This window comes from Macrobrachium nipponense, chromosome 4, assembly GCF_015104395.2.
Source record: "Macrobrachium nipponense isolate FS-2020 chromosome 4, ASM1510439v2, whole genome shotgun sequence".
Lineage (NCBI taxonomy): Eukaryota > Metazoa > Arthropoda > Malacostraca > Decapoda > Palaemonidae > Macrobrachium > Macrobrachium nipponense.
In genome coordinates, this window is record NC_061100.1 from 127,125,163 (window position 1) to 127,397,067 (window position 271,905).

General features: G+C 40.2%; 6 protein-coding genes and 1 long non-coding RNA gene across 19 annotated transcripts in view; 4 read left to right on the plus strand and 3 right to left on the minus strand.

The window, feature by feature from the left end:
- Positions 1-38,440: 38,440 nt before the first annotated feature.
- LOC135211152 (uncharacterized protein DDB_G0271670-like) lies at positions 38,441-108,445 on the plus strand. Of its 13 annotated transcripts, none has more exons than XM_064244321.1 (8): positions 78,075-78,237; positions 79,643-79,702; positions 81,273-81,347; positions 86,818-88,563; positions 90,980-91,085; positions 93,912-94,072; positions 95,857-95,941; positions 98,125-98,283. In XM_064244321.1, exons 3-8 carry the CDS (start codon positions 81,324-81,326, stop codon positions 98,151-98,153), a joined length of 2,151 nt encoding a protein of 716 aa, XP_064100391.1. In that variant the 5' UTR covers positions 78,075-78,237; positions 79,643-79,702; positions 81,273-81,323; the 3' UTR covers positions 98,154-98,283. The 13 variants fall into 13 exon arrangements, with proteins under 13 accessions (XP_064100388.1, XP_064100390.1, XP_064100397.1 ...); XM_064244325.1 differs by lacking the exons at positions 79,643-79,702; positions 98,125-98,283 and adding exons at positions 106,675-106,824; positions 108,324-108,445 and having other exon boundaries at positions 78,076-78,237; XM_064244326.1 differs by lacking the exons at positions 79,643-79,702; positions 98,125-98,283 and adding exons at positions 106,675-106,824; positions 108,327-108,445 and having other exon boundaries at positions 78,076-78,237.
- LOC135211151 (calreticulin-like) lies at positions 70,900-77,653 on the minus strand. Its single transcript, XM_064244315.1, has 4 exons — positions 77,492-77,653; positions 74,125-74,243; positions 72,716-72,902; positions 70,900-72,147 (listed from the first exon to the last, which is right to left on the minus strand). Exons 1-4 carry the CDS (start codon positions 77,574-77,576, stop codon positions 71,324-71,326), a joined length of 1,215 nt encoding a protein of 404 aa, XP_064100385.1. The 5' UTR covers positions 77,577-77,653; the 3' UTR covers positions 70,900-71,323.
- LOC135211154 (uncharacterized) lies at positions 98,149-100,506 on the plus strand. Its single transcript, XM_064244330.1, has 2 exons — positions 98,149-98,292; positions 98,551-100,506. Exon 2 carries the CDS (start codon positions 98,656-98,658, stop codon positions 100,504-100,506), a length of 1,851 nt encoding a protein of 616 aa, XP_064100400.1. The 5' UTR covers positions 98,149-98,292; positions 98,551-98,655.
- Positions 108,446-117,478: 9,033 nt separating the features above from the next.
- Positions 117,479-215,483, plus strand: LOC135211497 (transcription termination factor, mitochondrial-like). The gene is made up of 9 exons (XM_064244804.1): positions 117,479-117,644; positions 133,608-133,641; positions 153,679-153,790; positions 156,761-156,962; positions 163,581-163,765; positions 164,684-164,780; positions 172,655-172,808; positions 191,031-191,237; positions 214,826-215,483. The coding sequence occupies exons 1-9, from the start codon at positions 117,479-117,481 to the stop codon at positions 214,983-214,985; spliced, it is 1,317 nt and encodes a 438-aa protein (XP_064100874.1). The 3' UTR covers positions 214,986-215,483.
- LOC135211155 (NADH dehydrogenase [ubiquinone] 1 beta subcomplex subunit 4-like) lies at positions 215,479-242,985 on the minus strand. Its single transcript, XM_064244331.1, has 3 exons — positions 242,785-242,985; positions 225,911-226,054; positions 215,479-215,653 (listed from the first exon to the last, which is right to left on the minus strand). The coding sequence occupies exons 1-3, from the start codon at positions 242,902-242,904 to the stop codon at positions 215,585-215,587; spliced, it is 333 nt and encodes a 110-aa protein (XP_064100401.1). The 5' UTR covers positions 242,905-242,985; the 3' UTR covers positions 215,479-215,584.
- A 4,906-nt stretch (positions 242,986-247,891) lies between these two features.
- On the plus strand, positions 247,892-267,285 carry LOC135211157 (sodium-coupled monocarboxylate transporter 2-like). Its single transcript, XM_064244339.1, has 11 exons — positions 247,892-248,049; positions 257,839-258,484; positions 258,645-258,833; positions 260,615-260,769; positions 261,030-261,170; positions 261,391-261,615; positions 262,067-262,185; positions 262,643-262,797; positions 265,377-265,603; positions 266,010-266,110; positions 266,914-267,285. The coding sequence occupies exons 2-11, from the start codon at positions 258,158-258,160 to the stop codon at positions 267,153-267,155; spliced, it is 1,881 nt and encodes a 626-aa protein (XP_064100409.1). The 5' UTR covers positions 247,892-248,049; positions 257,839-258,157; the 3' UTR covers positions 267,156-267,285.
- The window catches only part of LOC135211159 (uncharacterized), a 107,927-nt gene continuing 102,026 nt past the window's right edge, over positions 266,005-271,905 (minus strand). Inside the window, exon 3 of the long non-coding RNA XR_010313629.1 lies at positions 266,005-266,154. This is a non-coding gene — a long non-coding RNA (uncharacterized LOC135211159). The remainder of the gene's footprint in view (positions 266,155-271,905) is intronic.

Consider the following 271,905-nt stretch of genomic DNA (forward strand, 5'->3'; position numbering starts at 1 on the left):
ATTAATTTCTCGAGGTAATGGGGTTCGGATACCACAGTTAGCTGTAGGTCTCGTTTCTAGGTGACAATTGGTTCCTAGCCACGTCAAAATATCTAATCCTTCGGGCCAGCCCTGTGAGAGCTGTTAATCAGCTCAGTGGTCTGGTTAAACTAAGATACTAAAGTTATGCTTAGTTTTTCACGTGAGACGATCAATTGACGAATGACCTCTGAGGCATTCAACGGTAAATCCAACACTCACCACATCTTTAAGAAAGTGGAGAAAATCATCTTTAAAGTTTGAAAGCTTAAAAAACTCATGACATCTTATGTTGCTTCAATAGGATTTTCAACCACCTTCCCGACCCAAATTCCACATTCACTTTATACTGTCGAAAAGAAAGATAGAGCTTTCTAAACTCACAATAAACTGGAAATTGACAAATTTTGGCGAGTTTGTGATTTAGCATTTCACGCCTCAGTGTAGACAGTATATTAAATTTTTTAAGTATAGTAATTTTAATTCAGCTGATTACTTTAGCCACATCTGATGCAGCTGTGCCTTTCCTTCTTTCGTCCAGGTAACTCTGTTGGTTCATCTACGGAGGACGTTGGTGTTACCTGAACTGACTATCTTCAAATTACGGCCTGTTTTCTTACGTTAACAACACATTTAAAAAAAATGTTCAAGACTTTTTAACTAGTTTGGGAAGGAGTATCGAGCAAGGTTTTGAAAGCCCTCTTTTGTGTATATATTTCTAATACATATTTGCATTTGTATCCTTGTGGATTTCTTGAGCAATAAATGAATTGCTAATAGAATGCAGTACCTTCGCTGCATATTACTCATTTAAAGCTGTTACTTTAATGAAACGTGTAAGTTAGGGTCTCCTTAATGTAACAACAACAACAACAACAACAACAACAATAATAATAATAATAATAATAATAATAATAATAATAATAATAATAATAATAATAATAATATTCTCGAAGATGTCTTTCTTTCAAACAAACCTCATTAAAAAGAGTAGCCACTGAGTTGATTTTCCTTAACGTTTCGTTAGTTTATTCTACCATTGACAAAAGACGAAGGACGCCAGGGGTACAATCATGTAGCACTCATACCCTTGTTAAGCGGTGCACCAATTTATGTGGTGCGTTTTTGTAAGGTAGAGTGTTCGAGTTATATGATCGCCTAGCTGCTGCTTCTTCTGGATAATGCGTTCTGCAGTCTGGGTTTTAACTTTCTGCTTCTTCTTAATGTTAGTTCTGGATTATAAATCTTTGTAGTTTTACTCTGTAAAGAGAAGTTTGAATGAGACGAACGACAGAGTTTCTTTCTTTACTGTGCAAAGAATTAGAGTTAAAAGTAAATCTACAACACTTATAAATCTATTGTTGGACTCTGGCAATATTTCTGCTTCTGTACTCAACGACGGCTGCCAGTCCTCTCTGGCTGCTTCTGTCAATCTCAACTTGAGCCACCGTCGGTTCGAATTCGGCACCACCTCCTTAGCCGGTGTAGATTTTGGTTCTCTGCCCAACTGGATTCTTGATTCGTGGAGTGGTGTTTCCTTATCTTGTCCCCATGCCCTTTTAGGTGGGGTTAATATGTTAATTCCTCCTTTTGCAGGCGAAGTCAGCAATTTAACGTGTTAATACCTCATCCGGAAGGCGGAGCTGAATTCTTTATAGAAGCTGAGTAAGTCTGGTGCGAGGTCACAGGTTAAAGACTTTATGATGGTCTTTAAGATTTTTATAGCGATGGTGTTATTGTTCAACTTCCTGTGACTAAGGTTTAGGTGATCAAATTCTGGCTCACACACCAAACTAATTCTCTCTCTCTCTTTTCCTCGTTATTTTCACTGTACATTCTCTAATTATTTTCTCTCCTTTTTCTTTCTCATTATTTTCACCTACTTTGAATATTCTCTCTCTCTCTGTTTTTACGCTACCCTATCTACTATTATTTCTTATAGCTATCATTACATCACTCGGTCACCTACCAAACATTGTTTTCAATGATTAATATATATATATATTATATATATATATATATATATGTATATATATATATATATATATGAAAAAATGGATATACTAAAAAATTATCAAAGAGTACAACAAAATACACATTAAAATTATTCTCCCAATTCTGGAAGAAAGGATAAGTGTAATAAAATTGTATAAAAACAATCATAGTAAATATTAAACATAGCAAAAATTAAAAATGCATTAAATCATAAGAATAATAAACGAAAACTCAGAATACAATATCTGGAATAAAATGCTAGAAATGATGTGGATTTTAAATATCAATTATGGATCATTTCTTTTCATTTCTGTCAGTATCCCTTGTATCTTTTTGATAATCAAATGCCTCACTATGATGACAAACAACACAATAGTGACTACTATTATCAGTTGATTTACAAATGAAAGAAATGGTGCCATCTGTTTCGTATACAAGTAATAGTCATCAACATAATTCAAGTTCTCAAGTTCCTTTAATTCTAGCTGAGACCATTTAAACTCATCTATTGCAAATGTGTAATTCTTCTATGGCATATGTTTGTTGAAATGGTATTGAGTGAAAAGATGTTGCAAAAGACTTGATATATTCTTAAATTTCAGTTGGGTGGTGACATTAGGACAAGTGACTGTGGCTATAACAGTATCTAATGAAAGTACAAAAATGTCTTCATTCCCTATAGTTGCTTCAAATGACTTATTAAATGACTGTGTACACACATCCTTTTCTTGATTTTGTTTTAAAATCAACTCTTGGATACAGGGATGATCATTGGTAGTCTTATGTAAGTTATCAATATCACATATATACTCTTTTTCCTTCAAAATTACACATTCATTGAATTGTTCATCAGTTAAAACGGCTAATATTAATCCATGTTCTTCCAATGCAAAATGAGTACTAAGGCCCTTTCTAATAATGATCTGATTTTCAATATACATAGGAAAGGGATATACAGAAACTAGCACATTTGAAATTTTTGTATTAAAAGGTAGAACTAAAATAATTCTGTTATGGATTACTTTGGCACTTATCAAATTATAGTCCATGAAAATATCTGCTACTAAAGGTGTGCAATGCTTCTCAATTATATAAGACTTAATAATGTCTTCCAATTCTTTTAGAGTGATTAGTGTTGGGCTCAAAATACCATTGTAAGTAGGTAAGACAGCATTGAGCATGGCTTTATGTTCTTGTAACATCACTTCACTTTCCAGTGCAAATGTATTTAAAGACTGTATATTTTCTATCTTATTGAGTTGCTTTGTTACATTCTGATTTACTTGACTTATGAAAACTTTCAATTTTTGTATTTGTTCAGCATTTTGATTGTGAGAGCCAGTCACTTTATTTATCACTGTACCCTTTGCGGCTGCCCACTTTTCCAGTATGTCAGTTCTTTCCTTCTCTTGTTCTACATTTGCTTCGGTAGCAACTCCAAACAACTGATTTAGAGCAGTTCCAATGAAGGATAAGAGGGATCCTTTGGACCTTGTTCTCAGTTTGTTATCTATGTTCATGCTTAACTTTTCCAATAATGACATGGCACTGTTATTATCACCTTCTGTAGGATTTCTTTAATACCATTTTGGATTTCTCAGTTCACTTTCACGTTTGAGCTCTGTGGAAATATCTATACTAACTATTCCAAGGTCCTTGATTATTTTGACTTTTTCATGTCTTTTTAACAGGGCACCTTTTCTTATCTCCATTTCTGAAAAGAAGAGTCCAATTAAAACTAGTGCTATAATGAGCCGTATGTTTGCCTCTGCAAAAATTAGACTTAATCAGATTTCTTTATATATAGACACATTAATTGCACTGTATTCATCACAGTTATGATATTTTCAGTCCAACACTATTTACATACAGTTATATACACACAATTTTTACCTCTTTCCGTTTCTTAGATCATACCTCGTAGTAATTGGATTTTCTACAGTATTTTCCTTTCTTATGTTATCTATATCTTTAATAGACCGTGGGTCTGTTTTCACTACCTTTACATGATTCTAGTGAACTAACTTTTCCTTTAGATGACTTTCATTTATAGCTCTGTATTTATTTAATCTTAACATTTCTATTACTCTATATGGCTCGGTGAATTTGGGAGAAACTTTTACATTTGAACCTCCTAGTACATGATTCTGAACATAAATTTGAGTACCCACTGTAATGTCTGGTTTAGTGGTATTTTTGTTATCGTATTTTTGTTGAGTCTTATGTACGTCTTTTAGTCTACCTCTTGTCTGCACGATAGTCTCATAAGTACGTCTGGTTTTCCATGCAACATAGTCATCATAGTTATAAGTATATCTGGGTGGTGTTGCATCATGTAATAACGTATTTGGCATTCCTTTCTGATAGCCATATAGCAAATAACGAGGAGATTCTCCTATCGTCTCATACATTCAATATTCAATATGAACTGTACGTCTTCAAGATCTTAAGTCTCAATCTTCTGTATGTGGTTTTACTAAAGTTTTCAGGATATCCTTTATTTTACGATAAGTTCGTTCTACTGCTCCATTTGAACAGGGTTTATAAGCTGTTATTTGACATTTATTTATTTAATAAAACTTACATATTTTCTTTAAAAGATCCCTAGTAAATTCAGCAGCATTATCAGAAGAACTTGAGGACATGAATGTCTGGTTATAATTCTAGATTTAAGAGCTTCGGCTACTGTAGCTGCATCTCTGTTTCTTACAAGTATGATTTCTACATATCTAGTTAGATAGTCTACGAAGACTAATATTTGTTTGTCTCCTCTGATAGTTGTTGGAAATGGACCCAAAAAATCCATAGTTATTACTTGAAATGGATTTAATTCTGATGGATAATTTTCAAGTGGAGCTTTTGTATTTACGTTACCTTTATGTTGATTACAAACAACGCAATTTTGTACAAAGTTCTTGGCATCTTTACTACAATATGGCCAAAATTAATTTCTAGTTATGATTGTAGTTGTCTTTTTAATTCCTGGATGTCCTGCCAACTTATATGAGTGTGTTAGTTCTAAAACATATGTGGTCAGTGTTTTTGTGATATATAGTCGTGAGCACATTTTTATTTGTGGGTATCTTATACAACAAACAAATTTATTAACTGAAAATCAGGCTTTAAGGATTCATCTATTAATATCTGTCCTACTATTTGTCTGATTTCTGGATCTTTATCTTATTCTACTTTTACTCTTTCTAAATCTAAATCTCCCACTTGACAACTAAAACAAAAGGTATTTGTGGTAATGCATTTTTCTGTTTCTTCTTGAGATCTGGATAATGCATCTGCCAAGGTGTTAAGTTTCCCTGGAATATATCTTAACTCTGGAGCAAACTCTAATACACTAAGGAACCACCTATTGAACTTCATGTTGTTAGTGAAACTTTGCTTTTTGAACAAATCACAGATGGGTTTGTGATCAGTAAGCACATTACATTTATGACATAAAAGTATGTGTCTAAATTTCTTTAAACCCCCCAAAAAAGCTAAACACTCTTTCGGTTGTACTATAGTGTTTTTCTGCTGGCTTTAAAACTACTGGCATAGCATACTGCCCTCATTCTAGTTTTGGCCTTTTGTAACAATACAGCTCATAGCCCTGTAATCGAGGCATCACAAGATAAATAAAAATCTTTTGAAAATTTTGGGTAGACCAAAACAGGGCTCCTAGTCATTTTGCTCTTTAATGTTTGAAAGGCTGTTTCTTGTTCATTCTGCCATTGATATTAACATCCTTTTTGGTTAATTCTGTCAAAGGTTTGGTGATAGTAGCAAATCCTTTTATAAACGGTCTATAATATCCAACCCTCCCAAGGAATCTCCTTAATGCTTTCAAATTAGTGGGAGCTGGATAATCAATTATTGCCTTTATTTTACCTGCTTGCATGCGCAGTCCGTCTTCACTAATTACATGACCCAAGTATTCTAATGACTTCATGAGGAACTGACATTTCTTTAATTGAATTTTTAGTCCTGCCATTCTATATCTTTCTAAGACCAATTCTAATGTTTTGAGATAGCTTTCTAAATCTTTGCTAAAAATGATTACATATTCTAAATATACTGCAATATTTTCTACGTCTCCTAGAATTTGTAACAATCTAACAAACGGTAAAGGAGCTGATGTGAGTCCAAATGGCATTACTTCAAACTGTCAATATTCTTTATGTGTGCTGAAGGCTGTGAATTGTTTGGATTGTTAATACCCACTGAGGAGGTCCAGTGATGAAAATACGGTAGCCCTTCCTAATTGAGATAACATAATATTATCTCGAATTACCGGCATCGGCATTCTATCTGGAACTGTGTTGTAGTTTAATTTTCTATAATCTATTACAAGTCTCCAACTACCATCTTTCTTTGGAACAAGCTACAATGGAGAATTATATGGAGATTTAGAAGGAATTAAGACTCCATCTCTTTTCATTTCCTCTATCAAATTATCAACTATGGGTCTCTGGCTTATTGGTAATCTGTAATTAGGAATAAAAAATGGCTTGGCTCAATCATCTAACAAAATCTTATGTTGTAGGACATTTGTTCTTCCTAGTTTATCTCCTTTTACAGTTATTACATTTCTAGATTTCTCTAGCACTTGAATTAACTTGTTTCTATTTTCTGGAAAATCTGTTTTATTTACTTCCTGATTTATTTGAGAGTTTTGGCCATTTATAGAGAAAATGCTTTTTCTCCTACTGTTACTAAAGGATTGTTAATAGGTATTCCTATGCAAAAGACAGTGCCTGCGTGTAGCGTTAGTTTGTTATTTGAATAGTTTTGGACATAAGCTTCACAATTATCACCATTCATGTGGACTAATGAATTATCCATTCTGACAAATGTGACAGAAAGATTAAATCAATATTGCCTTGAACATTTCTTTGGGTGTATAAGGCCATGGATGGTCACCATGATCATCCAAATGCAGTGAATTTTTAATTCAGGCATAAAAAATTTTTGCTAGGGAAGGAAATGAAGGTAATAAGTGAAAAGTGTAATATCACCTCAGTTGCAAAATCCCTTGAATCTCCCAATGAAGGTGAGTATGTAACAATAGAAAGGGAGTTAGCATTAGAAATATGTCTAACAACACAGATGTTTAGAAATTTAGATTTTGATTTATGAAAAGGTGTTTTTGATGAGGAAGAAAACCTTTTGAGAGCAAAAATAAAAAAAAAAAATAAAAGATATCGAGGGAGTAATTGAGGAGGAGGCTCTCAAATACATTGGGGGGTATATTGTCAAAATATTTTGTGTGAAATACCCTGAGTTAGGAAATAAGAATAAAGAAGTACCAAGGAGTGATACTTGGATAGACTGTGTAAGTAGGGGGAGTTGCATGTACCTTCTAGTCATTTTTTATCACAGTTAGTAATAATGCGGGTTATCTCTAATGCTGTAAAAAGGAAAGCACTCATAGAGGGCAAACATTGTTTAAAAAACTTTGCTTTGAATTGAAAAAGCTTAATATTGAAGTTCCTGAGATATCTTAATAATTTGATAAAGTATAGGAAACGTCAAGGGCAACCATGCAGGGAGGCACCAAGAAAAAAGATAAAAATTGTAACTTAATAAAATATTTTCAAAATGCAAATGTTGTTTTATTTACATTCTTTTGACACTTGAAGGATCACATTATCAAAAACATCCTCTTCTAAAAAGATTCTTGACGGTGTGTTAGACCTACGTTCTTAATGGTTCTCACCACCGCGCTCCCTCAGATGACGTAGGTGCGCAGAAGAGGCTTAAAATTGGGACGCGATTTTTATACGTTCCACAGTCGTGAAGAAACTACAATTGTTTGGATACTTTTATTTCAACTCCCTGAAACAATTAGTTTCTCTACGGAACTGTCAAATGCAAGATACACTTAGGGGGAAGCGACCACCGTTAACCAGTCAGGTCCACAAAGACCAAACATTCATGAAATGTCATCAACTTAGAAGGAGAAATAATCTTTTTGACAATAGCTCCTCCTGTGTCGTCTTTAAATATTCTATCAAAAATATTAGACAAATATCTTGTGAGACCTTTAGCTTGTCAGCGCTTTCAAATGATGGAACCAACCTACGGATAATAATAATAATAATAATAATATTGTCAAAATGCAACGTTTGAATTACTTTAAAAATGACTATGTAGTTGAACAAAAACAAGACAAAATATAGTAAGAATATTTATTCTAATTGTTTTTTTTTATTGAAATGGTTAAGAAATAAGCCACTGGAGAAAACCATGTCTCGGTGAATAAAGAGAAAAAGCCACTGTAGAAAACGAGGCTTATGTAAATGAATAGCAGGATTCACGCGGAAGCAACGGCGTCGTGAGCTTCGAAATTGTCAACGACATTTACAAACCGTTGGAAACGTTACCACGAAACTCAACGGTTTAGAAGGTTGACGATATATTATATATATATATATATATATATATATATATATATATATATATATATATATATATATATATATATATATAATATCTGCTTCAGCGTGTAATCATACCTGAATGTTTATGATCCAAGGTGGGTAATAAGAACCAGACGAAAATACGAAAAAAATCTTGATAAAAATTGATATATATATATATATATATATATATATATATATATATATATATATATATACATATATTAATATTATTAATACAATACATACATCCGCGGCTTCTTAACTCGTATTCCGGATGTGCTGACGGAGTGATATTCTGCTGCGGTCAAAATATGTCTTAAGTTTAGTCTAACTAATCGAACCTTTGCGTTTCCTCTAACACAGGGGTCTCCAAACTTTTCAATGTAAGGGCCACATCATATATTTCCCACATTTATGCGGTCCAAAGGAAAAAAAAAAGAAAAAAAATCAGTCCCCCAGTAATTTAACTTCCTCAAATATTAGTGTAGAAACATAGAAAAATTAAAACATGTCTTGTTGGAGAAAATCAGAGTAAATTAAATAGATTCCTGCCTTTAGTTCTATGCAACCAAATTAGTGTGACGAATGATACTGACGTTTTGACTTCAAAATTTCATTGAAATCAGGTTCCAGATTACATGAGCCAATTGTAAGAATTGATTTCAAATTATCATTAGACAAATTTGCTCAATAGTTAGATTTCACATACTTCATTTTGGAAAATGTTTGTTCACACAAGTATGTTGTACCAAAATTGGACACAAAACTACAAGCAAACTTTATCAAATTTGGAAACTGGTCTGGCTGCAGGCATTTATAAAACTCTATACTTATCTTTCAGTCTGTCATCTGCCTGGAGATCAATAATTTCCATTTGAAATTGAGTTGGAAGATTTTCAGCATTGCAGTCAATTGGATTATGAAAGAGCCTGATTTCATTTGCTTTGGCATCAAGGTCAGCAAATCGCTCCTGAAACTGTTTTTTCAAATCTGAAATTATTTCATTTGCAAATGAAGAAGGAAATTCAACTTTACTGTCTGCATGAAATTTTTCACAACATGGAAAATGAGCAAAATTCTTAACTTTCACCTGGCCTTCAAGTAGCGCAAATTTTGTTCTGAATGCCTTGACATGAACAAAGTAGTCACTGATCAAATTTGTTTTGCCTTGCAACTTCAGATTCAATTGATTCATATGACCTGTTATATCTGCAAAAAATGTCAATTTCCAAAATCCATTCACATTCTGATAATAAGAGGTTTACTTTCCTCTGTGAGAAATAAATCAATTTCTAATCTGAGCTCAAAGAAATGCAGCAAAACCTTTCCACAACTAAGCCATCTAACTGCTTTGAATAATTCAGCGATGCCAGTCGTGCGATAATTATTTTTTCAAGGCCACCACACAGGGATTTGTTTGGCGGCCCGGATGAAATTATGTGGCGGGCCGGATGTGGCCCGCGGGCCATAGTTTGGAGAGCCCTGCTCTAACAAGTTACTGTACCACATATGCCATAATTATTTTTAATTATGTATATCCCATGTGATTAAATTATTGTGGATACTTCTATGTTTTGTTTCTCACTATTATTATCATTAAATTATTGTGGATACTTCTATGTTTTATTTCTCACTATTATTATCATCATTATTTTGAATGCAGCAACAGAATGTAATAGGAAATACAGAGGAGGAGATCATGGATAATCACTAAAAAAAATTAATATTCAAATAAAATATATCCTATCTTCTCTCTTCAAATTTCTCTCACCTAGTTTTTCTTATTTACCAGACTTTTTCTCCAATTAAATGAAAGCTTTATACTACGCTATATGGAATATATTTTTTTTTACTAGGCAAATTTGATTCTTTTTATCAAAATATATTTTAGAAGGTTAATTTCTATGATACTAGGAAGGCCATCTGACAGTTAAACAGTCTACAGAAATGTCCGGTATAGTACAGAGATTCTGTTTCAAAGTGAGAAGACAGTAGATCGTAAAAGGTTCTCTCTCTCTCTCTCTCTCTCTCTCTCTCTCATTCTCTCTCTCTCTCTCTCTCTCTCTCTAGCCGCCCACCCGCCACCACAAAAAAAAAAAAACACGCTGTTCGGTTTGAAGCAAACATAACTTGAAAATGTCGAACCGGGCCACTTTTATATTTTTTCCTGGTCTTCGTCGTATATCACAATATGGATTCACCTTTTTCTACTTTCGTGGAGAGCAATTTTGGCTCATCGTCCCCCGCACGCAGAGGCAATCAGCGTCGACAAATAATTACACAGAGAAACCACACCCCCGCCCCCACCCCACCCCCCACATGAGAGCAATAAAATATTGCTGAAAGGCTTTGCAAGTTTTCAGCAAATGACACACCACCATGAGCACACTTTCGGTCGAAGTCTGATTAAAAGCCTTTTCAAATATCAGAATGAGAAGACGGCAGGTAGCCAGCCTTGACGGCGAGGATAGTGCAAATGATCTGAAACAGATACATAAATCGTACGTCAGTTACGGCGTCCTTTCGATGGTAGGTAGCGTTTCCAAAATCAGGATTTGCTTAAAGATTAAGATAGATTTATGCCTATAATTAGTAATGACGAAAATAAATGAACTGGCTGCATGTCACGTATATAATCGCTCTCCAGCATATTTGTTAAGAAAAGGGTTCGGGAATTCTGATAAGAATAAAGACCTATCGAAAATGCTGTATGTAACGTATGTACATTCGTAGTCTCGGTGTCTATCTACAAATTAAAACGAGTGTTTTGACATCACCAGAGAACTTTGCTTCTTCAATAGAAATAGCTTCAGACTTTTATTTATTTTTTCTAAAGCGATCATTCAAGTCCGGTCTATGATAGATGATTTTTTTTCGTAACCCCAGCGCGAGGGCAGCCGTTTTTGGGAACATCATAGCCCCTCGATAATGAATTCATCGTGTTCTACTGATGGTCCCGACTCCACTGTGAGGCGCCCTCGTAAAATATTCCACGCGAATTAATCGTAAATACCAAATTGCCTTTGCATTTTGGCGCAATGGGCGGGAATGTCCGGAATATTTCGAGGCTTCAGGATTCTTTGCGCCGTAACTCAGACTTAAATATCCGAGTTTTTTTTTTTTTTTAAGGATTCTTTGCTGCTTCTGCTGCTGCTGTGTGTGTGTACTGGGAACGGTCTGAATTCGGAGTATTTTCAGGCACGACATGAAAATGAGGCGGTAAATCACAGTGGCGCAAAAACAATGATGAGTCCCGAGCCCAACGAACGGAGCACCTAACGATTGGTTGTTGCTACAAGACTGCAATTCCATTCTAAGGATGATATATTGGAAGTCTTGCATTTTTCACAAAACAGACACTTAAGCTAAGAATACCGTTTAATGTCCAAATTCGCGCTTGCACCTCCACCCCCGCCTCCCCCAGCCCCGGGATATCACCGAAGGGGAATGAAGACACATCGTATCAATGACTGTCCGGGAAGGTATCTAATAATTATTCGGATGTCAAGACATTTGAAGCTCGATGCTTGCGAATGTTTAAAAAAATAGAATAAATTCACAGTGTATGTGTAAGTGTTTACATAATAAAAATATGGAATGTTATTCCATATATATAAAAGACTAAAACTAAAGAGGTCAACCAGATTGCTTGCAGGAATGTGATCAGACTAGAGACGCTAAAGATGACGTATACAATAAAGTATGCAGGCTAAGTTGACATGCCGTCATCTGTGGTCATTCATTTGTTTTGAAACAGTCCAAGCTCCCTGCTTGAGAAAAACTACCGCGACCTATAATTCAAACGGCCTACGTGATCTGTAGTGTGTCTCATTTTGATTGTATGTGTGTTCATATGTTCGAACTACTGTCTGTTCCTTTATGACTGGTAACGGAGATGGTAGTAGAGCAGAATAGAGTTAGCTATCGTCATTAGAAGACCTGTATCTCTTTACCTAAGCTTTATCATGTAGAGAGAATAGAATTAGCCATCATCATTGGCAGAAGCGATCAAGCTATCGTCATTAGAAGACTTGTACAATCATACCTGATCTTCACCATGTAAATTCAGAGAATATAAGTATTTTTGTACTTCGTGGTTTCTACTAGATCCTCACCTCATCACCGAATCATCATGAGTTTAACACATCGTCGTCATAACCAAAGAAGATAATACCGACTTCGTAAGTGATCTACAAACCCCAAGACACTCCATTGAATATGGAAGTGCAATACCAACCGACTTAGCGTAAGATTATCGCAAGTCTAACATTACCTCATAGGGCGCCTTATTATACAAGGCAACAGCCCTAAAATATGTATGCTATGAGCATGCATACATATCTATGTATACAATCTTGCATACATACGAATTGTCATCTTCATAATATGAACGATTAATCCACACGATGCGAAACGAGAAAAGTATAATAAGAAGTTTGCAAAATACGAACGAATGTAATCATCTAAAAATAAAAAAAATTAAAAAAAATTCAACAAACACCTACATGATTAAAAATGGTTAAAACGACGTAATGTTTATTTCATATATATTACTAGAACTGATATCGATGTCCAGAGTATTGAGAGAGAGAGAGAGAGAGAAAGAGCCCATATTCCAAAATATTCCTTTCCGTCAAGTTAGGCCGGCGTCACACTATGCGGTGTCGCCGCTGCGGCGAAACCGTATGCGGAGCCGCACATGGTGATATCACACACAAACCAATGAGAGGTGTCACACGAGTGCGGCTCTGCCGTTTCCGCCGTACTGTGCCGTAGCATGCTGCGGCAGCGCCGGACCGCCGTAACGCCGCCTCCTGCCGATTTTCGTGGAAAAACACAGTTCTATGCACGAGGTCACACCAGACGGCTACACCGCATCCGGCGCTCACCTGAACCACTTGCGTTTGCAACTATTAACATGTTTGACGTTGATTTATTCATTGAATGCATGCATGCAAGGCCAGCACTTTGGGAAAAGAGTGATACAGAATATTATGATAAGATCTCTAGAGAGAAAGCATGGATTGAGGTAGGCGAAATACTAATGCATGAGAAGTGGCCACATTTGGAATCAGCATTTAATGGGTGAACCCAGTGTTTACGACGAGTTGGCTCTTTCAGTAAGCCCTCTGCTTCTAATGCACAAATAACTTTTAGTTTGGGCAACATAATAGTCAACCTAACTGAGCGACGCCGCCTATGTGTGACAGCATGCAGGCGTGCCGCATACGGTTCCGCCGCAGCGGCGACTCCTCATAGTGTGACGCCGGCCTTAGAGCAACTGGAAACTTACTTCGCCTTATTCCAGTTAACTGGAAAATTACAATTTTCTGGTGTGTGAGCGTTTAACTGAACACTTGTCAGGGTAAGCTAGAGAGAGAGAGAGACTAAAACAAAAGCAAATCCAGCCACTGAAAGTCAAGAAGAAAACACTATATAAGAGTGTGAAGTCAATATTGACATTCCAGCTCGCGATGAATCTCTGTAATTACTAATTGGTCCATACCCACTTCGCTTAGTTTAATTCATACTCTAGGTATGAATAACTATACTCTGTTTTTTTCCATCCGTCCAACCACCTGTGGTGTTTGCGCATGGTAACATTGCGTCCCAGGCTTTGAATAATATCCTATTTCGAATATTAACGGTGTAATTCGCATACAGTAAATTATTAAAACACTTTTCAGTTGCAAATGTACACTCAGATGTCTTTTTATTTACCTAAAACTTACACATAGCATAACTATTTAAAGCCCTGGACGCAGTGTTACCATGCGCTACCACCACAGGCGGATGGACAGATGGAAAAAAAAAAAAACAGAGTACAGTAGTAGTAATGCTTCATTTTCGCACTTTGAGATACTAAAATGAAAAAGGAGATAACTTATACTGTTTTCTGTCCGCCCGCAGATCTTAGTTGATTATTCACCCTCTAATCATCAAGCATGGAAAACTGCATCCCTCTAGCGTCAGTAGCATATAAGGTTAAAGATGAGCCATAATCGTGCTTCTGGCAAACGATATAGGAAAGGCCACCACCGGACCGTGGTTCATGTTTCGCGGGCCGCGGCTCACACAGCATCATACCCACGGTGGTCATACCGAGAAAACCGAAGGATAGATCGGTTTTCGGTGGCCTTGCTTAAACTGAGGGATGTACTGAAAACACGATTGTTTCCTTATTCATACTTAGCTGCTCAACGCTTACTAATTGCAGATTCCAATCAGTGTCGATGCAAAATCGCCTCGCAGTTGTCTTCAGGTCACGGGAATTCTGCAAATCAATATAGCAATACCTCCCACTTTTTGGGGGAATATTCGCGCGCAATTTCATTCGAGAACTACAGGTGCCCCAGTTGGACGTCGACCCTCTTCCTTGTAGGTGAGGAGTGTGCTTTCTCTCTTCCCAACCCCCTTTTTCCTTACCTTTTAATTTCTGTCTTTCACTCAGTTATCCAGCCTTTAAAAAAAAAATAAGTCACGTCTAAAAAGCGGAGTATTGTTATATCTCATTTCGCGGAGAAAATAAAAAAAAAAAGTCGTAAACGCCAGCGAAAGCATCTCAGTTTTGTCTGAGACGGAGACGCTTGACGGAGTGTCATATAAAAGCTATCCTGCATAAGGCTGGCCTAATCTAACTACTATACTACTACTACTACTACTACTAGGAGTGTCTCGTCGCTTGGCGAATATATCTTTAGAGGAAACCGACTTACAAACGTCATTCATTCCCAGGTCCCTTGCGACGGGATAGAACTTGGTTACGGAACACCCACCAGAAGACCCGAGGAAAGAGAGGAAAAGGACAGAAGAGGAAGAACAAAAGAGCAACGGACGGACTACGCGAGAATGGCTCGGACTTCGGCTTTCGTGAAAAGAAGTTCGTCTCTCTGCTTCTTCATCTTACTGTTGCAGAGTTTTGTAGGTGAGAGACTCCCCGCTGAATTCAGCATGACCTGACTGAGGGTTGGAGACAATTGCAATTCCCTTTAATATTTTTGCTTTTTATTTTCCGGTATTTAAAACACTCTTAAGTTACCCCAATTCACACTTCCGTAGAGGTGAGAAAGTATGTAAGAGTATGTTGAAGATATACTAAGAAAACAGTCGTTCATTTTCTGTATTATTATTATTTTTATTTATTTATTTATTTATTTATTTTTTGTCTATCACAGTCCTCCAATTCGACTGGGTGGTATTTATAGTGTTGGGTTCCGAGTTGCATCCTGCCTCCTTAGGAGTCCATCACTTTTCTTACTCTGTGCGCCGTTTCTAGGATCACACTCTTCTGCATGAGTCCTGGAGTTACTTCAGCCTCTAGTTTTTCTAGATTCCTTTTCAGGGATCTTGGGATCGTGCCTAGTGTTCCTATGATTATGGGTACAATTTCCACTGGCATATCCCATATCCTTCTTATTTCCATTTTCAGGTCTTGATACCTATCCATTTTTTCCCTCTCTTTCTCTTCAATTCTGGTGTCCCATGGTATTGCTACATCAATGAGGGATACTTTCTTCTTGATTTTGTCAATCAACGTCACGTCTGGTCTATTTGCACATATCACCCTATCTGTTCCGATACCATAGTCCCAGAGGATCTTTGCCTGATCGTTTTCTATCACTCCTTCAAGTTGGTGCTCGTAGCACTTATTACTGCAAGGCAGCTGATGTTTCTTGCACAGGCTCCAGTGGAGGGCTTTTGCCACTGAATCATGCCTCTTTTTGTACTGGTTCTGTGCAAGTGCCAGACATTCGCTTGCTATGTGGTTTATGGTTTCATTTTTCGTATTGCACTTCCTACATATGGGAGAGATGTTGTTTCCATCTATCGTTCTTTGAACAATCTGGTTCTTAGGGCCTGATCTTGTGCCGCTGTTATCATTCCTTCAGTTTCCTTCATGAGCTCTCCCCTCTGTAGCCATTGCCATGTGTCATCGCTGGCTAGTTCTTTAGTCTGTCTCATGTATTATCCGTGCATTGGTTTGTTGTGCCACTCCTCTGTTTTGTTTGCCATTCTCCTGTCACTGTATATTTCTGGGTCTTCGTCTACTTTTATCAGTCCTTCTTCCCATGCACTCTTGAGCCACTCGTCTTCACATATTTTCAGATATTGCCCTCGATGTTGACGCAGTCCTCTATACTTAGTAATCCTCTCCCTCCTTCCTTTCGTGTTATGTATAGTCTGCCAGTATTTGCTCTTGGGTGTAGTGTTTTGTGTATTGTCATATGTTTCCTAGTTTTCTGGTCTATGCTACGGAGTTCTGCCTTCGTCCATTCCACTATTCCTGCGCTGTATCTGATTACCGGCACTGCCCATGTGTTTATGGCTTTAATCATATTTCCGGCGTTGAGTTTTGACTTGAGTATCGCCTTGAGTTTCTGCATATATTCTTTCTTGATCGTGTCCTTCATCTCTTGGTTTTTTTATCCCCCCCCCCCACGCCCTTCCATTATTCCCAGGTATTTGTGTCCCGTCTCATCTATGTGTTTGATGTTGTTCCCATCTGGTAGCTTTATCCCTTCAGTCCTTGTTACTTTGCCCTTTTGTATGTTGACTAGGCACATTTTTCTATTCCAAACTCCATCCTCATGTCCCCAGATACAATCCTTACAGTCTGGATTAGGGTATCTATTTCCTTGATTATTATTATTATTATTATTATTATTATTATTATTATTATTATTATTATTATTATTATTATTATTATTATTATTATTATTATTATTATTATTATTATTATTCGGTAGATGAAACCTATTCTTATGGAACAAGTCCACAAAAGGGGCTATGAACTTGAAATTCAAACTTCCAAAGAGTATGGCGTTCATTTGATAACAGTGAAAGAGGAGGTAAAGTGAAATACAGACTGAAGAGATCCCGCTCATCAAAAAAAATAATAATAATAATATTAATAATAAATAGGTAAATATAGAAAAAAGAAAATATCTTGTACTTTGTTCACGAACAATGCCAGGTCTCGCGTTAATAAAATGCTATATAATTAATACACCTTCCCCTTTCATTCTTTTCAAAAGAAACTTGGAAAAAAAGGTGAAATAAATTCTTATTACACCAAGAAATTGATGCAAATGAGGCATCCGGTATGTGGCTGGATTACATTCTCTACATTCGTCACTGGAGAACAAAAATAAATAAATAAATAAATAAAATAAAACATTAGCAATTAAGTTTAAAACGGGTTGTTGCAGGAGCGTCTTAATATCTGTACCTTACGATGTGTGAATAAAGTTAAGTATATCTTAGTTTAACCAGACCACTGAGCTGATCAACAGATCTCCTAGGGCTGGCCCGAAGGACTAGATATTTTTACGTGGCTAGGAACAAATTGGTTACCTAGCAACGGAACCTACAGCTTTTTGTGGGATCCGAACCACATTCTATTGAGAAATTAATTTCTAATCACCAGAAACAAATTCCTCTGATTCCACGTTGGCAGGGCGGAGAATCGAACTCGAGACTACCGAATCGGTAGGTGAGCAAATTAACCACTCGTCCAACGAGAACTACGATGTGTGAATAAACACGAGAGGCCTTGATACTGAACTTGTGCATTTTGCATGATTTCTTTTTTTGGTAACGTTCTTCACAGAATGAATATTTTCAGTTTTACTCATCAACTGTTCACATTTTTTTTCCCGATTGAAAGTTAATTTCTGATTGAAAGTTAAGGATTAATTAGCCAGGGGCATCATTTGGGATGGGGAACTGGGGTTGTGGGGCCTCTTGGCCCTCTTCAAGACATTGGTGGTGTCTTGATTCAACCAAGAGTTGGTTTGCCCCCTAGCTTTTGAAATAATAGTAACTTTTAGCCTCGCCCCAAATATAGCAATTCCTTCAAAGAGCATCTCCTCATCTGGCTCCAATGATAGTTGTGTATTCTCAGTCATATCACCTCGGGATCTATCGTAGACAGTGGGCCCCGCCCCCCAAAAGGGCGTGTTAAGGTTAGCATCTCAAGCGTCCAAACTTCATCCTACAAAAGAGAGAACGACTCAAACAGATAACGGCGTCAATGACCTTCGATGTCAGGATGCCAGAAAACTTCCAATCATTCACTCAAAAGATAACCATGTTACCGTCCACAGGATCTGCTGCAGGACTCTCTCAGTCACTCCGCTGCATCAAGGTCCCTCCCGTCCGCCTCTCCGCAGCCACCATCACCAAGTCCTTTGCAGTTAGCAGAACTACCTGCGCAACCGCCATCACGCAGACCCCTTGGGCCCATCTAATGTGCTACAGTAACGATTCGTGCAGCATGTACAACGTCAAAGTGCCTTCGAACTTTGTAGACCTATCCGAGGAAGCCCTGACTTGTTGCACGGATCAACTCAATGGTAAGGAGGCTGCGGCCGATTTCCTTTCGCTTTTGCACGGTTCTGTTCGGTAAACGATATATATATATATATATATATATATATATATATATATATATATATATATATATATATATACATATATCGTACTTGTTGTAATTTATGAATTTTATTGATTTTTGGAGTCATTTTTTAAAGGGTCCTTTTATTCACTACTTCACAGTCCCTGACGATGTAATAGTTATTACGAAACGTAGGAAATAAAAAATTATAATGAATTCATATATATATATATATATATATATATATATATATATATATATACACCTACATATATATATATTTGTATATTATATATATATATATATACATATATATATATATTGAATTCAATATAATTTTCTATTTCCTACGCTTCGTAATAACTCTGTTAAATCGTCAGGGGCTCTGTTAAGTAGTGAATAAAAGGACGTTTTAAAAAATGGCTCCAAAAATCAATAAAATTCGTAAATTACAACACAGAAATGAAGAAAATCTGAAACAAAATCACACACACACGCATACACACACACACACACACATATGTATATATATATATATATATATATATATATATATATATATATATATATATATATATATACACACAGTTAAATCACTTTTGTGCGTCATCTAGAGCTACATTTTTGCTCCTTCATCTGGCGATAATGAGCTGTTCTAAGAGCTTTGCAAATGGCCGTACATAAAATATACGATATTTTCGTCCTCTTAAGCATGCAGGTGGGGGAATTGCTAGTCACCAACACAACTCTGAGTTTTCTCTGTCCCCACAGCATGCACAGACGGAAACAAGACCATCGCGCATGGTGCTGTGGCCGTTTTCAACTGCACGAGGATGAAGTGCAATAATGGTAACCTGGAAGGGATCGCAGAACCGAAAGGTACAGTGACTGCCAAACAGACTATACAGTCTCTTAGGGTGCGTTCGGTGTAAATTTAAATCATGTCATCAACCCGTCACCAACACACGTCGGCAACATATAGCACATACATCACAAACTGGTTCAAGATGAGTTAATGGCATGCTGGAGGTTCTAACCAGTGCTTCATACGACGTTCCAGCATTTGCAAAGGACTCGTTCTCTACTTTCAGTCGTCAACTTGTTTTCAAACTGTTTGTGATATGTATGCAATAAGTTGCTGAAGTGAGTTTATGGCATGTTTGATTGTGGTGAGGATGCGTCCTTACTATTTCATCAATTCCCCTGAGAAAATATTAGAAACATTTTATGTTTACTGTTGACAAGCAAGAGAAATGACAACATTTGAACATGCACAGACGATTTGAAAGATTTCTGAACGAAACCTAAAATTCTGCCAAAAATTTATTCACCAAGTTTATCTGTATCATGAATCATTAAAGTTATCCCTGTAAGAAGGGGAGTTAAACGTTTTGTTTCCTACGATCTTCAGGAGGCAACTTTAGAGTCCTCAGTTATCAACTTGGCTGTCTGTACGCGCATCAAGTAGCAATGAATTGGCAAACTGCACGAGAGAATTGCCAGTCCTATGATGCAGACCTATACGTCCCTGATCATGACCAAGATGTAGTGGCTTTAAAAAATTACGTCAGGACACTGGCTGGTAAGAACCAAATTTCTCTCTTTCACTACACACCCACACATACATATATACACACATATATATATATATATATATATATATATATATATATATATCAAAATGGATTAATAGATACTTAAGTGGAAGAAAAGGTAACGTTTACTTTCAGGGGTATGAATCTGAAGAAATGCAATTTGAATTCGGCACTCCACAGGGGTGTTTTTAAGTCCAACTGTATTCAATGTGCTTATGGACAAATTTGCAAGGAAAAAATTGTGATTTATGCTGATGATATAATGTTTCATTGACGTAATGAACTTGTTTTGAAAAATGTATTGGATCAGCTTCAAAGTTCATGTTTAGACATGGGTCGGGTAGTTAATGAAGACAAAAGTAAGACTCAGTCATGCATGATAAGTGAAAATAACTCTTATTTTAAAGGAGAGAATTGGAAAGGGTAAATACTTATAAGTATTTTGGCATGTATATTGGTTTCTATAAAAGTTTGGATGAGCTTAATCATGTGAAAAATATTTGTGTGTTAAGACTGGAACCTTTGCAAGTATTGGCCAATCGAGGCACCTGTATTCATATGATACTCTGAGAAAGAGCTGCATAAATTAGAAATTATCCAAAATCAAGCTCTGCGTATTATACTAGGATGCCCAATGAGTACACGCATTGAGATCATGAGGTTAGAGTTGAACCTTCCTAGCATCATTGACAGAATTCATGAAATAGTTTCCGTTGCTGTTGTCAGAAGCATAAGGAGAGGAGGAAAAATTTTGAAAATTGGTGTTGATACTATGTCTGGAAACTGTATAGAATATTGGTCAGATATGATGTTGTTAAATACTGTGTCATAATAGAAAACCCAATTGTTCCTAAACCATGGCAATGCAGTAGATTAGATATTTGTATAACTAAAATGGGTTATAAGAAAAGTGAATATAACTTGTTATAATTAAGACAATGCTTTCTTGGTAAAATAAATTCTTTGCCCAACTGTAACTTCAGTCATATGTATTGTGATGATTCAATCAATGATAATAAAGTTGGCTGAAGGGTCATCATTAGGGAGTATTATGACAATGACATTAGTGCTGATGAAGTGATTTCTAAGAGGATTAAGGATAATACTTCCTCTACGGCAGCTGAGTTGCATACCACCCTCGAGGGATTAAAAGTGGTGGCATGTAAAAGTAAAAGTATATTTGTTTTCTTGTTTTCGTTGACTCTCAGAGTGCATTATTTGTTCTGAACAGTAAAACTCCTACTAATAATGATATTGTTATTCACTGCAAGATGCTGGTTTGTGATCCTAAAGAGAAGGGACTTTTTGTTCAGTTTTTTTGGATCCCTTCTCATGTTGGTATTCCACTGAATGAAGTTGCTGACAGATTAGCCAAACAGGCAACACAAAGACCTGCGGTTGATATTGAGAGTATTGTGAGCCTTAGTAGAATTAAAAAAAAGAATAAAACAAAAACAAAATGTTTGGGAAGCAGAAAATGCAGTTAGAATTCTAGAAAAAGGTAGTTCTAGTATGATGCTCTATTTAATGTGAGTGAAAACATCTAAAATTGATACCTTTAGTATGAGGCTAAGACTAGGTTATAATTATTGTTGGAAATATGTTGATGACAATGGCAAACCTTGTAGATTATGTGGTAAGGCATTCTCTCACACTTTAGAGCATTATATGTTGGAGTGTTTTGAACTTCTAGAGTTTAGAGATAGAATAATAACTAGTGTATCTGAAATGGTTTGTTTCCCTATGAATAACAATGTAACTGAAAAGATAGTTAAAAAGTTTCACAAGTTGTTTTGGAATAAGTAACTAATATGATAAGTTAATTTTTGTCTTACTTGATAGGGGATGAATAAGCATGCTTATGCATTCCATTTGATGTATTTTTATGTCAATAAACTATTTGAATTTGAATTTGAATTGCTGGGGACGTTCTGTGCAGTGGGCACGGACAGCAGATTTCCTAAGAAAATTTAATCATTTTGAAAGGAGTTTTATTCTATTTATTGCTGCCCAGCAAATATCACTGATTCATTTTGGCATGATGCATTAACTTCACCTTGAAGTAACAACTATTATCTCTTTTCTTTTTTCTTATATGTTCAGGTTCGAGCTACTGGATTGGTATAAATTCTCGTCTTTGGGCTAATGGGCAGGCCGTCAACTCAACCGTGTGGGACATAGGTCAACCAAGTGCAAATACAGAGTGTGGTATGTTGTTTAAGGACGCTAGCTACAATCTTCATGATAATTGGTGTACTGTAGGATACTACTCTGTCTGCCAGTTTAAGTAACCCCCAAAGGATCTGGATGTTTTTGCTAAGACTCTGCGACGATCACCTCTTTCATAAGGACACTTTAAGAGAGATTCTTATCACATATGAAACAAAATGCGGCTTGAGTAATTAAGAATCCTGAAAGCAATAGGCCTAAACTTATTTTTGCAAACCTCAAATTTGCTGGAAATTCATGAGATATAAACTAAGTATGGTATTGGTATCAAACTTGACCTACTCTCAGGAGACACAAAACAGAAAATCAAACATACTGAAGTTTGATGATTCCCAACAAGTACTCACACTAGCTACACTAACAAAGGATACATCTGGATGTCAATATAAATAGCACTCGCAGAAAAATGCAAGGGACTAGGTTCACAGTTTTCACTGTTCAAGATCTGACAGTAAGGGGCGGCCTGCTGCTTGATCCCATATACCACCTGGTGTGAAATGACTTGGTTACTGCAGCTGTGCTTTAGAATTCTCCCTCTCCCCCTTTTGCAAACATATACAAGTTCATCAATTCGTTGGACTTGCAGGATGTTGAATTTACTATCTAAACTTTGAATTGTGGACACCGACTGTTCAAAATGTGATTCCAGCTTTAAGGCAAAGTGTGTGTGTGTGTGTGTGTGTGCGTGTGCGTGTGTGTGTGTGTGTGTAGTCCTTCTGGTTCTACTGTGTGATTTGTCCTTTGTGAGGGCTTCTTTGTAAGCGGTTCTGCTTTGTGAGTGGTTTTACTTCGTGAGTGTTCTACTTTGTAGCTCTAGTTGTGTTGCACCTTTTAGTGTTGATGTTATTGATACCCAGCTAGCCAAGTTAGAGAACATCATGACGGTCATGTGAGCTAAATAGTAAAATTAAAAACTTACGCATCTAAATTATTACTGACATTGCAAAATTCATCACAAAAAATTGCTATTTGTTAGAAAAGTGGCATATAGGGTGGATTGCTCAACAATACTTTATTACGTTTATGTTACAACGTGTTTAATAAGTATCTAACTTGCCGCAAAAAAATTCTTGGGAGATCTAGGGTACTATTCCGCGGCGGTCTGGACTATGGCAGTTACGGTTTTTCTATGCAGTTTTACCTCCTGAATAAGAATTTTAAGTAATATTTATTCGGACAGCTGTAATTAACCCGCAGGGGCCAGTACTAAGCACTACGAAATACATTGGACGCCCCAATCCCTATATAGTGGATGTCGTATCCGCGGTGACGTTCCTTGCAGTCCGTGCGGAACTATTCCGTAGAATTACCAAATTCTTTTTAATCTCAGTATTTGCAGCAAATAATTCAGGGTTTTTTTTTTTAAATTGATTGATCGTTCGAAAAACCAGTGAGCAAATTATATTAGCATCTGCTTAAATTACATTTTCTTTCAAGATATAGCCTATGATAGAAAACGTTCCTCTATGGCTAACTACTTAAAATGGGTGTAGGCTCCATCTCCAAGAGAAGAGTGCTTTTTCTTTTCATGCACATTTTTGCTTTCTTGATGGGAATGTACACACACACACACACACGTATATAGATATATATATATATATATATATATATATCTATATATATATATATATATTATATATATATATATATATATATATATATATATATATATATATATATATGTATGTATGTATGTATATATATATCCCCTCTTTGACTGTATAAAATGTTATATATAGAGTTTTGCAACATTTTTCAGATTCCTTAGCTGGGATGTCTTAAAATGTGTGTTTTGATTTCGCATAGCATAATTTAAAAATATATAACGTAGAATGTAAAGGAAGAGAGGGATTATCTTTGTTCGTTCGAAGCTAGAGCTGTTTCTCTATTATGTCAACACCTTGCGATAAGAGGCCCCGATGTTTCTGCTTTGCTTTCCTAACCTGTCAACACGTTTGTATTAGAGATCTCCATTCTGCTTTGGATTCCTGTCATCACGTCTGATAGGGACTTTTGCTTCGATCGAATACATGTCTTTGTTGAGCATACTATGTACATGACTCATTTCATACGCGTACATCTTTGCCGAAACCACGTGTAGATTTCACGAATTTTTCTGTAAAGTTGCGTCATGTTCGAAGTTTCTAGAAGCATTGTATCACCTTCCTCATGCCTAAAACGTTTTGTGCCATCTCCACTGTCCAGCCTTCGTAAGGAAAAGTTTTTTATTGTGATTTAGAACCGCATTGCATTCAGACATCTCCCTCTCTCTCTCTCTCTCTCTCTCTCTCCCTCGACATACTTGAGATTACATTAACGTAACATAAATGGGTCACTCATATAGATTTCAGATTTGATATTTCTTAGAGTTATTTAGTATTATTTACTATGAGATTCAGGGCCTCTGTAACACGGTTTTTTTGCAATAACTTTTTATCAATGCATTTCATAAATATAACGCTTATTCAGAATACACATTATATCTACACATAAATTTTGACTGTATTCTGCATTACGTAGGTTGAATAAATTTGGTACTTATAATGTAAAAGTGACTTTTTTTGAAGACGGGCCAACTTACTCAGAGAAAAGGTTTCGAATACACTCGTTACGTAACTTATGACAGCATTTCTTCCCTCTTTCTCAATGGATGATTGGCTATACGTAACGAAGACTATAATTCTGGCAACAATGACATAAAAATTTAAATACAAGCTAAGCAGTACACCTTAGGAACTCTGAAGCCTCTCACTGATAATTGTCATAATGAACAAACCAACAAACTATGTTAGTAAATACAAAAACACTTCGATTATTAGTCTAACTCCCAAATAAGTGTCCTAAGAAATTACAGTCTACTTTATAGGTCACAATCAGACTGATAAGATGTAGGGAATAGTTGGTAATTTTCAAAAACATAGTAGACAAGCTTGATTTGATAACTGCTATATCCAGTGTCAAGCAATTTTTATTTACTGGCTATCTATGTATTTACTGAAAAAATAGCCGGTACCGTATTTTGGCTTTAAACCTTCACCAATAATTATCGTCAGAATGATGACTTCACGAGACTCCACCCACTTTGGCCTCATTATAATTCAGGATAACACTGAAGGCTATCATGGGCATTGTCGGATTAGAAATTTTAACTTCTGGCTATAAAAACTCATTTCTCGAGCAGTTGTAAGAAATGATAAATGACCCTCAAGGATCCCAGCAGTTGGCCTAAACTTTTAATTTATGTATATTACTGCTATTACTACAGTAGTATTGCTACGCTAGCACCCCACCCACATCTGTGTATCGTTCCGCCATTCATAAAGTCTTTATTATCCAACACGTCGTACAGCCTAAAGAAGAAGAAAAAAAAATATCGGATGATCTGTTGGTCTGCTGGAGATTTTAGCACATATAAGCTTGTATTTACTATGGATAAAAATCTTATTTTAACAAAAATAGTTATATAACGGCTGATTACATACAATCTCTCTCTTTCTCTCTCTCTTGGTGGCATAGTGAATAGTTAATGGAAATGTTCAAAATCCTGAATGACATTACAAGTATTATAATCACGTTACGCTAAATACAAATCAGACCATAAACATTGGATTTAAACTATAAACTGAATAATTACCTATTCAGGCTATAGTAAGCATGGCCACGGGCTTTCTCTTGACTGTATAAAGTTAGAAGTCGTAAGACAAATGCAGTTTTGCAACCACGGGGAGAATTCCAAATCCTGTTAGCCATTCTTGACTGCTATGGGTTTCAGAGCCGATGGAACAAGGTGAATGAAGTTTCTGTCTGGCGGATGGGCAGGGCAACATTTCGTAAAACGGTGTTTACCTTGCTTACGTAATGAATGTTTTTCGACTCTTGGCTCGTAATCATAGGCCATGGCGTCGGCTAGATGATTTTTACTCTATAAAAATTAAAACTATCGGGTTTAGGTTATTGATAATGCTGACAAAATGTGTGGTTGTAAAATATACATATGTCAACTTTCAGCTACATCCGATGCTTGATAAGGAGCAAAGTCCAAAAAAAACCGTGTTACAGAGGCCCTGAATCTCATAGTAGTGCTTTTTGTAGAATCTGAACAAACATTACACCAGTGTGTCACGGCGCCTATTTTTGTGAAATTGTGTGAATTGGTGAATTTTTTGAAGAAAGAAGTTGGTATGCCAAGGTAAAGTGTGTTATATTTTTATTAGTTGCAACTAATAACTAATAGTAACAGTGGTTTGGTAAAAATCTAATAACTAATAGTTACAATGGTTTGAGGGTCATAAAATGACACATTTAATTTTCATTTCCATTAAAAGAAAAGGTGTTAATTTCTTTATCATTAACTTTACTTAAGATTTTGTGATTTAGTAATTAATGATTATTAATTATTTTTAATTATAAGTTATATTTTTTCACCTGTATTTCGCAAATGCGACAAGAGTTTCCCTCTTTTTTCCCGCCTTAATGTTGGGGTAATGTGCGGCTGTTCGGGTTACTGTGCACACATAGCAATTTAGGGGACATTCTTGGATCCCAATAATGGCGAGCGCTGCTATTCTGTATTGGTTATACTATGTAATTAAGTGTACTTATCTTCCTGAAGACGATGGACCAACTAAGTATCTTAGATAAGTTAATTTGCATGTTTGGCCAAATGTGTATAGGAGTTATAAAAGAATACTAGGTTAGTTCTCGTGTCTGCGTTTGGCGACTACCAACGAGTTTTAAGGTAAACACAAGTTGATTTCTGGTTTGTAATAAAATTCCAGTGCCTAAAATTCCTACCGTTATTGCCTTCTTAAAAAAAATTATGTGCTGTGGACCATTTTGAGCAATCAGAGGATATAATTTCACCACAGAGGGAAACAATTTACATTTTTACACATTGCAATTTTTTTGTTTTGTGTTTGTTTCATTTGAAGTGCATTTATCCATTTTCTTGTTGAAGTGTCTTTTTATTTTATATTCTGTGTGATTAATACTTTCTACAATTTTGGTATTTTCCAAATTTTTTCTGTTTTTTCATTTACATTCACAATTTAATTAACTTAGTTATTTTCATTACTTAATCGTTGCATATTTAATGGAATTTAACACTTGTGAATTAACTTAAATTTACTTAGAATTCTTTTCAAGTTTTATTGTTATTTAGCACTTGTGAATTAATTTCCAAATTTCAATTATTACCTAACACTTTTGAATTTTGATTGAATTAATTTTCTTGAATTTTGTGATAAATTAATTTTGATTTAATTTTACTTAATTGATTCAAGAATTAATTAAACTTTACTTTGTTTTCAAGTAACAGTAATTTTCCCTGATATTGTGAATTTCACTTATAATTTTGAGTTTAATAATAAAATTTTGGTATTTTGAATTTTTGTAAGTGTTTCTTTACACCAGTATTTATATATGACTATATTTAACTTAGGTAGAAACATAGAGTGGTAATTGATCTGTTTTCCTTCAATTTACTTGAAGTGACTTGGAACCAGGGAAGTACTTAGACTTATGAAATCAGGGAAATACTTAGACTTTTTAAGTTGTTGATGGAGTGATCCCCTTTGATTAATTTAATTACTTACAAGATTACCTCACACCTGTTTTGATGAACTTAGCCTGATTTTCTGCAATACTGGTAAGTTGTTAAGGGATTACTGTTGCTTTTAGAGTATTCAGTCGTTCAGTACCTGTGATGAGGGTTCAGGTGTCTGGCTGTTGTGAGGTAACAATTAATGAATGGTAAGTGTAGTAACCAGATACTTGGCACTCCGTCACAATATATATATAATATATAATATAATCTATATATATATATCTATATATATATATATATATATTATATATATATATATGAACTGGATATTGGTACGCCAGCCATATCCTGATTGCGATAGATATTGGTACGGTAGTGAAATGCGCATGCGCGAACCCTTGTTTACTGCCTCAGGCATATCAATGATCGCAAGAAAATGAAACCGAGCAACGTGAACCGTGTAATAATACATCAGTTTTCGCCGAAAAACAGATGTCTTCAGGTTTCAACGAGCTGAGAAAAGCAATAGACGTCTACAAGGAGTCAAACTTCCAGTAATTGTATAACCGTAGGTCACGAACGATCGAATCGGCCCTGATAAGAGTTCCGAAGAGGGGATTTAAAGATTTGAGGCCCTGCTATACCTAGGAAAGTAGTATAGCAATCAGTAGTGCGTCCAATATGGGAAACATGCTGTTAATATAGACCTGATTTGGATGATTACTTACGATTGATTCGGCCGTTTACCCGAGGATCGACTTTGGTGGTTTTCCTTACCACCATGAATATAGTAGAGCAAGACTTCAATCTTCTTTGAATCTCCTCTTCGGAGCACTTTTCAGGGCCGATTCGATTGTTCGTGACCTACGGATATACAATTTCTGGAAGTTTGACTCTTCGTAGACTTCTATTGCCTTTTTCAGCTCGTTGAAGCCTGAAAACATCACTTTTTCGGCGAAAACTGGTGTATTATTAAACGGTTCAGAGGCGATTCAAAGAAGATTTGAAGTACGCATGTAATGTATAAATATGTTTAACGATATTATTTTGTTATTACTCATGTAGCCCATTTACCATACTGCATATGTATACAGTACTGATGTGTCAATTGTCCTGACTTAAACATACTTCTTGGCCTATCCTTAGCTGGAACATGTACTGTACATGGATACACACACACACCCACACATAGATGTATGTATGTATGTATGGGTGCACAATGATTATTTACTTGTTAAGTAGTGAGAAAAATACCCCGTTTTAAGAGGTTATTTCCATATTTCACTATATTTCATTACGCCTGCATTGAATGGATACATTTACTATGAGATTCAGGGTCTCTGTAACACGGTTTTTTGGACTTTGCTCCTTGTCAAAGCATCGGATGTAGCTGAAAGTTGACATATGTATATTTTACAACCACACACAAATTCTGTCAGCATTATCAATAACCTAAACCCGATAGTTTTAATTTTTATATAGTAAAAATGATCTAGCCGACGCCATGGCCAATGATTACGAGCCAAGAGTCGAAAAACATTCATTACGTAAGCAAGGTTAACAAACACCTTTTGACTAAATGTTGCCCCGCCCATCCACCAGACAGAAACTCCATTGGCTCTGAAACCCAAAGACTTTATGAATGGCGGAACGATACATAGATGTGGGTGGGGTATCAGCGCTAGCGTAGTATTACTACTGTAGCAGTAGTGCCGTAACAGTATAGCAGTAATCTACATGAATTAAAAGTTTAGGCCAACTGCTGGGATCCTTGAAGATCATTTAGCACTTCTTACAACTACTCGAGAAATTAGTTTTATAGCCAAAAGTTAAATTTTCTAATCCGACAATGCCCATGGTAGCCTTCAGTGTTATCCTGAATTATAATGAGGCGAAAGTGGGTGGAGCCTCATGAAGTCATCATTCTGACGATAATCGTTGGTGAAGGTTTAAAGCCAATATACGGTACCGGCTATTTTTTTTTCAGTAAATAGGTAGATAGCTAATAAATAAAAATGCTTGACATTGGATATAGCAGTTATCAAATCAAGCTTCTCTACTATGTTTTTGATAATTACCAACTATTCCCTACATCTTGTCAATCTGATTGTGACCTATAAAGTAGACTGTAATTTCTTTGGAAACTTTTTCTAGGAGTTAGACTAATAATCGAAGTGTTTTTGTATTTATATTAATATATTTTGTGGGTTTGTTCATTATGACAATTATCAGTGGAGAGGTTCCAGAGTTCATACAGGTGTACTGCTTTGCTTGTATTTAAATTTGTATGTCATTGTTGCCAGAGGTTTAGCCTTCGTTACGTATAGCCAATCATCCATCGAGAAAGAGGGAAGAAATGCTGTCATAAGTTACGTAACGAGTGCGTTCGAAACCTTTTCTCTGAGTAAGTTGGCCCGTCTTCAAAAAAAGTCACTTTTACATTATAAGTACCAAATTTATTCAACCTACGTAGTGCAGAATACACTCAAAATTGTTTATGTTGTGGATATAATATGTATTCTGAATAAGCGATATTTTATGAAAAGCATAGATAAAAAGTTATTGCGAAAAAACCGTGTTACAGAGGCCCTGAATCTCATAGTACATTACTTATAAGGTGTAAAACTGATACAGTAGGTGTCCCGAAAGTGAATATTTGTTAAAATTTATATTATATATATGTGTGAGTGTGCATGTTTTACCGTATTATAACCACGTAATGGGGTATGTATGTCGATTATATTATATACATATATGTATACACACACACACACACATATATATATATATAATATATATATATATGTATATTTATACATACACACATATATGAATTTCAATAAATATTCACTTTCAGGACACCTGCCGTATATACGTTTTACATCTTATAAAGTAAAGTAAAGGTATCTAATCATTGCAGGTATTAAATATACTGAAATATGAAAATGACCTCTTAAAATTTGTAGGTATTTTTCGCACTACGTAACAAGTGAATAATTTGGCAAACTGTTGAAGCCTTATGGGGAAAAATCGAAATACTGAAGACCTTATGGGGAAAAACAGAGTTCGATATCAGCACAAAAAACAAATTATCATTATATTTTATATTCCATAGTGTAACTCTCAAGAAGGGAAAAAATAATAATGAATAGCATATGGAAGAAAACGAAGAATTAATGGAGGGGTAACTATTGACAGAAGGATTGGTCAGTCATTTCCTCCATAAGCCTTCAATAACCACGAACTCTATATATGAGTAAGGATATATATGATATTGCACACCGATTTTCTCCTTAAAAGACCAAGAAAAAGAATACGTGACAAAAGAAGGAATAAGAGAGAGAAAGAAAATGTTTTATTTATTCTCATAAGGCTATAATAATAAGTATAACGCATCTTTATCAATATTTACCACAATTTCATCTTTTCTGTTAGTAGCCTACTAGCAGACATCATTTGGGTCTTAAAAAAATGTTCTTGAGTCGTTAACTGTCGTTAAGTTTTAGCAATAATCATTCTAAATGGTATGTAATTTGTTAAAAAAAAAAACTTATAAGTAATAAATCAGGTCATATAGTTTTAGTTGCGTTAAGTATTAAGCAATTTTTCCCACTTAACTGTTGTAGACGACTTGGATGAGCAGACAAACTTGACGCTATTACAAACGAAAACTGGTAACTCTATCATTTTAAGGGCATTTCCTTATTCCCAAAATGTTTAATCTAAAGTTTAAGATCTTTCAGGAACTGATTTTACTCAAGTACAAGACAAATCCAAATTGATAACGGCTTAAATCGGAGAGTTTTTGGCAAGATATTTAAAACCTCTCCTTCAGACGAGTACTAATTATACTCTGTTTTTTTCCATCCGGGCTTTAAATAGTTACGCTGTGTAAGTTTTAGTTAAATAAAATTATATCTTGGTGTACAGACGGCCAACGAAGAATTGGCGTAGTTTCTTAATTCATTGTTCGTTATGGAAATATTGCTTGAAATAAATTACATTAGAACTGAGTAGACTTATTCAACGTATTAAAGATAATTAATTTGCAAAATAAGGAAAATATATACCGATGGGCCCACGATTTCTAATTTTTTTCTCAACTCAAACTTCGTGACAGCATACCTAAGCATTTTGAAGTTGGCTTTGCTGCCGCTCGAGTCTTAACGCGTATCGTACTGCACTGGGGTGTTGTCATTTCGTCTACTACAGCCGATAAATAATACATCAAGGCGTTAACATTCTTTGAAAACGATGTTTAGTTAAACTAATTTTGTCCTTCGATCAATAAAATAATTTGCATGACACATTTAGTGGGCCTAAATTGGACTTCTGATTTTCCCACATGATTAGCCTAGATCTATTTTCAGCAGTATACTCTCTCGGATACATAATATTAATGAATATTTAAATTGACATATATTATATATAATTTATATATATATATATATATATATATATATATATCATATCTATATATATATATATATATATAGATATTAATCTGCTTTATTTGACTATTCCCGTTTTTCTTGTTTTATTAGCCATGTTGCTTCTTATCATTTTCATAATTGCTTAACATAATTAACTCAGACCTAGCTATTCAAAGTCAAAAAGCAATCATAAAAAAAATTAAACGAATATAATGCAGTCTTATTTTTTATCGAATTCCTTGCATATCATCCTGTTTCATTTGGACACCTTGGAAAGCTGTGGGAGTCAAAACTGACGAATACATTAAGGAAACACTTACTTTCATTAAAGCTTTCTTAGGTTGATCTTTCTGTAGCTATTCATTTCTTCTAAATAGAAATTAATTCAAATTAGTTTCACATGTATACCTACTAGACCTACTACCATAAGCATATATAAGTAGCTGAAAGGATAAGAAATATGAAATGTGACGTTCTCGTTTAATTCTATTTCATATCCCCCCCCCCACCCCCCACATCCGTTACCCCCCACCCTACAATGAAAAACCGACCTGCTTTTAATCAAGGGTTGCTCTTTGGACGGGCGACAGGGTGTAACAAAAGGAGTGTATGCACTATTTTGTGGAATGAAAAGATAAAAGTTTCTTTGAACAGAAAATATTTTATAAACATGCATTTTAAGGCGTCTGTTGTCGGTGCGGGGAATTTTAAAATAACCGTTATCATTAGTGATGCTTTCACGAGATGGAGTTCTTAGTGAGAAGTCGGATCTAGTCGCCTGAGATGCAGAAGAGAGCGGATGTGGCGTATAGGAGTGATGGAAGGATTAGGCCGATGTTAATAAAGTATCTCCCAATAAAATGTATTCTTTAGGTTTTGAAGAAAAAAAAAATGCATGCATCACTGAAACCGTTCCCTCCCTATCCGTGGTATTCACTGGCCACCGATAAAAAACAAAACAAAAAGAGTAAGCCTAACTGAATCTCTCATCCATTAAAGATTAGTTTGCTTATTCATTAGACTTATTCATTAGACAACTATCAAAGATTTCATGTGTATTTTCAAAAATCTCTTCCTCTCCATCTAAAGTATTCATCAGACACCAGTCATAAGCGTAGAGCTAGTTATGATTCCTGGTTCAGCAATGTCGTGACGATGCACTAGAATTCAAAGTTCACAAATGAATGTTGCTCAGCAACATTTACACTACTGTATTGTCTTGCTCTCATGTGGTGCTTCGAGGTGGAACACCTCGAAGCACCACATGAGAGCAAGACAATACAGTAGTGTAAATTGTTCCACCTCTAGGCCCATGTTCTAAATTTTGCCGTTCTTTAAACAATTTGATTCATCTGTGTATGATTCTCTCCGGTTTATTAAGCTTTCTTGATATCTCTCCAACAGTAACTTGCACCGAATGCAGTGCAATAATTCTTTCGCTCATCAAGGGATGTTTCTTAGACCGATAAATGGCACATTGACATTAGATTCCCGTGCACATAACATCAAAAGCAATAGAGTGAGGTCGCCTGGTTCACACTGTTGAGATATCGTTATTTTTTCTTTTTGTTTTTAAATTTGATAGCATTTTGTGAGATTCCAATGTTTTCTGTAAAATTTAACAAATGGAATAGTTCAACTACCTTCAACTTAATATTGAAATGATAATTTAAAGACTATGTTTATGCGATACTACTAGTGATAGGTGTCTCCTATCTATTTGGTAATGTATATCGGTGGTTGTGATATGACGTTTTTTTATCACTTCGTTTCGTTCACGTCAATTTTGCTATATGGAAAATAGTTTTACACAATAACATAACATAATGTTCTAAAGATATCAGTGACTGTTTTTAACGTCATTACACATGATTTCTTCCATCTTTGAAAAGAAAAATAGATAAATAAGGCATGAATCGTGCGTCAGGCAGGTGAACGAAAAATTATGAAACTCTGCTACGAGTTTTTTGGCCGACAGTACATTTGCAACAGAAAAGTGTTTTAATAATTTACTGTATGCGAATTACACCGTTAATATTCGAAATAGGATATTATTTAAAGCCCGGGACGCAGTGTTACCATGCGCAAACACCAAAGGAAGATGGACAGATGGAAAAAACAGAGTATAGTTCGTCTGACTCACGGGTGAAGAAATAATCGAATAATTAAAATTTTAAGGGCATTTCTTTATTGCCAATATGTTTAATCTAGACTTTAAGACCTTTCAGCAATAGATGTTACAGGTACAAAGCAAGTTCAAATTGAATATGGTTATTAAATCGGAGAGTTTGTGTCAAGATGTTTAGACCTCTCCAACAGACGAGTACTAATTAGTTCATCTGACTCACGTGTGAAGAAACAATCGAATAACTAACATTTGAGGGGCATTTCCTCCTTACCAAAATGTTTAATCTAGACTGTAAGACCTTTCGGCAATAGATTTTACACAGGTACAAGAGAAATTCAAATTGATAACGGCTTAAATCGGACGAGTGCTAATCAGTTCGTCTAGTCACCACCAGAACGGCACTGCCCGCAGTGGCAGTCACAGGGCTGCCAGATTTCCACACTGAGGAAATCCACGCACGATCTCAGACAGTTGCCAGTTATGCAATATATTCGACTTAATCGAACCTGTGGAATGTATAAGTTGTTTATCGTGATCTTGTAAGTGCTCAAAACTTAGTGGTATGAATTCCCAACCACTGTTTAAACATTTTGTTAGATTTTGATTCTAGTTTTTTTATGAGATGGTAAAAGAAGCAAAACTTCTCAACAACTGTTGGTACTCCTTTAATTTGACGATGAACAACTGGAATGAAACTTATTAATTTGACGATGAAAAAATAACATAGGTGTTTTACAACAAGTTTATATATATAAGGCATCTTAATCACATCATCGTAATGAAATATAAAGATAAATTTATAATGATGTTCAATCCGACATTATTGCCATAAATATAATGACTAGACCTATATCTTGGGTCAACTAACACTGTTGGTTAATGCACGTAAATGAACTTGAAAAAATAATTATCACTACTGTATCATTGCTATTACATAATTACAATCACTTTCATGAAGAATTGGAGCTGCAAATGTAATAGTAAGCACCGGTGTTATAACTGTCTTATTTTTTAGAGAAAAGTAAACTGGCAACGTATCCTGGACCTAGGCTAATGTACTGAACCATTTAATTTTACATGAAGATTTAATTACCACTGCATTATACAATTTCTTACTTTTATCGTTATACACAGTCATTCATTTAGGGCAATATCAACTGACAACGAAATCATGAGCGCTGTCATCTATACTGATAAACTAGGCCTATGATTTTTGCTAAGGTCTTACGTTATACGAATTAGTTATGAAATCATTAAAGCCCGTTCATTTCCAAAGTTTATGTCACCGTAGTTGAAGAATAACCAAACTGATTATACAGGCACATAAATCATTTTCACATACAAAAATTGCAATGTGCATTGCAAAGCTGTAAAGTCATCACTGAAACATAATTTGCTACCAAATGGCAGTATGAATGTATGCATATATTTTACAAAACTTTCAAGAACATAAAGCCATCAAAACTAGCAAATTAAAAATACTCTCTAGTATTATGAAAAAGAATAAACGCAGATTTTGTTGAGGACTAGATTGAAAATAATTTTGAATAGGTAACTGAGGCTGGTTGGAGCCAGGGCTGCCGAAGTGTGGAAATGACGTCACTAATACAGCTTATCTTGTCCACATTGTGATTAGGTGTGGAGTGTGGAATCCACACGTAAAAATTTCCACGCTTTTTACTTGAAAAGCGTATGCTCGTGAAAATCTAATAATAAGTTATGAAAATTTTTTGCTACTCTATTTTATAAGTCTCACACACAAATATCCATTAAAAAAAATTTAGTTTTATCCTTTTTAATTTGTGGATGCGTTTGGATGTTTATCAGATGCATAACGCTGACCGTTGATTCATGTGCAAACCAAGACCTAGAATATAAGCTAGATCTTGACCGTACGAACTGGCTGGCTCCAGCTCCAACCAGCCTCAGTTACCTATTCAAAATTATTTTCAATCTAGTCCTCAACAAAATCTGCGTTTATTCTTTTTCATAATACTAGAGAGTATTTTTAATTTGCTAGTTTTGATGGCTTTATGTTCTTGAAAGTTTTGTAAAATATATGCATACATTCATACTGCCATTTGGTAGCAAATTATGTTTCAGTGATGACTTTACAGCTTTGCAATGCACATTGCAATTTTTGTATGTGAAAATGATTTATGTGCCTGTATAATCAGTTTGGTTATTCTTCAACTACGGTGACATAAACTTTGGAAATGAACGGGCTTTAATGATTTCATAACTAATTCGTATAACGTAAGACCTTAGCAAAAATCATAGGCCTAGTTTATCAGTATAGATGACAGCGCTCATGATTTCGTTGTCAGTTGATATTGCCCTAAATGAATGACTGTGTATAACGATAAAAGTAAGAAATTGTATAATGCAGTGGTAATTAAATCTTCATGTAAAATTAAATGGTTCAGTACATTAGCCTAGGTCCAGGATATCCTGTTTGCCAGTTTACTTTCTCTAAAAAATAAAAAAAGACAGTTATAACACCGGTGCTTACTATTACATTTGCAGCTCCAATTCTTCATGAAAGTGATTGTAATTATGTAATAGCAATGATACAGTACAGTGATAATTATTTTTTCAAGTTCATTTACGTGCATTAACCAACAGTGTTAGTTGACCCAAGATATAGGTCTAGTCATTATATTTATGGCAATAATGTCGGATTGAACATCATTATAAATTTATCTTTATATTTCATTACGATGATGTGATTAAGATGCCTTATATATATAAACTTGTTGTAAAACACCTATGTTATTTTTTCATCGTCAAATTAATAAGTTTCATTCCAGTTGTTCATCGTCAAATTAAAGGAGTACCAACAGTTGTTGAGAAGTTTTGCTTCTTTTACCATCTCATAAAAAAACTAGAATCAAAATCTAACAAAATGTTTAAACAGTGGTTGGGAATTCATACCACTAAGTTTTGAGCACTTACAAGATCACGATAAACAACTTATACATTCCACAGGTTCGATTAAGTCGAATATATTGCATAACTGGCAACTGTCTGAGATCGTGCGTGGATTTCCTCAGTGTGGAAATCTGGCAGCCCTGGTTGGAGCTGGAGCCAGCCAGTTCGTACGGTCAAGATCTAGCTTATATTCTAGGTCTTGGTTTGCACATGATCAACGGTCAGCGTTATGCATCTGATAAACATCCAAACGCATCCACAAATTAAAAAGGATAAAACTAAATTTTTTTTAATGGATATTTGTGTGTGAGACTTATAAAATAGAGTAGCAAAAAATTTTCATAACTTATTATTAGATTTTAACGAGCATACGCTTTTCAAGTAAAAAGCGTGGAAATTTTTACGTGTGGATTCCACACTCCACACCTAATCACAATGTGGACAAGATAAGCTGTATTAGTGACGTCATTTCCACACTTCGGCAGCCCTGGTGGCAGAGACCTTGCTTGTATGGTGTTTTTGTTTGTTTTGTCTGTATGGTGTTTTGACATTGCATGGAACCAGTGGTTATTCAGCAACGAGACCAACGGCTTTACGTGACTTCTGAACCACGTCGAGAGTGAATTTCTATCACCAGAAATACACATCTCTCATTCCTCAATGGAATGGCCGAGAATCGAACCCGCGGCCACCGAGGTAGGAAGCAAACACCATACCAACCACGCCACTGAGGCGCTCAGTGGCGGAGAGCCGGTGACTCAAGGTGGTTAAGTACGAAGAGCTGGCGATGTTTTTCGTTTATTATTTTATAGTGCTAGTGCGGTGAGAACTTGCAATTGCTGGGATTGGTACGGGACTTCTTCCCCTAGAGATGTGGAGTGACATCTGTCAGGTAAAGAAAGGCGAATTAATCTTATATAACCATAATTGTGCGTCAGTTAAGTCGGCCACCTTGATAGCAGTAGACACTATGGATGTCATTAATGTCGCATATATTCCGGACATTATTTTCGTAATTTCCAAATATTATTGTTGCATAAATGCAATAGCAATTTAATTTTGCATTCATAATATTATTTACCTTCTATGTGCCTCATATTATACTATATATGTTGATACTTTTTACAAAAGCGTATGTAGTCAAGTATAGACTTATATAGGTCTAGCGGTTTGCTACTTGTGTTGAGACTCGTCCTGTGAACCTGTATTTTGTCAAGTCATTATGACCTGTAGGGTAGTGTAGGCCTGTAAGATACAGTCAGTTTACTATTTACAATTCAGTTTTTTCTTTATTGCATGTAAAGGTAGCGTTGGGAATGTTCAACAAAATGGCTTTTTATCAAAATGGACGTTTTTAAAACTATAATTCACACTGTGAGAGCTGTGTTCAGGACAACGCGAACAAACGGTAATAAATAGCTTCGGTTAGTCGATTCGAAGTACAAATAGTTGTATTTTATACGTGTAACAAATGTAACAAACCCTGGTTTCGTTTGTCTCCATCCAAAGATGTGTATTATAGATTATAGTAATATAGTAATAGCAGGGAAGTTAAAAGCTTGGTAGCCTAGTAGTTTATAGACCTAAACCATTCAAACTATACTAATTTCGTAAGATACTCTATCATCTAAACCTTATTCTGATTTCAAATATTTAAAAAACAATTCCTTTATGTTAACAGTTATCAAATCATCCTGCTATGGGGAAAAAATGGCCTTTTAAGTATAGTAGCGCTATGAATAAACACCTTAGCCAAGAATGCAAGGCCTATACGAATTGATTCATTAGATATTTTCATACTTTTTCCCGCTTTCATAGAATACTTTCGTTCTGTATGAGTCGAAATTAACTTCCTGCTTTAGTTCTTATTCGTCAGTTCTTTCCATGTATCTTTCAAAGGCCTTAAAATAGAAAGAAATGGGAGTAAACCTTTCTGAGTATGCGTGGTTGCTTGGTCACATTAAGTGATCATATTATGGACTTCGTAATTTTGTTATGGGGTTTCAAAAGATTTTAAAAGTATTGAGTGTTGACTCTGATTTATTTTACTTTTTAATTTATTTTTTTATCTTTATAAAACACCTTAACATATTGTGGTAAAGTCTCTGAGAATGCAAACACACACATAATATATATAATAATAATAACAATAATAATAATATGCTTTATTTCGGCTCGGGGCCATATACATTGATTATACAAAATACAGACAGTAGCAAACACAATCTAGATACATGTGACATGATAAAATAGAAAGAGATGAAATATCGGCACTTATCCACAAGGTAGCTGAGGTAGCATAAAAGCTAGTAATCATCATACTGGTAATAACAGTAATAATATTGGTGAGAAAAAAAAAAAATATGCATTGTGAGTAATAACAGATAGTGCATATATTATATAACTCAAATTTCAACTAGAGACCTTAGGTGGTTACAGTAGTCAGGTCCAGAGGGCTTAATACATAAATTAAATGTAAATAAAACTTTAACTTGATAGTAATCACAGTAATAATGAAAAATTAAAATATCAGCAATAAATGTAATAATGACAAAACTGCAGATGACATCTTGCCAATACAGAGATTAAGTCCTTTAGGGGACAAAGGCCTCATTTTCCCATCTTTCCCACAATTTTGATTTTCTTCTTGCTTCACTCCTTAGGATGCTTTGTATGAGCTGTTGCTGCTGTTTCTCACTCGGGTTACCAGACTGGACATTGTTCGCCTAACAATGATTTTTAAATTGTCCAGGTGGTTTTCTATGAACATCTGTGTGCGGAGTGGTAGCGGGGAGTGTTTGTGAGGCGTCTCAGAATGTCATTGTGCACAACAGTGATGCGTCGCATGGTCTCTCGGGTATAGTTCGTCCAGAGGGAACACCCATAGATACTGTAGCAGTACGAGCGGAAGAGCAGCAGTTTCACATCTCGGTGACAGAAGGCAAACCTCCTTGCAATCATGTTGCCCGCTGCACATAGTTTACGACGCCTCTGTTCAATGTCTGCCGTATCTTTTAGGTCGTCGGTGATAATGTGACCCAAGTACGGAAATTCGTGCACAAATTCCAGCCGATGGCTTCCGAGGAAAATTTGAGGTTCTGCAATATGCTTAAGCGATCTCGGGAGCAGCGACATGCACTGGGTCTTGGTTTCGTTGTAGATTATATCAAATTCCTCTGCATATTGGCGGCAGGTGTCGATGAGTCGTTGGAGACCTTGCACTGATGGGGAAATCAGAACCATATCGTCGGCGTAACAGAGGTTGTTTATAGTTGTTTCATTGACAGTGCATCCGATTGGGAGCGAGTTCAGTTTGACGTTCAAGGCATCTGTGTACGTATTAAACAGGTATGGAGAGAGAATGCCCCCTTGCCGAAGCCCGTTTAGGGAGCCGAAGGTGATGATATACGTTTCCCATTTGACACAGAATTGCTGTGTGGAGAACCAGCAATGTAAAATGCCAATTAGATATAGGGGTGTGCCCCTTTTATGCAGCTTCAGGAAGAGCTTCAGGTAGTTTACTCTGTCAAATGCTTTTCTCACATCTACAAAACAAAGGAAAACAGGAGAGGCTGATGATAGGTAGTAGTTCAGCAATTCTTTCAGTATGTAGATGCAGGTGTCGGTTGAGTGGTTTGCTTTAAACCCGAACTGGTTGTCAGTGGTGTGTAGAAAGGGGAGAAGTCTCACTAGAAGAACAGACTCAAGTATCTTCGATGCGATCGTTGTGATTGCAATCGCCGGTAGTTGCCAGGGTCAGCTGCATCCTTTAGCTTGTTTTTGATTAATGGTATCAAGTGAACTAAGAGTAGGGAGTCTGGAAGAAACCGGTGAATTATGCACGCATTGAATAGGGCAGCTAGCAAAATGTAAATTATCGGATGGCAGAGTTTGAAGGCCTCTGCAGGAAGACCATCACAGCCGGGCGATTTATTATTAGGTGAGGCTGTTTATGGCATCGCTGATGTTTACCTGGCGTAAAACGGTCTGCAAATGAAATTGAATGTTGTCAGTAAGGAGGTTATCTACATCCCTTCGGGAATCTTGATCATTTATGCAATTCAGGATATTGTTGAAGTGATCGCCCCACATACTTTGCAATAGCTTCGTCTCCGACTGCTTCCCCTACTCTCTGTGATAGCTTTTTAGATTTGGGATTTTAAAGACTGGATATCTTTCCAAAGACGAGGATAATCACCAGATTCTAAGTTTCTAGACATTGCATCGGCTCTTAGTTGTTTTTCATATAACCTGCAGTGCTTAAGAGACAAGTTTGAACTGCGCTCTCGCCTGTCTCATTAGCAATGCAGTGTGCCCTTCCCTGGGGCTACCATTTTGCCTCCACAGTAAAAACATTTCTCGTGAGTATGTATACAGATCTTTAACCAAGTCATTCCATCCAGGAATATTACGAGAATTACCTTGACGAAATCTGTAGGCAGTCCTGCCCGAAGCAAGCAAAGCGGAGATTATGTTCGAATAGAATTCATTCAGATCCCTCTTGTGGTGGTCATTTCTACAATTTGTGTTAGTACAAAGTAAAGGCGTCTGCCGGTTGAACTATTGACCGCAACCTGGTTTCCGTGGTCGCTCTAAAGTATCTGGTTTTCTCTTGGTTTTAAAATCCCAGTTTACCGCTGGTGGGCGATCAGTTAGGGGTTCACGGTAGGGAGGGATGGGGTACTGAATGACACCTGTAATGGGATGTGATCGTAGCCCGTTGCAAGGTCATAGCGAATATTGCAGGTCATAATAGAATCATGAAGTTGTGGGGATGTGATGCAGTGGTCCAACCAGGAAGTTGTAATAGCGTCCGCTCTATTATGTACATATGAATAAGAGGAGGGAGGGAGGAGCATAACATCACTAATTTGGGAGAGCATGATTTTGACAAGAAGCGAGTAAGTTCATTATAAAATTGTTTTGTGGGGTGTGAAATTAAGGTCCCCCCTACTTATACAAATATGTTCAGCGGAGAGTCATGAATAATACTGTGTAACTCCCCCCTAGGATCATGCAGTAATGATCAAAATTATTGTTTATTTTCCTGGCATATAAACATTGATAATCAGGATTTTAGAGTTCCCTATTGTCACTTGAATCCCCAGCAATCTCGTCACTCCTGTAGGTCATCACCTTTATCGTATTGTCTAACGATTTGTGCCACAGGAAAGAAAGGCCTCCTTTCGGGCGACCGGCTAGGATTTGGTCTGTAACTTGCATCGATGAAGTCGAGAAGGTTCTGAAGTCTTCATGAATTGAATCGCATATGGCAAGGTCATGTGGCCAGAGGAGCGTTTCTTGCAATGCAATGATGCCTTTGAAATTTTTACAGAATATGTTTTAGGAGAGGAATGTTCCGCTTGAGGCCAAAGATATTCCAAGAGATTATGTTTAATGTATCCATGGCTACTCACGAAGATGGGAGATGAATGCGCTGATCATTTGGGTGGATGGGTTGGTTTTAGCCAGGGGGAGTGGGCAGTCACTCGCCGTGGGCGGTTGGCTGGCACTTGCGTGGAAATACCCTGGTTGGAGTGTCAGTAAGTTCCCCTGGGGGTGGTTGATCCCGGATTAGTCTGTATCTTGAAACTAATATATTAGGACCGAAATTCTCGCCTTAAGAACGTCGAGGTGTTGAAATAGGCAGGTAATCCTGTAAGCCACTTTATGTTTAATCCTGCATGGGAGTTCGTGGGAGATGAGTGGGTCAGAGCCAGTGAGAAACTTGACTCTCTCCACTATGGCATCAAGCGTCACCGATGAGCGCAGATTGTGAATTACTATGTGACTCTCTTCTCATGTGTTCGGGCGAGGTGACACGAATGTTGGGCTCCGGTCCGGCGGCCAAACGGGAGGTTCTTCTCTTCTTTCTGCTTGTTTTTTTGTATCTGCCAGCCGCCAGACCCCTCATGATCAGTTTCATCTGCATCTACGATGGGGGTGTTGGGGGGGAGAGATAGGGTGGGGAGGATTACGAGGGCTAGTAATCATCACCGGAGATATATCTTCCACCGGAGGTACTGGGGAGGGAGAAGCGGTTGGGGGATCAACAGTCCCCTCGGAACGGGCACTTCCGTGTTGCTGGGAGGCGAGGAAAAACTGGATGCTGCATTCGTAGTAGTCTGGTGGCTATCAGTGCGATTGTCTATCGATCCCTGCACTCCTTTGATCGCATCCCAGATCCGTGTGAGATTATTTGTTTCCACAGTTTTTAAGACTGTCTAGGGATTCCTAGTCCTTTGATCACGTCCCAGATCTGATAATTTATCATTTGTCTCCTCAATTTTTTCTGAGTTTTTTCCAATTATATCTGAGAGAGATTTTGCTGTTTTTGAAGGCATTTTCTGCCGTGGTACACCGCAGGTAGGCTTAGGTCAGCAGGGCCGGCTTTGGTGGCAGGTTGTAAGGGTCATCGGCGTAGATTTCCACCGAGCAGGTCCTTAGCACTTAGTGATATACGATATTTTTTTTTGTGAGAGGACAAGTTCTTCGCGGATCGCTCCTTGAGAATGCTCTCTGGTATCAGATCTTTGCATTTCGTATATATATATATATATATGTGTGTGTGTGTGTGTGTGTGTGTGTGTGTGTGTGTGGAAAGAACTGACGAATAAGAACTAAAGCAGGAAGTTAAGTTCGACTTTTATGGAAGGAAATTATTCTATAAAGGAAAAAAAACTATGAAAACATCTAATGAATCAATTTGTATAGGCCTAGCATTCTTGGCTAAAGTGTTGATTCTTGGTGATACTATATACTGACGAATAAAAACTAAAGCATGAAGTTAATTTCGACTCTTACGGAACGAAAGTATTCTATAAAAGCGGGAAAAAGTATGAAAATATCTAATGAATCAATTCGTATAGGCCTAGCATTCTTGGCTAAGGTGTTTATTCATAGCGATAATATACTTAAAAGGCTATTTTTCCCCATAGCAGGATGATTTGATAACTGTTAACATAAAGGAATTGTTTTTTAAATATTTGAAATCAGAATAAGGTTTAGATGATAGAGTATCTTACGAAATTAGTATAGTTTGAATGGTTTAGGTCTATAGACTACTAGGCTACCAAGCTTATAACTTCCCTGCTATCACTATATTACTATAATCTATAATACACATCTTTGGATGGAGACAAACGAAACCAGGGTTTGTTACATTTGTTGCACGTATAAAATACAACTATTTGTACTTCGAATCGACTAACCGAAGCTATTTATTGCCGTTTGTTCGCGTTGTCCTGAACACAGCTCTCACAGAGTATATATAATATTCATTTACCTATATATGTTATATACATATATATGTGGATATAAATGTATACTATATATATATATATATATATATATATATATATATATATTAATATATATAATATATGTATATATAACATATATTATATATATATATATATAATATATATATATATGCAAAATATAATATATATTATTATTATACAATATATATACAAATATATATATATTATTATACATAATATATATTATATATATATATAATAATATATATAATAATTATATATAATATGCAAATTATAATATATTATATATTATATTTATATTATACACATATATATATATATATTTATATATATATAATATATATATATATAACATACATACGTATTCGTATATATCATAAAAATAATATTTACACAACCTATTATATAGATATATAATTAGATATATAATATATCTATATATATATATCTATATATATATGCATGTATGTATATTTATACATATGTACTGTTTGTATATAAATAAATAGATATTTGTATGCATATATGTATGTATAATATGTACATGTATGTATACATATATATAGATATAGATAAAGATATAAATATGGCCTTTAACGATCGTATGTGACCTCACCCCTGGGGCATCATTGCTAAGAGAGCGTCATAGAAATGGGGGTTTAGTTTAACCAGGGGTGGGCCCTTCCCCATTTCTCAGCTCTCATAGCTAGCCAAGATAGATGAATTCCTGAGACTGATGACCCTTCTTCTTGTAACGCCTCCAGACTATTCCTCTGCGGTTGATTCTAGAAAACAGGTGGTTCTTTTACTGAGTCCAATATCCAGTCATTTCTCTGTTAATTGTAGGAAACCCTTTGTTATAGACAGGAAGTTTCCAGTCGCCTAATCAGACGACGTCGAAGTACAGCGACTCCTGACAATGCCCTTCGATATCTTAGTGCCTCTGCCACACTGGATCAAACACTTTGCAATTGTAAAAGGCCATGAAACTTACGGGTTTTTACACCGCGCCAGTGGTTGCCTCTGCAGTATATGCTAGGATTTGATATCTTATGCATTGCGTGGCCCATATTTTGCATATATAAAAGGCATTGAACTTACGGGTTTTTACGCCACGCCAGAGGTTGCCACAGTAGTATATGCAAAAAGTGGGATGCAATTTGCAATGCATAATCCAATTCACATATGAAGTAGTAGGCATGAAACTTACGGGTTCTTACGCCGCGCCAGTGGTTGCCTACTACCCATATGAGATTGGGCTTTGATACCCTATTCCATGGGTATCATGCGGCAACAGAGAGGGGGGATGCACCACAGTCCAATGTTGGACATGGCGTGCACAACAATCTAGTCTTTGGGCACTTACTGCCAGGCCACAATCCACTGTAGTCTCTCGATCGTGCAGAATGGCTTCCACAAGCATATCTAGGAAAGGATTTCATCACAAACTTCAGCGTCTTCCTGTTCTCGAAAACGAAATACAGTGACTCCTGGCGATGCCCTTCGATGTCTTAGTGCCCCTGCCACACTGGTATCAAACACTTTGCATATGTAAAAGGCATGAAACTTACGGGTTTTTACACCGCGCCAGTGGTTGCCTCTGCAGTATATGCTAAGATTGATCTCTTATGCATTGCATAGCCCATATTTTGCATATAAAAGGCATTGAACTTACGGGGTTTTTACGCCACGCCAGAGGTTGCCACAGTAGTATATGCAAAAAGTGGGATGCAATTTGCAATGCATAATCCAATTCACATATGAAGTAGTAGGCATGAAACTTACGGGTTCTTACGCCGCGCCAGTGGTTGCCTACTACCCATATGAGATTGGGCTTTGATACCCTATTCCATGGGTATCATGCGGCAGGAGAGAGAGGGGATGCACCATAGTCCAATGTTGGACATGGGGTACACAACAATCCAGTCTTCGGGCACTTATCGCCAGGCCACAATCCGCTGTAGTCTATCAATCACACAGACCTGGTTCCACAACCATACCCAGGAAGGATTTTTCTTACAAACTTTAGCGTCTTCCTGTTCTCTATGTCTGAGATTTCCTGCCTTCTATCCTCTGCAAGTAAACCACCTAAAAATGCAGAGGTTCCTTCACTTGCACCCTTTACGTGACGGCGTTTATCTTGTAGAGTTCTCGGACCATTTTAGCATCTCGCTCCAGTCGTTGGAGGTTGGCTGCAGATACCAGCCCCATTTTCTGGTGCAATTCATCTCTGTTTAGAGGCTTCTCAATTGATGGAGTTTCATTTGGGGCCTTTGAGTGCCTCTTGGTGCCAGCTGAAGGTCGTTGCAATCCTTTGATTTGGCGAAGTTCTTCCTCGATGCTGTCCATTCGTCGGTAGAGGGCTCTGCAGTTGATCTGGGGCTTCTTCAGACACAGAGTTTTATCCGAAGCCTTTTTGTCTTCAGCTTCCGTTACCGTCTTCTCTCTTTTGCAAACTTCCTTTTCTTTATAATTCTTTGGTCCATTAAGGATTTTGACCTTTCCTAAGCAGCTGATCTTTGTATCCTGCGCCAAGGTCTCTTCTTGGCGTCTTACGATTTCCATTAATGCTTCCATCTCTTCAAAAACCCTGGTCTCTAGTTGCTCCTTCGTCTCAGCAAGGTCGAATTCAAGTTGAACTATCCTCCTCATCAGGTCATTCATCTTTCCATTTGCCGTCGGTTGTTCTGCTACAACAGATTTAGATTCTTTCAGTAAACTGCTGACTTCCAATTGTTTCTGGATGCATTCATTTTCCAGTCGAAGGATCTCGCTATCCTTTTGCAAGTTCTGTTTTCTTAGCTTTTCCAGTTCCTCGTTTTTCTCAGCTAATTCTCTTTTACATTGGTCGAGCTCTTTCAAATTTTCGTGGGCCATCTGTGTCTGAATGGTGAGGACTTGTAACTCGTCCTCTAAACCTTTCATCTTCAAGGTCTTGTTCTCGTTCTCCCTCTTCAGCTTTTCTATGTTCTTTTCTTTCCTTCCATTCTCTTTTCGAAGTCCTTCCAGGTCCTGATTCAGCTTGTTCATTTTTATTTGCATTTCGTCTCGGCTTTTATCGTTTTGCTGTAGATTTCGATGCAAAGTGTCCTTCTCCATCGAGAGCACTGAGACCGTGCTTTCCAAAATAATTAGCATCTGGTCTCTCTCCTCGTTTTCCTTCCTTTGGACATCTGTGACCATCGCCTTTTCAATCATTTCGCTTTTCAGCTTCTGCATCTCTTCGGACATTAAACTGATCTTTCTTTCCTTTTCTTTGTTTAGTCGTTCGAGTTGTCTGATGTGTTCTTCCATCTGCAGTCCTGCTACGGTCAGGCCCTCTACCTTGTCCAGTAATTCGTCGATCAGCTGATCCTTTTCTAATCTCTCTTCCTCAAACCTCAAGAAAAGATTTTCATTTTCCTTAATTACTTCCTCGAACTTCCGACTTGTATCCAAATTCCTTGTTTCTTCTTCACTATCTGGATGGTCGCCTTCTTCATTCCTGGAACGTCCGTATTCTACTTCGTTATCCGAAACATGGTCTTCTTCAAAGTCAGAGTGATCAATTTCGTCCTCCTGATTTCAAGCCTCATCAAGACAGGCAGAGCTGTCCGAGGCCATGAAATCGACAAAGAACTGAACCATTTTAATGCTAAATCCACGAAGTATAAATACTCCAGTGAATAGCATAACAATAATGGCAAACAATGTAATCACTCGGGGGACTTGAAGCATGGATTCAAAGCACTGTGCAAGCACAACTGTAAGCAAACTAAGAAACATCTTTGTTCGTTACACATCAACTCTATTTGCCTTATCGTTACTTTCCAAAAATCCCACGTGACGTCTGGATTGTATTTCAGGAGTCATTTCTGGTTCCGCCGAAGCCGATCCTGTCTTCGAATGTTTGCTGATCCCCGGACGCAGTAGAGGTGTCTGAATTCCGGAGTCAATTTGGGCTTCACGTCTTCATATGTATCAGAAGAGGGGAATTCCTATGCAGTCCCCAGGGACTTTCTGAAGATCCTGGAGCCAGTCTTCACACATGCTCACACACAAGCGAGCTCCTGCACACACATACTATATATATACATATATATATATATATGTGTGTGTGTGTGTATATCTGTGTGTGAAACTCTATTTTTAGTACAAAACAGCTGACAACAGATACACGATTTAGGTCATAATTAAGAAAGCTAATTAGAATGCAAATTTATTATCGACAAAATACTTTCGTACAAGAATATTAATTTGATAGTTTGTCTCCTCAGTTCCTGCTGCATTTTTGTAGGACAGGAGTACTGTCGACACTGTTGACCTTTGACATGGAAATATATTTTAAATACTTGTTATCATTTCAATAAGAATAATTATATTTTGTATTAATAAATCCCGTCAACTCAAATTCATCTTTTAAATTAAGTAATCTGTATGTCCCTAAATTTACACAAGTTTATAAGTGGGCTGTTGACTCTGGTTTTAGCTTAAAATGGGCTAATACATTTTCACTTTAAAAGTATAAGCTCAGGATTTAGCATAAATTGGCCAGTTTATTTCATCCTTATAAGTACTACCTGCAATATACTTTCACTTTATAAGTATTAGCTCATGTTTTAGAATACGTTTTCCGATATATTATAACTTTATAGTTGTTAGCTTAGTTTCAAGTAAAATTTGGTCAATATATTTTCCTTTTATAAGTATTCCCTCTTATTTCAGTGTAATTTGGTTCATATATTTTTAATTTAAAAGTATTAACTTGGTTTCAAGTGTGAATTGACAAACATATTTTCTCGTTATTAGTATTAGCTTAGGGTATAATGTTAATTGACCAATATATTTACACAATATAAGTATTGGCTCAATCTTAAGTATGAATTGTCCAATACATCTTTATTTTATAAGTATCAGTCTAGGTTTCATTGTAAAATGACAAAACGTTTCCATTTTATAAATATTAGCTCAGTCTTAAGTATAAATTGGCCAATATATTTTTTCCTTTATCAATATTAGCTGGGGTATTTTTACTTAATAAGTGTCAGATCAGGTTCCAATATAAATCGACCATTATATTCCATCTATACAAATTTTACCTCGATTATATAGTCTATAGTAGATTCACATCAACCTTGCATTTGATGTCTAGGCCAGTCCCGTAAGACGCTCCTGATTGGTTGTTGATAAGCCAATCACAGCCCTGTGATTGGCTAATCAACAGCCAATCAGGAGCGTCGTAAAGGACTGGCCCAGACATCAAATACATGGTTGATGTGAATCTAATATAGTATATTCTCACTTTGTAAGTACTAAGTCATTTGAAATTCTCAGAAGCGTTCAGATTCCAGTTCAGTTCAGTTTTCAGTTCCAAGAACCTATACGATACTACCCCCGAGGGTGACGTCACGAGGTTACGAGATGTGGAAGGCGATTTGCTCCAAAACCAGAGACCCAGAGACACAGTCGCTGCTAAAAATCCAATGATGACAACAACAAACGCAGCCTGAAAAGGATGAAATATTCTCATTGTTAGATTTGTTGAAACTGTACGTAAAGGTCGCCACTAGCCGTCAGTTATACCTGCGTAGTTATGCCTGGGCAGTCGGCCTGGGCAATTAAAACTGAACCCAAGCTATACCTCAGGCAAAACTGAACGTTATTGGGTTCAGTTTTTCCTGCGCAGGTATAACTGAACGTTAGTGGCGGCCTTTAAGATACATAGTTGTATTTGATCTAATTTTGACGCAATACAAAAAAATTTTTATTTGTTAAGAAAATGTTATTGTGAAAATTCCTGAGTAATGCGTACAGAATCATAATTCGATTTTGGCAAATTTTTACCTAATACAAAATCTTCTACACGTTAAAAAAAACTATTTTTTAATAGGCTGAATCAATAAGTGCAGAATCATAGTTTGATTTTGGATGATTTTGACGCAAGACAAATCTTCCTTATATTTAAAAATAGTGCAACAATATATTTAATGAAGGAAACACTTCCTTACGAGAGTAAAAATACATTGGCAATGATTATTGGAAAAAACTCGATGAGTTTCCATCTAGGTATTAATTAGATCTAGGATAGTTTTTTGACACGAGTAACATGACAACGATTTATTATAAATGATTGATAATGGCATGTTCCGGAACTTTTGAGAAAAAAACCGTTTTTAAGGTTACTGATATGCCTGGTTGTGTTCAAAACGTCTGAAAGTGGTACATATATATATATATATATATATATATATATATATATATATATATATATATCCATAAAAAAATGGTAGGAAAAGACCCACTAGTAAATACAGTGACAAACAGACCATTAACAAATCCTTTTCAAAGGTAATATCAAGTTAAGAATTGACTTAGAACTGTCCTAGAACCACTAAAGAAAATGGTTGCTAAAAGAACTGTATCACCGAAGCCCCTGTTCACCACATCCATCTTTTGTCAGAACAGAACTAGATCCTTTTAGACAGAGTAGACACAACTCATACTCATTGTTGCAGCAAGAGTTTTAAAAAATATATAACAATAGAAGCAAAATTGATCAGTGCAAACTGACACGGTTTTTCAAAGACACGACGTACACTCTCAAAAAAAACTGGTGGCAGAGTTTCATAATTTTTCGTTCACCTGCCTCACGCACGATTCATGCCTTATTTATCTATTTTTCTACTCAAAGATGGAAGAAATCTTAAGTAATGACGTTAAAAACAGTCACTGATATCTTTAGAACATCATGTTATGTTTTTGTGTAAAATTATTTTCCATATTGCAAAACTGACATGAACGAAACGAAGTGGTTAAAAACGTCATATCACAACCACCGATATACATTACCAAATAGATAGGAGACGCCTATCACTAGTAGTATCGCATAAATATAGTCCTTACATTATCAATTCAATATCAAGTTGAAGGTAGTTGAACTATTCCATTTGTTAAATTTTGCAGAAAGCATTGGAAACTCACAAAATGCTATCATATTTAAAAACGAAAAGAAAAAGAAAAAAGTATAACCTAACAATGAGAACCAGGCGACCTCACTCTATTGCTTTTGATGTCGTTATGTGCACGGGAATCTAATATCAATGTGTCATTTATTGGTCTAAGAAACATCCCTCGCTGAGCGAGAGACAATTATTGCACTGCATTCTGTGTAAGTTCATGTTGGAGAGATATCAAAAACGCTTAATATACCGGAGAGAATCATACATAGATGAATCAAATTGTTTAGAGAACGGCAAAGTTTAGAACATGGGCCTAGAGGTGGAAGACCTCGAAGCACCACAAGAGAGAAAGGCAATACATTAGTGTAAATGTTGCTGAACAACATTCATTTGAGAATTTTGAATTTTAGCGCCTCGTCACGATATTGCTGAACCAGAAAATCATGACTACCTCTTCGCCTATGACTGCGGTCTGATGAATACTTTAGATGGAGAGGAAGAGATTTTTAAAAATACACTTGAAATCTTTTATACGTGTCCTAATTAATAAGTCTAATGAATAAGCAAACTTATCACTGATGGATGGGAGTTCAGTTAGTCTTAATCTTTTTGTTTTGTTTTGTATCGGTGACCAGTGAATTATGCATGCATTTTTTCCTTCAAAACCTAAATAATACATTTTATAGGGAGATGCTTTATTAACATCGGCCTAATCCTTCCATCACTCCTATACGCCACCTCCGCTCTCTTCCGCATCTCAGGCGACTCGATCCGACTTCTCACCACGAACGGAAGCCTTGAAATGAATGTTTATAACATATTTTCTGTTCAAAGTTTCTTTATCTCTCATTCCCCAAAATATTTGCATACACTCGTGTTACACCCTGTATGATTGTTGTAGCTGTCAAAGAGCAACCCCTTATTAAAGCAGTAGTTTTTTCTTAAAAAAAAAAATATAGATGAAATAGACTTAAACGAAAACATCACCTTTCATATTTCTTATCGTTTCAGCTACTTATAATATGCTTATGGTAATAGGTCTAGCTATACATGTGAAGCTAATTTTAATTAATTTCTAGTCAGTAGAAATGAATAGCTACAGAAAGATCAACCTAAGAAAGCTTTAATGAAAGTAACCCTTTCTTAATGTATTCGTCAGTTTTGACTCCCACAGCTTTCCAACGTGTACAGATGAAACAGGATGATATGCAAGAAATTCGATAAAAAATAAAAGACAGTATTTTATTCGTTTGATTTTTTTATGATTGATTTTAGACTTTGAATAGCTAGGTCTGAGTAAATTATGTTAAGCAATTATGAAAGGGATAAGAAAAAAAGGAAAACATGGCCAATAAAACAACAAAATCGGGAATAATAAAATAAAGCAGATTGATATATATATATTGTCGTTTTAAATATGCATTCACATTACATATTCGAGAGAGTATACTGCTGAAAATAGACCTAGGCTAATCATGTGTGAAAATCAGAAGTCCAATTAAGGCCCACTAAATGTGTCATGCAAATTATTTTATTGATCACAGGACAAAATTAGTTTAATTAAACATCGTTATTAAAGAATGTTAACGCCTTGATGTATTGTTTATCGGCTGCAGGAGACGAAATGACAACACCCCAGTGCAGTACGATACTTGGGTCAAGACTCGAGAGGCAGCAAAGCCAACATCAAAAGGCTGATGCTGACACGAAGCTAGAGTTGAGAATAAAATTAAAATTCATGGACCCATCGGTATATATTTCTTTACTTTGCAAGATAATTATCTTTAATACGTTGAATAAGTAGACTCAATTCTAATGTAATTTATTTCAAGTATAGCACCTTTGAAAGGAAATGTTATTTATTTTTAAGTAAATAATCTGGCACCTGCATATGGCAATATTTCCATAGCGAACAATGAATTAAGAAACTACGCCAATTCTTCGTTGGCCGACAGTACTTGACGTCAGAGACGGTAGAATCTTCATTGTTGTAATAAGGATTGAGGGAACGGCTGGCTCCCGCTGGGCTTTTAATATCTTAATTCTTAACAGTAGGTGGATACATTGTAAAAGCAGCTTATTCCTAGCTGTAATCCTTCAATAACAGTTAGAACCAATACCGATTCTTATACTGATTCTTACACTGGACCCCTATACTGGTTCCCTGTAATACAAGCAGTTCATTTAGGACGGCAATCTTGTGCCAGAGAGCATGCAGTCGTTGGGACTTTAGGCTATGCTACTCATGCCTAACTTTACTGTTACACATCGCAGTTAGCCTGACTTTATATGCATAACATAGGTGGAATTTACTCTAGAACTGACATTTTTATAAACATATGGAAGACTAATTCACAAATTAGCTTACAGTTGATGACGGTACAATTGCAACAACATACAAACTGAACATGGTGCAACTTACAAGCGTGCCATTACAATTCTTGGCAATTGGCTGTTATATCAAAGTATATGTATAAAGAAACACTACCAAGTGTTATGACAACATATACATTATAAACTGCGACAATTGCATACCTTTTACAAGGGAGAAATACGTCATTTCAAATTAATATAAGGGGAGATGCATTCGTTTCCTCTTCGCGTTGCCGTACTCGTCTCGAACAGAGCAATTTGAGCTTATGCAACTGCCCACATGGTTATAGTTACGGACTTACGTACGTACACTCGACCATAGACAATCTCAACTTCGAGTGGCTAACTTAACATCTTGATAAGATGAAAACCAATTCAGTTTTCCTGTCCACCAATCTCCATGGGCACTGTCATAAATTTAAAATGAATGATTTCCGTCATTACATCACTTTACCCCTACGGAAATTGGTTTTCATTTATCAAGGACAACCAATCCCTTAATTATAATATTAGAGTAGACCATTAATCTGACAAGAACAATACAGGTCCTGCACATAGTAAATACTTCCTAACTCTCAACCAGAGACAAACTGCTTATCTCTCAACCAGAGATATAAGCTGGAATTTCCTATGAGGTACCTTTATATTAGCCTATGGTTTGAACTGTTATGAATAGGCTAGTCTGAGTTAATTGTACTAAAATGTGTGGTACCCTCCGAATGTTTAAGTCAAGACAATTGACACATCAGTACTGTGTACATATGCAGTATGGTAAATACATGAGTAATATGAAATAATGTCATTAAAGATATTTATACATTACATATGGTGGCAGCGGTGGGATTTACTCTAGAACTGACATTTTTATAAACATATGGAAGACTAATTCACATATTAGCTTACAGTTGATGATGGTAAAATTGCAACATGCAAACTCAACATGGTGCAACTTATGTAACTGTACCCTTACAATTCTTGGCAATTGGCAGTTATATCAAAGCAAAAGTATAAAGAAACACTACCAAGTGTTATGGCAACATATGCATTATAAACTACGACAAGTGCATACCTTTTACAAGGGAGAAATACATAATTTCAAATGAATATAAGGGGAGATACATTCGTTTCCCCTCAGCGTTGTACGTCGCACTCGTCTCGAACAGAGCAATTTGAGCTTATGCAACTGCGCACTTGGTTATAGTTACGTACTTAGTATGTACACTCGACCATGGACAATCTCAACTTCCAGTGGCTAACTTATCATCTTGATAAGATGAAAACCAATTCGGTTTTCCTGTCCACCATCTCCATGGGCAATGTCATAAATTCAAAATGAATTATTTCCGTCATTACACACAGACTAGTTTAGTTTTATTTTTCATGTATATAGTCAAGATCCAAGTATATTTAAGTATTATTGTGATATTTTATATTTCAATTTACTGTCAAAATGCTTTGGTGATGATAGTATGGTGCTTCACTTTGATATTTTGAATTGAACATGTTCAACAAAACAATTCAGTTCGACTATTATTACTACTGTTGCTGATCTTCTAGTGCATTACGTATAGCTCTTAGCAACAGTGTACGGCGCCTGCTGCATGATTAGAAAACTGGTAAATGGATATGGCTAACTGCCGTAACTACAGCAAGTCCACAACGGAATACAGCACCACTGACAGAATTTTACGTAACCCCACCACACTATGTTATTTGTATGACAGGAAGTCTGAAATTGACGCATGAGCAATTCACAGCCGTACCAATAGCTATCACGATCAGTATACAGCTGCCGTGCCAATATCCTGTGCCTTGAAATATAGGTTAATACGTTACAATAGGTATTACTACTTAAATTGTATCAACTACCTATGGCACAATTTCAGATGCATACTTAACTTCAAGGAGTCTGGTTCGTCAGCGGTCATGACAGTTAGCAAGACAGACACCTTAACTCAATTATTTCTGCTCAAGTTAGGCGCACAGAATTGTTAACTCTAAAATTATTCTTTCTGGCGTTTTACTTTCGGTAACTTATCACATCCTTCATTGGGCACCATTTTCTCTGAGTTACTCAATTTTTCTAACAATCGTACGTCTGCTTCAAGTGTCATCTTAGGAATCGTCGAGGAGTCGGAAGTTTGGAACTGACAGTAGGGAGTATAGGCACTGGCGATAATCTACGTCGTCGTCCTCCACTGAGTAGGAGGCGGCATGGCATCTGCGAATGGGGCTCCGCATGAAAATCTTTTTTGAAGATTTCGGTAATAATAACATAATGAGGGGAAAATATAAAAAAACTTATTATAGAAATAATAAAATTTCTGGGGAAAAAATAATAATGATGGTTTCGATATTTCCTGATAGAACAGGCGATATAGCCACTGTCCATTTCATAATTCCTACTGATTGATATGCGGAGAAAATAATATTATAATATGATACAACGGAAATACTTCATGTAAAACTAGCATTTTTTTCAGTAACTATTACAAGTCACCTATCTATATCCTTTATTGCCAAACCAGTAGAATAGTCTAGTACTTTGAAATAAAATACGTGAGAGTGTAAGGAAACCGCTTTTACTATATTTTTATTGTATTTCATTATCAAGCCGCGTTGTTCCTTTAACCATTCCATAGAGCATTCCGCGGCCTTTCCGCCGATATATAACATGTAATTTCATTCTTTGTATATCTTATTATCTTTAAATGTATGCTTCCGAGAATACACAAATCCTTCCGGCCAATACCCAGTTTCTCTCTGGTCAGGTAGGATACTACATAACCGTCCGCAGCCTCCTTAATAACATGTTTTTACCTGTAATAAATTATTACGGCCTGCTCGGTGAGTAAGAGCCCGTGGTGACAGAAGGGCAGCTTAATCAAAAGCTACAAGTAATAAATTATCAGTACCCAGCAACCTGTCTTATTCTCTGGTCCTCGCAAGAGTTTAAGATTTTAGTTTGTTTTTACAGCAAGATGCCGTATTATGTAGCAAATAGCATCATCGGTTTCACTTTGAAACTTTCAACATGCTCAAAGGCTACGGTTTCCCAGTCCAGTTGACGTACTACAGATCACGTACTGCGTGTCAATGAGACGGGTGCCAGTAATATATGGTGGCCACATCTCCATGTTGTATGTGCTGGTAGTTTGAATTGATAATTTGATTGACAGAAACTAGCGAATATTTAGTTTTTCTGTGTACAAATAATTCGAAAGCAACATACAACTATTGTATTTGTCCAGTTTACAATGTTGTCGTCACCATTCTTCTATTCGAATATATTTCAATCACTTAAGTAACATTATGGTAATCTACATCCCAAATGTTTATAGGTTATCAACCATTGCATCTAAAGTGAGGGAATAATTCAGATATCAACTACTTCTAAATAAAATGCATGCATTATACGTCTCTTTATACATACCTATAAATGAACTAAATAAAATGCATGCATTATCCGTCTCTTTATACATACCTATAAATGAACTAAATAAAATGCATGCATTATCCGTCTCTTTATACATACCTATAAATGAGCAAAGTTACCAGCCACGAAGGAAAATTGAAACTCTGGAGATGCTAAGTACTTTCGTCTTATTACCAAGATATGGTCACAGCATCTAAGGATGTACAGAAGCAAGTGCCTATATAAATGGTGGGTACAAGTCATAAGGGAATACAAAAAGGTCGGAAGGTCACCGAACGGTCAACAGATTAAAATCGAATCTACTTATTGATAATCCTCTTTATTCTATCTTTCAATTCCTTCTGGAACATATCTTTATTACTGGGGCAAAAGAAAATATGCTTATAAAAAAAAACCGCCCCCCGAAAAGATAGCAATATTTTATACAAAATTCCATGTATTGATTGTGAATTATTTTACTTATGTCAGACCGGTAAATAAATGAACACCAGATTAAAACAACACAAATACTCAGAAAGAACAGGTCAGACAAATAATGCTTTATTTTTACATTTAAATGAAAAGTCCCACCGCATACATGGACGCAAAGCTAAATATTGTCAATTGTAATGAGACTATTTCAGGGAACTTGTTAGAATTTGTTTTGATTCAGTTAACCTGGGTGAATGATTTTAATGTAAGTCAAGGATTATTTTCTTTAGACCCGGTCATAAAACATATGTTCCAGAAATAGTTGAAAGATAGAATAAAGTCACTAGAGAATATTTGTATTCTCTAGTGACTTGTACTACCATTTATATAGAACCTTGCTTCTGTATATCTTTAGTAGCTGTGACCATGTCTTGGTCATAAGACGAAAGTACTTAGCATCTCTAGTGTCAATTTTCCTTCGTGGCCGTAACTTTGTTCGTATATATATATATATAATATATATATATATATATATATATATATATATATATTATATATGTATTAAGAATGGGCACAATAATTCCAATAACTCCCAATATCCTACAAAAAATCATAAGCACAATTGCCAATAACATTATCTTACTAGTATGTCTGTCTGTCCATCTGTCATTCAATCACTACCAAACGGCTGGTCCGATGGGTATGAAACTTGGCAGGGTTATAGTGGTGACCCATAAGATGATTTAGAATGAGGTTTCATCCTACCTGGCCCCCGTCCAAAGGGGGTGGGGGTGAGAAGAGATTCCCTGTAATGGAACTGGTTCTACCCGTGAAACGGGGCTGGTTATGCCCGTAGACTTAGTTACTTTATGATATCATACATAATTTCTGTATATATATCCTTTGGAAAAGAATACTATAGGGTAAACATCAATGACATCAAAGAGGGTGGAGTTTGAAAAGGGGGTTAACAGAGAGAGAATGAGAGGGAGAGGAAGTGAGAGAGAGTAGACAGGGTTTGTTTGTTTGTTTGTTTGTATGGTGCTTTTACGTTGCATGGAACCAGTGGTTATTCAGCAACGGGACCAACGGCTTTACGTGACTTCCGAACCACGTCGAGAGTGAACTTCTATCACCAGAAATACACATCTCTCACTCCTCAATGGAATGGCCGAGAATCGAACCCGCGACCACCGAGGTGGAAGGCAAACACCATATCAACCACGCCATTGAGGCGCACCATAAGAGTAGACAGGGTGTTAGGGAGAAGAAAGAGGAAACAAGACAGGGAAGATTAGAGAGAGAGAGAGTTGGCATTAGTGAGAAGAAAAAGGGAAAGACACAGCAATAGTTGGAGAGAGAGAGAGATAGACCTTACATCTTGTTCGGGTTGCCCCAGGTACCTCAGTGTGAGGCACCTCTAATGTCTACCAGAGAGTTGCTAGTACATCTTCCGGTATATTTTGCATCTTCCAATCTTGGATGGTCTGGGATGCAGCTTAGATATTTGTCGAGCTTATTCTCAAACACATCTACGCTCACTCCTGATATATTCCTCAGATGAGCTGGCAACGCATTGAATAGACGCTGCATTATCGATGCTGGTGCGTAGTGGATTAATGTCCTGTGTGCTTTCCTTATTTTCCCTGGTATAGTTTTGGGCACTATTAATCTACCGCTGCTTGCTCTTTCTGATATTTTTAGCTCCGTGATGTTTTCGGCTATTCCTTATATCTGTTTCCATGCCTGAATTATCATGTAGCGTTCTCTTCTCCTTTCTAGACTATATAATTTTAAGGATTGTAGTCTTTCCTAGTAGTCAAGATCCTTAACTTCTTCTATTCTAGCTGTAAAGGACCCTTGTACACTCTCCAATTGTGCAATATCCTTTTGATAGTGTGGGTACCATATCATATTGCAATATTCAAGTGGACTACGAACATATGTTTTATAAAGCATAATCATGTGTTCAGCTTTTCTTGTTTTGAAGTGCCGTAACAACATTCCCATTTTTGCTTTACATTTTGCCAATAGAATTGCTATTTGATCATTGCATAACATGTTCCTATTAATCATCACACCAAGGTCTTTAACTGCTTCCTTATTTGTGATTGTCTCATTATTAGGTCCCCTATATGCATATAGCTTTCCTTCTCTGTCTCCATAATTTATTGATTCAAATTTATCAGAGTTAAATACCATCCTATTTACCTCTGCCCAATAATATACTTTGTTAAGGTCTCTTTGTAGCGCTTTCCTATCTTCATCACAAGTAATTTCTCTACTTATTCTTGTGTCATCGGCGAAACTACTCACTACCGAGTCCTTAACTTTACTGTCTATGTCTGCAATCATAATGACAAACAGTAATGCAGCTAACACCGTACCTTGTGGCACACCAGATATTACCTTAGCTTCATCCGATTTCTCATCGTTTGCAATAACTACCTGTTTTCTGTTGTGTAAAAATTCTTTTAACCATCTTCCTACTTTATCCACTATATTATGTTTTCTAATTTTCTTTGCTAATATATTATGGTCTACCTTGTCAAAAGCTTTTGCAAAGTCTAGATAAACCACATCTGTTTCATTTCCGCTTTTCATATTTTTGTATATGTTCTCACGGTGGACTAACAGTTGGGTTTGTGTACTTTTTCCGGGTATGAAACCATGTTGTCCTATATCAAACAAATTATTTTTTATTAAATATTTCATAATATTTTTCTTCATTACCCTTTCATACACTTTCATATGTGATGTTAGACTCACAGGCCTATAATTACTTGCCTCTAGTCTTGATCCACTTTTGAAAGTAGGGGTAATATATGCTAATTTGTGCTCATCATAAATCTTGCCTGTATCTACACTTTGTCTTAATAATATTGCAAGTGGCTTTGCGATAGAATGAACTACTTTCTTTAACAAAATAGCAGGAACACCATCAGGCCCTGCAGCAGCTCCATTTTTAATTTCATTAATAGCCTGCACAATATCAGCTTCATTAATATCTATGTCTGCTAAATATTCACTATTTTTGACCCTTAATTCTATATCATTATCTTCATTATCAATTCTAGGGGTGAATTCTCTCTTATATCGTTCTGCCAATATGTTGCATATTTCCTTTTTTTCATTCGTTAATCTCCCTTCAACCCAGCCATGGCTACTTATTGCCATGCCGGTCCCAAGCCCGGATAAATGGGGAGGGTTTGGTGTGGGCTCGTAACCTGCATCATGAAAAGATACCCCTACGACAGAAACTGATACAGTTGGGGTTGCGAACAATGGGAGATGTGAGCTTCACCATGGTCCTGAGGATACTAATGAGGCCCGAGCCAGGGTGGCCATGGACCTTGGTCCCTTACTTCAAACTGGCTCATATGATGCTTTCCTCCCAAACCCCCAAGACATTGGTGGGAGGAGGTTGGTGGAAGATGGTCACAGAGGTGCCTCACCAGAAGGGAGTCGGCCACCCTTCAACACAAAAGAAAGTTGTCGAGTTGGATGTCTAAATGCGAGAACAATGTATATGACAGGAAGATCAAGTTTAGTGGCACAGGAAATCAAGAGATACAACTTGGAAATTGCTGGATTGAGTGAAACTAGGTGGCATGGGTGTGGAAAAGTAAGAATAGAGGATGTGTTGTTCATCTATTCTGGTAAAGACCAGGGAGAACATGAGAGAGGTGTAGCAATTGCTTTGAGTAAGAAAGCTGAAAAAATGTTGGAGCATTATGAATGTATTGATGAGAGAATAGTCACTTGCAGGTTGCGAGGTAAATATACAAACATCACCGTTATACAGGTGTATGCCCCTACTGAAGAGAGTGGAGAAGAAGAGAAGGATGAATTTTATGAAAAGCTAACTGGAGTTATACAGAGGGTTAGAAGACATATATGTTGTTACTGATGGGGGATTTTAACGCTAAAGTAGGAGAGAGTATGATGGCTTTCAGGGAACAATTGGAAAATTTGGAATTGGAGCTAGAAATGATAATGGGAGAAGACTCCTAGAGCTATGTGGTGCATCTGGGTTATCTATAACAAACACATATTTCAACCATAAATTAGAGCACAAAACTACATGGGTGTCGCCAAATGGATTGGTACAAAATTTGATAGATTATGTTATTGTAAATCAGAAATGGAAGAAGTCTATATTAGACACCAGAACTTTTAGGGGCTGCCGTGTTCCTTCTGACCACAAACTCGTAATATCCAAGATTAGAATAAAGTTACAGGCCAATCAAGAAAAAAGGAGAACTATAAAGTTTGATGTGGATAAGTTGAGAAATGAAAGAGTTAAACAACAGTATGAGGTGAAGGTAGGAGGCAAATTTGCGGCATTAATTGGTATGGGAAATATGGATATGGATTCAGAGGAATCCTGGGCAATATTAAGTTCAGATACTAAGGACGTAGCAACAGAGGTGTTAAGTTATAAGAGAAGTAACAGCAAACCTTGGTTTAGTGATGAAGCAAAAGTTTTAAGTGAAGAGCAACAAAGGTTGAGAGTTCAAATGGACGATGAACAAGACCTAGAAAAGAAACAACAACTAAAAAGAGGAAGAAATAGAAAGCTGAGAGAACTAAGTGATAGGATGAAGCATGACCAAAACATGTTTTGGAAAGAAAGAGCTACCGAAGTTGAAGAAGCTATGGAAATTGGCGAGAGCAGGGCTATGTTTGCAGCTGTGAGATTCTTGAGGAATGCAAGCCAGAAAAAGTTTGGAGGGAGTGATGGCATGTTGGATGAAGATGGGAACTTGGTCACAGACGAAATGGAGAAAAGGAATTTGTTTGCAAGGTATTTTGAAAGACTCCTAAGTGTTGATACTACCGGTAGGGATGAGTGCATTGCAGATTTAAACGAGGCTCTGGAGGTACAAGAAGAAGACATTAGTACAGAAGAAGTGAAAGAGGCCTTAAAATCTGTAAAACATGGAAAAACTGCTGGCGTGTGTGGGATAACTGCAGAGATGCTAAAAGCAGGAGGACAAAGGATGATAGAGGCATTATGAGTTGTTTTTAGCATAGTTTGGAAAACAGAGGTGGTACCAAGTGATTGGAAAAAGGCAATTATGATACCAATATATAAAAATAAGGGAAGCAAAAGGGAGTGTGGTAACTATCGGGGCATAAGTTTACTGTCAGTCCCAGGGAAGATATTCATGAGAGTAATACTTAACAGAATAAGACCTATAGTAGAAGAGAAACTTAGAGAACAGCAGTGTGGTTTTAGAAGTGGAAGGTCAACAGTGGATAAAATTTTCACCTTAAGACAGATAATTGAGATGAGATGGGAGTATGCAAAGCCAATATTCTGTGCTTTTATAGACTTGGAGAAAGCGTATGATTCAGTATGGAGAGATGGAATGTGGAGAGTGGCAGAACACTATGGTATACCACTGAAAGTGATAAGGATACTAAAGAACTGGTACCAAGGAGTGTGCAGCTGTGTACAGCTGGATTGACAGCAAAGTGACTGGTTCCCAATTGGAAGTGGGCTAAGACAGGGATGTGTTATGTCACCCACATTGTTTAATGTATATATTGACCATATAATGAGAAGAGTGATGGAGAATGAAAACAGAGGGGCTAGTATTGGTGGAGAAGTTTTTATGGATTTGGACTTTGCTGATGATGTTGCGTTGGTTGCTGATACGTGGCTGGTGCTGGTAGGTATGGTAATGAGGATGGAGACAGAGACACAGAATTTTGGCTTGAACATCAGCACAAAGAAGAGCGAGATCATGGTTGTGAGTAAGGATGATGATTGGGTGCACATGGAGGATATGACAATCAGAGGACAGGAACTCAAGCAAGTTGAGAAGTTTGTTTACTTGGGAAGTGTGGTAACAGCAGACGGGAGGCAAATTGAAGATATACAAAGAAGAAAACTAGGAGCAGCAAGAGCTTTTGAGGTTCTGAGAAAAAACGTTTGGTCAAGGCATGAAATCAGCTTGAGAACTAAGATGAGAATATTCAATGCAGTAGTACTACCAGTCCTGATGTATGGCTCGTCCACCTGGGCACTGACCAGAACAGAGGAGAAAAGGTTAGATGCTTTTGAGATGAAGCTGCTGAGAAGGATACTTGGCATTAAATGGGATGATTATGTTAGAAATGAAGACATCAGGGTGAGATTGAGGCAAAGGCCAGTCAGTACCAGGTTGAAGAGGGCAAGGCTGAAATGGTTTGGACATGTTGAGAGGATGGATGGGAATAGAGACCCCAGGAGAGCACTGAGAGCAGTACAAATAGGAAGAAGACCGCTGGGTAGACCAAGAACGAGGTGGATAGACATAATTGTCAGGGATCTTGAGGATGAAATCCAAAATTTAGAGGAAGTGAGGGAAATGGCTTGGGATAGAGACAGATGGAGAGGAACTGTATCAGCCTTATGCCACTGGCGGGAAGATAAAGTAAAGTAAGTAAGTAATCTCCCTTCAATTCTTAGAGGGCCTATTTCTATTCTTCTTTTATTCATCTTTTTTGCATACGAGTATATTAGTTTGGGGTTTTGCTTGATATTTATTTGGTTTTTTTCTTCCAAGTCCCGTTTTTCATTTTCTTTTGATTGTATAATCTTTTGTTCTGCATTTTCTATCTTTTTAGTTCGATCACTTTCCATGCATTTTTTTTCTTTTGCAAGACCTTTTTTCCACTTTCTGATTTTCTGGAACAAGTTCCTTCTGTCTCTTGGTATGCATGACTGATGTTTACTTTTCTTCTTCGGTATATATTAACCCACTATTTTCTCTAATATTTTATGTAATATCTCTGTATTTACCTTTATATCATCACTTACGAAAATGTTACCCCAATCTTTGTTTAATTCTTCATTTATTTCTGACATTTTATATTTTTACTGTAGAAGTTGTATTGTCCATATACTTCCCACTTTTTCATTTCTTGCTTATCTCTGTTTTCGCTTGCTTTGGAATGGACTGTTAATTCTAAGACATTATGGTCTGAAATACTCGCATTATAAACTATTATTTCTTAACATAATTCACCTCGTTCACAAATACTAGGTCTAAAGTATTTTCCTTTCTTGTTGGCAGGCGATTTATTTGTTGAATGTTGTATTTTAGTAGCATATCTAATAGCTTTTCGAATTGCCTCTTATTATCTTCTGCACTACTATTACTCTCTTTTTATATGTATAAGTACAACCACAATCTCCTATTCGTTCCTTCCAGTCTACGAAAGGAAAGTTAAAGTCTCCGGATAGGAGAATAGTCCAGTCCTTGTGATTTCTACATATATCATCCAATTTTTCTATTATTATGTCAAACTCTATAGTATTAGGGGGTCTATATATTACTATGTTCATTAATTTTTCAGATTCAAATTCTACCGCTATTAGTTCACATTCTGAGTTACTATATTTTCATATATTTTTCCTTGTTTTTTGTCTTTTCCATATATTGCAGTTCCCCCTTGATTCCTATTTTTTCTATCTGATCTATAAGTTTGGAACCCTTTTATTTGATCGTCATTCCCAGACTCTTGGGAATACCAGGTTTCACTTATATTCATTATATCTATTTTCTTTTCAATTTGGGTGAGTTCTTCTAAGTACTCTATTTTTCTTTTTGAGTTACTCGTAACTAAACCCTGCGCATTCATCACTATGATGGTTTGCATATTTTCTCCTTCATTTAATATGGGTAATAATAGGGATTTTCCCATGTCTCTTTCCTGCTCTGGTATGTTGTTCTTTTCTTCATTTCCAGAAATTCTGACATTAAAAAATCCAACTTTTCCATAATATTTAATCTTCCTTCATCATAATTATTAACTTTGTGTCTGAATCTGCAATTTTCTCCGTATCTGCAATATCCTCTGGCATCGTAAATACAGTATTTATCTCTTGAGCTGTATCTTGGAGCTGATGCTTGGAAATTCTTTGCTGACACACCATATCACAGTGATGGCTTGTTTTTTTTTCCTTCACCTCATATTCTTTGTTCCTCTCTTTATTTGTTTCTTTCTTATTTTGGATTTTATTATCTGATTGCTTATTTAATTGATTTTGATTCATGGCTACAGGGTGCCTATATTTACATTTTTTGTCGAACTTAAATCCTTTTCCTTCTTTTAGGTTTTTGCATATTTTTGGATGTAGATCACTGCAATCATCCTCATAGCATGTTGAGCATGTCTATCATGTTAAGTAGGAAAAGGTGGAAAAAGTGAGTGAGAGAAAGAGATTTGGTATTAGTGAGGAGAAAGAGGGATAGAGACAGAGATGGTTGGAGAGAGATAGAGTGAGTGAGAGAAAAGAGCGAGAGAGCAGAGGGGGTGTTAGGTAGGAGAAAGAAGGAAAGAGAGAGAGAGAGAGAGAGATTCTATCAGTTGTCATTCAGTTATCCCAAGCACAGCTGGGTTGGTCAGCTATAATAATAATAATAATAAAGAATACGTATTTAAAATCAATATAAAGTAAATTACAGCCTACCACAATACCAATATGTTAACAAACAACAAACCACCCAATTCCCAGTACAGTATAAACCACTAGCACACCAGTCACTTTAAATTACTTTTTCCACATTCATACACATAGCCACATACATGATGGCAGATCTTCAGACATTAGTTATGCAAGTCCAACCATTATTATTGCATGAAGAAGCATCAACATAAATGAAAAGAGGTATTTCTCAAGACTGCATTTTTGCTGCACCATTACAAAGAGCAGTAACATGACAGATCACCCAACTATCATTATAAAGCTATATACAGTTTAAGATACCAAAAAATTACACTATTATAAAAAGGCAACCTAGAAATATCCCAAGTCATAAGATACGATAAAACAAATGGATCAATTTAACCTTTAAATAAGCATAAAATTACGTCTAAAGAGTAATTGATGTTAATGAAAGCCACTTTCAAGACGCAATGCCTGTATGAGTCATCAGAAGACTAACGCTATGATCATATTCTGTCGTAGATATAGACTATTCATCTTTTAGCACAGCAGTTCACAATGGTAGACGAAGCGTATAGTCAAAGGGATGAAATAGCACTAAGTGGACAAAGGAAGAATGAGACTGAGTCATCAGAGAGTTAAGATCAGAGATATATAACTAATAAAGGCAAATCAAAACAATGAGCAGGCTGAATAAGATTTGGAAATCAAATAAGACAGAAATTGCATTCATAATTAAAGCTATAGGTTACATTTGTCTAGTATGATCTGTAGTGCTATATTAGGAATAATAATCATGGTATATTATCTAAAAGATTATCTCAGTTTGAGAATAAAACTTCAAGAATATTAGAAGTCAGATTGCGGTATACAGTGAGCTATGACACAGTAAAAGAAATTAAAGAAGCTCTATCTGAGTAAACAAATGCGATAATGATGAGTTAGTTATGGGGATTTCTTGGACTTGTCCATTGCACTAGCCAAAGAAGAATAGCATGAGCTACGAACAACAGATGGGAGGCTAGAGGTAAGTGGAAATTTCTGGCCTAGAAGCACAGGAAAGACAAGCTGCAAAATTCCAGAGGCCCTTTGTGGCACACAGAATTGGAGGTAATGGTAACTGTAATAAGAACAAATACATCTAAAACAGAGAAACTTGCATAATCATCTGAATATTAGAACTAGCAAAATATCAAACCTCCACTCAACAATAAGCAGCTACATACTTTCATCCTCAATCACACCAGTGCAACAGGAAAATAATTCCTACACACTTAAAACTGAAAACCACCGAGCCTCATAGGCACACTGGGAAGATATGTGGAAAAGTATTGTGTGGGAGTTACATGGAAAGCAAGGATAGAACATACAAACTGACTCCTCCCAATATAGGAATGACTATCTATCAAGGCAAGTTTCATTGAAAGTAGAGGTGAAAATAAAAAAAATCATGATTCTACACACAAAGACTGCATCTTCTCCAAAGAGGGATACCACCAGGAGTTATCTTCAACATATTTTTATCATTATTTATCAAACAGTACATATAAAAATGGGAACAAGCTGGGAAGAAGATCAAACAGTACATTGTGTACTTGAAACTCTCCACCATATCATAACTCTACACTTTTCTTTTTCTCTAAGTCTTCAGCTGAAACCCCTTATGGGGAGAGTCAAGACGCCTCCAAAGAGAAATCAATCTGCAACAAGACAAGATGAAAGGTAAATGAGGGGACACAATAAAATTAAGGAAACAGCAGAAATCAGGAATGAACTTTCCCCTCGCTTAGACATTAGGAGATACGATGACTCCATAACTGCAATAGGCAAACTGTTCCAACGTCAGCCTGCTTAGTTACGAGTCAATACAACTAGGTTACGTAAAAATAAAATAGAAAAAATAAAACAGATTTTCTTGTAATACATTTCATGCAACAAACTACAAACTTACTTCTATTTTGTGCCACAAGTCAACATTAAGTGTAGGCATGATAAACTTAAGACTAGTGACAGTCACCATGACTAATCCAAAAGTTTGAGGAATCACCATCGGAAGACCACGCTGGAGGACTACTACTAAAAAAAAAAAAAAAAAAAAAAAAAAAAAAAAAAAAAAAAAAAAAAAAAACTATATGCTAGCTTTACCACAGAACATTCGAAAACCTTTCTGCAAGATACCATCTTTTTGATTAACAGCAAAAGTAATATTACACATTGGTTCCAAATGTTACATCTAAAATCCTAAAAGTCACCGACAAAACCATACAATTTCTATTTCCAGATTGCCACGTCACTAGTATAGCTAATAAATAGTAAATATACCAGAACCCCATCTTGGAGAACACCTGAAATGATTACTAAACTGGCCATCAACACAAACCCTTTGGGTTCTATTAAAAATTCATTTAAAATAGTTTGTCATAAGCTAATGATTAAACCTAAACTGACGTGTGCTTTTGTCCTATATCAATTGCAGGCTGCAAGACAGTAGATATTGACAAGAGGGCATCACAAGCACGAGAGCCTTTACAAAACCCTAAACTGTAATGCTGGTACCACATTATCATCATCAATACACACACTTAAGAGACCAGCCTCTCAAACACAGATAAGACATAGGTAACCGAAACTGGCCTACATTCTGAGGGATATAGGGCCAGACTAAATCCCTTATGTAATGAAGAAAGAAACTTGCAAGTCAAGCTAACATTCAGAAAACAGTAGTAATCTTGAGAGCAAAGAAATCAGCAGTCTTTTTAAAAACGATGAGAAAGATCAAGTTAGGACCTATGCCACAGTAAATGTCAAGCCGACAAACAAATTTCGACTTCTCTAGAGCTGAAAGCCATTGAACATAACTTAAAAGAATGACATGACTAAAGCAACACCAAAGACGCACCCACGCGGTTTGCTATAAAAAAAACTAATACAAGTTACCCCTCTGCTTAAGGAATACATATTAGTTCTGCCAGCTCATCCAAAGAGAAGCATGGTTAAAAGTCCCAAAAAGTGATGAGTTAAAGGCAGACCACCACACTCTCATTATAAGCTCTCCTTGTAGGCAGAAAATAACCTCTTTGGTTAAAATTGAGTGGCAGTCCAATGATAAAAACTGGAAAAAGGATCTTTTGAGACAATGAGAAAATTAATTGAAAACAAAAACGAAATTACATAGTACACCTCAAAATCCAGACCTAGTCGCTGTGGAGGGGAATGATGTACATTTAACAAATGAAGTCAGAATTTTATAGTTACATCTTAGAAGAATCATGTACTTCATTAACTCACATCAAGCAGCAAAGAAACTTATCGAATAAAAATCAATCCATTTGCTATTTACTCCATGTACAACTTGAGAGCTGCAGTAAATTCAAAATCTTAACTTTCAGAAAAACAAATATATAACTGAGCATTAACCACTTTTTTTTCCCATGAAACAAACGCATACTGTGCATGCTGAAGCACAAATAAGTCAAAATGGTAACCACATTTCTATCAGGCATGTAAAAGGGAAAGCAAAAACACATTATGAGGAAATCAGGCCAATTACTGTAGTACCTGCAATGAAAACATGCTGCCTGCTACTAAAATCTCATTCCAGTTAAATAGAACTACAAATCTTTTGCTTAATACTTTGTTTCCATTCAGCTCCATCCCCAGACTATATTGCAAGGGTCTGATCATATTCCAAATTCCAGGAAAATACAGTCAATTGCTCAAAGGTGCACTAATATTATTTGTGTACCTAGCATGCTTTCCTAATTGTTTGTATGGTGTTTTTATGTTGCATGGAACCAGGGGTTATTCAGCAACTGGACCAACGGCTTTACGGTGACTTCCGAACCACGTCGAGAGTGAATTATCACCATTAGTAGAAATCTCTCCTCAATGGAATGGCCAAGAATCAACCTCGCGACAGAGGTGGGACGCCAACACCATACCTACCATGTCACTGAGGCACTATGCTTTCCCAATGTACCACATTAAGGATTATGAGAGTATGGATACATTTAGACAGGACTATTTGAAATATCCAGAAATGACATTCAATATCTTACACCATCCAACTAGGTACACAGATTTCTTGTTACGACTTGCTGAAAATTGTTTCCCGCTCTCGCAACTAAAATTATGCCAAACATGAGGCTGTTCAACAGCTTTTTAAGAATCTTTTCTGGCAGGGATTCCAAAGGCCCTGACACTTTAAACATTTACAAACTACTACTGTAATAGCATTATTTGTGTGTCCATTTACATCCTTGCACTAGCATTAACACATGCTTTGTACATTGGACTTTTTAGTTAACTGAATGGTAATGAAAAACAGCATCCCAATTTATATTTATTGGAAATTAATCATTCACACCTTAGGTGCTGCACTACTAGTAAAGTATAGTACCACAGCACTTCACACAAGATTTACAAACATTCAGGATTGTGCTGCATACTCATTGATGATTATGGGAATGGGATGACGACAGGTGATAAGCGAAATGCGAACACCTTCCACTAGGGACGGCGTTTGTCCGAGAACCTTAGGCTGAGACTTTGGAATGATCAAATATTGCGCAACCTCACCCTACAGGTTCCCCGAGACTATCACTGAAGCACTTCATCCTAACCAATAACGATAAGATCAGGTGTTCCAGCAAGAAACTAATATGAAAGTCTTCCTTTCCTGTCTGACTAAAAAGTCCTTTCAAACAGGCTACTTTACTTAAATAACTGCCTCATATCCTTATAAATAAAAAAATTAAAGCTCATCATGCTCCAATTCATTATCAAGATCATCATCATCTTCATCATCCAGATCTTCATCATCATCATCGTCCTCCTCATCACCACCTGCTGCCTTTGCTTCTTCCTCTGCCTTCTTTCTTTCTTCTTCATCTTGTTCATCCTTCATTTTTTTAGCAGCATCTTTAGTTGCTCCCCATGTTTCTTCACCAATTTTTCTAGCTTCCTCGATGTCATTACCAATAAGGAAGTTGTCAAATATGGTACCAGATTTTACCTGCCATAAATCTAAACCAACAGCACAAATCTCATCATATTTGTAAATTTCATTATCTGGTGTGTATTCTGGGTTGTCAATCTCTGGATGTACCCAAGGTCCCTTGTAGTCAGGATTGTCAATTTGTTTGGGTTTCCATTCACCTTTGTACTCTGGGTTATCAATCATTGGGGGTTCCCATTCACCATCCATTTCATCATCCCAATCTTCTGGTTTGTTAGCATCTGGGTCAGGAATGTGCTCTGGTTGATCCCAATCTTCAGGTTTGGAGTCTTCAGGGTCAGGAATGGTAGGCCTGTCATCCCAGTCATCAGGTTTGCTAGCTTCTGGATCCTTGATCTTCTTTGGGGGAAGGAAATCCCAGTCATCTTCAAGTCCTCCAGACTGGACCTTCTCATTGTCAATCAAGACCTCATAGGTATTATCGGGATTCACAATCAAAGTGTACAAATGTGAGAAGACATCATCCTTACATCTAATGTCTTTTTTGATAAGCTGGTTCTTTCCTTTGTAATTGAAGATTACATGAACCTTTTTAGTGCCTGGACCACAAATGTCAGGACCTGAAAAGATTTAAATCAATATTAATAATAATAATAATAATAGAGGAGAACTACTGACAGAACACCAATGTCAACTTTTGTTAGTGCACCCAAACTCAAGAAACAAGGGAGCAATTCAGTGCAATGGAGTATCAGGCAGCAATGCACAAAAAATACCAATGAAATTTAACTAATGTGCATCATACATTATAATATAGGTAGTTCTGCATCATAGTAAACCAATGTAAACCAACTAATGTATTCCAGCAGTGGGATAATTAATGCATGTCATTGTCAAACTAGTTACTATATGCTACACCTATATACTCCAAAAGTCATGTAGGGTTCTGGAAATACAGTAGATGTAAAACAATAAGACTAGGCCTTTTCCTCTCCCACAATAAGTTAACTATGATCCAACAAACCCTACCCACAAAGGAAGTTCAGAAAGGAAAAGAACTGAAAAACCAATGGAGACCTATGGCTTCAGCTGCTATGAACAAATGCAAAATATTTTGGCTTCCATTTAATGGTAACAATTTCCAACTTAAAACAGCATTAAAATAAATAATAAAACAAAAACACTAACCAAACATAAGGAGGTATGGAGATTCGCCGTGCATATCTGTCTGGTCGAGGGAGCAGTCAAATACTTTTAGGTATCCACCACCACAATCTATATTCTGCTCATGCTTTACGGTGAACTGAATTACTAAAGGCGATTCCTTGTTGCTGAAAGGCTCAAACTTTGACGACAACCCATAGAAGCGAGCATCCTGTAATACAGCAATTCCTTTTATAATAACTGCATTTGTTATATGAAATATGTCTCATACACGTACTATAAATATTCAAAATTAATGCCATTAACATTGACAATTATACATACTAAAATTCAAAATTGATGCCATTTACTTATTGATATAATCATTACAATTAACAATTGGCACCAGTCCAAAGATAAGTAATATCTACACAATTGCAGGTACTAAGACAAGAATACCCTGAAAAATGCAATGCTAAAAACTAAGCTATTATACAGCAAGCAATGCTCTTAATTTCAAACCAGGGTCTATTATCAATAAACTAATGTGGTCTCAGCAATAAAGACAATCAAAACTCCTGCGTATACCCTAACTAGTACATAGTTATATTCTTACGGGGCAACATTTGACACTCCAACCACCAGCATTGAAGAATTTTAAGAGCTCGAAGTAAGAAAACTACTGAAAACTAAGTTTGCACATGTTGGGTAAGAGTTAATAAATTTGAACAAAGGGAATTTTAATATCTGTGCAATTAGTATTAATGCTCAGATACTCTTGAAATAAAACTATACATTTTATGAAGGTACACTACAGTAATGTTATGTTCAAGGTAGATTAGACAAATTGTGCATGGGTAAAGTATGATTTATTTGTGACGGTAATATCTGGCACAACATTTAATCTCCTTGCGCCACTTGGTAAAACTGTCCTCAAAATTCCAGGAGCCATAGCCCCTAACCATTCATCTTCCAGGCTGGCTCATATCTAGCTCCCTATTTTCTACCAATATTCTTGTTGCGCACTTTAAATTTTTTGTGCACTAAGCTTCCACCATCAAACCTGGGCCGTATCTGCTGAGGCACGCACCTACCAGTCTAGCTCCTGCCTATGTCCACATTTTCTACCAAAATTCTTGTGCACTTAAATTTTTTTTTTTTGGTTCAAACTTCTTCCTTCGTACTTCAGTACATTGGAATTAACAAACTACCAATATTCCCACCCCATCACCAATATTCTGCTGGTATTCATTCACACCACTAGTCAAAAAATTTTTTTACTTCTACAGAAAATTCATGCTAGCACAGTCCAAAAACATGAGTAAAGAAGAAAACCCCTTCGTGGGAGATGGGTACCAGACAACCCCTTGCAAATAGCAAAAATAAATTTAAAGTTCAATGGAGATTAGATCAAACATTTACAAAGTACTATATTGCAAATAAAATCAACTCACCTGTGATGTTTGTATTCCCTTATCTTTTTCAGCATCACCATAAAATTTTCCAGGTGTTAACTTGAATTTACCAAACTCCTTGCCTTTGTGCTCAGACTGAACCCATTTTGAATCCCAATCTGAAAAGATATCAAAATTAATGTTGAAATTAAAACCAGTGTCACTTTACCAGATCAATGTCAATACCTTGGGAAATCCCCATGAATACAATAGGCATACTAAATATAAAACCCAACATACACTACAACAATAAAACATTTTGAAGGAAACTACTTTCCCAAGAACATAAAACCAGAGCCTTTCAAGTATTGCAGGAGTATCCTTTTGTGTTAACTTAAAACTTTGTAATGAGCTTGTTAACTGGTGGCAAGCAGAAGAAAACTAGCTAACCACTAGGCATGTTTTCCTTTGGTCACTAGGACAGCAGGGTGGTTTAAGTGGGAGTATGATTATGCTCTTATTTGTATTACCTTAGAAAAATAAAATTAATTTCACATCTATTTATTCTTAAGAAATACAAACGGGTGTACTGCCTTTTATACAGGAAACTACTTCGGTGGTAGGTAGTCTCTGAACTTGACGAAATTAACTTGACGAAACTGAACTCTCCCAAGGACTGCAAAAATCCTCAAACACGATAGCAAGCAAGGTATTTAAACTCTTGCAACCTACTTGTCTGATGCATAGGATGACAACACAGTCGGGTCCTGGGACCTAGAGAGATATGAAGCCTCTCAGAAGTACGGAAAAGTTTGGGGAATCTTCAATCCAATGTAAAGGATAAAGTCTTTGCCCCAAATTTCTATAATGGAGCAGCATTTAGGCCAAAGTCCAGTCACATGGCATTCATACCAACAGACTTACACAAAGTGAAAGTATTCAAGCAAGATGCTTTTGTCCAGTGAGCTGGTGCCTCCACAACTGGCTAAGCATCCACAACTGGCTAAGCAGCCACAACCGGTTCCCAAGGTGCAGGTATCCAGGACTTGCTATATTTCTGAGAAAACTGCCTCATTGCCTGGAAAACTAGAAGTTTACCCCCAAAGGCTAAGGGTGGTCACCCTTGTCAGACTCCATGGGCTCTTGCCAGAGTACAGCAAAACTTCCTCTATGATGAAGGGTCATAAGCTCACTGCATACCTCATTAGTCAACCTAAGTTGTGTTCCTGGACACCTTAAGCTTGCCTGTACTAACGAAAGGGACCTTTAATCTGGGGTAAGTTTTCAGGTAGTATCTTACAGCACACACTGGGTGCAATAATATGTAGTCCAGATAAACCACCTTGTTTCAGTGAGGGGTCAGCTCTAGAAATCTCCTGTCTAGCAAAAGATTTATAAAAAAAATCAATCATCAATGAAAGGACTCATGAAATGCGTGGTTAGGCTCCAAAGGACAGGTCCACATCGCACTTGAAAGACCAAAGCTACCAAGGTAGAGGGGACAACTATTCAAAACTATGAACATGGATAACTACCAAATAAGGACAGGAGCTCAAGCTTTTCTATCTGCAACCTGGATACATACAACCGAGCACAGTACTATATTAGATGACAGGAGCAACATCTCTACCAATGAGTAGTAATGAGTAGTAGTCTGGTTTATCCTGGAACACTTCAAGTTTTCATAAATGCCAATCAGCCAACATAACAGGCTGAACAGCAGAAAAGGGCGCACTTCATTATTTGTTCCAAAGATATCCAACCATGACTTCCTTTAACACCTAAGTGACTAGGATGGGAGAATAGCAAAGTTTTAGAGACTGATCCATCTCAACTTTACCCCACTAATTACAATATTCCCTATTATGCTAATACCACAAATGCAAGGAACTAAGTATGGTTTGTCCAAAAATACTAGACCAAAAAACCAGAACATTTAGTGAACCCCAAGGAAATACCTCCAAATCGTCTAGGGTAATTCTAGGCAATAACTCCACACAGACAGCAAGGAATGGTCCTGCAAATACAACAGCCACTAGGGATTAGAGCGTCAAAAAATGTACTTAACAGTTTAGTACTGACCCCTGTGGGTTACAATAGACCCCCTAAAATAATGGTAAACTCTTAATAAGCAACCAAAATACTGTAGGAAACTAAATTCCAAAGAACACCAGACCATGTCTTGTGTGAAGTAACCGATTTTGTAAATTGACTAAAGTTATAAGAAAATATATAGTATTTATATTAAAAAAAATTTGGCAACTCTTAAACCAACATCCAACAGTTACTCAACTTCACAATCTAAAAATGAAATAAAGAAAATTTGGGGGTGGCAAGGCAGGGGAGGTGGGCAAACCACCTAGCTACCCCCCTAATGCACAAATGCATTTTGATTTTGTTGCACATGGCATCACTGAAATGGGAAAAATATTAATGTTTTACACCAAATCTGTGTTAATCAAAAATTTAATCGTGGCCAAAAAAAATCCAAACAATGGAATGTTTCATGGCTAAAAAGACTAAAGACAGGCTAAAGATTTTAATTCAACAACATTAGTGGTTTAACATTTTTATGACTAACATCCTGTGTAAAAAAGGGACTGTTTAGGTAAACATCTCGACACTTTCTCTTTACAAAGACAAAGCAGAACAGACTACAAATGACAATATTAGCTAGAAACTTAAATGAGTAAATGAAATTATGTTAAGCCCAGAACTGAAACACCAGGACATTAAAAAAAAATTAGTTAACTCCTGTATACATTCAAGGATCCAATGGTGACAGGGGAGAAAACATTTCATCCCTATACCTTGGTACCCTTCAAGTACACTGGATACCTGGGTCTGGCTAGACAACGGGGGAGGGGGGTTTAAATCCTAGCCATTTAAACTGGTGAAAACCGTACTTTCGGGATATCCAAAGTTACAAACAGATGTCCCAAATAAAACAAAACTAAACTGGCCAAAAATTTAAAGAATCAAGGACTGTAGCGCACTACGTTGAAAAGCTTACAGTCCAAGCCTACGCCTGAGTTGTCATATTTTGTCTAAGTATAATTTCGTTGAGGTATTTCATTACAATAACTAAGACTCACTGACTTCGAAAAGCAGCGTTACACGAGGATTTTTACCGGAAAACCCATGTTAACGTTAAGTAACCGGAACCACGTCAACAATAGTAGCTACCGGTAAAAGCTCAGGCATGTCCGAGCCTTAGTACTTTCACTTACAAAGGCTCGATAATAACAGATTTTTCACATGCAATGATTCAATCTTTATAGGCAAAGAGTCTAGTAACAGTTTAAAAGATTGAAAAGTTGTGCATAAAAGACATACAGGCAAATGGATTTTATGGGTGGTCAAAATCATTTGCCGGTATTACAGTAACCGTACAAGTCCCGTTTAAGGTTAAAACTTTTAAAATTACCTGGACTGGAGAAAGTCTCTTGGAAGAACACCTTAGATTCCACCGCAGCAAAGCCTAATAAGGCTAAAAACGCTAAAATTTTCATGCTTTACTCGTTCCGCACGTCGACCGGTACCGATTGAGGACCTACACGCACTCTCATTCAACCTCGACTGCTCCAAGATTTTGCTCAGAAGCCGATCCAAGTGGAGAGCGCCCATTGGTCCTTTGACAAAAGGTTCATAAGTAAGAAAACCGTGAACTTAAAGAGAACTTGAAACGCGTTCATGGCAGGGGATTGATAGTCTTCTGTTCAGATACCGCGCAATATCTATGGGACTACAACTTAGATATTCCAATATACGTGACTAAATAAATATATCTTAATATATAATTCATATAAAAAGTATATTTATTCTGTCATTTTTAGATAGAGATTTTTGACAATTCCATTTGAACCCATGATTCATTCATCTATAGTATAAACATAGGCGTGTTGTTTCTAACTTGGAGAAACGTGATTGGCCAGAATTCTTCACTTGGACTAACTTCATTGGCCAGCTGTGCTTCATGTAGTAATGCTATTGGCTATGTAATTTGTTTTGGTGTGACGTCATCGAAGTGCGACTGTCGAGGAAAATGATGAAATGTAGACTAAAACTACAAAATTATTGTAGTTGTTTAATTTAGAGTGAAAGGTGAAATTCATACTAAACAGAAAAAGTTCATATTTGTTGGTTAATTGGTGATAGGGATGCTGTCTTGAGGTAAATAACGTAAAAACTATATATATCACTTTCATTTCCGATGTAAAAGTAACTCTTACCAATGCTATATTACCGGTATGTTATCGATGTTCAGTATTTTGTTTTTAATACTATCAGGCATTTAAGAATCAATTCAGGAATCGTATACCAACTTTAATAGTCTTGCATCTGTTGTACGGTAAAAACGATTTCTTGTTTAAAGGTACTGTTTAACTCTTTCGTAGGATTGGCAGCCTTCTATGTAGGAATGTATTCGCACAAATAGGCTATGTCTTTAAATAGCTACCGTACTGGCCATGGCATTTGCAGTAATCTAGCCTATATAATAAACAAAAAAACCATATATTACCTAGACTGACAGGCAACGCTAAACAGGTCTTGTTAATTATCTACGTAGGTTAATCTGAATTGGCTGCCATGAATAGGTATTAAGCAGGCTTTATTTTTTAGCTTTAGCTAGCTAATTAGTGTTGCAATTTATTTTCTTTTAGAAGTACTAGGCTTTACCTATCAGTTTGAGGTAAGGTAATGAATATTTTGCTACCTATTTTCTCACATATCTTTGTGTCTACCTTATCAAGTGCCACAGCTTTTCTTTCTTAATGAGTTTTATGGAGATCATAGTTCTGTATTTGAATCTTGTAAAGGTGTTTATTGTTGACATGTTGATATGCAGTTACAAAATTATTCAATATATTTGATTAGTAGTAGGTATTCTATCCTTTTATCCGAGGTCAAGTAAAGTCCAAGGTGCTGAATCCTCACTGCTAGGTAGGATATGGCAGGTTAGGTTATGTTGGCAATCTCCATTTGCCTATTAGGCTAACTGTTGGTTGTGGCATGCGTTTTGTTGAATTTTGCTTTTGGTTTGACCCTGTTTGAAGCTGTGTCACCCTTGGTATACCTATATTATATCTCATCCTTTTCTGGTTAATTCTGTAATTGCACTGTGGGTAGGGTTATGGCTAGTCTTTACTTGTAAAATACTATTCTCTAAAAAAAAAATCGAATTATCTTAGTTTTCATCAAAACCATAAAATTTTTTTTGTCAAGAATCAATTTTGGTCTAATATTTTTATTTACAGTAATCACTTGCCAGCATTTCACTAAATTGAATACTGCATCAAAAATTCTTTGCAATGAATAGGTATAGTCTATATTTAAAAAAAAAAAAAGTTAATTTCTGCATCATAGTATTAGTGACAGATATTGTATTAAAGATAAATTATTGCATTTGATGAGATAGGAAAAAATTAAAGTGCTAAAAATGTTAGGTAGTGGTTAACAATACCTTGTGAATATTTACTTTTTTAAAACTTAGGCCATGATGGCTTCCATACATTTATTTACTAATGTTTGCTCCCTGAGATTGGTTTTACTACAAATAATTTCTGTGGCATTAAAGGTTTATTCACCATAAGTACATTTTCAAAAGATCTGATTCTCCTAAAGGAATACACATTCAGTAAGTTTTAATTTTTCATACTTCCCATGCCCTGCAGCTTATGCTATGTCTAATTCTTCCAGTCTGTTACCTATATAACAAATGATAACAGCTTCTAGAAATATTAGTTTTATTAATTACATTACCTGTGCACGGTGAATGTTTCAAGCCAATTTAAGGATAGTATACTGTAGCTTGCCTAATCATGATTGATATTGTTTTTGTTTTTGTTTTTTTTAATCTATAACTGATGCAGGCACCACATTGAAGAAAAACACCAATACTATTTTATTGCTTCATCTGATCACCTGCATAGATAAGTTTAAAAACTAGTTTTTGTATTTGCATGCTGTCATATGTTTAAATTTAAAAAAAAATTAGTTGAATGTAAGAACTAAGTTGTCCTGAACTTTGTTGGAGAAATATCTATGCAATAGATAAAGAAATTACAAAGCAGGTAATATAATTATCAACTTCATGTAGTTTAAATTACCAGTGCCTTGCATTCCAAAATTATTTCAAATATATTCATGTTATGTAGGTTTACTTTACATCCTCAATGTTTATTGTTTTATGTTAATTTCCCCATTGTGGTGCTATACATGAAATCAGTTCTCATATGTGTATCGTCTCTACATTCCTATCTGGTCTATGTAGGTCTTTATGTATGCCTATATTTCATGAAGTTTTAGTCCTTCCTACTGGAATCAATTCTATTTTCCAACAGTTGAATACAACATATCTCCACAGCTTTCATTTTTAGTGTGACCTTCAACCTTAATGTGAGCTTGAATCTTTGCTTCCTAAAGTCACACTTTCAAAACCACCTATGTTTGTCAGAACCCTTGCCAGCCATATGGTGTGGGACAGACTTTTTGCACATCTTAATTTTTGGCTATGGTTATCTCAGGGACACTATGAGGATATTTGCTCTAAGTCCAGGAATCTCCTAGAGTCCCATTGGCCCCCCTTACACTGCTTTCTGTTGTATACTTGTCATCCATTCCTTTTACTCTTCCTGGTTGTCCAGATTCTCTGAATATACCTTGCTCCCATTTTAAACTCGTTTTGAAGAGCCGATCTTTTAGGCAACCCATTGTAGATTCTACAAATGTGACTCAATAGCATGTGCTAATAATTTAACAGTTTCTTCAACTGAAGATACTATGAATACAGTACATATAGACAAGCAGTTGTATAAGATTTATAAACCTGTACTGTAGAAGAGTAAGTTCCAGGAAATGCCCTTGGTTATTTCCTTGGATATTTATTAAAAGTTTATTGGCACTTAAGACAGTACCAACTCTGATTATATCAAATCAGATAAATGAAGGTTGAAGAATATATTTGCCCTCCTTGTAAAGAACCCTTATGGCGCCGATAACCGAAACTGCCTGTTAAGACCCCATAAATCACCAGTTTTATGGCGCTAGATAAGCCCCATAAAACTGGATCGCCGATAACCGGGGACTGCCTGTAAAGCAGCACTCGGGGTCTCCATGTTGAGATGCATCTTATTACAAATAGGTTTTATTGTTTTTAATAGGTAGATGTAAGAATGTATTAAAATTTTTGATTTTCTGCATTTCAGGTACAACCTGGTATTAAGTTTACTGTCAAGGCACCTAGTTAATCTGATGACATGGCATCAGACAGTGATTTAGAGGTGAGTTCCTAATGTTTAAATGATTATCAAAAGTAATTTCAAAAGTATTTCACAAATTTCTTGAGATTGATGGGTGGTTTTATTTATACATACAATTAACTAACTGTAGATATTTCTTTTAAAAAATTTTAATGAATGAGTATCTGTTTGGAAATCTTTTACTTTATAAGGCCATCAGCCTTACTGTGAATTACTGTAATATAATGTTTCTGGTATATTTTTCAGTAGTATATATTATTTTACCTAGACCAGACATTACTTGAAATACAGAGGTGAAGTCTTTTGTGGAAACAAAAATTTTAGTTATGCAAACCCATCAATTTATATAACCCTATGTTTCCAGATAGCAACCAGCTCTAGTAAATCTTTCTCTAGTGTTGTCTGGTCTAGTCACAAGAGGAGTCAGTTGGTCTGCTGGAGAGGCAAACTGCCAAGTGGTAATTTTAATTTCTGTCCAGTGGTACCTGATTCCCTTGAAATTAGCTCTTGTATAATTTGTAAACCCAGGTCTGAAATCTTTAGGTGAAATACTATTGCTAAAAAAACATTCCACAGTTAGTTTCCCATGTAGATGAGATTGCCATCATCAGTTTTTCCTTTGCTGATCCATTCGAGATTAGGAAAAGAGTAGTTGTAATTGCTCCTAACCAGTTTCTTGAGCTTATCCATCTGTCTTCATCTTTCACTATTAAAAATCACAGTATTGTCCTAAACCTTCAACTTACAGCTGGTCCTTCAGAATCTCATCTTGAATTTAGTGGTTTTCCATAGAATATTCCACTTTGCATCACTAGTATAAGCATTGATTTTTCTTTTTAACAAAACTTACATTATGAGTCCCCCCCCATCCCCATTGTAGCAGGAAGCACATTTGTTTGACTCCTTCACACAATTCCTCACTGTCTCTTTTTATCCCCTTACCAAGATGGGGAAGCTTTGCCATTCCAGATCCAGCTGATGTGCAGACATGTGTGGGTTTTTCCAAAGGATCCTCAGGCGATGATTCTCTGTGTGACCTACATGCTGTTGGCACGAACCTAAATACGTAGTACTCTTGAATGACATTATCTGTACCATTCTTCCCATGCTTGTAGACTTTTATCTTCTTCAGGAGGAGAACAGACTACTCCAGCAGTTAAGGGTTGTAAACATCTCTTTCCTAAATTTGTACTGCCACACAGGCCAGATATATAGGTATATGTTAAATTCTTTGGTGATCGGTTTCATGTAGAATTTTCAAAAAGAATAGAATATTGTTATTATATTAATACAATATGTACTTTTTTTCTTCCTCATCGCAGTCATCCTGTTTGACTTGGTGTGTGTGTGTGGTTTTTTTTTTTTTTTTTTTTTTTTTTTTTTTTTTTTTTTTTTTTAATAGTAAAGGGGGGGGGGGGGGGTTCCGGGTTGCATCTTGCCTCCTTAGGATTCCATCACTTTTCTCAGTATGTGCACTGTTTCCAGGAGCGCACTTTTCTGTGTGAATTCTGGAGCTACTTCAGTATCTAATATTTCTAGGTCCCTTTTAAGGGATCTTGGGATCGTGCCTAGTATCCCTATGATTATGGGTACAATTTCCACTGGCATATCCCATATCCTCATTTCTATTTTCAGGTCTTGATACTTATAAATTTTTTCTCTTTTTGTTTCTCATCTACTCTGGTGTCCCATGGTATTGCAGCATCAATGAGTGATACTTTCTTCTTGGTTTTGTCAATCAACGTCACATCTGGTCTTTTTGCATGTATCCCCTATCTGTTCTGATACCATAGTCCCAGAGAATCTTTGCCTGATCCTTTTCTATCACTCCCTCAGGTTGGAGCTTGTACCACTTATTACTGCAAGGTAGCTGGTGTTTCTTGCAGGCTCCAGTGGAGGGCTTTTGGTACTGAATCATGCCTCTTTTTGCACTGGTTCTGTGCAAGTGCTGGAGATTCGCTTGCTATGTGGTTTATGGTCTTGTTTTTCATGTTGCACTTCCTGCATATGTGTGAGATATTATTTCCATCTGTCATTCTTTGAATATATCTGGTTCTTAGGGGTTGATCTTGTGCTACTGTTAGCATTCCTTCTTGAGTTCTCCCTTTAGTAGTCATTACCATGTTTCATTGCTGGCCAGTTCTTTAGTCTGTCTCATGTACTGTCCAATGGAAGACTGAAACTTTAACATGGCTCCAAAGCAGCAGAATGTAAAAATTTGGAGGTTTTAGATAAAAAGCTCAATTAAAATGCAGGTTAAATCATTTTCAAAACGCCCAAAGAATTAAAAATAAGGTTTCTTTACGATTTTTGACAATGTCTTGGGTTACGCCATTTTTCGGCTTACGTCGTCGCAAAGGAACAGAACCCCTGATATAACCCAGGGACTGCCTGTAATGACATTCATGACAAGTTTTTTTTCATAATATTGTGCAAACAACAAAGACATAATTCACAATTGTACTATCACAAAGGCTAATACGTAGTTTACTTTCTTATGACGTACGTTGGTAAATGTCACTTAGAAAAAATAGTAATATGTGCTAACACAGTTACAAATACTGACCTTCTTTGTTGTAAAATAGTAAATTAACATTCTTTAATTAAGTGGCAAATGACTACAAAATCGGGGTAAGATAAAATCCAGTTAAAATAGGAAAATACAGGGAATTCATAAAATACATCAACAGCATTGGTATTTGTGAGTTGACATTTGTGAGCTCAATTGAAAGTTGCCAGTTGGTAATTTTATAGGCTGCTGTCTAAAACATTCTGTTGAGTGATGCAAAACTTTTGACCGACTTCATATACCAAAGCATAAGGGACTAATGTGAGAGATGCTGACCCCAGGCTGGATCTCGTGCAGATAATCAACTTGACCGTAAGGACAGTGCCCAAGCTTAGGGGACTGGGGTGAGATTTTGGCTCTTGGGATTTACTTGTAGATTATAATCTGATTATTGAGGACTGTAGTGAGAGAGGTTGACCCTTGGCTGGATTGCCTGTAGACAGTCATATGACTATTGGGACATACATACACATACATATCCAAGCATATGGGGCTGCTTTGAGGAAGCTGACCCTTGCATGGATTATCTGTAGATTCTTGTCCCTTCCCCAGTTGGTAATACCATTGTAAATTAAAGACAGTGATATACATGTCAATACACATTGTTTTATATTGTATACATTTGAAGATTATTGTTACTCTTATAAGTTAACAAAACTAAGTCTTATTGTTTAGACTTTTATAGAGTTTGCCAGAAAGATTAATACTCACCTAGGTAAAAGAGGATTGGAAATGGCAGAAGGTGAAAGTTAAGGAAGTAAAACAGCTAAGTGAGAAGGTACCAAAGAGAATAGATAGAAGTATAATGTAAAAAAGTAGTGCAACCAGGTCCAAGGTAATGCTGCAGAGAACCATTGATACTGTGTGCTGTGTGAGGCATTTCAGCTTAAGCCATAGTTATAGTTTCTGTTTTCATGATCCTTTTCTAGATGTTTCTGATACTGAACAGCTCATTACATAACTTCTTCTGTCAGATGTTTTATGGATGGATGGTCTTCCCGACTCCAGCCCTTCCATCCTGGGCTTGGGAAAAAAGCAGTGCAAAACTATAAACCAAAAACTCATGGCTGGTCCATTTCAGAGGTCAATTTCTCCTGCTCAACATTTACACCCATATGAAATATGTTTGTAATGTATAGCATTTTTCAGTTTTGGAAAAATCAGTCTTTATTAATTTTTCCATGACATCATTGCATATGATTGATTAATGACCCATCTGTACATTATCAATTAACTACAGGCAGTCCCTGGTTATCGGCAGACTCGGTTAATGGCATTCCTGTTTTATGGCGCTTGTCTAGCACCATAATGGACCAAGTTTCGCTTATCAGCGTTATAAGGAGCCAATAATAGAGGTATGGTGCCATAACGAACCTAACAGAGGCGCCATTAACCGAAACTCGCTGCCATAAGCGCCTTAAATCGCTGAGTTTTGGTTAATGGTGGTTTTCGCTTATCAGCACCCCTTGAGAACAGAACCCCTGCCAATAACTGGGACTGCCTATAGTATTCAACTTTGGTGGTGTCCAACTGTTGTTTATGATGCATCATAAATTCCTCTGTGCTCATTAAAGCCCTGCTTATTAAGTTAGCAAGGCCATAATACAGGGAATCCCCGGGTTACGACGGGGATTCCGTTCTTGAGACACATTGTGACCTGAAAATCGTCGTAAGCGGGAACATTGTCAAAAATCGTAAGAAAACCTTACTTTTAATGCTTTGGGTGCATTCAAAACTATGTAAACTGCATTCTTATTGCATTTTTCATCCATAAAGCTTAAAATATTGATTATTTTGCATTTTTTATGTCATATTTCTTCTGCCAGATCAGCGTTGTAGGCGTCGTAACCCTGGAAATAATTTATGATGAATATAATTGAAAAGCGCCTTAACCTTGGAATGTTGTAAGCCGAACCCGTCATAACCCGGGGACTGCCTGCACACCCATTTCTTTTATCACCCCTTTACTGTTTGGTGTTGAGTAACACTAATGATTTCTGGTTGTATGAAGCCCCCTTGAAATTATTCCTTATTGTCAAAGAGGAGGACCTCAGTCTCATATAAGTTAGGTTATATGAATTTCTGACTCTGTCCATATCAGCCAAGCACTTGTAGAAGTAACTCAGACATGTTTTCTAAGGGATATCAGTCCCAAGTACTGTACCTCAATGCTGTTTCAGTCTGTTCTGCAATGGTGTCTTAACATGGCAGTGAACTCATTTCTTACTTCAAAGCTGGTTAACTTTTTAGTAAGTTTTTACTTCACTCATCAGAGACCATCTCCTAGAATACTGTGTGTTATTTTAAGTTGGATATCCAGATTTTAGTTCTCAAACTACTTGTCTTGGTAGCACACACATCTAAGCCAACTTTTGCATGTCTTACATTTCTATGTCAGATCATATACTAAACCTAGTGTTACTAAATTTAAAGGCTAGACTATTTTAGTTTTCATCTGAAGATGGGTTTATAATTTTGGTGTAAATGAGAAGTACCCATACCTTAAAGCATTATCATGGGAGAGATCCTATTTACTTTAGTCAACATCCTTGGCTTACCATTGCTCAAGTACGTAAAGCAATACGTAGTTCATACTGTATGTATCAGAAAGACTGAATTTCATTTTTTAGTTACAAGCAACTGCATTGCCTTTGTCAAAGTCCTTATTTTCTTCCTGGTGTTAAATGTTAGATATATTAACAAAAAGCAAAGCTTGGCACTAAACATGAGTGAAAATGAAGCAGAAAGTGTATTTCTTGTTTAAAATTTCAGTTGGTATACCCTTTGTGGTACACTAAGGTTTGTAATAAACTCCAGTAAGACTGTGGTTTGTATTAGAAACATATGAATTTTTTTCCAGAATGATTCAGTTTTTTAAGTTCATAGTTATGTTTGTCAGTTAATTAATCTTCTCTATTTCAGGCTTACTTGAATCAATTGAGTAGGAAGACAAACAAATTAAAACAAGATATTAATGGAGTTGGCTACATTTCATCCCGCCCCTCAAGTCCTGAGGATGAATTATCTGACAGTTTAGGTTTACCGGGCAAAAATAATTTACATGCTAGTGGAAAAACGCAAAAGATTGGTCACTTGGTAACTACTTCTGACATAACCGCTCTAAGTGAAAAATACGGCCGACAAACTTCTAAGAAACCTTTACCTCATGATGAATTCAGCAAAATTGAGAACAAGTACATGAAAAGTCCTAAGAAAAAGGCTGCATCAGCAATAGTTTCTCAGGAAGAGAGACATGACAGAAAAGCTTTTAAAGATGATAAAATAGTTTCCCATCCACCGAGAATGGAGAGCAAAAGGGAATCCAGGAGCTATGATGACTCGTCTGTGGATGATGAATTGGCTAGGTATCTTAATGAAACTTCACTTTCAGATGCAGATAAGGCTGAAAGGAAATATAATGATTCACCAAGAAAATCTGTTTCTGCTACCAGCAGTGTACAAAACTATAGTGATGATGATGATGTGCTCAATCTAGATAATATTATAACTATGGAAGATATAATAGGACAGTTGAGTGAGGATGCTGATCTATCAAAAGTTTCACCAAATGATACCAGCCCAGAAGAATATTCTGACTCACAGAGTGAGGTAGAAGAAGTTGTGAGAAATAAAGTAACTAAAGGAAGAGCAAGCTCAACCAGGAAAAAATCTGTTGATGTGAGAGAGGATTTCTCCTCACCTTCTAAAGACAACCCTTCTGGAAGCTCTGAAGTTTTCAAGAAATTGATGAGGAAGTCTAGTGTAAGTCTTTTTTACCCAGATGCTGAAGTGGAGGAAGATGATCGTAGTGTAGACAAATTAGAAGGAGTATTGTTCACAGAATTTTCCAAAAATGTGTTTCACTCTTCTAGACGAAACTCACTAATAGTTCCAGGGATTAAAAGGAAAAGTAGTTCAAAATCTTTAGTCTCTCTATCTGTTCAGGATCAGGTAGATGAAGATGTTAATAGTTCATCTAGTTATAATAGTGCCGAGAGTGTAATTGAAAAATTATCTATTCCCTGTGAAAGTAGTATTGCAGAATCTGTTGCGGAAAAAAACAGTAGTGATAATGTTGTCAGCAAGTACAGTGAAGATTTTGAAGAATCCAATAATGAAAGTTTGTTCAAGAATGAAGCTGTAAGAACTGTTGCGGAAGAAAGGAGAAGTTTATCTAAAGTTATACCACAAGAAGCAATATCTAGGAAATCAGTAATTGAAGGAGAAAAGAGAAATATGCCTTCTGACAACTCAGTAGGTGGTAGCAGTCACAAAAATAAAAAAAAAGCTATCACAAAGGAAGTCTCCAAAGCATCCAGTGATGGTAAGGAATATGGCATTGTAAAAGCACGCAATAAATCCCACAAAGAGACAGATAAACCTGACAGAAAGTCTGCAGGAAAATCAACACAGAAAAGCAATAGGGAAGAAAAAATGAGATCCTCATCGTCCTCATCTTCATCTTCCTCTTCTTCCTCTTCCTCTGATTCATCATCATCCTTGTCCTCTTCCTCTTCTTCAGGAAGAGAATCTAGGAAGAAGAATAGAAGGAAACAAAAAATTAGATCCTCTTCCCCATCATCATGCATTTCAGTAAACCAAAAGGATGTCTACAGAAAACATAAGAAAAGGAAGCACAAGAGGAACAAGTACATGTATAACCCTTTGGTATGTACTTAAACTATTGCATTCTTACAATTCTTATGGTAAAATGAAGATAGATAAATTTTTCTCCATTGATACAAACCATTGCTTTATAATGAACCTGTTACTTTAATGCCTGTCACTTAAGGTGGATAGGGATGCCATTTAGTAGTTGTATCATCCCCATTCCTTTAGACTAGTTGCAGTTTGAAGTTTTGATTTAAATTTAATCCTATTTTGCTCAGTCTTAAGAGAAAAGGGTGACATCAAAACAAAATATTCTTTGTATAAACAATTTATTTTAATGTGTTTATGCAAAGTAATGCATGCAATATTGAAAATATGATATTTTGTTTTCTGATTGGAATGACATTAGGCCAGTCATGTTCAGCCACACACTGTTATCAGTTCATCAATTTTGAGATGTGTTTCCAGTTTTGCTGTAGTAACTGTTTGTAATGTGGCCTTCTGTTGAAGGTATTGATGTGCCTCTTCTAAAATGTCTTTATGTATTCTGAGGCACATTTCAGTCATCTGATATTGCTGCTAGTGGGACTGTCTCTCGATGTAGGGGCTTTTTTCTACACATTTGAAGCAGGATAGTTGGAACAAATTTGAAGGATAGCAAATGAAACTGATTCTCCTTAACCTAATTTATTGCCTTTACATTACAGTATTTTTTTATTGGTTTTATCTATCATCATTCTTCATTTTTTACATTCATATTTGAACACTTATCATTCCCGCCTTTCCTACCCATTGATCTGAATTACCATTTTTGGTCAGCTGAAGAAAAGTTATTTTGCAAGCTGTCGATAAGTTTTCATTTTCAAAGTGTATTATGGTTAACTCGCTAAAACTATCTCTGTAATCACCTGTTCCCCACTAGGTGGTGCTGCAATGTTTACAATGCCCCTCCTTTTTTATGTGCTTCACATTCCCGCATTTCATTTTGTTGCAGTTTTTGTGAAACATATCATTCACCTGTCTGCACTCCTCATACAGTGGACCCTCCGTATTCACAGGGGATGCGTACTAGACCCCCGCAAATCGGTAAAACCCATGAATACTTAGAACTCCTCTAAAAACTTTTATAAATGCATATCTTGAAAAGTTCAAATACCAAATGTATGCCTTAAATAACATCCTACTTCAAATATAGTACCTTAAATTACTATCCTATTACTGTATCAAATACCAAATGTATGCCTTAAATAACATCCTACTTCAAATATAGTACCTTAAATTACTATCCTATTACTGTATCAATCTTTGAGATTATACTATTATAAAAGGGATTTTGACGTAGGAAAAATCTATTTCTGGGCTCAGCCGTGTCGCCCAGTGAAATGTGTCCTCTTTAGCACTATTTCTAGTAAATATAATTTTAAAGTCATCTTCAACATTTTACCATTGAAAATATATATACGTACAGCCAATAATAACAGAGAGAGAGAGAGACCATTGCATTAACATCATCATATATCTGACCAACAAGAGTAAAATTAATTATTTCTGAGACAGGGTAGAGAATAATAATGGAGAGAGAGAGAGAGAGAGAGAGAGAGAGAGAAGAGAGAGAGAGAGAGAGAGAGAGAGAGACTTCTTGACTCCTTCCCCTCGACCAATACATATATCAAATTGTCATTTACTCTCCCCCCCCCTTTTTCTCTAAGACTGGGAATCGCTATTTCTTTTATTAATTGTATTAATATTTGAAAATTAGTTGTTAGGTAAATAATTTATTTATCATACTACAAAACAAATAAACATGTGTAGGTGAGAGAGGGAGAGAAAAAGAGAGAGAGAAATTTTATTAGTTTTACTGCAAATGACTATTATTTATCGTTTGTTAGGTCATAATAAAAATTATATAAAATTTTCCATTATTTGTTTAGGAGAGTAAGTTTGCCCTACATCATCGTAGATTTCAGAAATATGTGCAGGTAGTGCTGAATTTGGAGGGCAAAGATAAATAGAGGGGATTAAGATCCAAGTTTTATGAGTCTCAGATCTAACACTTACTCCTGCTTGCATTCAAAACTCATGCAGTTAAGGTTAATCGTAACAGTACATTATTTTCTGCTGAATTTTCATAAACAATAACAAATAAAGAATGATATTTAAAGGAGCTTTAAAATCTTCAGGGAATACTGGCTTAAAAAGACTGTTTTGTAGTTTTAAGATAATCCAAGTAAAAGGCCTTATCTTTGAAGAACAAGTCAAGATGTAGTATATATTGAGTAAAAGGAGATATGAAAGAGTTCTAAATTCTACTTGAGTAATGAAATTGGTATAGTACTGTACTATACAGTTTTTAGCTCTGGAAGATTTTCAAACTAGGGAAATAAAGGGAGCCTGAAGTGATGTCATTATTTTAAGTTTGATTTCTGTTTCAAATTTATGATTTTTTTTTAACGGGATAATTGTTGTTTAACAGGATGTAGGTCCTTACATGTATCCATGGTGGTGGGTTCACAGTCACCAACACAGTTCACTTGCAGCAGCAGGTTCTTTTCCACTTCTACATCCAAGACCGGTGGAAGGTAAGACTGATGGTTAAAGGATCCTTGAGTTTGCTCAGAGGAGACAGTTTTTCATGTATACAGTTTAGACCTAGGTTTTTCCTTAACAAACCTGTCAGTCATGTTATGCCAATGTCATAGTCTATAATGTTCCCCAGAGACTCCCAGCCTTCCTCAGCAAATAAGAGGAGAACATTCTTTTGCAAAACTAGCAACACCTGGACCTTCAGCCATCCATCCATCAACCAACACATGTCCTGAGCCTACTGAATTGGCAACAGCTTCACTAAGTGCTACTCTCCTTGTTATCACTAGCCGCATTATTTGGTTTTCCTGTTTTTAGTGTATTGTACACTCCAATGCTCCATCTGATCTCAAAAACAATAGGAGCATTGAGTGTCCTATATGGGTATAAACTATGGCAGCACATTAGAGGCAGGGTTGGGGTCAATTCATTTTTATCTATTCAAGTCAATTCCAATTCAACAAAAATTGTGAATTTATCAAATCCAGTTTAATTCTAATTAATTTTAAAAAATAAGGGTTTCAATTGCAGTTCAATTACAATTCGTTCATTATATAATTGATATTTGATTTGAGGGGTGAAACTTAAATTTACTCAATTGGGTAAGCTACTCACATCTGTATCAAGCAACATTCGTCGTCCACAAAAATTTAACAAAAATCTCGCTTCTCAAAATTTTGCCTTAGAACAATGTTACTCCGTATTATAGGCCTATCTAGAACAATGTTACTCCGTATTATAGGCCTATCTAGAACAATGTTACTCCGTATTATAGGCCTGTATTATCAACTTAGGTACTCCAAACTGTCTGTGGTAAATAAAATTCAACAAAACTCACATTTTTTATAACAAAATTTGTCATCTTGTAACAATCAAAATTCATTTTTTTCTTATAAACAAAAATATTGACATGTATAATAATTCCTGTCAGTTTGCATAAATGAGATGGCGTGTAACAGGTCCAGCTTATGATCATATGAATTTGGTTGCCAAACACCATAGTAGCTGTCAAGATAGGGCAAGCATTTCAATAAAACTGGCAGTAAATCATATCCAAAGGGAGATTCCCACATGCATAAAAAATTCCTGTTATAACCTGTGCCATCACACAAGTATTGAAAAATAATCAATGCACTCTGACATTGTGTCAGTGTAAGCTAAAAAAAAATTTTACTCGTATTTTATAGTATTCACAGAACTGTAGACATAATGCAAAATAAATTCTGAAACTGTAAATTACTATAATTCTTCAAAGTACGAAGTTACATAGTAGATCAAATGGCTCGGTTGTATAGCACTAAAGCAGCTTCACAACAATGACCAATCCAATTTGTTTGTGATATTCTTGATCTAACAGGCATCGATGTATCAGTTTTTTATAGGGAAGTCACTGGTCAAAAACTCTCCCGACATGATTTCAGTTCTTCAGTTAACTGAAGAACTTTAGGAAACATTAAAAAATAGCAACACGCTAAGTAATAGTGAAAGTGGTAGTGATGCTGGAGCAGAACTTTCCATAATTTCTAAGAAAAGAAAACGTTACGAAATAGGGTACTGTGATGGGAATAAAACTTCAGGCATGTGCCAATAATGTAAGAGATCTGTATGCAGCAATTGCACGAGCAAGCTGTTCAGGAAACACCTTTGCAAAAAATGAGCTTGAAAAATTACATTAGTCCTAGAATTGAAAGTAAGAAAATTTAAGCTAAGAATGCATTAATGTGCACACATATTTCATTATTTCTTTTGCAGTCTGTTGTTTTTAATATGAAAATTAATTTGTTAACTATTTTGATAAATAGTAAAATATGCTTTACATTACAGTACCCAAAAACAGGTTATGTTGTACAGAATCTCTTTTCAGATGTTATTTCTTTACCCTAAAAGGTATAAATAGTACGTATAAATCAGTAAACATTCACTACACCGTCAATAACAACTGTCAGTAGAAACTGTACTGCAGTCATTTGACATTGCTATCGCTCCAATGAAGTGGGATTTTTATCCATTGTTTTAAAGTCCAGGCTTAGAAAAAAGTTGTTATTCTGTTATAATTAATCTTAATCTTGTCATTTTTTTAGTATATTCCTTATTTCAATGCAGCAGATAATATTTCAGTGTCGCAGATAATAATATTCTCTTTCAGATTTGACAAAAATTGTGTAAGCTTTTTGTGAGATAATTGTTGAATGTTTTATTGCATTTTAAGTTAGCAACAGTAGTCTGTCTCCTTACTATAATAATAATACATAAGTCAATTAGGACGTATTAATAAGTGAAAATGTGAACTTTCACAGTGTAAATACATGCACAGTCATTTTGACCACTCGATTGTTCTAGGTGGATACCATTAGGTGGTCATTCTAGTGTCAACAAGTTGGTCATGTTAAAGTGATGGAGAAAATGGTGTGCTCAAGGTTAATTCGGTGTACTTAAAACCACTGATGAAACCATCTCACACCAATACAAGTCACAGAGAAAAGAGCTACACTTGACCCACTGCATATCTTATGAGACCGTATTCAAGAGCATTTTGATAGGAATAGGCAACTATTTCTAGATTTTTTACATCCAAAGGTTTTATGGCATTACTTAGCTATATGCACCATATAAAGAATGTAATAAAATCATCTTACCTTTCCAAACTTGTTGAATTTAAGACCACTGTCTTGTGAAATCCAGTAATAAGTGATGATATTACTATATATTATGGATACAGTATAAGTAGCCTAGATACATTGCTTTTAGTCATGAGAGTATTTTTTGTTTTTTTATTTTTTTCTTAGTATTAAATATTATTGAGATTCATTGTTTGTCCATAGGCTGGGGGTCTGTAAGTGGATTTGTGGGAGTGGCTGATATTTTGAGGCAGCAAGTGGCATTAACAAGGCAGTTCATGGATAGCCAACAAGCGTTATATCATGCATACACGGCTACTCTTACTTCATCTTATCGATATACAAGTTTGAAGGATACTGAACAGGTTTGTTACATGGGTTAGAACCTTGTTGCTAATGTAAAAATTTAGTTATCCACTGGATTTCTATATTTTACATTCCTTCCTAGTGGACCATTCAGAGTGTGTTTTTATATGTTTATTAAATGAGAGCTGCAAATGGAACAGATTGTTGTTTTAAGAAGTCAGACTTCTTAAGGCACTCCTTAAGCGTCATTGTCATGTAGGTGTTCAAAGGTTTATGTCAAACTTTTTTGTTAAATCTAACTTTATTGACAATATATACACTCAGTTGTACAACCACACATATTTATACAACTGCTACTTATACTATTATTTATATTAAAATTATTTACAGATATGCTTGCACCAAGGTTTTGTTGATAGACATGATACTAGCTTCCTCGTACTCCAAGCAACACTGTACAGTTGTAACCTAAAACTGCCCCACACTTGAGTGAACAATCTGTCAACACAAAGGCATCATCAGACTTGAATGATAGACTCTTAAACACAATCACCTGTGTTATGTCTCCTTTCTCATGAAATAACAAAATCCTTTTAGAATGCTTCCTCAAAGTCAGTAGTTTCTTCTTACTTCATTTGCTAAGTCTATTCTGCATTAATAACTAGCTGCCACTTTCCAATGAGGGCACAATTCTGGGTTGCAACCTTCAGATAGCAAACTTAAATAAAAATCAACCAAGTCTGACCTATACAATCCTCACAGTTGGGTGGCCCTCATACTTCAATTTAGACACTCGACTTGAGCAATCCTTTGCTCATCAAATTCTAATTGAAGTCTCAGATGATGTCACTAACAACAATATTTTACCACCTTCCAATAACACCACTCTAAGAAATAGCCTCTAACAATAACAGCAAAGTAAAGAATGACTGGCAAATGGGAAACACTAGAGTTACCTGCAAGTTAAGAAGTAGAAAATGGACAGCCTACCAACCCAGCCATTTGTAACTTTTAGATTCCTTTTTGCTGCATGATAAAATTCTAACTAGAAGAATGTTTGGTAAGGTTTATTGAAGTACTGTACATAGAATTATCTAGAATCTTGAAAATTTCCCATCGGAATTTTCTACAATGTATTTCAGTTAATTATTTAAAGAAAAATCATATCAAGAAAATAGATATGGAGTTGGAAAATGTACAGAAACAGGAGTAAAGAAATAATAGAACAAGATGAAGCCTTGCATGATGAGGGGCTCAGAGCTAATACAGGGATCCTCTTCCAAGAGTGAATCAGTGCCAGCTGATTTTTGTATTTGCCTTCAGATGCAATTTTGTACTTATTACATTTTAAATAGAACTTCTATAAACTGATTATAGTGTGATATGAACTTTATTTGAAGCTGGCAATAGGGGGCCTATTGCTTTTCATATTGATGTAGTGATCATGCATATGCACTGCCACAGTTTGTATGGTGATCATGTAATCAATTACCAGTCTTAGGAATCTGATATTTCTTAGCATTTTGTTCTTAAATCTTTGCCCTGGAATGTAGACACACTAAGTTAAGGTATATGTGTGGAAGTGATAATTCTATAAGATTTTACAAAAGATAATAAATGATTAAATTAAATGATTAATAGATGTTGTAAATGGTTAGGGTATTGTAGTAGATTTTTTTAAAGAAAAATAGAGGGTTGCCTAAGCAGTCAGTTGTTGAACCATCTATCGACTAACAATGGATTTGCATTTTACTTTTGTTTCTTGATTATCTTTGTTGTCTTATTACTAATATGTACATTGCAGATACATAGTTATTAAGTTTTTAATTTTTATTTTTTCTAGTATATTAAGAAAAAGAAACATCCATTAACTTTCGATGAAGCCTACAGACTTGTAAAAGAAGAAATGAAGTCTTCCAAAAATAAAGGTAAGGTTTAAATTCCATCATAATTATTATACAAATTAAAATCCCTTCTTTTACCATATTCTGAATTGCCATCAGAGGCAGTGACAGCTTTCTGTCAGTGAATTATTTACCAAACAGTTTCTGCATTTGTATTGTTGACCCCTTTGGAGACAAAATAGAACTGTCAGTATGTTGGTGGTAGGGGTCTTGGTTGGACTTATCTAAACTTTTTTTTTAAGAGTCTAACCTAAAATAGTCTATGATATAATCTTGATAGTACTTAATATGTACCATTTTACTTAATCTCACAGTAAAGTTAATAATAAAAAATAATATAAAAGCAATACAGTTGATTTCCTTGTTAGCTATGAAAAATACAAATTAATTAAAAATGTATTTCTGGGCTCAGCCGTGTCGCTCCGTGAAATGTGTCCTCTTTAGCACTATTTCTAGTAAAATATTGCTATAATACCAGAGAACTGCTAAATTGGACATGTCAGAAGTCTCTGACTCGCTCACCTAAATAAAAGGTGTCGGTATAAAACTGGGGCGAGTGTTAAACACTACCACAGCAACCCCTCCAATTAGCCTTTTCCTCATCAAAAGACCCTAAATACGGGGAGCCGACCCATAGGTCACACCTAGCTACCCTGTTGAAGGAGTCTGTGACGTCATTCTTATCGATAGCCTCCCAGCGTTTGAACGCTTGAATTAAGCTATCTGTTCCTTTTCATTGATTTCGTTATTCTTTATCGTTATGGATCGTCAATCTGCCACTTCACCCAAGTTAAGTACTGGTTCGCCCTTTTTTTTAATATTTAGGGAGTGATTTTACCTTTTGTTTTGCCTTTATTTAGGGTTTTGTTAGGCGTCTCTTTTCCGTAGCGAGCGGCGGCGAGTCGCCATTTCGTCGTTCCCTTGTTTTGTACCAGTTTCGAGTGGGTTTCCTTCCTACTCGTAACTTGTGATATTTCATTATATATATATATACTCGTAACTTGTGATATTTCAGTATATTTTTATTTATGTCTTGGGTGGCAGTATTTTTGTTGATCTTGTTTTCATTTATGTTTTGTTATTTTCATTAATTCCATGTTTTTCACGGGGGTCTGCGTTCGCACACGTTTCCTTTGTTACGTGCTTCGCTGTATTTCCACCGTCCCCCCCCCCCTTTTTTTTTTTATTTATTTTAAGTTTGGTATATTTCATTCAAGAAATTTCCCCTTTTTTCTTTTCGTCAGCTTGCCGTTTCTTTTCGTTTTGTCAGTAGGCAAGTAGTTTTTTCCATTTTGCGCCCACCGTTATCGAGTGGCCTTCATTGCGTTTTATATTTTACGACATTTTATTTTTCATTTTCCCCCCCGTGTTAAAGCATGATTTTCTTTTAGCTTTAAGTAATTCATTTATTTTGTCTATATATATGTTGGATGTTCGGTCGGCTAGCCTATATAGGCTATGCCTGCGTTTTCGTCGTGATCCTTTATTCACGAGGATACGCTGGTCACGTGATCGTCTCCCCATCAGCCCTCCCTCCCACCCCCTCACGTAGGGCCCCCAGTAGTTGGGTGCTCCTCTCGCCCTGGTTGTTGCTGATGGCCGTTCCCATCAGCGGAGGGGGGGGTGTACAGGGTCCTCCAGGACCTCAGGTTGGTGGGTGTCGCTTCTTAGCCGACCGCCTCCGGAGTTGATGGTCGCACTGCATATTCAGCCTCGGCTTCCGTGGATTTGTTGCGCTCTGCTTCTTTCAGCTCCCGGAGCTTACATCCATCCGCCTAAAACATTCCCTCTCCGCATAAGGCGGATTTAGATTCCGGCTTCTCCGGTAGTCGTTGAGGCGTTATGTTTTACGGCAGTTACTTCTTCCGTTATCGTTGAGGGTTATGTTTACGGGAGTTACTCTTCCGTAGGCGGAGATATTATATTTGTTATTTTAGTTTTCATTATTTTTATCATTATTTTTATTTTCTTTTGCCACGGAACTTTCGAGTTCCTGTGGCCGTCCCGGGTTACTCCGTGTACCCCCCACCCCGGGTCATACAGCTCCGGGTGGTTTTATTTCTTACACAGTCCCCGGGACGTAAATATATGAATATATACATATTTTTTTATATTTTTCAGTCCGGAATGCTCCGGCATATAATACTTATATTATAATTATCCTAATAAGTTTGGGCAATTGTTCTTATATATTATTGCACTTACAGGTCACTCAGTGTCTGGCTGCCGGCTGTAGTGCTGCTCTGCAAGATCCGTGCGGCCATGACGTTTGTCGGGGCCACGCCCCTTGCGCAGTGTTGCTTACTGATTCCGTGGTCTGGCATCACGAAAACTGCTATGCCTGCTACGACTTGGTACAACAGGCTACCTCTTCGGTAAGCTACCGCACTGCTTGTTCTATGTATATTGTGATGTAATTATATTACACTACTTGTAACAAAAAAAAATAATAATAATAATATAATTTAATTAATAAATAAAATAGATAAATAAAAAAATAAATAAATAAAATGTAATGAAATTAAATAAATGAACAATAAAAATTTCTTTAAACTAAATTACATTGATTAATGAACAATTATAAGCATAATGTTCAAGGAACTTACAGTATTGACACATTCTTTGCATTACAGGCTGAGCAGTCTATTAAGGAGGCTGCACTCTCCGCCCTCAAGATCTGGGTTGGAGGGTTTGGACGGAACATAGGGAAGGCTAAGCCGTATATTCTGTCCCAAGATATGGCGACTTTGATCTTCCCAGCCGGGAAATCTGCCGGATACGTTGACCCAAAAGTAGCGGCACCGATTATCAAATCAATCCAAGACTCAGTTATGGAACAGCAAGAGGCAGAATTGCCGGACCTTGGCTTGGAAGAAGTCTCACTTGAAGTGGTTGAGGATTTGCCCGTTACACTAGATATGGGTACAGGTAACAGTGTTAATGAGGCTAGCTTAGTTGGTCACCGGGGTCTTTCCTCGGGTGACTCTGATTCTTCCTCTCCCTCTACTTCCAATTCCTTCATGGGTTTCACAGGAAGGTTGCCCCCTACCAGGTCGCATTCCTTCTCTGTGATTCCTAAAATAAAGAAAAAACCTTCAGGAAAAACCTTGCTTAAAGGCAGATCAGAGATAAAGCCAAGGCCTGGGCAGGCACCACAGGTTCATACACATATTAAACCCAGAATGAAGTCTTTCTCTAAACCTTCAAATCCAAGGTCTCATGAAGGGAATTCTTTCTATTGCCCCACAAGTCCCATTCCTTCAACGTCTAGGGATCGGATACCTCGTAAGGTACCGCAGGAGGGGCAGGAGGATTCTCCTTTAGTTGCCCAAGACCAGTTCAATACGAATATTCTACATCAGGTCAATAGCCTTGGTAGCTTAGTCAGCTCAGTTGTAGCAAGGTTTGAAGAGGTGTTTAAGAGGTTAGGTGCACAGGACTCCCTGATTGCAGGTCTCAGACAGGAGTCGGCAGTTCCGGCACCTTCTAGTAGCTTGGTGCAAGCTCATAGCATGCCTGATGGGTCCACGCTCCCTCCGTTCCACCCTGGTAATCTTTGGAGGGTGGCGAACTTCGCTCCGTTTGTCAACGGGATGTTAACTATAGAAGGTTGTGGCACACGTAGACTCGAGGATTTCGAGTTCTTCCCCGAAGGGTTACAGCCTCCATTTATAGGTTATGTTAGGCTTACGGAGGCAGCTCTAGTTAGAGAGGATAAGGTCCCCAAGGAGACTGTTATCCTATCTAGAGATCAGGCTCAGCAAACATGGATACGGAGCCTAGAAGAGTGGAACTGCTCAAATACTAGAGTAACAGTATTTAAAAGCCCTTTCACAATGTTTACAACTGATGACGAGAACCCTTTACCTTTTACATCAAAGGTAGCTGAACTTACCCTCCAGGCAGTGACTCGGGAAGAGCCCATGCCCCAGCTTAGGGAGACAGATCCCACATCATTGCTACTCCCAGGTAGGGAGGATTTGTGGGAGGATTTGCCGGCTACATTCTCGGTAGGCAAGCTGAAGCCAGATTGTGCAATCACTTTGTTTAGTGAGCGCCTTCCTAAGCTGTCAGACGCACTGATCCAAGCAGAATTTGATGCTAAGACACGCCTCGCTAGGTCTCTTAACTCCCTAGTGATGACAGAGACAGCGGCTCGGGAGTACGCTCAGGAGCCGCTGCTTAAGGTCATTGCGAAGTCGTTACTTTTGGGCATGCAATGTGACTTGTACGACTTTGCGGTGGCTAGGAGAAATTGCAGGAAGCATGTTCTATCTGAGGCTACGATCAGGCACGAACCCAACAAGCTTCTGGCTTCCTCAATCTGGGGTGCAGATCTCTTCCCAGCTTCGGCAGTAAACGAGGTTCAGAGCGAGGCATCACGTCTTAATCAAAGCATCATATTACGTTGGGGAATTCCTTTCAAAAGGAAATCAGAGTCTTCTCCCTCCAGTTTTAGGGCTAGGAAAAGGCAAAGGAAATTCCAACCTTTCCAAGTTCCGCAACAGCATCCTGTGCTACAAGCTGTGCCAGTTCAACAAGTATCTCAGCCTTCGACTTCTAAGGCTCAGCCTCATCAACAGCATTAATTTGTCTTCCTTTCACCATCGACTAACCAACAGGTTTCCCCTCAGTATTCTGTGTCGCCCGCTTTTAACCCGGTCTATGAGAGTCGGGCATTTCACCCCTTTACCAGGGTTGCTAGGGGTGGCAGGGCTAGAGGATCCTTTCGTCAGCGCGGAGGAGCCAGAGCCCAAGGGCAAGCTAAAGGTGCGAGGTCAGGAAGAGGATCCCGGCCCTCATCATCTCAATGAAGTTTCTCAGGTAGGAGGCAGGCTGTACCTCTTTCGTCATCGTTGGGGGTTCAGCAGTTGGGCGAAAAGCATAGTATCCAGAGGCCTAGGCTGGAGTTGGATCAAAGGTGGTCCTCCACCCATCACCTTCTATCAGGAACCAACGCAAGAGTTGATGGATTACTCCAGGGACCTTCTCCAGAAGGGAGCAGTCTCCAGGACCAAAAACTTGAAATTTCAGGGTCGTCTATTCAGCGTCCCAAAGAAAGGGACCGACAAAAGAAGGGTAATCTTAGACTTGTCCCGTTTAAACTTGTACATTCGTTGCGACAAGTTCAAAATGCTGACCATCTCTCAGGTGCGGACCTTACTTCCCCGTGGGGCCGTCACCACCTCTATAGATCTTACAGACACCTATTATCATGTCCCGATAGCTCGGCACTTCCGACCATCCCTTGGCTTCAAACTAGGGAAAGAAGCCTACTCCTTCAAGGTAATGCCCTTCGGGCTAAATATAGCACCAAGGGTTTTCACGAAACAGTGGTGCAGGAGCTAAGGTCTCAGGGTATATTGGTGGTGGCGTACCTAGACGACTGGCTAATCTGGGAGATTGACCAAGACAAGTGTATGAAAGCCACGGACAAGGTCATGTCTTTCCTGGAATATATAGGGTTTAAGATCAACAGGACAAAGTCCCAGTTGACTCCGGAGTCCAAGTTCCAGTGGCTAGGTCTTCATTGGGACCTGGATTCACACACTCTTTCCATTCCAGCAGGGAAGAGGAAGGAGATTGCCAAGGCAACACGTCAATTCTTAAAATGCAAAAAGACTTCGAGAAGGAATCAGGAGAGGATCCTAGGCTCGCTCCAGTTTGCCTTGGTCACGGACGTCCTGTTGAAAGCCAAGCTCAAGGACATCAATCGAGTTTGGCGTTCAAAGGCAAATGCCAAGTGTCGGGACAAGTTCGCCCGGATACCTCTGATTCTCAGAAAACGTCTGCGCCCATGGACAAAGGCTGCAAACCTAGCCAAAGAGTTACCATTGCTGTTCCCTCCCCCGTCCCTTGTGGTGCATACGGACGCATCACTGACAGGTTGGGGAGGTTATTCACAGCACGAGAAGGTTCAGGGAACTTGGTCTCCTCAGTTCCAAAAGCTTCACATCAACATTCTGGAAGCTATGGCAGTGTTTCTGACTTTAAAAAAGCTTCGTCCTCCAAAGAAGAGTCATATCAGGTTGGTTCTCGACAGTGCGGTAGTGGTACACTGTATAAACAGGGGTGGTTCAAAGTCAAGCCATGTGAACCACGTGATGGTAGCAATTTTTTCTCTAGCAGCCAAGAACACCTGGCATCTGTCGGCTACCCATCTGGCGGGAGTCCACAATGTAGTGGCAGACGCACTGTCTCGATCAGTCCCTCTGGAGTCAGAATGGTCACTGAACCAAGAATCCTTCAAGAGGGTTTGCAAATGAGTACCAGGTCTGGAAGTAGATCTGTTTGCTACAGAGGCAAACCACAAGCTGCCTTGTTACGTAGCCCCAAATCTGGACCCTCTGGCATTCGCTATGGACGCCCTGAGTATAGATTGGAACCAGTGGACGAAGATTTATTTATTCCCTCCAGTGAACCTTCTCCTGAAGGTGCTGCACAAGTTGAGATCCTTTGCAGGTCAGGTGGCTCTCATAGCTCCTCACTGGCCCAAGAGCAACTGGTTTCCCCTTCTCCTGGAACTAGGTCTTCGTCCTCACCCTCTCCCAGACTTGAGGCTGTCGCAACAAGTTCAAACGAGGACTGTGTTCGATTCCTCAGGTCTTCACAAAACCCTAACTTTATGGATTTCATGAAGTTTGCAGGTAAGAGAGTAGGGGACATTGATCCACAGAACATTTTGTTCTTAGAGTCAGATAAGAGAGAATCTACGCTTCGCCAGTATGATTCAGCAGTTAAGAAATTGTCTTCATTCCTCAGGGAATCAAATATCAAAGTAATGACAATGAACGTGGCTATAACCTTCTTCAGGTCTCTGTTTGAACAAGGCTTGGCAGCTGCAACAATAACAACCATGAAGTCGGCTCTGAAAAAGATTTTTCTTCTCGGGTTCGGTATCAATCTAACCGAGTCTTATTTCACCTCTATCCCAAGAGCATGTGCACGCCTGCGGCCCATTCACAGACCGTCGTCAGTGTCATGGTTTCTTAACGATGTTCTCAGGTTAGCCTCGGAAACAGACAACTTCAAATGTGATTACCAAACCATTTTGCGTAAGTCACTGTTTTTATTGAGTCTGGCTTCAGGTGCCAGGATATCGGAGCTGTCATCTTCATCTAGAGATGAAGCGCATATTGAGTTCCTTTCCTCGGGGGACGTGTTGCTTTCGCCAAATAAAGAATTTCTAGCTAAGAATGAAGACCCCTTGATGAGGTGGTCTCCATGGAAGATTGTTCTGCTTCCACAGGATCCATCTTTATGTCCTGTTAAAACTCTTAAGGACTATTTATCTAGGACATCTACCTATTCCAAGGGCCCCCTTTTCATTAGAAAAGATGGTGGTACACTATCTCTAAAGGGCATTAGGCAGCAGATTTTGTATTTTATCAAGAAAGCCAGCCCAGGGTCATTTCCCAGGGTGCATGACATTCGGGCTATAGCACCTTCTGTAAATTTCTTCAAATATATGAACTTCGATGATCTGAAGAAGTATACTGGTTGGAAATCACCCTTGGTTTTCAAAAAGCATTACCTTAAGTCTTTGGAGGATCTTAAATATCATGCAATAGCTGTAGGGAGATCAGTGTCTCCTGCTACTACATCAATATAGCACCGTCCTTCTGTCATATGAATCTTTTCCATTATGCCAGCCTCATTAACATTTTACCTACCTCAGCAAATGTTTTAGTTGTTAGGATTGGTGTATAGTGTTACGGTTATACTAATTATTAGTAATTATTTTATTATGTGCGTGTTTTGTTGCCACATGTTATTGCTATATGGTATATTTTGTAAATTATAAATTGTATTTTTCCAATTCTAGACTATTTTTGATTTCTTTAACCCTTCTGAGTTCAATTTAATATTGTATTTCATTGCAGAGGGGTGTAGCTTGGTGTTTCTCTGGTACAATTTCACGGAGCGACACGGCTGAGCCCAGAAAAGGGATTTTGACATAGGAAAAATCTATTTCTGGGCGAGGAAGCCATGTCGCCCAGTGAAATCCCCCCCTTTTTTTCCCCCCCTTGCTGTGCACCAAGCTTCAATGCTATCGATAAGTATGACGTCACAGACTCCTTCAACAGGGTAGCTAGGTGTGACCTATGGGTCGGCTCCCCGTATTTAGGGTCTTTTGATGAGGAAAAGGCTAATTGGAGGGGTTGCTGTGGTAGTGTTTAACACTCGCCCCAGTTTTATACCGACACCTTTTATTTAGGTGAGCGAGTCAGAGACTTCTGACATGTCCAATTTAGCAGTTCTCTGGTATTATAGCAATATTTTACTAGAAATAGTGCTAAAGAGGACACATTTCACTGGGCGACACGGCTTCCTCGCCCAGAAATAGATTTTTCCTACGTCAAAATCCCTTTATTAAACCTGGTGATATTAAATATCAGAATGTTTGTAGCAGCAGCCTGCCTAGTTTTGGGAGCAATAAAAGCTAATTACATAACTGTCGAAGAGTTTGAGATGAGAGTCGCCACCAGAAGACCACACTGGAGGACATTACTCCAAACAAGGAAGAAGGAAAGGTTTAAAACAAATGTAATAGCTTCATCCCAACTTTTTTAGAAACAAAGGAAGCAATATTACATATATGCTTCTCAAAAGTCAGTTTTTTTTTTTTTTTTTTTTTTTTTTTTTTTGTTGTTATTATTATTATTATTATTATTATTATTATTATTATTATTATTATTATTAAAAGTTACAACAAAAATCTTAGAAGAGTCGAGACATTTAAAACCTTGCCATTTAAGTGAAATCAGAATGCAAAGGCAAAAGTGCTCTGAATCCACTAACTACTATCATATACTTTTGAGTCTTAGAAGGTTAAACCTTCATGTGCCAAAGCTTACTCCACTCATGAATACTTGTTAGGTTTCTATTCAAGGATTCTGCAACCACTGACCTAAGGCCTGGAGAGGGAAGAACAGCTAGAAGAGTAGCGTTTTGTTTATGCTATCGATTTGTTTGCCAGTCCTTGCCACATGTTGCTATAATAGATGATAAATAGCAAAGGTTGAGCAACACCTGAAATTTTATTACTAAAGTACAATACTAGCTGTCAATACAGACCCTTTAGGTTCTTCCGGTTAAGAATTTATTCAAAATATTAATAATAGATCCACCAATTTCCAAAAATTATGTATAGCATGTAGGTAAATGCTTCAAAGATTGTGCTAAAATTTAGACCAACCATGCATGCCTTTGCACTCTCATCAAGAGCACTGCTATACTGATATTGGTTAGGATGCACCAAATGTACGAAGGCCTTTATGAAAACTAAACTATAATGGTGGTAACATTAGACATATTACCCAAGATCTTGCCTGTATATATCAACATTAGACAGATAACCCAAGACCTTTCCTGTATATGACACTAGATGGATAAGTGCTCTTCTCTGCTACTTCTCAGTGAGCAGTGTGACACCTCTTACGCAGGTGGTAAACGTAACTCCGTGAACAATTTCAATTTGCTAAAAGTTGGTACATGAGATGGAGTATCTGTTACTCAAGCTCAGGCTCATTTATTTCTGGAGTCTTCAGTAATTCATTCCTTCCCAGTTAAAATGAGGTTTAGGCTAATTAGAAGTAAGTGGTATGTGATGACACAAATACAAGGAAAAACATTGTTTTTTAAATAACCAATTGCTTAAAATACAATACGTATTGCTCTTCCCAGCCCACCAATTTCACACAGCTCAGTGATCAGACAAAACTGAATGATCTTGGCTAGTGCTGGAGACCAACATGTATGAAAAAAAAAATTTTTTTTTAATTAAATTTTTATTCAAGCCATAGTGGCTCATTTTCAAGTATGTACTTTACTCTACTCATCTTGACTCATTTGTTTGTACTACTTACGTCTGAATTTATTAGTTCTGTATATGCACTGTACATCTATCGTTAAGGCATAATCAGTCCAAGGCACTCCTTCCTAATTGACTTACCATCTGGCCTTACCATGTCTTAGGCTCTAGTTTGGCAGTTGGTTGTTTTTATAAAAGCATAAAATTCTTATAAACAATTTATCCCCCCAAAAATATGGTAGAGCCAGCAAATTCTTATATGTGTCAGTACCATTCTGTGCAGCTGAAACATGAGCACCGATAAGGAAAACAGGTTTTGAAAAGAATGAGGTATAGAATTGGAAGGTTGTACCAATAAAATGTGGTGTATTGTGGATCGAAACCTCTTAAGATTGAGATGGATTTGACTTGTGAAAAGAAGGGTCGAGGAATTCTGGTAGGTGGTTAGAAAACAAGTAGATATGGGAAAAGCCAATGTGAGAATGGTAATGATGATGAATGGTAAACTTTTGGCCTATTTCCATTTAGTATACACTGTACTGAATTTGTAAGGTCAGATAAAACATTGGTTTCTATTTATTGGAATGTTTCAGAAGTTTGGACTTCTTACATATTATTATCCTTTTTCATAATCATGCCCAAAAGTAGATAGAGATTTAGTCTGGGTCATCCAGAATTAAGGTTAAAGGTCCAGAATAGCAACGATTTGCTGTTTTAGTTATTTTTAAACAATTAAATATTTTTTTGCTTTGAATTCTAAAATCCTCCTTTATATGTTCAGATATTTTTTCTTAAAGACAAACGATATAAAGTTTCTTATGCTGCGAAGTAACATAAAAAATTCTTTTTATATTCAAGCAAAACAAGGACATCCTTAATAGTACATAATGAATTTTCATTGAATGTATTTGTCCATGCATTTTGTTTCATTTTTTCCTTTTAGAATAAAACATGTAAAAACGTACAGAAGTATAAGGAATCGGACTGAAGTGAATTTCCTGAGGTATCCAGGTGCTATTGTTTAGCATCCCTATAACTGCAGTTTGATTGAGGCATCTGTGAACTTTTGCGAGGAAGGAGAGCAGCAACACTGGTAAGTGATGACATACTTCATACTGATGCAGCAGTCATTATTGTTTTTATTTCATATGTTTTCCTTTTTGGATTAGATATTAGTACCCCATTATGTCTTGTGCACTCTTTTTGAATTTCTTTGTTGTTCAAGTCATCATGTCTATTCTTGCTCCATGGTCCAATTTGACTGGACAGCATCCTGCCATTTCATGTCCATAAATTATGAAATTGATTCTCTTTCTGTCTTCTTGCCCCATGCCCAAGCCATCTAGTTTTTTTTATATGTAAAGCTGTTTTTCACCTGACTCACTAGTAGTTGGAAGGTTTCTATCCCCAACTTCTCCAAGGTAACAGAAATGTTCTGTCTTCTGCCAGGCAGCACTTTCACCATAGCTCAGTTATTGCCCAATATCTGGTTACCATGAGGTCTTCATATTTGTTCACAGCAGTAGAACTCCCTTTTCAGGCCTGAACCTCTGTAGCACTGAGTGTTACAGTCGATATATGGTATTAATTCACCTCAGTGGTGTAATTGTTAGATGGTATTACATTTGCCTTTGTAGTTTGTTTATAGCCATTTTCCCACAAACTGGATCTTCTCATTAGTTCCTTTACAGTCGCTAGATTCCTGCTTCTGTTTTCTTTGATTCACAGTTCCTAGATAAGGTTACAGTGTTATGCTTGCTGAGCAACTGTGAGCTCTCGATAGGTGTGTGCCTAGCCTTGCTGTCTTAATACGTACAAGGTAATTTTTGGCTGGCCAATAAAGAATTTCAAGTCACATGTAACCATATAAAACAGAAATGTATCTATATGTAACTGGATATTAAGCTGGTGGATGCTAAGCAACTAATACCAAGTTTGTTTCTGAGATAACTTCACTCTTTTTAACAGCCAAAATATCAATGACAGAGATTTTAGAGACAATAGACTATTGTTAGTACTTTTTTTTAGATTTTAGATTTATCAAAATTATAATGATTTTTCCATCATTATTATATCTACCTTTTTTTGCCAGTGCTCCTAAGTATGTATTACCAGTTTTCCATGATCCTTTTCTTGGGTATTATGGATTTCCAGTTCTGCTACTTCCTCATGTTTTCTCTCTTTAATGACATATCCTCCAAAAATATACTCTTATTCACATCTTCTATTGTATCACATCTGTTAGAACCCCACTCACCTCTGTAGTACTGTATATTCTCTTAATTGTGGCGTTTCTGTCATTATAAGATATAACTTTTGTTTCCCCATTTGTGGTGCTTATATTCTGAGAGCACATACATCATTTTAATCTTCTGTACCCTTTCTCCATCCTGAGTTCATGGAGATTTAAGGAAAGAAGTTTTTTGTGAAGTGAAGGTTCTAAAATTCATTGATAATACTACAGTATTTGATATTTGTTAAATTTGCTAAGTCTTATAATTGTCTATATAGTAGGTTGATTGATTTTTTTATATATATCTAAATATTTTCTCATAAAATTTTAATCTTCACTCTTGACTTATTTATTTAAAGCAGGTCTTTATGTAGACTGCCGCATGCAATGGATGGAAGTCCCAGCACCCAGTAAAGTACATTCAACAACGTGGAAGAAATATGCTTCATATGTAATTTTTAATAAAAACAATTTTACTGAATTACTTTTGGTTATAAAATATTTATCCTATGCAGTTGTTATTTAAATGTTAGTGAAGCATTTGACATGGTGACTTAGGTGTTAGGAAACAAACCCTGATCCAAAAGTCAGTCAAATGCTGCCATCTTTTTGTTGAACACTTACATTTGACAACCTACATGACATCAAACAAATGTAGAAGAGGAAGGTTCATTTGGGAGATATACTGAAATGACAAATCTCATGTCTCCTCTGTTAAGGAAATCCCATAAGCTAAGAGAGCAGGAGCTACACTGAAGTCTGTGTACTAACAAGCTTATTACTTACAATTTAGCCAGGTTTGTGGGGTTTTAAATTTAGAGTTGTTGTATTTTCAATTTTTAACTCCACAAATTCTGTATTTCAGTTCACTAAGATAACAAATATAGTAGCATTTTCAAATTCTTTTATGTTAATGTTAGAGGAGTGACTTACAATTTTATGAAGTAGTATTGTAGTGGAATGACCAATTGCCCATGTAGAAAAGGATAAAGCTTATGGATCCTGAGATTTCCATGAGGTAAGGCCCAAATATTTCTAATTCACCTACTTTGCTCCCTTTATGGGGATATCAGTTTTTACCATAATTATAAAATCATTACTTTATTTCATTTGTTTAATTTATAATTGTTCATACACGAAACAAACCTTCGGTCTTAACATTAGGATTTACTAGCGCCAAGCTGGAAACCGGTAGAATTAAAATTACACTTGTGAGATCCAGGGACTAATGGCATCTATACCAGGTCACGGGGTATGTATACCCAGAATGCCTACGGCTACCTGTGACCCACCAGTTATTTTCCTACCGCCTTTAAGATAAGACATGTTACTGTCTATCTGATTTAAAGCCGGTTTTTCAGTTTGCCCGTTCTTTATCCATTTCATTTTTTATTTTTCATTCCTTTTCTTTCTCCAAGTGTGATCAGTGTGTGGTAAGAGTGTATACGTGGTATGATGGAGAATTTTGCCTCAACATCGGGATCGTCTACCGTTTCGAAGAGGAGACAAAGGAAATGCCCAGGAGTCAGTGGCTTTCCATGTTCTAGGTTCCTAACTTCGGTGTCGACGGATCCTCATCCAACGTGTAGTAGGTGCAGGGAAAACGTATGTACGGTTACTAATCCGTGTTCTGTTTGTCGCGGTTGGTCGGTGGAACAGTGGAAGAAGTTCTATGGGAAAAGCCAATACAAAAGGAAGGGGGTGACGCCATCTTTGGATGACCAAACCTTACCGGCTTCTTTTGTATCGGCAATAAACCAGGCTGCTCCATATGTTTCTCCACCTGCTTTTGATTTGTCTCATACCCCTTCGGTTTCTCCTAGCGGTTCTGTATCCGCCATCTTTGTTCCAGGCTCCTGCTACTCAAGCGCATAGGTTAGATGGTACGTGGTCAGCGCTAGGCCTACCAGGCGTACCAACCTTGGATGGTCTGCTTGCGCATTATATGACGTCACGGTTCCAGCAGGGTCCGGCAGCGCTGAATGTTCCTCATCCCCCGGGCTTGCAATTTATGGGAATTAATGCCGCGGCTTCACCATCCCACTCGGTGTTTACAGCGATGCAGAACGTGGGAGGTAGTTTGGCAGCAAACGTGCGGTTGCCAGCAGAAACCTCTCAGTCTCTCCCTACGAGAGAGATGACGTCACAACATACGTCACACTCCGATATGGCAGGCGTGATGACGTCACAGACCGATTCTCGGCCTTTTTCGCTGCACCCAGACGCTAATACGCCTTCTGACCTGTCAATGCAAACTGTAATGCAGAAATTACAGGATATAGAGAAGAGAATGAATAAGAGAGACAAAAAGAAAAAGTGTGATTCGCCTTCTTCGTCTTCTTCCTCTAGTTCGGCGTCATCGCTAAGTCCGATAACGTCACGGCGAGCGCCAGTCAAGCGTTGGAGGAGGATTCGGGAGTTCCTGGCGGATCCTCGGGCTAAGAGGAGAAGAATCAATTCTTCCTCATCTTCGGACCAAGACTGTCATTTCCAAGTCAGCAAGAAGGTCGGAAAGTCAGTGGCTATTAAGCACAATGTTGGCAGACGAAGCCGTTCACAAGAATCCGAACAAGCGAGAGAGGTGACGGCCGGCGGGCTAGCGGCCGAGGCGGAGTTGCCAGTTCGGATCGCAAAAACTGCGATACCTCTGGTAAAATCGACGTTGACGGCGAAAGGTGCAGCAGAGGATGGAATGCAGGTCCCAGTTTCGCCCGTAAGGCCGTTCAAAATACGTACGAAGGACGATAAGGCTCCTATTAAAAGTACGAAAAATAGAGAGTTGGCAACCTCGGCGGATACGTTCGTGGAAGGCAGTGTCCGTCTGGATAGAAGGTCGAGGCCGGGCTCGCCGACGCTCGAAAACGATGCCAATACTAATAGAGACGAACTTATCTCTGTCTTAAGGGAGCCTTCATCTTGGAGATCTAGAAGAGATTCTCGCTCTAGATCCGTGAGCAGAGAAAGAGTGAGACGTTCTCGTTCCCCTGCTGACTATCCGGGATCGAGCCAACAGCGGCCAGCAAAGATCAAAGAGACCGCGGCCGTGGAATTCCGGGCCGTCTGTCAGAAGATAGAGGCGAGACAACATCCCTTGTGACGGAGAATGGTACACTAGAGCCGGAGGAAGGAGAAAACCAAGAGTTTCTGGCCTCGTATGCAGAGGTGATTGATTTGATTCGTCAATTCAATAACCTTTCGGAGAAGACAGAAACACCGGCCAGTATGCTTCCTCCTGGAATTGACATGGCATTTGGACTAAAGAGGGATACCAAGGTGTCGTATGAATTGCCTTGTTCGAGTCATGCGGAATCGGTCTTGCAACACGTAAACGCAAAGATTGCAGGGAGGGATAATTCCTTAAGATCTAATAGATCATTTAAATTTATTCCCCCTCCAATGATAAAGCAAAGGAAATATTATACGACACCAAAGGTCCCTTTGCTGTCTAGACAAATGAACCCTAATGTTGTAAGGTTAAGGCCTGGATTATCCTTGGATCAGGTTAAAATGGAGTGCCCTTCAATGACGTACCAAGAGGCTGCTACGTTAGAAGCAACAGCTTCTTCTGTCTTTCAGGCTGCTTCTTGGTTAGACCTTTGGTCAACAGCAGTGGCGAAGATTGCATCCTCGGAAGCAACAAGGAATGTAGTGGATGAACCATTGTTCATTAGATTACTACAGTCAGGTTCCAAGGCGATTGAGTACCTGACAAACGTAAGTGCCAATGTTTGGGCAAATATCCTGCTAATGAGGAGAGATGCAGCGTTGGCTAGACTAAGCCGCAATGTGGATTTGGATTCCCTGTTAGCAATGAGGAATGGGGATATCTTGGAATCGCAACTGCTGTTGCCAGAGGTCATACTGGAAGAGGCGATAGATAGAAGAAGGATGGACACTAACGATAGGTTGGTGCAACAGGCAGTTAGGAAAACGTCTAACAGTCAAACTACTCCTTTGGAGGGAAGACAACAGCAGATGTCTCGAAAGAAGACAGTGAGACATAGCATCCCTAATAGAGTCACAAGACCCTCTTCCCCAAAGAGGATAACTCATCGGCCCTTTCACAATAGAAACAACAGAGGAAGGGGCAATAGGGGAAGAGGGAGAGGCTCAAGAAGATAGGATGGGCGCCTCCCATCACTCGGCCACACCAGTGGGGTTTGCCTGGCAAATCACTGGAAGGTGTGGCAGGAACTAGGGGTAGAGCAGTGGGTGGTGGATGTTCTCAGGATCGGGTATTTGATCCCGTTCGAGGTAACCCCGCCCCTGACAGATCAACCATTACCCCACGTCACTTATGCCCACAAATCTCAGAAGGCCACAATTCTGCAGGACGAAGTGAAGATGATGATGGAAAAAGGAGCTGTGCAACAAGTATGCAGTCCGGCAAAAGGCTTCTACAGCAGGATTTTCCTGGTACCCAAAGCCAACGGGGAGTGGAGGACAGTAATAGACCTGTCAACGCTGAATCTGTTTATAAGGAAAACCAGTTTCAAGATGGAAACTCCGAAAACGGTTTTACAAGCAGTCAGAATCGGAGACTTTATGCTGACAGTCGATCTAAAGGACGCATACTTTCAGATACCAGTCCATCAGTCTTCAAGGAAATTTCTCCGCTTCAGTCTTGCAGGGAAAGCTTTCGAATTCAAGGTCCTCTGCTTCGGATTGACAACGTCTCCTCAAGTTTTTACAAGAGTGTTCACCCTCGTGTCGGCGTGGGCGCATGCTCAGGGGATCAGGCTAATAAGATATCTGGACGATTGGCTGGTGATAGCAGAGTCCAGGGAGAAATTACTCAGGGACAGGGCGGCCCTCCTGCAGCTTTGTCACAGCCTAGGTATTGTGGTGAATCAGGAGAAGTCGCAGTTGATCCAAGTCAACGTTTGGAATATCTGGGAATGGTGATAGACACACACAAGCCAAAGTATTCCCGACAGACCAAAGAGTAGAGAAATGCAAACAAGTGGTGAATGCCTTTCTGGGAAAACAGACACAGCCAGCAAGACAGTGGCAGGTGGTGCTGGGAATCCTAACCTCCCTGGAGAAGCTAGTACCACAAGGAAGGCTACACCTTCGGTCCCTACAATGGAGGATGAAGGAGTTTTGGTCACCAACAGTAGATCACCCGTACGAGCAAATTCCCTTGTCGGCAGAAGTGAGGAAAGACTTGCTGTGGTGGGTGAACGACGACAATCTGACAGTGGGTGTCCCCCTTCAACAATCCTCCCCAGACCTCTTACTGTTCTCGGATGCGTCACTAGAAGGCTGGGGAGCCCATATGGAGGAGTTGATGGTGTCAGCAAAATGGAGTTGCAAGGACAGAGAACTCCATATAAACGTGCTGGAGTTGAAAGCAGCTTTTCTGGCTCTACAGGAATTCAGGGAGAGAGTAAAGGGACACTCAGTGGTATTGATGTCAGACAACACCACAGTAGTAGCTTATATAAACAAGCAAGGAGGCCTAGTTTCTCGGCAGTTACATGTGATGACAGTTCAACTTCACCAGTGGGCTATAGAGAACCTGGTAGACATCTAGGCCAGGTATATTCCGGGAAAAAGAAACATAGTGGCCGACAAGTTGAGCCGCAGGGATCAGATTCTGGGAACAGAGTGGTCCCTACACCAACAGGTAGTGGACAGGATGCTCATGTTGTGGGAAGGACCGATCATAGACCTATTCGCAACCAGGTACAACAAAAAGTTGGAAGTGTATTGTTCAGTAGTCCCAGACGCAGAGGCAGTAGCAGAAGATGCGCTACAACACCCCTGGGACAATCTGGACGTGCACGCATTTCCTCCATTTTGTCTAATCCGTCAGGTTCTGAACAGGGTAATGCGGTCTCAGAACCTCAAGAAGACCCTGGTAGCCCCGTTATGGCCGAAAGCAGAGTGGTTTCCAGACCTACTGGAACTCCTAGTAGATGTGCCAAGAGAGTTACCTCCATGGAGCAACCTTCTGTGTCAGCCGCACGTGGAGAGGTACCACCAGTCGGTGAAGTCCCTATCGCTTCACGGGTGGAGACTGTCAAGTATCTCCTCCGAGCGCGAGGGTTTTCGCAGAAAGCAGCAACTCAGATGGCAGGTAATATCAGAAAATCATCTGCGACAGTATACCAAGGAAAGTGGTCAGCATACTGTGATTGGTGTCGTAGAGGGAACGTGTCTCCACTCGGTACCACTATTCAGCAGTTAGCAGACTTTCTGATATATCTCGGAACAGAAAAACATATGTCTGTATCTGCAGTGAAGGGGTACAGGGCGGCTCTAGCCTCAGTCTTACGAATGAAAGGAGTGGACATATCGTCTTCATGGGAGTTGGCCATGCTGATGAGGAGCTTTGAACAGTCATGCCCACCAAAGGAGCTAAAAGCCCCAGATTGGGATCTGACCAAGGTACTGAGTAGTCTGACAAAACCCCCCTACGAACCACTAAGGCAGTCCACGGATAGGAGCCTGACCCTGAAGACAGTCTTCTTATTGGCCCTGGCTTCAACCAAAAGGGTGGGGGAGCTACATGGCCTCTCATATCTCATAAAGCACTCGAGAGGTTGGAGATCAATGGTATTTGAGTTTGTCCCAGAATTCGTGGCCAAGACCCAAAATCCAACAATAGTAGACGGCAGATTCGACTCCTTTACCATACCTTCCTTGGCAGACTTTGTAGACAACGACAAAGCTGAGATGCTCCTGTGCCCCGTCAGGGCACTAAGGGAGTACTTAAAGAGAACAAGGCACCTCGGGCCGGGTTGCCGGAGGTTGTTCGTAAGTACAGGACGGAACAAGAAGGAAGTGTCCAGGAATACAATATCGTTTTGGCTAAGGGAGACGATCAGAGATGCTTATACGGCAGAAGACAGAGGGTCAGATAGCCAGGTGGGAGCTAGAGCTCATGACATCGGGGGCGTGAGTGCTTCCCTGGCATTTAAAAAGAACATGTCTGTGGATAAAATTCTGAAAGCTGGTGTGTGGAAACGCCAAACAACTTTCACCTCATTTTATTAGATCCTTGGACACCTTTTCCTTGGGTCCAGTGGTGGCGGCCCAACAAGTGATATAGTTCATCCAGTGCCCCTGGCGGGTCAGTTTGCGTCTAGTCTAAGATGAAGGTATGAAAGTAGAATGAATGGGATGACTGGTCTTTTTTCTTTACTACTTTCTTCCTACTCCTTTAACTACGGGCAATATGAAGGAGAGTACCGTCATGTGCTGGAACGGACTAGATGCAGGTGAGGTGGTCAGCCATACTGTGAAGCTATCTTAGGTGATGATATACTTTTCAGTAGCAACACACCCCTTTGGATAATAGGGAAAAGAGGGGTGAAGGTGGATCCAGTTGCAAGGGACAAGAGTAAACAGTAGAATGGTATCTACACCCAGTGGGAGAAAACCAATAGATCCGCTTATATCTTTGGTCCTAGGTTCATTGTCCATTCTCTTAGAATTTCCCTATATATTCGGAAATGGATAAGTTGGCAAACTCCCAGTCAGTTGTAGAGACTTACCTCCCTCCAATAGTAAGTCTATCCTAATGTTAAGACCGAAGGTTTGTTTCGTGTATGAACAAATACCAAATTTGTAACTAATTTGTATTTTTCATAACTAACAAACCTGAGGTCTTAACATTAGGATTTACTAGCGCCAAGCTGGAAACCGGTAGAATTAAAATTACACTTGTGAGATCCAGGGACTAATGGCATCCATACCAGGTCACGGGGCATGTATACCCAGAATGCCCACGGCTACCTGTGACCCACCAGTTATATTTCTAACCCAGTTTAGACTGCTAGAGGGATGGTTCGAGGTGGGCCTTTAACTGTTAAGACCTCAGGTTTGTTAGTTATGAAAAATACAAATTAGTTACAAATTTGGTATATTCATCAAAAACCATATTCATTATAGTGCTGAATAATCCCTTGGATTCCAGTGCTTGGCTTCAAGCCTAAATCTCGTATTCCATTCCATTCCGTTCCTACTTTGCTCACAATCATCCATTTAAGTAGTTTTAGTGAAAATTTGCAAATGAAGTTTTTTCATTGCCAGTTAGTGGGTTCACCCTGGCATTCTGAATTTTACCTGGCAAAGAAGTTGAATATAATGGAAAGATCACTGTTTTCATTTAGCCATCAGTTAGCTTCCCTGTTTATCATTTACTGTAAGCATTCATCATATAATTATGTGAAGTTAATTATATCCACTATCATTAGTCTTGCACTTTTGCCTAAACTATCATCAAGTCTTTATGTATCCCATTTTTACTATTAGTTATTGGTCCTTCCTGCAGGTCCACAGCCTGCTGCTTTCATATTTAAGACATTCCCGGTTATCGGCTAATGGCGATCCGGTTTTTGGCCATGAGCTGCTGATAGTAGAGTTGTGGCACCATAAATTACCAAACAGAGGCACCATTAACTGAAACTTGGCACAATAAGCACCATAAATCGCTGAGGTTTGGTTAATGGCGGTTTTCGCTTATCAACACACCGCTGAGAATGGAACCCCCACCAATAACTGGGGACTGGCTGTATTGTTCTTGTGACCAACTGTTTGTCATCCCTTCTCATTACCTGTCCAGAGCTCCCTGGTCTTTTGTACAGCCTCAGGACACCAAATCTCTGTCAGTTCCTAATTTGTAGTACACTGTAAATTATACTCGACCCATAAATCTGAGCATTCTGTGACCACACTTTACAAAATCTTCCATTTTCGTTATCAGTAACCTAGATTCTGCTACCAAGTCTTAGCTTTTATGAGTGGGACATTTTTATTTACAATTAGAATAGCTATCTCTCCTTTTCAACTATTTTGCATTTATACTGTCTTGCTGCTCTCTCAACATCTGCTTCACAGTCCAGTGTGTTTGCAAAAATAATGGAAATGCTCTACCTCTGCTGAAACTTGTTCATATCTCTACAGGGTTCTCAACTGACCAACCTTTTGTCTGCCACACCAGGCATTCTAAATATACTTACAAATCTTTAAACTGCAGCTTTTCATTGTTTGTCATTTCAGTTCCAGTAGGTCTCAGGTAGACATTGATGGAATATGTTTAATTTGGTATTTTAGCCTGTATCTCCTTTGGAACATGTATAGTGCTTTGTCCTGTACATACAGTACTAAGTTTGTGGATGAAATTTATTTTGTGTGAATTGGCAGTTTTATTGCAAGAAATTCAGTAGCTTTGTCTCACTTCCATAGTTTTTGTATAATTAATAAACCCTGCCTCTCTTCCTTTTTGAATATTGTTTTAGTTATTATATTGATGGATTACTTTTGAAGTTCTACATGATCTGTAATGTTTTTATTATCTTCATTATACATACAATTACCATTATCATCTTTTTTTTTTTTAGACTTTCCAGTTAATATTTTGCTTTTATAATTTTTTACATTTTAGATTCTTGGAAGGCCTGATCCAAAGGTCAGTGGCATTGTATTTTAGTTTGATATAAGGATCATGATGTGTCATCTGATTGTCCTCCATGTTTAGGCCTTCCCCTTAGGTACCATTGCTCTCATGTTCAACATCATATCATGGAGTATAAAGGAATTGATGTGCTATCTTTTGCTAGTACATTTTATATATGAATCCCAGTTTACCCTATATAAGCCCTTGAAGTGCCTGCCAGGGAACTATAAGTCTTCTTCAACCTCAGAAGATCCAGATTCTGAAGGGAAATCTGGTAAGTATTTTTTAGTGCAGTCCAGACTCTCCTTCCATCTTTGTGTATTTACCATCATTTCCGTCTGTCTTATTCTTTTTATCCTCCATAATGTTTTAAATGTTTAAAGGATGCATCATATGCTTAGTGGTTTTGAAAGGAAAATCAGAGATTAAATCATTATCATTTTATATTTGTCTGTGTTTCAAATAGTAGAGCTATTTCTATTCAAATTCAGTAACAGGATCTAAATTTTATATTTTTCAGTAACTCGTCCAGTTCGTTTAATTTATACTGTAGGTGAGCTGATTACTAAATACTCTATTAGAATATACATACACTCAAATTTCAGTTGTTTTTTTATGTAGAGAAAAAATTATCCATGTATATATCTCAGAACGTATGATTTTAAAGTATTACATTCTTTTCAGTCAAAACTTCATTGCTAACATATAAGTAATATATTTTTCTTATTGGGACTAATTAACCTATTGCATATCATAAATGTATTACGTACGAGTAATATTTTCAAATGCAATATATATTATCCTTCATAGCTGCATCTATTAAGCTACTTGATGCTTTGTTGTTAGGAATCAAAATTCATCTGCCGCAGATTTTGTTTCCGATTTATTTGTCATCTCATTTGTTTTAGGAGACTGCTGTCATTCATTGGTTCATCGTGATCGTAATGGGAATTATTAACAGATCACTATATATATTTAATAATAGGAACGGTTAAGCTGTTAAACATTACATGGTTTAAAAGTAGTCTGCAGCCGTGAGTAGGAGTATTGTACCACCTCCATTATCTAAAATTAAAATATTACGTATTTGCCATAATATGTACTTTATAAAAAAATCTTCACTGCCTTAATATAGTCATCCATAGCCTGCATCTCGCAGGTCTCATCCAGGTTCTGCCAATTCTTGGTGCCTCCAAAAACCCAGCTGACACTGTTACCATTCTTCTAGGGGTTGTGCAGAGTCCATGAGCAAGTCATAACAATACCCCTTTCATTGTTATTTCAAGTGGAACATCTATTACTTTCCTGTATTCTTTAATAGAAATAAAAACAGATCCTTGTGTAGAGGACTGCAAGAGAACTCTAAATTGGAAAACTTGCTAACTTTCAATATTGTAATCCACCAGAAAACATTCTTAGTAACCCCCACATATATATGACATGGATATACTTGTAAGTGTTAAGAAAAGCCCAACTTAGATTAGGTGGGTGTACAAGCGAAATGACTGGATAGAAAGGTGCAAAAGTTCAAATGATAAGGCAAGGCTGTCGCCAGAGGTGCGTTGGAGTAACGAGACCGGTAAAAAAATTTCAGAACATCGGACCAAAATTATATGGTTATGTAACTGATCAATGCAAGAGAAAGTGTAGAACTCAAAAAAATATTTAGAAATGCAAGTCATCGTAGAGAGGCCATTTACCAGAGCCAATAAAACTAAAGAAATTTACTTTTGACACCATGATAAGTATACTATTGTCCTTATAACTTAAACATACAAGAAAAGAAGTTCATGCACGAACATCATTTAAAATGCAAGTAACTAGGAGAATGGTACTACATTGGAAATGGAACTAAGGGAACGAGTTTCAAGAAAGAGATCATAAGGTAAATTGCGTCTTGCCTGAGAGTACTGCGTCTTTAAGGAAATAAGCAGAAAATTGGTGTAACGGTTGTGGTCGCAGCATTGTTTGTCCCGTAGGGGGATTAGTGCTGTCAGTGCACCTCATGCGGTGCAATGCAGGCATTACTGAAGGTTTGCAACGTCCCTTCGACCCCCTAGCTGCAACTACTTTCATTACTATTACTTTACCCCCGTTAATATTCTCTTTCTTCCATTTTACTGTGTACCGTCTTCTAAGAATTGATTCATAATGCAACTGCGAGGTTTTCCTTATGTAACACCCTTCAAACCTTTCACTGTCAATTTCCGTTTCAGCGCTGAATGGCTTTAGTTGCCCCAGTGCTTGGCATTATTCCTAAAATCTATAAATAAATCGAAGCTTTGTTTGCTAAAAAAGAAACCGCGAGTAACAGCGCCGAGAGAGAGATGAAAAGTTAGATAATAGCGCAGTATAAGAAAATCTACGAGCAACAACCGTGGTCATTGTATTTAGGTCAGATAGTGGTTTCTAGTAGTATATGACCAATATCCTACACAAAAGTGCATAATAAAATGATTTTGTTCTATAACCGACACTAAAAATAATATTGAATGAGAAATTGTAGACGATCAAATATTAACAGCTCACCATATAGCTGCTATGCTGGACTTGGTAGTACATATTGACGGAGATAGAAGATTTGAGAAAATATGAAAAATATAATAACAATAAGAAAAAGTAAGTAAAGAAAAACAGCGAACAGACCATAAAAGAGGGTCGAAGGGAAATTAAGGTTCCTAGGATGAGTCAATGAGAACACTGACAAAAAGGACTAATGAGACCACACAGGAAAATTTATATGTCGGTAATGAAGTAGGGAAAAATTATGGGTCATGATTATTCAGGACCATAAAGTTTTCTAATGAAAACCTTGTCGACTAAATAAACACGCAATTGGAAGAGTTGGTTGTTAAAGCTCGACGTTATCATAATAACTGTTAACGGTAGAAGGACTAAAAGGTGCTAGATCAGTCATTAAGAAACCTATTAGGCAGGGAGCCGTTGGATAAACATTATGATTTTAACGTTTGGATTGATTTATTTATTTACGTAAAATTATTATATCAAGAAGTTTACTGTAAACTGTAACAGTCGTGAAATGTTCACAAACAGTATAATAAAGTATTATAAATAAGTCAACCAAAAAGTTACCAAGAAGATCCAAACTAGAAAGGAACAATAGAGTGAAAACGGTTTTCCTTTAAAAAGGGATGAAATATTGAATATGCGAGAAATTGAAAAAAAAAAAAAATAATTAAGTGTGATCATGGAACGGTTATGTCTACATCATATGAATTGTAAAGCTCTTCCATAACAATGTTAGTGAAGTTACCGTTAATGAACCAAGAACCAGAATCCCAAAGTCACGAGAGGAATTGTACTTCTTTCCCACCGTTATCACTACATTAAGGGGTCATGTGCCCCTTCCCCACTCTCCACTGCCTTCTGTCAAAGGCATCATCCACCACCGAACCTCTTCTCTCCATATATTCTTTCACTTTCTTTTGCCATCTAATTCTGTCTCCCTCTCGATCGTCTTCCTCTTAACAGGTTCCTTACAAGTTCTCTTCACGCCCTCCTTGTCATCCATCCTCAACACATGCCCATACCACTTCAATCCGTGACTCTCTTATTACCTCTGTGAGGCTGAAATTTACTATAGGATAAAACCTGGGGGCCGGGTGTTGTGGGGAGGTGAGAGGTAGCTGGAGTAGTATGCGATAAGAAAAGGCCAATCAAGCCAAAAGTAAAGATTTATAGCACAATAATAAGACCAATGTTCATTTATGGATAGGAAACGTGGGCTCTAAGAAGAAAAAAAGACATAAAACTTGAGAGAACAGAGATGAGAATGTTCTGGTGGAATTATGCGAAAATCGCCGTTTGAGAGATTGGAGGGAAATTACACTCGGGAGCCGTTATAGGTTTTGTGTAAATACATACTACTGCTAGTATTTTCCCCCGTACTATAACTTCTGAAGTTCTGATGATCCGTCGAGGATCGTACTAGGTACTAGCTATATAGGTAGTATTTCGAAATTCTTAAGTGAGTCAGTATGAAACATGCTGTTCAACGCAAGAACTCTAAGAAAATGCCTGAAATTGTCTCATTCACTACACACAGCAGTGCAAGCGTCTTTCCCTTCTCACGCGAGAACAAATTATAGTAATTGTCTGTGGTCATTGCTTAGGCCGACGAAATCTTGTGCGCTTCATATACCAGTCAGAGGAGAGCACTCTGGATTGTCATCGCCTTCTAATATGTAAGTATTGTTGCCAAATAAATGGTAGGATAATACTTTACGGTAGAGCTAGGGTACTTACTACTAGGTATCCGCGGCGGCCTAGACTATGGAAGTTGCGGTTTTTCTAGTATGCAGTTTTACCTACTGAACAAGAATTTTGAGTAATATTTAGGTAGCTATTCGGACGACTGTAATTAACCCCACAGGAGCCAGTACTAAACACAGCGAAATACATTTGACGCCCCAATCCCGAGAGGATGTCGTATCCACGGTTATAGGGTAGAATATCACGACAGGCCAACCCTCATCACGGTGGACGGGTCTTATTCACTCGATATTTAATTGGTGAAACATGAATACAATTGCAACTCTAAGCATACCATTTAAAAGACTGAAGTTTCGTCAACATACCTATTGTGATATATGAAAGCCCCATACGAACTAAAATAAGCATGTGAGCTCTTCGTAAAATATGTTTTCAAGGCAGTTTTGAAATCCAATATGGCGGCTACGTTTTGCATGGACGGTTCTCATCAGTGACGGCCACCATCTTTCCCCAGCCTTCCCAGCACTCATTTGAACAATGTTAGCGTATGTATGTAACGTTTATTGATCTTACTCAAGATTGCAGTTGTAATCAGCACAATGAAACAACATTTTGTTGCCTATATTAGTGAAAGTATGAAACTTGTTATTCCCGGGGTTATGGTTGGAACTGAATTCATTCTTACCTTGTAATCAGTGGTTTTATCCTTACTGCCATCATAACTGAAACTCCACAGTGCTTATTTGACTGTAATTATACACATTTTGGTCTTAATTCACTCCACAGTGCACTCGAACCACATTGCTGTTCGTGTTTCCTAAGCACTCACTTCGTAAACAAAGTTACGAGCAGCAGACGACAACACTGATTATGAGATGCAAAGCTTTATTCCCTTAATTGTTTACTTTACTCAATATTTAGTTTAACTCTACTTCAAAATGTTTATTTAATTCATGTCCATTATCCCTTTTTTGCAACCAAATTAACCCCCAAAAATTACAAATGTTTCGGATGTATACTTACGAGCAGACGACGTGAGGAAAAATGGCTCATCGTTGCCAATCTAGTGGAGCGTCACACATACGCCGATGCATTTACAAACTGTTTCGATGAATTCTAGTTGTCATAGTAATGCAGTAATGATAAAATTGCTCTAATATGTATACGTATATACTACAAATAGATACGCTAATTTCACTTATTTCCCCGGTTTTGTGTAAGTCTTATACCTAGTTTGGAGGGTAAACACATACCAATTGACAACACTGATAAACAATTGAAGAGCGCAAAACGCCGCAAAGAATGCCGTAGTCCCCTTGAATAAGTACGAATAAGTGCTGGTAAGAGGTGGGTTTACGATTGTTGTGATGAAAGTGCCCCAGCGTCTATGGGTACAAGTGGTGTGCAGATTTAGCACATGAAATGGGAAGTTTGTTGACACAAGCGACTCCGTAAACATCAAGATAGCGTCAATCTTCGAAACATTTTTAGTTGTAAGTAAAAATTTCTAAAGCGTTTTGGTGAGATTTCCACTGCCGTAGCCACCCTTTTCAGTACCCTCTGTTTAAATCTTAAAATTTGGCCTTAATTTCTAACTTTGGCGAAAATACTTACTTCGAAAGGAGAGTAGAGGTCTTTAGCTCCGTTTCTCACCAACAACAAGTCGCGACTGATGCCCATCTCGGGTGTCAGGACGCGTTATAATGTACTTTTTCGGAGGGTGGCTAGGTGTTGATTGTAGGTGGCCTGCTTGGCCTGCTGTGATGTTTCACCCTATTCCTTGCAGTCTGTGTGGACTGCTTCTGTAGAAATAGGGTAAACAACCGCATGGACTGGCGCAACACACCGATGGTCATGGATGGCCACACTCCGAAAAAGTACTTAGGTATATAACGCGTCCTGACACCGGAGATGTTCATCAGTCGCGACTTGTTGTTGGTGAGAGACGCAGCTAAATACCTCTGCTCTCCTTTCAACTTTTGAAGTAGGCTATTTTCTCCAAAGTTAGAAGTTAAGGCCAAATTTAAAGCTTTAAACAGAGGGTAGTGAAAAGGGTGGCCAACGCAGTGCAAATTTCACCAAAACGCTTTCAAAATTTTTACTTAGAAGATTGACGCCATCTCGATGTTTGCGGAGTCGCTTGTGTCAACAAACTTCCCATTTCCTGTGATAAATCCCCACACCACTTGTACCCATAGACGCTGGGGCACTTTCATCACAACAATTGGAACATGGTCCCTGGCCACTTCGTTTTTAAGGAAACTACTGTTTTGGTAGAAGACGACGACGAAGCGTGCACTAGATAATTAAATATGTAGTAAAAAATCAATATTTTACCTATTTTTGATGATTAATTTGAAAATATTCATTATTAAAAAAGTAACTCTATTCTGACTCAAATTTAAGTAATTATTTTTCGGAATTAGAACGTTCTTTTAAGTCCTGCATTATGACGTCATGACACCTTGACTTTCGTACCTATTGTAAATGAATTGCTATACTTAACTTTCTTGCAGAACAGTTTACCAGTTATTCATGCAGATTGTTATCAGCTATTCATGTAATTGTTATAATTGTAATGTGCATATATATCTTTATTATTTACTTTTTGGATATATGAAGATGTTTTACTGCTGGATTACCGCCATAGTGTGACACAATCGCTTTCGCTCCCTGAGCCTCTGTCTGTTTTTGCACCATAAGAAATTAATGGGCCGAATTTGCAATGACCAGAAAGTTGTTAAAAGAGGAAAGTTGGCATTGAGGGGCATATGTTTTGATTGAGAAAAATACAAATTTATACAATAGCTATCTTGTAAAAAATACTTGATTACATAAAACATGATTTACAACTAAGCAGCATACCTACTATGGGTTTCAGAGACAGTGCAAGCACGTTTTTTTTGGCAATATTTCTGTAATGAACACTCATATCAGAACGAGATTTTTCTATAGTGTATTACACCCAGTGCCATAATTTATAAGGGTATCGTGAATCACTAATCATAAAGAATAACGACACTTGTCCTTGTACCAAGAGACAAAAACTCCAATATCCAGAAATGGATACGAACACACGTAAAAAGCTCCACCTACCCTCTCCCCCCACCTCCACCGCCACCCCTGTCCTTCTCTCTCTTCACTCTCTCTCTCTCTCTCTCTCTCTCTCTCTCTCTCTCTCTCTCTCCTTCTCCTCTCTCTCTCTCTCTCTCTCTCTCTCTCTCTCTCTCTCTCTCTGTTGCCAACTGGTATGTGTTCACCCTCCAAACTGGGTATAAGACTTACACAAAATGTGGAAATTGGTGAAATTAGCCTATGTATTGAAAGTATATATACATAAATATTAAAGCAATTTTATCATTATAGATTTACTATGACAACTAGAATTCATAGAAACAGTTTACGATACTGCATCGGCATATGTGTGAAGCTCCACTAATCACTAATGTGGCAACGATGATTTTGCCATTCTTAGCATGCAAACATTAAAGGTTAAATTTATTTCTGGCATACAGTTATTAAAAAAATCAAAATACTAATATAGACTTAAATCAATGAAAAGTGCTAGCAAAAAAATATATATAGTATATATAATCACTAATCGTCGTCTGCTCCGAGATGGTTTTCGGCAGCTAGATGTACGACAAGGTTAGAAACATTGGAGTGTATCTACTTTAGAAATATCTGTAATTTTTCAGGGTAATTTGGTTGCAAAAAAGGGATAATAGACATGAAGTAAATAAACATTTTGAAATAACAAAGTAAAGTTAAACTAAATAATGAGTAAAGCAAAAAATTAAGGGAATAAAGCTTTGCACATCATAAACAGTGTCGTCGTCTGCTGCTCGTAACTGTGTTTGTGGAGTGACCTCTTAGGAACCAGGAACAGCAATGTGGTTCAAGTGCAATGTGGAGTGAATTAAGACCAAAATGTGTATAATTACAATCAAATAAGCACTGCGGAGTTTCAATTGTGGTGGTAGTAAGGATAAAACCACCGATTACAAGGTAAAAATTAATTCAGTTCAAACCATGACCCCGGGAATAACAAGTTTCATACTTTCACTAATTTAGGCAAAAAAATGTTGTTTTATTGTGCTGATTACAACTGCAATCTTGAGTAAGATCAATAAAAGTTACATATATACGCTAACATTGTTCAAATGAGTGCTGTGAAGGCTGGGAAAGATGGTGGACAGTCCGTGATAAGACCGGCCAGCCACACGATAGCCGCCATATTGGATTTCAAAACTGCCTTGAAAACATATTTTGTTCATGCCACTTACCTGACAGATATATATATAGCTGTATTTTCTGACGTCCGACAGAAATTTCAAAACTCGCGGCACACGCAGTGGGCGGCCAGGTGGTAGTACCCATTCCCGCCGCTGGGAGGCGGATATCAGGAACCATTCCCATTTTCTATTCATATTTTTTTCTGTCGCCGGTCGGTAAACATCTGTTTACAGACCTCTGCTCAGGATTTTTTGGAAATTGACTCGCTTTTAAGTATCTGATTGATTTTTTTTGGTATTGAATTGGATTGTTGAATTGGCATGCGCGATAGTGGACCGTTTTTTGATTTTGGATTGACTTTTCTATATAAGATATGTCTGGATCAAGTGTTGTGAGTTTCAGAGTGTGTGTGAGGGCTGATTGTAAGGTGAGGCTACCGAAAGCATCGGTAGACCCCCACACAGTATGTATGAGTTGTAGGGGGCTTAATTGTTTGATTGATAATCGGTGCAATGAATGTGAGAAATTGACCGATGATGAATGGAGAGTTTATGAGTCCTATCGCCTTAAATTGGAGCGCGATAGGATCAGGAGGTCTTCCTCCAGGAGTGGTTCTTCCAAAGGTAAGACTAACATCTCTCCTGCATTAACACCTGTAGTGTTTACAACCCCTAAACCTGTGTTGCCTTCGGGCTCTGATTCTGTGTCGGGAGAAGCGAATGCGCTCTCTCTGATTTTAGAGTCTCTTCGCACTCTGGAGACCAAAGTGAAAGCCTTAGAAACTGGCTCGGTGCAAGTGTGTGATCGTGCCCCCAGTGTTGTGGAGGGGGCGTCAGATCGGCCCCATAATGCCTCTAGGCCTAGACCTCTATCAGACTCCCAAGACCCAGGGAGGAGGTATGTCGAAAGCCGCAAGAGGGTTACGGGGGCTTCCCACCGATCTGGCGTCCCTTCGGCAGACCCTGTAGCAAAGACCCAGGCTGCCAAGGACCGTGCACGAGCGCGCGTCCTGAAAGAGTGCTTTTCGTCCTCCGAAGCGTCCTCCCCGCGCAAGGGGTGGAGCGCTCGGAGAGACTCTCGTCCTTTGAAAAGGACGTTTCGTGCGGAGGACGCTTCACGTCCTCTTTCGCCGCTTTCGTCGGAGGACGCGTATGACGTTTTTCCGCCTCAGAAGAGAGGTAGGATCTCCTCCGATGAGGACGCTAGGTTGCGTGCACAGGCGCGATACCTGAGAAGGCATGTAGCTGTACCTGTGAGAAGGAAGGGAGGCGTCCCCTCGCCCCTCGTCTTCTCACAGGATCAGTCCTGCTCCTCTGTTCATTCCCCAACTTCCCCACGAAGAACATTCTTTTGTCCCTTCAGGACCAGCTATCCTCGCTTATGGCTCAGAGGACTCGCCCAGCAGCAGTCGAGCCTAAGCGGAGGAAGGACCTTAGACTGCCTGTCAAGAGGACTAAGCAGTCTCCTTCTCCTTCACCTACTTCGTCTCGTTCGCCGATCGCTTCTCCTTCGGCGATTCGCCGATCTCGTTCGTCCTCTAGAAGGACGTTACGTCAGGACGCTTTTGAGGAGGACGCTCTTTACGAAGACGTTCGGCAGGACGCTCGTCAGGACGCTTGTCAAGACGCTCGTCAGGACGCTTGGCAGGACGCTAGGCAGGACGTTCGTCAGGACGCTTGGCAGGACGCTAGGCAGGACGTTCGTCAGGACGCTCGCCAGGACGCTAGACAGGACGCTCGGCAGGACGCTCACCAGGACGCTCAGCAGGACGCTTGGCAGGAAGCTCGCCAGGACGTTCAGGCCGCCTTTCAAGACGTTTTTGGGGATTCTGACCAAGAAGTCTTACCCCCAGACGCTAGTTTACGCGCACAGGCACGTATGCCAGCGAAGAAGAAATGTAAGGACGCTTCTCGGGCAGGTGAGACTGCTGCGGAAGGCGCTGAGGACGCTCGTCCTCCTCAGGACGCTCTACCTTCATCGAGCAGTAAGCGTCATAAAGAAGACAGCCGAAATAAGGCTGCCTCTAGCAAGGATAGGGGTCCTTTGATCAAGCCAAGACCTGATATCAGGACGCCCTCTCCTGACAGACGGTCTCCTCTTCCGTTTAGAGAAGAAGGAGAGCTAAGTAGTTCGGCTGAATCGGTTGAAGAGGAACCTGCTACAGCCCCGTCTATCTCGGACTATAAAGTCCTCGTACGACTCTTGCGTTCTTCTTTTGAAGACAAATTTCAGCCCGCAGCTCCCAAGTCTCCTCCTTCGCAGTTTTCTTCATCTAAAACTGGAAAAACCCCGGAGTTTGTAGAGATGAACTTCTCTCTCAACGAAACGTGCTTTTAAAAGCTCCAGGATTGGATGGTACGAAGGAGAGACCAGGCAAGACGACCTTCGCCTTGCCTCCAACTAGACTTAGTGGAAAAGGGGGCATTTGGTATAGAACCAAAGATGAAGTGGGAGTTCGTATCCCTTCTTCGGCTCAAGGAGATTTCTCCAGCCTAGTGGATTTGCAGAGGAGGTCGCTTTTACCCTCTGCTAAGGTAACATGGACCGCGTCGGAGACTGACCATCATTTGAAGGGTCTGCTCAGGACGCTGGAAGTCTTCAACTTCCTTGACTGGTGTTTGGGAGTTCTGGATATGCAAGCGAGAAGCCCAGAATCTCTCAGTCTGGGGGAGCTGTCCAGCGTGTTAGCATGTATGGACAAAGCCGTCAGGGATGGTTCGGAGGAGCTCGTATCTCATTTTGGAACGGCTTTATTAAAAAAGAGAGCTTTGCTGTGCAACTTCACAGCTCGTTCGGTGACTCCAGCTCAGAAAGCGGATTTGCTGTTTTCGCCTCTTTCGAACCATCTCTTCCCCCAGACTTTGGTAAAGGACCTGACGAACAGCTTACAAGAGAAGGCAACTCAGGACCTTTTGGCCCAGTCTACAAGACGGTCAGCCGTACCTTCAACCTCTTCTTAGCTGCGGTTGCGACCGCCGAAGAAAGTAAAGCCCTTTCGTGGGGCTCCCCCCTCGAGAGCAGCTCCTCGAGGGAGAGGGTTTTCACGAGGAAGAGCTTCCTTTAAGACAAAGCCTTCCAAGTGAGAAGCATGTCCTTCAGACACCAGTCGGAGCCAGACTGAAGTTTTTTGCGGGAGCGTGGAGAGAGAGAGACACGGACTCTTGGTCCCTCAAGATCGTGGAGCAGGGGTACAAGATCCCCTTTTTAGATCTGCCTCCTCTTTCTACGACTCCCAGAGACCTTTCTCCATCCTACCAGGGAGAAAAGAAGAAAGTATTGTTCGATCTCCTTCAGCAGATGATCGACAAAAGAGCGGTGGAACAAGTCGCGGACCTGGGGTCGCCAGGTTTTTACAACAGAATCTTCCTAGTACCGAAGCAGTCGTCAGGTTGGCGTCCAGTTCTAGATGTAAGCAGGCTCAATCTTTTCGTGGAAAAGAACAAATTCACGATGGAGACGCCTCATTCTGTTCTGGGAGCGTTGAGACCGGGCGACTGGATGGTATCCTTAGACTTGCAGGACGCGTACTTTCACATCCCGATCCACCCTCTTTCAAGAAAGTATCTAAGGTTTGTCTTAGACAACAAAGTATGGCAGTTCAGAGCTATGTGCTTCGGACTGACCACGGCTCCGATGGTGTTCACAGTAGTAATGAAGAACGTAGCGAGGTGGCTACACTCTTCGGGAATAAGAGTTTCCCTGTACCTCGACGACTGGCTGATCAGAGCGTCGTCGAGAGAGAAGTGTCTGAAGGACTTGCAGTTCACTTTAGCCTTAGCGAAGTCCCTGGGACTTCTGGTCAACCTCGAAAAGTCGCATCTGACCCCAACACAGTCCATCGTGTATCTGGGGATTCAGATGGATTCAGTGGCTTTTCGAGCGTTTCCGTCCCAGGAACGTCAGCGGCTAGGCTTAGAAAAGATCTCAGCCTTTCTAAGGAAAGAGACTTGCTCGGCGAGGGAATGGATGAGTCTGCTGGGTACCATTTCCTCGCTAGAAAGGTTTGTTTCCTTGGGAAGACTGCACATCAGGCCTCTCCAATTTTTCCTTGCGGACGAGTGGAAGGCCAAGGACGATCTCAATGCCATATTGAGAATATCGCTTCCAATCAAGAACCACCTAAGATGGTGGTTGGACCCTCAGAAGCTTCAAGAGGGCGTGTCCCTAAGTCTTCTGAGCCCCGACCTAGTGTTGTTTCAGACGCTTCCATCACAGGATGGGGAGCAACACTAGGGGGGAAGGAAGTGTCAGGCTCCTGGAGAGGGGAACAGGTAGCCTGGCATATAAATGTCAAAGAACTGGCAGCAGTATTTCTGTCCCTGCAGTTCTTCGGAAAAAGAGTTTTGGAGAACAAGATTGTTCAAATAAACTCGGACAATACCACAGCACTCGCTTATTTAAAAAACCAGGGAGGAACACACTCCAGAACGTTGTTTTCCCTAGCGAGAGAGATTCTGCTGTGGGCAAAGAGAAAAAAGGTGACTATCCTGACGAGATTCATTGCAGGAGTGAAAAACGTCAGGGCAGACCTTCTCAGTCGTCGGGACCAAGTCCTACCGACGGAATGGACCTTGAACGAAGACGTTTGTCGAGACCTGTGGACGTTGTGGGGACGTCCACTGGTCGACTTATTCGCAACGTCAAGGACCAAGAGACTTCCTCTTTACTGCTCCCCGGTCCTGGATCCAGAAGCAATCGCGGTAGACGCTTTGCTTTGGAATTGGACGGGCCTAGACTTATACGCCTTCCCACCATTCAAGATTCTGGGGGAAGTCATGAGGAAGTTTGCGGCCTCGGAAGGGACAAGGTTAACCCTGATCGCTCCGATGTGGCCAGCGAGAGAATGGTTCACAGAGGTCATGTCTTTCCTTGTAGACTTTCCAAGGACATTGCCCTGGAGGAAAGATCTACTCAAACAGCCTCACTTCGAAAGGTTTCACCAAAACCTCTCCGCTCTGGGTCTGACTGCGTTCAGACTATCGAAAAGTTGGCCAGAGCGAGAGTTTTTCAAAAGCAGCTGCGAGAGCAATCGCACATGCGAGACGTGCTTCCACAAGAGCTGTTTACCAATCGAAGTGGGCTTCCTTCAGGGCATGGTGTAAAAAGGAGGGAGTTTCCTCTTCCTCGACCTCTGTGAACCAGATAGCTGATTTTCTGCTCTTTCTCAGGAATGTGCAGAAATTAGCGGTCCCTACCATCAAGGGATATAAAAGCATGTTGTCAGCGGTTTTTAGGCACAGAGGCCTCGACCTGTCTGACAACAAGGATATTCATGACCTTTTAAAGTCTTTCGAGACCTCGAAGGTTCCTCAAATGAGACCTCCATCATGGAACCTGGATGTAGTCCTTAAATTCCTTATGTCGAGCACTTTCAAACTGCTTCAGACAGCGTCTCTTCGAAACCTGACAAGGAAGGCTCTTTTCCTAACTTCTCTTGCGACGGCTAAGAGAGTTAGTGAAATTCAAGCGTTTAGCAAGTTAATGGGATTCAAAGGGGACAATGCTGTCTGCTCGTTGAACCCAACTTTCTTGGCGAAGAATGAAAATCCTTCGAACCCTTGGCCGAAGACTTTCGAGATCAAGGGTATGTCAAGTCTGGTGGGCCAAGAGCCAGAGAGAGTCCTGTGCCCGGTCAGGGCTCTCAAGTTCTACGTGCATAGAACGAAAGAGGTAAGAGGTCCCTCAGGTACCTCTGGTGCTCTGTGAAGAGACCAGAGTTACCTTTATCGAAGAATGCTGTTGCTTTCTTTCTAAGGGACACCATTCGGGAGGCTCATTCATCTTTCCAGAAGACTGATTTGAGCCTCTTCCGAGTAAAAGCGCACGAAGTACGAGCCGTCGCTACCTCTCTTGCCTTCCAAAAGAACATGTCAATCAAGGACATCCTTGATTGCACCTTTTGGAGGAGTAACTCCGTCTTCGCCTCACATTACCTAAGGGATGTGAGAACGATCTATGACGATTGTAATGCACTGGGGCCATACGTTTCTGTGGACACAGTATTGGGGTCCCGGAAGTAGCTCTTTCCCTATCCTTAGTTAGGTTTAAGTTAGTTGTTGTGTTTTTAGGTTGTGGTGAGTCTTATGTGAAGATCTCCCATCCTTTAGTTAGTTTTAAGGGGTTTTTGTGAATAGTTGGTCAGGTGGTGGTCAGTTGCTTCGTTGCCCTCATTTGTATGGCCTCGATGATCTTGTTACGCTGAGGTCTCGCACCCGTTGACAGATCATCCAGAGCGCACCAGCACTACAGGTCTCCACCTGGCTGGCAACTCTGTGATTAAGCAAAAGCAGCCTTACGTGACAGTAATCACATAGTCTACTTTGCAAACAGGTAAGGAACCAAGATGTATATCATCTACTTAATTTAAGTTTCCTAAAAAATCCTATTCTGTCTCTTCCCACCATCCGAAGGTGGGATTCAGCTATATATATATCTGTCAGGTAAGTGGCATGAACAAAATGTTATTGTTATTATACAATTAAGTTTGTTCTTACTTACCTGGCAGATATATATAATTAAAGTGCCCGCCCTCCTCCCCTCAGGAGACAGAGACATTAATAAAAATATGAATAGAAAATGGGAATGGTTCCTGATATCCGCCTCCCAGCGGCGGGAATGGGTACTACCACCTGGCCGCCCACTGCGTGTGCCGCGAGTTTTGAAATTTCTGTCGGACGTCAGAAAATACAGCTATATATATATCTGCCAGGTAAGTATGAACAAACTTAATTGTATAATAACAATAACATTTTACGAAGAGCGTCACATGCTTATTTTAGTTCGAGTGAATAAGACCCGGCCAGCATGACGATGGTGGATCGTCCGTGATTGTTTACCCTACCTACTTTACTTTCAGGTAGCCTTGGTTAGTCGGTAAAACAGGCGGACATTCCGCTGTCGGCAAGCAGATAGCCCCTGACATGGCTTAAGCTGGCATTGCCTAACATGATTGTGCAGGACATTCTCATAGGTTAAGTTACCTAATATATTTTGTCTACTTTTTATGGTTTTATGTACAGCCCTCCACAGGGATGATTACCTCTCTGGTGGCCCCTTTTACTATGTTTTCAAAATGGCAGTGGATATTTTGCTGTGTCACGTCATGTTATGTGTTTAACTCTATATTTAATTGGTGAAACAACAAGTTCCCCCAACTCCCCAACTCATGTGGACATAAAACTGAGAACAATAGATGCATGAACCGTGGTTTATCTAGAAAGGGAGGGGTCAATAGATGGTTTAGCTAGATGAAATTTTTTAGGTAGATCTAGGCTATATTACTATTCCACGGCAGCCTAGACTATGGCAGTTGCAGTTTTACTGTGCATTTTTACCGCCTGAACAAGAATTTTAAGTAATATTTATTCGGACGACTGTAATTAACCCCCAGGGGCTCATACTAAACACGGCGAAGTACATTTAACGCCCCAATTCCTGGTGGCTTTTATATTTGTGGGGACGAACGATGCGGAATGCTTATATAGGAATACCATTTTTTATATTTGAACAGTTATCCTCCTGCATGTGTAGGTCCTTGTAAATAACTTAATGGGAGGAAGAACCAAGTAGACTAGCTAATTCAGATTTTGCCGCATGTGGATCCACCCTCCGTAAAAGTACTTTAACACGTCTTGACACCAGAGATGGGCACCAGTCATGAGTCATCGGTGGTGAGAGCAACACCTTGAGACCTCTACTCTCCTTTCAAAGTAAGTATTTTCTCCAAAGTCATATTTTAAGAAGTAAAACATGAGTCATCGGTGGTGAGAGCAACACCTTGAGACCTCTACTCTCCTTTCAAAGTAAGTATTTTCTCCAAAGTCATATTTTAAGATTAAACAGAGGTCAATGAAAGTTAACCCTTTAACGCCGAAGGGGTATTATAAAAATCGTCTCCCGTATGCCAAGGGGGTCTCGGAGTGAGCGCCGAGGCGGAAAAAATATTTTTTTCAAAAAATCACAGCGCGCTTAGTTTTCAAGATTAAGAGTTAATTTTTGGCTCCTTTTTTTGTCATTGCCTGAAGTTTAGTATGCAACCATCAAAAATGAAAAAAAATATCATTATTATATACGTATAAATAATGCGATATATGATAGCTCGAAAACAAAATTTCATATATAATTGTATTCAAATCGCACTGTGAGCAAAATGGTTAAAGCTAACGAGTTAATTTTTTTTGTTGTATTGTACACTAAATTGCAATAATTTTGGTATATAACACATTGTAAAACAATCAAAGCAACACAGAGAAAATATTATCTGAAAATGATGTATGAATTCGTAACGCGCGGACGTAAAAAAATGTTTTTTCAAAAATTTACCATAAATCTAAATATTGTTCTAGAGACTTCCAATTTGTTTAAAAATGAAGATAAATAATTGAATATTACTATACTGTAAGAGTTTTAGCTTACAATTGCAGTTTTCAACCATTTCGGACAAGTTAAAGTTGACCGAATCTCAAATTTTTTATATATTTTTTTATATGCAAATATTTCAAAAATGAGAAAAGCTACAACCTTCAATTATTTTTTGTTGTATTCTACATGAAATTGCACATATTTTCATATATAAAACTCTACAAACGCCTGATATGAAACTGAGTAAATATTACGAGAATGCGACGTACGCATTTCGGAGATTTGCGGCGGAAAATCCACGTGCAGAGGGAAGGAAAGTTTTTTTTTTAAATTCACCATAAATCTAAATATTGTGCTAGAGACTTCAAATTTGTTTCAAAATGAAGATAGATGACTGAATATTACTAGACTGTAAGAGTTTTAGCTTACAATTGCGTTTTTCGACCATTTCGGCAGTCAAAGTTGACCGAACGTGGTTTTTTTTTTCTATTTATCGTGATTTATATGCAAATATTTCGAAAATGAGAAAAGCTACAACCTTCAATTATTTTTAGTTCTATTCTACATGAAATTGCACACATTTTCATATATAAAGCTTTATGTAACAGCTAATTTAAAATGGTGCAAACATTACGACAATCGGACGAAAAAATGTCTGATTTTTTTTCTGAAGAGTTACCGCGCGGACGTAAGGAAAATGTTTTTCTTTTTCATAAATTCACCATAAATCAAAATATTGTGATAGAGACTTCCAATTTGTTGCAAAATTAAGTTAAATGATTGAATATTACTAGAATATAAGAGTTTTAGCTTACAATTGCGTTTTTCGACCATTTCGATAGTCAAATTTGACCGAAGGTTGAAATTTTTGCACTTATTGTTATTTATGTGAAAATATTTCAAAACTGATAAAAGCTACAATCATGAGTATTTTTTTGTTGTATTCTACATGAAATTGTGCACATTTTCATATATAATACTCCATGTAACGGCTAATTTAAAATGGTGCAAAAAATATATCAATGTGACAAAATAATTTCTGAGATGTGTCACTTATACTTTTTAGTGCGATAAGAAAGAAATTCGTGCTTGCGCGCCTGGATAGCGATTGTAAACATAACAACGCCTTGATCCGTGAGCTCCCAGCATCCCCCGAGGCACGTGATTCAAAAGTTTTCACCTGGGAGGCCTATAAGTATTTTTCCGCGAATTTTTTAAAAAACTTTTTATCGGCGTACCATACGTCCAATCGGCACCCGACAGACAATTTATGTCGACGTTTAATACATCCAATCGGCGTTAGAGGGTTAAGGCATGTGCAGTGCAAACATACACCTCCATGACGCTTTCGAAATTTTTGCTTACAACACCAAAAATGTAGAATATTGATGCCATCTCGATGTTTGCAGAGTCACTTGTGTCAATAAACTTTCCATTCCATGTGCTAAATCCGCACACCACTTGTACCCATAGACACAGGGGCACTTTCTTCACAACAATTGTAAACAATGACACCATCCATCTGGCAGTCAAGAATTTTTTGTAGAAAAAAGAAGTAGCATGCACTAGATAATTATTTAAATAATTAGTTATACTTCAGTATAAGGTCATGAATTGCATAAATTTTTTACATATTCATGATAATTAATTTGAAAATATTCGTTGTTGAAAAAGTAACTAGATTCCTGACTCAAATATCAACAGTTTTGCTGTGAACAGTACCTACGGTGTTGTTCGCTCTCTCCTATTGTTTATCAGTGTCGCCAATTGGTATGTGTTTACCCTCCAAACTGGGCATAAGACTTATACAAAACCAGGGAAATAAGTGAAATTAGCATATTTATTTGTAGTATATACCTATATATATTAGAGCAATTTTATCCTTATTGCATTACTATGACAACTAGAATTCATGGAAACAGTTTGTAAATGCATCGACGTATGTGTGAAGCCCACTAAATTGGCAACGATGAAATTTTGCCATTCCTAGCATGCAAGCATTAAAGGTTACATTTAATTCTGACATACAGTTATTAAAAATAAAGAAGTCAAAATAGTAATATAGAAAAATTGGTTTTTTCTCATAAACTCGTCGTCTGCTTGGCGATGGTTTTCGGCAGCCAGATGTACGACAAAGCTAGAAATATTGGATTGTATCTAATTTAGAAATTTCTAATTTTTCGGGATTAATTTGGTTGCAAAAAAGGGATAATAAACATGAATTAAAATCAAAATTTTGAAGTAACATAAAGTAAAGTTAAGCTAAATAATGAATAAAGTAAACAATTAAAGGAATAAAGCTTTGCACCTCGTAAACACTGTAGTGTGCCCACAACTGTGTTTGTAGAGTGAGCGCTTAGGAACCAGGAACCGCAATGTAGTTCAAGTGCAATTTGGAGTGAATTAAGACCAAAGTGTGTATAATTACAATCAAATAAGCACTGTGGAGTTTCAGTAAGGATAAAACCACCAATTACAGGGTAAAAATGAATTTCAGTTCAAAACATGACCCCAGGAATAAGAAATTTCATACTTTCACTAATATAGGCAACAAAATGTTGTTTGTTCCGACACGGCATACAAACCTTCGGTCCTTTTACAATAGGAAGGTACTAGCGGCAGCTGGATAGGTCGTAAGCTTTCGAACAAGGGGTTCGGTAGTTAACTGCTTGTCCGACAGGCGCGCGCGCGCGACTGGGAGGTAAACAAATCACTTTTGCTTTCGGCCTCGCAGTGGATGGACGTGTTGTTCGACGCTCTCTGCCCGCTTCTCGTCGTTTGCTTTCTGAGTATTTGGTTGTAATTGTGTGTGAAAGAGTTATTGTAAGTACAATTATTCTCTTTTTTCATATTAATTGCTGCCTTCAATAATTGATTATGATGGAATCTCCTCGCCTCGCTACCCCACGGAGACTTTGCCGGGTATCGAAGGGCGTAAATGCGGGAAGTTCAGATCGTTCCCGGAGATTGACCCTCATATTTTATGTGCTCGGTGTCGGGGGCGCGAATGCACCCGAGCCGAGCCCTGTGATGTGTGTATTGATTGGTCGGAGGCGCAGTGGACTTTGTATGAGGGCAGGAAGAAGCGAAGGCCTGCAAAGGAGTCGTCGGAAAGCTCTCCCGCGACTCCTTTGGTGACGGACACTTCGTCTTCTTTCCTGCCGCCCGGCTCAACTTCCACGTCTCGCGCCTTCCCCTTCGGGGGGGTGTCTAGGTCCTTCTCCTCTCCTGACGTGTCGAGTGTGGAGGAGGGCGCTAGATACCCTGACGTAGAGTTGTACTCTGGGTCCTCTATCCGTTCGTCTTCGCGCGAACGGGTAGAGGATCCTGCTAATCACCCGACTTTTGCCTCCTCAGGTGCGGTTGCCGCGAAGGATGACCTCGGACAGGTGTGGGCATCGTTGGGGCTGCAGGGCGTGCCGAGTGTCCAGGGGTCTGCTCTATCATCTCGCTGGCTCCGTGGCGGTCACCCATGCAACGGTCACGACCACCACCACGACCCTTACAACCCCTGGCTATGCTTCACCTCCTCACCTGGTGTACACCAGCACGCGGTCTCTGTAACACCCACTACATCGGTGCAGGGGCCAGTCGCCGTAACTCGGGGGAGTGTGATGCCGCCACCTGGGTTTGCCGTGCTGCCGCGACCGGACTTCATGTGCCCGAAGAGCTCGCCCCCTGGACCTCCCACCGGTACCTAGGATGTCTGTGCCGCTGGTTCGACCACCTGTACCGACCCACACGTCTGCCGTACCTGCCTGTGACCACCGCTGCTGTACCTGTACCTGCTCCTGCTGTCTCGTCTGCCGTTCCCTGTGATGCTCGCACCTGCTGATGTTGTTTCCTGTTCCTGGCGCCGCTGCTCCCGATGCTGGTCTGTTCGGACAGGTACGTCCTGGGGCCCTGTGCTTCGGCAACAGCAGCCCCGGCTCCGTCCTGGATGACAGATCTGACGTCGGTCCTGAGGAGGGTTGACGAAGAAGAAGAAGAAGAGGAGGAAGTGTCGTCGTCGTCTTCATCGTCTTCTTCGTCGTCGTCGTCGTCTGCCGCCTCTTCCCCTTCTTCTTCTAAGGCTCCCCCGCCGAAGAAGAAGAAGAAGGTCGCCTCCCCCCCCCCTAAGAAGTCTCCTTCGGGAACTTCTAAGGGCCCGTCTCGCTCTGGTGAGACGGGGGGTGGGGTTCTTCCGCTGGTCGCCCTGCTCCTTCCAGGAGCATGGACCCGTCTCTTCTCCCGCAAGGAAGAAGACTACGGGGACCAGGGGTGCCGGCTAACACCGGCACTCCTCACCTGCTGTCAGTGGTTCGGCCACAGCAGCAGGGTCCGGCTCGGCCGCTCGTTCGCGAGAGGTACCGAGTGTACGGTCGCCTACCAGCGACCGTGCAGCCAGGAACCAGACCTCTGAGTCCCCTCAGCGTCAGGTTCACGGCACGGAGCGAAAGACTGGTGACAGCCGCTTACGCGACTCTCACCAGGCCAGCTCTCGCTCTCGCGGCGAGCAGCTGGCTACCCGGGCGGCACGTGACGGTCCATGACCGGCCACGGGCTGAGGCTGGGAAGAGGTCCCCCCGTTCGCCGGCACCAGCCACGGCTGGTACCAGCGAACTGACGCACCGTGAGGATACGCACCGATCTCACCGTGACAGTGGAGCTCGCCGGTCGCCTGACCGTCGCTCTCACAGAGAGCGATCGGGTACGGGCGACCAGCACCAGCTTTCCTCTGACACACGAGACCGGGCCGCTGTTCTCGGTCCAGCCGTTCTCCACTGCGAGACGGCTCGACTAGGTCTTGCAGCTCGATCGCCACCGCGGGTTGGCGATCGCCTGCAGTCCTCCAAGCCCGCTGTTCTACCAGCGAGCGAGGAGAGAGCGTCAGGTCTTCCTCTCCCATACCTTCAACCTCCTCGGGTTACACCGGGAGGGGCGAGGTATTGAGGAGTGATCGTGAGGGGTGCGCCCCTCAGGAGTCCCGCCACCGCGTCGTACGCACCAGGCTCGGTTCTCTGGACCAGCCAGGTCGTACGCACGGTGGTTGGAGGAGACCGAGAGGGGGCTGTCGCTGCTCCTCTCCTTGAGGGAGGAGGGTCTCGGGAGGTGCTCCTGTTTGAGGGACTGGACGGTCCAACTCCGCAGGATGCAGTCACTCCTGAGATCCAGAGGAACTTTGCAGAGGTTATTGCGCTGATTCGTCAGCACAACGACCTCGGGGAAGGATCGCCGCTCCACCATCCGAGCCCACGTCCCGGCTCGAGTCGTTCTGGGTCCCGAAGAGGGAACCCAGACCGACGGTGGGTTTGCCGCGTTCGGAGCTTGCGGACTCAGTGCTGGACCAGGTTGAATCGCTTGTCTCCGGACAAGACGGTTCGCTCAAGTCTGGCAGGTCGAGCAAGCTGCTTCCACCTCCTCTGCTACGACAGCGGCGGTTTTACGTGCCATCTGAAGACCCGATGCCGCCCAAACAGGTGAACCCGGATTAGCCAGGCTGACTCCGGGTGTGTCTCTGCAGCAGCTCCTGTCCGAGAACCTGTGGTTCTCGCAGCAAGAGGCACTCGGCCTGGAATCTACCGCCATGGCAGCTTTCCAGGCCGTCTCCTGGCTAGATCTGTGGTCCCTCACAGTATTCTAAGGCTTCGCAGCCAACTCCGGGGGAATTTCTCCCGAAGATGACTCGGCTTTCAGGAGAATTTGCCAGTCTGGGGGAAGAGCCATCTCCTTCCTTGCCCCACCAGACGGTGAACCTGTGGGCCAACCTGGTTCTCCCGGGGAAACGGGGGATAAGGGACCGCTGTCCTTACTCGGGTTTCCAGGGCGGCTGGGCGTGAAGCGGCGTTGGGACTTCGAAACGGACCTCTACGGAGTTCCACGTCTCTCTTCCCAGGAGAGATGTGGACGCTGCGGTGGACAGACGGCGCACTGACGACAGTGACCGTCTGGTTCACCAGGCAGTCTCGAAGGCTTCTTGGCAGCCTCGGACTGCGGCCAAGTCTAAGAGCTTGGCTAGCGCTTCCCTCGGCGGCTAAGACGGTTGCTGCGTCGAAGCCCCGGGGAATGACTCTGTCTTCTTCGACTTCTGGCAAGGGAGCCGTAACCAGCCCTCCTCCCAGCCCTCCTCATCCCGTGGAGGCTCTGGGAAGAAGTCGAAGAAAGGGGGGAAACGCTAGGGACGGCGTTCCCCCTCACCTGCTGCCGGAAGTGGGGGGGTGCCTGGCCAGCCATTGGGCAACTTGGCAGCGCTACGGCGCCGAGACCTGGATTGTAGATGTCCTTCGGGAGGGATATCTATTACCCTTTCGAATCTCGGCCACCCCTCACCTCCAACCCGGTCCAACAGCAGTCGTACGTTCCAGGGGGTCATCGAAGGACGTAGCACTGAGACAGGAGATAAAGACCATGCTGAGCAAGAGAGCTGTAGAGATCGTCACGGATCAGTCACCGGGCTTTTACAGTCGACTCTTCCTGGTGGAAAAGTCTACGGGAGGCTGGCGCCCGGTGATAGATCTCTCTCCCCTGAACCGGTTTGTTTCGCCAGACCCGGTTCACGATGGAGACGGCACGCTCAGTGCTCGACTCCATCAGGGAGAACGATTTCATGCTTTCAGTGGACTTGAAGGATGCGTATTTCCAAATACCCATTCATCAGTCCTCCAGAAAGTACCTCCGCTTCATCCTCGACGGACGGTGTACCAGTTCAGGGCACTGTGCTTCGGTCTCTCAACCGCCCCACAGGTGTTCACGCGAGTGTTCACTAATGTGTCTGCTTGGGCCCATTCGCACGGGATACGTCTGATGAGGTATCTCGACGATTGGTTAGTCCTGGCGAGCTCCCGCTCGCAGTTGCTACAGGACAGGGATCAGACTGCGCGAGTTCTGTCGCGATCTGGGGATCGTGGTGAACTTCGAGAAGTCCGATCTCGAGCCCAGCAGCAGGATGAAGTACCTGGGTATGCTGATCGACACGGTAGCAGGGCGAGTCTTCCCCGCAGACTCGCGGATCAGCAGATTCAGGGAGGCAGCCAACCAGTTCCTGTCTCGGCCAGGAACAGGTAGCTCAGCGATGGCAAGTCTGTGATCGGACACCTGTCGTCACTCGAGAAGTTAGTCCCTCACGGGCGTCTTCACCTGCGGTCTCTTCAGTGGAGACTAAAGGAGAGTTGGTCGCAGGCGACGGATCCCCAAGCTTTCCAGTGTCACTGACACAGGAGGTGAGGCAGGACCTAGCCTGGTGGCTGGACGACAGGAACCTCTTAAGAGGAGTGCCTCTGCGCACTCCCCCCCCGGACATGCAGCTCTTCTAGACGCATCGACGAGGGATGGGGCGCACACCTGGAGGAGTTGCTGACTTCAGGAGTGTGGGACGAGAACGACAAGCACCTTCACATCAATGTACTGAACTCAAGGCAGCGTTTCTCGCTCTCCAAGAGTTTCAGGACCGCTTGATGGGACACTCAGTGGTGTTGATGTGCGACAACACCACGGTGGTGGCTTACGTCAACAAACAGGGGGGCCTAGTGTCTCTCCCGTTGTACCAGTTGACTCGGCAGGTGCACGAGTGGGCTCAAGCACACTCAATAGAGCTGTCGGCACGCTACATTCCAGGGAAGAGGTAAATGTAGTAGCAGACACGCTCAGGGCCGTCGGGATCAGGTGATAGGGACCGAATGGTCTCTACACCAGGACGTGGCGGGGGAAAGGCTCTTCGACCTGTGGGGGCGACCAGTCGTGGATCTGTTCGCCACCCGGCACAACAAGGAAGCTCCAGGTGTTCTTCTCGGCCGTGCCGGACCCATGGGCAGCTGCAGAGGGACGCTCTTCAACACCCGTGGGACAACCTCTTCGCCTATGCCTTTCCCCCGTTCAGCCTGATTCGCAAGGTGATCAGTCGAGCACTGGTCACCCCGAATCTCAGGATGATCCTGGTGGCTCCCAAGTGGCCACAGGCCATTTGGTATCCGGACCTGCTGGCTCTTCTTCTCGGAGAACCGAGAGATTCCCCCTTGCACAACCTCCTCGCCCAGCCCACACGTCGAGCGTATACCAACCGAGCAGTCCAGTCCCTACGTCTTCACGGCTGGCTGTTATCCACCATCTCTTGCGAACGAGAGGCTTTTCTCGTAGCGCAGCAACAGAGATGGCTGGAAACGTCCGTCAGTCCTCTGCAGCTGTGTACCAGGGGAAGTGGGCCGTCTTCTGTGGTTGGTGTCGTAGACGGGGTCTATCTCCTCTCAGAGCCACTCTTCAGCAGGTAGCGGATTTCCTCGTTTTTCTTCGCCGAGAGAAGCTCCTCTCAGTCCCCACAGTCAAAGGATACAGCCGCCTTGGCGCTCGTCCTGAAACTGAGGGGGTTGGACATCTCGAACTCGTTCGAGATCTCCTTGCTTATGAGGAGCTTCGAAAGGTCTTGCCCACCCAGGGAACTCAGGCCCCCTGCGTGGATGTGACTCTCGTCCTTAGGAGTCTGACTCGAACGCCGTTCGAGCCACTCCGGGAGTCGTCAGACAGGGATCTGACCCTCAAGACCCTCTTCTTGCTGGCCCTGGCATCGGCGAAGAGAGTAGGGGAACTTCATGGTCTTTCCTATGATGTACGACACTCCAGGGGATGGGATCCGTGACGCTCGATTTCGTCCCGAACTTCGTTGCGAAGACTTCAGAAAACGTCGTCCCTGACGACAGGTTCGAGTCATTCACGATTCCCTCCCTAATGGGACTTCACCGATAATGATGCGGATGAGATGCTGCACTTTGTCCTGTGAGGGCGCTACGGCGCTATCTGAAGAGAATCGACACCTCAGGCCTGAGTGTCGACGCCTCTTCGTTAGCACCGGGGTCACCAAGAAAGAAGTATCCAAGAACACTCTTTCTTTCTGGCTGCGTGAGGTCATCAGAGGGCGTATGAGGCTGATGGTAGTGACGACATCCGTACGTCCCGTCCGAGAGCTCACGAAGTCAGAAGTATTGGCCCGTCGTTGGCGTTCCGTAAGAACTTCTCCGTGGCGCAGGTCCTGAAGGCAGGGGTCTGGTCTAACCAGACTACCTTTACGTCCTTCTACCTTCGGGATATTGCCCACAGGTCCTTGGATACATTTTCCTTGGGACCCGTGGTGGCTGCTCAACAAGTTGTGTAGCTAACCCAGACCCTCGCAGGCTGAACAGCATCGAGTCCTGGTGTGACTGTGTGGATGGATGTGTGAGTGAGTGAGTGACTGGCTCTCTCTTCCCATCTTTTCCTTCCCCTCTACCTGTGGGCAGAGGGCCATGGTCGTCACTACGCTGGATGAGGACGAGATGCAGGTGAGCTATATGACAGAGCCCCATCCTATCCCTTTCACTAGGGATAGGAGCAGAATATCCACCACTTCTTCTACAAGGGGGGGGAAGTGGATGCCTACAAGAGTCAACCCATGACTTTATATTTGCTCCTGTACAGGAACAAGTTCTTACATTGCTGGTACGAAGAGATACGCATGCCTCTCTCTTAGTACTCGGTCCAGAGGTCTGACCATTGATCCTGCGGTGCACACCCCGATCAATCGGACAGAGGCTTGGATCCCTCCCTCGCTCTTACGACCAGGGAGGCTTCCAAGGTTGGGCGAACACCAGTCTGTTCACAAAAGACTCAGATTCCTCCCACCAAGAAGTGAGTCTTCCTATTGTAAAAGGACCGAAGGTTTGTATGCCGTGTCGGAACAACAAATGACAATTTGTCCAAAATTGCATTTTTCCTACTATACAAACCTGAGGTCCTTTTACACATAGCCCCACCTCATGCCACCCCTCACTCTGCAGTTTTTGCTTGGGCCAAAAGCAAAAGTGATTTGTTTACCTCCCAGTCGCGCGCGCCCGCCTGTCGGACAAGCAGTTAACTACCGAACCCCTTGTTCGAAAGCTTACGACCTATCCAGCTGCCGCTAGTACCTTCCTATTGTAAAAGGACCTCAGGTTTGTATAGTTAGGAAAAATGCAATTTTGGACAAATTGTCATTTTATTGTGCTGATTACAACTGCAATCATGAGTAAGATCAATAAATGTTACATATACTATACGATAATATTGTTCAAGTGAGCGCTGGGAAGGACATAAGATCCATGCTGGTTACGGAAGGGACCGGAGGCGGACAACGCCATATTGGATTTAAAAACTGCCTTGTTAAACATTTTATGAAGACCTCACATGCTTATTTTAGTTCGTATGGCGCTTTCATATATCACATTATGTTGACGAAACTTCTGTCTTTTTAATGGTATGCTTAAATATGTATAATTGTATTCCTATTTTACCAATTAAATATCGCGTGAATAAGGCTGATCCACCTGAGTATGATGGATCCAAGGCGATGTTTCCCCCTAGAAGGTAAGTATATTTGAAAAAATGTACAGGCAGTCCCCAATTATTATCGGCAGTCTCGGTTAATGGTGGTCCAGTTTTGTGGGGCTTTTCTAGTGCCATAAGATAGCAATTTATGACGCTATAACAGGCCGAGTTTCAGTTATCGGTGACATAAGGTGTCGATGATAGAGTTATGGTGCCTTAACATACCTAACAGAGGCGCCATTAAGCAGTTATTGGCAACATTAACCGAAAATCGGCGAGATTCAGTTAACAATGATTTTCACTTATCAGCACCCCACCGAGAACAGAACCTCCACCGATAGATAACCGGTGACTGGCTATATTTTATTGTAAAAATTTAGATTTTTTAGTTTTAATACAATATACAGGCAGTCCCCAGTTTACGACAGGGGTTCTGTTCTTGCGCCACATTGCAAGCTGAAAATCATCATAAACCAAAACATTGTCAAAAACCTACTTTTAATGCTTCAGGTGGATATTGAAAAGTTTTGTAAACTGCATTTCTGGGTTCAGCTCGTGTCGCTTGCGCGAAATATCCTTTAATCTATTATTTCTAGGGTAAATGTACTACACATACCAGAGAATAAATAAAATAAAGAAAAAGGTCAGTATGACTGACTCGTCACCCTCTAGGAGGGTGTCGGTATGAACACTAGGCGAGTGAGACCACTACCACGAGCCAAATGCCAATAGAAATCTCCCACTACAAAACCCTCCAAGAGGGGAGCCGTCCCACAGAGGGAGCAGCTCGAACTACTACTACACCATCCCATGCTTGCGACTGCTGCGGCCTCCTTTAGTGGCCATCCTTTTAAAAAGTTAGCGCCAGAAGCCACACGTGCTAATTTTTCTCTTGTGTTTTTTGTGCCCTTTTCGTGGATTTTTACTATAATGGAGCGTTGCAGCTATCAGCAGCAGCTAAGTTAAGTACTCAGTGTCTACGTCTAGCAAGTTTTTTTTCCGTCCCCGAGACGGTATTTGCCGTTTTTTAGGTATAGATACGTTCTCGGGGGCTGGAAGCATGGCACATGGTCCTGCCGCATGTTGGGTTCGTTCTTGGTCTCCCATACCTAGAACATCCCTTATTATTTTACGCTCTATCTTGATTATCCACGTTATTACGTCTACTCAAGTTGTTATACACATATGTATTCACCTTATGTAGGCTTTTTCTATCCAGACCCTAGTCCAGGTTCTTTGTATCGGCCCCTGACTAGCTTTGATGGTAGACTTGCCTTCGGGCTAGTTGCACACTCCTGGATTTTTTTTTTTCTCCTGCTATTTTACCTTCTTTCTTTCATTTTTATTATATTTTATATTTTTAGTGTTTTGTTCTTGTTAGGTTTAGTTGGCGTCTGGCTTAGCCTAGGTCCTGGCTCATAGAGCCTAGTCTATACCGTTGATCAGTTCGGTCGCTTCCTCATAGCTTCTCTCTGATCAGTTGGTTTTCGCCCTATGGGCCTATATGCTACCGCTTTTCAGTTCTGGTTGCTTCCCGATAGCTTCTATCTGATCAGTTGGTTGGCCTAGGCTTGGTTACCGTATCTTAGTTTACCAGCCTAGTGGTCACTACCGTGATCACGAGTCAGCCAGGCGCCTGCCAGTCCCCCTTCCCCCTCTCCCGCTCGCCCATAGAGTCGGGCGGGGGGGGATGGGTCGGTCTGTCCTTGCTCGCCCAGCATGCCCGAGCCTGCCTCCCCCCCCTTCCCTCCACCGGAGGGGCCTGGGAGTCCGACTAGTCCGACTGGTTCCGACCTCTCCGCTTCTCGGCTCGGCCGGGTGGTACGTTGTGGGGGGCTCTGGCCTTCACCTCCCTCCGTTACTTCCTTGTCGCTCCGGGTTAGCGCGAGTCTGGTATGTCATCTCGCCCTTCACCCCCCTTACTAGAGCTCCTCCCTATCGGAGTCCTGGTATCCAGCGGAAGGGTATAGTCCACCATAGATGGACCGGAGCATACAAGAGGTCCTTCACTAACGTACCGTATTGCTGAGTTACTACACTCCGCTTCACTGGACCTAGTCCGGTTACTTGCATGTAGGTTTAAGTTATCTTTAAGTTTATCTTAAGTTTCTTAAACCATCCCCACCCCTCCCTTAGTATTTACCGGATCTCTCCGGGTTTATAGCCTATTCAGGCAATGCAGGGAGGGGTTATGCCCAAATTTTTTCCAAGCTCCGCCACGTAACGGAGTTTCTTTTGTCCTTAGTCTGTAAGTGTTACCCCTTTAAGATACTCATGTGTCTTCCCACTTACAGCCACCAACTGTGAGCATCCGGGATGTTCCGCTACACTTCAGGACCCCTGTGGACACGAAGTTTGCCGGTCCCATGCTCCACGCGACTCCGCACGGGGACATCCAGGTCTGGTACCATGAGACGTGTACCATATGTTACGATCTGGTGAGCCAAGCTTTTGGAAGGCGTAAGTATTCCATCTCCGCATGCCGCTCCGCTTCGTTTACTTCTTAAGTTTCATCATTATTAACTTCAACAAGCAAGGCAGCTAGTTTAAGATTTAATCGTTAAGTTTAGTAGTTTAAGTGGTTCTTTAAATCTTAAAATATATCCTCTCTTACAGGCTCCGGCAGTAAGAGATACGGCATTGGCTACCTGCGGGCCTGGGTCGGAGGTTTTGGCAAGAACGCCGCCAAGGGTCAGCCCATACATTCTGGAGAAGCGTTTAGCTTTGTTAATCTTCCCCGGAGGCAAGGCGACTGGCTACGTCGACCCGGTAGAGGCGGACCCCTCTATTGCCTTTATCCAACAACAGCTGGCGGCCTCTTTGACTGAACAAGACCAGGATATCTCCACGGATGTCGCAACCCTGGATATAAATGTTGAACCTATGGTAGGTATAGACGACCTGTTGGTCGAGGTAAGTAATGCAGGTACCCAAGGGTCCCCCTTGGGAGTGACTGTTTCTTCTACTCCTGCAACTTCACCATCCTTCCCAGGCTTTACCGGTGATGAGTTAATATACTCCTCCAGAGGCTTCGGTTAGGCCTAAGATCAAGTCTAAGCACATGACTTTGACTAAGACGTCAATCGTCCCTCGAAGAAGACGTCCTCGTCTTCTTCTTCGCGTAAGTCTCCGGCTCGTAATCCCGGCCCAGACAGGTCTAAAGGTCTAGCTCCGGCTCAAAGTCCTCAAAGAGTAAGCCTAAGGAGAAATCCCGCACCCCGGCAGTATCACCAGTTCCACTACCTTTGGTGCCTATTCAGAGTCTCCCCTCACCTACGCAGCAGCTCCGGCTCTGGGACACCAATGCTGGCCTGTTGCAACAGGTGGGCGACTTGGTAGGCTCCCTTAAGACGAGTATGGAACATATGATATCTCGCCTGTCGGATAGGATAACTTCTCAGGATACTATTATAGCCGGACCTAAGAGAAGCCCCTCTTGCCTCTCCCTCAACCTCTAACACTAGTGGATCTCAGCTTCCCCCGTATGACTCGCTGCCCGCTTTCTCCATGAACAATCCTTGGAGAGTAGCGTCATATGCTCCCTTCCAAGATGGTCTCATCTCCATACCGGAGTTTGGAACTCGAAGAATAGAGGTACTTCGAGTTCTACCCGGAAGGCCTACAGCCTCCCTTCATAGGCTACGCTAGGCTCCACGCCTTCGGCTATGGTTAGAGATGACAGGGTACCAAAGGAGACAGTCCTCTATTCTCGGGACCAGGCCCAACGAGAATGGCTTAGATGTCTAGACGACATGGACTGTTCGAATACCAAGATCCAACCATTCAAAACAAAGTCCCTTTACCATTTTCACGATGGACGAAGGTACCCGCTCCCGCCCTTTCCTTACCAAGATAGCGAGGTCGACCATCTCAGCAGCTCAGAAAGGGGAACCCATGCCTCAGCTGAAAGAAGCAGACCCCACTTCTCCGTTGCTCCCGTCAATTGGAGAATTATGGGAGGACTTGCCTAACACTTTCACAGCTGGCAAACTCAAACCTGACTGTGCTATGGAGCAGTTTGGTGAAAAGCTGCCCAGGCTCCCTGATAGTCTTATTCAAGCGGAGTTTGACTCGAAAACACGACTAGCCAGGTCAATCAACCTGATGGCTATGTCTGAGGTAGCAACCATGGCTTATGGTTCAGAACCAATTTTCAAGCTTATGACCAAAGCCCTGACTCAAACGGTGCAGTCAGACATGTTCGAGTTTGCCACTGCTAGAACAAATTGCAGAAAGCATGTATTGCTAGAGGCAACCATTCGGCATGAACCGAATAGGTTACTTTCTTCTAACATCTGGGGCGCAGATCTCTTCCCAGATGCTATGGTAAAGGAAGTACAAGCAGAGGGATACGAGGTTTGAACCAAAGCCTTTAGGACCGTTGGGGTCTTTTAGGGGTCTTTACGGCTAGGAGAAGGCAAGGACTTGACACCAAAAAAAGTAAGGGACAAAGGGAAGCCCTAGACGTTTCCAACCCCTACCAAAAGAAGCAGCCGCGCTTCCCTCAACAAGTTCCTACAGTGCCGTTAGTGCAGACAGCTCAGCCCTCCACGTCTAAAGGTCAATCACAGCCATTTTATGTGATATCCCCTCAGCCTCAACCCTCCACCTCATACGCCATCTCTCCAGCTTACAATCCAGCTTTCGAGAGTCAAGCTTCTCAGAAGTATGACCGCTCGAACAAGGGAGGCAGAGGTAAGCGGTCCTTTCGTGGGAGAGGATCGGGAGGCCCCTTCAATAGGGGAAAGCACTCAGAGGAGGTCGAGGGGGTTACCAGAACCAATGAGGAACTTCAGGTAGGAGGGAGGCTGTTTTCACTTTCGCCACCGGTGGAACTTCAGCCAGTGGGCTCAGAGCATAGTGTCAAAAGGGCTGGTTGGAGCTGGGTTGACGAACCCACCTCCAGCCAGACCTTTCCGTCAACTTCCTTCCAAGGAATTGACAGAGTACGCAGAGGACCTCCTTCAGAAAGGAGCTATAGTCAAAGTCAAGAGATTAAAATTTCAAGGTCGCTTGTTCAGCGTCCCAAAGAAAGGCTCAAACAAAAGAAGGGTAATCTTAGACTTGTCCCGCTTAAACTTAGCCATCCGCTGCGACAAGTTCAAGATGCTCACGATCTCACAGGTGCGACCTTACTTCCCCGTGGGGCCGTCACCACCTCTATCGATCTTACAGACGCCTACTATCATATCCCTATTGCAAGACACTTCCGTCCGTATCTGGGATTCAAGATAGGAGACCAGACGTTCTCCTTCAAGGTAGTCCCGTTCGGGCTCAAAAAACGTGGCACCCAGGGTGTTCACGAAGCTAGCGGAAGTAGTAGTGCAACAGCTCAGAGCTCAAGGGATTATGGTAGTAGCGTATCTCGACGATTGGTTGATCTGGGCCCCATCAGTCGAAGAATGCAACAAGGCCACACTGAAAGTGATCCAATTCCTAGAATATCTAGGATTCAAGATAAACAGATCCAAGTCCAGACTCACCCCAGAGTCAAACTTTCAGTGGCTAGGCATTCAATGGAATCTATCCTCACATACTCTGTCGATTCCGTCCACCAAAAGGAAAGAAATAGCGAAGTCAGTCAAGCTATTTCTAAGTCACAAACTAGCATCGAGGAGAGCTCAGGAAAGAATCCTCGGCTCTCTCCAGTTTGCTTCAGTAACGAACATCTTAATGAAAGCCAAACTGAAAGATCTAACCAGGATCTGGCGCTCTCGAGCAATGTCAGGTCCAGGGACAAGCTATCCTCAGTACCTCTGATTCTAAAGAACCGGCTTCGGCCGTGGGCAAAAGTCAAGAATCTGTCAGTGTCAGTCCCTCTTCAGTTCCCTCCACCAGGGATACCATCCACACAGACGCGTCCTTAAGCGGCTGGGGAGGGTACTCCCAGGTCAAAAAGGTGCAAGGAATTTGGTCACCCCAGTTCCGTCAGTTCCAATATAAAACGTACTGGAGGCAATGGCAGTCTTCTTGACTCTGAAAAGATTACGCCACCAAGGTACTCCCACATAAAGCTAGTCTTGGACAGCGCAGTGGTAGTACATTGCATAAACAGAGGAGGCTCCAAGTCACGTCATCTAATCACGTCCAATGATAGCCATCTTCTCCCTGGCAGACAAATTCAGTTGGCATCTTTCCTCCACCCACATAGCTGGAGTAAGAAACGTTCATAGCAGACGCCCTATCCAGATCAGTACCCTAGAGTCGGAATGGTCTCTAGACGAGAGTTCGTTCCAATGGATCCTTCAAAGAGTCCCAGGGCTACAGGTGGATCTCTTCGCATCACAAGCGAACCACAAAACTCTACCGTGTTATGTAGCCCCCAACCTGGACCCTCTGGCTTACGCCACGGACGCCCTGGCTCTGGACTGGAACAACTGGAGAAAGATTTACGTCTTCCCTCCAGTGAATCTCCTTATGAAGGTCTTAGACAAACTCAGGACATTCAGAGGTCAAGTGGCTCTAGTAGCCCCAGACTGGCCGAAGAGCAATTGGTACCCCCTGATCCTGGAACTGGGTCTTCGTCCCCTTCGGATCCCCAGTCCAAGCTCTCCCAGTCAGTACAAACGAGACTGTGTTCGCTTCCTCAGGGATTCTCAAAACAACCCTAACTTTATGGATTTCATGAAGTTTGCGGCAAAAAGAGATGCGAATATTGACCCTCAGAATATTCTTTTCCTGGAATCCGATAAAAGGGATTCAACTTTGAGGCAGTATGATGCTGCCGTCAAAAAGTTAGCAATCTTCCTGAGAGAGTCAGATATCAGAATCATGACAGTTAATTCTGCTATATCCTTTTCAGATCTTTATTTGAAAAGGGTTTAGCAGCTAGCACGATTACGACAAACAAGTCAGCATTGAAAAAGATATTTCAATTTGGATTTAACATAGACTTGACAGATACCTATTTCTCGTCTATTCCTAAAGCATGTGCTAGACTTAGGCCCTCTGTCAGGCCTACGTCAGTTTCATGGTTCTTAAACGATGTTCTAAAACTGGCTTCCGAAACCGATAATGACACATGCTCGTTTATGATGCTCCTAAGAAAAAAACTCTGTTTTTATTAAGCCTAGCTTCAGGAGCAAGAATTTCAGAACTGTCGGCTTTATCCAGAGATCCGGATCATATTCAATTCCTCCCCACGGGGGAAGTGCTACTTTCTCCGGAACGTAGCTTTTTAGCAAAGAATGAAGATCCTTTGATGAGGTGGGAACCTTGGAAGGTACTACCCCTTCCACAAGATGTTTCCCTTTGTCCGGTTTCAACCTTACGAGCCTTTCTATCCAGGACCTCCTCTTCCTCATCGGGGCCCCTCTTTAGGAGGGAAAAAGGTGGCACTTTATCCACTAAGGCATCAGGCAACAAATCCTGTACTTTATCAAACAAGCCAATCCTGACTCCTTTCCAAAGGCACATGATGTCAGGGCAGTAGCCACCTCAATTAATTACTTCCAACATATGAATTTTGCTGATTTAAAGAACGTATAACCGGATGGAAATCGCCGACAGTGTTCAAACGTCACTACCTTAAGTCCTTGGAAGCTCTGAAATTCCCAGCAGTAGCAGCGGGTAACATAGTTTCCCCTGACTCTACCTGATACTAGATAGTAGAAGATTCAGTCCTCCTTTCTTACCTGCCTCACCCAACAGTTCGTCTATTCCTGCCTTGTTCATTAACATTTACCTGTGTCTTAGCTGCTTTATGATTGTATAGTGCCCCTTTTGTCTGGTTAGGGACACTCACATCTGATTACCATACTGATCTCATAGATGTTATCCCCTTATTTTTATGCTAGGGGATACATCATAATGCAATGGTTACGGGTTTTGTATATTAAGTCATATACATTCCTAAGATATTTTATTTTATCATTGATCAAATATTTATGTAAATTTATTACTAATTGCTATTTCTATTTTTGTACATGTGTTACACAGATTTATTGTGATAGGTAATCATTGTACCTATTTGTATATATGTAAATTACCTTATATTATTAACATAATTAGATTTAAGGGTAATTTAAGCATAATTCTGATTTTGTTTTACTGTGTACTTGTATCTTTTTAGCAATTATATTCATTCTTTTATTTTGTATCTTTTATTGAGACCTATTTTGTTTTATTATATTTTATTTACTTTGTTTACAATCTTTGTGCTGTTTCTCTGGTACGATTTCGCGCAAGCGACACGAGCTGAGCCCAGAAAAAAGGATTTTGACGTAAGGAAAAATCTATTTCTGGGCGATTGGCTCGTGTCGCCAGCGAAATACCCCCCCTACCCGTCCCTTCGCTCAAGATTGTCTGCTAACTTCAGGATGGCCACTAGAGGCGCAGCAGTCGCAAGCATGGGATGGTGTAGTAGTAGTTCGAGACTGCTCCCTATGTGGGACGGCTCCCCTCTCGGAGGGTTTTGTAGTGGGAGATTTCTATTGGCATTTGGCTCGTGGTAGTGGTCTCACTCGCCTAGTGTTCATACCGACACCCTCCTAGAGGGTGAGCGAGTCAGTCATCTGACCTTTTTCTTTATTTATTTATTCTCTGGTATGTGTTTAGTACATTTACCCTAGAAATAATAGATTAAAGGATATTTCGCTGGCGACACGAGCCAATCGCCCAGAATAGATTTTTCCTTACGTCAAAATCCTTTTTTTATTGCATTTTTCATCAAAAAGACCTTCAAATACTATTGATCATTTTGCCTTTTTGGAGTCATATTTCTTCCATTGGATTGGTGTTGCAAGTGTTGTAACACCAGAATGTGCGTTGTAAATCAGGAAACAATTTCTGATGAATATATTTGAAAAGCATCGTAACCTTGGAGTGTCATAAGCTGGAACCATCATAAACTGGGGACTGCCTGTAGTTGAAAAGGAAATGGTATCTGTACTGTATGTGTAAGTGTGCCTGTTTTAGAAATGTAGGTATGTATAAGGTATAATGCAATGTAATATGTGGATTTCACTGTAGTATACAAATTTTTGTATAGGAAGGAACTGCTGTACATGATTTGACACATCATGCATGTGTGTGTGTGTGTGTGTGTGTGAGGAGGGATGATTATCTGGATAATGGTACAACACTCCGAAGAGGAATTGTACCAAATTTGAAAGCAAACATTGAAATGTTTGGATTTTTAAAATATACTGTATTTTGTTCTAAATTTTCAGATATCTACAAGGTAGAGATGATGATATCTTGGTATCAGATCCCAGTATTAGCCAAGAGGCCGTACTTCCAACAAAACAATGGAGGACAAAACAGAGAGAATTTGACAGGAAGGTAATGTTGATTTTTCTGCGATTTTTACTAGTATATGTATGTATTTATTAGTAATGTTTGTTAAGAATATATAGATGTTTTAATCCAAAGTTTATATTTGTACATGTCTATAGCTACTGGGAACTCATGAAACCCCATGTAAACGAGCAGAACCATCAGTCAACTTATGCCTCTCTTTTGTTTGTTAAAAGATAGATTCATGTGGGGTTCCATGGACTGGTGAATATGGTTGTAGTATAAGTATTTGATTTGTATTAAAAAGTAAATTGTGTTTCTAAGAAAACCCTTTGGAAGGAGGTATCTGCATATCGATACTGCTATGTTGTAGTTGAAATGTATGTAGTTTTATATTTAAGAGATAGTGGTACCTCGAGATACGAAATTAATCCGTTCCGAGGCGGCCTTTGTATCATGAGTTTTTTGTATCTTGAACCGCATTTTACATGTAAAATGGCTAATCCGTTCCAAGCCCTCCAAAAACACCCCGGTAAATTTCATAATAAAGCTAAATTGACCTACAACAATTTGGACCATTCAATACCTAACTTAATACATACTGCTAATATGTACTACATAGTAGTACCTATAAATAAAGTGTATTCGTGTACATGGTATACAAGAAATACTGTATGTACATATGTACGTATGTAGTAAAATGTGGAAGCTTACCTTTCGAGTGAGGCTATCCCCGAAAGTGGCGACAGAGGAGGACAAACGGCAGATACGTATGTACACCTAACTTTATGAAACACATAAAAAAATGTAAGGAATACATAAACTAAACTTTACAAAACACATTAACAAAACTGTAATACTTAACTTTACAAAAAACTTAAAATAAAATTTTTTTTTTTTTTTTTATTTTTTTTTTTTTACTTTTATACTTTACGTGTTTTTTTTTTTTTTTTTTCTCAACTTCTTTACCACTTTCAACTTTCTGTTTTTTCGTAGTAGTATCACTTGGTTCTTCCTTTTTGCTTACTCCTACTAAAGGCCTCTTTAAAAGATAACTATCCAAGGAAGATTGCTTCTGCCTGCTTTTGACAATGTTCCTGAAACGACTCAGGCAAACGTCATCGAACTTTGCAAGCATACGACCTGTGTAAGCCTTTTCAGGGTGTCTCTTTTCTACGAATGATTGCACTTTATGAAAAGCAGCTAGAGCATCCTTAATTTCTGCCGTTGTCATAGAGTCGTCGTCCTCCTCCTCGCCGCTGCTAGAGAACTCCTCTTGAACTACGTTATGTTGCATGGCCTCCAACTCCTTCAGGTCATCCGTCGTAAGCTCCTCTTGGTGCTCCTCGAGAAGGTCATTGATGTCATCCTCGTCGACAACCAGCCCCATGGACTTGCCGAGTGCAACGATCTCGCCAAGATCTGGTTGCAAAACAGTTTCAGGATCGTCAACTGTTCCTGAATCTGCAGCACCAGCTTCGCCCATGTCGAATCCCTCAAAGTCTTGGGTGGATACGGCATCAGGCCAGAGTTTCCTCCATGAGGAATTCAAGGTTCCCCTCGAAACCTCCTGCCAAGCTTGGTCGATGAGTCGGATGCATATTACGATATCGAAATACTCCTTCCAAAATTCACGCAAGGTGAGGTTTGTGGTATCGGTGATGTCGAAACGTCTCTTGAAAAGATGTTTCTTATACAGCTTCTTGAAGTTTGATATCACTTGCTAGTCCATGGGCTGGAGGAGAGGGGCGGTGTTAGGCGGAAGATAAAGAACCTTGATAAACGAATACTCCGCTAGGATATCTTCCTTGAGGCCAGGAGGGTGAGCAGGGGCATTGTCCAACAACAGCAGACATTTCAGAGGGAGGCGCTTCTCTTCCAAGAATTTCTTCACTGTCGGGCCGAAACACAGATTTACCTACTCGGTGAACAAAAGCCTCGTTACCCAGGCTTTTGCATTAGCCCTCCACATCACTGGAAGCTTCTCCTGAAGCATTTTGTGGGCCTTGAAGGCTCGAGGAATCTCCAAATGATAGACAAGTAGGGGCTTCACCTTGCAATCCCCACTGGCGTTCGAACAAAGTGCGAGCGTAAGCCTGTCTTTCATAGGCTTATGCCTGGGTAGCTTTTTCTCTTCCTGCATGATGTATGTCCGATGAGGCATTTTTTTCAGACAAGAAGAAGCCTTTCCATTTCATCGTGCACGTGGGTCGTCTTGCTGGACAAAATAGTCACGCCCTTGGAAGGTGTAGCTGCTTTGATGACATCCTTCTGCTTAAGGATGGTGCCTATTGTCGACGGATTTCGGCCGTATTCCTTGGCGATGACACTCAATCGCATACCATATATTTTAGCTTAATATTTGTTAATGATCTCCATCTTCGTCTCCAAAGAGAGCATCCTCTTGTTTCCGTGAATTTCAACTTTCTTGACACTCATGACTACGTATATACTGTACGTAATTATGTTATGTCGTACGTATGCGTATGTAGTAAAGTTCTCACACAACACGATAAAGTATACTACAACGATATCACTAATGAATTTACGTTAATATGTAGATGAAATCGTATAGAACGAACTAATACCGCGTGCGTACGATACCGATGATGCCGTGAAGTGGCCGAAGAAGCACGCCGCTACATAGATGCATCATGGGAGGGATGCTGACCAATAGGAGAGAAGGATCTCTTGGCAGTGATTAGCATCAGGAACCAATGGGAGAGCGGGAGGATGGTGGCGAGTCTACTCAGTTGGCGGCACGCGAGTTTTAAAATTATCGGTGGTCCGGGCGAATCTCGGACTTTACAGCAACAACCTTTCATATCTTGAACAATTTTCGTATGTAGAGCCGCAAAAATTTTCGTATTTGCTTTTGTATCTCGAGTTTTCCGTAAGTTGAGCCTTTCGTATCTCAAGGTACCACTATAAAGTGATTTTTTATTCTTTAGAACATTGTAAAAATTGATCATGGGCTGGGGGTTCCTGTGGTAACTTACATTTTTTATTTTACAGATACCAGTTGGAGAAAGCATTCTACAAGAACTACAGAGTTTGTATGGGATGACTCGTCATGAAGCTGTCACCACAGTTCAGTCCCCTAGGTTTTTTCTTGTAGCTGATGCCGTTATCAGTAACACGATTCACACTCTCAAAGAGTTTGACATAACATCAAAGCAGCTTCAACGGATGCCCTGGATTCTTCTGCAGACTGCTGGTACCTTTAACAATACTCTTAGTAGTTATATTTACTTGAGTTTATGGGTGTGAAATCCTTAGAAAGAGGTCACTGTATGTATGTTTACTGTAATTATGCATACTTGCAATGTATAATATATGGATGTTTGTATAGTGTACAGACCTTTTTAATATGCTTTATTCAATAGTTATAAGGGAGTAAAAGAATTCTCGAGTCTCATTCTCTGGTGGGTATGCCTTTGCTGTACGATGAAAATGCATTAGACTATACTAGTACTCTAATACTGTAATGATGATAATCGACATGTACTTCATTGTAAATGCTTTTATTGGTGCTGGATACCCACTCTTTTAAATACTATATATAAAATTTGAAACTCTGTGATTTAGTAGGGGGCTAGTGCTCTCAGTGCACTAGGTATTACTAAAGGGTCTTTGCTGTGGATTAGTGCAACTTGGGGATTTTCACCCAGTTGCACCTGTGAATCTTGTATTCCATTTAATATACTATGCTGGTACTCTTAATCTTCCTGTTTACCCCCTGTTACTTCCTCTTTTCATTGTTTTGATTATTGTGAGGGGATACAATTACTAAGGCTGTAGGTCATTTTCAAGTCCAGTGGTGGAAACTTTGGTTGTCTTGCTGCTGGTGCTATTCCTTTTGGGTACGGTTTAGGGTTGACATTTGTGAGCCAGCTCTTACTAGTGACATAGAGTGAGAAATGAACTTCATGAATAGTACATGAGTTCTTTTTAAGATTGCCAGGAAAGTTCTTTCCCTTTCTTTTATGCCTAGTAATTGATACTGCCAATGATTTTCCTACCCCTGGATTCACTGACTACCCCTTAGCACAATTGAAGACCTTTGGCATAGATATGAATTTGTATTTGTATTAATGAATAGTAAGGAATAAAGAGGTTTCTACAAGAAGCTTAATTAAATCAAAATGATCTAAAAATGAAATTAATAAATAAATTATGGAAAGACAAAGATGAATACCTGCCAAAAATTGTAAGCTGAAGATTATACATGTAACTGGGATTCATCTGATCTTTTGGAACAGTTAAAGAAATTAGGATATAACTTAAGGGGTGATGTCCCCTTAAGTAGAAGTTAGTCTTTTAGGAAGGATTTGGCATAATCATGGATAGTCTTTGCCCACATTTTCTCAGGTGAGTATGTCCTCCATGACCCATGGGTTTGTTGTTAGCATGGTTTGATGACTGTTCAAGTCCACATTCACCTAGTAGAGGCCGTACCTCTACTAGATGGGGGCAAGGGTGCCAGGGACCATTCCCCTTTTTCTTTAAAGGTCTCAGAGACAGGAGATGGATAAACATTTGGTGTAGAATGGGAAGCTTTCACACATTCTTCCAAGCTTTTTTTTAAAGAAGTAGTATATATACTATGTGGTCATAGAACCAAACAGGTTATATCCCCAAGTGTGGAACAATCCTGTGCTGTTTTTTTACTGGCCTCCTACAGGAGGGGTGTCTTGGGTTTTTTCAGCTCTTGGAATGGACCTGAGGGTCCTGTACATCATGACTTAGATACTGAGATGCAGGGTTTGTTTTTCTAGAGGCCATCAAGCTTGTTTGCAAGCCAAATGGCATTAGGTAAGCACCTGAGCATTATCTGTAGTTTTCCCTACAATTGAGAGAGCACAGGCTCTAGCTTGCTTGCCTTGGTCATGACTTAGTGGTGCTTTGAGACATTTGATATCACCTGTATCTGTACAGGGCACTCACTTAGAGCCATTTCAGCATATTGACTTTCTTTCTGCACTTCTGTCTCATTGAAAGATTTCTTTATCTCGGTCAGTTGGTCAGTGATAACCGACTGCACCAAACTGATACCACAAGTAAACTTGAGTCTCTCTCTCTTAGCCTTGTTTTTAGTCCATTGCTAGACAGTCTTCAAGCAAAGAGTCTCTATCTCTCTCTGTCACATGTCGCATCTTTTTAGCGAGTCTTTGCACAGGGTCTTAGATCCTTCTCTTCGTAACATGTGGTACCTTCTACAGGGGAGATGACCCAAAGGAAGAGGGTACATATATTCAAAATGCTTTTGCCCAGAGGTAGGCTATGTCGACTACCTGGCTCACTGGACCATTTCCCGTGAGCTGTTTTTGCAAGTTGGGGGATGGGCTACTGTGTTGTCTCAAGTTCCTAGGCAAAATTTTGGCACTGAGTTGGTGTTGGCACTGAGTATTTGGTCTGGCTCTGGGGTCTACTTTAATCCTTTGGAATGAAGTGGCCTGTGGCAAGGTTGGTGCAGTTGACTAATAGCATCTGTCTTTGCCTGGCAGTGTCTTATAGGTTCCAAGGCCTGTAAAGTGCTGCAGTTGAACTTTCATGTTCAGTTGGTCTTATCCTCTATAGGGCAAATCTTTGGGACAGCAGAGTATAACTTTGGGCTTTCCTGTGGAGTTTCCCACACTACCTCTGCAGTTGGGAGTTTCGTCGCGCCTTTAATCACTTCCATTTCCAGGAATGTGGTAAGGGGAAGAAGAGAAGGGGGAAGGTATGAGTGGAATTCTTTCCCTGAGGCTGCTGTTCATGAGAGAATGCTTGTCTCTTTTGAGTTCCTAACATCTCTTACTCTTTTCTGGTCCATATCCTTCCCTTATTATTGGTTCGTAATAGGACTTCATCCTTAGTATGGGTACTGGTGATGCTGAAGATTGGTGCTAGAAGTCAAGGGAGAGCAACTTCTCCTTTTCAAGGAATTAAAAGGATGGGTATTTTTTGAACACAAATATGTACAGTACAGGATTCCCCAGTTATTGGCAATCCATTTTTATGGGGCTTGTCTAGCGCTGCCATTTTTGGGGCCGATTTCTAGTTATTGGTGTCAATAATAGAGTATTGGCACTTATACATACCTAACAGAGGCACCATTAACCGGTTATCGGCACTAGAATCCAATTATCAGCACTGTTATTGGCAATTTTCGCTCATCATCAAGCCGTCAGAACTGAATCACCGCCGATAAGCAGGGACTGCCTGCATATTGGTTGCCACAGAAATACCTGTTTTACTTTCTGGGAGGAAGATCTTTTATTCAGGACTTACAACGAAGAGTCTACGTTGGGGTCAACTTGTGCATTTTCATGAGAGATGCACTGGATGTATTTGGGTATTGGTTTGTCCTGGGGAACTTCTTGCATGTTTTGGCCATTGGACAACCTTTCTTCCTGAGTTTAGTGATAATGAACTTTGAGATTTTATCCTTCTTCCCAACCAGACAGTAAGCATTTGGGTTGATTTTTTTATGGTAGCAACAAGAGTCATGTAGGATTCTTACATCAGCAAACTTGAGGAGGTTACTTGCAAGGTCCTGTTGTATCAGGGACAACTCATTTGATGATACAGTAGTGCCTCAGGTTACGAAATTCATCCGTTCCGAAGCGGCCTTCGTAACCTGATTTTTTTGTATCTAGAACTACGTTTTACATGTAAATTTGCCTCATTCATTTCAAGCCCTACAAAAACACTACAGTCTATTTTATAATAAAGCTTAATTGACCAATAAACAATGAAATACAACAATTTGGACCATTCAATACCTAACCTAACCATGACTGTACCTGTAAATAAAGTGTATTAGTGTACAGGGTACAAGAAATACTGCATGTACATGTATGTACGTATGTAGTAAAATGTGGAACCTTACCTTTCGAGTGAGGCGATGTCCGAAAGTGGCAACAGAGGAAGAGGACAAATGGCAGAAAACATGAACACTTAAACTTTACGAAACACATTAAAAAATGGCAGAAAACATTAACACTAAACTTTACGAAACACATTAGCAAATGGCAGAAAACATTAACACTTCTTGATTATCTCCATCTTTGTCTCCATAGAAAGCATCCTCTTCTTTCCATGAACTTCAGCAACATTATTGGGACCCATGGCTAATAACGTAAGTAATTAAGTTCGCACACACCACGATAAAGTAACTTACTGTACAACGAAAGCGAAATCACTAACACGAATTTAGGTTAACAAACGAAATCTATGTGAACGAACGAATTCCAAGGTGTTTACAATAATGCTGCCACAATGAAATGGTGAAGGAACGCCTTTACATAGAGGCATGATGAGACAGATGCTGACCAATAGGAGAGCAGGATCTTACGACAGTGACGCATCAGGAACCAATGGGAGAGCGGGAGGATGGGGCGAGTCTACGGGGTTAGCGGCTCGCAAGTTTTAAAATTGATCTCGGTGGCCCGGGCAAATATCAGACTTTACAGTACATACACCCTTTTGCATCCTGAAATATTTTCATACACAGAAGCACAAAAATCTTCGTCTTTGCCTTCGTAACCTGAATTTTTCGTACGTAGGGACTTTCGTATGTAGGGGTATGACTGTACCATCATTCTTTAGGTCCCCTGCTTTCCTTGAAGAGGCAGGTGCTGAAGGCAATTTTCCCTCCTTACCCAGCTTGGAGTCTTTAGAAGTTCCTTCAGAGGATTGAGACTATGGCAGGACAGGAACTGTACACGTAAGTGCCTATAGGTTCTTTCCCCAAGGGTGTTTTCATGGTCGGGCACATCCAAGGAGGGGTAGGAAGCACTCCTGGGCATTGGGCAGAGTGGTAAGTCTCACTTTAGGGCTGATGTCCAGATAACTTTAGTAGACACCAGCTCTACAATCATAAAAGATAATAGGGATGTTGGTCCCTAAACACCTGTATGGCAAAAAAGTGACCGTCTTGTTTAGCTCTGACATTGTCATAGGTATAGGTGAGTTATCTGGGCTCTCGTTTATATGGCACTCATGAGGATGGAGATCTGTTTGTTTGGAATTGTCCTGGATTTTGTAACAAAATTCTGACCTGTCAGTCATGCTAGTTTAAATCTTTCTCATTATCCTCACTGAGGGACTTTACAGTAGTGAACTTGCAAGATACTACTGAGGTCTGTTTGAGTGCTGCAGTAATATCTTGAAGAAACTCAACACCTCAGATTTGTATGTTGACAACTCTTTGGTTAGTAGCACTGTACTTACAGAGTTAAGGAAGGAGTTTTCCCCTGGCTATGTAAATTGATTCACTGGCATTGTCTCTTCCAGTTTAAGGAGTATTGCAGCCTGGACGAGGGCTCATGATATAGGGGCATCACCCTGTACTTGGTACTCATTAGGAACTTGTAGACTTTCAGGTATTGCGTCCAAAGAGGTGATTGTGTATGATCACCTGCTAGATGTTTTACCTGTGGAATGTCACTCACTGGCCTTGGACATGTTTTCCATGGACCAGTGATGGCTGCTCAACTAGTAAGCATGAACCCAGCTTCCTTTGGGACAGCTAGGACCTTGTCTGGGTACCCTTGACAGGAGATAGGCTAGAAGTGACTGGTTCTCCTCCTTCTCTCTTTATCTTCCCTTCCAGCAAGCGGAGTCAGAGTATCTTCCCATATACAAGCTGGACAGACGTGAGTGCAGGTTAGCTATCTGACAGGGCACCAGTCTTTTCATTGGCAGTGAAGGGATGCAAGTTCCCCTCCTGTTGGCAAGGGGGAAAGGGGCCAGACAAAATAGCAAACTCATGGGTTGTATTTGCCAATTTTATTGTCTCCAACATTTCAATATGTGCTCTTGTGGGAAGCCTAGCAACTGCTACATCCCATACGTGCAGTACGCTAGAGATGCAGGGTCCCTTCCTCTGCTCCTAAATGGACCAGAAAGGTAACTCTTAGGGTTGTGCGACCCTACTAGTCTGTTCAGAGAGTACCCAGATTCCTCCAACCATTGGGTAAGTCTCCTATGTAAAGTACAAAGGTTTGTATTTCTGTAGGAATAAACAGCAAATTTTAAAAGTTATTTGTATTTTTTGTAACATACAAACCTGAAGTTCTTTACATTAATGACCCACCTCAGCCACCCCTCTCTATGGTACGTGGGTCGGAAGGTAAAGTGGGGTGCAGACCGACAGGTGAGCTGGGCTTCGTCCTACATTTTGATAGTTTTCTATTTTATCAATAAGTTTGAATGGCCAGTCCACCTTACATTTGCTAGCTAAATCCATATATAAAGAAATTCAGGTTTGTATGTTAGGAAAATTTTTTTTTTTATAATTTGCTGATTTTTAATCAAACCCCTTGAGTCATATATACAATGCCACCTCCCTTCCCCTTGTTGTAGTTATCCATAACCAACTAACAAGAATTACCAGGAAAGCAGTTATTTTCCATTGATAGGTCTGTGTTTGAACCATGGCTCTTAGCACGTTTCCATGTCTGCTAAACATAGGAAAAATGGCACCGGGGAACATTTGACACTGTGAATGAGGGGCCAGTATGATGAATGAGTTTGTATGAAAAAATGTTTTCTGTAAAACAATGTTTTTGTGTAAAAAAAAAACTAAAACAAATATCTCCGGTAAATTATTTGAAAGCCCATTATCTTAGTGTCCTATGTAATTTACATGTTTATATAGGTACAGCTTTGAAAAAATAAAAGTTTGGTTAAACTAGAGTCATTATTCCATCAGCTGGGGATGCATAAAAAACCTAACTTTTGGATTTTCTGTCTCAGCCAGAAAAAACAGACTGTTTAGTAGTAAAGGGTTTGTATCTGTGAAACGGGAATTTCTTTAATATTTTGCATTTTATGTTTTTACCAACAGGTGAAGTATCATCTAAAATAAGTATACTTTCTGGGCCATACTTATTTCAAAATTACTTTGATGGACTTGGATTTTGTTACTTTCCTCTTCACAAAATACGACAGTACCAAAAGCTGTTTGAATCAGAATGGGAAGAAGTCCCCCATCATAATAACAGGATTTACTATATTGCGGACCGATTAATGGTAAATATGGTTAACTTGGTGAGATAACTGTATTGTAAATACAAAAATATAATTTTGATAGTGTTTTTTTGTTCTGTCCATATAGTACAATTTAGATATGGTAGAAAAATATATACTTTACATACAAAAATTACACTGGTTCTTCACAGATGGCATTTTTGCCAATACATATATGTATCATTATCTGGTTTTTACCAGTGAGATTATTATTGGCACAGAAATAAGATAGTAGGACAGAATGCAGTTGGTACACCTTTTATTGCAGTTGTTTGCTTGCATAAATGTGAAATGATTACTGCCAGCCTTAAAAGAGATATGAAAAAGTTTATTGAATAGTTTAATCAGTGGGGTATTAGGATGACTGCCATGCAACTGTCCTTTGCTGATAAAATCAGTCAGACATAATCACTTTGGGACCTCGGGATTAGTAAGTTGCATTTATGGTAGCTATAATTGAGTAGTACCAGAACCATGTGGTTAATTTCCAGTGCTGCAATTCTCCATGAATTCTACTTTGGTTGCATTTGTTACAATGTTTTATACAGAGGTATGACCACATGAGTGGTTCAAGAAATTCTTGATAAATCTATATGACAAATCATGGTTTCAGTAGGAGTTCTTTATCTCTTTCCATTCCTACTGAATGCAGTAGTCTTGAATTGCTCAATAAGTGATGTGAGCAATGCACATTAGTATCTATGGGATTTATTTAGATTAATATCATCTACATGTTGAAATAGTCAATAGCAGGGCATTCACAAAGCTGGAATACTAAGTCTGTGAAATATGAAAATTGTGTTGAAGATGTTTTTTTTATAATTTGATATATATTAATGTTTAAGTACATGTCAAAGTTAACCTAGGTGAATACTAGTTAGAACGTCTTTGTAATAAACTTCTTTGATTTTCACTGGATAGGTACCAGTTGATCACCTAACAGATAAAATAGTAAAAGTGCATCGACTACTCTCAATAGATTTACATCGTATTGAAGTGTATATAGGACTCCTAAATAGTAAGTATGGTAGATTTTAAATAGTAATAGAAGTAATTAGTCTAACAGAGCTTCTATTTGTGATTTTATGATAAGTAATTTTTGCATTTTCTTTCTTTTTTTAGTCTATTTTGAATATTTCATCTATAATTTTTCAAGATTGTTAAAAGATGTTCATTCCTTCAAGCTAACATTAGGTAGGTTTTTGGATGGTAGATATAAGAATGAGGGCTTTGTTGTTTGAGTAAACCATTTAATAATGTTAATAAGTATAATACTACTTTTTCTGTGTTGAAAGATAAAAATCTGAAACTTTAGTATAGAAAAGGCATAGAAACACTTTATTGTTGATGAATCAAGAATCATTTTTATGGAATTATTATTTGGTACTTTTTTTGATTGTGAGTAATAAGTCTGCTTTTTGCAATCCCATGAATAGTAAATGATTTTTAGGTTTTATACATTTAACTTACCTGTCAGATATATACTTAGCTATTTGACTCCGTCGTCCGACAGAAATTCGAATTTCGCGCACACGCTACCTGTAGGTCAGGTGATCTACTTACCTGCCGCTGGGTGGCAGGACTAGGAACCATTCCCATGTTCTATCATATTTTTTCTGTCGGCCATACTGGCAACATCGTTGTGGGTATCTCCGGCTGGATTCGTATTTTGCATCGCAATTGATCTTCGTTTGGACTTCTCGGTGACGTATTTGCATTGATTGTACTGGCATATGCGATTGTGGACCGTTTTTGGAATTTGATTTGGATTGTTCAACATGATGTCTGATTCTGGAAGTGTGGTGAGAATGTGTGTGAATGTGGGTTGTAAAGTTAGGATGCCGAAGGCATCGCTTGATCCTCATACTATTTGCAAGAAATGCAGGATGTATGAATGTTCTTTTGGTAATACTTGTAATGAATGCAAGGATTTGAGTGCGGAAGAATGGAAATCTCTAACTTCATACTTGAAGAAGTTAGAAAGAGACAGGGTGAGGAGGTCTTCTTCCAAACCTTTGTCTAGTTCTGTATCTAGCGGGGTTATCAGTAATATTATACCCTCTTCTCCTTTTACTGCCCCATCTAATGTACCTGCTCCTTTATTAGAACCCACAGATTCGGCATCTGAGATTGCGAATCTTAAAGCCGCCCTTCGGAAAATGGAAACCAAAATGGCAGCCATTGAAGGTAAGCAGTGTGATTATAGTGCTGTGGATAGTGATTTAAGTGTCCCCAGTGCAGTGGAGGGGGCGTTTGATTGTCTCCACAACGCTCCCAGGCCTAGACCTCTTTCAAGCTCCCAAGCCCAGAGGAGAAGGGAAATGTCGAAACGCCACTTAAGGAGGTTGTGGAAGGATCCCCAAACAGGTCAGACGTCCCTTCGGCATTTTCTGTATCGCCACAGAATGCCAGAGAACGCTACAGAAAAAGCTTTCTGCGTGAGTGTTTCTCCTCGGAGAATTCTTCACCTAAAAGAGGTTGGAGATCGGCGGATCTTTCTCGCCCCCTGAAAAGACGTTTGGATGAACCCAGGATTACTTCTAGTCCTGAGCGTTTTCAAGAGGAGGACCATTCAGTAATTAAACAACCGAGGTTAGACAATAATGAAGAGACTAAAAGAATCCTTCGCACTATGCAGGATTCCATCACTTCTCTTGTGGGAGTTCTATCAAAAGACCCTCCCAGAAGGAAAGACGATTTCCTGCCTATTAAGAAGTCTAGGCTATCGAGGGTTCAGACTCGCCATAGAAATTTGTCTTCCTCTGATTTGGAATCGGGTTCATCAGCCTTGCATAGGCCGAGCAGGATCCGTTCTGTCAAACGCAAGACGCCAACGAAACGCGTAGAGCCTTCAAGACGCAAGTCGCCAGTCAGGCGCGTCGAGCATTCCAAGCGCGAGACGTCAACCAGACGCGAGACGCCAGTGTGCATCGAGGCGCCAAGAAGACGCGAGCTTCGAGATAGGCGCGTGACGCCAACCAGAAGCAGGACGCCTCCCAGGAGCGAGGCGCCAGGCAAGCGCCAGGACGCTACGAGGCGCGAGACGTCAACAAGAAGCGTGACGCCTCTCAGGAGAGAGTCGCCAGGCAAGCGCGAGGACGCTCCAAAGCGGGTGACGCCAGCCAGAAGCATGATGCCTCCCAGGAGCGAGGCGCCAGGCAAGCGCCAGGACGCTTCGAGGCGCGAGACGTCAACTAGAAGCGTGACGCCTCTCGGAAGAGTCGCCAGGCAAGCGCAGGACGCTCCAAAAGCGTGTGACGCCAGCCAGAAGCATGAACGCCTCCCAGGAGCGAGGCGCCAGGCAAGCGCAGGACGCTTCGAGGCGCGAGACGCAACTAGAAGTGACGCCTCCTCAGATGGGTCCAGGCAAGCGCGAGGACGCTCCAAAGCGGGTTACCCAAGCCAGAGCATGACGCTCCCAGGATCGTGGCGCCAGGCAGCCAGGACGCTTCGAGGCGCGAGACGTCACTAGAAGTGTGCCGCCTCTCAGGAGAGAGTCTCCAGGCAAGCGCGAGGATGCTCCAAAAGCGGGTTACGCCAGCCAGAAGCTGCGCCTCCCAGGAGCGAGGCGCTAGGCAAGCGCCAGGCGCCAAGGCAGCAGGACGAAGGCTTCGAGGCGAGACGTCAACTAGAAGCGTGACGCCTCTCAGGAGAGAGGCGCGAGGCAAGCGCGTGACGTCAACCAGAGGCGTGACGCCTCCCAGGAGAGAGGCGCCAGGTAAACGCGAGGACGCTGCAAGTCGCAAGACGCCAGCCAGAAGCGTGACGCCTCCCAGATGCGAGGCTTCTTCTAGACGTGAGGCCTCTACTAGTTGTGGGGACGGTATTGTTCGTAGTCCTTCACCTACTAGAAACATTTCTCCTAGAACGGCTTCTCTTGATAGAGAATCGTTCAGGAAAGAGCGATCTCCTTCTAACCTTGAACTTGAAGAGATTTCTGAGGAAGAAGTTTCAACTAACGAGGGACTTTCCAATTATAAAGTTTTAGCCTCGTTACTTCTTGAGGAGTTTGCGGATTCTCTTAGTCCTGCAGCTCCTCCTTCGCCGAGATCTCTGTTTTCGAGCACAAAAACCCCGAAATCCTCGGCTTTCTTAAAGATGAAGCCGGCGATCTCAATGGAAGAAGAAAGCCCTCCAGTCTTTAGATTCGTGGCTTTTATCTAAAAAAGGAAACTTTGAGAACAACTGTTTATTGCTCTCCCTCCCCTCAAGCTAAGGTGACGGGGAAAAGAGGCATTTGGTATAAGACAGAGAGGCGATGGGATTGATGCTCCCCTCGTCTGCAGATTCAGATTTCTCGAGTCTTGTAGAGTCTGTGAGAAGACAGTCTCTCAATTCAGCAAAGGCGTCCTGGAGTATGTCGGAATTAGATCAGCACCTTAAGGGAATTTTTCACGTCTTAGAGGTGTTCAACTTCTTGGATTGGTCTCTTGGGGTGCTGGCTAAGAAGACAAGTGAGCCAGATTTTCTTGATCCAGAAACTTTGCACAGTGTCCTATCTTGCATGGATAAGGCTGTGCAAGATGGTTCTGGTGAGTTGGCGGCTCTTTTTGGATCTGGAATGTTAAAGAAAAGATCTCTTTACAGTTCCTTTCTGACGAAAGGAGTTTCTCCTTCTCAGAGGTCTGCTCTATTATTCGCACCTCTGTCAGAACATCTGTTTCCTTCATCTTTAATGAAGGATGTTTCGAGATCCTTGTCAGAAAAGGCTACGCAGGACCTTCTTGTACAATCTACAAAGAAAAGTAGACCTGCAGTTACGACTCAGAAGAAGGTGGCTCGGACTCCAGTGGTGCCCTTTCGTGGAGCCCCTTCAAACTCGATCAACTTCGAAGAGAAAACCCTTCGACAAGCGAGGGAGGTCTTCCTTCCGCTCTTTTAAAAAGAGCAAATAGCAGCCATGTCCTCCAAGCACAGGTAGGGGCCAGACTTAAATACTTTCTGGATGCCTGGTCCGTAAGAGAAGCAGATCCCTGGACTCTGTCTAGTCCTACAGAATGGGGTACATCATTCCCCGTTCGTAGACAGACCTCCTTTGGCAACATCTCCGAAGGATTTGTCGACGAGTTACAAGGACCCTGGACTGAACGAGAGACTCCTTCAGACGGTGGTGTCGATGAGGGACAAGAATGCAATAGAGCTAGTGCAAGATCCTTTCTCCCCGGGGTTTTACAACCGCCTTTTCTTGGTTCCAAAGGCTTCGGGGGGATGGAGACCCGTCCTAGATGTAAGCGTCCTGAACAGGTACGTGGAGAAAAAGAAGTTCTCCATGGAGACTTCAGCTTCAGTTCTGTCTTCCCTACGTCAGGGAGATTGGATGGTATCCCTGGACCTTCAGGATGCTTACTTTCATGTTCCGATTCACCCATCGTCAAGAAAATATCTAAGATTTGTTGTACAAGAACAAATCTTCCAATTCAGGGCCTTGTGCTTCGCCTATCGACCGCCCCTCAGGTATTCACGTATCTGATGCGGAACTTGGCCAAATGGCTTCATTTAGAAGGGATAAACATCTCAATGTATCTCGACGATTGGCTAACCGGGCCAAGTCGGAAGAAACGGTGTTTGGAGGACCTACAGTCTACTTTGAACCTAGCAAAGACGTTAGGATTACTCGTGAACCTCGAGAAATCTCACATGATCCCCAGTCAGAACTTAGTCTATTTGGGGATTCGGATGGATTCTCGGGGTTTTCGGGCTTTTCCGTCCAGGAAAGGATTGCTCGGGGATTACAGAAAATCTTGAGCTTCCTAGAGAAAGAACGGAGTTCGGTGAGGGAGTGGTTAAGTCTTCTAGGAACCCTTTCCTCACTAGAACAGTTCATTTCGCTAGAAGACCTCCACCTTCGCCCTCTTCAATTCTTCCTAAGAAGAATTTGGAGTTGGAAGAACGGGCAACTTTCAGACACTTTCAGTATTCCTCTGGAGGTAAAGAATCATCTGAAGTGGTGGATTTTTCCCTTAGAAAAGAACGAGGGGCCTTGTCTCTAGAACGTTTGGAACCCAAACCTAATCTTGTTCTCAGACGCTTCAGAGAAGGGATGGGGAGCGACTCTAGGACAAAAGAAGTATCAGGCCAATGGAGGAAGGATCAGCTAGACTGGCATATAAACTCCAAAGAACTTTATGCGTTCTTCTAGCTCTAAGAGCCTTCGAGACAGAGGTGTTAGGTCAAGTGGTACAGGCACTCGGACACCACAGCATTGGCCTATATCAAGAAACAAGGGGGAACTCACTCTCTTTCTCTGTTCCATATAACAAAAGAGCTGTTGTATTGGCAAAAGAAAAGAAAGTGACTCTTCTCACAAAGATTCGTGAAAACAGAGAAAGAACATCAGAGCAGCAGTCTAAGCAGGTTAAACCAAGTTCTCCCCACAGAATGGACCCTTCACATTCAAGTGTGTCAAGCTCTGTGGTCCTGTGGGGCAGTCCCACATATAGACCTACTTCGCCACCTAACCTATCCAGGAGGATAGAGAACTTTTGCTCCTTAGTGGAAGACCCGAGAGCGATAGCGGTGGACGCCATGCTGCTGGACTGTCAGGCCTAGATGCCTCGCCTTTCCCCCCTTCAAAATGTTAGGAGTGGTGTTAAGAAAATTTGCGGCATTCAAGAGGACGAGACTAACACTCATCGCTCCCTTTTGGCCGTCTCAAGATTGGTTCACAGAGGTACAGGAATGGACAGTGGACTTCCCAAGAGCTCTTCCACACAGGAGAGATCTTCTCAAACAACCCCATTTCGAGAGGTACCATCAAAACCTCCACGCTCTCGTTCTGACTGCCTTTCGACTATCGAAAGACTTGTCAGAGCGAGGCTTTTCAAGCAAAGCTTCAAAGCAATTGCTAGAGCCCGGAGATCTTCAACTATTCGGGTCTACCAATCAAATGGGATGTTTTTAGAAGATGGTGTAAGAAGAATAAACTGTCCTCTTCCGATACTTCTATGACCAACATAGCTGATTTCTTGATTTTCCTTAGGAAGAATCAAAATTATCAGTTCTACCACTAAAGGTTATCGAAGTATGCTTTTCTGCCGTATTTCGAAACAGAGGTTTGAGAATTGCAGAAGATAAAGACCTCCACGATCTTATTAGATCTTTTGAAACCTCTAAAACCTTTTCTCCTCGCACTCCTAACTGGAACCGATGTAGTTTTGAGATTTCTATCATCTAGTAGATTTGAACCTCCTCTCAACGCGTCGTTTAGAGATCTAACGAGAAAATGTATTTTCTTGTTGTCGTTAGCGACTGCGAAGAGAATTAGTGAAATACACGCTCTAGACTCCCGAGTAGGATTTAAGAGTGATGCGGCAATTTGTTCTTTCCAGACTCTGTTTCTGGCCAAGAACGAGAAACCTTCAAAACCCTGGCCAAAGAGTTTTGAAGTTAAAGGACTTTCAAATCTAGTAGGAGAGGAATTAAAAGATCTTTATGTCCGGTTAGAGCTTTGAAGTTCTATTTGAAAGAAGAAGAATGAACTAAACGGATGTAAACAAAGCCTGTGGTGCGCAGTTGGGATTCGGGATCCTAGTAGACCCATGTCAAAAAAATGCATTAGCATTTTTTGTGAGGAGCATTATTACGGATGCTCATAATGACTGCACTGAAGAATCTTTCAGGACTCTCCGAGTGAAGGCTCATGAGGTTAGAGTGGTAGCCACTTCATTAGCATTTCAGAAGAACATGTCTTTAAAAGACATTGTGGATGCGACTTACTGGAGGTGTAATTCAGTGTTCGCATCGCACTATCTCAAGGACGTTAAAGAATATATGAAAAAAGTGTTTCTCTCTGGGTCATTTTGTATCAGCCGATACAGTGCTGGGGCTGGGAGCACATAACGTCCTTAGAAAAATTTGTATTTGTTCTAATTTTGATAGTACATAGATCTAACCTTGTGAGACGAGTTGTTGGTTTTTTCTGCTGATTAGTATGCTCGCTGGCGCACGGACGTCCTAGTTTGGATCAGTGGGGGAATCAAGAGACGTCTTACTGGCTAGATTGTACAAAAATTTTTTTTTAAATTTTATTTTTATTTTTGTACTTTACTGTACGAATGTTTGTGATTCGAGTTTGTGGTTGTTTGCAAGAGGTTAGGGGATAACTTCTTGCAATCTTAGAACTAACATAGATAGGTTGAGGTGATCGGATCGAGGTTGTGCTCCTTGTATAGGTCTTGTCAAGTAAGTTGGATAAGCACCCATTGACGTAGTCCTTCCAGGATCTACCAAGTAAGCAGTAAGACCCCTTTGGCAGAACCACAAAAAAGAACTCTTAGCCATAGATCAATATCTCGCTGAGGCTCTTGAGACTGACTAGACTCCTGGATTGTATTCATGAAGTCTTCAGTCTAAACAGGTAGGAACCAAGGTTTTATTTATTTATTACCTACAACGATAGTTGTGATTCCTGTTTGATTCTGTATTTAGCTGTCTCTGTCCCACCTCCAATGGTGTGAATCAGCTAAGTATATATCTGACAGGTAAGTTAAATGTATAAAAATGATATTGTTATTATACAATAAAGTTTTATACATACTTACTTACCTGGCAGATATATACAAAATTATACCCACCCTACCTCCCCCTAGGAGGACCAGGCGGTATAGAAAAAATATGATAGAACATGGAATGGTTCCTAGTCCTGCCACCCAGCGGCACGTAAGTAGATCACCTGACCTACAGGTAGCGTGTGCGCGAAATTCGAATTTCTGTCAGACGACGGAGTCAAATAGCTAAGTATATATCTGCCAGGTAAGTATGTATAAAACTTTATTGTATAATAACAATATCATTTTTGCTCCGTTGCTAATTGTTAGGTTCAGGATTTTAATAAAACTGTAGTACTGCACATTTTAATACTTTTCTGATTACAGTTATATAAATGTTTTCCAGAATACAATATTCAGCGAGAAGACATTCTGAATGACTTGTGGATTTTTTTTAATAACATGGACATAGCTGAGAGAAGATTGCAAGCAGTTATAAGAGCTGGATGCAAGAGACCAAAGCTGTGGATGTGTCGTTGTACTGAAGAAGTTTTTGAGAGGTACAGTTACATAGTTAAAACCATTTTAGGTGTATAGTTACAACAATTTTAATATAATTAAGAGTTGTATCTTATTGTAGAGTTGTTCTTTAGGTGTTAAACATTTATATGTAGTATCACATCAGTGTAAATGACTTCAGCTTACTGGATTTGTCTGAGTCTGGAAATATAAAATCATACATATTTTGTACTTAATTACATAATCTGTTAAGCCCACGGCTTGTATCAGATGCTGAAATTAAGTTTATTAATGCTTGTCTTTTTTGATTTGTAAAAATTGACTCATATGTTTGTCAGCCTCAGAAAAAACTACCTCTCTTTATCAAAATGTTATCATATTTGTCAGTGCATGTAAGCTAAACCTTTGATTTAACAGGTCCCAGTAAAGCGTCTTTTTTTTTTTTCTATGCCAGTATTTGAGAGTTTCAGGTGAGCCACATTATCTCTTTTTTTGTGAATAAGTCTGTAATCAAACCATTTCAAAATTTAAATTTAAGAATATTAGTCGTATAAATAAGGATTTTTATATTCATGACTATTATAGAGAAACTTGAAAGTCAGAGATATATGTCAGGGCAGATTCGTAGGCTACATGTTGATGCAAACATTTCTCTTTTTCCCTTAAGAATTAATTTTCACTTTATACTTTGATTAAAGTAGAATTCTTAACCCTTTAACGCCAATTGGACGTATTTTACGTTGAGATAAATTGTCTGTCTGGTGCCGATTGGATGTATTTTACGTCGACATAGAAAAGTTTTTTTTAAAAATTCGCAGATAAATACTTGTAGGCCTACCAGCCAAAAACTTTTGAATCACGCGCCTTGGGGGGATGCTGGGAGTTCACGAATCAAGGTGTTGTTTTGTTTACAATCGTTACGCAGGCGCGAATTTCTTTCTTATCGCACTTAAAAAGTATCAGTGACACATCTCAGAAATTATTTCGTCACTTTGACATAATGTTTACACCATTTTAAATTAGCCATTACATGGAGTATTATATATGAAAATGTGCACAATTTTATGTAGAATACAACAAAATATTACTCATAATTGTAGCTTTATCAGTTTGAAAGGATATTTTGATATAAATAATGATAAGTGGCAAAATTCAACCTTCGGTCAACTTTGACTCTACCGAAATGGTCGAAAAACGCAATTGTAAGCTAAAACTCTTATATTTTAGTAATATTCAATTATTTACCTTAATTTTGCAACAAATTGGAACTCTCCAGCACAATAATTCGATTTGTAGTGAATTTATAAAAAAAACTTTTTCCTTACGTCCGTGCGGTAACTCTCCGAAAAAATCATTATGGTGCGATTGTAATGTTTGCACCATTTTAAATTAGCCGTTACATAAGTTTTATATATGGAAATGTGCGCAATTTCATGCACAATACAACTAAAAACAACCTATGTAGCTTTTATCAGTTTTGAAATATTTTCATATAAATAATGATAAGTGCCAAAATTTCAACCTTTGGTCAACTTTAACTCTACCGAAATGGTCGAAAAACGCAATTGTAAGCTAAAACTCTTATATTCTAGTAATATTCAATCATTTACCTTAATTTTGCAACAAATTGGAAGTCTCTAGCACAATATGTCGATTTATGGTGAATTTATGAAAAAAAAACATTTTCCTTACGTCCGTACGGTAACTCTTCCGAAAAATCATACGTGCGATTGTCGTAATGTTTGCACCATTTTAAATTAGCCGTTACATAAAGTTTTATATATGAAAATGTGCGCAATTTTATGTAGAATACAACAAAAAGTAATTGAAGGTTGTAGCTTTTCTCATTTTCGAAATATTTGCATATAAATCACGATAAATAGAAAAAAAAACCACGTTCGGTCAACTTTGACTCTACCGAAATGGTCAAAAAACGCAATTGTAAGCTAAAACTCTTACAGCCTAGTAATATTCAGTCATTTATCTTAATTTTGAAACAAATTCGAAGTCTCTAGCACAATATTTAGATTTATGGTGAATTTAAAAAACTTTCCTTCCCTCATGCGCGGATTCTCTGCCGCAAATCTCCGAAATGCGTACGTCGCATTCTCAGAATATTTGCTCCGTTTCATATTAGGCATTTCATAGTGTTTTATATATGAAAATGTGTGCAATTTTATGTAGAATACAACAAAAAATAATTGAAGGTTGTAGCTTTTCTCATTTTCGAAATATTTGCATATAAAAAAATAAATATATAAAAAATTCGACATTCGGTCAACTTTAACTCGTTCGAAATGGTCAAAAACTGCAATTGTAAGCTAAAACTCTTACAGTATAGTAATATACAATCATTTATCTTCATTTTGAAACAAATTGGAAGTCTCTAGAACAATATTTAGATTTATGGTGAAGTTTAAAAAAAACCATTTTTTTATGTCCGCGCATTATGAATTCATGCATCATTTTGTGATAATATTTTCTCTGTTTTGCTTTGATCATTTTACAATGTGTTATATACCAAAATGATCGCAATTTAGTGTACAATACAATGAAAAAAATTATATATGAAATTTTGTTTTCATGCTATCATATATCGCATTATTTATATATGATAATGATTTTTTTTTTCATTTCTGATGGTTGCATACTAAACTTCAGGCAATGACAAAAAAAGGAGCCAAAAATGAACTCTTAATCTTGAAAACTAAGCATGCTGTGATTTTCTGTAAAAAATATTTTTTCCGCTTCAGCGCTCACTCCGAGACCCCCTCGGCATGCGGGAGACGATTTTTATTATACCCCTTCGGCGTTTAAGGGTTAATATAAAGGGTTTTCAATGTAAAAAGTGCAATTCAGATTAGAAATGTTAGGCAACCTTTTAGGGAACTACAAACCACAAGAGGCAGTCACACTGCCTCTAGGGAGTAGGACAGCTCTCCAAAGGAGGATGCACTGCCTCATACTATGAAACCATTACTCATTATTATGAGCAATTCTGAATTTTCTGAGGCAGTTTCACTGCCTGACTTAAGAGAGAGAGAAAAACAAACTCCTTTGTACCAATGAAAGAAACTGCAGAAACCCAAAACTACTCCCTTTTATACTAAAAAATGGGAGAGACCTCCACCATTGATGTCAAAATTGAATTTGACCCATGAAAATGACTAGAGCTGGAATACAGAGGGAGCATCTGTTGAAACAAAGCCAGCAGGAACTTTTGTCGATCATCATCTTCATGCTCAACACAACCCTGAAAAAGTAACCCAAAGAAAGAAATATAAATGATACAAAGCTCAACAAATCATCCACATTCAATGAGGCTGTCATTAGAAAGCTCTAATTCAGTGCATTAAGAAGTCTTGGTAATGCTTTGATTAAAGTTTCTACCAGAAAAATAAAACCTTATATCTTCTCATCCATGGGATTGTCAGGGTTTGAAGGCTAAGTACGAAGGGCTGGAGCTACTAATTCATCATCAGTCCCCCAAAAGTGTGTCTACAAGACAGTAAATTGGACGTTAGAACTCCCTGCCTTCAGAGTGTATATTGGATACTGGACGCCCTGTGATCCACAAATAGCCTATTGTACATTTGCCTTGATATGATTTTCGTGTACTCCTGTTGCATGTACTAGTGGTTTGTACAATTTGATTTTGCCAGTACAGTACATGTTGGCATCTCTTACATTTGTTCATACGTGAACAAACCTTCGGTCTTAACAATAGGATAATTTCTAGTGCCTAGCTGGATCTGGTTAAAAAACAGATGAAAGCAAGGAATCTTGTGATATATGGCAACGCATGCATAGATCGGGTGAAGAATGGTCTTCATTCACCTATGACAGCGCGTCAGTCTTTTCTTTGACCGCCTGGGCGAGAGTCGTGTTAACCTCTCTTGGCTCTTACCCGGTTCATTGCCCGTTTCGCTTGTGTTTAGTGTGTGTGTGTTTGGCTGATATTATGGGTTCTTCTGCTCCTTCTCGGCCTCGTCAAACATGTGTGCCCCCAGAAACTCAAGGTTTCTGTGTCTCGTGTTTTTGGCTTTGGCTAGTGACTGACTGCCACATCAAGTGCAGTAGATGCCGATCTAATTTTTGTACTTATAACGAATCCTTGCACAGAATGCCGGGCATGGCCTAAAGAGCAGTAGAAGTTGTTTTTTAGCAAGAGAGAACATCGGAGGATTTCAACTCTTCCTTCATGGGAAGGTTTTCCGCCTCTTCCCGATGCTTCATCTCCTGCAGTTCAACCCCCATAGTAGCATAGTTCCTGTGTCTCCTTCCTTTTCTTCCATTAATTCGTCCCTGGAAGTATCAGGAGGCCACCAGACTGATGTTTGTAATGTCGCCCCTTCTTCTTCGGGAATTAATTTGATTCCTGGGAAAGGGGGAGGCTTTTTCATCTCTCATTTCTTCCAGAGTTGGTGGCGTCCAAGATGGCGGCAATTGGAAGACGCTTGGGCTAGGGGGTACCCCGTCCTTGGAGGGGTTGCTTGCGCATTTTTTGGAGGCTCGCTACCCCCCTCCCCGTCCTCAGGCTGGCCAGGCCATCCCCCCTCCTCCCGGCTCGTCTTTGTGGGTAGCTGGATCAGCCATCTTTTATTGCTTCACTGTGAATGTTGCCGCTTCTTCAAGTCGGAGGGAAGCTGTGGTATCAGCCCCGTTGATGACGTCACGGGATCCGTTTGTTGTATTCCTCTGCCAGTGGCGTCTGATTCCCTTTTACCGAGGGGAAGCCGTGACGCCATCACTTCTTGTGACGTCACTCCATCGATGATTCCCACTCCAGTCATCATCCGAACACTGCCCAGTTCGCTACATCTCCCTTCCATGTCCCATCAGAGCCTTCTCTTGAAGATCAGTCTGAGGTTATATGCCAGGCAGTGCTTTAGAGGTTGGACTCTGTTTTTGATGTTACTTGGCTGCCTTGTTGGTTGGGAGGATTTAAAGGAAACGCGTTGCTTCGTCCCCACCTCCTGTGAAAAGATCGCATAAGGAACCAGTACTGTCTTCCTCTTCTCTTCCCCCTCTACGCCATGTCGACGTATCAGCTTGCATTGAAAGGCTAAGGACTTTGCTTTTTTCTTCGCCTACGAGGGAGGAAATACACGGACGTGTTCTCGAGTGTTGGTGTCTTGGAGAGTTAGTGTATCTTCCCTTGTGTAATCTGCAGCGGCTGCTTCGTCCTCTGCATCGAATTGCGGGCGTGTTGCAACCCTCCTGTCCGTGGGATTACAACAAATGAATTTGAACAAATTCTTGCTATTGCGTGCAACAAACAAGATGCGAGATGAACCTCATCAAAAGATTAAAAAAGGTGGGGAGATACTTTGGCTTTGATCCCGGAAGGAATCTCTGGTGGTTACAGGTCACCCCTGACTTCTCAGTCTGTATGAATGACAATACGTATAAATGCCTTGTTGACAGGTTAGGGAAAGATCGTTCAGGTGGCAGGGAGATGTTTAGCTACTCTGAGGGATTGTTGTATCAATTTTTCTGGAGCTGATGGCTGCCTTTTTCTCTCAAAAAACTCAAACCTCCAGAAGAGAGACATTTGGTTGGTTCTAGACAACATGACTGCAGTGTCCTACATGAAGAGGTCAGAATGATACTCGCCTCTTCTCAATGTGGTAATACTAGCCATCATTCGATGGGGCAAGAAAGGAAGTGGTACTTGTCTGCAGTTCACCTTACGGCATCTCTCAGTGTAATAGTAAGACTCCCTATCAAGGAAATTGACAGCCTCAACAGAGTGGAGTTAGACAACCACTCGTTCAGAAAATAGCCAATATGCTTCCACAAATGGAAGTTGACCTACTTGCCAAATAAATGGAGGACGCTATACCCTATTCCTCCATTAATCCAGAATTCTAGGTGTGGAGCAAACTCCTAATCTACCAAGGAACTGCTTACTTAATACATCGCCCCAAATTGGCCAAACAGGCATTGGTTCCTATTACGTACTTTAATAACAGGTGAAGAGATAAATTCCAAAACTGTCCGCAGTTTTATCCCAGTCAGTAGGATGGAAATTTGTTTAGGGGATCCTCCTTTAAGCCAAGACCTTCACGGGTGGATTTTCTGAAATATCTGTAACCTGAAAGTTACTTGACCCAACAGTTGCTAGGGTACCTAATGCAAAAAAATTATAGATTTCATATATGCCAGTACCAGTACAGTAAGTCCTCGGGTTACGCTGGTCTCGACTTACGATGTTTCGTGGTTACGAACGCGCCCCCATAAAAATATAAAAAATAATATTTTGCGTCGTTCCGTCTTACGCGGTTTAGCGTCGTAAGCAACGTAAACAAACGCGAACTAGTTTCCGGGCGCACGGCGGAAGAATACGCTTTGTGGGGGAGAGGACGGCATCGCTTTGCTACGCTCATTCCTCGCCCATACGCCATTTTGGTTGTTTACACTGCCTCTCTCTCTCTCGTGTTGTATCGTTTTTGTAACTTTTGCTCTTTGTTATGGCTCCCAAGCGCAAGGCGGACTCTTCTGATGGTAGTGCATCGAAGAAAAGAAAGGCCATCACCATGGAAATTAAAGTGGACATTATAAAGCAATCTTGAGAAGGGAGAAACGCCAACAAAACATTGGCCGCTCGCTTGGCCTTAGCCGTTCGACCGTTGCTACCATTATCAAAGATAAAGAGCGCATCGTTGAATATGTGAAAGGATCTGCTCCTATGAAAGCGACAGTGATAACTAAGCAGCGTAGTGGTCTAATAATTGAAATGGAAAGGTTATTGGTGCTTTGGTTGGAAGACCAAAATCAACGGCGTATCCCAGTCAGCCTTATGGTGATTCAGGAGAAGGCGAAAAGATTGTATGTTCTGCCTCACCTCAAGAATCACCTGCCTCAGCATCTCCAGCAACTTCTGGAGGTTCTTTTTCTCTTCACTACCTCCCCCAGTCTCTCCAGCACCAAGCAGCTTCCTCTCCAGTGTGCAAGCCAATCAAATTAATAAAGGTAAGGAATTGTTTCTCTCGTGTTATTGATAGGTATTTACATTAAATCATGTGGTATTTTTCAATGTTCCGACTTACGCTGAAAATCATGTTACGACGCATCTTAAGAACGGATCAACGTCGTAACTCGAGGACCCCCTGTATCTGTACTTAGAGCCCTGTCAAAAATTCTAGGGAAACAATTTAAAAATTTCTTATCCCTTTTTAAAGAAATGCCTTCCAGTTACAACATCATGGAATACGGCAGCATTAAGGGGGCCGGCCGGCTAATGCCATTTTTTAAGGACAGGACTTTGATAATTCATACCACTTAATAAGTTGACTTTGGGATATCTCCAAACCACATATGATTTTCGCCTCTGACCTTCGGTTTTGTGACGCCAGGGCGATTTATTCCGAAAATAACCATTTTTCAAATTCTATCTCCTCCCTTGATATTTAATATTAAGACCTAGGATTACTACCATATATAGACCTGATGTAGACCTCCAATCGAATGAAGAGTTTTTTTTCTAAAAGTCATATTTCTGGGCTCAGCTCGTGTCGCTTGCGCGAAATATCCTTTAATCTATTATTTCTAGGTAAATGTACTAACACATACCAGAGAATAAAATAAAATAAAGAAAAAGGTCAGTATGACTGACTCGCTCACCCTCTAGGAGGGTGTCGGTATGAACACTAGGCGAGTGAGACCACTACCACGAGCCAAATGCCAATAGAAATCTCCCACTACAAAACCCTCCAAGAGGGGAGCCGTCCCCACAGAGGGAGCAGCTCGTACTACTACTACACATCCCACGCTTGCGACTGCTGCGCCTCTAGTGGCCATCCTTTTCAGTTAGCACTCACGAGCACATGTGCTATTTTTCTCTCTGTGTATTTTGTGCCATTTCTTCGGATTTTTCGATAATGGAGCGTGCAGCTATTGCAGCAGCTAAGTTAAGTACTCAGTATTTACGGTTAGCGAGTCTTTTCCGTCCCCGAGACGGTATTTGCCGTTTTTTAGGTATAGATACGTTCTCGGGGGCTGGAAGCATGGCAGCATGGTCCTGCCGCATGTTGGGTTCGTTCTTGGTCTCCCATACCTAGAACATCCCTTATTATTTTACGCTCTATTTTGATTATCCGCCTTTTACGTCTACTCAAGTGTTATACGTGTATGTATTTCACCTTATGTAGGCTTTTCTATCCAGACCCTAGTTCAGGTTCCTTGTATCGGCCCCTGACTAGCTTTGAGTGGTAGACTTGCCTTCGGGCTAGTCGCACACTCCTGGATTTTTTCTCCTGCTTTTTGTACCTTCTTTCTTTCATTTTCATTATATATTATATTTTTATGTTTTGTTATTGTTAGGTTAGTTGGCGTCTGGCTTAGCCTAGGTCCTGGCTCATAGAGCCTTGTCTACCGTTGATCAGTTCGGTCGCTTCCTCATAGCTTCTCTCTGATCAGTTGGTTTTCGCCCTATTGGCCTATATGCTACCGCTTTTCAGTTCTGGTTGCTTCCCGATAGCTTCTCTCTGATCAGTTGGTTGGCCTAGGCTTGGTTCCGTATCTTAGTTTCCGCCTCGTGGTCACTAACGTGATCACGGGTCAGCCAGGCGCCATGCAAGTCCCCTTCCCCTCTCCCGCTCTCCCATAGGAGTCGGGCGGGGGTGGGTCGGTCTGTCCTTGCCTCGCCCAGCATGCCCGAGCCTGCCTCCCCCTTCCCCTCCACCGGAGGGGCCTGGGAGTCCGACAGTCCTGATTTCGGTTCCGACCTCTCCGCTTCTCGGCTCGGCCGGGTGGTACGTTGTGGGGGGCTCTGGCCTTCCCCCCCTCCGTTACTTCCTTGTCGCTCCGGGTTAGCGCGAGTCTGTATGTCATCTCGCCCTTCCCTCCTTACTAGAGCTCCTCCCTACCGGAGTCCTGGTATCCAGCGGAAGGGTATAGTCCACCATAGTTGGACCGGAGCATACAATAGTCTTTACTAACCGTACCGTATTGCTGAGTTACTACACTCCGCTTCACTGGACCTAGTCCGGTTACTTGCATGTAGGTTTAAGTTATCTTTAAGTTTATCTTAAGTTTCTTAAACCATCCCCACCCCTCCTTAGTATTTACCGGATCTCTCCGGAGGGATTATAGCCTATTCAGGCCATGCAGGGAGGGGTTATGCCCAAATTTTTTCCGAGCTCCGCACGTAACGGAGTTCTTTTGTCCTTAGTCTGTAAGTGTTCCCCCTTTAAGATACTCATGTGTCTTCCCACTTACAGGCCACCAACTGTGAGCATCCGGGATGTTCCGCTACACTTCAGGACCCCTGTGGACACGAAGTTTGCCGGTCCCATGCTCCATGCGCGACTCCGCACGGGGACATCCAGGTCTGGTACCATGAGACGTGTACCATATGTACGATCTGGTGAGCCAGCTTTTGGAAGGCGTAAGTATTCCATCTCCGCATGCCGCTCCGCCTCTTTTACTTCTTAAGTTTTCATCATTACTTTAACTTAAGGCATCTAGTTTAAGTTATATCCTAAGTTTTAGTTTTAAGTATTTCTTAAATCTAAAATATATCCTCTCTTACAGGCTCCGGCAGTAAGAGATACGGCATTGGCTACCCTGCGGGCCTGGGTCGGAGGTTTTGGCAAGAACGCCGCCAAGGGTCAGCCCTACATTCTGGAGAAGCGTTTAGCTTTGTTAATCTTCCCCGGAGGCAAGGCGACTGGATACGTCGATCCGGTAGAGGCGGACCCCTCTATTGCCTTTATCCAACAACAGCTGGCGGCCTCCTTGACTGAACAAGACCAGGATATCTCACGGATGTCGCAACCCTGGATATAAATGTTGAACCTATGGTAGGTATAGACGACCTGTTGGTCGAGGTAAGTAATGCAGGTACCCAAGGGTCCCCCTTGGGAATGACTGTTTCTTCTACCCCTGCAACTTCACCATCCTTCCCAGGCTTTACCGGTGATGAGTTATATACTCCTCCAGAGGCTTCGGTTAGGCCTAAGATCAAGTCTAAACATATGACCTTGACTAAGACACGTCATCGTCCTCGAAGAAGACGTCCTCGTCTTCTTCTTCGCGTAAGTCTCCGGCTCGTAATCCCGGCTCAGACAGGTCTAAAGGGTCTAGCTCCGGCTCCAAGTCCTCAAAGAGTAAGCCTAAGGAGAAATCCCGTACCCCGGCAGTATCACCAGTTCCACTACCTTTGGTGCCTATTCAGAGTCTCCCCTCCACCTCCTCAGCAGCTCCGGCTCTGACACCAATGCTGGCCTGTTGCAACAGGTGGGCCGACTTGGTAGGCTCCCTTAAGACGAGTATGGAACATATGATATCTCGCCTGTCGGATAGGATAACTTCTCAGGATACCATTATAGCCGGCCTAAGAGAAGCCCCCCTTGCCTCTCCCTCAACCTCTAACACTAGTGGATCTCAGCTTCCCCCGTATGACTCGCTGCCCGCTTTCTCCATGAACAATCCTTGGAGGGTAGCGTCATATCGCTCCTTCCAAGATGGTCTCATCTCCATACCGGAGTTTGGAACTCGAAGAATAGAGGACTTCGAGTTCTACCCGGAAGGCCTACAGCCTCCCTTCATAGGCTACGCTAGGCTCACGCCTTCGGCTATGGTTAGAGATGACAGGGTACCAAAGGAGACAGTCCTCTATTCTCGGGACAGGCCCAACGTGAATGGCTTAGATGTCTAGATGACATGGACTGTTCAAATACCAAGATCCAACCATTCAAAAGTCCCTTTACCATTTTCACGATGGATGAAGGTACCCCGCTCCCTTCCTTACCAAGATAGCGAGGTCGACCATCTCAGCAGCTCAGAAAGGGGAAACCATGCCTCAGCTGAAAGAAGCAGACCCCACTTCTCCGTTGCTCCCGTGCAATTGGAGAATTATGGGAGGACTTGCCTAACACTTTCACAGTTGGCAAACTCAAACCTGACTGTGCTATGGAGCATTTGTGTGAAAAGCTGCCCAGGCTCCCGGATAGTCTTATTCAAGCGGAGTTTGACTCGAAAACAAGACTAGCCAGGTCAATCAACCTGATGGCTATGTCCGAGGTAGCAACCATGGCTTATGGTTCAGAACCAACAATTTAAGCTTATGACCAAAGCCCTGACTCAAACGGTGCAGTCAGACATGTTCGAGTTTGCCACTGCTAGAAACAAATTGCAGGAAGCATGTATTGCTTGAGGCAACCATTCGGCATGAACCGAATAGGTTACTTTCTTCTAACATCTGGGGCGCAGATCTCTTCCCAGAGCTATGGTAAAGGAAGTACAAGCAGAGGCTACGAGGTTGAACCAAAGCCTTAAGGACCGTTGGGGTCTTATGGCTAGGAGAAGGCAAGACTTGACACCAAAAGGTAAGGGACAAAGGAAGCCTAGACGTTTCCAACCTTACCAAAAGAAGCAGCCGCGCTTCCCTCAACAAGTTCCTACAGTGCCGTTAGTGCAGACAGCTCAGCCCTCCACGTCTAAAGGCCAATCACAGCTATTTATGTGATATCCCCTCAGCCTCAACCCTCCACCTCATACGCCATCTCTCCAGCTTTACAATCCAGCCGTCGAGAGTCAAGCTTCTCAGAAGTATGACCGCTCGAACAAGGGAGGCAGAGGTAAAGCGGTCCTTTCGTGGGAGAGGATCGGGTAGGTCCCTTCAATAGGGGAAAGCACTTCAGAGGAGGTCGAGGGGGTTACCAGAACCAATGAGGAACTTCAGGTAGGAGGGAGGCTGTTTCACTTTCGCCACCGGTGGAACTTCAGCCAGTGGGCTCAGAGCATAGTGTCAAAAGGGCTGGGTTGGAGCTGGTTGACGAACCCACCTCCAGCCAGACCTTTCCGTCAACTTCCTTCCAAGGAATTGACAGAGTACGCAGAGGACCTCCTTCAGAAAGGAGCTATAGTCAAAGTCAAGAGATTAAAATTTCAAGATCGCTTGTTCAGCGTTCCAAAGAAAGGCTCAAACAAAAGAAGGGTAATCTTAGACTTGTCCCGCTTAAACTTAGCCATCCGCTGCGACAAGTTCAACGATGCTCACGATCTCACAGGTGCGGACCTTACTTCCCCGTGGGGCCGTCACCACATCTATCGATCTTACAGACGCCTACTATCATATCCCTATTGCAAGACACTTCCGTCCGTATCTGGGTTTCAAAGATAGGAGACCAGACGTTCTCCTTCAAGGTAGTCCCGTTCGGGCTCAACGTGGCACCCAGGGTGTTCACGAAGCTAGCGGAAGTGAGTAGTGCAACAGCTCAGGGCTCAAGGGATTATGGTAGTAGCGTATCTCGACGATTGGTTGATCTGGGCCCCATCAGTCGAGGAATGCAACAAGGCCACACTGAAAGTGATCCAATTCCTAGAATATCTAGGATTCAAGATAAACAGATCCAAGTCAGACTCACCCCAGAGTCAAACTTTCAGTGGCTAGGCATTCAATGGAATCTATCCTCACACACTCGCGATTCCATCCACCAAAAGGTAAAAGAAAGAGCGAAGCTCAGTCAAGCAATTTCTAAGTCACAAACTAGCATCGAGGAGAGCTCAGGAAAGAATCCTCGGCTCTCTCCAGTTTGCTTCAGTAACGAACATCTTAATGAAAGCCAAACTGAAAGATCTAACCAGGATCTGGCGCTCTCGAGCAAATGTCAGTCCATGGGACAAGCGTTATCTCAGTTCCTCTGATTCTAAAGAACCGGCTTCGGCCGTGGGCAAAAGTCAAGAATCTGTCAGTTGTCAGTCCCTCTTCAGTTCCCTCCACCAGGGATTACCATCCACACAGACGCGTCCTTAAGCGGCTGGGGAGGGTACTCCCAGGTCAAAAAGGGTGCAAGGAATTTGGTCACCCCAGTTCCGTCAGTTCCATATAAACGTACTGGAGGCAATGGCAGTCTTCTTGACTCTGAAAAGATTACGCCCCACCAAGGTACTCCCACATAAAGCTAGTCTTGGACAGCGCAGTGGGTAGTACATTGCATAAAACAGAGGAGGCTCCAAGTCACGTCATCTAAATCACGTCATGATAGCCATCTTCTCCCTGGCAGACAAATTCAGTTGGCATCTTTCCTCCACCCACATAGCTGGAGTAAGAAACGTCATAGCAGACGCCCTATCCCGATCAGTACCCCTAGAGTCGGAATGGTCTCTAGACGAGAGTTCGTTCCAATGGATCCTTCAAAGAGTCCCAGGGCTACAGGTTGGATCTCTTCGCATCACAAGCGAACCACAAACTACCGTGTTATGTAGACCCCCAACCTGGACCCTCTGGCTTACGCCACGGACGCCCTGGCTCTGGACTGGAACAACTGGGAGAAGATTTACGTCTTCCCTCCAGTGAATCTCCTTATGAAGGTCTTAGACAAACTCAGGACATTCAGGGGTCAAGTGGCTCTAGTAGCCCCAGACTGGCCGAAGAGCAATTGGTACCCCCTGATCCTGGAACTGGGTCTTCGTCCCCTTCGGATCCCCAGTCCCAAGCTCTCCCAGTCAGTACAAACGAAGACTGTGTTCGCTTCCTCAGGGATGCTCAAAACCCTAACTTTATGGATTTCATGAAGTTTGCGGCAAAAAGAGAGGCGAATATTGACCCTCAGAATATTCTTTTCCTGGAATCCGATAAAAAGGGATTCAACTTTGAGGCAGTATGATGCTGCCGTCAAAAAGTTAGCAATCTTCCTGAGAGAGTCTGATATCAGAATCATGACAGTTAATTCTGCTATATCCTTTTTCAGATCTTTATTTGAAAAGGGTTTAGCAGCAGCACGATTACGACAAACAAGTCAGCATTGAAAAAGATATTTCAATTTGGATTTACATAGACTTGACAGATACCTATTTCTCGTCTATTCCTAAAGCATGTGCTAGACTTAGGCCCTCTGTCAGCCTATGTCAGTTTCATGGTTCTTAAACGATGTTCTAAAAACTGGCTTCCGAAACCGATAATGACACATGCTCGTTTATGATGCTCCTAAGAAAAACTCTGTTTTTATTAGCCTAGCTTCAGGAGCAAGAATTTCAGACTGTCGGCTTTATCCAGAGATCCGGATCATATTCAATTCCTTCCCACGGGGGAAGTGCTACTTTCTCCGGAACGTAGCTTTTTAGCAAAGAATGAAGATCCTTTGATGAGGTGGGAACCTTGAAGGTACTACCCCTTCCACAAGATGTTTCCCTTTGTCCGGTTTCAACCTTACGAGCCTTTCTATCCAGGACCTCCTCTTCCTCATCGGGGCCCCTCTTTAGGAGGGAAAAAGGTGGTACTTTATCCACTAAAGGCATCAGGCAACAAATCCTGTACTTTATCAAACAAGCCAATCCGGACTCCTTTCCAAAAGCACATGATGTCAGGGCGAGTAGCCACCTCAATTAATTACTTACTTCCAACATATGAATTTTTGCTGATTTAAAGTAGTATACCGGATGGAAATCGCCGACAGTGTTCAAAACGTCACTACCTTAAGTCCTTGGAAGCTCTGAAATTCCCAGCAGTAGCAGCGGGTAACATAGTTTCCCACCCCTGACTCTAGCTAGATTATAGTAGAAGATTCAGTCCTCCTTCCTACTGCCTCACCCAACAGTTCGTCTATCCTGCCTTGTTCATTAACATTTACCTTGTGTCTTAGCTGCTTTATGATTGTATAAGTGCCCCTTTTGTCTGGTTAGGGACACTCACATCTGATTACCATACTGATCTCATAGATGTTATCCCCATTATTTTTATGCTAGGGGATACATCATAATGCAATGGTTACGGGTTTGTATATTAAGTCATATACATTCCTAAGATATTTTTATTTTATCATTGATCAAATATTTATGTAAATTTATACTAATTGCTATTTCTATTTTGATACATTGTTACACCGATTTATTGTGATAGGTAGTCATTGTACCTATTTGTATATATGTAAATTACCTTATATTATTAACATAATTAGATTTAAGGGTAATTTAAGCATAATCTGATTTTGCTTTACCTGTGTACTTGTATCTTTTAGCAATTATATTCATTCTTTTATTTTGTATCTTTCATTTGAGACCTATTTTGTTTTATTATATTTTATTTTTACTTTGTTTACAATCTTGTGCTGTTTCTCTGGTACGATTTCGCGCAAGCGACACGAGCTGAGCCCAGAAAAAGGATTTTGACGTAAGGAAAAATCTATTTCTGGGCGATTGGGCTCGTGTCGCCCAGCGAAATACCCCCCCTACCCATCCCTTCGCTCAAGATTGTCTGCTAACTCAGGATGGCCACTAGAGGCGCAGCAGTCGCAAGCGTGGGATGGTGTAGTAGTAGTACGAGCTGCTCCCTCTGTGGGACGGATCCCCTCTTGGAGGGTTTTGTAGTGGGAGATTTCTATTGGCATTTGGCTAGTGGTAGTGGTCTCAACTAGCTAGTAGGGTTCATACCGTACACCCTCCTAGGAGGGTGGAGCGAGTCAGTCATACTGACCTTTTTCTTTATTTTATTTATTCTCTGGTATGTGTTAGTACATTTACCTAGAAATAATAGATTAAAGGATATTTCGCTGGCGACACGAGCCAATCGCCCAGAAATAGATTTTTCCTTACGTCAAAATCAACCTTTTTTTTGCTAGATATGAATTTTTCAATATGGTAAAAAATAAACCCTATAAATCAGGAAAAAAAAATTTATAAAAAAAAGACGAAACAAAAATTGGAAAAAAGGGCTCCATTTGATTGTTCTATAATGTCTTTCTGAGTTTATATACCAAAATTCCAATGTTATAGCTTTAAACTAAGTGAGAAGATAGATTTTGAAGGTCAATAAGTATAGTTTTGAGATATGGGCGTTCAAAGTTTTCCTTCGTATTTCTATAAAGAGTGCTAATAAATAATGATTATTATGAATATATTTCTTTTTTGTGTATTAATAAACCAAAACTATTTTATTTATCTTAATTTAATCATAAATGATGATCCCTTTGCTCATATATCGTAGCCTGGGGCACTGCTTGAGGCAAGATGGGGCACTTCCTCCTACGCAACTCTCTCTCTCCCCTTCACTAACTCAGCTTATTACAGTGAATTTTCTTCTTCTGTATGTTAGCTATGTTTTCCTTGTATTTTCCTCTTTGGCATGATGAATTCTTGCCGAAACAAAGATAAACAAACATAAATGCAAGAGAATGTCAGAGGTGAAACTGGAAGGTGTACTCTCTTTTTACAAAGACAATTTAATAAATCATGATTATTACGAATTTTTCCATTTTGAGTATTAAAAAACCAAAACTATGTTAGTTATCATAAATGAAGATCTCTTTGCTCAAAGATCGTAGCCTTGGGCACAGTGTGACGTGTGCTGTCAGGTAAGACGGGGGCGTTACTATGCAACCCTCCCCTCTCTCTTCACTAACTACGCGTATATTATGATATTCTGTAATAATACTTGAACGATTTTTCTTCGTCTGTATGTTAGCGAGATGTTTTCCTTGTCTTTTCCTCATTGGCATGATGAAATTCTTGCCAAAACATACATAAACATACGTAAAAGCAAGCAAATGTCAGAGGTAAAACTCGAACGTGTAGACTACTTGACGTTTGTGCTCACACTGAACTTGGACTTGGTAGCTGACTGAACTGAAGTCTCCCTTCTCGACTTGGGGAATGTCAACAGATGCCATTTCTCCCAATTTCTTTGACAATAATTATCAAAATTTATGATAATAGAAGAAATATTGCATTTTCTTGTACGGATCAATGTTTTAGGCTTATTGAGTTACGTTAACTAATTACCCTGTAACTACGAAAGTAAGAGGAATTTTGACGAAATATTTCGTATACGTATTCTCAATTGCCATATGAAGCTCCATGAATTTTTTCATGACTGCATTTTTTGCCCTATACCCCCATATATAAGGGTTCTGGCTGGCCCCCTTAATGTAACCATTGTTTTATGATTTCATGATTTGACCCCAGTATATAAGTTTTTACTTCCATTCTGCGGTCCTTTGCACTACAAAGATCCGCTCGAGAAGTGTTCCAATCACTTGGTCCCTGAACAAACTGCTTAGACTTTGATCAGCCCCTCAATTCAGTGGACCCGAAACCACAACTCGCAAGCTACAGTATGTATTCTCCTTGATTGCATTAGCATCAGGTGCGCTTGTTAGCAAACTGGGCCCTCGTAAACAAGGACAATACATCACGCAAGTGGCTGACGATCAGTTAATTATTATTGTCCTCTGGCCTGTCATTCCTGGCCAAGAATGGGATTCTTTTAAGAAGGAAATCTCCTATTCTAAGTAAACTAGAATTAGCAGACAAAACATTATGCCCTGTTCAAGGACTTAAGGTTTTACCTAGAGGTCATGGCAGACATCCCAAAAGGTCCGTTTTTTCCTACAGCTACAGCGGCAAACCATGGGTCTTCCTAACAGGTGGGTATGCTAACTACATATTGCTTGGGAAAGTTTGACAATACTGCAACCATACCCAGCATGTAAGTCACCACAGAACTTCACCCTAAAAAACGTGAGTTCGCACTTAGTTTCTTGTTCTTTGCTACCAAACCTAACGGCATTTGGAATAAAGAATGGGACTTTGAAACTAGTGGCTTGACCCTGGACTAAAAATGGTTTTTTGTTGTCAGGATTAAAATGCAAGAGTTTTTTGTCATTTGTCAATTTCTTTGTAAAACTCATTTAGGAGGAGACAGCGACTATACTATCAAGAAAGAGAAACTTAGTCTGTCACCACACATAGCACATCATGCGCCTGTGCAGTCAGGCAAATAGTTGCCAGATACTGCTTGCTGAATACTTCAATCTGCCTATTGTCTGAAACATTAGGGCAACTGATGCAATAATTGTACCAATTGCTAAAATTTACACTCCAGAACAACAGGGAATCAACATTAATGTTTCTTGCAAGAAAACACTTTAGGATTTGAAGTCAGTATATATATAGGAAAGCACTCTCCCAGATGCTGACACTATTTTTCATGCTACTGTGTGTGAAGATACGTATACTGCATTAGGCTTAATTTTGAGAGCTTCAAGAATTAGTGATTAGAATACATAGGGGGTGAATTGAATACATAAAAATAAGCTTTATGAAACATGCTGACTTTGAATGGTTTATAAAGAAGGTACAGCACCACTAGCCCTGAGAAATATGCTTAAAGGTAGAGTTTAGATTCACCACTTTGGTATTAAAAGAAAATAAAAGTTTGTTGTTCTGCTTTACTGGGTCACCAGTAAAGCATAATTAAAGTAATTGTTTTTTATACATGGAACATTGAAAGTTTATGAAAATAATTTTTTATCTTACAGGACTCTCAATAGATATCAGTCTCAGAAGGATGTTCTTGGTGAATGCAGATCTCTTGAGGAGTATTTGATAATGCGGTTAGGATGTAGTTTAGAAGATCTCAGGGAACAAGGGGAATTTGACCATACCTTAAGAAGAATGAATGTTCCAAAACTGAAGAAAATGATAGACATGCTGTTGCAAGAAGGTTTCTCTACTAAACAGATTCTGTAAGTTGAGATACGTATATTTATTTGATTAAACTGCATGTTACCGAAGGTCAAACATTGTTATTCTTTTTAGTGGAGAAGTTATTGAGAATAGGGCAAGAAGCAGGATTCCTTTCATTTAAAACTCAAAATTTAAATTAACCTTAAGCATTGTGAATGTAGATTCTCTTCATGCATGTCCCTTTTTATTTTACTAAGAAATAAAATCGCAGTTTTGAGATGAAGCAATTCCTGTTACAGTTAGTTAATTGTTTTTCAAGGTTAAGCTCTAAATTAAACCAAGGCATTTGAGAGGCTAGTCTTACACTACATATGAATCTACCATGCCATTTAGTATTTTTGGGATAAATCTTACCTTCTGTTAAAGTTAGCTTATATCTTCGTACCATTAGAAGCAGTCAGCATTCAAAATATACAAAGAATAATGCTTGACTGATCCAGATGGACTGTCTGTAGTCCCTGTTTCCCAACAGGTGGTGTTGAAATGTTTATGATCTTGTCAGAATTCTTCATGCCGTGTCCTTGTGCATACACTGTGAAGCAGTTATAATAATTTGTACTATTTCTGGCTGTTTTCTCCTGTATGGTATTGGGCTTGTTTTGCTTTGCATTTTGTCATGTACAGCAAACAGAGATGGAAGTATTAGGTTCTGCACAAATGAGTTTTGCGTAAGCTGAATGTATCTGGTTGGACATAATGGTCACATGGGGGTAATGAGTGTGATTTTTTTCCCTCAATGTGAGAATGTAAGGAAGTGGTCTGATGAGAATGAATAATTTTGTCGGGTATCAGAAGATGCAAGAGGCCATTAGTTTACGTAAGCAATCTGTTAGGTCTGGTCATAACTTATCTGTATAATAAGTGGTCAACATACCCAGGATATGTCCAGTGTCTACCACAATCTATTGTAGCTTTGAAAATCCTGACAGCAAGTGTTATTGAGATTATTACCAACTATATATAATTTACTTCGTGACAAATTATCTCCCCTTGTTATTAGAAGTGAGTTATTCTTCTTTCTTACTCTTTCTTACTCTACAGTTTTCTTTCCCTGGCCTTTAATTAAGTAAATAAGTAAATTTTAAAAACAACAAAATCCAGAAGTCACCTGTGGCACACCATGACAGTTTAGAGTTCTCTAAAATGCAGTTCACTTTAAAAATTGTGAAGAGATATAACACACAGCCCCCAGATGCTGAATCAAGACAGCATCAGAATTAATTTGCAAAAGTCTGGATGCTTATCCATTGCTGTGGCACAATGGCAGATGACATTTCCATTCATCTAATAAAAGAGAATATATCTCCTTTACATGGTCTTCGTACACAGGACAAATAAGGTAATGGCTGAGATTCTCGGTCATCACTTAAATAAAGAAATTAAATTAAATAAACAAGTAAATAAATAAATAAATAAATATAAAGAACACCAACTAAAGAGTTTAAAACGGTTCCTTAATTGTTTAAGCTGACATCAGTGCCTCAGAGGAAACAAACATTTATTATGTAAGCAACGTCCACTGCAAGTGGGAAGGTTATTCTTAGCAGATAGGAAGTAATTTTATTTTTACGTAAGACCATTATTACTTTCCAGAAGCTTAGCCTTGAGCTTATGAATACGTATATAGTATTTGAAATTACTTTCTCTGTAGAAGATACATGCTTTTCTTTGATGTTTGTTTCATAATGAGTAATTTTAATGACTTCAGATACCAGGACTGTAATTCCAAAAGGTTTGCTGTAAGAAACATTCTTTGTAAATGAAAGACTGAGGCTCATTAATTAGAGAGTAAAAAAAATTTGTTTTTCACTTAAGTACTTTCATGATAAGCTCATAGAAAGAATGTCTGTACACATTGTAATCCTTCTGAGATATAACAAACAGAAAGGTTAGAAGTTAATGTTGTCGCCCAGATTAATGATGTCGGAAAAAAATATTGATGAATAGCATTTTAGGAGTATCTAGCTAAGGCTCTAATACTTCATTTAAGTAAGATGTGGGCAATAGCTGCATCATTCTATCTGTAGGAAATGTTCTATGACAGCACCCAAAGGAAAACTCAAGCGGCCACAGGAAAGGAAGACAAGGCCTAAGCTTTGCTCTTTAAATGAAATCCTTGTCAAACCTAATACGTAGTTCTAATATATACTAAAGGTAACTGATAATAAGTATGAGTACTATACTCTACTGGAATTGTTTCACATACAAACAAAGTTAAATGACCAAATAGTTGTGTTAAACATAGCAAATAATATATATCATTATGAAGGAATACTGGGAAACTCAAAGGTAAGATTTTATATTTTTAATATATTTTGTCTTACTGTACTATATTGCTAACCTACTTGAAAACTATATACTAGTTAATTTCTTGCCATTGCATCCAGTTGGTTACTGGAGAAGTTATATACTTACAATGCAATATGGATATATTTACAATTAACAGTAGTACCTCAGACTTTGAACTTAATCCGTCCCAGAAGGCTGTTCAAAATACGGTTTGTTCGAAATATGAAACAAATACGTATCCCCATAAGAAGTAAAGGGAATCAGGATAATTCATTTCAGCAACCCAAAAAGTCTCCCTTTTCACATTTTTTTCTATTATTAATGGGATCAAAAGTTAAACTAAGATGTAAAGGAATAAAACGGTACGTTTCATGGAGTAAAATTTTTGAAAAATTTTGTTCCGTGTACGATTTACGAACTGTTTGGTGAAAATGCCTCACGGATGGCTGGGGGATGGAGGGAGGAGAGACAGGAATCCTTTGAGGAAACCAAAATGTTTGCAGTAGGGAAAGGTTGATAACAAAATAAATTTTATTCACATTTTACAAGGATAATCAAAGGAATTGATAGAGAGAGAGAGAGAGATTAATTTTGCCAGATTAATTATGCCACAATACATCAACTTACTGTTGGCAAATAGCAAAATTTAGAATAAACATGAGGATTTTGCAAACAAATAAGTAATAAGTAAAGAATGCAAGAAACAGAAAGAGAAATTAAATAACTTTTCACAAGAAAGTCATTTAAACAAACAATCAAAGGCACACAGAGGATGAATGTGGCACCAGTGTGTTTATTATGGAGCTTAGTTACTTTTACAGTGGTAAAAAATCATAAAAAGCAATTGTCACTAGACAGGTATTTTGCCTCAAAAAGAAGTGATTTGGGCAAATCAAGTTTAAGTGAAAGAAACAGGCGAATAATCATCCCAGCCCAGCCGGTAAGTCAGTAGGAAACAGATCCCCGTCTGACCTCTCTTCTCCTCTCTCTATCATCTCACTCGGCGCACCGAACACTGGGTCAAGTAAGATTTTTTTTACTGTATTTCATTTGATTGTTTTCATGTTTTATCATTATGATAAATTTATTGTGAAATTACATTTTTGTACATGAACTTCCCTGCCAGATATACTTAGCTATAGTCTCCGACGTTCCGACAGAATTTCAAATCTCGCGGCACACGCGACAGGTAGGTCAGGTGGTCTACCTTACCCGCCGCTGGTGGCGGGCGTATGAACCAATCTATCTCTCCAGCCAGATTTTTTTCTGTCGCTGAAGCGATAACAACTGTTGTCGTTTCTTCCGATATATTCTTCATTTCTCGCTTGCCTGGAGATTGATTTGAACATTTTGGTGACGTATTCGCTCTATGTTGGCTTGGCATACGCTGATTGTGGACCGTTATTGACTTTGCGCTGGATTTTCCTGTAGAATGTCTGATTTTGATTCTGTTTCCAAAACTCCGGTTTTGTTTAGAGTATGTGTGACCGATGGATGTAAGGTGAGGTTACCGAAAGCTGCGGTGGACCCTCACACTTTCTGTGTTAAATGTAGGGGGAATGAATGTTCGTTTAGTAACCCGTGTCAAGAGTGTGAGGTTTTGAACGAAGATGAATATAAGGCTCTTTCTTCTTATATTAGGAAACTTGAAAGGGATAGGGTACGTAAAGCTTCTTCAAGGAGCTCGAGCAGGTCGAGAATGAGTGAGAATGAAACTAACATTAATGTAGTTTTAGAACCTTCCTCCCAGGTCTCAGCTTCTGCTCCCCGCACCGAAGCCGTAGATTCGTCTTCGGAGGCGGCGGCCTCAAAAGCTTCCTTGTGTTCTAAGGAAGACAAGAATCTTCGTACTGATGCAAGGTAAGAGTGTCAGTGATGATAAGTGCAGCGTCCCCTCGGCAGATCCTGAAGTTCGCTCCCAGGCTGCCTTGGATCGTAAGAAGAAGAATATTCTTCGCCAGTGTTTTTTCGTCATCCTCTTCTCCTTCGCCGAAGCGTGGGTGGAGCTCTAAGGAGGCATCACGCCCCGTTGAAGAGGGCTGCGGAGGCTCCCTTCAGTACGTTAGCGTCCAGCCCAGAAGACTTTTCTGTGTGCTTCCTTGCAAGCAAAGAAGCCTATGAGATCCGGTGATCGCCCTCCTTCTCCCGCGCCTCGCGCTGAGCTTGCTTCGGAAGAAGATCCTGGGGACTCTCCTTCTCGAGTACTAGCGGGCCTACAAGCTCAGATCACAGCCTTGGCGGACTCCTTGGCATCGAGATCGCGTAGAAGGAGGATTTGTCTCTCCCGATCAAGAGATCGAGGCGCGTTTCGTCGAAGAGCGCTCTCCTTGTAATCGGCGTTCTCCTTCTTTTGAGGATTCTTCTACTCATCGTAACATTTCACGAGAGGAACACCACTCACGCTCGGAGGTGTCGAGACGCCATTCGACGGATAGGCGCTCCTTGGACTATGAAGATATTTCCTCAAATCGGATTCCTGCCTCGGGTAGACGCTCAGCCCCTTCTGTTTCTCCTTCTTCTAGAGTTCGTGCAAGAAGAGAGAGTCGCTCAGGTCATAGAAGACTTGGTTCGTCGTCTCCGTCTCTTCTTTCTTCTCCTCGTCTTCTCAGAGAACCTAGGAAATGCCCTTCTGAAAGTAGGCGCACTTCTCCTTCCGACTACTGTAGTCGGGCGTCGGATAACGTGACTGGTAGGCGCTCATCGCACGGAGTTCGCTCCTCCCCTGTAAGACATCAAGAGTCTAGTAGGAGCCCTGCTCCTGGTAAGCGTCATTCGTTTAGTAGCTGTTCTCCTGGAGAAAGACACCTTGATCCTCGTTTGCTTCGTTCTCTAGTAGGCGCTCTTCGTTCTCGAGACTCCCTACTCCTGATCGGTCTCCTCTTGCTAGAAGTCAAGAACGCCTCAAGCGCCCTGATTCTGTTAGGCGCTCGGAGCCTTACAGACGTTCTCCCCTTGGTAAGGACCAAGATCTCGCAGAACGCCCTGTTTTCTTTTAATTTAAAGCGCTCGGAGAGTGAGCAGCCGCTCTCCGCTTCGTAGGCATCAAGAGCCTCTAAAGCGCCCTGCTCCTGAAAGGCGCCCTATTTTTAGCAACGTTTCGCCGCTTGGTAGGCGCCAGGATTCCACTAAGCGCCCTGTGACAGATAGGCGCTCGGCGCCTAGTAGCCGCTCTTCCTCACGATCGGCGACAGGATCTTAGCAGGCGCTCTCCCTCTCGTAGTTTCCCTAGGGATAGACGTGGTCTTTCTAGAGAATGCGAGTTTTAGACAAGAATTTTCGGATAAGCGTCCTTCTTTTACAACTCGTCGTTCTCCTGTACGCCTTTCTACTTTGGAATCTTCTCCTCATTCAAGAGACTTTTGTCTCCTTCATCGCACTGTACCCCAGCTAGGAAATCATCTAAGGATTCTCATAAGGATCCTCATCCCCGTTCTCCTCCTCAAGAAGACCAGGAAGCCTCTGAGGAAGAAACTAATACATCGGCAACAGTTTCTTCGTACAAGAAGCTCACAGAACTTCTCCTTCAGGAGTTTCGGAGAGTCTTTGAGCCCTACTGCTGCCTCCTTCCTTCCACCACACTCTTTGTTCTCCACAGCGAAAGCAACGAAAGGATCTTCGTGTGTGAGAATGAAGCCGACTCTTTCTATGAAGAAAGCGCTCAAGAGTTTCGGTTCATGGATGCGTACTAAAGAGGAAGCGGGGAAAACAATGTTTGCCTTCCCTCCGTCGAAGCTTTCAGGACGGACAGGATTTTGGTATAGACAGGAGAACCCTTGGGACTGGGCCTTCCGTCTTCAGCTGACGCAGATTTTTCGGCACTAGTAGACGCCACTAGAAGATCAGCTTTGAATTCGGCCAGAACTACGTGCAAGGAATGAAATGGATCACATTCTAAAGGCATTTTTAGAGTCTTGGAAGTTTTCAACTTTCTCGATTGGTCCCTCGGAGTCCTAGCCAAGAAAACTCAAGGACCGGACACGTTTTCTCCGGAGGATTTGAATTGTGTCTTATCCTGTATGGATAAATCGGTGAGAGATGGGGCCAGCGAAATAGCTTCACTGTTTGGAGCAGGGGTCTTGAGAAAAGATCAGTATTTTGCTCATTTTTAACAAAGTCGGTCTCACATGCTCAGAGATCGTCTTGCTTTTTGCCCCTCTCTCTACACAGCTGTTTCCTAAACACCTGGTTCAAGACATTTCGAAGGCTCTCTCTGCCAAAGCTACGCAGGACCTTCTAGCACAGTCTGCAAGGAAGCCGCGCCCTACCTTCCAGACTAAGACAAAGAAAGCTAAGCCGACCTCTCAGGAACCCTTTCGAGGGGCATCTACCTCTAGATCCTCTTCGTTCAGAGGTCGGAAACCAAACAGAAGAGGGAGGACTTTTACGAAGTCAATCAAACCTCCCAAGTAAGACTCAAGTCCTTCAGACAACTGTAGGCGCCAGGCTTTTACAGTTTGCAGAAGTCTGGGCCCAGAAAGACGCAGATGCCTGGACCCTGTCAATTTTGAGGAAGGGCTATCTAATCCCGTTCTCTTCGAGGCCTCCCTTGACGAATACCCCGAGGGAGTTGACGGCCAGATACAGGGACCCCATCATGAATCAAGCCCTCCGACTAGCGGTAGATCAGATGCTGGAAAAGGAGGCGATCGAACTAGTGGCAGATCATCTTTCGGCAGGCTTTTACAACCGCCTGTTCCTAGTTCCGAAATCCTCAGGGGGATGGAGACCGGTGTTCGGATGTAAGCGCCCTGAACTTCTTCGTCGAAAAGAAGAAGTTCACGATGGAGACCACTGCCTCGGTGTTAGCAGCACTCCGTCCAGGGGACTGGATGGTGTCCTTGGACTTACAGGACGCTTACTTCCACATACCAATCCATCCTTCCTCGAGGAAGTTTCTAAGATTCATGATTGGGGGAAGAATCTTCCAATTCAGGGCCCTGTGTTTTGGCCTCTCCACGGCCCCCCAAGTCTTTACGGCCATCATGAGGAATGTGGCACAATGGCTTCACCTGGAAGGGGTGAGGATTTCGCTCTATCTCGACGATTGGCTTATAAGGGCCAATTCAGAGATCGTTGTCTGAAGGACTTGAAGAAAACCCTGGATTTGACTTATTCCTTAGGACTTCTGGTCAATCTGCAGAAGTCAAGTCTGATTCCCGCTCAAGAGTGCGTTTATCTGGGGATCCAGATGAACTCTCTGAGTTTTCGGGCTTTTCCGGGGACTCGAAAAAGTAACAACCTTCTTAGGGAAAGAAGTATGCACAGTGAGGGAGTGGATGAGTCTGCTGGGGACGCTCTCCTCACTGGAGCAATTTGTTTCCCTAGGAAGGTTGCACCTGAGACCGCTCCAATTCTTTCTCATCGGAATTGGAGTCGTCCTTCTCAGGATTTGAAGTTCTCCCTGTCAATTACTCTTCAAATCAAGAAGGAGTTAGCATGGTGGGCGATCCCGACAAGTTCTCGCAGGGACTGCCTCTTCAATCCCAGAAACCCAGCCTGGTGTTGTTCTCCAATGCGTCGGAAACAGGTTGGGGGCGACTCTGGGAACCAAGGAGGTGTCAGGAACCTGGATGGGGGACCAGTCTTCCTGGCACATCAACAGGAAAGAACTAATAGCCGTGTGGCTTGCTCTGAAGGAGTTCGAGTCAGATGTGACAGGAGCAGTTGTGCAAATAAACTCGGACAACACCACGGCTCTGGCATACATCAGGAAACAGGGGGGGACGCATTCCTTCTCTCTGTACGAAACAGCAAGAGATCTTCTTCTGTGGACAGAAGAAAGGGGGATAAAACTTCTCACCAGATTCGTACAGGGAGAAAGGAATGTAAGGGCAGATCTCCTCAGCAGGAAAGATCAGGTCCTTCCCACAGAGTGGACTCTGCACCAAGATGTTTGCCAGAGCCTTTGGAAGTTGTGGGGCAGGCCTCTCTTAGACCTGTTTGCAACTTCAAAGAACAAAAGACTGGATCTGTAGTTGCTCTCCCATCTCGGATCCAGGAGCAATAGGGATAGACGCTCTCCTACTCGATTGGAAAGGACTCGATGTATACGCGTTTCCCCCCTTCAAGATTCTGGGGTTGACTTTAAAAAAGTTCGCAGAGTCAGATTCCGCGAGGATGACTTTGATAGCTCCCTTTTGGCCAGCACAAGATTGGTTCACAGAGGTGCTGGAATGGCTAGTGGATTTTCCAAGATCGCTTCCTCTAAGGAGCGATCTACTCAGACAGCCCCACTTCGACAGGTACCACAAAAAACCTCCCCGCTCTCAGTCTGACTGGCTTCAGACTGTCCAGAAACTGGTCAGAGCGAAAGGCTTTTCGTCAGCAGCTGCTAAGGCAATCGCTAGAGCGAGGAGGTCTTCCACATTACGAGTGTACCAATCGAAGATGTCTTCAGAAGATGGTGCAAGAGGAATAACGTTTCCTCTTCCAGTACCTCTGTGAATCAAATTGCAGACTTCTTTTTATTCTTAAGACAAGAATGTGGCGTTAGTCGTTTCGACGATTAAAGGCTATCGTAGTAATGTTGGCGAATGTCTTCAGGCACAGGGGCCTCAACTTATCGGAAGATAAGGACCTACAGGACCTTATTAGGTCGTTTAATACAACGAAAATGCAGTATCCTAAGACACCTAGCTGGAATTTGGATGTAGTCCTTCAATTCCTTGGGTCCTCTAGGTTTGAACCCCTAATTCAGCCTCATTCAGAGACCTTACCAGGAAGACTCTGTTTTTTTATGGATCTAGCTTCCGCCAGAGAGTGAGTGACTTCAGGCGATTGATGGTAATGTGGGTTTTAAGGAGGACTCTCTCATTTGCTCTTTCCTTCCTGGTTTTCTTGCAAAGAATGAGAACCCCATCAAGTCCATGGCCCAAGACAACTTCGAAATTCGTGGGTTATCTTCTTTGGTAGGAGAAGAACCCGAGAGAACTCTTTGCCCAGTGAGAATGGTGAAATACTACCTTAGAAGAAAAGAGCAACTGAAAGCCAACCGAGAGGTCCTGTGGTGTTCAGTAAAAGAGCCTACTCGTCCATTGTCGAAGAACGCATTGTCCTTCTTCTTGAGAAGCCTCATCAAAGAAGCACACGGATCCTGCAGAGAAGAACATCTTAGGCTTCTTAAAGTGAAAGCACACGAAGTAAGAGCCATAGCAACTTCTCTTGCTTTCAACAAGAATATGTCCGTGCGAAATCTGATGGAGACAACATTCTGGAGATGTCAGTCAGTGTTCGCGAACCACTACTTACGTGATGTGAGAATCACTTACGAAAAATGCTTCGCCTTGGGCCCGTACGTATCTGCGGATTCAGTGCTGGGGCAGGAGCTGGAACTCATCCTGTTTAGTAGTATAAATTTTTCCCCCTTGTATTTGTTGTTGTTGGTTGCCTCAAAGAGGATGCATGAAGGCATCTCTTTAGGTCGTAATACTAATCTTTAGTAGTTTGGTTAGGTGGTCTGATGAGTGTGGCTCCTTGCAGTAGTAGTGGTTAGGACCTGTTAAGATAGGGACGAACTCCCTTTAACAGGATCCGACTTGGATTCTACCACACAAAGGGATCACATATCCCAGTGGATAGATCCGAGAGTCTTTCAGCATCAGGTCACGTCCTAGCTGTAGCTCTCCAGGCAACGCAGACTCAGAGATAATATCAATGAAGTCTTCTGCCTGAACAGGTAAGAACCAAGGTTATTTATATCCTACAACATCAGTTGTTTCTTATCTCTCCTTATTACTTTAGCTGTCTCTTACCCTCCACCAAGGGTGCCAATCAGCTAAGTATATATCTGGCAGGGAAGTTCATGTACAAAATGATATTGTTAAACTACAATAAAGTTTTGTACATACTTACCTGGCAGATATATATGTCTAATGGCCCACCCAGCCTCCCCTCAGGAGACAGGTGAAAGAGAAAAAATCTGGCTGGAGAGATAGATTGGTTCATACGCCCGCCACCCAGCGGCGGGTAAGGTAGACCACCTGACCTACCTGTCGCGTGTACCGCGAGAGTTTGAAATTCTGTCGGAACGTCGGAGACTATAGCTAAGTATATATCTGCCAGGTAAGTATGTACAAAACTTTATTGTAGTTTAACAATATCATTTTATTTCTTTATGTGAATTGGTACTGCTTTTACATTTATATTATTGTAAAGATTTAAATGTCTCTTCTTCTCTCCTCAATAATATCACGACACATGAGAACTTAAAATCATTCATTCATTATTCCTCAAAACACTATGCTAAATTTTATTGTTAAAAGCTTTATTCTTTCATTTACTATTTTGTTGAATATGGTTAAACTATACAGTCTCACTCGGCACACCGAACACTGGCTCAATTAAGAATTTTTTATTGTTTCTGTATCATTTGAGTGTTTTCATTTTTTATCTTTATGTTAAATTTATTGTGAAATTCCCTTTTTTATGTTAATTGTTATTGCTTTTACTTAAATACAGTTATATTTTAGCTCTCTTCTCCTTTCCTCAACATATCAACGCTCCCTCGTCATTCAGTCTTAACTCAGTTGTGCGTGACATTGGTGACGTATGATTTTTTACATATTTTATGCAAAATTTTAAATGCTTTATTCCTATATTTATTTTTTCGAATATGGTTTTCATTAAACTAAATAATATTGTAAATGAAAAACTTGTTAATATCACAATTTTTACAAGTAAATTGTAATTTTCCTAACTATACAAACCTGAGGGCCTTTTACGTAGGGAATTACAGGCAGTCCCCGGTTTACGATGGGGGTTTCGTTCTCGAGATGCGTCAATAGCCAAAAATCGTTGTAAGCCAGAAAATCGTCAACAATTTTAAGAAAACCTTACTTTTAATACTTTGGGTGTATTGAAAACTATGTAAACTGCATTTTTATTGCATTTTTCATAAAAAACACATTTTTGGAGTCATATTCTTCCGTCAGATCAGTTTCGTAAGCGATGTAACCTTGGAACATGCGTCATAAACCTGGAAATAATTTCTGATGAATATAATTGAAAAGCATCGTAACCTTGGATCGTCGTAAGCCGGGGACTGCCTTACTTTCTTTTGTAAAGCACCAAGGGTTTGTATATCTTGTAGGAACAAATCACAATTTTTGAAAGTAAATTGTATTTTTCCTAACCATACAAACCTGAGGTCCTTTACATAAAAAATTAATTCCTTATGTAAAGGACCGAGGGTTTGTATATCGTGTAGGAACAAACAGTTTTTCTTGTAGGATGCAGTAGGCCGTCAAATACAAGTACTATGTATAAACAAGTTAATCGGTCAGTTCGAAGTACAAGCATTTGTTTGACAAACAATACAACATTTTCTCAGATATTTCGTTCAAAAAACATAATATGTATTCAACATGTGAAACATTCGACAAACGAGGTAGCACTGTATTTTTTAAAATATCCATAATTTTATGCAGTTCTCAAACTTATGTAAAGCTTTAATATTTTGTGTGATAAATGGACACAATAAAAGTATTTTTTAGGTATTAGCAATTATTGGAATACCTCAATTATTATTATTATTATCATATTATTATTATTATTATTATTATTTTGTTCTAAAGGGTCCACAATAATACAAAGTGTAAAAAGTCCGTGTATAAATTTGAAGACTTTACAGATAGCTTTCGAACCCTTCCCTGGGTTTATCTTCAGTCCAAAATCACGGACCTTTTACACTTTGTATTATTGTGGACCCTTTAGAACATTATATATACTCTCGTGATAGAGAGTTTTTCCCTATTAATATTATTATTATTGGGTGTAAATATAGGGTACTTTAAGTATAAGTATATGTAACACAAATAATCAATTAGAGCAGTAAGTTTCATCAAGATAGAAAATAAAGCCTTTCCAGGATTCAATTCGATACACTGAACCGTGCCAGCTATATAAATTGCATCAAATATAATTTTTAATACACCTATATAATGGTAATTTATATTACTTTAAATTATATTGCAAGCTCTGTACCAATTACATGCATATTTATAGAGACAGGATGAAAGCTGGAAAAATGCATTTTCCAGGTTCTTAGTTGAACATTTGTCTACTCCTAGTTGCTATACTAATTATGCAAAGTGTACATTATTAAATACCATTGGAAAGATAGTTGTTCCGATACGTAATACAAACCATCGGTCCTTTAACAATAGGAAGTAGCTAGCGGCAGCTGGAACGGTCGTAAGCTTCGAACAAGGGGAGAACGGTAGTTAACTGCTTGTCCGACAGTCGCGCGCCGCGCGACTGGGAGGTAAACAAATCACTTTTGCTTTCGGCCGCGGGTGTGAAGGACGTGTTCGTCATCGCTCTCTGCCCGCTTCATCGTCGTATGCTTTGTTTATATTGTGTTTTCTACTAATGGTTTGTTTGACTTGAAAATGAAACTGTAAGTACACTGTTTTCATTTTCATTACTTAATTATGAACCAACATGGAGTTATCGCCGTAGATGCGGCGATTTCCTCTCTTTTCATGAATTGAACCCTTGAATTATGTCTCGGTGCCGAGGGCGGGCGCGCTCGCGCCGAGTCATGTATTTTGGGCGAAAGTGTGTAATTGAAAAATGTAAGTACTCTTTTCATTATATTTTTGCCCTGTGCGTTCGTTACCGAGAGTGTGATTGCGCTCGGCACGAGCCTTTTAATTTTGTATAATAGAATGCAATGAAAGTGGATTCGCAATTGCAATATTCTTTTCATTTTCATTTATTTATTTGCATGAATTTAATTTGGATCAATTTTCGTTCTTACCCGGGAATTGATCCTTACGATTTTTTTATGTGAAAATGAAATCGCAAGTGCAGTATTCTGTTTCATTTTCATATATATTTTATGATAGCATCATATTATTGGATCAAGTTTCCGTTCTTACCCGGGAATTGATCTTTCCCCTTTAAGTTCTATGAAGTGAATCGGCAAGGGCAGTCAGTATTCTGTTTCATTTTTCATATTACTTTTCACTGCTGTGCGGGGGTTAGGGGAAGCGAAGGGTCCTGCCAGGAAGTCGTCGGAAAGCTCTCCCGCGACTCCCTTGGTATCCGATTCTTCGTCTTCCTTCCTGCCCCCCTCTCAGCTTCTTCGTTGTATTTTGTATTTGGGGTCTTCCTTGCGTCGGGTGGGGCATGTCTTCCCCCCGTGCGTGAGGGAACCCCTTTTACTAATCTATCTATGTTACCGCAGATGCTACATCCGTGGGAGACGACCTTGGACAGGTATGGACCACCGCGGAGGCAGGGCGTGCCTAGCATCCACGGGCTGTTGCAGCGTCTAGCGAGGTCTGGGGCGGTCTCCACTACTACCACGGCCGCTTATGCTGCTCCCCCCCCTCCTGGTCTACACTCCCCATGCTGTGTCGATGACCCCGCGTCTGCCGCTACTAGGGCCGCAGCCGTACCGAGGTGGGGTTGCCGCCGCCGCCTGTTTTCTTCGTGTTGCCTGCCCTAGACTTCCGCTGTTCCAGCAGCTCGCCCCTGGACCGGCCGCCAGGACCCAGGTTCCGCTGGCTGCCGATGATTCTAACGAGGCGATCGCTGGGCCTGCCCGTACCTGCCGCTGATGTGATTCCCGCTGTTGGCTTGGCTGTCCCTTCTGGGTCTAAATACCGCTGCCGCTGTTCCTGCCGCTCCTGAGCTGGTTGCTGTTCCTGTCGCTCCTGGTTCCTGTGCCTGTCCATGCTGGTCCTGCCCCGGTGTGTCTTCCCAGTCCCAGGTCCTTCCGGACAGGTGCACTCGGGCCGTGTTGCTTCGGCAATAGCCCCGGCTCCGGCCTGGATGGAGGACCTGACGACTGTCCTGCGTGAGCTGACGAGGAAGAGGAGAGAAGAGAAGCTGTCATCTTCGTCTTCATCGTCTGCTGCTGCCTCTTCCCCTTCGACTTCTAAGGCCCATAAGCCGAAGAAGAAGAAGGCTGCCTTCCCCCCCTAAGAAGTCTCCTTCGGGAACTTCTAAGGGCCCGTCCCACCCCGGTGGGACGGGGGGTCCTTCTGCTGGTCCTCCTGCTCCTTCGGGAGCGGGGCCCGTCTCCCCTTCCGTAAGGAAGAGATAGACGGGGACCAGAGGAGTATCGGTTAGCTCTGGTACTTCCTCGCCTGGTGCTAGCGGCGATGCCGCTACGCCAGGTTCCGGCTCGGTCTCTCGTTCGCGAGAGATCCCGAGTGTACGTTCTCCCTCGGGAGACCGTGCAGCCAAGTTTCGGCGCCAGAGTTCGCTCGGCGCCAAGACGCGGCACGGAGCAGAAGGCTGGTGAGAGACGCTCAGGTGACTCTTGCCAGGCCAGCGCCGCTCTTGCAGCGACCAGCTGGTAACCGGGTTTTCCCCCCTAAGAAAACCCGGGATCTTCTAAGGGCCCGTCTCGCTCCGGCGATTCGGGGAGCTCTTCTGCTGGTCCTCCTGCTCCCTCGGGAACAGGGCCCGTCTTTTCTTCTACCAAGGAGAAGAAGACGGGGACCAGAGGAGTACCAGCTTCGGCTGGCACTTCCTCGCCTGGTTCTAGCGGTTCTGCCGCTAAACCAGGATCCGCCTCGGCTTCTCGTTAGCGAGAAATACCGAGTGGACGGTCTCCCGCGGGAGACCGTCCAGCCAAAGTCTTGACACTCGAGCTCGCTCGCCGCCAAGACCGAAGCGCGGAGCAGAAGACTGGCGAGTGTCGTGCAGACAACTCTCGCTGGGCCAGTGGACGCTCTCGCAGCGACCAGCTGGCTGCTCGGGTTGACGTGACGGTCGCTGACCAGCCACGGGTTGAGGCGAGGAAGGGGTCCCCGCGGTCGTCGGTACCAGCGGCTCGACGCGCCGAGAGGACGCTCGCCGGTCTCACCGCGACAACGAGCCTAGCAGGTCACCTGACGCCGCTCCCATCGGGACCGGGCGGAGACGGTAACCAGCAACAGCTCGCCTGACGCTAGAGATCAGCGTCGACGTTCTCAGCCGAGCCTCTCGCCCCAGGCGAGCGGCAAGGCTAGGTCCTGCTGCTCGATCGCCACTGCGCGGGTGGACGATCAGCAGCAGCCCTCCAAGCACGCTGGTCCTGCCAGCGAGCTAGGGGGGAGCGTCAGGTCTGCCTCTCCTGTACCTTCAACCTCCTCGGGCTACACCGGGAGGGAGCGAGGGTACCTATGAGTGATCGCGAGAGGTGCGCCGCTCGCGATCCCGCTATGACGCCGTATGGACCAGGCACGGTTCTAGGACCGACCAGGACATACGCGCAAGTAGCTGGAGGCGACCGTCAGGGGTCTGCCGCTGTTCCTCCTTCTGAAGGAAGAGTATCTCGGGATCTGTTCTTGTTGGAGGACTGGACGGTCCGACTCCGCAAGACACGGTTACTCCCGAGATACAGAGGAATTTGCAGAAGTCATTAAGCTGATTCGTCAGCATAATGACCTTGCGGAAGGATTGCCGCTCCCACCAGCAGAGCCCACGTCTCTGCTCGAGTCGTTTTGGGGCCCGAGAGGGAACCCAAACCGACGGTGGGTCTGCCGCGATCGGAACTTGCCGATTCTGTCTCGAACCAGAGTCTCTCGTCTCCGGACAAGAAGGCTCTCTCAGTTCTGGCCGGTCCGATCCCAAAAAAGCTACTTCCACCTCCTCTACTGCGACAGCGGCGTTTCTACGTGTCTTCGGACACCGTATTTTGAATACTCCTTCGGTCCTCCTGAGAGGTTTCGACCTCGACGAGGACTGGAATGAGTCGGAGGACGGTATCGGCTCTCTCCTGTCAGGTGTCGATCAGCCCCACCCAGACGACGTTCACAGTGGCGGCAGACCCTTACCTACAGTGAGAGTTCGTAACCCTCCGCGGGAAAACGTTTTCTCCTGACGATACGTTTTCCCAGACTCTGAGAGGCCATCGCCGCAAGGCGATGGCTGTTCCTACTCTTCTCCAACTGCTAGTTCCACTGGGAAGGCGAGCGAGTATCCAATTCCTCCCCCATTCCCTCTCTCCTTACGGTTACGAGGGAAAGGGGAGGGATCCTACAGAGATTTCTCTGTAGGATCCCACGTTCGGGACTGCGCTACCGGGGGGACCTTCGGGTCCTACCTGACGTAAGCCCCGGTCGTTGAGGAGGAATCCTGCCCCATTCTCGATTTCTACGGGAATCGAGAAGGACCACCAGCCGATATCGTTTGATGAATTCGGTGGGGGTTTCGCAGACTGCTTAGAATTCTACGGAATTTCTAACGCATTCAGTGTTCGAGTTTTACGATCTCCAAACACTTACGCGAGACCACGGTCCAAAGTGAGCGAGACGAGAATCCCCGATATACACGATAATCGGGAACCTCGCCTATGCTCGAATTCCTGGAATTTCTAGCATTGGGAAGAAGACTGCTGCTGAAGAAACTATCTCACAGTAGGCGACCAACCTGGAATAGAGAAGATCGGACGGGAATATCCAGTTTGGCTTGAACTATCGTCTTAGTATTCTGTTCACCATTGAAGCTTTCCTTCGAGGAAGACTTCTCCTTCACTCTCTTTGATAGAGATCGAAGGTGGTCGATCTCCAATCCTTATTTTGTTTTCTTGAAGGAAAGAATTTAGGATGGAGATCATTGTTCAGAATCCTACAAATATACTACGTATATTAACCTCGCGACATGATTCTACTAAGCAGTTGAATTGTCCGAGGGGTAGGTGCATATCCTAGTTAATCTACGGATTGCGACTTATAAGAGAAGTATTCTAATTGAACTGCAACTCGGGGTTGCCTGCAACCTCCCAGGAGTTTTCAGTTTCAATTTTATATACTTATGGTTTTGTCACGACAACACCATTTCAACTTTTATATTTACCGAAATTCGTTTCGCCTAAATATAATTGCTCGAGCATATCTTTTATGCTCGGTAGTTCTAGCCGAACGCATTCCTTCGTGGAATAATGGATTTACCTGGCAACTCAGGATGACGAGTCCCAGCGGAGCTCAGGCTCAACTACTGCGTATTGAACTGCCTGATAGCAGCTCAGTATCAGCTGGGCCTTCGATATGCACGGTCATGTATGTCTCTCTCTGCCCTGCTTTGATTGACTACCGAACCGTATCTCTGCCCAACAATCATGGACTTAGGTCTCTGATTAACGGGGATTCTCGCAATAATGAAGGACCATCTACTGCTGTGATGCTAGATTCCATCGCCTTCGACATTGCGAGAATTTTCAACAGAGATCTCTTGGACTCTTTCATCTTTCTGTTTACCGCACGGTAACAGAAGTCTGTACAAGTCTCCCGCTGCATCACACTGCGATAATGCGAATGATTTTGCAGACATCTGAGTTTGTCTTCAAAATATCTCTTATTCGTAGGTGTACAATTGTTCATTGTTCAACCGAATTACGAGATGTGTCAGAAGACATCGCTACTCTCCGACCTGACAGCTCTACTTCAAATGTTCAGCCCATGAGAAGCAGTTCTTCAGCGGCTTTCCCCTGTGTTTTCATTACTGAAGAACGCCCCGCTTCATTGCAACTACGACTTCTCACCGGACAGCAATGAAATAGCGGTTAGCGTTTTCAGTCATTTGTAAGCACAGGTTATGAATCTTGAGAATCCTTCTCTCGATTCATCTGTGAAGACGTAGGTTGCATTCAATATCTACCTTCGTCTTCAACGGTACATAGTGTTGTTTCTCCTTAGCTGAGATTCAACAACCATGAGATGTTTTACCTTCAGGGACTCGGTCTCTAGAAGGCAATTGACTTTCGCCTGTTGGGCACATGCCTTAAGAGAATCATCACCTCGCTGTCCGGCATTGGTGACAAACAAATACATTATTTGTTTGGTCTCTCGGCATAACCCTTTAAAGGCGAAGGTCACGTGACTTACTCGGATGCTTTGACAACTTGCCTCCTACCGAACGCAGTCAGTCGGCAGCTGTCAGAGCGGCCGAGTCAGTTACGAACTACGCTGTTGACTTAGTTCTGTTGTTACAGAGCAATCATTACTTCGTTTTAATAGCTTGTCACAGTACCCATACCATTGACACCCACCATGGAGTGTCGGTGTCCTATCCACTACCGAGAACTTCGCTGCATGGGGATAGGAGGATGCGAGAGACTTCGTGGCAAACGGACAGACCAGTATGGGTACTGGACATCACCGAAGTAGAGAAGAGGGATAGGTCATGCGACTATTTCCTTCTTTTCCTCTGAGGAACTGCATGACTTCTCCTGCGAAGTCAAGCATCCAGGGGATGGGGATCCGTGACGCACGATTTCGTACCGAACTCGTAGCGAAGACTCAGAACCCTTCGGTCCCTGACGATTGGTTCGAGTCGTTCACAATCCCCTCCCTAATGGACTTCACCGCCTTCGATGCGAAGGAGATGCTGCCTTGTCCGCAAGAACTTCTCCGTGGCGCAGGTACTGAAGGCAGGGGTCTGGTCAACCAGACCACATGCCCTTCCTTCTACCTTCGGGATATTGCCCACAGGTCCTTGGATCTTTTTCCTTGGGACCCGTGGTGGCTGCTCAACACGTTGTGTAGCGAACCCAGACCCTCGCAGGCTGAACAGCATCGAGTCCTGGTGTGACCATAAGAATGGATGAGTGAATGAGAGTGTGACTGGCTCCTCTTCCATCTTTTTCTTCCCCTCTACCGTGGTTAGAGGGACACGGTCGTCACCCTGCTGGATAAGGACAAGATGCAGGTGAGCTACTCAACAGAGCCCCATCCTATCCCTTTCACTAGGGATAGGAGCGTATATCCACCACTTCCTCCAACAAGGGGGAGGAAGTGGATGCCAGCTTGAGACAACCCATACTTTATGTTGCCTCTTGCAAACAGGAACAAGTTCTTGCTTGCTGGTACGAAGAGATACGCTTGCCTCTCTCTTATACTCGGCCCAGAGGTCTGACCATTGATCCTGCGGTGCACACCCCGATCAATCGGACAGAGGCTTTGATCCCTCCCTCGCTCTTACGACCAGGGAGGCATTCCAGGGATGGACGAACACCAGTCTGTTCATCAAAAGACTCAGATTCCTCCCACCAAGAGTGAGTCTTCCTATTGTTAAAGGACCGATGGGGTTTGTATTACGTATCGGAACAAATGACAATTTGTCGAAAATTGCATTTTTCCTAACTATACAAACCTGAGGTCCTTTACATATAGTCCCTCCTCATGCCACCCCTCACTCTGCGTATTTTGCATGGGCCAAAAGCAAAAGTGATTTGTTTACCTCCCAGTCGCGCGGCGCGCGACTGTCGGACAAGCAGTTAACTACCGTTCTCCCCTTGTTCGAAGCTTACGACCGTTCCAGCTGCCGCTAGCTACTTCCTATTGTTAAAGGACCTCAGGTTTGTATAGTTAGGAAAAATGCAATTTTCGACAAATTGTCATTTTATCCTACTTAATTATTGTCATTTGACATTTTCCTCTAAAACTTGTGGTTTAGGCATAAATTGCAAAATTGTAAAAAAAAAAAAAAAAAAAAAAAAAATAGCAATTTTCAGAGGGATTATGACCCCTAAAAATTTTGCTTGGGGCTGCAAATGTCTTTTTTTTTTTATTATTATTATTATTATTATTATTAGTTATTATTATTATTATTATTATTAAATACTAGGGACCGGGACCTATAGAAAGAAATTTCTCGGTTGCAAATTATTTTCAGGTTCAGAACTAATTCAGCCTTGCTGTAGCAGCCTTCGGAAGGGTGACTGAATGTTTTTTGTTGGTGTGTAGGATGCGTACTTCCTTTTCCCAATCCATCCTTAGTTGAGGAAGTATAAGCTTTGTCTTCAAATGGAAGATCTTCCAATTCAAGCTGTGTGTGTGTGTTGGTTTGAGAACAATGCCACACATATTCTCCCATGTTTTGGCACCTTTAGTGGGAGGGAGCATCTGCTAGTAGTCTATTTCTAATGAATCTGGATACCTGGTTAGTTCTTGTAACTGAGTTCTAATGAATCTGGATACCTTGTTAGTTCTTGTAAACTCATTTCAGGCAATCTTCAGAGAACAGGATTGTCTTCTGCATCTGGCCTTGGTGGTAGGCATTCTGATTAATGTTAACAAGTCTGTGCTTTTCCAACCCAGTCATTTCTTTTTCTAAGAACTATTGTTATTATTATTTATTATTTTTTTTGTTTTGTTTATCATAGTCCTCCAATTTGACTGGGTATATTTATAGTATGGGGTTCCAGGTTGCATCCTGCCTCCTTTGGAGTCCATCACTTTTCTTATTCTGTGCGCTGTTTCCAGGAGCACACACTATTGCATTAGTCCTGGAGCTACTTCAGCCTCTAGTCTTTCCAGATCCCTTTTCAGGAATCTTGGAATCATACCTAGTGTTCCTGTGATTATGGATACAATGTCCACTGGCATATCCCATATCCTTATTTCTATTTTTTCTTTCTCTTCAACTCTGGTGTCCCATGGTAATGCGACATCAATGTGCGATACTTTCGTTTTGTCAATCAACGTCACATCTGGTCTATTTGCACGTATCACCCTATCTGTACTGATACCATAGTCCCTGAGGATCTTTGCATGATCGTTTTCTATTACTCCTTTGGGTTGGTGCTCATACCACTTATTACTGTAGGGTAGCTGGTGTTTCTTGCACAGGCTCCAGTGGAGGGCTTTGGCTACTGAATCAAGTGCCGGACATTCGCTTGCTATGTGGTTTATGGTCTCATTTTTCATATTGCACTTTCTGCATAAGGGTGAGATGTTAGTTCCATTTATCGTTCTTTGAACATATCTCTTCTTAGGGCCTGATCTTGTGCTGCTGTTATTATTCCTTCTGTTTCCTCCTTGAGCTCTACCCTCTGTAGCCATTGCCAGTTCTTTAGTTTGTCTCATGTATTGTCCATGCATTGGTTTGCTGTGCCATTCCTCTGTTCTGTTTGTCATTCTCCTGTCTCTGTATATTTCTGGGTCTTTGTCTACTTTTATCAGCCCTACTTCCACTGCATTCTTGAGCCACTCGTCTTCACTGGTTTTCAGATAGTGTCCCAGCGTTCTGTTCTCAATGTTGACGCAGTCCTCTGTACTTAGTAGTCCTCTCCCTCCTTCCTTTTGTGGTATGTATAGTCTGTCCAGATTTGCTCTTGGGTGTAGTGTTTTGTGTATTGTCATATGTTTCCTAGTTTTCTGGTCTATGCTGCGGAGTTCTGCCTTCCTCCATTCCACTACTTCAGCATTGTATCTGATTACTGGTACTGCCCATGTGTTTATGGCTTTTATCATATTTCCGGCGTTGAGTTTTGACTTGAGTATCGCTTCAAGTCCCTGCATGTATTCTTTCCTGATAGTGTCCTTCATTTATTGGTGTTTTATATCCTCTCCTTCCATTATTCCCAGGTATTTGTATCCTGTCTCATCTATGTATTTGATGTTGTTCCTATCTGGTAGCTTTCTCCCTTCAGTCCTTGTTACTCCATCCTGATGTCCCCAGATATAATCCTTACAGTCTGGATTAGGGTATCTGTTTCCTTGATGCTCTTACCATACATCTTGATGTCATTATTATTATTCAGAAGATGAAACCTATTCATAGGGAAATTCAAGCTTCTAAAGAATATGGTTTTCTTTAGGAAGAAGTAAGACAAGGTAAACTTAAAGACAGAAAGAAGAGACCCCCCTTGTAAGGATCCTCCAACATGTCTGACAACATTACTTAAGAGGAAGGATCACACAACAGGCAAGAATGTTTAAAAGCTTTTTACCTTTTAAAAAAGCTTTTAGTTTGCATGGCTGAGCAGATGTTTATCTGACTGTGCTAACCCACCATCCTCATTCAGTTTGGTAGTTGGCAAACTTTAGCAGTAGGTGAGATTCACCCTGATAATGAAAAATTTTATGATAAGAATATTGTATGGATACTTTCCTACAATTAAAGTGGAGACTGACACAGCCTCCCCACATCTTAATGGGTGGTCAGGAAGAATTCTGACAAGAACATGAAACATTCCAATGCTAACTGGTGTGAAACAGGTAATTACATAGTCCAACCGTGTCAACCAAGCATTCTTCTTTTGTTTATTTTGAATGCCAACTGCACCTAAGGGTGCAACGATATAAGCTAACTTTAACATCAAGTATCCAAATAAAAAAAAATATGAGCTATGCTATTGAAAGCTATGTATGTACACTATTTTCAAAGATTCCATATTTTATTGCAATTGGTTCTACCATTGTAAGAATATTGCTCTTTTGTGTGAATGTCTTTTATATAAAATGACGAAGATCTTTTATTCAAACATTGGTAATTATAATATAGACACCATAATTTGAAGACTTCCATAAAGGCATTTTATTTTAAAAGGGGCCCTTATAGATAATGTAATAAAATCTGATACATAGCTGACCTTATAGTATAACCTGTATTTAAAAATCTTTCAGTTAACTCAAAATCAAAAGTAATTTATATAATTCATGGCATTAAACTTTCCTCTTCACATACTACTGTTAAGAACACTTTTCAAATACTGTACACTATTAACTACTAACATGAAATTTGTCCAATGTTGACCTCCAAATTGGCTTTATGCATCCTAAAATATTTCAAAGTTAAATACATCCATTTTCATCCAAGGCTTCCCAAGGACGCCCCAGAAGAATGAGTGATGTGTGTTTATGCGTGCTACATTTCAATCCTTTTCAATTCTAGTTCATTACGTAGTTTGCCTTTGTTTTAATTATACATCTTTTTCTTTAGACATGCAGGTACTGTTATTGGAAATTTTTATGTGATTTTTTTTTTTATGAAAATTAGTGTATCATTCAGTTAATCATCAATATTAATAATGTTCTTGGGAGGTAAGTTAAATTAGTTTGTCTACTGATTATATAAAGTTGTAAAAATATTAACAGCTAGTCTTTTATTATGATTGGAAAATCACTTTGAATTTTACATTCATTATTACTGCACTTTATTGGGGGATAAAAGCAAAACACGCCTCAGGAATACAAGGCATCTGAAATCAATCTATCGTTCTACCATGTTAAAATAATTTAATTTTTAATTTAACCCTACTGTATTTTTCATATTTGTTTTATCAATATTAACTTTTTGGGGAGACTCCAAAGATAAAATTGTATATTGTCAGATGATTGTATTATAGGCTATTCTGTTTAGAACTACTCAGAGGTCAGGAAAAACTAACCCCTATTAATAATAATCTGTTTAGAACTTAGCATAGAACTGGCCAGCCCTCCTTTTCTTCCTTTAGTGCAGATTTTTCAGGTTTCTTATTTTACTGTAATAGGCAACTATACTTTTCTCTGATTTATATGGAATTTGTATACTAGTACTAATTTATTACTTCTTAAAAGCACCATCTCAACATTTTCAGACATTCTCTACGACTGATGAAATATTCAGAACACCGAACAAGAACAAGGATTCAACGCTTAAAGGATTTGGGAGTTACAAAAATTATTCCCAGCACTCTTTACAAGAGTCCTCGAAGTTTTGAATCTTATTGTAACACTCTTGAGGAGAAAGAGAAATAGGGAGGTAGATGATGTATAAGTATGTATATACGTAATATAAAACATATAATTTTTCAGTGAAATTTTATTTATTGTAGTTTCAGACCATGATCAAATGCATTCAATAATGAAGTATTAATTAAGAAAGCTTGTGAAAATTTCAGAATTGATTTCTTAATCATGACAAAGTTTTCAAGTAATTTATATTTTTTCCTAACATACAAACCTGAGGTCTTTACATATATTGCAAGCTGGAATCAGTTATCTCATGCATCATTTGTCTCCAAGATCTTTAAGGCCCCTCTTACATTGCTTTTTAGCTGTATTGTAGCATACATTTTGTAAAATAAAGCACCATTAAAAAAGATGAAGTCTGCTAAAAGGAAAATACCTTGAATAGTTTACCAGGAAAATGTAAATCACTCTACCAAATTAGAATTTCTATACTTTTTGATATGTGAGATTATGATTCATACATTGAAAAAAAACTTGGAGGTTAATAAAAGTAAGCAAAGTAAATTTTACTTTATTTATAAACTGTACAGATGGGATGTGAATTATGTTAATTCATCGACTATACATAAATTTCATCTATTCTAAAACATCAAATTGGCAATACCTTATATAAACTTAAATTTACGCTCAGCATAAGGGATTTGCCCAGTTCTGCACTTTTGATCAAAAGCATCCTGGAAAGAAGTCATACAAAACATTAGTTCAAAACCAATTTTTTATCACAAAATATAGTTTATAAACTGCAAATGTAAATTAAGCAATATTTATTTTATAAATACTGGCCATTACTTAATGATGTCTCTGTTGCCCCAGTTTATTAACTATGGTTGATAGTCAAGGAGAAAAAATTAAGAAAACTAATTTGTTTATACAAATGCATCAATCTTAGTTCATCTTATTTGCTGTGCATAATTCTCCTGGACACAATTTCATAAATGTTGAGGACAGACATGAAAAAGTGACCATCAGGTGACTGTAGGTGTATGGGCAACTTTGACCCATCAAAAGGAGTTGCCATCCTCATTGTTTTGTGTACAGCTTGTAACATAGCTAAAGTGAGGTGACTAGGATGTGGGCACTAAATGATTTTTTAGTTTGAAATGAAACAAATGGTTTTTAGTATAAAAACTTCATTTGTTTCATAAACCATAATCACAATTAGCCTGAATTATTATTAAGTTGGGAAGTTGATTGATTAGAAGTTAGGAGTCTAATCGGTGAAGGATCAACAAGTGTACAGAACTTGGGGACAAACGGCCAGGAGCTACATGTCTAAAGTTATCTCATGGGGTACTTTGAGCAGTAAAACCCTGGCTGTAAGGTTATACTACAGACTACATTATGAGACTTCAAGAGGGCACAAAGATCAGCCAACCATTCATATGAGATGTAAAAGTTCACATTCTAGAAATACCATGTGTAGTAAATGGATGAAGAAATGCAAAGCCTCATCCTGTTGTATTTATGGTTTCACATCAAATATTAATAAAGATAGGCTGACATCTGTACATATCAACATTCTCTTAGAAGCAGTCAGTCAAAGTAAAAAGGGCCAAATCTCAAGAACAGTTATTGTATTATTGGAAATTGAAGATAATTTGCATATTTCCTAGGTAAAAAAAACCTGAAATTATTGTATAAATAAACTCCAGTGGTAGTTGGTATAGTTTTTGAAGTTTGGTAGCTAGTCGGTTAAAGGTGGCACTCACTTCAGCAACAGGGGTAGTAGGGATGGTTACAGGTAGGATTACAAAGAGACTGTAAATATGTATGATCTTGAAATTCTTACTTTTTCCAACAAGACTACAAGCCTGTGTCCTTTACATGGAGGTTTTCAAGCACAATAAGAATAACACTGTTCCAAAAGGATCAGAATCCGAGATGAAAAATTTCTGTCACATCCTGAATCCTGTACAAGCCTGAGCAAAGGTGAAAGTGAAGGGATGGTTTGTCACAACATGGAAATGCCAGTTTCTCAGTCAATTAAACTGAACAAAAGACTAACTTGTGTAACAATTTAACTGCCTGTGCATAGTGTGGTTCATAAAGCTGAACCACCCTCTACGAAAACTCAGGTGAAAGCTATAATTTCTTAAATTAATGACAATCCAAGTCATTGGGTTTTGGTATCAACATCCTAGGAAAAAATTATAACTACATCCACCCTCCTCCCTTGCTAGAGAAGACATGGTCAGACCTGAGCTCAAAGATAGGTGCTGTCATGTAGCTCACCTATATCAGCCTGACCTGCAGAAAAAGAGAGAGAAACAATAGTTGAGCATCTCTACTTGGACAAGTCTCAGGGGCCTATAAGTGTTGTTTGTAGACAATGAAGTACGAAAAACTGGATTTTACCTTAAACCTAACTTGAGTTCAGCCAGAACTGGTACCAAAAGTCCAAAACTGGAGAACTAAACATAAAAACCCAGGTCCTTTCCTTGCTTAAGGAACCTGAAAGATTGTTCCAAAATGACAGTCAGGAGGGGAGATGTCAAGCTCTCCTATTTCATGCACACTCCTCAAAAAGCAGTAAGCATAATATTAGGGGATAACATCAACCGATGTAAGGATAATATAGCAAGGTAGCCCGGTATATAATACAGTAATAGGAAAAATCATAGATCAATGTAAGGATAATGAAAGTAAGAAGTTTCATAAGTTGAGGTTGTATCTTGAAAGGAAACATCTCTCCTACTCTACTTCCAATAACTCCACTATTTCCCTTTTCCATTTATTTTCATGCAAAGGTTTGGAATGCAGATTGATAAAAGAAATCCTGCACCCAAAGTAACCAGTCATATGGAGGTTACTAAAATGTGCCCTACTCTAAGGGGGCAAAAAGGGAAGATCAGGAGGGACCTGATCCTGTAGTTTTGGTTTTTAGCACAACTCCTTGAAAAGAAAAGTGGAAGTGAAGGAACTTTCAGATTGTCTAACCACCATCAAGCAGGCAGCAAAGTTTGTAACTGCAAAAAAGCACAGATCAATGCTGGAATAAAGGCAAGAACTTTAGTAGCTTTAAGCCATTTCCTTTTTCCATTCAGGCTTAAGTTAATGATGAGAATGTAGGAACCACAACCCTTAACAATAAAAAGGAAATCCTGACTCCTGAAGAAGGCTATTGGTCATATGGAGGTTCCCTTATATACACCTTATTTTCAACAGTGATGGAAGAGAAAGATCAAGGACAATCCCACCTTGAAAGATGGAAGAAAACCACCAAGCAGCAGAGTTAGAAGATTTTCCAAACTGATGCAACCAAATTTTGAAATGGTGAAGGGAAGCAAGAAGGTAAGCCATTTCACTGCAAATGGCTACTTAAAAAAGAATAAATTTTAAAAGTAACTTTTTTCCTAGGTATAAAAATCAGAAACTTTTATATATGGGGAACCCCCTTCAGCACAAGCTGGATTGGTTGTTGAATTTGGTGGTCAAGGAGTTTGGGGAGGTAAGGAAATACCCCTCATACACCTACTGACACTAGCCAATCTTCGTAGGCTACAGGGACCCAGCAGGGTGGCTGAGATGGACTTATCATATAAATAGCTCTGATCTATATTGGCATATAAATAGCTCTGAACTTTATTAAGAGGAAATTACATTAAAAATTACTTTTAAAATTTATTATGTAAGATTTCATCCCTTTCAACTAAATGTCACCTGGAAACGGCAAGCTCCTAGTTGCTCACGCAAGCTGGGTATGTCATGGTTCCTTGCATTGTAATGAAACCCCTCATGATGGAATTCAGTATGGAAACCAGCTACTTCTAGTCAAAGGAAATAACTGTTCCCACAAGTAGCTTACCTATGGCCTTCTTTTCATAAGGGAGAGTTGAAGATGCATCTTCAGACATTATGTTAAAATAGGATGCTTGAAGGGAAGATACCGCTTTCTAGCCAGACCCAACTGACACATTAGCTTAGATGCTGATCCAGAATAGACTTGGGTAAGAGAGAGTCCAGTTACTCTATTCATCCACTAAGCTAAAGTACTCGGGAGGAGGAGGAGGAGGAGGAGGTGGTGGTCTGGTAATATGAAGAAAGGAAGTTTACAACCTAGACACCTGCCCTCATTTCCCAGCTGGCTAAGGCACCACCTGCACTAGAGATTATGGTTCCTTCTAAGGCTGGCTAGTCAGCCTGTTGCTGGGTTCTTCCTGGTCACAGACTTTTTTCTATGACTTTCATCTATGCCTAAACCAACTCAGAATAGTTTGGCATATTCATTACGCATGTTACTGTTCATATACACACCCTAAACTTCTTAACCTTTGAGATCTGTCCTTTTGTAGAAGTCTCACTAGCCTGGTAGACATCTAGAAGGGCACTCAAAAGTAACTTTGTTCTTCAATCTTGGATGGTGCTGTAGCCTTTTTAATGTCTCCCACAGTCCTGAAGTTCCTTGCTTGGGAGGGTACATTCAAGCAAACTTTAATGTCAGTTCCCTCTTCCTCTTGTTTTTCAAATGGTGTGTGTGTGTGGGGGGGGAGGCTAGAAAGAGTGGAGAGAAGCTCGGTACCAAACAACTCCAAAGTGAGAAGCAATTCGTAAGCAAATCCTGCACTTTGGAATGTCAAGGAGGGCTTACCCCACGACTCCTACACCGTCCTAATTTCCATTAAAAACTAGATGAGATGCTAGCCACAGCGCAGACTGTTAGCACAATAATGATAGGTCACATCACTGCAAATTACTGCAGTGGAATGTAAGCTGTTCAGACATAACCTCTGTATTGTAAGATCGATACAACCAACAAACTGGTTCAAATGGGGCCAAAGGAGCACCTTTGCCACCTATGGTACAAACACCTCTGGTGTGAGAGTGGCAAGGAAGAAGTTTCCATGATCCACTGGAGACAAATGTACTTCCCAACCATCAAGGCATTAACCTCCTCCAAACACCATGTCAACTGTGACTGTGGCAATAAAACCAGAGAGCACCTCTAGAGTAATCTCACTATTATCTGGATTAATAAAGCCTAGGGCCCATCAGATAAGGGTAAAATCTAGATCAGGGGGAATAATAAATCTAGGGGTATCCTAGGCAAAGCCATATTCTTCCTTACTTACCTTGTCAATACTACATAAATGTAAACATTCAATATGCTTATAAACAATGACCATCAAACTTTCAACCAAAAACTTTATGTAAAAGGCAATCCTCTACCTTTTCCCTAATAGTACTTCATAAATTAAGAACAAAAAATACAACTCCTTTTTCTCTCTCATAAATGGGACACACCTAAGTAGGTAGCTAACGTACCTGTGTTTACCCACAGCTTACCATGGTTTTATTGCCATCAATGCATTTTTATACAACAAGTTTATCAGTCATTACCACACACTAACATACACAGATACAAAATTTGCATGTGTGAACTATTGGCCTAGGCCGAGTGTTATGCTTACAGTATCCTCATGCATATGTCAAATAGGCTATTGCAGCTGTATTTAAGATAAAGGTAATGGAAATGAACCAAATATTTTACTTACTTAATCCACTTATACTATTATCATGATGTTATATCATCATTGTAATACATATACAAAAATTGATCATCTGCCATATGCATTTAAGCAAATTAGGCTAACGTTTATGTTCTCAGAATCAGCTAATTGGGCCTACTACTGAAAGAATTAGGAGAATAAGTTTTTAGTTGCTAAAAGGAATGAATTATTTTTATTTTTGAACATAAACATAAAATCTGGTATACAAAGGTGAAGTACCATAATTTATGTTAAAATAAAATCTCTCAAAATCACATAACAGCTGTTTCCCAATTTGTTTGTTTATATCATATTCAATGTTGTTTATGTGAGTTTTTTTGGTGAGTGGTTGTTAATTATAAGAGAGGGTTATGAACCGTTACACAAGTCATAAGTTTGGTAATCTTATTTGAAAGCCTAGTCTAGTATCTACCAAAAATGAAATTCACTCTACAACCATAGCCTAGTAAAGTATGATCTACTGAAAATTACGTATATGAATTTATTAAGGACTATTGTAATATTTTACTTTTATTCCCTGAAGGGGCACACAGGCTGCCAAATTTCTAGGAATGATCAAATTTGAGTTATTAAGAGTTATCAACTGTTTTGTCTCAATAAATATATCCTGAAGCAATAATGCTAAATAATATTTTTTTTTAACTGGTTTATTGACAATTTAGTTAATTACTTGTATGACACTGTGAACCACATAGAAAAAAAAAGAAAAAAGAAAAAAATTTAAATACCTGTAAGAACAATTCAGGATAGGATCAAGTAATTTATACAATGTTTTGGACTGTTATTGCTAAAAATGACATTTTTATTATAAAATAAAGTTTTAATTATACTTACCCAGTAATTATATAGCTAAGAGTTTCACTCGCCAGCAGTTAAAATCCTGAAATTTGCGGGTCAAAGTAATTTTCTATTTACCGTATATACTCACATAACATGCAATCTCGCATATCATGCAATCCCCAAATTTTCACCCTCAAGAAATGATTTTATCACATATCTCACGTATCGTGCGAGTTAAATTTACGAGACCAAAATTTAACAGTGGGCTAACCTCTTTTCCTCCTCTTTATCTATTCCATTTTTTAGTTAGGCTAACCCCTTTCCCTCCATCTCTTAATCTATCTCATCTTCTAGTTAAGTTTAAAAAAAGTAAAAGAGAAGGCAAAAAGTATCGGTAGTAATGATATACTTGTTTGGAAACGCATACAGCCAGAAACAGCTGATTTGCTATGAACAACCAATCCGATAAAAACAGCCTTTTTGCTTGCATTTCAACCATCGTACAATAGTAAAAAATTACCATAGTTACGTTACAAATGACGTTAATGAGAATAGGAATGATATATTTTTACATGACAGGTAGTAGTCAACTTGCTATCGCAACTGGTTACGAACAACCAGTCATAAATCGATTTGGACGTTAGTCGGCCCATGTTAATTTACCGTAAGAATATTATACTAGCGTAGCCTACACTAGGGTAATCAGTACCATCTTTACATATAGGGTAACCTAGCCTACACTAAACAGCATACTTTATACATATATGGCATACTAATTATTAATTTCAGCTAATTCTCTAGGTTCAATGCACTTTGGCTTATGATGATTCAGTGCAAAGAGAAATTGAATAACATTTAACAAGTTAGCCTCGCCTATATGATGATGATATCGTGATACATATATCGTATGTATACGAATACAGTAGCCTAGCCTTCAGTAAACTGTATATGCTACTTATACGATATAATTTAGTAATTTATTAATAAAAGCCAATTTTGGAGTTTCAGTGCAATATGACTGACATATCAGCGAAAAAAAAATAAATGGACATGAAACGGGAATCAGATTCGGACCGACATCGGCATACCTATTTGAGTGATGTCAGGCTGCTGACGGCTACGTATATTAATGAAATAAATACACAATGAATATGCTTCTTTTCTGATTCTTTTAAAAAGTTATACAATACAGTATCCAATAATATTGTATGTATTCTCATATTATTGCATCATAAAATACTAACAAAGCAGTCAGTGTTTTGTTTGGAATTCAGATGATGGCAAATACGAGTTTATTTCTCCGTATTTAACTCATTTCAGAGCGAATTGTCTTTCTTCTAGTTAGCGTAAAATATAGATACGTACTCTACTTATATGAGACAACGTAATTTGTCATTACACGACATGTTTTTAAGTCGAAATATGAATTTAATACGTCTCGTTAACTAAAGCATTTTTTTCATTTACAGATTGCGTTGTGGGCATGTTTATTGTTTAAAAAATATTACGTGATTCCGTTCGCTATTTTCACTTCATTTCATCGTAGTACGAACTTGACCGTTGTGTTACTTATCTTTTATCGGCGTGAAAACAACAGTAAAATGTGTTCTTTCAAGACCTGAAGTTTTGATTAAAATGATTTTCTCTCAATTTTATCTACAACTGTGTTCGATGGCATAAGTTTACTGGAGTTATATCCTTGTTGCCGATGCACAATAATAGTATCCTAACCTTACTCGCTATGAATAAAAGATAGGCAAGGGCATATACTGCTAAATTTAATCTGTAAGGTTTAGCTGAAGTTGAGGAAAGAATGTTGATACACTAACGACCATTATCATGCATCGGCAACGTGGATGAAACTTGCAAACCTCGGGATGGTACCATCAAAACGTGTTTTAATCAAAACTAATGGCATGAAAAGAACACATTTTACTGTTTTCACTCCAATAAAAGATAAATACGTAAAGCTCGCAGTATTCTGATGAGATAAAAGTGAAAATATCGAACGGAATGTTGATTTTTGTTTACGCAACAAACATGCCCTCAGCACCATCTACTAATGAAAAAAATAACTAAATTTCATTCACAAACGATACGTTTTCAAGTAATATGTCCACTTGAAAACACTGTATAACGTAAAATAACCTTGTGTCATATAAATAGAGTACCTTGAGATTCATTTGCACTAACTAGGGGCAAGAAAGTCACTCTGTTTGAGTTCAACACAGCAAAACAAACTTACTTCGCAATCGCCCTCAGCTGATTTCCACAACAAATCATTGATTGCTATGTTTGTATTTTATAATACAAACAAATATTAATATGAAATGCATATATTATTATAAAATGCAGTGAAGTAAAACAAAACTTTTTAAAATATCCATGGAAAAGATGCATATCTATTATGATTGTATGTTATCATATGATACTAATATATGATTATTAGCTCCAATATTAGTGCTTCAAAAGTCGCATGATACGCGAGTATATACGGTATATATAATTACATACTGGGTAAGTATAATTAAAACCTTATTTTATCATAAAAATGTTATTTTTAATTATACAACTTACCCAGTAATTATATAACCATTTCCATATTGCAGAAAGGAGGGAAGCATGGATAATTCTATCTCCACATTTAAAAAAATATATATATATCAAGAATAGAAAAAACTTTGCCAACATTAATTGAAATGTTTGTTGATTCCTTACCTGATAAGAGAGTTGTAGCAGGAAAATACTGCCTCTGGTTGCCACTCATCTTATCATGTAACGGCATGGCGGTAAAGCCACGTAGCGCCTATTACTTTAGTGGGACCTTTGTGGTGAAGGAAAATTCCAGTGGCTAACAAAGGATCAAAATAATTGCCCCTGCCCAGGGCTCAGTACCAAATGATCAACAGAAAAAAAAATTTGTTACCTATATCCAAAACAATTACTAAATAGCCAACACCACCTGGAGGGTACTCCAGGTGCTTTGCACCTACAGGCTTCCCAAAGAAAATCGCCTTATAACAAGGAGAATAAGAATTTAGGAGGGATTACTTCCTACACTTCCTTCCCCAACACTACACCAGCTACAAAAAAAAAAGGATCCATGGTACCGCAGTCTTCATACACTGTCTCCACACCACGGAGATGATGTGATGTAAACACAAATTTGCACTTCCAAACCGTAGAAATAGTAATAGTTGCGAGAGATAAATTTCTCTTAAAAGCAAGCGAAGTGGATATTGCTTTAATTCTATGAGCTTTAGCCTTGCAAAGTGGGAGAACGTCTTCCTGAACTAAAGAGTGAGCTTCTTGGGTGACGTCCATCAAGAATAATGCTAAAGCATTCTCTGACCACAGCCTGGAGGGGTTTTTAACAGAACAACAGACACCACCAAAAGCTCCACGAATGTCTTTTGTTCTGTGAAGGTAATACTTTAAGGACCTCATAGGACACAAGAGTCCTTTCTGCATTGTCCTAGCCCAGGACATCTGTCAAACTAGGGATCGAAGAAGAACGAGGCCAAGGATTAGAGGGGGACTCCAAGGGAATAGGGACAAATAGCATTTCCTTTCAAAATGCCTACTTTCTTAACAAACACACGAATCTCGCTAATCATTTTAGCGGTCGCCAAGTACACTAGAAAGTTTTTCTAGTTAAGTCCCTCAGACTAAGCTCGTGTATAGGCTCGAAACAAGGCACAGACAATCACTTCAACACAATATGTTTCCAGATTCCAAGGCATATGGGAGAATCTTTACATTTGGAGGTATCAAACTATCTAATGAGATCTGAAAGTTGGCAGAAATCTTAGCCTGTGACAAAAAACAGAGGCCAACATGGCCCTACAGCCCTTGATGGTAGAGATTGAAAGGTCTTTCACTGACCTCCAATGAAGCAAAAAATTGGCTATTTGTATCAGTCTAAAAAGATCATTCACTTTCACAAACATATAGCAAGAGAGGGTAAGTCAATACAGGAGACATAAACTATCCATAAAGGTAGCTAAGTCCTGACAACGACAATATTCAATATTTATTACATTAGAATAAAACACAAGACGTAACAAGACATAATTAAACAAAAGGGAATGGTAATGATGAATACTCATCCATAAATCCAAGTTCTGGACCAGCAGTCAGTACTGAGGAGCGCAACATGTCTGTTCTCTACCTTGGCCAAAAGAAAACTATCTGATTAACCATCTCAGGTTCCAGCTTGCACTGAAAGTTACTCCCACCAAATAAGAGGTAATGGTTTGTATTCCTGTATGAACAAACTATGAGTGTATCCTTACATTTTTTAACAAATGCCAAGGTTCATTGGTCCACAGTAGAAAAAAATACTAAGCTATTTATCCTACTTGGGCAATAAAATAAGATATTTCTTTCCTTTAACAACATGCATTTGCGAGTTATTTACCAATTTAAGGGTAAGGGTCTACTCTACTGATTGGTGGCAAAGGAATTTGCTAAAAACATTTCTGGACATATACATCAAGAAATTCCTGAATGTAACTTTCAAGCAAAACTGGAGACGAAGACCATCATACAAAAAGTGAAAAATAATGTTCGACAAAGGTTTCATTGTCAATTTGCTACCTTAAAAACCAAGTAATCTGTTCTAGACTACAGATAATGACTTACATGCTGAACTTTCATCATGTACCCATAGCCGATGATAGGGAGAACAATCATGCCAAGCCCCATAAGAGAAGTTTTCACAGTAGGTTTGAAATGATCATACAATGTCACTTTCATAGACATAAACCTCTGAACAGCTGGATCAAACTGAAAGAGAGAATACCATTTTACATCTAACTGAATGAGAGAAGAATCTTTTACATTAAGTGTATACATTTATATGTTAGTGTATACTTACCCCGCAGAGATTTTGGGGCCTACACTCATCTGTGGTAAACATATGTTGTTCTGGTTTACAGTTTATGAAATTACATCATTCTACATTACTGAATGCTGTGAATTTTCTCATGATAGTATGTTAGGTTTGGTGTCATTTTGAGGCCACATAATTGTACTTTATAGTGGTGTATTTGAAAATGATATTGTTATGATTCAATAAAGTTTGTTCATACTTACCTGGCAGATATATATATAGCTGTATTTTCTGAAGTCCGACAGAATTTTAAAAAAACTTCCGACACACGCAGTGGTCGGCCAGGTGGTTAGTACCCATTCCCGCCGCTGGGAGGCGGGTATCAGGAACCATTCCCATTTTCTATTCATAATTTTTATTTCCACTGTCCCCTGAGGGGAGGTGGGTGGGTACTTGATTATATATATCTGCCAGGTAAGTATGAACAAACTTTATTGTATCATAACAATATCATTTTGTTCATGAAACTTACCTGTCAGATATATATATAGCTGAATCCCACCGTTGGAGGTGGGAAGGGACAGAATAGAAGGATTTTGGGAAACAAATGCATGCAGATGATTTACATCTTGGTTCCACCTGTTAGCATAGCTGACTTCGTGATTACTGTCACCCAAGTCTGCTTCTGCTTTACTAGAGTTGCCAGCGAGGTAGAGACCTATAAAGCTGGTGCACTCCAGATGATCTGTCAACGGGGGCGTGACCACAATGTGACTAGACCATATTGACCATACCATGAGGGCTAAGAAGTAAAATAAAAATATATATATAAATATATATATCACCACCTGACCAACCTAGCCAAAGTTAAGGTGTGTTAACTAAGGCTTAAGAGTTAAGAAGTCGCCGTTGTCGGCGACTCAACAACTAAATTAAGAGCTCTTCCTAACCATTTTCTACAGGATAGGATGAGTGGTACTTCTTGCCCCCAAGATTGTGTCTGCAGACACGTATGGCCCTAGCGAGCAGCAGATCTCATATGCCATCTTCACATCTCGCAGGGAATGTGAAGTGAACACAGAGTTGCTTCGCTAAAACATGGTGCTCAGGATGTTGCTGAGTGCCATGCTCTGTTGAAATGCTTCCGAGGCCGCGCCCTCACCTCGTGAGCATTCAGATAAAAGGATTTCAAATCTTTGTGCAAACACAATGAAGGAGCATTTTTGAAAGAACTCCTTAACACTAAAGCCAGGGTGTTCTTCGATATGGCAAGTCTGGTCTTTTTCGGAACACTGCAGATTGCCCGAATGACTTCGACTTTCTTGAGTTTTATGTAGATAAAACTTGAGAGACCCGACAGGGCACAGGACTCTCTCTGGCTCCTGCCCACTAACTTGTGCCATCCTTGCTTCCAAGCTCCTGGCCCAAGGACAAAACGAGTTTCCATTCTTAGGCCACAACGGAAGGCTTAGAGAGCACACCGCCTTGTGTTCTCTAAAGCCAAAACTTGTGACGATGGCTTAAAATCTCACTAACCCTCTTTGTCGTATCTAGGGTGGTTAGAAGAAGGCCTTCCTGATCACATGCAAGAAGTTAACAGGTAGGAGAGGTTCGAATGCTTTGGCATCAAGAACTTCAGACTACGTCTAAGTTCCATATTGAAAGCTTCGATCTGGACATGCACAGTCAGTCCGTCTGTACTAAAGTCAGGTGACCGACCAGTTGACCAGTCAGACGAATCAAGGACAGCAAGGCTGTACCCTGAAGACCATAAGGCACTATTCTTCGCTGAAGGATGAGTGTCTGGACTGCCTGGGCGATTCAATCTAAGCAAACCTTGGGGGGTGTATCAACGCAACCCAACGTCGTCAGCGAATCAACTCCTGACTCGAGCTTCTGGTGCCAGGAGAAAGGAGCGAGGAGCAAAAAGGCGATTCAGTCCCGAAGGAAGAATGCCTGACAGTCCAACCTGGTCTCATGTTACACGATCATCGGGGGTGTATAAACGCAACCGACTTCGTCAACAAGAAACTCAGGGCTACTATATGTCGCCTGATCTCGCATGAGTGTCTGACTCCGAGAAAACAGGTGAGACAAAAAGTAGATGGTGAGCGAGTTTCGAGATTCCACAGAACTCAAAGATCGTGAAGGGCTTTGTTGTTTGACAGACGCAAATCTCTGAGCCCAAAGGCCGTCAACAACATATTTGCGTATTCTTTAATAGTTGTGACTGCCAGCTTATCCCATTCTTCAGACGGAAATGGAAGACGGTAATCTTATTCCTGTCAACATCTCGATAGTCTGAACGTGCGGAGAGGTTATAGGTACCTTTCGAGTTAGAGTAGACCGACTCTCTCGGAAAAGGTCCTTGGAAAGTGAACTAGGAAGGACTTGACCTCTGTGAATCCAGGATCCTGAAGGCGAACATGGGGCGATCAGCGTCATTGTCGCTCCCTGTGACGTCATAAATCCTCTTATTACATTTCCTAAGCAATTGAAAAAGGGGAAAAGAGACTAAACATCCATCCCCGTTCAATATCATAGGATGGCGTTTAATGGTACCGATCCCGGATCGAGAATAAGGGAGCAGAGAAGAAGAAGCCTCTTCGTCCTCAACATATCGAAGAGAAGAATGAAAGGGCATCCCTAAAGTCTCCACAACTCTCAACTTACTTCTAAAGAAAGATTCCACTCGGAAGTCAATAGTTGCTGCCGTCGATCGAGACGATTCGTACGGACTTTTGCAATCCTATAACGAACCTCTAGAGGATCGTTACATTCTACGCCTGTTGTTATAATAGGCTCTTTCTCGTAAACTCGAACAGGGACCGAGAGAAGATACTTCTTAAGATATGAGAGAGCTGTGGAATATAGGAGTTGATCTGGACCACTGGTTCCAAAAACTCGTTTCGAGGACTGGAGGGACGACCGAATTGCTTTTACTTCTTTCAGATTAAGATCCAGGACATCTGAAACCCTATCCAGATGTCCGGCACCTTCTTTCTATCACCTCAGGTGATAGACGCACTGAGAGATGTTTAGAATCATTCCTAGATCTTGAATAATATTTCAGTTTCCCAGTAGGAAAAAACTGTGGAGGTCTGAATTGCAGTCTATTCGGGGAAACAAACTTCTTCAGGAAGGAAATGGTCCCCAGCAAGCTCATCCATTCCCTCCCCGAGTATGCTTACTTCCCTAATAAGGCTGCGCTTTGCCTGAGCAGGAGAGCATATAAAAGTGCAATGTTGCGGTAGACTCGTAGTTCTATACCCTGCGGTAACGAGCACCGAAAGGATTAAGAGATAACTCTGTTGAACATATCAAGGCAAAACGAATGCAACGTTTATTCATTCACGTAAGAAATCCCCTCAATCTTAGGCTAAAGTCCGTGATTGTAGGACAGAGATACAGTTAGTCAGTCAATCCCGCAGGAGAGACGTAACCGCCAGCACAGAGATACGGTTAGTCAGTCAATCCCGCAGGAGAGAGAGACGTAACCTACCGCGCATGACAGTGCACGATCTGTTACTGGCTCGGTTGGAGTTGGATTAGAGGACAGACACAGCAGCAGCCAGCAGCTTACGAACGTCGTCTCTTAACTTTATGTCTGGGTTGCCAGCTACCCTATTCTACGAAGAAATAGGTCCGTTATTTTTTTAGCAGAAAGAGACTCTCAAGCTGGTATATTTAAGCGAAACAGAAAACGCTAAATATATAGATGCGTTTGTGTCGTCAGAACACTACCATACAACGGTAAAAGATAAATCGGAAACTCCTGGAAGGCTGCAGGGAGTAACGATTAAATGTCCTTAAAATAATAGACAACAGACCTCTCGGTTGCCATCCGAAGAGGTAACTACAGCAAGCGTATATGACTTGAACCAACCAGTAGTAAAATAACGCAAGGCAAAATATGATATATCACAAAGTTTGTTCATACTTACCTGGCAGACATATATATATAGCTGAATTCGGAAATACAGCTACATACATATCTGACAGGCAAGTTTCATGAACAAAACTTAAGAGAATCGAAGCAGACAGCTCAAGCTTCTTATGTTATTGGACATAAGCGTTCATTGACGTAGTCTACAAGTCTATTTCTTGTACGAGTCTGCGAATGACGAATGAGACCTCTTCCGAATCTTGTCAATAAGAGCTTATTCGCTTACGCAATATCAAGTTAATGAGATGTTTGTCAATGAGAACTAACCCATTTACGGGACAAAGAGATATTTTGTCAATGAGGGGATACCCACTTACTTGACAAAACGATAGTATATTGTCAATGGGGGAAAGTCACTGAATTGACAAAACATAATCCAGGAAGTCGAGCATTTTATTTTTCCGATTCCCGTCTCAAACGAGGAAGGGGCAAGAATCCTGTTAAGAGACTGGGCTTACGGCAGGTAGAACGACGATGTTCAATTCGGCAGCATAGTCCTGACTAGAAACTAACAAAATCTATCATCTGAAAAACCCTTTCAGATGGGCTAAAAAGCTTGCAAAATTATCCTGGGAAGAGGAAGAAACTCTCCAACCAGCTTCCTCTCCCGTATCACAACTAATGCCTGCTAAAGCTTAAAATTTATTGGCAGTATGGCAAAGGAAGTCCTGTCTTGTGCTTTCCTGAAGAGCGTCCTTTTGATGAGTGCCTTTGCAAGAATCCTACTGAACGTTGCCGAGAGTCCTGACGTGCAGGACGTCGAGCCTTTACATAACCCGTAACTGCCTTATCGCAAAGTCTTGACTGCGGTAGAGAAAATGACAATTTGTCCAAAATTGCATTTTTCCTAACTATACAAACCTAGGTCCTTTTACAATAGGAAGGTACTAGCGGCAGCTGGATAGGTCGTAAGCTTTCGAACAAGGGGTTCGGTAGTTAACTGCTTGTCCGACAGGCGCGCGCGCGCGACTGGGAGGTAAACAAATCACTTTTGCTTTTGGCCCAAGCAAAAACTGCAGAGTGAGGGGTGGCATGAGGTGGGGCTATGTGTAAAAGGACCTCAGGTTTGTATAGTTAGGAAAAATGCAATTTTGGACAGATTGTCATTTGTTCCGACACGGCATACAAACCTTCGGTCCTTTTACAATAGGAAGACTCACTTCTTGGTGGGTGGAATCTGAGTCTTTTGTGAACAGACTGGTGTTCGCCCAACCTTGGAAGCCTCCCTGGTCGTAAGAGCGAGGGAGGGATCCAAGCCTCTGTCCGATTGATCGGGGTGTGCACCGCAGGATCAATGGTCAGACCTCTGGACCGAGTACTAAGAGAGAGGCAAGCGTATCTCTTCGTACCAGCAATGTAAGAACTTGTTCCTGTACAGGAGCAAATATAAAGTCATGGGTTTGACTCTTGTAGGCATCCACTTCCCCCCCCTTGTAGTGGAGGAAGTGGTGGATATTCTGCTCCTATCCCATAGTGAAAGGGATAGGATGGGGCTCTGTCATATAGCTCACCTGCATCTCGTCCTCATCCAGCGTAGTGACGACCGTGGCCCTCTGCCCACAGGTAGAGGAGGAGGAAAAGACGGGAAGAGGGAGCCAGTCACTCACTCATTCACACATCCATCCACACAGTCACACCAGGACTCGATGCTGTTTCAGCCTGCGAGGGTCTGGGTTTGCTACACAACTTGTTGAGCAGCCACCACGGGTCCCAAGGAAAAGGTATCCAAGGACCTGTGGGCAATATCCCGAAGGAGAAGGACGTAAAGGTAGTCTGGTTAGACCAGACCCCTGCCTTCAGGACCTGCGCCACGGAGAAGTTCTTACGAAACGCCAACGAGGGGCCCATACTTCTGACTTCGTGAGCTCTCGGACGGGACGTACGGATGTCGTCACTACCATCAGCCTCATACGCCCTCCTGATGACCTCACGCAGCCAGAACGAAAGAGTGTTCTTGGTATACTTCTTTCTTGGTTACCCCGGTGCTAACGAAGAGGCGTTGACACTCAGGCCTGAGGTGTCGAGTTTTCTTCAGATAGCGCCGTAGCGCCCTCACAGGACAAAGCAGCATCTCATCCGCATCATTATCGGTGAAGTCCATTAGGGAGGGAATCGTGAATGACTCGAACCTGTCGTCAGGGATCGACGGTTTTCTGAGTCCTTCGCAACGAAGTTCGGGACGAAATCGAGCGTCACAGATCCCCATCCCCTGGAATGTCGTACATCATAGGAAAGACATGAAGTTCCCCTACTCTCTTCGCCGATGCCAGGGCCAGCAAGAAGAGGGTCTTGAGGGTCAGATCCCTGTCTGACGACTCTCGGAGTGGCTCGAATGGTCTTCGAGTCAAACTCCTAAGGACGAGAGTCACATCCCACGCAGGGGGCCTGAGTTCCCTGGGTGGGCAAGACCTTTCGAAGCTCCTCATGAGCAAGGAGATCTCGAACGAGTTCGAGATGTCCAATCCCCTCAGTTTCAGGACGAGCGCCAAGGCGGCTCTGTATCCTTTGACTGTGGGGACTGAGAGGAGCTTCTCTCGGCGAAGAAAACGAGGAAATCCGCTACCTGCTGAAGAGTGGCTCTGAGAGGAGATAGACCCCGTCTACGACACCAACCACAGAAGACGGCCCACTTCCCCTGGTACACAGCTGCAGAGGACTGACGGACGTTTCCAGCCATCTCTGTTGCTGCGCTACGAGAAAAGCCTCTCGTTCACAAGAGATGGTGGATAACAGCCAGCCGTTGAACGACGTAGGGGACTGGACTGCTCGGTGGTACCGCTCGACGTGTGGCTGGGCGAGAAGGTTGTGCCAAGGGGGAATCTCTCTCGGTTCCCCTGCGAGAAGAGCCAGCAGGTCCGGATACCAAATGGCCTGTGGCCATTTGGGAGCCACCAGGATCATCCTGAGATTCGGGGTGACCAGTGCTCGACTGATCACCTTGCGAATCAGGCTGAACGGGGAAAGGCATAGACGAAGAGGTTGTCCCACGGGTGTTGAAGAGCGTCCTCTGCAGCTGCCCATGGGTCCGGCACGGCCGAGAAGAACACCTGGAGCTTCCTGTTGTGCCGGGTGGCGAACAGATCCACGACTGGTCGCCCCCACAGGTCGAAGAGCCTTTCCGCCACGTCCTGGTGTAGAGACCATTCGGTCCCTATCACCTGATCCCGACGGCTGAGCGTGTCTGCTACTACATTCCTCTTCCCTGGAATGTAGCGTGCCGACAGCTCTATTGAGTGTGCCTCGGCCCACTCGTGCACCTGCCGAGTCAACTGGTACAACGGGAGAGACACTAGGCCCCCCCCTGTTTGTTGACGTAGGCCACCACCGTGGTGTTGTCGCACATCAACACCACTGAGTGTCCCATCAAGCGGTCCTGGAACTCTTGGAGAGCGAGGAACGCTGCCTTGAGTTCCAGTACATTGATGTGAAGGTGCTTGTCGTTCTCGTCCCACACTCCTGAAGTCAGCAACTCCTCCAGGTGTGCGCCCCATCCCTCGGTCGATGCGTCTGAGAACAGCTGCATGTCCGGGGGGGGAGTGCGCAGAGGCACTCCTCTTAAGAGGTTCCTGTCGTCCAGCCACCAGGCTAGGTCCTGCCTCACCTCCGGTGTCAGTGACACTGGAAAGCTTGGGGGATCCGTCGCCTGTGACCAACTCTCCTTTAGTCTCCACTGAAGAGACCGCAGGTGAAGACGCCCGTGAGGGACTAACTTCTCGAGTGACGACAGGTGTCCGATCACGACTTGCCATCGCTGAGCTACCTGTTCCTGCCGAGACAGGAACTGGTTGGCTGCCTCCCTGAATCTGCTGATCCGCGAGTCTGCGGGGAAGACTCGCCCTGCTACCGTGTCGATCAGCATACCCAGGTACTTCATCCTCTGCTTGGGCTCGAGATCGGACTTTTCGAAGTTCACAACGATCCCCAGATCGCGACAGAACTCGAGCAGTCGATCCCTGTCCTGTAGCAACTGCGAGCGGGAGCTCGCCAGGACTAACCAATCGTCGAGATAACCTCATCAGACGTATCCCGTGCGAATGGGCCCAAGCGACACCAGAGTGAACACTCGCGTGAACACCTGTGGGGCGGATGAGAGACCGAAGCAGAGTGCCCTGAACTGGTACACCGCCCCGTCGAGGGGATGATGCGGAGGTACTTTCTGGAGGACTGATGAATGGGTATTTGGAAATACGCATCCTTCAAGTCCACTGAAAGCATGAAATCGTTCTCCCTAATGGAGTCGAGCACTGAGCGTGCCGTCTCCATCGTGAACCGGGTCTGGCGAACAAACCGGTTCAGGGGAGAGAGATCTATCACCCGGGCGCCAGCCTCCCGTAGACTTTTCCACCAGGAAGAGTCGACTGTAAAAGCCCGGTGACTGATCCGTGACGATTTCTACAGCTCTCTTGCTCAGCATGGTCTTGATCTCCTGTCTCAATGCTACGTCCTTCGATGACCCTGGAACGTACGACTGCTGTTGGACCGGGTTGGAGGTGAGGGGTGGCCGAGATTCGAAGGGTAATAGATATCCCTCCCGAAGGACATCTACAATCCAGGTCTCGGCGCCGTAGCGCTGCCAAGTTGCCCAATGGCTGGCCAGGCACCCCCCCACTTCCGGCAGCAGGTGAGGGGGAACGCCGTCCCTAGCGTTTCCCCCCTTTCTTCGACTTCTTCCCAGAGCCTCCACGGGAGGAGGAGGGCTGGGAGGAGGGCTGGTTACGGCTCCCCTTGGTAGAAGTCGAAGAAGACAGAGTCTTTCCCCGGGGCTTCGACGCAGCTACCGTCTTAGCCACCGAGGAAGCGCTAGCCGAGCTCTTAGACTTGGCCGCAGTCCGAGGCTGCCCAGAAGCCTTCGAGACTGCCTGGTGAACCAGACGGTCACTGTCGTCAGTGCGCCGTCTGTCCACCGCAGCGTCCACCATCTCTCCTGGGAAGAGAGACGTGGAACTCCGTAAAGGTCCGTTGCGAAGTCCCAACGCCGCTTCACGCCCGGCCGCCCTGGAAACCCGAGTAAGGACAGCGTCCCCTTCGTCGGAGAACCAGGTTGGCCCACAGGTTCACCGTCTGGTGGGCAAGGAAGGAGATGGCTCTTCCTCCAGACTGGCAAAGTCTCCTAAAGGCCGAGTCATCTTCGGGAGAAATTCCCCCGGAGTTGGCTGCGACCTTAGATACTGTGAGGGACCACAGATCTAAGCCAGGAGACGGCCTGGAAAGCTGCCATGGCGGTAGATTCCAGGCCGAGTGCCTCTTGCTGCGAGAACCATAGGTTCTCGGACAGGAGCTGCTGCAGAGACACACCCGGAGTCAGCCTGGCTAACTCCGGGTTCACCTGTTTGGGCGGCATCGGGTCTTCAGATGGCACGTAAAAACGCCGCTGTCGCAGCAGAGGAGGTGGAAGCAGCTTGCTCGACCTGCCAGACTTGAGCGAACCGTCTTGTCCGGAGACAAGCGATTCAACCTGGTCCAGCACTGAGTCGCAAGCTCAGAACGCGGCAAACCCACCGTCGGTCTGGGTTCCCTCTTCGGGCCCCAGAACGACTCGAGCCGGGACGTGGGCTCGGAAGGTGGGAGCGGCGATCCTTCCGCGAGGTCGTTGTGCTGACGAATCAGCGCAATAACCTCGGCAAAGTTCCTCTGGATCTCAGGAGTGACTGCGTCCTGCGGAGTCGCGGACCATCCAGTCCCTCAAACAGGAGCATCTCCCGAGACCCTCCTCCCTCAAGGGGAGGAAGAACAGCGACAGACCCCTCTCGGTCTCCTCCAACCACTTGTGCGTATGACCTGGCTGGTCCAAGAACCGTGCCTGGTACGTAACGACGATGGTGGTTGGGATCCTGGAGGGGGCGCCACCCCTAACGATCACTTCCTCCAATACCTCGCCCCATCCCGGTTTGTAACCCGAGGAGGTTGAAGGTATGGGAGAGGCAGACTGACGCTCCCTCCTCGCTGCTGGCAGAAACCAGGTGGGCTTGAAGACTGAGGCGATCGCCAACCGCGGGTGGCGATCGAGCTGCAGACCTAGTCGAGCCGTCTCGCTGTGGAGAACGGCTGGACCGAGAACAGCGGCCCCGGTCTCGTGTGTCAGAGGAGCTGGTGCTGGTCGCCGCCATACCCGATCGCTCTCTGTGAGAGTGACGGTCAGGCGACCGGCGAGCTCCACTGTCACGGTGAGACCGGTGCGTATCCTCACGGTGCGTCAGTTCGCTGGTACCAGCCGTGGCTGGTGCCGGCGAACGGGGGGACCTCTTCCCAGCCTCAGCCCGTGGCCGGTCATGGACCGTCACGTCCGCCCGGGTAGCCAGCTGCTCGCCGCGAGAGCGAGAGCTGGTCTGGTGAGAGTCGCGGTGTTGAGCGGCTGTCACCAGTCTTCCGCTCCGTGCCGTGAACCTGACGCTGAGCGGACTCAGAGGTCTGGTTCTTGGCTGCACGGCCGCTGTTAGGCGACCGTACACTCGGTACCTCTCGCGAACGAGAGGCCGAGACGGACCCTGCTGCCGTGGCCGAACCACTAACAGCAGGTGAGGAAGTGCCGGTGTTAGCCGGCACTCCTCTGGTCCCCGTAGTCTTCTTCCTTGTGGAAGAAGAGACGGGTCCTGCCCCGAAGAAGCAGGGTGACCAGCGGAAGAACCCCCGTCTCACCAGAGCGAGACGGGCCCTTAGAAGTTCCTGAAGGAGACTTCTTAGGGGGGGGGGAGGCGACCTTCTTCTTCTTCGGCGGGGGAGCCTTAGAAGAAGAAGGGGAAAGAGGCGGCAGACGACGACGACGACGAAGACGACGACGACACCTTCCTCCTCTTCTTCTTCTTCCTCGTCAACCTCCTCAGGACCGACGTCAGATCTGTCATCCAGAGCGGAGCCGGGGCTGCTGTTGCCGAAGCAACAGGGCCCGGACGCACCTGTCCGAACAGATCACCGAGCGCACAAAATATGAGGGTCAATCTCCGGGAATGAGCGGAACTTTCCGCATTTACGCCCTTCGGTACCCGGGCATAGTCTCCGTGGGGTAGCGAGGCGAGGAGATTCCATCATTGACCAATAGATCACAATTAATTAGAAAGAGAGAAATGATTGTACTTACATGATTCTATCATACACAAACACAACCATATACTCAGGAAAGCAAACGACGAGAAGCGGGCACAGAGCGGTCGAACACACACGTCCACTCGCTGTGAGGCCGAAAGCAAAAGTGATTTGTTTACCTCCCAGTCGCGCGCGCCTGTCGGACAAGCAGTTAACTACCGAACCCCTTGTTCGAAAGCTTACGACCTATCCAGCTGCCGCTAGTACCTTCCTATTGTAAAAGGACCGAAGGTTTGTATGCCGTGTCGGAACAAACGAGATCTTCCCTTGAGCTTTCCTTAACTCCATCCACCTTTGCGAAAAGCAATATAATATTGACAGAGACCTCTTGAATTCACGAAACCCGAGGTCTTGCTGGGTTTCGAAGACGAAGTTGTCTGTTCACTTTAAGCTTCCTCCGAAGCACTGCTTACTTCACATTCTTGAGGCTCAAATCTTAAACAAGAGCTTGAAGAGTTCAACAGAAACGTTCAGCCAGGAGACAAACCTGGCGTGCGCTGGCGCGCGCTCGGCGTCCACTGGCGAGGACGCTCAGTGTCCCACTGGGAGGACGTCAAGTGTCCTGGCGCGCGCCTGGCGTCCATCCGAGCGCCCCGTTCAAGCCGAGCGTCAAAAGAAGCGTGCAGAAAAGCGTCACGCTCCTGACAGGCGTCAAAACAAGCGAGAGAAACTGCCTTCTTTTTCATATTTCTCGGTGGAAAGACGTACACGTGATCAGGCGACATTCGCCTTCTTACTTCTCACTGAAACGCATAACGAGAGAGAGAGGGGACGTGAAGCGTCCTCTTCTATAAAGCTTCTTAGAGGGCGCGTGTCCTTCCGAGAGCTCCAACCCTTGCGCGGGGAGGACGCCTCGGAGGACGAGAAGCAATCCTTCAGGATTCGTGCACTTGCACGCACTTTGGCAGTCTGGGGATTTTCATCAGAAACTGCCGAAGGCACGCCAGATCGGTGGGGGTTCCTCGTAACCCTCCTTCGGCATTCGACATGCTCTCATCCCTGTGGTCCTGGAGTCCGACAGAGGTCTAGACCTAGAGGCGTTATAGGCCGATCTGACGCACCCTCCACTACACAAGGGGCACTGTCACTGCACTTAGCCACTTCACTATTGCTCTCTAAAGCAAGCACTTTCGATTCTAAGTTACGAATCGAAAGAGTATAAGAGAAAGGGCAATAACCTCTACAGACACTGTTTTAGGGCCCGAAGGCAACATTACAGGGTTAGGAGTAACAATAACAGAAGTAGCACTCTTCACAACAATGAAGGAGAGCGATCACCTCTCTCAGACATATTCATAACCCGTAGGCCATACTACAGGGTTAGGCAAAATAAAGTCTACAGGAAGGTTAGCAGGTTCACTACCCTGACTTGTTTACTGATTAATTGCCGTCCATACGAATAAACTACTTTTTCCTTACGGAATTAGACCTTGGATTTCCTGTTTACTGATTAATTGCGTACATACGAATCATACTTTTTCCTTACGGAATTAGACATGTTTACTGATTAATTGCGTACATACGAATCATACCTTTCTTTTTTTCCTTATTCGGAATTAGACATGTTTACTGATTAATTGCATACATACGGAATCATACTTTTGGCCTACGGAATTTAGGACATGTTTACTGATTAATTGCGTACAAATACGAATCAACTTTTTCCTTACGGAATTAGACATGTTTAATGATTAAAGCATCCTAAGAATCAGACTTTTTCCTTTACGGCATTAGCATGTTTACTGATAATTGCGTACATTACGGAATAACTTTTTCCTTCGGAATAGAACATTGTTACTGATTAATTGCGTACATACGAGTCATACCTTTTCCTTACGGAATTAGACATATTTACTGATTAATTGCGTACATACGAATCATACGTCTTCCTTACATCCTAAGCCGGAGGTACTGAAAACAGGTGTTTTCAGCACCGGCGACAGAAAAATTATGAATAGAAAATGGGAATGGTTCCTGATACCCGCCTCCCAGCGGCGGGAATGGGTACTAACCACCTGGCCGACCACTGCGTGTGTCGGAAGTTTTTTTTAAATTCTGTCGGACTTCAGAAAATACAGCTATATATATAACTGACAGGTAAGTTTCATGAACAAAATGTAAAACAATATCATATAGGTAGTAAGAATGAGGTGTTGAAGTTAGAAGAGAATATAAGCCCTTAACTTTTTATAATAGCTATAAAACCTAATGGATATACATATAAATTCTCTCTGCTGGGAAAAGTAAGTTAAAATAAACAAAATTATGATTTTCAGTTTTGTACTGGTTTAATAATAATTCCTTTCCAACAGGCCCTACAGACATCATCCCAATGTTACTAAGTATTATTAAAATATTAGGTTAATTTTTTTTATATCACCTCATTTGATGTCACCAGAATCTAAAGGGGGAGGCATTTAAATGATACTGTACAAACTTCAAAGTAATGATACAGTTTATAGCCAAAGGATAAGTCAAAATGAACATTTTAATTTAATAAAAACTAAATTAATCTAATTAAAGGAATCATTTGCAAATATGTAATGTAATAGGGATTGTAGAAAATTAAAATTGGCAAGCACATACAAAAAATTACATAGAAAAAATACTCTTAAAGATAAAATGCATTTCACATATATAAAAATCGTAATCTTTTCTACATAAGCTGGTTCAGTGATTAAAGCTTATTAACAAGGATGTTAACTAGTGCCAGGTAGGTGGGAGATAGGGGTATCACCCACTCTTCTGTCAGCCCTACTCTTTCACTACGCTACAGGGACAAGTGTGAGGATGGTGTGAGGACGGTAAGCAATGGCAACATGTCTCAACATAAGTCAGTCACAGCTGCCTACCACCAGTTAACCACAGTTACCAAGCTTCAACAACTGTTACCACCTCATACTGATAAGCTAAACCTCCATAGGGTGTTTCAGAGGGAATAGTATAGGTATATACCCCAACCAGATTTACCTCTACCTAACCTAACTCAAGGCAATGTGCACGGACCTGACCAGGAAGGCTTTGCCCCCCTCCAAAGTAACACTAGGATCCCTATCTCCCTACTCTGATTAGTACTTACGGCATGTACGGAGTGACTACAGTTTAGTTGACCAAGACTATCGTCTGCTCGAAAATTGGCGGACGAATTCAAACAAGATAGCGCAACATGATGGCGGCCGGGTGGAAGATAATATTTTGGAAAACTTTACAAAGCTAGTGCGTATGTTTTGGCCTGACTTCCGAAAACGTGCAGTAAAAGATTATACAAAAGCCTACTATAAAAACGGTAAGGGGGACCTTGTTGGGAACCAGGGTTTTTGGGTGGGGGCACACACATACCTAATAAAGGGCAAATGGAAATCGTACTTGCAGGCGTAATTTTCGTAAAATGGTACGGGGGGCCCTATTGGGAAACCGGGGTTTTTGGGTGGGGGGGAAACAAAGACGACGACAATTAGCTAACACATGATGAGTTGCGCGGCCTGGCCAACTAAACTTTAAACTACACTAACCAACTACCGTTGTTACCGATAAAATTTTCAGACAAAACGACGTACCTAGGGTAGAATATCACAGCAGGCCAAGCAGGCCACCTACAATCAACACCTAGCCACCCTCCGAAAAAGTACATTATAACGCGTCCTGACACCGGAGATGGGCATCAGTCGCGACTTCTTCTTGGTGAAAAACGGAGCTAAAGACCTCTACTCTCCTTTCGAAGTAAGTATTTTCTCCAAAGTTAGAAATTAAGGCCAAATTTTAAGATTTAAACAGAGGGTACTGAAAAGGGTGGCCTACTGCAGTGGAAATCTCACCAAAACGCTTTAGAAATTTTTACTTACAACTAAAAATGTTTAGAAGATTGACGCTATCTTGATGTTTACGGAGTCGCTTGTGTCAACAAACTTCCCATTTCATGTGCTAAATCTGCACACCACTTGTACCCATAGATGCTGGGGCACTTTCATCACAACAATCGTAAACCCACCTCTTACCAGCACTTATTCGTACTTATTCAAGGGGACTACGGCATTCTTTGCGGCGTTTTGCGCTCTTCAATTGTTTATCAGTGTTGTCAATTGGTATGTGTTTACCCTCCAAACTAGGTATAAGACTTACACAAAACCGGGGAAATAAGTGAAATTAGCGTATCTATTTGTAGTATATATACATATTAGAGCAATTTTATCATTACTGCATTACTATGACAACTAGAATTCATCGAAACAGTTTGTAAATGCATCGGCGTATGTGTGACGCTCCACTAGATTGGCAACGATGAGCCATTTTCCTCACGTCGTCTGCTCGTAAGTATACATCCGAAACATTCGTAAGTTTTGGGGGGTTAATTTGGTTGCAAAAAAGGGATAATGGACATGAATTAAATAAACATTTTGAAGTAGAGTTAAACTAAATATTGAGTAAAGTAAACAATTAAGGGAATAAAGCTTTGCATCTCATAATCATGTTGTCGTCTGCTGCTCGTAACTTTGTTTACGGAGTGAGTGCTTAGGAAACACGAACAGCAATGTGGTTCGAGTGCACTGTGGAGTGAATTAAGACCAAAATGTGTATAAATTACAATCAAATAAGCACTGTGGAGTTTCAGTTGTGATAGCAGTAAGGATAAAACCACTGATTACAAGGTAAGAATGAATTCAGTTCCAACCATAACCCCGGGAATAACAAGTTTCATACTTTCACTAATATAGGCAACAAAATGTTGTTTTATTGTGCTGATTACAACTGCAATCTTGAGTAAGATCAATAAACGTTACATACATACGCTAACATTGTTCAAATGAGTGCTGGGAAGGCTGGGGAAAGATGGTGGCCGTCACTGATGAGAACCGTCCATGCAAAACGTAGCCGCCATATTGGATTTCAAAACTGCCTTGAAAACATATTTTACGAAGAGCTCACATGCTTATTTTAATTCGTATGGGGCTTTCATATATCACAATATGTTGACGAAACTTCAGTCTTTTAAATGGTATGCTTAGAGTTGCAATTGTATTCATGTTTCACCAATTAAATATCGAGTGAATAAGACCCGTCCACCGTGATGAGGGTTGGCCTGTCGTGATATTCTACCCTAGGCCTTTAAATTGGGTGTGTATAGCCTAGTGCTGTGCAAGAGAGATTATTTGAAATAGGGTAAAATACCGAATGGCCATCCTCGACCACAGTGCGACCACCTTCCCGAAAAAGTACTTTAACTCGTCCTGTAGGTAACCCAGGACAGACATCAGTCAAGAGCCAGCGTCCGTCGAAGCAACACCTCGAGACCTAAGTATATTAGGCTACTTTGCTCTCGAAGTACGATTTTTCTTCCAAGTCACAAATTAGGATAAAGCCACAGTTTTCGATTTTCGGGAAAGTGGTCACACTACGGCAGAGGCCGGCCATTCAGTAGTTTACCCTAATAGCTAGCCTAGTAGCTACGGTACTAATCTAGCCTAAGATTTACCGTCTATCGTTGACATTCATGACCGGGGGCTGGAATTAAACACGGAGCCCAGTGGATCGTTTCTGTAACAACACCTTAGGGAGTCCTACACTTCCATGAACTCTTGTCCAAAGGTGTCCCGTAAGTGTGGTTATGGGGCTAGGCTACCTAGGTAAAGCCCGTTCCTTTACCCTAAGGGTTACACTTACCAGTGCACCGCCTTCACCAGATGCATGGCGATGTGGATTAGTGATCTGCTTTATAAATTCTCTCTTGATAGCGGCTTTACGCACCGCCCTCTCTTTAATTACTTCAGGGGAATCAGCCATGTTTACTGTATGTCAGCTGTTGCGGGGCCGTCGGCTACCTTCGTCTTGCGTAGCCGTCCGTCTTCCAAGCGGGTAGACTCAATTATACAGAACCTGGGTCGTTTCTTTGAAATCTTTTATATCACGACCCAAATTGTACATTTTATCATAAAATTTACAAAACAGTATGTTGCAGTTTAACTTAATTAATACAAATAATAATACCAAATAAGTTATCTTAACTAGAAACAGAGTTTTTTTTATGGGTGTAAGTTGCACGATACACTTTATTTATACAGCGAACATTGCATTCTAATTTTTAATAATAGAAGGCGAACATATCTTACAGGAGGCAAATAAAATAGACTATCTATACCTAAACAAGACATTTCTTTTAGGAAATCAAGAAAAGTACCATGGTACTCGGAAACAAAAGTAATTTTGATCTTTGTGTGGTATCTGATGTAAGTTTTGATACATGTAGTAGTCTATCAACGGGGAGAAATTGAAACAGGAAACAATCACGGTTATTATTCTGAATATATACATTGAAATTGTGAATAACGAATTTGTTGAACATATGCAATGATGCACTGTTCCAACCAGCATATATGAAATGCTACAACAGAGAAACAATGAAACAACTGCGGGACAAAATTGCATTAATGACCCTTGCAGTTTTGAAGTATGAAATGTAGGAAAGGTAGGAAGAAAAAACTAACGAAATTGGTTAAACAAAAAAACGAATCTACTAAATAGTCATGGAAATTTTACTAGCACAACAATAAAATTCAATATGAGCAGAGGTCGACAATGACATATTAAGCCCCGATAAAAATAAAAATAAAAACGCACACACACGAAGAGTGCAGAAAATGGAAATTATAAAGAATCACCCATGTTGGATATAATTTGAATTACATACTAAGACAACTCTGCAAAGAGTGCGGTAATGAACTGAAAATTGATAAGAGGAACATACATTAATGTAGCATATACAGTACATATGAAAAAGTTAAAGGGATCCTAACTTTTACAAACCATACTACAAATAACAAAAGAGGGGCTCCAATTGAATGAAAGTTCACTAGATGGTAGACAGAATTATATGGTTAGGATAGAAAAGAATGCAAAATGAGAGAGGATATATAAAAAATAGTTGTAAACCTAATCTAGGTTATTGACGACGAGGGGTTATGAAAAAAAAGGGGCAAAATATGGGATCGAGTGAATGCAGTATATGGTCAGGGCTACTATAGCAGGCATTTATGTAGTAGGAAGTTTATTCCAGAGGGAATATGACCCAACTAGATTTGCTTTTACCTAACCTAACGTTGGATGTAGTACCCTAACCTTGCTTGAAAATTTGGAGATGAATAAAGACTCCACAACTGCACTAAGCAAACTATTCCACGTTTTAGTTGTAACCAAGTTAATATCACTGGCAAACTGAGTAGTATTAAAACTAAATCAAGATAAGTTTGTTTGTATGGTGTTTTTACGTTGCATGGAACCAGTGGTTATTCAGTAACGGGACCAACGGCTTTACGTGACTTCTGAAACCACGTCGAGAGCGAACTTCTATCACCAGAAATACACATCTCTCACTCCTCAATGGAATGGCCGAGGTACACTGTTTGCTGCAGCAGCCTACCAAGTGTTGCGAGCAAAAACTGGTAGGTCAGATTAAAAAAAAAAAAAAAAAAAAAAAAAAAAAAAAAAAAAAATCCGAAGACGTACGTTTCTCGTTGCAGCTACATTTTATGCAACAAACATAATGAACTCTCTTTACGTTTATGCCACATATCAACATTGAGAGTTGGCAAAATAAAGTTGACGGATAATATGAATCTACCCAAAAGTTTGAGATAAGAGTCAGCACTTAAAAGACCACTCTGGGGAACAGGACTCCAAAAAAACAAGGAAGAGGAAAAGTTAAAACACTTAGATACAATAGCTTCAGCCTGAAACAATCTAAAACGTTGCAGCTAGATACCAACTTATCGAGAAACACTGGAAGCAATATTACTTATATGCTTCTCATAGGTTAATTTCTTATCAAAACTTGCATATAAAATCTTAAGAGGCACTGACATTAAAAACCGTACCATTGAAATGCAAAGGCAAATGTGATCTGGATCAACTAACTATTCTACTTTCAGCTTGAGAAGGGTTAAGCTACATGCCCCATACCTTACTCCACTCATGAATATGTGCCAGATCTGTATTCAAGGTTTCTGCAACCACAGAATTCAGGGGCAGAGAGAGAGAGAGAGAGAGAGAGAGAGAGAGAGAGAGAGAGAGAGAGAGAGAGAGAGAGAGAGAGAGAGAGAGAGCAAATGCTAGGTGAGTAGCACAGTCAGCATATGGAATTATAGTGTCCTACAGACCATCACTATATATGTGCAGATAACAAACAGTAGGGGTCCAAGAACACTACTCTGCGGAGGAACAGTTGAAAGAGTACTTCTAAAGCTACTATACTGGCCATCATTACAAACCCTTTGGATTCTGTCTATTAAAAATCCATTTAAAATACTAATAAAAGATCCCCCAGTTCCCAATAATCTTACCTTGTAGATAAGTGCTTCGTGATTCACACGGTCAAGGACAGTAGATAATGACTAGAGTGCATCACAAGTACTAATGGCTTTGACGCTGGGAGCGGGTTATTATCCTCAACAAACTTACCAAGATGCTTAGAGAGCAGCTTCTCAAAAACCTTAAATAACAAGGGTAACTGAAATCGGCCTATATTCATAGGGCATGAGGATGGATTTAATCCCTTAGATAATGCAACAATGTCTCCCTTCCTCCAAATACTGTCGAAGAAAAACTTGCAAATCAAACAATATTCTAAAAATAGTAGTAATCTTAAGAACAATGAAATCAGCAGTCCTTTTAAGAAAGATGAGAAAGGTCCCTTTAAGGTCAATGCCGCCGTAACAGTCCAGGTCCAGACCTGAGGTCATTGAACACAATTTAGGTTCTGGGAAGCACGACTGGAGCAACTTTCCAGTCTCCACACCGTTTGCTCACAAAGACTTGAGCTTTAAAAGCTCTGCCTTCTGTTTAGGGTAATATGCAGCAGTTCCGTCAGCTCCTGCAAGGGGAGAGTGATGGTTTAAGGGTAGACAACCACTGATGGTCCTCACCATAGGAGAGCAAGGTCTTAACACCCGTATGATAAGCTCTCTCATAGACAACCTGAACTTTACTTCTAAGGCCATTAATATTACGCCACAGAAAGTGCAATCGGTTGTTATTCCATAAACGATATATTTTTTTTATTGTAGGCAATCTTATATGCAGTATTAAACCATGAACTATTTTTATAACGAACCTTGAGAATTTTAGAAGGAATTCTCTTCTCAATAATAGTTTTAAGGTGATTTAATTGTTCTGTAACACTCGAACTCCTATAAATATCGCTGTCCAGATACAGGAAGCCATCCCTACAAGAGCTGATTGAATGCACCCAGGTCGACACAGAGAGAATAACAATGGGCGCCTCTTGACAGCCGAAGCGGTAAGCATCGCTATCCAGAAACCGACGCTGAATATCCAACAAGAGGCGGATCGGATCATATACTCCCCTCCAGCAGAAGGAATACGCGAAGCCATAAGGGACTAGACTGCATGGCCCCAACCACTGGACACACAGCGACCCTTAGGGGACAAATGAAAGCGCCCACTGAAGCCCGCCCATCACGAATTTCGAGCCGTAATTAGTGCATTTGGACACATACTTTCAAATTTGATATTATACACATTTACGTATGTATATGAGTATTTTTTTACGTTATAATTTTTTTTTTTTTTACTGAACTATAAACTCAAATTCACGGAACCACCTAGCACGTGTATTGTATTTTGAATATTTACTTAACCATGTTTACAGTTTTACTTTTGCCGCCACATAATTATAGCTCTGAACTCTAAACAGCACCCTTAAATGGAAAAGCTTTATAATCCCTTGACCAACCAGTACCCCAGCCCCAAGGTTGTTTCCCCACACGATTATATAAACAGGTCGAAAGGCCAGACTGTAAGTCAGTAGTTGCTCCATAATGCCACAGTTTGGCGAAGGAGCTGTTGCGACAAAAACCAATAAGTGGAGGAAGGAAGTCTACGACGTATTTTTCACCAAAAACTGACGCACGAGAATGGGCAAAAAACTCCGACGGTATGGAGATACCTGTAAGATACTTATATGGACTGCACTAAAATTACTATTACTATATATATATATATATATATATATATATATATATATATTATATATATATTATATATATATATAATATATATATATCATATATATAGTATATATATTATATATATATATATATATATACTATATATATAATATATATATATATATATATATATATATATATATATATATTATATAACACCATAGGTTTTTAAATGATGGTCCTTTCATTTTACTTAAAAGGGTTAAAGGCTTCAGTTTTTACACATTTCGTCACATTTTTCGACCTTCATCATTACATTTCTTAACTACTTAATTATTCTCAGCTCTTTAACTTTGTTGGAAGGACTGATGTAGTGGCATATACAACTGGTGTATACAACTTTGTATGTCTGTCCGTACTGTCTCTTTAGTATATTTATTATATTATAATTACTACCACTTTGTATCAGTTCTTCGTTACCGGTCAGGTCCTACACCCAGTCTCTTATTTTTTCATCTGTATACTATACATATATATATATATATATATATATATATATATATATATATCTATATCTATATATATATATATATATATATAGATATTTTAAAAATATATATATATTATATATATCTATTATATATTTATATATATGAAAACTGCCACTAGTAGGAAGGTATATAAAACATAATAAACGTTTGCTGTATAGAACTGTGGAAACTTATTTGTACTCTCTCTCTCTCTCTCCACGAGGCTGTTGAGAAACAGCCCTTTTTGTAACATCCTGAGTCAAGTGACGAGATATAAGCGACCTACGCCACGAGATCATGTGGCCAAGGTCCTGTCAAGTGTTAGTGTGTGTGGTTTAGTTTGCCGTTGCTCTCAGTAGCCAGGGGGAAACGTAGCGGACTAGTACAACATTTTCCCACGAAGTTTGTGCATGGAACAGCGACTTCGATAGTATTGCGTAAGTGCCTGATACATTTTTCCGACAAAGTTTAAGAGCTGAAAACATTTAAGTAGTTATGAAATGTTATAATGATGGTCGATAATGGTGAAGAAATGTGTAAAAACTGAACATTTTAAAATGTAAGGCCGACCATTTCAAAAATTAGGCTTATATCATAACATCATTATTATTTGTTGGAACGGTACTTCCACTTTAATGACAACCGAAGACTTACCAGCGCTGGTTAGAAAAAAAAAAAAAGGTCTGAAAATACCAAAAATAAGATCCTTTTTAAAGGGGATTTAACGAAGCCAGAGGTAACAACGGGAATTCCGGAATCCAGGAAAAAAGTGGAAATATTACGTATCTTAAAATTGCGCAATATGGCCAAGCCCATAAGGGCAAAGGGAGTGTGAAGGCGAACGGATTCAGATACAGTATTTAAACATGAAAACGGATACTTCTATCTCTTCCCCGTAGGAGGTAGTACCTTCAATGCTCCTCGTGCGGTGCAATGTAGGCATTACTTAAAGTGCTTTGCAGCGTGCCTTCAGCCCCTAACTGCAACCCCTTTCGTTCCTTTTACTGTACCTCCTTTCATATGCTCTTTCTTTCATCTTATTTCCCACCCTCTCCTACCAACTGATTCCTAGTGCAACCTCGAGGTTTTCCTCCTGTTAAACCTTTCAAATCTTTTACTGTCAATTTCCGTTTCAGCGCTGAATGACCTTATAGGTCCCAGTGCTTGGCCTTTGGCCTTAATTCTATATTCAGTCAATCAATCGATACTAATATCTCTCGGTATGTTACCGAAAGAGAAAAATATGAGAAAGTGGATTTTGTGAGTACAAAATCTCAGCAAAACACGAACGAGATGCGAAGCCCCGGCACCGAGTGCATAACTGCTTCTTTCCTTCTTTTTTTTTTTTATTTTTGGCAGCAAGAACAGCTGTGCTGTGCAACACGTGAAATGCTCCACGAGATGTAGTAATGCAAAAGAAGAATAGCTGATGCATTTCGCTGAGCATCGAAGGGAATAAATCAGGCGTATTCGGGATTAACACAAACTTTAAATGTCCGCTTCATCCGTGTTGACAAACTCCCAAGATGATCGGGAGAAAGCGTCATGGTTTAGCTTAGCATTAGAAAAAAAAAAAAAACTAAAAGTCGTTTACTTTTATAGTCAGCATTTCGGAAATAGTTTTAAATCTGAGAAAGACCGTTGTGTGTGCAAACGAGTGTCTCAGGATTTGGCACCGTTATCTGCGCCAAAGTGAGAAATACCCGAGAAAGTTTTGCCTCATTTCCGGTCGTTATCAGCTGCTGATGCTGCTGCTGGTTTTCTCCATTCTTCTTCTTCTTCTTCTTCTTCTATCGGATGCTTTTGCAGCTGCTGCTATTCAAGGTAATCTACTCATATTAGCCTGTACGATTACTTTGGTTCCTTCTTACTCTCCCCGCCCACCCGCCCTGCAACCCGCTCCCTCCCCCATCTCTCTCTCTCTCTCCACATGTAACTTAACATTACTTGAGATTTCATAGTCCAAACTAGAGTGGTCTGGTTTCCCATTACTTTTCGAATCCTTTTCGTTAAAGCTCTTTTGGAAAACGGGGTAATTCTTCTTTATAGAAGAGGTTTTGGGACTTGGCTATAAACACATTAAGGTAAATACGTAAACTGTCATTAAACAGGTGTGTATGTGATCAGAAATTTAATATGAGTTACACACACACACACACACACACACACACACACACACACACACATATATATATATATATATATATATATATATATATATATATATATATATATATATATAATCTACAATTCTAGTTTTGTTCCTTGGTAAGGAATGTTCAGCTGCTACAGAAGGAAAATATCTTTGTCACGGAGGCATTCATGACCAAACAGGGGAAGGTTCACTGCATTCTTCAACAGGCAGACATTTTCTATCACTGGTGGTCTGCAGTACACCCAAGTTGGGATCTGATTTTTCATTTTCACACGAACACCAAAATATATTCAAACGAACTCATCTCTGTCGTGAAACCGACAGCAGTCTTTTAGAATGAGATACAAGATTCCAAAGCTCTTAGTCATTCCCAATGGTGACAATTATACCACTAGTCCGCCCGGCCGCCAGGTCTGGCATTTTAATGCCATATTGGCATTTTTGAGGTTTGGTTGGCATTCATTTATTTTAAGTTCATGCCAAACCCTGTTTGGCATTATATTTGGCATATTGACCGTTCGCCGTATGGGGTATTATAATGCAGTCGTCAAATGTTCCCTCCCCCAATTCTCTCGAATCAGCCCCTGAATGCTCCTTAAAATTTGTGTCATTTTGACTGCTTGTTCTAACCCTGCAAATATAGGGTAAATTTTCTAAAAATTAAATTAAATTAGATTAATAAATAGTTTTATTTTCTTTCTCCTTTGAAATCTTACCTTGAAATCACATCTGGGGCTTCGGCATTTGAATATCGGAGGGTATTCCCTAGTGGGTGCTACAGGCCGTGTTAGCCAGGGCCCGTGTCGGCACAAGGCTGAATTTAAAACAACAACCACCAAAGGGATTAATCCTTTAAACGGTGACCTACCAGAATGTGTACGTGGCTACTTTTGTGCCACATCTACGATACTTCACCACTTTTAGCAAAGACGTATGTGTTTGGAATTAGGAAGAAGCTGTCAATTAAACTGTTCTGTGGCTAGATTTAGTCACTTTCCAGTGTTTAAGTCGCTATATTTTGCATTTAGCAACTTTTCAGCCACTTTCTATGGAAACTAGAAATAATTCTGGCAACTTTTCAATAAACCCAGTAGAAGGGGGCTTAATCTGCCAATCAACTCCCACCCTACCTTACCCCATGATCCTCGTCCCTGACCGTTGACCCAAGTCCAGAGCATATGCATTTAGCGGGTGCATTCAGATTTGATCTTTATATACCACCCATTAAGACTTGGTTTTTCCTGTGGTGACAACTCTCGTGTTTTTCCTCTGAATGGGAGGAGGACACAGTAATCTGCCCAAGAGCAAATCAAGTTAACAGGGAAGAAGCATACCCTTTCCCTCGACTTCCAAGGTCTAAAGCGAATCCTTCTAAGAAGGATTATATCTGCGGGAAGCATTCAATGGGACTTACATACCCGTAGATATGACAACTCCTACCTGGCCCCACCCTAGCGATCTTAGAAAAGTAAACGCAGTATAGACTGAAATTTAAAAATAAGGAAATATTCCGTGATTTCCGTGTCCGTCGTCGCCAAACGACTTATTCAGTCGGAGCTGGACATCTGTACTGTTACTGTGTGGGCTAGTTGCTCGATCGCTTAATATCTCAGACTAACTGATCAAATGTGGCTTTAGCATATCTCTGAATCATAATTGAATTATTCGTGAATTTTATCAATTTATCGCATTAAACTGGTTATTATGCAATATCTGTAAAGAAAAAAAAAGGTGTTTTCAGCCTAGACAGTGATTTCTTTCATTCAAAATGGGAAAGTGGAAGACTGCTTATGAAGAGGGTAGAAAATATAACAAAGACTGAGAGAAAGAATTCAAGTGGTTAACATGCAGGGGTAATGTGTGTCACTGCAAAGTTTGTAACTCTGAAATAAATACAACGAAAAAAAGCTCATTGGTTCAACATGGGAAAAGCGCAAAACACGTGCAAAATTGTGATGCGGTACCGAAAAGGGGAATTCAAACCTACTTTGGTGGAAGCTCTTGTGAAAAAAGAAATGTCAAAGAATTTGAATTGAAATACAGTGTTGCTGTTGCCTGTCACGCTGCTATACGGTCTGTTGATCATTAAAGATGATTAAAGAATATGGCCAGAAAAGCGCACTTGGAAATGTGAGACAGCACCAAACAAAATGTGCCAAACTTATAACTAATGTCGTTGCCAAGTCATATTACGAAGACCTGATCGAGGAACTGACGAATGTAAAATTTTCATTTTTGATAGATGAGTCTACAGATGTATCTGTATGCAAACTTCTGTGCCTGTGTGTGAAATTTTATTCTACACGTGAGAACATCGTTAAAACTGAGTTCCTATCACTGATACAGATAACATCAGCTACAGCAGAGAACCTTTTTAAAGTGATTTCCGATTATTTTGCTGACATAAATGTTGATTTAGCGTATTGCATAGGATTTTATTTTCATCAGATGGTGCAAATAATGTGTGTGGTGCCCACAATTCTGTCTTGTCACGGCAGAAATTAGTATCACCAGGAATTATTTTCACGAAATGCACATGCCACAGTCTTGCTGTGTGTGCTAAACACGCATTCAAAAAGCTGCCTGCTAATTTAGAATACTTGCTATCTGAAATAGCACGATGGTTCAAATGTAGTACTCTTAGGAGAAAAGAGTTTTTACAGGTATTTAATGCCATGCAGGAAGAGTATGTTCAGCCATCCAGATTCATTACACCAAGTACAGCAAGGTGGCTTGTGAAAGGTAAATGCATATATGCCATACTCACACAATGGCATGAACTTTTCCGTAATTAATGACAGATAGAAATTATCATGCTAGAGTTTTGAAAGAAATGCTTGATGATCAACAGAACTTTTTGTACTTGACTTTTGTTTTGCCGATCATTCAAGATTTTGAGAAGGTTAATGCAGCTTTCCAAGCCTCCAGTGCAAATCCTGCCAAAGTTTTTGATGATTTGAAACAACTGCATAACTCTCTTGTGGTGAGGTTATATGCCTCAAGTTCATCAGCCTCTCCTGCTGTCTTGCCTTTGGAAAAAATAGACTTTGGAATGACATTTGAAAGAGAGTGCTTGAAAGCACAGCTAGGCCAAGAAGTCATACAGATCATGAAAGTCAGGTGTCGTGAATTTTTGGTAGAAGCTAACTTGCAGGTAGAAAAAAGGCTGACTGAAAACATTGACATTATCATGAGTGTAAATAACTTTTCTCCAGAAAAATGCTTGAGTCAGATGAGGATTGATTTTCAAAAGTTACCAACTAAGTTCTCTGATGTTCATAAATTTGATCTTGAAAGAGTAGCTAATCAGTATAGAAAGCTTTTACATGTCAACTGGTCTGAAGAATTTCATGAAAAATGTATCCCTGTTAATGACCCGGTGGCATTCTGGTCTGTTATTCTGAAGTAAAACAATGCTTTAGACGAAAACTGCTTTGAAGAACTGGCACTTTCTGCACTTACTGCATACTGTCTGCCTCTAAGTAATGCAGTGGTTGAAAGGATATTTTCCCACGTGACAAACGTGAAAACAAAGTTGAGGAATAAACTTTCAACAAGTATGCTAGCAGCTATCATCAGAGTGAAAACCAAATTACATTTCAGTGCTAAATGCTGCAAAAATTTCAAAGTTACTGAAAGAATGCTCAGCTTGTTCAATGACTCCATGTATACATCGGAAGGAACATCATTAAGTTAAAAGGTAAGTTAGAAGTATCAGGCTTATAGTTATCATTTCCAACGAATAACATATATATATATATATATATATATATATATATATATATATATATATATATATATATATATATATCAGATATATGTGTACACTGTTAAATGAGTATGGATTTGTTTACTAGTGTCTTGGCTACTGTTTCATATTGACACTGCAAAGAAAATATTCAGTTCGAAATAATACAATAATACTGTGTATCTCTCTCTCTCTCTCTCTCTCTCTCTCTCGTACTCTCTCTCCTCTCTCTCTATCTCTCCTCTCCCCCTCTTCCTCCTCTCTCCTCCTCCTCATCTCCCCCCACTCTTCTCTCCTCCCTCTCCATTCATCCTCCTCCTCTCTCTCTCGTCTCTCTCTCTCTCTCATCTCTATCTATCATATATATATATATATATATATATAGATATATAATATATATGAGAGAGATAGTATTTCGAACTGATGATTTTCTTTCCAGTGTTAATATGAAACAGTAGCCAAGACACGTAAACAAATCCATTTTCATTTTACAACATTATATATGTATATACTTTGAAAATGATAAATATAAGCATGATACTGCTAATTTACTTTTAACCTATATATATATATATATTATATATATATATATATATATATTATATATATATATATATATATATATATATAGTCGCAAGCAGTTTGGCATAATTTGGCATATTTCCTGGCAACCCCTAGTGTTGTTTACCTGACACAGCAGGTTTAGGATGCCTTGTAAGATTATTTCGTCAACTACAACCATATTCTCTCTAGCAACGAGCATTTGGACTTTATAGAGGAGATCCCGTTACTACACATTCTGAATGGCGAGAGTTCACCTCCGGATGACAAAAAGGTCGCTCTCTTGAAATAAGTTGAGAGCAGATCTTTTAGTGTACTGAAAACTTCAAGGGCATGGCATCTGGACTTAAGATCTAATCCAGGATCATGGCAATGATTCCAGCAACGTGGATACTTGTAGAGAAACTCTCCATATTCATTCTTACAATATCACCTGATGGGTTCATCGTCTTCAGATTGCCAGAGTGAGTTATATTAAAAAAATAACATATCCTTATCAAATATTTGAGCTAGCCCATATGCATGAAATGACACCTGGGATGTTATGTGCATAAAGATGTTACAGGACCGAGGGGTTTTCACAGTACCATAACAATACCCAGTTCTGTAAACCCCCACCTCGGGAGATCTTTTTATTGTTTCCATTGGGCCTGGGGTTGGTAGGGACATTAGGTTATCCATCCCCTCTGATTCAAATGAAAAAAGATATATTCACGCACGTTAATCCCAGATTCACAACTGATGCTGCAAAATGGATTAACTAAAATCTTACGTATGAAGGATTTTGTATGAATAACTATCTGTAAGATATGAAGAACCCTTTGTTGAATGGACGTTTGGTTAGCTCATCAGAGGACAGGAAGCCAAGATGATGATAAGAAAATAACAAAAAGTGCTTTGTGTACTTCAGTTTCTAGTGTGGATCGACGATCCATTCTGTCTTCATATCTATGACAATCTTAAATATTTATTTTTCTGGACTTCAACTCAGTCAACATAATACAGTCATCAAAGTGGATTACTTGCTGTGGCAAAGAAGAGTTACGATCACGTGAAAACAAGCTCACTCGCAGACCTATTCCCCTCTCAGTTCAGCAGCAAAACCAAAACATCTTAAAATTAGGGCAAGACCATTCTACATAAGAAAAGAATGTCTCAAGTTAATTTTTTCTTTTTAGAAAGAACCTCTTCGAACTGATACAAACAAATCAAAATTTTAAAAAGAGAAACGTGAAAAAAAAATTTATTAAACAAGGAAATTTTTTTCCGACGATGGACTAAAGAGTTTGGCATTTTTTCCTACATCACCTAAATGCAGCAGTGCTATGCTTCATCACTGACGTCACTCATGCACGAATGTCAAGTGCTATTATTATCATCATTATTGTTAACCAAGCTGCAACCCTAGCTGGGAAAGCAGAATGCTGGAGGCCATTGGGCCTAAATAACGAAAACTCACCAGTACAGAAAAAGAAATCCAGAAGTAAATATTAAACTATGAAAGAAGAATAGCGGAGAAAAACAAGGACGATAACTAACAGCAAAAAGATAAAATAACAAAGTAACACCAATGCAGCAATTTAACTACAGGATTAGTAAGATCATTCATTGATTTGGTCACAATAGGAATACCCAAGACTGTTAGGATTAATTGTATATCTACTAATATTTGGTGGATGGTGTACTTTGTGAGATCTTATATAGCTTTTGCACAATGAACTAACTGAATGACCGTGAAATCTAAAATGAGACTTCTGCTGAGGAACAAACAGGGGAACAATATTCGAAGCATGGAAGAATAAAGAGAACTGAAACATTTCCTAATGACAGACAGTCTGTCTCCAAAATTCTCGGAAGAATTTTCAAGAGTATCAATTTTTTGTGCAACGAAAAAGGACATGGACCAGATGTGTTTCTCAAAAGTGAATTTGCAGTCCACAGTGCCACCCAGAATTTTAAAATTAGGTAAGGAAAGACTACCAATGAGAAGATTTAGGTGAAGAGGGAGAATCCAATGGCCTGGGCTGCTGTTGTGAGTGTTTAACTTCATCCGCCACAGATTGCACCAAGTACCGATTTCAGGTTAATCTTTCTTAGTTAAAATTCAATGCTTATAATAAGAAATGGTTCTCCAACTGCTGTCTTGTCCAAGTTGACAGCCAAGGGTCTCATGATCAACAAAACTGGAAAGAGCGCTAAAGTCTGAACCAACCGTTCAAACATTATGACCAGCATCCAGCTACTTCTGTGTGAGACTGGAAATTGAAAGGAGAGCATCACAAGCCCTGAAACCCTTACGAAAGCCAAACTGCAGACTCGGAAACACATGATTGCATTCAGCATGGGGGGTTAGACATTTTGCCCTCAGCCATTAAAAAAATTTAGATATGCAATGTGCAGAAATTAGTTTGTAATCAGCAGGGCTAGAGCTAACCCACCCCTATTTACTTGTTGGAATAGCATTACCAATTCTACAGGTGCAACTCTCGAAAAATACAGAACTTTGGACCAAAGCGACAAAATTTTCATTAAAACAATGAGAAAATGCCGGTCTGCACCTCCACAAACATTATTGTTGAATAAAAGATTCTTGATTTCACAAGAACGAGAAGCTAAACTAGTTAGTTAAGCTTCAGGAAAACAGGAATGGGGAATATTGAGTCTTTTTATTGGTTTCTGTATATTCAAGTTGTACTAATTTTTAGTTGTAGAATAAACTCTCTGAGCCACAGTAATTAGTTGGGTACTAGAATCCATGTCAAGTCACATCTATTCCTTTTCCAAAGATTACAAGCCTCCTGTTTTTCCAAGTAATCGTGTCTACAGTCATCAATTAATTTGGCTTCATACTCATAAGGTAATTCAACAAACGATTAATTCGTCTGCTTAAGATGCTGAGTAAACCAAAGTTTAAAGGAACAATGGGTTCAACTTCTTTATACGACTGTGACCAATTCAGAAGTGAAAGATCACCGAAAATTCCATTGTAGTTGGACTGAGATCTGATATGAGTTATATCACATTACCGTGATTCATATACATACATCGAGCTACAAATGTCCTTTAATATCTAATTCGCTCTACCTCGGAATTAATATATTTTCATAAATGTTTAACCGAAGGGGAATTTTTTTAGTCGATAAGAGATTTATCGGCTCCCGGGCGCGAACCATCGAAACCAGCAAATCCAGGTTAAAGCTTCACTGTCGTCCTGGATTTGTTGGTTTCGATGGTTCGCGCCCAGGAGCCGACAAATCTCTTATCGACTAAAAAATTCCCCTTCGGTTAAACATATATGAAAATATATTAATTCCGAGGTAGAGCGAATTAGATATTAAAGGACATTTGTAGCTCGATGTATGTTATATATATATATATATATATATATATATATATATATATATATATATATATATATATATATATATATACACACATGTATCTGACAAGAATTGGACACTTTGGGGACTGCTTGTTCAATGTTATTGATAAAGAAACTACAGCATGATCACAATATGGAGCCCGAAGGATCGTGTGGTATGTTATTATTAATTGCAATATGATATTTACAAAGAAGGTATATCTAAAAACAGATAGTCAGGGGACAGAGGCCATATTTCGTAAATGGAGAACTCTGCTGTACTTCATGTCTTGAACTTTTATTACCTTGGTATTTTGTTCAATCACGAAAATTCCTTTCACTTAAGTAACAATGAACATTTTTACAGCTATATCAGGAACTAAAATGACTTTATTTTTCAGGGTGATGCTTAACAAATACCTTTAGCAGATAGGATTCGGAGCTACAGCGACTTGCAGACCATATTGTCCTACTGTACGAACTTTTCAAATCTGTGAAAGGAATCTTTGGCGCCAGAGTGTATGCGGACACCAAAGGACGATGAGCAGTGTGCTGCTATGGGACTTTCTTTTTATGGGTACTGACAGAGTAAATATAACTCCGCAATATTTCCACGGGTGACGGAAAATCCACAGGACAAAACGAGTCAGCGTCGGGAAAGTCGGATGTGTCACCTTCAACTCATCTCCTTCTAGAGAAAAAGCCAAATTAATTGCGACAATGAATCTGGGTGATCTGGACATCGCCTTCTTCAGTATCTCTCTCCTCGCCAGCTGTGCCATTGGCGTTTACTATGGAGTCCGAGGGCTTCAGTCGACTCCTCTGGAGTACCTCCTCGGAGGGCGGTCCATGAAGCCCTTCCCACTGGCCATGAGTATGGTGGTGGGCACCGTCTCCGCCGTGACTATCATGGGGAGCGCGGGCGAAATGTATGCGAATGGCACCCAGCTCTGGGTCATGGATCTGGGTATCGCCATAGGGATGCTCATCGTGGCTGAAGCCCTCGTACCCATCATGTATCCACTGCAGATGGTGTCTCTGTATCAGGTGAGACAGTGTTTGCGTTTTAAAGAACCACTAAATCAGGATAAATGATAACAGCTGATTAAATCGCCGACACATAACGCTTGGGAGCTTTTTTAGGCACCGACATATATAGGTAGCTTCACTGTCCCATCAGTCACCGGATCTCTTTTTCTTTGACCAGTACATCGAGAGCCGCTTCAAATCCAAGAGTCTGCGTCAGGCGACGGTCGTCCTCCAGCTCTTTTGCGCCTACTTCTTCATCGGATTCGTCCTGTATCCGCCATCCATCGCGCTCAAGTACTTCACCGGTCTGCCCATCATAATCAACATCTTCATCATGGGCGTCACATGCACAGTTTATTCGGCCTTTGTGGGTCTCCTTTCGTGAATGCAACTTGTTATAACCTTTATCATCTAATCGTTTTCCAGTTTCCTAATTAATATCATTATCACCAGTAGGGCCTCCTAAAGGCGATGATGACTCACGAAGCTTCAAGTAAAACCATCAAAGGGTTACCTAGGCATCCCAAATGGTCTTCCAACGTCAAACTGCTACTAATATGACACACGATACAATGCGAAATGATTGTTTATAGCGGAGAAAACTAACGAATTCGATGGTGAAATCATCAATTTTGAGAAAATAATAAGGCAATGATTAAAACGGCATTTAAATGTGAATCAATATTTTAAAAATAAATCTTATATGGAATGAAATTTAAAGATGTAAGGTTTTAGCTGCTGAAAGAATTTTTCTTTTATCTACAATCTTTTCAGAGATATTGGCATTTGAATAGAGTAGCGTTAGGGCCGGGCTATGCCAGGCCGCCAGAGATGAGCCCGTTTCCAGTAAGGCTTCGCTTCGCTCTTAATAACTCCACATTTTTATTTGGAGAACAGCTTGGAAGGCTGGAAAAACATCCTACCATGAAGGAGGAAATGAAAACACTACTGTGCTACCTATCTCACAGAATTCGCGCAACCACGAAAAACACTTTTAAAACAGAATAAAACTACCAATGGATCGCTTTCGTTCTTTTTGCCAACATCACTCGAGTTTAGTTCTCGCTAACCTAGATCACGAGAGTCCCATACGTCTAAATTATTTGATCATTATCGATATCCTGAAAAAAAAAATTAAAGGTATTCAGTCGACAACTTGGTTCATTTCCATGTGCTTCAATAATTATTTTTTTAAAACAATCATTGCTGTTGCCGCCGAGTTACGGCTTTCGATGGCAAAACTGTCTGAAATGACAATGTTTCGCACCGTGATTATTGGAACACTTATGCAAGGGTTCAATCTCGAATTATAGAATAGCGAACGAAGAGAATATTTCTTAAAATGGAAGTTTCATTTATTTTCATAAAAAGCGCTAATTTAGCATGGAAAATGAAACTCATTGTTGTGCAAATTTATACTAAGCTAGAAACAGGATCCCATCAACGAAATGAAACAAAGTTTGGTAATAAGTAGCACAGGAACTTACAATGAATGTCAATTCATTTTATTCCATTTTTGAAAACTTTTATATTTGACTGATTCTCTCTTGGTTCTTCGAGTAGATGGTTTTAAGACCTGAATTTTTACACTTGTATAAACCGAGGTGGTCCAGGCTCGTTTTCTGAAAAGTTCCTGAACAACATTCTTTCATGACAGCCTCCCAAATTGGTGACTTAGTTTAAATGATTAGATGTCCTATCAAAGCATTAACTGAGAGAATAAATGGCTATAAAATCTAGTTCTGTGCTTGTTGCCTTCAGTGGTTCGACAAGGCGTGATCTGACTTCCGGCTTACTTGGGGTGCGTGCTAAAATCCACGTTCAAATAGAGCGGTGTTTCACCAACGAAAATTAAAATAAATATGCTATATTTTATTAGAAATAATTTTTCTGTACTGTTTAACATACACATTATTTATGTTTTATATTTTCATTCTAATAAGTAAATCATAAATATCCTATCATAAAATTCCTGTATCTTTAACCCAAGGTCAAGGTGAAACACCTTTTTCAGACCTTTTTAGCATTTCCTACCTCGCCAACAACAATAAAGTAGTTTGTAAGCTTACTCCCCGAGTACGCAAAAATCTTGGACTATTATTGTTGCGAAGAGAAACTAACCTTCCTCCTTCTTCCCATCAATTCCAGGGAGGAGTGAAAGCAGTGGTGTACGCCGACGTCTTCCAAGCTCTGGTGATGGTCATTGGAGTCCTGGCCATCGTGATTCAAGGGTCACTGCAGATGGGCGGCCTGGATCACATCTGGGACATCGCATACCATGGCGACAGGATCGAATTCTTCAAGTGAGAACCGCTTCCAATTTATTCTACCGCTTGAAAGTGAATGAAACAAAAGTCTCAAAAGAAAATGACAGCACTGGCATAAAATAAGAATTGCTTGGTAATCGATGAAGTTTAAATAGCGTGATTTTTTTAAGAAGTGGAATACTAAATGGTATGTATTCTCAGAGAGCTAATAATCAGGAAATAGGTCCAAATGGAAATATTACTTTGCCATGAAATGGAATACTTTGCCAATAGTAGTTTAAACTCTTTCCAAACAGTTTCGCTCTCGACCCATATCAAAGACACAGCTTTTGGCTCTGCCTGACCTACGGTATCTTCTTCGCTCTGAGTACCTACGGCGTCAACCAGAGCCAGACGCAGAGATTCTTCAGCACTGACTCTGTCAAACATGCCCAGTGGTAAGTCATGATGGAGGGATAGAATCAAGCAGGAGAGGATATGCTACAAGGGGAAGTTTGTAAAGATTAGGACTACATAGTCCGTGACTTTCTCTAAATTCCCATTTTTTAATCTGGTTTTGAAAGGAGATAGTTATGAATAGAAACTCAGTACACAGAAGAGTAAAAATGCTCCAATAGAGCCTTCACGTCTAACGTATTTCTATCTCTACGCTCTCAGGGTCTTATATTACGCTGCTGCAGGAATGGTGTTCCTAAGGGCGATCATCAACTTGGCAGGCCTAGTGATGTACGCCTACTTCCAGGATTGCGATCCCCTCACCGATCCCAATAATGTGTTGAACGACCCGTCTATAGTCGTGATCAATTATGTGCTGGAGGTCCTCACGAAAATCCCTGGGATGTCGGGAGCTTTCGTGGCGGCCATCTACGCTGCTGTCCTTAGGTGAGATTTGTGAAGGATGCAATATTAAAGTACTGAGCGAAACAGCACTATATATAGCTGCGCAAAACAGATGAATAACTGAACCCCTTAAATAAGAAGTTGAATTAATTTTTAATCTGGCAAATCCTACGATAACTTATTAAACTAATTCTTATTCGGATTGCAAAGACTCTTGAAATCCAACAGAATGATAAACGCGTTGAAGGGTCGGGTGAGATGGACAGAAATCGATCATTAGACAAACTTTTCATAAATTCAGAAAACAGACTTAAAGAGTCTGTTCAGGTACTCGACCAGGGCTTTTTTTTTTTTTTTAACAATAGGGCAGTTCCTGACTCGCATTAATGAGTGCATTGCTCAAGAACGTGATATTTTTAGCTACATAAATAAGCTTGTAATGGATTTTGCCAATACGTTGCCATTTCTTACTGTAGTTTTATCACTTGGACAGCTCGGTGTCAACTCAACTCAACTCCATGGCGGCACTGCTTTGGGAGGATTTCCTGAAGGAAATCAGATTCTTCTCCGATTCTTCTGAAATTACGAAAGGACGGATTCAAAAGGTTTTAGGTGAGCTGCAGCATCTTTTTTTAGTTCCGTTGCCTGCCGGTATAAGCGCTGTTTTACCATCATTGCCATATATGCCATATAGTACAGCCAATATCCTGTCACTATTGTTCTCTACGGTTCTTCTGAGGTCCCCATTTGGATTGAAGTTCATCTTTACAGTTATTCACTAAAAATGTATTTGATTTTGATTAAATAAAGACTTTAAGAGAAAAAATCATTTTTGTATAAACTGACTTACACATTTATAGTGGATTGCGTATTTTTAAGCAAACAAATTTGCACAAATGTTTGTGTACACGTGTGAAAAAGACCGTGGTGAGACTACACATCCCTCCTGTCGTTTCCAATTCTCTGTAAGGATCATATAAAGATTTTTCCATTGGTCCCTGGTGTTCATATCTTTCTTATTCACCCACCGTCAAGAGAGATTGCATTGTCAACTTTTGTATATCCACAGTATTGATCTCTGGAGTTCTAGGACTTCTCTGTGGCTTTGCAGTATCTCAGATGGGGTCTTTCTTCAGGACTCTTCTGACAATCAACGGCGCCATGACAGGACCTCTCATTGGCCTGTTTCTTGTTGCAGTTTACTTCCCATGGATAAATGCAGCGGTATTATTATTATTATTACTTTTATTATTATTATTATTATATTATCATTATTATTATGACAGGCAAAACAAATGTTCAATTATCTTCAAGATCAGGGAATGCTAAGAGAAATATGGCAACTTATGATATTCATAGTCTCTATGATTTTATATTTATAGCCAATGGGAACAAAGATAGTTAGAACAAATCGATGAAGATGAATGGACACGTGCGTAGCCTACACGATATTATACGAGGGTGATAAGGCAACGCAATCGTGCAATAATCATTAGTTCCTGTATGCTGAGATCATTTTAGGCTTAGGCGACCCAACGAAAAATAGCAAAAAACTATACTCTGTTTTTTTTCATCTGTCCATCCGCCTGTGGTGTTTGCGCATGGTAACACTGCGTCCCGGGCATTAAATAATATCCTATTTCGAATATTAACGGTGTAATTCGCAAACACTGAATTCTTAAAACACTTTCCAGTTGCAAATGTACGCCCAGATATCCTTTTATTTACCTAAAACTTACACATAGCGTAACAATTTAAAGCCCGGGACGCAGTAATACCATGCGAAAACACTACAGGCGGATGGACAGATGGAAAAAAACAGAGTACTATAGTTTTGTCGCCTTAATAAACGAAAAGGTTGACGGAAATAGCCAACTAATGGACTTTTGGGGTAAAATTTCCAACACAATATTTGTTGGAATAACAAAATGAACAGATACCTTTCAGCCATGAGAGGAGTTGATGTTTATCCTCAAGGAGCTCTTGAGAGCAACAATCAAACTCAAGAGAAACAAGTCATAAGTACGCGGAAGTTTCTACGGTTCAATCGAGTTTTCTGTACAGCTGCTACAGCGTATAATCAAGGCTACCGAAATAGATCTATCTTTCGGTGGTCTCAGTATAACGCTGCATGAGCCACGGCCCATGACACTTGATCCACGGCCCGGTGGTGGCCTATCCTGTTAGTTTTAAAGATCTGAGGGAGGACAGAAGAAAGTGCAGACGGACAGTCAAAGCCGCCATAGTTTTATTTTACAGAAAACCAAAAACTAAAATAGTGCTCACACAGGGATGGCCCGACGGGGGGCGAGTGTGGGGCTATTAGCCCCCTCAAAGTTGATTTTGAGTTGGACAAGACTTGACAATATTTGTTGTTTAAATACACACCTGTAGTGTGTGTGTGTGTCTGTGTGTGTTTTGTGTAATTATGCGTGTGTGTATATATATTATATATAATATTAATATATATATATATATAATATATTGTGTGTGTGTGTGTGTTGTTTGTGTGTGGTGTCAGAAATTAAAAATCTATATATACGACGCACACACCACCACACACAAACACATACATAGGCTTATATCAACTTAACTATATAGAGTTGGTAAAAATAGGCATACAAACATACCACTATATATGTGTGTGCGAGCGTGTGTGCATTTATATATATATATATATATATATATATATATATATATATATATATATATATATATATATTCTCTGTACGGAAAAAGGTGAGACCTCATAGATGTGAAGATCAGTATCATAAGCGCCTATAGATCTAACGACCAAAACCTTTTACAGTTTTAACGATCGTTCAAGAGCAGTTTATCTGAGACCTCAAAACATAGAGGTAATTGAACGAAACTTTAACAATTCTTAAGCATGATGGGAAAATTTCTGCGTCAATTGAAAAGAAGTGAGGGACATTTTTCCTGGAGAAGTGGAACACCGGAACTTACCTACCCTATTCTAGGACAATCATCAAAACGAATTGCAACGTAATGCTTTGAAGGAAAAGTTTCATAAGAGGTAGAACAGTGGACTTGTGCTGTGTGTGTATATAGGTATACGTACGTGTATATATATTATATATATATCTACTATATATATTATATATATATATTATATATATATACATATATATATATATATATGTGTGTGTGTGTGTGTGTGTGTGTGTGTGTGTGTGTACCTACTTTTATAAGTAATCCCAAGTAGCTGTTAATTGTTGGTCTTCAAATAAGTACATGCGACTTAATTTTTCTTCCATATGGGAAATGAATTAGGCTAATCAAAAAGAAAACAGTAGTTTGCAACTCTTACCACTTCATTTAGCAAGTTCCGTTTTGAATCATTGAAATTATTCGTGCAATTATATTCATGAAATAATAAATCACTGGGGGGGGGGGGGGGGGGGGGGGGGGGCGGTCGGTCAAGGGTAATTAAAGGACCGTGTGAAGAGGCGAAACGATCCTTCGTAGTCGTAATGGTTCCACAGACCTCAGAGCAATGAAGTCCATGTCGCAGGAACATGTTATCTAACATTTTCTTTAATTATCTTTCCTCCAAATTCTCAACAAAGTAAGAGGAGGAATATGCATTTAAGATGTCAAATACTCTTTGCCATGGAATACAAAAATAATCAGTATAAACTAAACAGATATTTTAAGCATAATTTACAGCACTTTTCATTTCGACCTTTCCTCATAATTAAAGTTGTGTAAATCATAGTAAGTCTATAAATTCAAACTGTGACTGTTCAGAGTCTGCGCTGACCTGTCTGTCTGTTCGTCAGGGTGCTGCTTTCGGCTTCGTCATCTCGATTATCATGAACGCCTGGTTCGTCGTCGGCCAGCTCTTCACCTTACCTCCCGCAAAGTACTTACCCTTGTCTAGAGATGGTTGCCCCAGTCCTTCTTCTCTGAATGTCACGACTATCGCCAACTTCAACTTGACCACCGCCGCAGCTGAAATCATGAATATCACCACGACCGCCGAGCCAGCCTTCATGGACGACGATGAGTAAGTAGTCGTCAAAAGTAAGCGGTTCAGCTCTAAAGTATATAAGCTGAACAAGGACCATTATCTATCCATCAGGTGTTCACATTCAGTTTCAGAGGGTTTTTCTTCCTCGGTCTTTCAACGTAATGTTGTCCTTTTCTTTCTATAGTCTCATGGCACTAACACAACTCTCTTAACGAATGTTCAAAATAACGATCACTTTCACAGAATTTTCCTGAATGGTTCTGAAACACTGCTTATCATATTCCGGAGGAAGGTCTACTGCACATTTTTCTGGTGTCAAATTATTTAGAACTTTTATCATTTACAACTTATTATCAGGGCAAAGAATGGGTGAGGATTCTGCTTACCCGCTCTACATATGAAAGGGTTATAGTACTACTATAGACTTACGTTTGGTTTTCAGGGACTCCGGTCGCGGTTTGTACGCCCTCTCCTACTGTCTGAACTCGGTGTGGGGGACGCTCATATGCACTGTCATAGCTATTATCGTTACGGCTGTCACAGGTAGGGGCTACTTGGCTGTTCCTTTTGTGCTGCATAGTCAGCACCTAATAAAAGACATCTAAAGTAAATTCAGTTAGTCTCTGATGGCAGTTACTGAAGCAGGGCAAACACTGATCACATAATGCCGCTGTGGGTCTATAATCTTAATATTAAATCTGCTTCAGACTCTAAAAAGTAAATTCCAAAATTTAAGATTTAAATTATCATTATTTGTATTTCAGTTTAATTTTGACATAAGATATTCTAAATTGATTAAGATACTGAACTTCTTGAAACCTAGGCCAAAGAAATGGATATGTCCAGATTAGCGAATCCACTATTTTTCAAGACAATATTATACCAATTTGATTTAAATGTGTATGTGTATGTATATATATATATATATATATATATATATATTATATATATATATATATATATATATATATATATATATATATATATATATATATATATATATATATATATATAAAGAATCAAAGTGATATAATAATGTCTTGAAAAATAGTGGGTTTCTTTACGTTATATACGGAAACGAATAATTTTTTTAAAACATTAAGTGAAAGAATTCGATTTAATATTGATAGGTAATTAGTTATATTTCTCATTACTTGTATGTTTACAAGTTTGATTAAAGCTTGCTCTCCTTGTTAATGGCCTTCGGGCTTATTCTCTATGAAAGTTTTCTCGTTTTAAATAGTGGTGCTAATATAATAGTCTTCTCCTCAAAGAATGAGTTATGGAACTCAAAATCTCTCTCTCTCTCTCTCTTCTACCCGAAACCATCTCATTGTTTGTCTCAGGTACAAATGGTCTGGACGATATCGACAAAAGGCTAGTCGATGCGAAGTCCTGGGCCTTGTTCGAAAGAATCACCGTTCTGCAGGGCAGAGAGCCCCTTGTCAAGAGTGTTTTGAGGAGGTCCTCCACAGCCCAAAGGTCCAACAGCTACAACAAAGGAGACACGGAAAACCCTTCGGCGTTAGAAGAACTATCTCCTGACGGCGTAGGTCAGCAGAAGGTGAAGAATGTAGACGAAGATTAATGGCCTCCTTCAAGTCACGTGGTTAGAAACGAGGATACTTCCGGTTATTTCTTCGTTTTGCTGATGGTGTGTTGCATAAACTACTCATGGATATGGTGTGATGTGAGGTTCAGTAAAGTCTCATCAGTGACTGAGGTGTTTGCCTACGTTTTCCGCTTAAATCCTGTGGCACTCGAAGTATGCAAAAGGGTACGATGTCATTTGCGTGCATCGCAGTTTCTGGCGGACATTTATTTGAAATGTCATCTTCGGATCCAGAATTATACAAAAATATGAATAAGAACTAAAGTAGGCTGTTTTTAAAATGGCGATGTACAGGGTCCGTTTTGCATGATAAATCAAGCATATCTCTCATAAAAAAACAAGAAATAATGACTAAAGAATACGCAGAGAGAGAGAGAGAGAGAGAGAGAGAGAGAGAGAGAGAAAAGAGAGAGGAGAGAGATAGAGAGAGAAGAGAGAGAGAGGACGAGAGAGAGATTGGAGAAGAGACTGATGAGGACACTATATACCCGTTCGATGAAAATTTTGAAGAACAAATAAATTCTAACGTACCTGGATAACATCCAATGGCCATGTTTTTCTCTAAGGAAACCGCTTTTCGACCAAAGTGACAACGTTCATTTTCATTGTACCTCCTTCCTATCAAAGCATTCAGTACAGTTTCCATTATAAATATAACCATTTTTGTTTGACTACAGTAATGAGAACCATGTGGTTGTGTAAACAACCAATTTACATGTCAGTAAAATGATGATTCTGGATCCATATTTTATTATTCAGTAATCCTATCAGAGAAATTAAAGTATCATATTAATGTGTATTTACTCGGGTTGGCACTGCTTATTATCATACAATTTAAGAGCACCAATGTGCACATGAATAAAAATATGCAATTAATAACTTTATGTAGACAACACTTGTGGAATCAAGGGGGCACTAGGTCAAAGAACTTCTTTGATGTAACCTTGATGATGCTGTTTGAAGAGAGAGAGAGAGAGAGAGAGAGAGAGAGAGAGAGAGAGAGAGAGAGAGAGAGAGAGAGAGAGAGAGAGAGAGAATCATCCTCAAGTTACGGCCGTTAGGACAGAAAAATATGGCAGACGTCCTAAATGGCAACAAGTTTTCTCTCAGAGTTGTCTCCACCCTGATCTGTAAAGAAAACGGGAAAATAGAGAGATTACTAACAGACCTTTTCTTGACCAGACCTTTTCTTGACCACAACAGAACCTAGGCTTCAAACATCCGCTTCCAGCTTCCCATTACCATAAGCAAAATCAGGGAAGACGCTTGACCTCATGTATTCCTGGAGCAACCTGGAAAGTTACACTTTTCCCTTTACCCTATTGAGAGCACTGGTCATCACTAGACAATTTGTTCTCAGGAGCTGTAAATAATCTTTCGGCACCATTGTTGCCTGAGCAAGAGTACCTCACCGCCGAACATTGCCGTTTTACAGCGTTCCTAAGAGAACTTTGGAAAAGGCTCAGCATTTTGTTACAGCTTTACCTAAATCTCCGGGTAATGAATCTTCATGCCTGGATGTTTTCAGTGAGTTGGACATCCTGGAAATATTTCAACGACACATTTCTTAAAATGTCTGACAACGAAGCCCTTCTACTACTCAGTTTAGTCTAGAAAGAAAGCAACAGCCATCTTCCCTTTCTGGATATCGCCTAAACAAAACTGTAACACGGGCATTCAGCCCTTAGTGTATGTGGAAGCTACTGCCTCAAGGGTGCTAGGGAGTGCCCCTCACTTTACCGTGAGACCTGCTCCAGTGCCTACATCTGCCATTCCCTCTCCCACTGCAATAGTTGCACCGTTACCCACAGCCACAGTGAACTCAAAAAGGCCATTCGACTACTTGTGTTGTAGCCTTTCCAACCCCATGGCCAAGGGGGTCACAAGATCATATTTTAATCGAATGGTACAAACGACAGCGACACGCACTCACACCAGGTCAAGACCAGCTCTACACCGAAGGGCCACACTGGTATTGCCAAAGTGAAAACTGTTGTTTATCCAAAGACCAAGTCATGCAAATTGTAATGAAAAACATTTGTCTGCCAAGGAGTCTCTTTTGGCACACCAAGATAACACCATCAAAAGGCATTACAAGGACCGTCATAGACTACACGTTATTAGAGAGCTCCTTATCATTGTAACAAAAATGATTGATTTCAATCAAAGCCTGGAAGCTTCTCCCTAATAGATTCCCTTGGAGCAAAAGAAGAAAGTCCTCGATAAACTTTTAATATTAGGGATTATTCATCCTTCCAACGCTATGGTATCTATAGAACACCCGCAACACACCTGAGATCCCTTACTATATGGCAAAGCAGCCAATTTCCCGAGCACTGAATTGTTCAGCTCCTACCACAACCTTTAAAACATGCATTCTGACTTTTAGTTAACCAACCCTGACTTTTGATTAGCCTATACTTTCTTCTCTACTCTATAGTTGAGTATAAATACTTATTTTCGTGTATTTTTACTCATTTCACAGCCAAATAAGACTTGCTGGCTTGAAAAAGTCCGAAGCAATGAATGCAACTCTTAAATCATTAGAAATTAAATGTTTAAACTTCCCGCTGATGAAACAAAATTTCAAAAAGGGCTGGGAAAGACCAATAATTAACTGCCAAGCATTTATTACTTTCAATATATATATATATATATATATATATATATATATATATATATATATATATATATATATATATAAATATATATATATATATATATATATATATATATGATATATAATATATATATATATATATATATATATATATATATATATATATATATATATATATATATATATATATATATATATATATATATATATATATATATATATATATATATATATATATATAGTATATATATAGATATATATATATATATATATATATATATATGATATATATATATATATATATATATATATATATATATATTATATAGTATATATATATATATATATATATATATATATATATATATATATATATATATATATATATAAGGCTTGAAAAAGTCCGAAGCAATGAATGCAACTCTTAAATCATTAGAAATTAAATGTTTAAACTTCCCGCTGATGAAACAAAATTTCAAAAAGGGCTGGGAAAGACCAATAATTAACTGCCAAGCATTTATTACTTTCAATATTTATATATAATATATATATATATATATATATATATATATTATATATATATAATATATATATATATATATATATATATATATATATATATATATATATATATATATATATATATATATATATATATATATATATATTATATATAATATATACTATATATATATATATATATATATATATATATATATATATATATATATATATATATATATATATATATATATATATATATATATATATATATATATATATATATATATATATATATATATATATATATATATATATATATAATATATATATATATATATATATATATATATATATATATATATATATATACGTATATATATATATATATATATAGAGAGAGAGAGAGAGAGAGAGAGAGAGAGAGAGAGAGAGAGTGATGGGGGGGTTCGAATCTTGCCTGAGGCAGATGTACTCTCTCTCTCTCTATCTACTTATCGTATATAGATCCTCTTGGTGGTAACTACCTAAAGGATTCATCATACGATAAGCGCATCTGCCTCAGGTAAACTGAATGTAATATTAAGGGTTACTTGTAGCTCAATATTTAACAATACAAAAAGTCGTGTGAATTAGTCACAAAATTATTACTCACACACACCCATAAAATAGGTCATTAATGGAATGTGTAATGACTGATGTTAGCAGATGATTGGGGATAGTGAGGAGAAGCTGGTTAGACTAAGGAAAGAATTTGAAAATGTGTTTGCAGGAGAAAGTTCACAGTAAATGCAAGCAAGAATAAAGTTATCCTATAAGTGAAAACCAGGAAGATGGAGTATGTGAAGGAACAGAATCAGAATATTTTTTATAATTATCTGCTAGTAAATATAGCGGGTGATAGTAGGATGCGAGAAGAGGTAAGTCTCAGAATAGGTGAAACAAAGAAGGTAACAGGATGTGTGCAAAAGTCCGTAAGGAGGCTTGAATCGGCTCTTCTTTCCCACCGTTATCCCTACACTAAGGGGTTGGTTGCCTGATGCGACTTTCCTTACAACATCAGGCATGTTTTATAGTCTGGCAAAGGGTTTTTTATGACCGCTGTCATCAACCACAGTTATTGGCCCACCGCCAATAACTGGTTGATGGCAGCAAAGGCACGCGGTCGTAAAAACCCCTTTGCCAAATAATAAATCGCCAAATCGCGAAAACATGAAGGAATTGCTTAACCAACTCTCCTATATGGAAGAGAAGTGTAGATGCTGAATATAAATGAAAATGAAAGAAAAAAGTTGAAAATGTAGAGACGAATTCTTTGAGCACTATATGTGACAAAAGAAGTGAAAGGTTAGGAGAATGGAGATACAGAGGTGGTAAAAGGGTTAGTGTAGACGAAAGGATAGCTTAGAGCGGCATGAGACGATCTCGTTATATGTAAGAATGGAAAATGACGTGAAATTCAGAAGAATTAAGAGGGAGAAATGACCTAGAAAGGAGCGCTGAAAAGAGGGGGCCTCATTATCCAAGTACTTGCAAAGTGCAGGTAAATGTTGCAGTGCGTGGAATAGGTCTGGTTACCCATGTAGTTGGTGCGTGGCTACAAAG

Bases quoted from the DNA above. Each gene is read 5' to 3' on its own strand.
- LOC135211154 (XM_064244330.1), top strand. From the start codon at position 98,656: ATGGCGACTTTGATCTTCCCAGCCGGGAAATCTGCCGGATACGTTGAC.
- LOC135211152 (XM_064244318.1), top strand. From the start codon at position 81,324: ATGGCATCAGACAGTGATTTAGAG. The intron at 91,086-93,911 runs GTAAGACTGATG...GTTTGTCCATAG, and splicing joins ACATCCAAGACCGGTGGAAG to GCTGGGGGTCTGTAAGTGGA. The intron at 95,942-98,124 runs GTAAGGTTTAAA...TTGCACTTACAG, and splicing joins GAAGTCTTCCAAAAATAAAG to GTCACTCAGTGTCTGGCTGC.
- LOC135211157 (XM_064244339.1), top strand. From the start codon at position 258,158: ATGAATCTGGGTGATCTGGACATCGCCTTCTTCAGTATCTCTCTCCTC. The intron at 262,186-262,642 runs GTGAGCTGCAGC...GTATATCCACAG, and splicing joins ACGGATTCAAAAGGTTTTAG to TATTGATCTCTGGAGTTCTA. The intron at 266,111-266,913 runs GTAGGGGCTACT...TGTTTGTCTCAG, and splicing joins TATCGTTACGGCTGTCACAG to GTACAAATGGTCTGGACGAT.
- LOC135211151 (XM_064244315.1), bottom strand. From the start codon at position 77,576: ATGAAAATTTTAGCGTTTTTAGCCTTATTAGGCTTTGCTGCGGTGGAA. The intron at 74,244-77,491 runs GTAATTTTAAAA...ATATCTTTTCAG, and splicing joins AGAGACTTTCTCCAGTCCAG to ATTGGGATTCAAAATGGGTT. The intron at 72,148-72,715 runs GTTAGTGTTTTT...AAATCTTTTCAG, and splicing joins TCCATACCTCCTTATGTTTG to GTCCTGACATTTGTGGTCCA.
- LOC135211155 (XM_064244331.1), bottom strand. From the start codon at position 242,904: ATGGCTGATTCCCCTGAAGTAATTAAAGAGAGGGCGGTGCGTAAAGCC. The intron at 226,055-242,784 runs GTAAGTGTAACC...TCTCTCTTTCAG, and splicing joins CTGGTGAAGGCGGTGCACTG to TTTGATCCAGCTGTTCAGAG. The intron at 215,654-225,910 runs GTAAGTCATTAT...ACTTCTTTCCAG, and splicing joins ACATGATGAAAGTTCAGCAT to GATGCTTTTGATCAAAAGTG.
- LOC135211497 (XM_064244804.1), top strand. From the start codon at position 117,479: ATGTTCAACATCATATCATGGAGTATAAAGGAATTGATGTGCTATCTT. The intron at 133,642-153,678 runs GTAAGTATTTTC...CTAAATTTTCAG, and splicing joins ACCTCTACTCTCCTTTCAAA to ATATCTACAAGGTAGAGATG. The intron at 156,963-163,580 runs GTACCTTTAACA...TTTTACCAACAG, and splicing joins GATTCTTCTGCAGACTGCTG to GTGAAGTATCATCTAAAATA.